This window comes from Taudactylus pleione, unplaced genomic scaffold (genome assembly GCF_031769625.1).
Source record: "Taudactylus pleione unplaced genomic scaffold, aTauple2 ptg000990l, whole genome shotgun sequence".
In the NCBI taxonomy this organism is placed as follows: Eukaryota; Metazoa; Chordata; class Amphibia; order Anura; family Myobatrachidae; genus Taudactylus; species Taudactylus pleione.
The window spans coordinates 62,016-350,373 of NW_028285391.1; the positions used below are offsets into that span (position 1 = coordinate 62,016).

The following is a 288,358-nucleotide window of genomic DNA, read 5'->3' on the forward strand; positions in this document are numbered from 1 at the left end:
GCCCGAAACATGCTACTGTACTGCAGACAACGCAACACAAATTATGCCAGCAAATGGAGCATGGGCAAAGATTGATCGCGTACACCACTCTATATTTGTCGCACCAAAACAGTACACTGCAGTTACACAAAGAAGGACCCCAGAGTTCAAGGGAGACCATAATAGGGAAGAGCTCAAGAAGGAGAAGATCCCTTGTCAAGCCTCTGGTCACCCACTCAGCGGGCCAAGGGGCAGCACACCAACAACCATTAAAGTATGCCCCAAAACCCAAAGAGCCTGCTGCATCCATGAATAACTGAAGAATGCAACTGGGCTCCACTTGTGAGACCCAAGTGCGTGTTCTGTTGAATGCAGAAACGAACTCCACCCAAATCCTGAGGTCCCTCCGGTGCTCAGCTGACAACCTGATAAAATTATTTGGTCAACGCACCCCCAATGTAGCACGCTCTAGCTTGCAACTAAAAATACGGCCCATGGAGATAGCCCAACATGAAAAATGTAGTAGTCCCAGCAATGATTGAGCCTGGAGAAGGGTAACCTTACCCGCAGCAAAAGCTAGGGCAAGCGCATCATGTAACCGGGTCACCTTGTCCCTGGGAAGATGACAAACCCCTTCTTGGGTATCAATTTCTATCCCCAAAAAGGAGAAAACCATAGAGGGCCCTTTCGTTATTTTGTTGGCGATGGGAACGCCGAATTCCGGGACCAACGAAAGAGCCCCCTTGAGCATGGTAGCGCAATATGAGGAGCCTGAGGGACCCACCAAGAGGAAATCATCCAAATAGTGAGCCACCCCCACTTGCCCAACTGCCTGCAAATGCACCAGTGCAAAAAGGTGCTAAAAAAAAAAAAGCACAAGAAATTGAGCACCCCATGGGAAGGCATCTGTCCAAATAGAACCCATCCGCCAGCCGAAATCCCATGAATCTGAAAAATTCCGGATGCAGGGGAAACAACCGGAAAACAGTACGTACTAGGCCGATAATGGGAGGACGAAAGCCATGAAGGAAACCATCCTGCACCATTTTTGAATCTGCGCTACAGGCATAAGCATCAAGCCAAGGGGACATGGCATGAACGTCCACAGGCGTGGGCACCCTACTTTGCACCAGGACCTCCAGCCTGTCCCCCAGACAAGGAGCCAACTCACCATGCCCCTCACGTACATTCTCTCCCGGAGTATGCACCCCCGCAACGAAGGCATTGGAGTCGAAAACGACATTTCAACCCAAAAGAACAGTGACCATTATTAAATGCGAAGCACTTGCCCATTGACACTCCTGTTGATTGATGCATCACCCCCTTAGATACAGGCTGCCTGCGTCTACTGAATGAAGGATCAGTGGCAGGACACTGAGGGTTAGTCCCATCTAACCAAACCTCAACATCCTGTGTGCCAAATTGCATGACCTCTAGTCCATGTTGCTTTCAATGGAACTCGTCATAGGAACACCAAACATAACCTTTTGCAGACCAATACAGGCCATGTATCAGATGTAGATAACTCACCATATTCATGTGTTCATCAGGACGTGTGCGCAAATAGCACGCCATGAACACACAAAGCCCGCTCAGCCAAATTGTATGATTTATTACAAATCTACCAACTTATCCTTCTTTGCTGCCACCAAAGCCCTATGGGACTTAGATGTCAATACGAATATGTCCACATACCGCCCCACACGAATTTGCTCCCTGACCCGTGGACGGATGCCCCATAGAACCGCCGTGTTATCGATATGAACAGCTGCCTCTGGGTCTGCTTGGAACCTTTGTTTCCATTGCTAGATAACTCGGTCGATGGTGAATCCGTGGATGACGTGGAATCATCATCCTGGTGGCTGGTCCTAACTCGCCGACCCCTACACCTACGCTAATGCATCTGTACTTGCCGATGCAGGGAACCCTGTAAACTACCGCTAGAACCAGAGGTACTTCTTGAGGACGCCATCTCCAACCCCCATTATACATCGGATGTAGCACCTGACTCACCAGAGCCGTCCTTGTGCCCAATGACATCAGCAGGCACATCTCCCTCCCTGGCGGGAATGCCAGTCTCCGTAACCACAGCCACCACACATGAAAAAGACACAGAAGCAGGAGCAGGATCAAGTGTATCAATAACAGCAGACCCCGCATGCCCCAGAAGCCAGACCCGGTGACCCTACCACCAGGGTCCCAGCAGCAGGAAATGAACCCTGGATACCCAACCCAGGCACTAATATCTGCATAAACTGAGCCACCAGGGGGGCATGCTGCTGCTGAAAATCAACTCCTGACCCTCCAGACGTAGGCACACTAACTGGCGGCGCTACACCTGAAGCCCCAGGCTGCCCCCCAGTAGGCAATGGAGCCACAGCCAAAACCATGGGTGCTAAAAAGGAAGAGAGGACAGAAGAGTCAAAAGGTGAGGATGCAGGAGCTAACTGCACAGTGGGCGCAGAAACCGCTGGGGGGCCACAGGCATCACTACCACTTGAGCATAGGTGACAGCACCATTATTAGTAATGCGCTCCTGAGGCCGCACCCCCAACCTGCCCTAAAGACACAACAGCGGAGTCCAAGCCAGAATCTGTGTGGCCACGTACTTCCCGCCTCACAGCACCACTGGTAACTGAGTGCTGGGAAGTGCGACTCAGACCCCCTGCAGGCGACGCAGACTCCTCTAGAGGCTATTAGAACTGCCGCCTGCTGCACCACGTGACCCCCTGTGTCCAACCCCAAAGCTAGTACAGCTCTGAAAGGGCGTCACTAACGGTGGGGGGCCAGACACCTGCCAATGCCAAGCAACCTCATGGGAAGTGCTGGGAGAGCGTGCAAGGTTGGTGACTGGAGAGGGACTCCTAGGGGCCAACGATGTGGAGGGACCCACCGCATCGACGCCGTACTGAGCGGGGATAGCAGCCCGGAGTTGGAGGATGAGGCCTAATGAAAGGAAAAGTATAGGGAAGAGGTAAACGCAAGAAGGAAAAGGAAAGGGGAGGAAAGCAACTCTAAAGTAAACAAGAGAAGGAAAACAAAGGAGATAAGTAGTGAAACAAAGAAAAAGGGAAAATAAAGGATTAAGAAGTAAAAAGATTAAGAGATGGAGAACAAAACAGTACTTCCCTGCACCAACAACTCTAGGAAGGCTGTCTAAAATGCCTTCCACCAGTACACACTAAAATGGCTCCTAAACTCCACCCCCATATACTAAAGCTACCCTCTAACCCCACCCACAATCTCAGCTCACCACAATAAACCCTTTCCTATCAGGAAAAGAGGTCACCCCCAGGTTCGGGTGTTTAACTTACCTCCGCATTTATTAAATACACTTAGTCTCCCTTCTTCTGCAGAGATGCTTAAGGGAACTCTTCCTCCTCTCTATAGATGCTGCAAGTGTCCCTTCCTCCTTAATATAGAAGCTAAAAGTGCCCCTTCCTCCTCACTATAGATGCTGTAAGCACCCCTTCCTGCCCTCTGTGAATGCTGCAAGCGCCCCTTCCTGCCCTCTGTAGATGCTGTAAGCACCCCTTCCTGCCCTCTGTAGATGCTGCAAGTGCCCCTTCCTGCCCTCTGTACATGCTGTAAGTGCCCCTTTCTGCCCTCTGCGAATGCTGTAAGCGCCCCTTCCTGCCCTCTGTAGATGCTATAACCGCCCATTCCTGCCCTCCGTAGATGCTGTAAGTGCCCCTTCCTGCCCTCTGTAGATGTAGATGCTATAAGCACCCCTTCCTGCCCTCTGTAGATGCTGCAAGCACCCCTTCCTGCCCTCTGTAGATGCTGCAAGTGCCGCTTCCTGACCTCTGTAGATGCTGCAAGCGCCCCTTCCTGCCCTCTGTAGATGCTGCAAGCGCCCCTTCCAGCCCTCTGTAGATGTAGATGCTGCAAGCGCCCCTTCCTGCCTTCTGTAGATGCTGCAAGCGCCCCTTCCTGCCCTCTGTAGATGCTGCAAGCGCCCCTTCCTGCCCTCTGTAGATGCTGCAAGCGCCCCTTCCTGCCCTCTGTAGATGCTGCAAGCGCCCATTCCTGCCCTCTGTAGATGCTGCAAGCGCCCATTCCTGCCCTCTGTAGATGCTGCAAGCGCCCCTTCCTGCCCTCTGTAGGTGCTGCAAGCGCCCCTTCCTGCCCTCTGTAGGTGCTGAAAGCGCCCCTTCCTGCCCTCTGTCGGTGCTGCAAGCACCCCTTCCTGACCTCTGTCGGTGCTGCAAGCGCCCCTTCCTGCCCTCTGTAGATGCTGCAAGCGCCCATTCCTGCCCTCTGTAGATGCTGCAAGCGCCCCTTCCTGCCCTCTGTAGGTGCTGCAAGCGCCCCTTCCTGCCCTCTGTCGGTGCTGCAAGCGCCCCTTCCTGCCCTCTGTAGGTGCTGCAAGCGCCCCTTCCTGCCCTCTGTAGATGCTGCAAGCGCCCCTTCCTGCCCTCTGTAGGTGCTGCAAGCGCCCCTTCCAGCCCTCTGTAGATGCTGCAAGCGCCCATTCCTGCCCTCTGTAGATGCTGCAAGCGCCCCTTCCAGCCCTCTGTAGGTGCTGCAAGCGCCCCTTCCTGCCCTCTGTAGGTGCTGCAAGCGCCCCTTCCTGCCCTCTGTAGATGCTGCAAGCACCCCTTCCTGCCCTCTGTAGATGTTTTAAGAGCCCCTTCCTGCCCTTTGTAGATGCTGTAAGAGCCCCATCCTGCCCTCTGTAGATGCTGTAAGAGCCCCTTCCTGCCCTCTGTAGATGCTACAAGCACCCCTTCCTCCCTTTTATAGATGCTGCAAGTGCCCCTTCCTCCTCCCTATAGATGCTGCAATCAAAACTTCCTCCCCTTTATAGACACTTATAATGTCCCTGGTCCTTAGGATTAGAATTTTTGTCGCAAATGGAATTAGTATAAAGTCGCAGATTAAGCATAAGGATGCGAGGTGCGAGGCATGGCGTGGGTCATTTTTATCGGACCTCTGTGTGTTATTCGCATCATAGCCGCATACTGTACAAATTCACTTATAATGTCCCAGGTCCTTAGGATTAGAGCTTTTGTCACAATGGAATTGGTTTTAAATTGCAGATTAAGCATTAGGATGCGAGGCACGAGGCATGGATCGGACCTCAGTCTTTTGCCTTTTCACCCAGATGAGTAGCACACAGAGGAACTTGAGTTTCCAGCATCAGTAATGAGGGTACTCGTTCATTGCACTTTTGTTGCATTAGTGATGCGATAAACACACATATTTTGAGAAAAAGACTTTGGCGCAGCTAAGCCACAAAGTCCATGGCGATAGCAGGGTAGAAGTATGTGGACATATCAGTAGGCTAGTACAAGTATCCGTATGCCTTCATGCTGAGGCCGCACTACCTACACATCCACAACTATTATCATTAGGATCAGGGCTTACGCCTACCGCATGCTGGGTGCAAGTGATGCGTTAGAATAGGAGTCTTCTCCCAGTTTGCCGCTAAGAGGTGCGGACATCTTGCTACCTGCCCGCCACACTCCTGTGACACTCCCTTGGGATGGATCTGTTCCATGCATGTTAACCGCTCATTTACCACCCATAAATGCCCATTATACGGGTGGAGAGACTTGGCACCACAGGGTACATATACATAGTGCATGCGTAGTCTGCAGGTATCCGCGGGGGAGCATCTGCTTTTGGACTTATGTCAAAACTCTGAATTAGGCCCATAGTGAGAGCAAACATTAAATTAGATTAATATCCTATGATCAGGGGCTGATTGCGGCTGCATTGGAAGCTGTTGCGCATGGTCAGCGGCTCATTATATAGTCAGTGAGATAGCAGAGGGGGAGCAGCTCCTCCCATGGGCCGGCCCAACCATTACACATGCACTGCACAGAGCCGCCCTGCCAGCAACACACACCGTCTCCCAGCACAAAAAACAGGTTTGCCCACCGGCCCTCCCTGCCCCTGGAACGCTGTGGAGTGAAGAGAGAGAGGTAAAAGGTAGAGAGGGGGTGACCGGGAGAAGTGCTGTTTACCTGCTGGAATGGGGTCTGTCCGCCTTTGCTCCGCCCATGGGCCTTTCAGGAGCTCTATGAGTCACTGCACCTCACGGCTCCAGCAGGTTAGTTACAGGCTGCTCCACATGACAAAATACACAGTTTACAAAATAAAAAAATAATCATAAAATAAAAATAAAATTATTTAAAAAAAAAATTAATATATATATATATATATATATATATATAAAGAATTTTTAAAACATTGCTATCAATGAAAAAGTGGAGAGTACCAATCAGTGGTTACCTGGCAACGCGTTTCACAGAACCATCGTCTCCTTCCTCAGGCTGATGGCTAAGGAATCAACAACCTAGCCCTTAAGTAGGTAATGTAGGGTGTAGTAATGATGATTGACAGTTAACACTTACAGTAATTCTAATTGAAACTGATTGATATGAGGGATAGGTTGTTCATAATTTATATATATATATATATATATTAAAAAAATTGTATTATATATATATATGTATATATATATATATATATATATATATATATATATATATAATTTTATGTAATTTTATTTTTATTTTATGATTGATTAGTTTTTTTATTTTGCAAACTCTATATTTTATTGTATTAATTTTTTGTATGTAGTATATCATGTTACCTTTGTAAGCATTTGGTGTTATATGACCACACAACAATGAATTAATACATTTTTATGGTAACTGGATCTTGCATACGTTTTTTGGATCCAAAGACTACTATTTAATTCCAGGAAGTTATTGTCGATCCATCCAACACCGACGGACATCGGGTTCTGATAAATAAATGTCCAAACTCAATTTATTTCCCATTCAAGGTGAGTATATTACTTGACCTTATAGGACCTTGCATTGGGTATACTGATTTGTACTATGGAGGCTTGCTATATGTGTTTCCCCCAATAATACATATCGATCCGGAGGTACTCACAGCCAATATTGATGGGCTCTACGTTGCATTCCGCAACCACCGCAGGACCACAGTGAAAGTTGGGTCCAATGTCTATTTATCACCATAAAAGGGTGAGTGTACACCTATATCCTGTGAGAACAAACTTTTACGTTATTACACGATATTGTTGTTTTCCATTTTTCACATATATTTCTGAACAAATTGAGAACACTATCAAGAAGCTCTTTAATTCAGAATAGATCACAGACAGCGGCGGAACTACCCTTTTAATTCCAAATATTTCTCCATAGGGGCCCTGTTGAAAAGCTCCGACTGTTCCTGGCTGCACATCTGGGTCTCTCATCGGATCTCTAAGGGAACTAGGCACCAGTCCCATGCACTCTTAGTTCAAGCATTAGTGACAACTCAATACATATGTTTAATGTGCCTCATATGCTTAATGTGCCTCATATGCTTAATGTGCCTCTTTAACCACTTAACTAGCGATGTCACATGTGATAAGACCGCAGCCAGAAGAGCTTCAGCTGGCAAGGTCACATGACATACGACCACGCCCCCCCGGCTCTGTGCTTAGAAGAGATGATCCATGCAGTGCAGAACGGATCTCCTCTGACCCCCCCGCAGTGAGGCAGTGGTCTCTATTCGCCAACATCACTAACGGCATTCTTGAGTGCATGCACCAACGATAAAAGCGCAAGCAGGGGAACTTAGTTTGGCAGATCTCTGTAAGTGCAGATAAGTGCTGGTCATCAGTCCTCCCTAACACATGCTCCACCATGCTCTGCATATGGGGGAGTGGGGGGTATAGGCCCATGGGGGGGTGGGGGAAGGGTAATATAAATCAATATGATGCTGGAGGTGGGGTGGGATAAACTAATAAAAAAACAATAGACACTGGTCACAGGGTAGGCTGAGGAGGGGGGTGCACAAAAACAGGGGCTTATTATGCAGATGGAGGATTGGTTCATAAAACAGGGATTTTTTTTATTACTAAGGTGGGGGGGAGTACTGTACTGTTATTAGGATTTATGGCCACTGGTGGGTACTGGAGGGTGGGAAGTTATTTTATAATGTGGGTCTATGGACATGGGGGGTGCAGAAAACACCAGAGATATATATTTTTTAAATAATATATTGAGTGGTTTTATGGACACAAAAAACTTGTCAGTTAAGTGGTTAATATGTTCTGGTCAGACAGATAGCGCAGACCGCAGGCAGCTTCAGCAATCGTGCCGATCAGAGACATTTTCAGGTGGGTTTTGCCTCAAATTTTTGGCGATTCTGGCCTAATCAATCCAACATAAATTGACACATTTTGATCCATGTTAAGGCCCCCATACATCTGCTATGGTTTGGGGCAATTTGGCATTTTGGTGATGATTGTCGCAATAAATCGCCAATGTATGTGCTTTCCCAATTGGCAAGTGCGATCAAAAAGTGAACACAATTCCCACGTCAGGTTGGCCAACATGTTGGATTTAACTGATCAATCGGGGCTGTGGACTTGTAGTGTATGGCAATGAACAGCCAATTTGACGACCGTTACTGGTAAAAATGATGGGCCTTTCAGATTGACAGATCGGTCTCCTAATAAAGATCTGCAAATTACTGAAAAATATCTGTAATGTATGGACGCGGATTGGTGGATTGGGGAACCTTAAGATTGGGGAAAAAAAATCACAGGATCTGTGGCTCGTTCTTGTGATTGCTGATGTATGGGCGCCTTAAGTCATTGCGTATCAAATCTATTGATTTAGAGGTAAGAGCCTAGGGCGATTTGTGGTGAGTTCAAACCCACCGCGCAAATCAAACTACATTACAGTACCTTCCGTCCTAGGGGTCTATTCACAAAGAACATGAAGTGGCTCACGATAAATATCATTGTATATCGCATCACATCGATGCGTGCCAGTCCTTTTGAACGCCGATGCATGGGCATGCATAAATTAGCCATTGGCCATGGGCATGCATAAATTAGCCATTAGCCATGGGCATGCATAAATTAGCCATTAGCCATGGGCATGTATAAATTAGCCATTGCACCGGTGTACGCAGCTTGTGTACTCACTGCGTGCAACGAGCTTAGCAATTTCTGAGACAGGTCAGGGCTGCTGTAATGCTACATGAGGGGCCGATGTTATTCCATGTTACCGATGTGTACGCAGGTCTGCGAGGTATTACGGATGTTAGATATTGCTAGTGGGCGTCTCTATGCCGGGTGAGCAGTTGCAATCATTAGCATATTTTTGCAAAAGACCTATGTGCGTAATCGCTGCTGCGATCACAATAGCGATCCGCAATGAATTAGCTCCTGTATTCCCTACCACATGGATACACACATGTGCTGCCCGGGATCATTGTGTTTTGAGAAACCTTCATAGATATTTTGCTATGAATAACATTATAGGTGTCATTATTATTATTATTATTATTATTATTATTACACAAATGTTTTGCTTTATTATCCTCTAGTAAGTCCAGAATTTACTAGTTGTTTTTTTTTTTAGGAGATTGTTACTGCAGACTGAATCTCTCTGTTGCTATTATATTACACCATACGTGCCTACCCTCCCAATTCGGCCTGGAGCCTCCCGAAAATCAAGTGCAGCTCCCGGCCCTCCCGGTGGCCGCTGCCACTGAATCGCATCTTCGTGAGCCCGCCCCCTGCGTCACAATGCCGTAAACTTGACATTGTGAAGAGGGGGTGGGGCCACGATCACGCGGTCACGCCTCACGTTCCACCCCCAATGCTACATCATCACCGCTACACACCCCCTTTCAGCCGCGACACGCCCTCCCCCCGTGGAAGCGTGGCGGCTCTGTCCCGGAAGGAGGGAGATGAAAGTCAGCCAGTACTGTATGGTGTAACACTTTATCCTAGAAAAGCAGGATTTACCCAAAAACAAATATTGCAGAAGTTCCAGAGAATTAGAATTCGCTTCCAATAGCAGCAATATACGTGGAAGAAGGTGCCAGGAAATCTGCTGGGCATTATGCCACTTATTATGCCATTCATGCCACCTATTCATAGCGGCAACTAGGGATGTGCGAGCAGTGCTGTCACCCCGGGGACAGGACCCTGCGGGCGGCACCATCGCTGCCCTGTGACACCTGCATTGGGCATGTTCGGGTGGGCAGGGTGGCACAGAGCCCTTCTCCGGCAATGCACCTATTATGACCATATGGCAGTGATATTGGGGTACATTATTTACTAAGCCTTGGATGGAGATAAAGTGAACAGAGATAAAGGACCAGCCAATCAGCTCCTAACTGTCATGTCACAGGCTGTGTTTGAAAAATGACAGGAGCTGGTTGGTTGGTACTTTATATCCATTCACTTTACCTCCATCCAAGGCTTAGTAAATAGATGCCATTGGCTGCAACATTATTATATGTAATATTGCCTGCAGGCTGAGAAGGAGACTGACCGTCGTGCTCTGGTCCTCGGAGTCTGTGTAAGTGATCTGCGCATATGCGGCAATGCCGGCCACCATTTGCACCTTACGTTCTCCACCGCACTGGTGTATAAAAGGATGTAGCACAACAAGCATACACACAGGTGGCACAGCTAGATGGCAGCACGGGCACCGTAAGGTGCATACAACTCTCCATATGGGCGATAAAGATATTCCCTGGGCAGACAGTGGGCCTGATTCAGACCCAGACGCTAAGCCGCGATCGCTCGCTATGGGCGATTGTTGCCCGTCTGCGCATGCATCGCAGTGCACATGCGCGAGCCAGCGATCGGGAATCGTGTGCTCATAGCATAAAGACTGAGCGCTACCTTGAGTGACAGATAGCACCATTTATGGGTGGTAACAGGGGAAGGTGCTTATAAACGGGAGAGTGGTGCTGTGAATGCAGGCGTGTCTGGCTGTCAAAACGGCGTTTATAGGGCGCGCATAATTAGCATGGAGGCGTCATTGTACACGTCACCTGGTTGTATTTCAGTCAGCACTGATCGCAGTCCTTGCGGCGGAATAGGGGATACCTCAAGGGCTGCGTACAGCTCCGATGGCGCTCGATGTTACAGATTAATCAGACACTTCCTGGAGATGACGTGTGTTAAGAAAGGAAAGTGGGCGTCTCTATACCGGCGAGCACTCACTGCCGTTGCTCTAAGACATAGAGGGCGTCCTTACGCCACACAGTGCGATCGCGGAATTTGCATACCCGGCCCATTTTGGCAGTGAGCGATCGTGGCTTAGCATCCGGGTCTGAATCAGGCCCAGTGTCCATCCAGCTTGTCCTCAGGTCCTCATTACAGAGGACGGGGATGATGGACAGGCGCATATTACAGAGGACGGGGGTGATGGACAGGCGCATATTACAGAGGACGGGGATGATGGACAGGTGCATATTGCAGAGGACGGGGGTGATGGACAGGCGCATATTACAGAGGACGGGGGTGATGGACAGGCGCATATTACAGAGGACGGGGATGATGGACAGGCGCATATTGCAGAGGACGGGGGTGATGGACAGGCGCATATTACAGAGGACGGGGGTGAGGGACAGGCGCATATTGCAGAGGACGGGGATGACGGACAGGCGCATATTGCAGAGGACGGGGATGACGGACAGGCGCATATTGCAGAGGACGGGGATGACGGACAGGCGCATATTACAGAGGACGGGGGTGACGGACAGGCGCATATTGCAGAGGACGGGGATGACGGACAGGCGCATATTGCAGAGGACGGGGATGAAGGACAGGCGCATATTGCAGAGGACGGGGATGACGGACAGGCGCATATTGCAGAGGACGGGGATGACGGACAGGCGCATATTGCAGAGGACGGGGATGACGGACAGGCGCATATTGCAGAGGACGGGGATGACGGACAGGCGCATATTGCAGAGGACGGGGATGACGGACAGGCGCATATTGCAGAGGACGGGGATGACGGACAGGCGCATATTGCAGAGGACGGGGATGACGGACAGGCGCATATTGCAGAGGACGGGGATGACGGACAGGCGCATATTACAGAGGACGGGGGTGACGGACAGGCGCATATTGCAGAGGACGGGGATGACGGACAGGCGCATATTGCAGAGGACGGGGATGAAGGACAGGCGCATATTGCAGAGGACGGGGATGACGGACAGGCACATATTGCAGAGGACGGGGATGAAGGACAGGCGCATATTGCAGAGGACGGGGGTGATGGACAGGCGCATATTACAGACGACGGGGATGATGGACAGGCGCATATTGCAGTGTACGGGGATGATGGACAGGCGCATATTACAGAGGACAGGGGTGATGGACAGGCGCATATTGCAGTGTACGGGGATGATGGACAGGCGCATATTACAGAGGACAGGGGTGATGGACAGGCGCATATTGCAGAGGACGGGGATGATGGACAGGCGCATATTACAGAGGACGGGGGTGACGGACAGGCGCATATTGCAGAGGACGGGGATGACGGACAGGCGCATATTGCAGAGGACGGGGATGAAGGACAGGCGCATATTGCAGAGGACGGGGATGATGGACAGGCGCATATTGCAGAGGACGGGGATGACGGACAGGCGCATATTGCAGAGGACGGGGATGACGGACAGGCGCATTTTGCAGAGGACGGGGATGACGGACAGGCGCATATTACAGAGGACGGGGGTGATGGACAGGCGCATATTACAGACGACGGGGATGATGGACAGGCGCATATTGCAGTGTACGGGGATGATGGACAGGCGCATATTACAGAGGACAGGGGTGATGGACAGGCGCATATTGCAGTGTACGGGGATGATGGACAGGCGCATATTACAGAGGACAGGGGTGATGGACAGGCGCATATTGCAGAGGATGGGGATGATGGACAGGCGCATATTACAGAGGACGGGGGTGATGGACAGGTGCATATTGCCGAGGACGGGGATGATGCACAGGCGCATATTGCAGAGGACGGGGATGATGGACAGGTGCATATTGCAGAGGATGGGGATGATGGACAGGCGCATATTGCAGAGGACGGGGATGATGGACAGGCGCATATTACAGAGGACGGGGGTGACGGACAGGCGCATATTGCAGAGGACGGGGATGATGGACAGGCGCATATTACAGAGGACGGGGGTGATGGACAGGCGCATATTGCAGAGGACGGGGATGATGGACAGGCGCATATTGCAGAGGACGGGGATGATGGACAGGTGCATATTGCAGAGGATGGGGATGATGGACAGGCGCATATTGCAGAGGATGGGGATGATGGACAGGCGCATATTACAGAGTACGGGGATGATGGACAGGCGCATATTACAGAATGAGGAAGATTTGGTTTATGCAGATATTCTATGTTTTACCTATATAACTATTGCAGGAAGTTCTTCAAATTATCTAACTTTCAATTTCTACTACTGTATATCAGGAATTATATATAATGCTTATTTTTCTCTCGCAACAGTAAATACCGAGGTAGCAGTGGTTCAAATTATTGAAGTATAATAGTTGTACTTGTGACAGAAGAACGCGACCGGTCCTTATAGAGCGTCTCTTAAACTGAAATGAGTTGCAGAAGGTTTGTATAAAATTATTTTATAATAATCAATAAACTGAAAAAATCTAATCTGTGAAGTGCAGACACAAAGCCAGACGTACCCGTTAGCGGTCATACAGCGCAGTGTTGCCACGTCTGCTCCTCCCACGGATTCCATGTTCCCTGGTAATGTCAGTGGCATTAAGCACAACATACTGGCAGCTGTGTGTGATCCATTTATATAAAGCAGCAGTCTACCTACGTACTGCTCACATGAGACATACTGGACGCTCAATGAGTTCCCTGACCTGAATCCCCAGGAAACAACAGGAATAGCTGAGTAAATAAAAATATGCCACAGCCTTTATTATAGGAAAATGATGTAAAAATTGGGGTAGAAATGACTCCTATTTCATCTGTTAGATGTAATGCTTCCTCCCGTTGAGCCTGAGGCACTTTGCAGAGTGGCAGGAGAGCAGTGGCATAGAGTAGGGGGAGCAATCATGGAAAAGTAGGCTCCATAGTCACAGGGGTTTCACAGGTGCTTTTTATAATGCCCAATAGACCTCTCCACATGCTCCTTGCCCCCCAAAGCTATATGTTTATATATACAGTACATACACTTACACCAGGGCCGTTTCTAGGGCTCGCAGTGCGAACAGACAAAATGCGCCACCCCCAACAAGTACAAAACATGAATGGTGCATGCCCTGATGGGGCGCGCGCCACTGGAAAATAGATGTGACCTCACTGCAAGGATGCGCCTGCCACCAGAAAGGGGTCGTGGCCTCGAAGTAAGGGGCATGGCCTCAAAATAAGGGGCATAGCCTCAAATGTAAGACTACCTTATTAATAAATAACGTTAACATAACCATAGGATTAGGGACAGTAAAACTAACTTCTGCTATCCTGTTACCTGTTCTAAGGCACACGTTCAGTCCCCCCTACTGGAGAAAAAAAACACATTGCTTCCCCACAGAGGAAAAGGTTGTCAAGATTTTGCAATTGGATCACTACATTTTGGCAACCATGCTGGATCACAGGTTTAAGTGGTACGTAATGTCTTCCTTTCCAACTGACACAGATTGTCATGTTTGGGCTCTGAAGATCTTCCACTGGTGGATTAGAAGTCGGGGTCCTAGGTTGAGGAAAGAACGGGAGGCGAGGGGCCTGGATATATGTCTTCCTCATCTGCAAATACCGGATGTTGGCTATACCTGACCAAAGGTGTGGAGTCTAACCCCACCATGGAAGCGTGACGGCTCTGTCCCGGAAGGAGGGAGATGAAAGTCAGCCAGTACGGTATGGTGTAACACTTTATCCTAGAAAAGCAGGATTTACACAAAAACAAATATTGCAGAAGTTCCAGAGAATTAGAATTCGCTTCCAATAGCAGCAATATACGTGGAAGAAGGTGCCAGGAAATCTGCTTGGGCATTATGCCACTTATTATGCCATTCATGCCACCTATTCATAGCGGCAACTAGGGATGTGCGAGCAGTGCTGTCACCCCGGGGACAGCACCCTGCGGGCGGCACCATCGCTGCCCTGTGACACCTGCATTGGGCATGTTCGGGTGGGCAGGGTGGCACAGAGCCCTTCTCCGGCAATGCACCTATTATGACCACATGGCAGTGATATTGGGGTATATTATTTACTAAGCCTTGGATGGAGATAAAGTGAACAGAAATAAAGGACCAGCCAATCAGCTCCTAACTGTCATGTCACAGACTGTGTTTGAAAAATGACAGGAGCTGGTTGGCTGGTACTTTATCTCCATTCACTTTACCTCCATCCAAGGCTTAGTAAATAGATGCCATTGGCTGCAACATTATTATATGTAATATTGCCGCATATGCCTAAAAAAATCTGCAGTCTTTTATATATCAATTTAAATTGTATTTTAAGTGTGACTTGGAGAGGCAGGGTATATTACTGAACTTACAGGGTGTTATCGTGTGCCCATTAGTTGCCCCTCAAAATAATTAAAGTGGAAAACAAAACTTTCTGGTGTAAAAAAGAAATCTTCAGTCTTTTATAAATCTATTTAAATTGTATTTCAGGAGTATGTATATTAGAGAGGCAGCATATATTACTGTACTTACTGGGTGTTGTCATGTCCCAGTAAGTTGCCCCCCAAAATAATTATAGTGGAAAAAATAAAAAATAATTGCTGGTGTCTAAAAAATCTGAAGTATTTTAGAATTCCATTTCAATCATATGTTTTCAAGAATGTTTGTCTTGGAGAGGCAGTGTATATTACTGTACTTACTTACTGTTGTTGTGTCCTGGTTAGCTGCATCCCAATGTAATTAAAGTTGAAAAAGAACATTTGTCAAAAAAATCTGCAGTCTTTTAATAAAACTGCATGCAAAAAGTAACAGTCCCTATCTCATTATATGTTCACTTGGTGTGGTGGCAGTTAAGTTCAACTACAGAAGCTTTACTACTTGTTTTTGCCTTTAAAATGATTGCCACTTAAAAATATGAGCTGCAGCTCGCAACCTATTACATAAACCCCCAAGACTGAAGAACAACCTGTGTGTTCACAAACTTCACAGATCCCTGAGGAGAATCTAAGGGTGTCCACGAGTGCTATGTGTTAGTCTGACATTTCTGATTCTGACACTGTAATTCCAGAGAAGCCTCCTTCCACCCTTGTGAACCCCTGCAAATGTGAGGATGAGTAGTAGTAAAAGTATTGATGATAGTTTAGACCAATAAATTGAAGATGCTACTATGAATGTGCAATGGGAAGAGGTGGATAAGTGTGTATCTTATACTAATGAGGATGTTGATAATGAACTTGGGGGGACAAGAAGTTGATAAAGTTCAGGAGGATGATTTTATTTGTGTCAAACTAAGTCAGCCACCAGTCGAAGCAGTTCTTGACATTGTTAAGAAGATGAACATTGTCATGCCTGGGCAAATAACCAATAAAAACCACCTCTTCTGTGTGGAATAATTTTCACCCAAATCCTGAAAACATTTGTTAAGCCATCTTTACCGCCATTTGTGAGGCCAAAGTAAGTAGAGGTAGGGGCATTAATGTTTTAGATACCTCCATGTTTTGTCATTTGTAGTAAAGTTAATTCAAGTGGTTTATGAAAAACTGGAAAATTATATAGAATAAGTTTCACAAGCAGTCTAGCATCACCTACCTGCAGTCATATTAACACACTCCCATTTTCCAGTGGCCACACCCCTTTTGGTATTTGGCCATGCCCATTTTTGATGCAAGCTCCTTTGGTGAGCGCACACATCTTCATTTTGCCCTGGGCCCCAAATATCATATGTACATCTCTGCCAAGAAGATTAATAGTTTCAAACAGATGACTCTGAAACAACAATTTGCCACAGGAAACAAATATAACAGCTGCCATCCTCTTGCACAGCAGATCACTGAAACCTCAACTGTATGTTAGCATTAGATCTGCGTCCAATATTTGCCATCAATGCATCTAATATTATTAACATTAATAACGTCAATTTCCAGTCAGTTTCAGTCTATTTTGACCACCTCACAGCTCACAATTTTGTTTTCACCAATATTAGCCGATGGCTGCAGCAAGCTGGCTAACTAAACTAAACGACAGAGCAGCGGCACAACTGTACGGCAGTTTAAAAAATATAACAAATCTAAAAAACATGACAGTTTAATAAACTCTACAACCCTAATTAATTATTTCATTAATCAAGAATGTGTAGCCTAAAAATAAAAGCCTAATAGAAAATATAATATATTACCTACACTTCTCCGACCAGCAAATCACAGGCCTTAGGCCAATATAGGCCATTCAAGCCAGAGCAACAGCCTAGTAGAAAAGAGAATACATTGATCACTTAAAAATAGAATAAATGGTTAAATATTAATTTAATTAGTGGGGTCCCCCCTTCCCAAGTCAGTAATCAGTCCTGAGCCTGGACTAACATTGGAAAATAGGGGGGGGAAACAGTGCGGGGTTCCTCCTATTTTCCAATAACCAGCCAGGGGTCTGACACTAGAGCAGGGAAACCCACAGAATGGGGTCCCCCTGACATAATGGCAACCAGCCCCAGGTTAGTCCAGGAATGGAATTCCCCAGGAATTTGGGCTCTGGGCTGAAAGAATATTGTTCTTTACAGGTAGCCTAGCATTAGGCCCCGGTCAGGCATTAGACCGTGGTCAAGCATTAGGCCGTGGTCAGGCATTAGGCTGTACAATAGAATGTGAAAACTAGACAAGTCATATGTCTCCAAGGTGTTGTCTTGTGGTATCAACACATGCGTTAGTTTGTTAAAGCCAGTGTTAACCAATAGTGTAGTGGAAACAGATTTATTCCCATATTTGTAAGTTGTGTTCGGAGCTCTCTAGCAGGATGGTAAAAGAAAATGCATCAGTCTTTTGCTGGACACTGACCTGCAGACAGTGCAGAGATTCCCAGCTCCACGTGTGTTGAGGGGATCCTGGAAATTTACCATTTATATCCTATTCCTAAGCAAGTTAAGTGACGTTTTATAATAATATATTTTGATTTACTTTGTAAGAAATATCTTTTTAACTGAGATGTTTGCTTGTGTGGCTTAATTACCTATTTGTATCCAAGCACCTTATTTGGTTCCACTGAGAACATGTGGAAAGTCTACATTCTGCATGGATAGGAGGGGGAGGGTTAGCAATACTTACCACCAGAAGTGCAGCAGGATCTACCAGAAGTCATCATGACATCATCGCCGGACCAGCTAAGTCATTGCTAGACCACCAGGGACACTTTGCTGACATTCTTATCAAGTCGACAATTCATCAGTGTCGACAGCGTCAATGTCGAAATAACTATACTGTTGACATTCTCCAGTCGCCATTATGAATGTTGATATGATGAAAATATATACCACACCCAGTGTCGGACTGGGGCATGAAGGGCACATCGGGGGAATGCAGCGACACAGGCTCATGCTTAAGGGGTGCGGTCAGCCAACAGAGGGGGGTGTGGCCAGCCATGACAGGGGCGTGGCTAACCATTATAGAGTGCATGGTCTGGGCCTCTTTATAAATATATAGCAAATACATTAACATGCGTGCACTACAGTGTCTGTATCACATTGATAACAGCTATGTGACTATACCAGAGCCCTGGGAATGCGATATATTGTAACCTACAGTATGTATAATAATAAAGCATAGAATGATGATCCTGTGTATATAAACCACATTAGTATACTGTACATGTGATAGGGGAACTGGGGCACTGGAGTCACAAGGGGGTGCGGGACGCACCGGGTGTCACCATCCAAGGGGGTGACACCAAAATAGCAGAGCTGCTCTGCTATTTTGGTGTCACCCTCTCGGATGGTGTCTCTGAGCAGCTGCAGCCACAGATGCAGGGGAGAGGCTGTTGGCTGTCCAGTAGTTGTTGCTGCGCTGACCTGGGAAGATTACTCAGTGGAACAGCACAGCAGCCCCTAGTCTCTCCCCTGCCCATTGATTGCAGAGGACAGGGGGCGTGACCAAGAGTGCAAAACATAAGTGGGCGTGGCTTCATGGGATGCAGCCACGCCCCCTTCCTAACATGGACCCCGGAGCGACCACCGCAGCGGTTGCATTTAAGGTGACGCCACTGGGAGCGGGTGGGGCCCACTGGGGATTTCCCCATGTACCCCTGTTGACCAGTCTGACCCTGACCACACCCATGTGAAATAGTTTCAATTGTTCACCCAACTGAAACTGAGACATTAGCATCTGATACTCAGGACAGCAGGGCCCCAATGTAACAGAGTGCAAGTTGCAGGCAGCGGCACAATTTCAGTGATTATCAGCTAGATTTAGAGCGGCAATCCTTTAAAATTGCCGCTTTAAATGCAATATCTATCACCATAATCATGCCGATGCCTGCAACTCGCAGCCTATCAGATTCAGGCCCATGTCATAAAACACGTTTGCGCCATGAGTGCATATATCTATCAGCTATATCATACTGTGGATATAAAATAAGTTTTCTACAAAGCAGATTTGGAAATATTTTTTTTTGTTTTATGAAGAGGAAAATTAGTTTCACAATTTAATTTCCTACAAGATAAAACCGTTCTAGAGACGGCGCACCCGGGACACGGCACACCCAGCAAACGGCGCACCCGGGACACGGCGCACGGGCCATGTTTGCTGTCAGTTTTCCTCTGTAAACACATTGAGAATTTGGGGGAATTAGAGAACGGATATTGTAAATAACAAAAAGCAGGAAGCATCATATTAGGTAATAGAACAATGCTATAATGCTCGCTTCTGGAAAACTACTGGCACCAATATTAAACATGAAACTAAATATAACCCTCTGCAAAAATTAAGAGAGTTATTGTCTGTTTCAAATTATAGAACAAACTTTTTAAAAAGGAAACCTGATTTCTCCCATGAACAGAGAGAATTCTGCAGAGACCGATATTTGTATTGAAGCCAGTCTTCACTGATGGTGATGTACTGTGGTAACAGGGGCAAGCAATTAACCTGCAGACTGCATTCGTTATAATGGAGCAATGGTTTCATTTTCAGGAAACCCCCATTTATCTGAAGCCACGGTATATGGCAGCTCTCATTGCTGATAACATCATCCATCCAGCCCTGTATCTATTTTAAACCCTTTATTTAATTTTAAAGCAACAATACAAAGCATAATAAATTAGTGTATGACATGAGGTATAAAACGTAGAACACTGCACAACACCACTATGAGCTGTGTATATTACCAATTCAAGCTTAGATTTCTTATATATAAGTACGTATTTTATCCTGGGCAGGTCAGAGAATGAATATTGATGGATGTCTATGTAAGAGCAGATGGTGCAGGCGTTCCTGGGAGCGTGGCGAGAGCGCCGTATTGGAGAGATGTCACCTGACACCGCGTTCTATGCTGAGATATGCTGCCATTGTTTCCATTTCAGCCAAGAGGCAGAATTTCCCAATGACAGATTGTGAGGAAGGAGCGTCAGGGAATTTCCAGAGTGAGGTAACTAGGCATTTGTCCGTCTGTCTGTCTGTCAGTTGGGAGGCCCAGGGGGACAGGCCATGGATTCTTAGTGATGGGAACATTGGTCCACCACAGGCTCCCCAACACCAATGGAAGGCAGTGCAGGACATTATGGGCCTAATTCAGCATGGAACGCAACTGCCAATGCAATGGCGATTACGCACACAGTTCAATTGCTATAGTATGCTAATTAATTGCGATCACTATGCCGCCGCTGCACTACATAAGGACGCCCACCTTACCTTACACACACCCATAATGTTTAGCAAGACCGCAAAACCATTGGTTACATAGAGAACCATCACAGCCTCACACACTTACACAAGCTCTTACCTTCCTCAGGAATTACTAACCTCATCACACACAGTGATTACACAAGACTGAGAGACCATCAGTAACATGGAATACAATCACAGCCTCACACACACTTACACAGGCTCTGACCTTACTCAGGAATTACTAATCCCATCAAACGCAGTGATTACACAACACTGAGAGACCATCAGTAACATGGAGTACCATCACATCCTCACACATACTTACACAGGCTCTGACCTTACTCAGGAATTACTAACCACATCACACGCAGTGATTACACAAGACTGAGAGACCATCAGTAACATGGAGTACCATCACATCCTCACACACACTTACACAAGCTCTGACCTTACTCAGGAATTACTAACCTCATCACACACAGTGATTACACAAGACTGAGAGACCATCAGTAACATGGAGTACCATCACAGCCTCACACACACTTACACAGGCTCTGACCTTACTCAGGAATTACTAACCACATCACACGCAGTGATTACACAAGACTGAGAGACCATCAGTAACATGGAGTACCATCACATCCTCACACACACTTACACAAGCTCTGACCTTACTCAGGAATTACTAACCTCATCACACACAGTGATTACACAAGACTGAGAGACCATCAGTAACATGGAGTACCATCACAGCCTCACACACACTTACACAGGCTCTGACCTTACTCAGGAATTACTAACCTCATCACATGCAGTGATTACACAAGACTGAGATACCATCAGTAACATGGAGTACCATCACAGCCTCACACACTTACACAGGCTCTGACGTTACTCAGGAATTACTAACCTCATCACACTCAGTGATTACACAAGACTGAGATACCATCAGTAACATGGAGTACCATCACAGCCTCACACACTTACACAGGCTCTGACCTTACTCAGGAATTACTAACCTCATCATACACAGTGATTACACAAGACTGAGATACCATCAGTAACATGGAGTACCATCACATACTCACACACACTTACACAGGCTCTGACCTTACTCAGGAATTACTAACCTCATCACACACAGTGATTACACAAGACTGTGAGACCATCAGTAACATGGAGTACCATCACATCCTCACACACACTTACACAGGCTCTGACCTTACTCAGGAATTACTAACCTCATCACACGCAGTGACTACGGAAGACTGAGATACCATCAGTAACAAGGAGTACCATCACATCCTCACACACACTTACACAGGCTCTGACATTACTAAAGAATTACTAACCTCATCACACACAGTGATTACACAAGACTGAGATACCATCAGTAACATGGAGTACCATCACAGCCTCACACACACTTACACAGGCTCTGACCTTACTCAGGAATTACTAACCTCATCGCACGGTATCAGGCAAATGGCATCGCAGTGACTAATTTATGCACGCCCCTGCACTGGGGCGTCTGCATTCGGCTGACCACCCCCAATCACCACCCACAAACGGCACTTTCAAACACTCTGCGATGGGTCTGTGTATTCATTGCAATCGCAGTCCTGATCGCAATGGCTGGTTCACGCACACGCACTGCGATGCATACACATGTGCAGTATGCAATAATCAGCCAATTGCGGGCATATTAGCAACTGCGTTCCTTGCTTTTGTACAATCTGGTTGGACCAGGTGCCATCTGTCATATATAAACCCTCTTGGTACTGATAATATAACATAATATCTTTAATAATATACCACATGGCCATACAGAACATAGGCCCTCATTCAGAGCCGTACGCTCTGAGCAGAGCGCACGCTCTGAAAGTGGGCCGCCCTCCATAATTCTGGAGCATCCTCCTGGACGCTCGTATAGCTGTGGGTCACCACCCACAGCCTATACGAGCGTGCAGTTTGATGGCCGCGATGGTCGTGACCATCGCGACCATCAAAACTGCGAGCCGGAGCCTGCGGTTCAGGTTTTCAACCGCAAGGCCCGGAGTGATTTTGGCTCTATCAGATATCACAAATCCCCATGGAGAGTCCAAGTGTGGCGACGGTTGCGATGCCTGCCCTTCCCAACACTGGACGGGAAGATGTGGCTCTTTCCACCATTTGCATGCCCTCTGCAAGTGCTGGAAGGAGCACCCAAAGTCCACTTGCTGATATTCAAATTGAAGATGTCACTGTTAAAGTACAACAGGATGAGGATATTGGTGTAACTGGCGCTGAGGAGGAAGTTGACGAGGAGGATTCTGATGGTGAAGTGGTTTGTTTAAATCAGGCACTGGGGGAGACAGTTGTTGTCCATGGGATGAAAAAGCCCATCACAGTCATGCCTGGGCAGAAGACCAAACATTCCACCTCTTTGGTCTGGCAATATTTGTATCCAAATCCGGACAACATCTGTCTTGCCATATGTACCATATGTAAAAGGTGGAATAAGTAGGGGTAAGGACGTTAACCACCCAGGAACATCCTCCCTTATACGTCACCTGCAGCACATTCATAAAAAGTTACTGTCAAGTTCAGAAACTGTGGCTAAGACCAGGGACACCTAAATCCCTTTTTCCTGTTGTATCCAAGCGCCTGCAAACCACACCGTCAACTCCCTCCTCGTCAATTTCCTCCTTAGTCAGGATCGGAAGTAGTCCTGCAGGCCATGTCACTGGCATGACTGACTCTTCTATCCGGGATTCCTCCGGAGGATCCTGCATTGCTACGCCTACTGCTGCCGCTGCTGCTGGGAGTCGTTCATCATCCCAGAGAGGAAGTAGGAACACCACTACTTTTACTAAACAATTGATCCTCAAAACAGTGGTTAGCGAGGATGATGAAGTACAACAGCAGTCATCCTGAAGCAAAGCGGATAACTGAGGCCTTGACAGCTATGTTGGTGTTAGACGTGCGTCCGGTATCCACCATTAATTTAGACAATTGATGGAGGTAGTGTGTCCCCGTTACCAAATCCCATCTAGATTCCACTTCACTAGGCAGGCGATACCGAGACTGTACAGAAACATCAGAAAAGTGTCCTCAGTGTCCTAAAAAATGCGGTTGTACCCAACGTCCACTAACCACGGACATGTGGACAAGTGGAACAGGGCAGACTAAGGACTATATGACTGTGACAGCCCACTGGGTAGATGTATTGCCTTATGCAGCAACAATAGCAGCGTCACCAGTCGCAGCATCTCAGAAACGCCACCTCGTTCCAAGGCAGGCTACGCTGTGTATCACCGGTTTCAGTAAGAGGCACACCGCCGACAACCTCTTAGAGAAACTGAGGGAAATCATCGCCCAGTGGCTTACCCCACTTAGACTCTCCTGGGAATTTGTGATATCTGACAACACCACCAATCTTGTGCGGGCATTACATCTGGGCAAATTCCAGCACGTCCCATGTTTTGCTCACACAAGAAGTTTGGTGGTGCAGAATTTTCTGAAAAACGACAGGGGCGTGCAGGAGATGCTTTGGGTGGCCCGAAAAATCTCTGGCCATTTTCGCCATTCAGCGACTGCGTGCCGAAGACTGGAGCGCCAGCAAACACTCTTGAACCTGCACCTGAAGCAAGAGGTTGTGGAACTCAACCCTCTATATGTTTCCGAGGATGGAGGAGCAGCAAAAGACCATTCAAGCCTATACATCCACCTATGACATAGGCAAAGGAGGGGGTATGCACCTGACTCAAGCACAGTCGAGAATGATTTCCGTGTTGTGCAAGGTTCTCCAGCCCTTCGAACTTGCCACACGTGAAGTCAGTTCAAGGACAATTCCATCTTGCATCTCTTTTTTTTTCTTTGCATTATGTATTGTTTGGGGCCTAGTTTTTCAAACTGCCATCCTGTCTGCCACTGCAGTGTCACTCCTAGATGGGCCACGTGTTTGTGCCGCCCACTCGTGTCGCTTAGCATAGTCATCCAGCTACCTCGGTGCAAACTTTTGGCCTAAAAACAATATTGTGAGGTGTGAGGTGTTCAGAATAGAGGTTAATAATAGCATAGGAGCAGAAAAACCCACAAATTCTGTGATTTTAGCTGTTTTTATGTTTTTTTCCCCCAAAAAAATACAGATCCAAAACACAAAACCCAGAACCCAAAACACCGAAGGGTGGTTTTGGCAAAACCAATCCAGATCCAAAACATGAAGAAAGATCCAGATCCAAAACATGAAAAGTGACCGGTGCACATCCCTAATACATACATAACACAATAATTACATAACATGACATAATACATACGTACCATAATAAGTACATACATACATAACAAATGCATACATACAATTACATACATAACATAATACATACATACAATTACATAATTAAAGTCTCACTACTCAGAGCTGCCTGCAGCTCTCAGTAATAGGCAGAACGCCACCAAGAGTAAGAGGGAGAAGGGTTCAGTGAATAACAAAGTAGTTGTATAATTTGCCGCTGTACAAAGCAGAGAGAGCCACCAACAAATAAGTAACTAAGAGACATCTCAAATTAAATATAACATTTTTATTTTTACTTTTTGTTGGAATGTAACAAAACCGATCAGCAAGTAGCAAAGATGTCACATGTCTATAATCCGAGCCTGCGGCCCCTGGGTCCTCATTTCTACTGGACGGCGAATAGAGAAGAAGTAACCGTCACTCAGCCTCATCTATATTACTATGAATTATACACGCTCTTGTGCGCTCGTCCTTATCAGTACAGATCTGTACATACGAATAGAAATAGGAGTTATGTTTGTGCTTTGACACCTGAGGTTATATATGATGCAGGAAACTGATATGAAGCGTGCACTCCATTTATTCTAACTACTTTGTACAAAATTCATGAAATTATTTATTTATTAACATTTATATAGTGCCAGCACATTCCACTGTGCTTTACAATTGGGAACAGTAATGAAAGAAGACTGGGCAATAACAGACAGACAGAGAGGTAGGAGGGCCCTGCTCACAGGCTTACACTCTATAAGGGAATAGGAGCGTGATAAATGAAGATAAGTGCTACTTATTGCATATTGGTTAATATTGCCCCTTTAATATAATTAATATTGTACACTTAATAAAATTAAACAATCATTTTCCCCCTCATAATCAAAATGTATTTTACCCATTGTCAATACTACAGTATATGTCTTCTTGTTCAATACATAATGATGCCCCTCATTGTAATTGTATTGTTATTCCTCAACTTCTGATTGGCCAGATAGATGCAGCAGTTTTATGGAGGTTTTAGGGTGGTTTGGTCACGATCCCATTAAACGAAACACCATAAAACCACCATAAAACCGTAATAAAACAGAAACCAACATGAAAGGAGCCTGAGAGGATTCTGCAGATCGTCTCTGAATAAGGTGAGACCTAACCTCAATATTAAGTGATGATTTCTAGTGATAAAACATATCTGATACCTGGTCTGACAAATGTTCAGTCTTTCATCCGGAACAGACGCACATGGTGGTCCCCAGGTTTCACTCTACACAGCACGTGATACAGGCGCTGTCGGGTTTCTTTTGACTTTGCACCATAGATAATGGGTTCATCATCGGTGGGACAAGGACGTAGAGATTGGCTGGGAGGATGTGAGCCTGCAGAGGAATGTATCTATGGCCGACTCTATGAGCTATGAAAGAACAAAATGCTGGCATGTAGAAGAGAAAGATGACACAGATATGGGACTCGCATGTATTGAAGGCCTTGAACCGAGCCTCTGAGGACGGGAGTCTTAGAACAGCTCTGATGATGACAATATAGGACACAGCGAAAATGATAATATCTACACCGGTAGCGCAGGCGGCTATAATCAGACCATACACCACGTTGACCAGTATGTCGGCAGTAGCCAGCCTGGCCATGGACATGTGCTCACAGTAGATATGTTCTATCATATTGCTTTGTTGGTACGGTAATCTTTTAAGTAGAAAGACGAGTGGCGTCACCAAACAAATGCTTCTGAAAAGGCCCAGGGCAGTCGCCTTCTTGAGGAACGATCGTAAGCCATGGTCAGCAAAAGAGCCGATTCTCTCCCAAAGTTAAAGTGAATAAAGTACTCTTGGGTGAGGCATCCGTTAAATGAGATCTTTCCGTCTTTGAACCAAAAAATGCAGAGGGTCTTTGGGACAGCAGACGAGCTAAGGAGGATGCCGCTGGCGGCTAGCATCATGATGAGCAGGTACATGGGCTGGTGGAGACTCTCAGTGGTTGCTATGGCCAATAGCAAGATGGCATTTCCCAGCAGAGTTAGGATGTACATGATGAGAAGGGGATGGAGATCAGGAGATGTGACTCCGCCAGGCCAGGAATCCCCGTCAGGAGGAAATGATCAGGGTGGAAACTGGTGACGTTTGACATTTGCGTCATATTCTTGCTGCCTGGTTATAGAGGAAATACACAGTGAGTACTCTCAGCACTATGAGGTAACAGCATTTCCATACACAATACGTTACTAGGTACATGAGTTTCTGCTGTGAGACTGAATGATGAGAAAATACAAAACTTTGCTTCAATTCAGTGGGCGGAATTCAATTCTTTCTAGCCCCTATCGCGCCTGACAGAGCTATTCAATTCTTGCTCCTGTCGGGCACGATGAGCTGCCAGCGCTACAGTTCAGCTCGCAGCCCCCGGGGGATGAGAGCTTAAATGTGCGAAAAGTTACATGTTTGGGCGCCCAAACATCACTTTTCGCGATTGCGCCCAGCACTTTGGTCGGGTTTAGCTGCTTTACGTGGCTAAACCTGACCTCTATGAGCGCAATCAGCACGAAAATCTTGGACAATTGCATAGCGGCCCGCGATCTCCTGTCCCTTTATTGTAGGATAAATATAACAAGTTACTGGACTGTCGGTGTCTCAAAGCCAGAAGGAAATAGCGACCAATATAAATTATTCCTTCTGCGCTACAGGAATGAATCACACACGGGATAAGTTGAAATAAACCAAGTTTTGCTGGAATAAGAAAATTGGCCCCGTAGGACCACAGCAGCACGACTGAATGTTGCTAAGGAGATTCCATCCTATAAGACCACTTGACTTGAGATCACTGAATTGGGATAACCTCAGGCTTACCCCAATTATCGTAATCTTCTATGTAAAATAAGTCTTAAATCCCTTCTTACATCCTCATAACATTTATTTATATGGCGCTAGAATATTCCGCTTACATTGAGAAGACAGTAACTTACACCTACCAGCCTACAGGATTGCGGAGAGTCCAAACTTTGCAGCCCTACACAGACAAAATCATGGAAACTCTTATTGTACTCTAGATGGTTGTCTATGATTTAACCACTTGCCAGGCACGGTGGCATCAGATACGACCACACCAGACTGGGCTTTCCCTGACATGGTCGTATCAGATACGACCAGTCAGAAATGGCCACTAGGCGGCTATGTGAAGTTAATCTTCCCGCAGCCGCCTACATCAGAGGGACCTTCTGGTCCCTCTACACCTGCGGCTCCCCCTCCTTTGTGTCCCGATCACTGCTGGCCACAGTGATCGGGCACCGTCAGCACCCCCCTCCCGGCGAGCTTCCATGGGCTAGCAACTTCCAGCAGCCAGGGCTTGTGTAGCCGAGGCTGCTGCGGTGACCCAATCACTGTGGCCAGCAGTGATCGGACAGCCAGACCCACCCCTTCAGGAAGCAGCAGCGGCGGATCTGGTAGCCGCCGCTCTGCTATGTTCAGGACCACTTCCTCCGGCCTCAGCAGCTCCTCCTCCTCCCTAATTATGCCCGTTTGTATAAGAGCCAGGCCATTATATATATATGTGTGTGTGTGTATATATATATATATATATATATATGCATAGTCATACACATATATATATTATTATCCTTTATTTATATGGCGCCACAAAGGTTCCGCAGCGCCTTACACAGCACATAAATGAGCACACAAGAAAAACAGTTATAGACATAGCTGCAGGACACAAGCTGCAGGACATGAGCAACCAAGTGTTAGGAGTAAATGATACTATACGTAGGGGGAGGAGAAGCACGTGAGGGATGAGGGCCCTGCTCGTGAGATCTTACATTCTAAAGGGGAGGGGCAGACAGACAGGGGTGACACAGAGGGGGTAGATAGTGAGGAAGGAGCATGGAGCAGGGGGTTAGGATATGTGTGTGCTGCGGAATGTGTCTGTATAAGATGACCTGATGTTATGTCAAGATTAAGGGGCCTATTCATCAACACTAAAATAATGTTTTTAAGGACATTTTCCTTAAATAACGTTATTTTGGTATTCATGTAGCCACTTAGCACAGGAGATATCACAGATATCTCCTTGCTAAGTTCCCCTGCGTTAATTTCCACACTCCCCATACATTAGTACATTAGTACAGGGACATTAGTACATTAGTATGGGACTATGGGTACATTAGTACATTAGTATGGGTACATTAGTACATTAGTATGGGGATGTGGAAATGATGGTATTCATCAAATTCCGAAAATTATCAATTTTCGGAATTTGATGCAGTTACTATTCGCCACTGTGAGGTGGTGAATAGCAGAATCGACTTACCTGTATCAGCGTGTGCAGGTCCCCCGACGAGTCCCTCCGGCGCTCTGCTCCGTCCTCAGGCTCCGGTTTAGAAAAAAAAAAAAAAAGTTTTTTTTTTTTCTAATCTGTCATGTGGTCTGTTGGGGAGCACACATGTCCAACCAGCCTCCGGAGCCAGAGGCTGCTCCGCGGACAGGTAAGTCGGGGGGGGGGTGTAAGGTGAGCGGAGGGGGGGTGGGGGGGTTGGGGGGGGTACGCATCTGTAGGCAGTGCTGCGCATGCGCTGGTATTACAGATGTAACAGCGCATGCGCAGCACCGTTTCCAGACGCGATAAGGTAGTGTAGGCAGGAAAAGTAACTATCTCCCAAAAAGCTGTCATCGCAAAAATGACAGGTACCGGAATAGATACTTATGGAGAGGTGGAATGATGAATTCCACCTATAATTAGCTAGAACTCCATGAGAGTTCTAAAGCTAATTATCTCCAGAGAATTTTTAGGTTTAATGAATAGGCCCCTAAGTCCTTCATTCATCTGTCTCTATTACAGAAAATAGATTTTGTTTATGTGTTATTTACATGAGAGATGTACAAAATAAAGTTGTAGCACTTTAATTATTGTGTGTTACATTTTAGCATCTACATACATCCTGATAAAAATGGATATATTATGGGACTGTCCTGCCAACCTAATACAGTAGTGACTACTTTAATCCCAGCTGCTGGATGCTATGCCATGCTCCAATGAGTGGGTGCATCTCACATGCTAGACCCACCCACAAATATATATATACATGCGTGTGTGTGTGTGTATATATATATATATATATATATAAAATTATATATACACACACACATATATATAAATGTATGTGTGTGTATAAATATATATATATATATATAAATCGATAGATATCGCAGAGCCTCTGATTTGGAATAGCAACCGACCATCGATGGTTTGTAAACCATCGGTCTGACTGAAAACAAGTGGTTTGCCATTGCTGGTGGCCATCAATGTTACACCATCGATGACAACCCTAAATCGATGTTTCTGAAACATCGGCAGTTGTGGTCTACACAGAGGGCCTGATTCAGAGCCAGACGCTCTGACCAGAGTGCTCGCTCTGAATCAGGGTCCTCCTACCTAAAAATGGAGCGGCCTCTTGGATGCTCGCTTAGCTGTGGGTTACCACCCACAGCTTATGCGAGCGTCCATGATGATGGTCGCAATGGTCAAGACCATCGGGCTTGCAACGAGACCCTGCGGTAGGGTCTCGCTGCCGCAAGCCATGGAGTGATTTTGGATCTATCAGAGCCAAAATCACTCCCACTGACATCACTAGTGATGTCAGTGGGGCCAGACACAGATGGTAGGCGTTCCAATGACACACCCCCGGCACGCCCACCAAAGGGGGCGTGCTGTCACTCACCATCGACAGCACGCCCCCTTTGGTGCGAGACCCCGAGCGACGGATTCCCAGTCGCTCACCTGGTCTCGCGCATGCGCACGACGGAGCTCCCTCCATCGTGCGCATGCGCACTTAGGCACCATCGACCCGCTTGCGAGCGTACAGCGCTCGCGAGCGGGTTAGAATCAGGCCCAGATTTCCTCGACCAATCGCTAAACAATTGATGGCTTCTAACGATGGTTGAACTATCGATGGTACAGCTGTCAATGGCCATCACTGCAGTATAACATTCAAATTGCTATTTTTATGGTATACTGTCTTTTAAAAAAATATATTTTTTAATATAAAATAGTGATGGATAAGTTTAAAATGATGTTCTTGACCTAATTCAATCATAAAAGAAATCGACAATTTTGGAGCGGTTTTTGGAAAAAGAATTCATCAGTTAAGTGGTTAATATGTTATGAACGAGGGTGGAACTTTGCTTGATGAAGTGGGAGAAGTACGACCAGAAGAGCAGCCTAAGCAATATGAGACATCAGCAGAATGTGGCGACTTCCTGAGTGACCGGCCCGTGATCCCAGCCAGCTGTGTATTCAGGATTCAGTCTTCAGCAACCCTGGGGTCGATTCAGACCCGGACGCTAAGTTACGCTCTCTCGCAGCAAAAAGGGGCCGGGTATGCAAATTCTGCAATCGCACTGTGCGGTGTAAGTACGCCCTCTATGCCTTAGAGAGCGACGGCAGAGAGACAGCACACCCGTCTAAAGACGCCCACTTTTCTTCTTAGCACACATCATCTCCAGGAAGTGTCTGATTAATCGGTAACATCGAGAGCCATCGGAGCAGCACACAGCGCTTGAGGGAGACCCTACCCCACTGCAAGCACTGCGATCACTGCAGGCTGAAATACAAGCAAGTGACGTGTACAATGACGCTTCTATGATAATTATGCACACGCATTTTGACGCCCAGACACGCCTGCGTTTGCAGCACTACTCCCCCGTTCACAAGCACCTTCCCCTGTTACCAGCCACAAACGGCGCTGTCACTCAAAATAGCATCCAGTCTGTGTACTATGGCCCTGATTCAGAGCCGGACGCAAGTGGCTGCTCGTTCTCTCCGAGCGATGTTTGCCCAACTGCGCATGCGTACGGATCGTAATACGCATGCGCGAACCAGTCAGTGCGGCCGAAATTCATGTGCTCGCAAAATAGCGAATGCCTGATAATTTGAGTGACAGAATGAGGCGTATGTGGGTGGTAACAGGGGAAGGTACTTGAAAACGGGGAGTGGAGATCAGAACGCAGGCGTGCTTAAAGGTCAAAACGGGCGTTTTATGGGTGTGCATATTTAAAACAGCAGCGTCATTGACCACGTCACTGGGTTATTTTATAGCCAGAACTGCTCGCAAAATTGTGGTAGCAAAAACCAACCACAAGAATAGAGAGCAGTTCATACCCTGTTCGATGTACTCGAGTAATCTAATAAATAGCGGACATGACGTAGGATGCGAGCGGCCATGGAGCGTAGTTTCCCAAAAAACGACCGCAAGTTTTGTTCGCTCGTTCAGACCTAGAGGCGTGAACAGACCGCAAACAGCGAACGGTTCATTTGAATAGCCACCCCTATTTTCTTGACGAGCGAGCGCAAATAGCGTCCGGCTCTGAATCAGGCCCTATGAGCGCACGATTCCCGGACACAATAAATGGTTCACTCGTGTCTTTTATGCATACGCAAACGGGCGTCCGGGTCTGAAACAGGCCCTCGGTCTTCAGCGAACCCTGTTCAACTGCTTGTAGTCAAATAAATAAGTCATCCAGCCTCACTAGGAAGACCATGAATCCAGATCTCGTGTATTCCGGCATTATCATTATGTTCTGCTAAGCTGATAGATATACTGTATACTGTATCGACTATTTCTTTGAAAGGCCGATATATCTATAGTACATTGGTTAGTGTGTATACCCGATATACATGTGAACTACGTCACTCAGACATATCCTATCTGCTGTGCAGCACAGCACATGGCCGATATACAGTATCTGAAAGATATATCAGTGATCTGCTGGTGTGTACGGGGGCGACCCGCTGATTGCCCGAACACATGCTGCAGGGGCCCAGGGGTGATTGACAGCTCAACTGGGTGGGAAAATTTAAATGCCCATCCAGTTGAGCTGCTAAGCCGGCACATCAGGCAGACGTTTGGTATGCGTGTATGCACTTACTAATCAGCAGATCGGCCAAGTGTGCACCCAGCATAACAGACAAAGGCCCTCATTCAGAGCCGCACGTTAACAACAGTACGCTCGTTGCGTTCCGATGTTGACTAACCGCGCATGCGTCGGTGTTACACTGCGCATGTGCGTACGGCAGATTGCGGTTTTTTTTTCTCTCGTTCCTAAAATAGCGTACAGGAAGTGACATGTCAAATGTGATTGACAGAACAGGGCGTTTTTGGGTGTTGACGGGGGTGGAGATGAAAAAACGCAGGCGTGGCGAGGCGTTTTTTGGGCGTACATACATTAGCAGATGCGAACGTCAAATGTGTTCGGACCGTCTCATACGTCACTGGAACATCCGCTTTCCCTTCAAAATGCTCGCACAGCTTAGGGTCAGGATTACTCGACCACATTGGCGATGGCCTTCTCCTCCGTCCCGGGACTCAACGATGGTGCTGCGATTAATCGTGGCTGGTCAGTAAAGTAATTAGTGTTGGATTGAAATCCGGCTTGGTATGTGTTTGGAAAGCAGTTTATTGGGATAGCACAAAAGCGTACGCAGGTGGAAATCAGAGCTGCTAATGTCATGATTACACAATCAATTAGCGTACATTTTGGGTGTTTTATTTTGGCCACAATTTGTTGGTTATGGCCTATTGTAACAATAATGTCATCATGTTTTAATTAGCTCCCCTTTTTTTTGGTTTACTGTGGAATTTGCATCGCTATGTGATTTTTTAAGCGTTCCTTAAAGAGGCCTTTTTTTTTTTTTTTTAAGAGGGTCAGTTTTTGCCTTTAGGGCCAGGATTAAATGTAAACCATTTGTACAATAATGTCACAATACAATGTCAGTTTTTTGTTTTAAATTTATTGTTTAAACACAAACAAATTGGCCTAATATTTTTTTGCCTTTTTTTTGTGGCAAAGATATTTGTTAAAAAAAAAAAAGCCATAAATGGTAACATAAACGTAAATACAAAATTTAAAAAAAATTCACAAGAAAGGAGAGGGAAGTTTTGACCAGAAAGGAATATGAGCCAAGCACAGAAGGAGTGTGGGAAAAGTCGCCATTGCTGTCACCGTTTTCTCGCCCGTTTGGCTGGGTGAGGGTGGGCGCCAGACCGGGTCCGGGATGCCATCGGGCTGGCCTGTCCAGAGGCAGATGTTGTGGCCTCTGGACTAGGCACAGGGCTAGGCACATTTGGAGGATTGGCTGATGTTGTGCCAGAGGTGGAGGATCCGGATGTTCCGGCAGGAAGGGAGGTCGGCTCCACCATGTGCTGGCGAATGAGCTGCTCCAGGGCATCGGCGATGCGGATGTTGGCCCTGGTATTTTCCGCCAGGGCCTGAGCAATGGTCACGTTGGCCGCAGCATTTTGCTCCAGGGCCTCAGCCACCCGTATCAGACTGGCGTCCATCCTCTGCAGAATCTCCGTATGGAAATCAGATTTAAAATTGAGTTCTGTGAGGAGGCCCACTGCCTGCGAGGGGGCACGCCCTGGACTGGCTTCTGCAGGGTCCTCAGCCGGATGTACTGGTTCCTCCCCTGCAGAGCCAGCAGAAATTCTGCGGCCAAGGCTCCCCTCTGGAGCAGACTCATCCGCCTCTGTCTCTGTTAGGAAAAATGCGCAAAGACTCACATTAGAATCTACATATTGGCACAATAGCATTTCAGAGTTGGTGACATCACAAGACTTACCTTGGCCAACATGAGGAGCCGCAAAGTCTGGCATGTCCGTATCCATGTTGGACACGCCAAACACCTCCACAGCCTGCACACACCCCTGTGCCAGCTCTTCTAAGTCTGTCAACTCCAATGACACAGGGGTGGGACCCCCACCTGTCCCCCTTGCATGCCTAGCCCTGTCGGCAAGTTTTTGCTTGAGACGATATTTGAAGTCTGCCCATCTGTGGAATGAAATTGGAACCATTATCCTTTTTTTTACAATGGGGTTTGTTTATAGGATGGGAAAGTGTTTACTTACCGCCGTTTGACATCCCGGGCTAGACGGACATAATCACCCACCCTATTGACAGCAACGGCGACCTCCTCCCACATTCTCCACTTCTGGCTTTGGCTCATATTCCTGGCTGCCTGGGGCAGGATGTCAACGCACTTCTGGATCAAAACCTCCATCTCCTTGCTTGTGAAATGTGGCTGCCTTTTTTTTTTGGCAGCTTTGGCGGGTTGACTGGGGCCAGCAGTCTCTTCCATGTCATCCTCCTCACCTATTTGGGTAAATATGCAGATTTAGCCACTTCACAACTTGCACAATATTATGTTTTAAAAGAATCATTGAGACAAAATGCATGAAGGCCTTACCGCCGGATTTTTGGCCATTGTTTCCCTGGTCTGAAGCCATGTCTCTGCTTCCAGAATGAAATCAACCAGAAATTAAATGTGATTTCGTGACGTATGTATACATGCGTCCTTAGTTTGCGGCCGCATCATTGATTGTGCGTCCCTATGATTCATCCTTAATTTCTGCGGGAAAATAAACACTATTTATGGCTTGGTGTGTGTGGAGTCGAGGTTGCGTTGTTGGATTGTTGGCGGTTAAGTTGGTTGGATTTGGTTGTTTGCGGTTGGAGGATTTGGCGGAGTTTGTTTTTTTTTTTTTTGCTACAGTTGTTTTGGTTTTCCGTTCGCATTTTTTTTGTTTCTTTTTTGGGATCGTTTCCTGATTTGGTAAGTTTTGTGCAGTCTAATTTGTGGCCAATTGGTGTCTACTTCTGGTTTTTGGTTTTATATATTTTTTTTTACACTAATTTCATCTATTTTAGTTTGTTTTGGCTTTCGGACCCAAAGACCTTTTTGTTGGAAATCTTATATATTCGAGTTTGGTAAGTCCATTATTTTTCTTGCATTTGCGAACTAATTAACGCATTTTTGACTGTTGGTGTAGTGACTTGCATTTGCGAACTAATTAACGCATTTTTGACTGTTGGTGTAGTGACTTGCATTTGTGAACTAATTAACGCATTTTTGACTGTTGGTGTAGTGACTTGCATTTGCGAACTAATTAACGCATTTTTCGAGGCTTATTCATCATGTAAACCAGTTTTGCTTTTCCCTTTTCCATTTTTGGGATCCATTTGACCCCTATTTGACGTACGGTGTGCAATGTCGTTTTCATCGATGGCCAAATGTGTGTTTCGCCTATTTTATGTGTTGGCTTGCACCAATTTGACAAACATAAAATCACCCTCTAAATTTTTGATGTCTCATTTTTGGCTTTTTTACAGTTTATACGTATCATGACAATACCCCGGCATGTAAGCAGCTATGGATGGTATCATAAAGCTAAGTTGTTTTATGTTACTTTTGGGGTGGCTCAAAAGCCTTACATTGTAAACTTTGAATTTCAGGTAGATCTGGGGCGAATTGTTCTGGCCCTGCTCCCGGAAGACGACCAACCTCAAACTCGTCCCAGGCGTAGGCATCGGAGGCATGCAAGGCCCCAGATATTTCGAACACGTGTCACCCTTTTTGGAATGCCCGATGATGAGGTTTTAAGACGCTACCGTCTACCTCCCAAAATCATCATAGACACTCTCTCATTAATAGAAAGTGATCTTGAGCGGCAAATTGACAGTCCAACAGCAATACCACCACTGACGCAATTTATGGTGGTGTTACATTTCTGCGCCTCAGGATCGTTTCAAACAACGGTGGGAATAGTGGCGGGCATCTCCCAATCCTCCTTTTCCCGGATCCTGAGGGCAGTGATGGAGGCACTTTTCAAGCACCTCCATCATTTTATTAAAATGCCTTTGGATATGGGTGCCCTTAGTGTGGCCAAGGCCAATTTTTACCAAATAGCTGGCTTCCCACACATCATAGGGGTTGTGGATGGTACTCACATACCACTTCAGCCTCCAGCACGGCTGGAGGCAATATTTAGAAACAGGAAACACTATCACTCCCTGAATGTAATGGTGGTATGTGATGCCTCCCTCCAGATCCTGTCCCTGAATGCTAAATTACCAGGAAGTGCTCATGACTCCTTCGTCATCCGGCAATCAGGGATATGGCAGAAATTAACCAACCTACAAGCTGGTGCTGCATGGCTTCTGGGTAAGTGGAGACCTTTAGTACATAACAATGTTAAGCTTGATACACAGTGTTCCTGATGTTGTCTATTTTTTTTCACAGGAGACAGTGGATACCCTTGCATGTCCTGGCTGCTCACTCCTTATTTGGCTCCCACACCAGGGCCACAAAGTGCGTATAATTCCGCACTTACAGCCACCAGGCAAGTGGTGGAGCGCTGTATCGGCCTTTTAAAAGGCCGATTCAGATGCCTCCACCGCTTTGGTGGCGAGCTCATGTATGTGCCGGATATGGTGTCTAAAATTGTGGTCCTGTGTGGGATATTTCACAACATTGCCATAAGGAGTGGTGTCCCAATGCAGCCAGAGGATGCCTTACCTGAGGATGGCCCCCCCGAGGTTGGTCGGAGGTCAGTATGTGGGGGGGCCATACGCGATGATGTGGTGGCCAGATTTTTTAGGTAAGTTGTAACAAAACTACAGTGTTTATACCTAATGTGTTTGTGTTTGTTTGCGAACATCTAATTTTGTGTTTTTTTTCTCACCATCTTCTGTTTGTTCATATAATCTTTGGCACTCCAACGCTCACTACTTCCTGCTACCCTTACCAAACCTGGATCTGGTCCTTTTGGCCATATATTCTGGAACCCATATTGCAACGCCATGTTTGTGGAATCATGTTGCCATGGTCCTTCGTCAACCAGTTCTTGATTTTTAGTTTTTATTTAATTATTTCTTGGTATGTGTTGTATTTGAATTCATCACTGTGTTCTTTTTTTGGGAGTGACCACTTTGTTTTCTCTGTTATGTTGTGAATAAATGTTTGGAGAGTGAAATGGTCTTCCTTTTTTGGGACGTTAACAGCAAGTGTAACCAGGTTAACACAAGTTACATTTGACTAAGGGGTAAACCAGTACTGACGCCAGTTGAGCTAAACTGAAATATGTTTTCAGCTTCCAAACCCACACCAAAAGGAAGCCTGGCCCGACCTTGGGATTTGTAAGATTGGCCTAAGCAGCTTGCGCACCAAGTAGGAACCTGTAAAATGTAGAAATATGTAATTGACACTACACCCAAAAAGGGAAATGACATTGTTACTGTTATGTGTTTCTTGTGTCTGTTTCACATACAAAGACAAAACACAATCTAACTTTTAAAAAAGGGAAATCCTTGCAGGAACAGTCTACTTATGTCAGGCTAAACTATCTTGGTTTTGGATGTAAAAAATGAGCCAGAACGTATATTTGTCTGAATAAATTTATTTGGAAACGTTAACAAAAATAAAAAAACTACTGGGGAAGGAGGCCAGACAGCCGGTCGAGGGCCACAAGAATGCCAATTACATGTTGGCGCATCTGGCCAACACAATCCGCCACCTCTTGCCGACGCCTCTGTTCCTCTGTGGGTGAGAAAAGTGTGTGGGTTAATACAACAATAGGGAATCCACATTAAAAAAACAAAAACACAACGAAATCACTCCTAAACCTAAAAAAAAAAAAAAAAAGGGGGTGCTGCCAAAAATACAAGGCCTATGTACAAATTCCCACAGGTGTGATATGTGTATGTTGAAATCAGCAGGAAGAGGTAAAGGCAAACTGCAAAATCACCAAAAGTCAAGCCACAAAAACACGAAGAAAGGCACGACACATGAGTACATACAAACAGTTTGTGCTTTCAAAAAAAAAAAACATACCGGGAGCCAAAACGGGAGCTCCGGAAATACCTCCATGATCCTCCTCGGAGGATCCGTCATTCCCCAAAGAATGGGGAGGAGTTATGATGGACTCCGGGGAGGGGGTAATTGGAAGAGGGGTGGGTGGAGGAGAGGGGGAAGTGGGACGGAGGGGAAGGAGGCCCGACATTTCCGGGAGAGGGTCTGGGAAGGATGGGGAGGAGTGGGGAATAGGGGAAAGATTTGGGGTGGAGTGTTGGCTGGGGGTTGGGGATAGTGGCCGGGAACGCCGTCTGGACGGACGGTGACGGCGGAGTCTTGGCTGTCCCCCTAAAATATGTCAACGAAATTGCGGTTAGTTTATGGACAAATCCGGGGACCAAAACTAAAAAAAACAAAAAACCCAAAAAATAAGCCAAATAGGAGTAGAATGAATAAATCAGAAAGACAGGGAAAACATGCACACGCAGATATGAGTACAAATAAGAAATAGGACAGACAGGAAAACATGCACACGCAGATATGAGTACAAATAAGAAATAGGACAGACAGGAAAACATGCACACGCAGATATGAGTACAAATAAGAAATAGGACAGACAGGAAAACATGCACACGCAGATATGAGTACAAATAAGAAATAGGACAGACAGGAAAACATGCACACGCAGTTTGCCCCACAAACACAAACATTAAAACCACAATACATAACACTTACTTTCCAGGATCTGCATGCGAAAGCATGCCAGCAAGCGGGGCGTTCGCCGTTGCAGGTCGGACCACCTGCGCTCCAGCTGCCCGATGTTGCGGCGTGAGCTGAAGGACCGCAGGCGGGACCGTGCCTCCGCATACACGGAGCGCTTCTGCCGGTTGGTCATGGGTTGAGGTTGGCTGGTGATCCGGCGATCCATGACCTCCGTAAGCACCAGCAGCTCGCGCCTGGTGAATGCGGAGGCTCTCATGATGGCAATGGTGTTTTTCTTAAAAATAATTTTTGATAAAGTGTGTAAAAATTTACTGATTGGCTAATGTATTTTGGAAATTAACAGGAGCAATTTTATTGGTTAGTGTATGAGTCATGTGTTCGACAGGGCCAGAAATCTCTGGAGAGTTATGATAGGCTTGATGCAGTGACATGCGTTTGCAAATTTAAATAAAGAAATGAACCCCGGAAAATATGCGAGGATCCACAGCAATAGAACAATTGTTTAATTGCGGTTCACATGTTTTTTGAACAATAAAAGCGAATGTTTCATCCGTACGTATTCTGCGGGTAAACACAAACACGGACAAGAGTAAAGTTTCTTGCATTGTGTTGAAAAAAAACAAACAATTAAGCTAATTGATACATTGATTGGCATGATATGATTGATGGAGGTAGGCAGAATAAAGGAGCAGGTAATCGACATCTGACAAGGCCACTTCCTGTTTATACTTGTGCGTGCGTTCCTTTCAAGCCATTTTGGGGATGTACGCTCGCTATTTCGTACGCTCGTTAGTTAGAGGAGGGGTCGTCAGAGTTTAGGGAGGAATTTTAGATGCGAACGAAAATACGAGCGAGCCATTGATTTTAAATATTTTTGTACGTACGCCTAACGTACGTGCGCCCGCTTGCGAGTGGGTCTGAATGAGGGCCAAAGGGTTTATGGACTGACCTTGGCTCCAACTGCTGGGTCTCATACCTATAAGGAGCCATTCTTCCCAGGCTGGATGGGTGCCATGGTGTGGGGTACCATGGGGTGGGGGCGATGTTTTGTATAACTTTCTAACACGCTGGGCATCACAGCAGGGACATGAGTGAGTTTTTTCCTCAAACAACTACAAACAATATACTAAGAATTGTGTTTTCCAATGGTGTACGGTATGGAATCATGTGTAATGGTGTACGGTATGGAATCATGTGTAATAGTATACAGTATGGAATCATGTGTAATGGTGTACAGTATGGAATCATGTGTAATGGTGTACAGTATGGAATCATGTGTAATGGTGTACGGTATGGAATCATGTGTAATAGTATACGGTATGGAATCATGTGTAATAGTATACAGTACTATGGATTCATGTGTAATAGTGTACGGTATGGATTCATGTGTAATAGTGTACGGTATGGAATCATGTGTAATAGTGTACAGTATGGAATCATGTGTAATAGTGTACGGTATGGAATCATGTGTAATGGTGTACGGTATGGAATCATGTGTAATGGTGTACGGTATGGAATCATGTGTAATAGTGTACGGTATGGAATCATGTGTAATAGTATACGGTATAGAATCATGTGTAATAGTGTACAGTATGGAATCATGTGTAATGGTGTACGGTATGGAATCATGTGTAATAGTGTACGGTATGGAATCATGTGTAATGGTGTACGGTATGGAATCATGTGTAATGGTGTACGGTATGGAATCATGTGTAATGGTGTACGGTATGGAATCATGTGTAATGGTATACAGTATAGAATCATGTGTAATAGTGTACGGTATGGAATCATGTGTAATAGTATACGGTATGGAATCATGTGTAATAGTATACGGTATGGAATCATGTGTAATGGTGTACGGTATGGAATCATGTGTAATGGTGTACGGTATGGAATCATGTGTAATAGTATACAGTATGGAATCATGTGTAATAGTATACGGTATGGAATCATGTGTAATAGTGTACGGTATGGAATCATGTGTAATAGTATACGGTATGGAATCATGTGTAATAGTGTACGGTATGGAATCATGTGTAATAGTATACGGTATGGAATCATGTGTAATGGTGTACGGTATGGAATCATGTGTAATAGTATACGGTATGGAATCATGTGTAATAGTGTGTGAGCTGCGTGTTTCTGTGTGATCTGTGCAGTACTTCTGTGTTCTATACAATAATGAAAAGGTTAAAAATATATATATATTAAAACAGTGGTGTGGGGTCCCCCTTCCCAAAAGCACAACCTGCCCTGGACCTCTGGGACAGGAAAATCGGGGGGGAAACCGACATGGGCTTCCCCCTATTTTCCTCGAACCAGCAAGGACTGTAATGGCACAGCAGGGAGACACACAGCGCCAAACCATTCTCCAGCCCCAAACTGGTCAGCCCAGGGCTGGAAATTCTCGGAAAGGGGGGCCCCCCCCAAAAATGGGGTCCTGCCTCCCGAAGATGGAGGGTGCAGGGGTAATGGGTTAGATATAGAACTAATATTATTCTTCAACAATATTCCCTACGGCACTTGTAGAACAATAAAGCACTTACCCAATCCCATGGACACAGAAGCACTGTATATACATTACTGTATATACACCGCTTACCCCCGAGTCTGACTGCTGGTTGAGTGTATATACATTTCTGTATATACACCGCTTACGCTTTGACATTGTTCCAGCCTGCATCTTGCAAAGTTGGCCTGCTACAAGTCCAGATCTGCATACTAACTGATTTTGTGCATATCCACCTGTGATTACTTCCAGCAGCAGCAGTCTCCAGCACATTCCTGCATCAGCTATTAACCCCTACCTTGCTTGCTGCCTTACTCCAGGTAAATTATTTTCTGTGGATCCCTGCCCATTGCATGAGCCCCATCTGCGAGCTCTAAGGGTCTCATGCAAATAGTGCAAGTACATTCCTAACAGGTAGCCAACCTCGGTCCTCGAGAGGTACTAACAGTTCACGTTTTCCAGACCACCAAGTTGGTGCACAAGTGTATTCATTACTCACCAACACATTTGGAAAGATCCACAAGTGGAGTTAATTATTTATTACACTTGTGATTCTGTGAGGAGACCTGGAAAACATGCACTGTTGGTAGATCTCGAGGACCAGGGTTGGCTACCCCTGCCTTAAATCATAGATCTTATACTTGTCCACATATATTTGCTGGTTAAGTGGCACTTTGAGGCCACTAACTAACTATAGGCCTGATTCAGAGCCGGACGCTATTTGCGCTCGCTCGTTCAGAAAAAAGGGGTGGCTATTCAAATGAACCGTTCGCTCTTTGCGGTCTGTTCACGCCTCTAGGTCTGATCGAGCGTACAAAACATGAGGTTGTTTTTTTTAAAACTACGCCCCCTGGCCACTCACATCCTCACATCCTACGTCATGTCTGCTATTGGTTGGTTTTTACTATCACAATCTTGCGAGCAGTTCTGACTATAAAATAACCCAGTGACGTGGTCAATGACGCTGCTGTATTAATTATGCACACCCATAAAACGCCCGTTTTGACCTTTAAGCACACCTGCGTTCGGATCTCCACTCCCCGTTTTCAAGCACCTTCCCCTGTTACCACCCACATACGCCTCCTCCTGTCACTCAAAATAGCAGGCATTCGCTATTTAGCGAACAAACGATTTTCGGCCGCACTGACTGGTTCGCGCATGCGTATTACGATCCGTACGCATGCGCAGTTGTGCAAACATCGCTCAGAACGAACGAGCGGCCGCTTACGAGCTGCTCTGAATCAGGCCCCATGTTCTTTTTAATGTCTCTGTACAGGTTGGGAAATGCTTTTTCATGTGGAAAGCACTACTAGAAGTCTTTCTGGTCCCCTTCTGGGATGAGAAAATCCACTCCCAGCAGCAGCAGGCATGGCCCTCAAGGATTCTTCTGGGGCAAGGACTGATGGGAATGTGTCAAATATTTTTTGTAAATGCCTCCTCCCCTTCTCCCTTGTAAATTTTCTTTAGAATTCAAAAAATTTTATTAAATTTACTACCAATCAACCCTTCCTGTTCCTGACTTCAGCTACATACATACTCCAACTCCCTCAGGCCTCTCTTTAATAATAAAAACATTTGTTTCCTGATGTGCCATGTTGGAAGTTGAACTGCCACGTGTTTGTGCCACCCACTGCTGCTGCTTAGCTTAGTCAGCCAGCAAGCTTGGTGCAAAGTTTGGCCCTTAACTGGATGAAAACAGTATAGTGAGCTGTGAGGTGGTCAAAATTGACTGGAAATGAGTGCAAATAAATGTTATTGAGGTTAATAATACTGTAGGAACAAAACAGGCCCATTTTATGTGATTTTAGCTGTTTTTATGATTTTTTAAGAAAAAAAAAATTATAAATTTGAAACAGGAAAACATTTGCTATCGTCGCTAATAATAATATACTGTAAATCTATGTGTATGCAGCAAATAACACCAAGGGGAGTTTGTCATCAGCTTTCAATTAAAGCTATAAAAGGTCTAGTTGGGTGTGGCTCAGAGCCAGCCCCTGTATAGATGGGAACGGTATGAACGACCGTCGGACCTATGTCCGGCGATTCAAATCCCGACGCCGGAAGACTGGCAGCAGTGAAGATCCCAACAGGTAATTAAGGTAAAGTATAACTAACCCTCTCCCCCTCTAACCCTAACCCTCCCTTAGAGGTGCCTAACCCTGACCTTCCCCCCTAGTGCCTAACCCTAACCCCCCATCCCCACAGCCTAAACTTAACACTCCTGGGGAGTACCTAACCCTAATCTCCCCCCAGGAGGGTGCCCCCTTCCCACCCTTCCCCTAGGGTGGCTAACCCTAAGTCCCCCCCGGGAGTCCTTAACCTAACCCTAGCCCCCACAGCTGTCCGCGCCTGCTGCCCGGCTTACCTTCACTCGGTAAGCCGGGCATTGGGCTCCCGGCATAGGGATAATGATAGGCGTCAGGATTTCAATGCCTATCATTAGTCCCCTGTCGGGATTGCACAGTCAGGAAGCCAGCGGTCGGCATTTTCACCATCGGCTTCCTCACTGCATCCCCGCAGCCTATGGGGTACAATCCGCAGCCTATGGGGTACATTCCGCAGCTTATGGGGCCGGGTTTCCAAATGGTTTGCTTACCAGAACTTGGTAAATCTCATGCATTTTTGGCCAAACATGTGCTAAGAACCTCATTTACACTTCTTTTTCCTGACTGCATACCATATAGATGTGTCCCTCTGTATATAGGACGTGAGTACATGTAACTGCAATGTAATGATGTGCTGGGCATATATGCTCGTGTTAGGGACCTGCAGAAAAATGGGCTCCCTTGATGATGGGCTGCAGGCTTAAATGCTTTGGTCAATTCATCACAAAATCTCCTTGGTTTTATTTGCTCCACACACATAGATTTGCAGTATATTATTGTTAGCACTGATAGCAAATGTTTTTCTGTTTTGTACACATTTATGGCATTAATATTGCCACGTTGCTGGTACCATGTATCATATGGGTAAAACCGAGTGCAGGCAAATTTCTTTTCTGTTTTGTCTCACTAACATTTACTGTGTACTTAAGGGAGTTCAGAGCTTCTTTTGGTTGCCAGTGCAAGGTGTTTCTCAGCGCAAGCTGAGAGAGAGTTCCTGAGCTAGTCCGCCTGCCTGTTGGATCTCTGCCTAAACCTGCTTCACCTGAACCTGCTCCTAAACCTGCTGGATTCCCCTGCCTCCTCCCATTGCCTGAGTACCTGTGTCGGTCTTTTACCCTGCACCCTGCCTCCACTTGCATTTCCTCTGGACATTATTGTTTCAGCCTGCAACTCACTTCAGCCTGCCATTCACCTCAGCCTGCCATTCACCTCAGCCTGCAACTCACTTAAGCCTGTCATTCACTTCAGCCTGCCATTCACCTCAGCCTGCCATTCACCTCAGCCTGCCATTCACTTCAGCCTGCCATTCACCTCAGCCTGCAACTCACTTCATCCTGCCATTCACCTCAGCCTGCAACTCACTTCAGCCTGTCATTCACCTCAGCCTGCAACTCACTTCAGCCTGTCATTCACCTCAGCCTGCCATTCACCTCAGCCTGCAACTCACTTCAGCCTGCAACTCACTTCAACCTGTCATTCACTTCAGCCTGCCATTCACCTCAGCCTGCAACTCACTTCATCCTGCCATTCACTTCAGCCTGCCATTCACCTCAGCCTGCCATTCACTTCAGCCTGCCATTCACCTCAGCCTGCAACTCACTTCATCCTGCCATTCACCTCAGCCTGCAACTCACTTCAGCCTGTCATTCACCTCAGCCTGCAACTCACTTCAGCCTGCCATTCACCTCAGCCTGCCATTCACCTCAGCCTGCAACTCACTTCAGCCTGCCATTCACCTCAGCCTGCAACTCACTTCAGCCTGCCATTCACCTCAGCCTGCCATTCACCTCAGCCTGCAACTCACATCAGCCTGCAACTCACTTCAGCCTGTCATACACCTCAGCCTGCCATTCACCTCAGCCTGCCATTCACCTCAGCCTGCAATTCACTTCAGCCTGCCATTCACCTCAGTCTGCAACTCACTTCAGCCTGCAACTCACTTCAACCTGTCATTCACTTCAGCCTGCCATTCACCTCAGCCTGCCATTCACCTCAGCCTGCAACTCACTTCAGCCTGCCATTCACCTCAGCCTGCAACTCACTTCAGCCTGCCATTCACCTCAGCCTGCAACTCACTTCAGCCTGCAACTCACTTCAGCCTGTCATACACCTCAGCCTGCCATTCACCTCAGCCTGCCATTCACCTCAGCCTGCAACTCACTTCAGCCTGCTATTCACCTCAGCCTGCAACTCACTTCAGCCTGTCATTCACCTCAGCCTGCCATTCACCTCAGCCTGCCACTCACTTCAGACTGTCATTCACTTCAGCCTGCCATTCACCTCAGCCTGCCATTCACCTCAGCCTGCAACTCACTTCAGCCTGCCATTCACCTCAGCCTGCAACTCACTTCAGCCTGTCATTCACCTCAGCCTGCCATTCACCTCAGCCTGCCACTCACTTCAGCCTGTCATTCACTTCAGCCTGCCATTCACCTCAGCCTGCCATTCACCTCAGCCTGCAACTCACTTCAGCCTGTCATTCACCTCAGCCTGCCATTCACCTCAGCCTGCCACTCACTTCAGCCTGTCATTCACTTCAGCCTGCCATTCACCTCAGCCTGCCATTCACCTCAGCCTGCAACTCACTTCAGCCTGTCATTCACCTCAGCCTGCCACTCACCTCAGCCTGCCACTCACTTCAGCCTGTCATTCACTTCAGCCTGCCATTCACCTCAGCCTGCCATTCACCTCAGCCTGCAACTCACTTCAGCCTGTCATTCACCTCAGCCTGCCATTCACCTCAGCCTGCCACTCACTTCAGCCTGTCATTCACCTCAGCCTGCCATTCACCTCAGCCTGCCATTCACCTCAGCCTGCAACTCATTTTAGCCATAAAGTGGTGAATTATTGATGAATAAATATCTAAATATGAAGATAGTTTAATAGCATTGAACCAATTATTGTATGGACAAGAAAAATGTCACACATGGTATAATTCATATTGGTGTATACTCCCTGGTTGAGAATGTGACACTCTATATAAGCTGTGTCAATCTATATCCCCTACTTAAAACCAACAGACATAGCTGGATATAGCAGCGCTATGAAGCGATTAATTATTGATGAATAAACGATGCGATACTAAGATAGCCTAACATCGCTGAAAGGATTATCATGTGAAAGGTATATTACATATGACACAATTTGTATCAATCTATAATCTTTGTTGGGGTTTGTCATATATATGACAGTGCAGTAAGATTAAAAGCAGACAGAGACAACACAAACAGATAGAGATATCCCTGACTGACACACTAAGGCCCTCATTCAGAGGCGGTCGCAAGAAGCGATCGCTCTCTCTGAATGAGGGCGGCCGCTTCTTTTTTTTAGTGTGGCCTCCTGGTCACTAGCTAAGCTGTGGGTTACCACCCACAGCTTAGCGACTGACCAGGGTGATGGTCACGATGGTCAAGACCATCGCGACCGTCAGGGCTTGCGACGAGACCATAAGGTTGGGTCTCGGCAACCGCGAGCCCCAGGGAGCTTTTCCTGCTCTGATCGAGCAGGAAACTCCCCACTGACATCACTGCTGATGTCAGTGCGGCCGCCCACAAACGGCATGCGTTCCGTCAGGAACACCTACATTTGCGTAACCACCCCTCCGCCCCGCCTACAAAACGGAGCGAGCTGTCGATCAACATCGACAGCTGGCCATTTGTAGTGAGCTCCGGAGCGAGAGAGTTTCGCTCTCGCTCCGGGGCTTGCGCACAAGCAGTGCGGCCGTTGCGCATGCGCAGGGCCTTAACATCGATCCGGTTGCGAGCACTCAGCGCTTGCGACCGGGTCTGAATGAGACCCTAAGAGTGTAGCAATTTAAATAGCAAAGATCGATTGATACATTATTATTGACACTGTAGAGTGAATTCAGATTGCAACATTCTGATACAACCAGATAATAACAAGATTGCCATTATCTATTCAGCGGAATTGTGCTGGCAATTGTTAATAACATCCACCTACAGCATATGGTTAACATGGTGTCTCCAGTCCATATGACATAAATAAATGAGACAACAAAGAAATTGGGTAATATAATATTTATTAATATGAGCCACATACTGTAGATATAGAAGATATTTAATAATCTGAATAACACAAACACATAATTGTATCTACAGATGAAATAGTTGACGTCTTAAGAGGAGAATAATAAGTCTGCCCAATCAGGTGGCGGAACCCTTGGCATATTATTTTAAATTCTATTTTCTTTCTTTAATATTCAATTTTAATACTTTGCCATCTACGAATCTGTAGAGGGACTATATGCATTTTAATTAACAATTAAGAAAAGTAAATTTTTAGTATTTTATCATATACTACTCGACCAGTGCACCCATACACTACCCTTTTTCCCAGTTTTGTTGCACCTACTACAGTGAAGCAAGATCCGTTGATGGTTGGCTGGCAGTGTCTTCTAAGCCTGGCCTAGCTCTCCATATGTTCTACCACTCTGGTTTGCAACTGCCACACTCTCTTACTGGAATTTCAATATATAAAGTAAAGGATGTGAAGGCCATTCCTACCACTGGTATACCTACCGTGGGGATCAGGAAAACCTTTTGGCCAGAGGATCACTCCTTAGTACTTTCCAGTCTCCCTACACCCCCTAATGATGCTACATGTGGTCTCAGCAGTAAGGCTAATATATAACTGACTCCTATAGGTTACTGAGCAGTTCTGCTCTTATATTATTATAATTCCTTAGTTTTTGTTTTTATTTTTGAATTGTAGAGTATATTAGCAGTGAGTGACCAGATTCAGTACAAGAAGGAAAGGAAGAAATATCCATCATAGCAGCTTGGGAAGCATCTAATAGTTCATCTAATGATACAATGTTTCCCCATTTCAGTCTGCATGACTTGGGAGAGAACTGATTGATGGACAACTGAGGAATACATACAGGGGTAAAGGTGTTGAGAAGGGGAGCAGTGATTTGTACTGAGGGAAAATTTGGGTTTCTAGGTCTTACGGGGACAATTACTGATTGGGGCTTGAAGACCACCAGGAAATCATACAGTTCTCCAAAACCTGCCCCTTCCTGCTGATGAAACATTTTCCCAATCTTGCATTAAGCCCTGTTTGTGAAAAGGTAGACAGCTGCGGCCCGGATCTCCTTGGTCTTCACACCATAGATGATCGGGTTGAGAGTGGGTGGGATGAGCAGATAGAGGTTTGACAGAATCACATGGATGTATGGAGCTATATGGCCTATCCTTGAAGTGAGGAATGAGAAAAGGCCCAGCGTGTAGAACATAAGGATAATGCAGATATGGGATGTACAGGTGCCAATGGCTTTATTTTTGGTACTTTTGGAGGAGAGACCAAAAACTGCCCTCAGTATCAAGGCATAGGACACAGTGATGAAGGAAATGTCAAACACAATGACCAGCAAGATCACGGTCAACGCGTAGGCACTGTTGATGGTGGTGTCAGTGCAAGCTAACTTCACCACTGCCATGTGGTCGCAGTATGAGTGGGAGATGTGGTGGGTCTGGCAGTATGGAAGTCTACTGGCCATCAGAGGACATGGGGTCACTATAACTATCCCTCGTATAACCAGTGCAATGACTATCTTGACTGTCAGTTTGCTTGTTAATGTGGTGGTGTAATGTAGAGGGTTACAAATAGCCATGTATCTATCGAAGGCCATGGCAAGGAGAACACCTGATTCTAGAGAGGAGAAGCAATGGATGAAAAACATCTGGATGAGGCAGGAGATGAAGGCGATCTCGTTGAGGTTAAACCAGAAGATGCACAGCATTTTCAGGACAGTGGAACTAGATAGGACCATATCAGTAAAGGACAAAATACAGAGGAAATAGTACATAGGGTTGTGTAGTCTCTGCTTGGTCACTATGAGAAGCAGCATCATACTGTTTCCAAACAGTGCCAGGATATACATGATAAAGAGAGGGATGGCTATCCAGGTGTGGGCCGACTGAAGTCCAGGAATGCCGTCCAGCACAAACACATTGGGGTGGAGGTTGGAGGCATTTGTGGGTCCCATGTCTAAGCTCAGATTCTGAAGTGTTTTCATGACTGCCTGTAAATGTAGCAAAATAAGTGAGTTAAGTAGCAGCTTTGGAATCCTGGGTGACATATGTAAATGATGTCATTCTATGTTTATGTTTTTATTACAGTAACGTTGCAATTGGAATGATGTGCCAGCTTCATCTAAGCTTTAATAGATACATTGTAATATATAACTAATCTTAATGAGGAGCACAGGAAGTAGCATTTTATGTTTAACGTCAGGGGTGGGGAATCTTTTTTCTGCCGATGGCCATTTTGATATATATATAACATTACTCGTGGGCCTGGTGAAGACCATTAGGCAGGTGTAAGCTGGAGTTACCTCTGTAGAGGAGACACCTCTTCCCTTCTTTCTTCCACGGTAATTCCTATCTCAGGCCACACCCCTGCAGAGAGGCAAGGACCCAACCATTGCCCCAAGCTCAGTGACTGACAATTGTTATAGACATAAGACAATTTTATTTCACTCCAGTCCGGGACTGCAATGCTGGGATACCTGTTCTTTTTAAATGTCAGATTTCAGTTAAACAAATATACAGGCATTACCCAAATATACAGGTACTACCCAAATATACTAACTACCTCCACAGTTCTGCAGTACAATCTATAAAATAATAAACTACACTACTATCAGTGTTTATAACCTTGGCCACTAACTTTTATAACTGCTCCCTTGTACTTTTGCTTACTCACTATATTAGTTACATTTCTATAGCACATGTAAAACACTACTGGTAATGCATTTCATTTAGATCCTTATAAGTCTATATGCTGCCTGGACAGACCAGAGCACCATTTATTACAATAGTCCTGTTAGCTGCAACTAAGTAGCTGATGCTGCGGTGCACATACTGTAGCTGATGCGGTGGTGCACATACTGTAGCTGATGCGGTGGTGCACATACTGTAGCTGATGCGGTGGTGCACATACTGTAGCTGATGCGGTGGTGCACATACTGTAGCTGATGCGGTGGTGCACATTCTGTAGCTGATGCGGTGGTGCACATACTGTAGCTGATGCGGTGGTGCACATACTGTAGCTGATGCGGTGGTGCACATACTGTAGCTGATGCGGTGGTGCACATACTGTAGCTGATGCTGTGGTGCACATACTGTAGCTGATGCTGTGGTGCACATACTGTAGCTGATGCGGTGGTGCACATACTGTAGCTGATGCGGTGGTGCACATACTGTAGCTGATGCGGTGGTGCACATACTGTAGATGATGCGGTGGTGCACATACTGTAGCTGATGCGGTGGTGCACATACTGTAGCTGATGCGGTGGTGCACATACTGTAGCTGATGCGGTGGTGCACATACTGTAGCTGATGCTGTGGTGCACATACTGTAGCTGATGCGGTGGTGCACATACTGTAGCTGATGCGGTGGTGCACATACTGTAGCTGATGCGGTGGTGCACATACTGTAGCTGATGCTGTGGTGCACATACTGTAGCTGATGCTGTGGTGCACATACTGTAGCTGATGCGGTGGTGCACATACTGTAGCTGATGCGGTGGTGCACATACTGTAGCTGATGCGGTGGTGCACATACTGTAGCTGATGCTGTGGTGCATATACTGTAGCTGATGCTGTGGTGCATATACTGTAGCTGATGCGGTGGTGCACATACTGAAGCTGATGCGGTGGTGCACATACTGTAGATGATGCGGTGGTGCACATACTGTAGCTGATGCGGTGGTGCACATACTGTAGCTGATGCGGTGGTGCACATACTGTAGCTGATGCGGTGGTGCACATACTGTAGATGATGCGGTGGTGCACATACTGTAGCTGACTGCGAGGATACGTTGTTTCACTATCTTCTGTCTCATTGATAAATCTGGCAGCATCGCGGTGTGGCGGAAATGGAGGGACAGCTTGCCTGCTAATTGACAAGCTTTTCAAAGTGCGTGACTTAGCCGGCTGCTGCGAGCGCTGTTGCTCTCAAAGTTCCAATATCTCCTGCTTAATATCTTTTATATAGCGGCGTAAACCTTAAACATGCAGAAACAGCTTCTGATTACTGACCCCATAATCTGTAACTCCAACATGCTCACTCTCAATCAAGACATATATGCAATGATCATATCTTATTAAACTGCTTTTTCTCCCTAACTAGTAAAGAGAAAAGTGATTTATCTGTCTCTATTTCTCCTACCGGATTCCAGCAGCCCCTATATTGCAGTCAGCAATTGTTATACATTATAGGGTAAAGTTACTAAGAATCGTGTCTGGTTGAGATCGTTCAAATAGAAACTCGATTTGCATGAAACTCGGGTGATTTTTGCCTGCTGAAACTCTCTTACGAAGAATCGGGATTTGCTGAAATTGTGTTTTCCGATGGTTGTATGTGATCGAGTTTTCTCTGCCGAATTCCCCGAGTCTGACTACAGCCAAACAAGCAGCCTGCACATATCAGGGAGATCTGTGCAGGCTGTTTGTGTGTTTAAAAAAAGAAATAAAGGGTTAATGTTAAAAAATAAATGATGTAGGGTTCCCCCTCCAAAAGCATAACCAGCCCCAGTATCCTGACCCAGTCCTGGTTCTAAAAATACAGGAGGTGGAGGGGGAACATGCAGGGTTCCCCCATATTTTAGGAACCAGCATTAAGCACCCAGAGCCAGTCCTGGTTTTGAAAATAGGGGAAAAAATGTTGTGGGGTACCCCCTATTTTTAAAACCAGCACCGGACTCAACTCTAGCTGGGGTGTAATGCCACAGCCAGGAGACCCTTTCACCCGGTCACCCTGGCCAAAGCATTAACACCATAAGCTAGTCAACAGTGCACAAGCCAGGGATCTTGGCGGAGGTGAAAAACCCCCCAATAAAGGGGTCCCCTCTCTCCGAGCACCCCAGGCTTACGCTGAAGCCTGGGGTTCTTCCCTGCACCCCTAGCCAGTGGGTGCAGGGGTAGTAGTGTGAAAAATATAATTAGACTATTGTTTTTTACAGTGGGGCTACAGATGCCAGAATGCCTGCCCTTTGGCACTGGAAATACAAGTGCTGGCAGGTGGCACTCGTACCCCCACTGTAAAAAAATTTGTAAGTTGGTGGCCGCTGATTGGCTGTGAGCCACATTGCTGACAGTCAACAGCACGTGGGTCACAGCCAATCAGCGGCCACTAACTGTACTGTAGAGTAGCATATGATTCGCTGGTGGCCCCAGAGAATGACAGTAGCCTGCGGGTCTCTGTCATTCAGCGCTGTAGAGATGTACCTGTATATGATAACATATACATGTCCGGTATGGATCGGTACTTGTTTTTTTATTTTGCCAAGATCCGTGGAGCCTACAGGAGAAGGTTCTAATCTCCTGAGGAGACCTGGGTAAATCCAGGTTGCAGTTCTGATATTTTTGCGGTTCAGAATTTGGATTTTAAGTCCAAACTTCGGGTTTTGAATTGCATAAATTACATGATTTTAGCTGTTTTTAAAACTTTTAATCTATTTTTTAGTTTAAAAAAATGCAGATTCAAAACAAAAACAAAAACACTTGAGGGTGGTTTGCAAAACCAAATATAGGCTCTCATTCAGAGCCGTACGCTCTGAGTAGAGCGCACGCTCTGAATGAGGGCCGCCCTCGATGAAAATGGAGCGTCCTCCTGGACGCTCGTATAGCTGTGGGTCACCACCAACAGCCTATACGAGCGTGCATTTTGATGGCCGCGATGGTCGTGACCATCGCGACCATCGAAACTGCGAGCTGGAGCCTGCGGTTGAGGTTTTCAACCGCAAGCTCCGGAGTGATTTTGGCTATATCAGAGCCAAAATCACTCCCACTGACATCACTAGTGATGTCAGTGGGCCGGCTTCTGACGGGAGGCGTTCCTGTGGGAACGCCCCCATCAGGGAGGCACGCCCCCGGCACGCCCACCAAAGGGGGCATGCTGTCAATCAACATCGACAGCATGCCCCCTTTGATCAGACACAACGAGCGAAGGACTTTCCTTCGCTCCTCGCGTCTGGCGCATGCGCACGACGGAGCTCCCTCCGTCGTGCGCATGCTCAGTGCATAACATCGACCCACTTGCGAGTGGACAGCCGCTCGTGAGTGGGTCTGAATCAGGCCCATAGATCCAAAATCTTGAAGGAGATACAGATCGAAAACCAAAACACAGGGGTCGGTGCACATCCCTAATTGGGTCCCTCCCCCAGTAATGGCGGCTGTGCATGTGCTGTAGCCCCGACAGCTCTCCCGCCACATCTCACGGACAAGATCCTTTTGGAGCCCATGTCCCTGCGTGTGCTAGATGATACATCCCGGCGCTATGATCACATTTTGCTGTAATGTCATGGTCAGATCGCATTGCAAATGTGATCATCTATAAATGGGCCCTAAGTGCTGCTTACATTGAGGTGAGAAAAACTATGGGTGCTGCTGAGGTTGGGATGTTAGAGGGGGAGTTTGTCTCTGGGTGCTGCTGAGGTTGGGGTGTTAGAGGGGGAGTATATCTCTGGGTGCTGCTGAGGTTGGGGTGTTAGAGGGGGAGTTTGTCTCTTGGTGCTGCTGAGGTTGGGGTGTTAGAGGTGGAGTTTGTCTCTGGGTGCTGCTGAGGTTGGGGTGTTAGAGGGGGGAGTTTGCCTCTGGGTGCTGCTGAGGTTGGGGTGTTAGAGGGGGAGTTTGCCTCTGGGTGCTGCTGAGGTTGGGGTGTTAGAGGGGGAGTATATCTCTGGGTGCTGCTGAGGTTGGGGTGTTAGAGGGGGAGTTTATCTCTGGGTGCTGCTGAGGTTGGGGTGTTAGAGGGGGAGTTTGTCTCAGGGTGCTGCTGGGTTGGGATGTTAGAGGGGGAGTTTGTCTCAGGGTGCTGCTGGGTTGGGATGTTAGAGGGGGAGTTTGTCTCAGGGTACTGCTGAGGTCAGGGTGTTAGAGGGGGTGTTTGTCTCAGGGTGCTGCTGAGGTCAGGGTGTTAGAGGGGGAGTTTGTCTCAGGGTGCTGCTGGGTTGGGATGTTAGAGGGGGAGTTTGTCTCAGGGTGCTGCTGAGGTTGGGATGTTAGAGGGGGAGTTTGTCTCAGGGTGCTGCTGAGGTCAGGGTGTTAGAGGGGGTGTTTGTCTCTTGGTGCTGCTGAGGTTGGGGTGTTAGAGGGGGAGTATATCTCTGGGTGCTGCTGAGGTTGGGGTGTTAGAGGGGGAGTTTATCTCTGGGTGCTGCTGAGGTTGGGGTGTTAGAGGGGGAGTTTGTCTCAGGGTGCTGCTGAGGTTGGGATGTTAGTGGGGGAGTTTGTCTCAGGGTGCTGCTGAGGTTGGGGTGTTAGAGGGGGAGTTTATCTCTGGGTGCTGCTGAGGTTGGGGTGTTAGAGGGGGAGTTTGTCTCTTGGTGCTGCTGAGGTTGGGGTGTTAGAGGGGGAGTATATCTCTGGGTGCTGCTGAGGTTGGGGTGTTAGAGGGGGAGTATATCTCTGGGTGCTGCTGAGGTTGGGATGTTAGAGGGGGAGTTTGTCTCTGGGTGCTGCTGAGGTTGGGGTGTTAGAGGGGGAGTATATCTCTGGGTGCTGCTGAGGTTGGGGTGTTAGAGGGGGAGTTTATCTCTGGGTGCTGCTGAGGTTGGGGTGTTAGAGGGGGAGTTTGTCTCAGGGTGCTGCTGAGGTTGGGGTGTTAGAGGGGGAGTATATCTCTGGGTGCTGCTGAGGTTGGGGTGTTAGAGGGGGAGTTTATCTCTGGGTGCTGCTGAGGTTGGGGTGTTAGAGGGGGAGTATATCTCTGGGTGCTGCTGAGGTTGGGGTGTTAGAGGGGGAGTTTGTCTCAGGGTGCTGCTGAGGTTGGGGTGTTAGAGGGGGAGTTTGGACCTCATTCAGAGTCGGTCGTTGCTGCTGCACGGTCGTAAGGTAAAAGGGTCCTGATATGCAAATGAAGCGCTCGCAAGTTGCGTCGTTAAGATGGGGTTGTTAGCAGGACGAGCGAGGGGAGGATGCGGCGTAAGACTAAAAAAACGCCCCCTTCTCGTTCCCATTACACGTCATCTCCGGGCATATAAGGATTAATCGAGACCATCGGGAACCATCGGAGCTGGTCGTAGAGCTTAAGGTTGACCATACCCTCTCTTAAGCACTACGATCAAGTCAGTGTAAAAACCTCCCATGTCACATGTGTCATTGACACTACTTAGTTAATTATGCACCCCCATAGAATGCTGTTTGCATAGTCAGGCACGCCTGCGTTCGGATCTCCACTCCCCCATTCACAAGCACCTTCCCCTGTTACCACCCAAAAACGCCTCATCCTGTCTCTCAAACTAACGACTTGGCCAAGTTGAAGAAGAGAGCAATTTCTGATCGTAATAGCTAGTTTGCGAACGCGCATTGCGAATTTTACGCATGCGCAGTTTAGTGAACATCGGTATCGTCACGAACATGCGGCCGCAACGACCGACTCTGAATGAGGTCCTTTGTCTCTGGGTGCTGGTTAGAGTGGGAGTTTGTCTGTGGGTGCTGCTGAGGTTGGGGTGTTAGAGGGGGATGTTTGTCTCTGGGTGCTGCTGAGGTTGGGGTGTTAGTGAGAGAGTTTGTATCTGGGTGCTGCTGAGGTTGGGGTGTTAGAGGTGGAGTTTGTCTCTGGGTGCTGCTGAGGTTGGGGTGTTAGAGGGGGAGTTTGTCTCTGGGTGCTGCTGAGTTTGGGGTGTTAGTGGGGGATTTTGTCTCTGGGTGCTGCTGAGGTTGGGGTGTTAGAGGTGGAGTTTGTCTCTGGGTGCTGCTGAGGGTTGGGGTGTTAGAGGGGGAGTTTGTCTCTGGGGTGCTGCTGAGTTTGGGGTGTTAGTGGGGGAGTTTGTCTCTGGGTGCTGCTGAGGTTGGGATGTTAGTGGGGGAGTTTGTCTCTGGGTGCTGCTGAGGTTGGGGTGTTAGAGGGGGTGGTTTGTCCTCTGGGTGCTGCTGAGGTTGGGGTGTTAGAGGGAGAGTTTGTCTCTGGGTGCTGCTGAGGTCAGGGTGTGTTAGAGGGGGTGTTTGTCTCTGGGTGCTGCTGAGGTTGGGGTGTTAGAGGGGGAGTTTGTCTCTGGGTGCTTGCTGAGGTTGGGGTGTTAGAGGGGGAAGTTTGTCTCTGGGTTGCTGCTGAGGTTGGGGTGTTAGAGGGAGAGTTCTGGTCTCTGGGTGCTGCTGAGGTTGGGGTGTTAGAGTGGGAGTTTGTCTCTGGGTGCTGCTGAGGTTGGGGTGTTAGTGGGGGATTTTGTCTCTGGGTGCTGCTGAGGTTGGGGTGTTAGAGGGGGAGTTTGTCTCTGGGTGCTGCTGAGGTTGGGGTGTTAGAGGGAGAGTTTGTCTCTGGGTGCTGCTGAGGTTGGGGTGTTAGAGGGGGAGTTTGTCTCTGGGTGCTGCTGAGGTTGGGGTGTTAGTGGGGGATTTTGTCTCTGGGTGCTGCTGAGGTTGGGGTTTTAGAGGGGGAGTTTGTCTCTGGGTGCTGCTGAGGTTGGGGTGTTAGTGAGAGAGTTTGTCTCTGGGTGCTGCTGAGGTTGGGGTGTTAGAGGTGGAGTTTGTCTCTGGGTGCTGCTGAGGTTGGGGTGTTAGAGGGGGAGTTTGTCTCTGGGTGCTGCTGAGGTTGGGGTGTTAGAGGGGGAGTTTGTCTCTGGGTGCTGCTGAGGTTGGGGTGTTAGTGGGGGAGTTTGTCTCTGGGTGCTGCTGAGGTTGGGGTGTTAGTGAGAGAGTTTGTCTCTGGGTGCTGCTGAGGTTGGGGTGTTAGTGGGGGAGTTTGTCTCTGGGTGCTGCTGAGGTTGGGATGTTAGTGGGGGAGTTTGTCTCTGGGTGCTGCTGAGGTTGGGGTGTTAGAGGGGGAGTTTGTCTCTGGGTACTGCTGAGGTTGGGGTGTTAGAGGTGGAGTTTGTCTCTGGGTGCTGCTGAGGTTGGGGTGTTAGAGGGGGAGTTTGTCTCTGGGTGCTGCTGAGGTTGGGGTGTTAGAGGGGGAGTTTGTCTCTGGGTGCTGCTGAGGTTGGGATGTTAGTGGGGGAGTTTGTCTCTGGGTGCTGCTGAGGTTGGGGTGTTAGAGGGGGAGTTTGTCTCTGGGTGCTGCTGAGGTTGGGGTGTTAGAGGGGGAGTTTGTCTCTGGGTGCTGCTGAGGTTGGGGTGTTAGAGGGAGAGTTTGTCTCTGGGTGCTGCTGAGGTTGGGGTGTTAGAGGGGGAGTTTGTCTCTGGGTGCTGCTGAGGTTGGGGTGTTAGTGGGGGATTTTGTCTCTGGGTGCTGCTGAGGTTGGGGTTTTAGAGGGGGAGTTTGTCTCTGGGTGCTGCTGAGGTTGGGGTGTTAGTGAGAGAGTTTGTCTCTGGGTGCTGCTGAGGTTGGGGTGTTAGAGGTGGAGTTTGTCTCTGGGTGCTGCTGAGGTTGGGGTGTTAGAGGGGGAGTTTGTCTCTGGGTGCTGCTGAGGTTGGGGTGTTAGAGGGGGAGTTTGTCTCTGGGTGCTGCTGAGGTTGGGGTGTTAGTGGGGGAGTTTGTCTCTGGGTGCTGCTGAGGTTGGGGTGTTAGTGAGAGAGTTTGTCTCTGGGTGCTGCTGAGGTTGGGGTGTTAGTGGGGGAGTTTGTCTCTGGGTGCTGCTGAGGCTGGGATGTTAGTGGGGGAGTTTGTCTCTGGGTGCTGCTGAGGTTGGGGTGTTAGAGGGGGAGTTTGTCTCTGGGTGCTGCTGAGGTTGGGGTGTTAGAGGTGGAGTTTGTCTCTGGGTGCTGCTGAGGTTGGGGTGTTAGAGGGGGAGTTTGTCTCTGGGTGCTGCTGAGGTTGGGGTGTTAGAGGGGGAGTTTGTCTCTGGGTGCTGCTGAGGTTGGGGTGTTAGTGGGGGAGTTTGTCTCTGGGTGCTGCTGAGGTTGGGGTGTTAGTGGGGGAGTTTGTCTCTGGGTGCTGCTGAGGTTGGGGTGTTAGTGAGAGAGTTTGTCTCTGGGTGCTGCTGAGGTTGGGGTGTTAGTGGGGGAGTTTGTCTCTGGGTGCTGCTGAGGTTGGGATGTTAGTGGGGGAGTTTGTCTCTGGGTGCTGCTGAGGTTGGGGTGTTAGAGGGGGAGTTTGTCTCTGGGTGCTGCTGAGGTTGGGGTGTTAGAGGTGGAGTTTGTCTCTGGGTGCTGCTGAGGTTGGGGTGTTAGAGGGGGAGTTTGTCTCTGGGTGCTGCTGAGGTTGGGGTGTTAGAGGGGGAGTTTGTCTCTGGGTGCTGCTGAGGTTGGGATGTTAGTGGGGGAGTTTGTCTCTGGGTGCTGCTGAGGTTGGGGTGTTAGAGGGGGAGTTTGTCTCTGGGTGCTGCTGAGGTTGGGGTGTTAGAGGGGGAGTTTGTCTCTGGGTGCTGCTGAGGTTGGGGTGTTAGAGGGAGAGTTTGTCTCTGGGTGCTGCTGAGGTTGGGGTGTTAGAGGGGGAGTTTGTCTCTGGGTGCTGCTGAGGTTGGGGTGTTAGTGGGGGATTTTGTCTCTGGGTGCTGCTGAGGTTGGGGTTTTAGAGGGGGAGTTTGTCTCTGGGTGCTGCTGAGGTTGGGGTGTTAGTGAGAGAGTTTGTCTCTGGGTGCTGCTGAGGTTGGGGTGTTAGAGGTGGAGTTTGTCTCTGGGTGCTGCTGAGGTTGGGGTGTTAGAGGGGGAGTTTGACTCTGGGTGCTGCTGAGGTTGGGGTGTTAGAGGGGGAGTTTGTCTCTGGGTGCTGCTGAGGTTGGGGTGTTAGTGGGGGAGTTTGTCTCTGGGTGCTGCTGAGGTTGGGGTGTTAGTGAGAGAGTTTGTCTCTGGGTGCTGCTGAGGTTGGGGTGTTAGTGGGGGAGTTTGTCTCTGGGTGCTGCTGAGGTTGGGATGTTAGTGGGGGAGTTTGTCTCTGGGTGCTGCTGAGGTTGGGGTGTTAGAGGGGGAGTTTGTCTCTGGGTGCTGCTGAGGTTGGGGTGTTAGAGGTGGAGTTTGTCTCTGGGTGCTGCTGAGGTTGGGGTGTTAGAGGGGGAGTTTGTCTCTGGGTGCTGCTGAGGTTGGGGTGTTAGAGGGGGAGTTTGTCTCTGGGTGCTGCTGAGGTTGGGGTGTTAGTGGGGGAGTTTGTCTCTGGGTGCTGCTGAGGTTGGGGTGTTAGTGGGGGAGTTTGTCTCTGGGTGCTGCTGAGGTTGGGGTGTTAGTGAGAGAGTTTGTCTCTGGGTGCTGCTGAGGTTGGGGTGTTAGTGGGGGAGTTTGTCTCTGGGTGCTGCTGAGGTTGGGATGTTAGTGGGGGAGTTTGTCTCTGGGTGCTGCTGAGGTTGGGGTGTTAGAGGGGGAGTTTGTCTCTGGGTGCTGCTGAGGTTGGGGTGTTAGAGGTGGAGTTTGTCTCTGGGTGCTGCTGAGGTTGGGGTGTTAGAGGGGGAGTTTGTCTCTGGGTGCTGCTGAGGTTGGGGTGTTAGAGGGGGAGTTTGTCTCTGGGTGCTGCTGAGGTTGGGATGTTAGTGGGGGAGTTTGTCTCTGGGTGCTGCTGAGGTTGGGGTGTTAGAGGGGGAGTTTGTCTCTGGGTGCTGCTGAGGTTGGGGTGTTAGAGGGGGAGTTTGTCTCTGGGTGCTGCTGAGGTTGGGGTGTTAGAGGGAGAGTTTGTCTCTGGGTGCTGCTGAGGTTGGGGTGTTAGAGGGGGAGTTTGTCTCTGGGTGCTGCTGAGGTTGGGGTGTTAGTGGGGGATTTTGTCTCTGGGTGCTGCTGAGGTTGGGGTTTTAGAGGGGGAGTTTGTCTCTGGGTGCTGCTGAGGTTGGGGTGTTAGTGAGAGAGTTTGTCTCTGGGTGCTGCTGAGGTTGGGGTGTTAGAGGTGGAGTTTGTCTCTGGGTGCTGCTGAGGTTGGGGTGTTAGAGGGGGAGTTTGTCTCTGGGTGCTGCTGAGGTTGGGGTGTTAGAGGGGGAGTTTGTCTCTGGGTGCTGCTGAGGTTGGGGTGTTAGTGGGGGAGTTTGTCTCTGGGTGCTGCTGAGGTTGGGGTGTTAGTGAGAGAGTTTGTTTCTGGGTGCTGCTGAGGTTGGGGTGTTAGTGGGGGAGTTTGTCTCTGGGTGCTGCTGAGGTTGGGATGTTAGTGGGGGAGTTTGTCTCTGGGTGCTGCTGAGGTTGGGGTGTTAGAGGTGGAGTTTGTCTCTGGGTGCTGCTGAGGTTGGGGTGTTAGAGGGGGAGTTTGTCTCTGGGTGCTGCTGAGGTTGGGGTGTTAGAGGGGGAGTTTGTCTGTGGGTGCTGCTGAGGTTGGGGTGTTAGAGGGGGAGTTTGTCTCTGGGTGCTGCTGAGGTTGGGGTGTTAGAGGGGGAGTTTGTCTCTGGGTGCTGCTGAGGTTGGGGTGTTAGTGGGGGAGTTTGTCTCTGGGTGCTGCTGAGGTTGGGGTGTTAGAGGGGGAGTTTGTCTCTGGGTGCTGCTGAGGTTGGGGTGTTAGAGGTGGAGTTTGTCTCTGGGTGCTGCTGAGGTTGGGGTGTTAGAGGGGGAGTTTGTCTCTGGGTGCTGCTGAGGTTGGGGTGTTAGAGGGGGAGTTTGTCTCTGGGTGCTGCTGAGGTTGGGGTGTTAGTGGGGGAGTTTGTCTCTGGGTGCTGCTGAGGTTGGGGTGTTAGTGAGAGAGTTTGTCTCTGGGTGCTGCTGAGGTTGGGGTGTTAGTGGGGGAGTTTGTCTCTGGGTGCTGCTGAGGTTGGGATGTTAGTGGGGGAGTTTGTCTCTGGGTGCTGCTGAGGTTGGGGTGTTAGAGGTGGAGTTTGTCTCTGGGTGCTGCTGAGGTTGGGGTGTTAGTGGGGGAGTTTGTCTCTGGGTGCTGCTGAGGTTGGGGTGTTAGAGGGGGAGTTTGTCTCTGGGTGCTGCTGAGGTTGGGGTGTTAGAGGGGGAGTTTGTCTCTGGGTGCTGCTGAGGTTGGGGTGTTAGTGGGGGAGTTTGTCTCTGGGTGCTGCTGAGGTTGGGATGTTAGTGGGGGAGTTTGTCTCTGGGTGCTGCTGAGGTTGGGGTGTTAGAGGTGGAGTTTGTCTCTGGGTGCTGCTGAGGTTGGGGTGTTAGAGGGGGAGTTTGTCTCTGGGTGCTGCTGAGGTTGGGGTGTTAGAGGGGGAGTTTGTCTCTGGGTGATGCTGCGAGGTTGGGGTGTTAGAGGGGAGTTTGTCTCTGGGTGCTGCTGAGGTTGGGGTGTTAGTGGGGGAGTTTGTCTCTGGGTGCTGCTGAGGTTGGGGTGTTAGAGGGGGAGTTTGTCTCTGGGTGCTGCTGAGGTTGGGGTGTTAGAGGTGGAGTTTGTCTCTGGGTGCTGCTGAGGTTGGGGTGTTAGAGGGGGAGTTTGTCTCTGGGTGCTGCTGAGGTTGGGGTGTTAGTGGGGGAGTTTGTCTCTGGGTGCTGCTGAGGTTGGGGTGTTAGAGGGGGAGTTTGTCTCTGGGTGCTGCTGAGGTTGGGGTGTTAGTGGGGGATTTTGTCTCTGGGTGCTGCTGAGGTTGGGGTTTTAGAGGGGGAGTTTGTCTCTGGGTGCTGCTGAGGTTGGGGTGTTAGTGAGAGAGTTTGTCTCTGGGTGCTGCTGAGGTTGGGGTGTTAGAGGTGGAGTTTGTCTCTGGGTGCTGCTGAGGTTGGGGTGTTAGAGGGGGAGTTTGTCTCTGGGTGCTGCTGAGGTTGGGGTGTTAGAGGGGGAGTTTGTCTCTGGGTGCTGCTGAGGTTGGGGTGTTAGTGGGGGAGTTTGTCTCTGGGTGCTGCTGAGGTTGGGGTGTTAGTGAGAGAGTTTGTCTCTGGGTGCTGCTGAGGTTGGGGTGTTAGTGGGGGAGTTTGTCTCTGGGTGCTGCTGAGGTTGGGATGTTAGTGGGGGAGTTTGTCTCTGGGTGCTGCTGAGGTTGGGGTGTTAGAGGTGGAGTTTGTCTCTGGGTGCTGCTGAGGTTGGGGTGTTAGAGGGGGAGTTTGTCTCTGGGTGCTGCTGAGGTTGGGGTGTTAGAGGGGGAGTTTGTCTCTGGGTGCTGCTGAGGTTGGGGTGTTAGAGGGGGAGTTTGTCTCTGGGTGCTGCTGAGGTTGGGGTGTTAGAGGGGGAGTTTGTCTCTGGGTGCTGCTGAGGTTGGGGTGTTAGTGGGGGAGTTTGTCTCTGGGTGCTGCTGAGGTTGGGGTGTTAGAGGTGGAGTTTGTCTCTGGGTGCTGCTGAGGTTGGGGTGTTAGAGGTGGAGTTTGTCTCTGGGTGCTGCTGAGGTTGGGGTGTTAGAGGGGGAGTTTGTCTCTGGGTGCTGCTGAGGTTGGGGTGTTAGAGGGGGAGTTTGTCTCTGGGTGCTGCTGAGGTTGGGATGTTAGAGGTGGAGTTTGTCTCTGGGTGCTGCTGAGGTTGGGGTGTTAGTGGGGGAGTTTGTCTCTGGGTGCTGCTGAGGTTGGGGTGTTAGAGGTGGAGTTTGTCTCTGGGTGCTGCTGAGGTTGGGGTGTTAGAGGGGGAGTTTGTCTCTGGGTGCTGCTGAGGTTGGGGTGTTAGAGGGGGAGTTTGTCTCTGGGTGCTGCTGAGGTTGGGGTGTTAGAGGGGGAGTTTGTCTCTGGGTGCTGCTGAGGTTGGGGTGTTAGAGGGGGAGTTTGTCTCTGGGTGCTGCTGAGGTTGGGGTGTTAGTGGGGGAGTTTGTCTCTGGGTGCTGCTGAGGTTGGGGTGTTAGAGGTGGAGTTTGTCTCTGGGTGCTGCTGAGGTTGGGGTGTTAGAGGTGGAGTTTGTCTCTGGGTGCTGCTGAGGTTGGGGTGTTAGAGGGGGAGTTTGTCTCTGGGTGCTGCTGAGGTTGGGGTGTTAGAGGGGGAGTTTGTCTCTGGGTGCTGCTGAGGTTGGGATGTTAGAGGTGGAGTTTGTCTCTGGGTGCTGCTGAGGTTGGGGTGTTAGTGGGGGAGTTTGTCTCTGGGTGCTGCTGAGGTTGGGGTGTTAGAGGTGGAGTTTGTCTCTGGGTGCTGCTGAGGTTGGGGTGTTAGAGGTGGAGTTTGTCTCTGGGTGCTGCTGAGGTTGGGGTGTTAGAGGTGGAGTTTGTCTCTGGGTGCTGCTGAGGTTGGGATGTTAGAGGTGGAGTTTGTCTCTGGGTGCTGCTGAGGTTGGGGTGTTAGTGGGGGAGTTTGTCTCTGGGTGCTGCTGAGGTTGGGGTGTTAGAGGGGGAGTTTGTCTCTGGGTGCTGCTGAGGTTGGGGTGTTAGTGGGGGATTTTGTCTCTGGGTGCTGCTGAGGTTGGGGTTTTAGAGGGGGAGTTTGTCTCTGGGTGCTGCTGAGGTTGGGGTGTTAGTGAGAGAGTTTGTCTCTGGGTGCTGCTGAGGTTGGGGTGTTAGAGGTGGAGTTTGTCTCTGGGTGCTGCTGAGGTTGGGGTGTTAGAGGGGGAGTTTGTCTCTGGGTGCTGCTGAGGTTGGGGTGTTAGAGGGGGAGTTTGTCTCTGGGTGCTGCTGAGGTTGGGGTGTTAGTGGGGGAGTTTGTCTCTGGGTGCTGCTGAGGTTGGGGTGTTAGTGAGAGAGTTTGTCTCTGGGTGCTGCTGAGGTTGGGGTGTTAGTGGGGGAGTTTGTCTCTGGGTGCTGCTGAGGTTGGGATGTTAGTGGGGGAGTTTGTCTCTGGGTGCTGCTGAGGTTGGGGTGTTAGAGGGGGAGTTTGTCTCTGGGTGCTGCTGAGGTTGGGGTGTTAGAGGGGGAGTTTGTCTCTGGGTGCTGCTGAGGTTGGGGTGTTAGAGGGGGAGTTTGTCTCTGGGTGCTGCTGAGGTTGGGGTGTTAGAGGGGGAGTTTGTCTCTGGGTGCTGCTGAGGTTGGGGTGTTAGAGGGGGAGTTTGTCTCTGGGTGCTGCTGAGGTTGGGGTGTTAGTGGGGGAGTTTGTCTCTGGGTGCTGCTGAGGTTGGGGTGTTAGAGGTGGAGTTTGTCTCTGGGTGCTGCTGAGGTTGGGGTGTTAGAGGTGGAGTTTGTCTCTGGGTGCTGCTGAGGTTGGGGTGTTAGAGGGGGAGTTTGTCTCTGGGTGCTGCTGAGGTTGGGGTGTTAGAGGGGGAGTTTGTCTCTGGGTGCTGCTGAGGTTGGGATGTTAGAGGTGGAGTTTGTCTCTGGGTGCTGCTGAGGTTGGGGTGTTAGTGGGGGAGTTTGTCTCTGGGTGCTGCTGAGGTTGGGGTGTTAGAGGTGGAGTTTGTCTCTGGGTGCTGCTGAGGTTGGGGTGTTAGAGGGGGAGTTTGTCTCTGGGTGCTGCTGAGGTTGGGGTGTTAGAGGGGGAGTTTGTCTCTGGGTGCTGCTGAGGTTGGGGTGTTAGAGGGGGAGTTTGTCTCTGGGTGCTGCTGAGGTTGGGGTGTTAGAGGGGGAGTTTGTCTCTGGGTGCTGCTGAGGTTGGGGTGTTAGTGGGGGAGTTTGTCTCTGGGTGCTGCTGAGGTTGGGGTGTTAGAGGTGGAGTTTGTCTCTGGGTGCTGCTGAGGTTGGGGTGTTAGAGGTGGAGTTTGTCTCTGGGTGCTGCTGAGGTTGGGGTGTTAGAGGGGGAGTTTGTCTCTGGGTGCTGCTGAGGTTGGGGTGTTAGAGGGGGAGTTTGTCTCTGGGTGCTGCTGAGGTTGGGATGTTAGAGGTGGAGTTTGTCTCTGGGTGCTGCTGAGGTTGGGATGTTAGAGGGGGAGTTTGTCTCTGGGTGCTGCTGAGGTTGGGGTGTTAGAGGTGGAGTTTGTCTCTGGGTGCTGCTGAGGTTGGGGTGTTAGAGGGGGAGTTTGTCTCTGGGTGCTGCTGAGGTTGGGGTGTTAGAGGGGGAGTTTGTCTCTGGGTGCTGCTGAGGTTGGGGTGTTAGAGGGGGAGTTTGTCTCTGGGTGCTGCTGAGGTTGGGGTGTTAGAGGGGGAGTTTGTCTCTGGGTGCTGCTGAGGTTGGGGTGTTAGTGGGGGAGTTTGTCTCTGGGTGCTGCTGAGGTTGGGGTGTTAGAGGTGGAGTTTGTCTCTGGGTGCTGCTGAGGTTGGGGTGTTAGAGGTGGAGTTTGTCTCTGGGTGCTGCTGAGGTTGGGGTGTTAGAGGGGGAGTTTGTCTCTGGGTGCTGCTGAGGTTGGGGTGTTAGAGGGGGAGTTTGTCTCTGGGTGCTGCTGAGGTTGGGATGTTAGAGGGGGAGTTTGTCTCTGGGTGCTGCTGAGGTTGGGATGTTAGAGGGGGAGTTTGTCTCTGGGTGCTGCTGAGGTTGGGGTGTTAGAGGTGGAGTTTGTCTCTGGGTGCTGCTGAGGTTGGGGTGTTAGTGGGGGAGTTTGTCTCTGGGTGCTGCTGAGGTTGGGGTGTTAGAGGTGGAGTTTGTCTCTGGGTGCTGCTGAGGTTGGGGTGTTAGAGGTGGAGTTTGTCTCTGGGTGCTGCTGAGGTTGGGGTGTTAGAGGGGGAGTTTGTCTCTGGGTGCTGCTGAGGTTGGGGTGTTAGAGGGGGAGTTTGTCTCTGGGTGCTGCTGAGGTTGGGATGTTAGAGGTGGAGTTTGTCTCTGGGTGCTGCTGAGGTTGGGGTGTTAGTGGGGGAGTTTGTCTCTGGGTGCTGCTGAGGTTGGGGTGTTAGAGGTGGAGTTTGTCTCTGGGTGCTGCTGAGGTTGGGGTGTTAGTGGGGGAGTTTGTCTCTGGGTGCTGCTGAGGTTGGGGTGTTAGTGGGGGAGTTTGTCTCTGGGTGCTGCTGAGGTTGGGGTGTTAGAGGGGGAGTATATCTCTGGGTGCTGCTGAGGTTGGGGTGTTAGAGGTGGAGTTTGTATCTGGGTGTTGCTGAGGTTGGGGTGTTAGAGGTGGAGTTTGTCTCTGGGTGCTGCTGAGGTTGGGGTGTTAGTGGGGGAGTTTGTCTCTGGGTGCTGCTGAGGTTGGGGTGTTAGAGGTGGAGTTTGTCTCTGGGTGCTGCTGAGGTTGGGGTGTTAGAGGGGGAGTTTGTCTCTGGGTGCTGCTGAGTTTGGGGTGTTAGTGGGGGAGTTTGTATCTGGGTGCTGCTGAGTTTGGGGTGTTAGTGGGGGAGTTTGTCTCTGGGTGCTGCTGAGGTTGGGGTGTTAGAGGTGGAGTTTGTCTCTGGGTGCTGCTGAGGTTGGGGTGTTAGTGGGGGAGTTTGTCTCTGGGTGCTGCTGAGGTTGGGGTGTTAGTGGGGGAGTTTGTCTCTGGGTGCTGCTGAGGTTGGGGTGTTAGAGGGGGAGTATATCTCTGGGTGCTGCTGAGGTTGGGGTGTTAGAGGTGGAGTTTGTATCTGGGTGTTGCTGAGGTTGGGGTGTTAGAGGTGGAGTTTGTCTCTGGGTGCTGCTGAGGTTGGGGTGTTAGTGGGGGAGTTTGTCTCTGGGTGCTGCTGAGGTTGGGGTGTTAGAGGTGGAGTTTGTCTCTGGGTGCTGCTGAGGTTGGGGTGTTAGAGGGGGAGTTTGTCTCTGGGTGCTGCTGAGTTTGGGGTGTTAGTGGGGGAGTTTGTATCTGGGTGCTGCTGAGTTTGGGGTGTTAGTGGGGGAGTTTGTCTCTGGGTGCTGCTGAGGTTGGGGTGTTAGAGGTGGAGTTTGTCTCTGGGTGCTGCTGAGGTTGGGGTGTTAGTGGGGGAGTTTGTCTCTGGGTGCTGCTGAGGTTGGGGTGTTAGTGGGGGAGTTTGTCTCTGGGTGCTGCTGAGGTTGGGGTGTTAGTGGGGGAGTTTGTCTCTGGGTGCTGCTGAGGTTGGGGTGTTAGTGGGGGAGTTTGTCTCTGGGTGCTGCTGAGGTTGGGGTGTTAGAGGGGGAGTATATCTCTGGGTGCTGCTGAGGTTGGGGTGTTAGAGGTGGAGTTTGTATCTGGGTGTTGCTGAGGTTGGGGTGTTAGAGGTGGAGTTTGTCTCTGGGTGCTGCTGAGGTTGGGGTGTTAGTGGGGGAGTTTGTCTCTGGGTGCTGCTGAGGTTGGGGTGTTAGAGGTGGAGTTTGTCTCTGGGTGCTGCTGAGGTTGGGGTGTTAGAGGGGGAGTTTGTCTCTGGGTGCTGCTGAGTTTGGGGTGTTAGTGGGGGAGTTTGTATCTGGGTGCTGCTGAGTTTGGGGTGTTAGTGGGGGAGTTTGTCTCTGGGTGCTGCTGAGGTTGGGGTGTTAGAGGTGGAGTTTGTCTCTGGGTGCTGCTGAGGTTGGGGTGTTAGTGGGGGAGTTTGTCTCTGGGTGCTGCTGAGGTTGGGGTGTTAGTGGGGGAGTTTGTCTCTGGGTGCTGCTGAGGTTGGGGTGTTAGTGGGGGAGTTTGTCTCTGGGTGCTGCTGAGGTTGGGGTGTTAGTGGGGGAGTTTGTCTCTGGGTGCTGCTGAGGTTGGGGTGTTAGTGGGGGAGTTTGTCTCTGGGTGCTGCTGAGGTTGGGGTGTTAGTGGGGGAGTTTGTCTCTGGGTGCTGCTGAGGTTGGGATGTTAGAGGTGGAGTTTGTCTCTGGGTGCTGCTGAGGTTGGGGTGTTAGTGGGGGAGTTTGTCTCTGGGTGCTGCTGAGGTTGGGGTGTTAGAGGGGGAGTTTGTCTCTGGGTGCTGCTGAGGTTGGGGTGTTAGAGGGGGAGTTTGTCTCTGGGTGCTGCTGAGTTTGGGGTGTTAGTGGGGGAGTTTGTCTCTGGGTGCTGCTGAGGTTGGGGTGTTAGAGGGGGAGTTTGTCTCTGGGTGCTGCTGAGGTTGGGGTGTTAGTGGGGGAGTTTGTCTCTGGGTGCTGCTGAGGTTGGGGTGTTAGTGGGGGAGTTTGTCTCTGGGTGCTGCTGAGGTTGGGATGTTAGAGGTGGAGTTTGTCTCTGGGTGCTGCTGAGGTTGGGGTGTTAGTGGGGGAGTTTGTCTCTGGGTGCTGCTGAGGTTGGGGTGTTAGTGGGGGAGTTTGTCTCTGGGTGCTGCTGAGGTTGGGATGTTAGAGGTGGAGTTTGTCTCTGGGTGCTGCTGAGGTTGGGGTGTTAGTGGGGGAGTTTGTCTCTGGGTGCTGCTGAGGTTGGGGTGTTAGAGGGGGAGTTTGTCTCTGGGTGCTGCTGAGGTTGGGGTGTTAGAGGGGGAGTTTGTCTCTGGGTGCTGCTGAGTTTGGGGTGTTAGTGGGGGAGTTTGTCTCTGGGTGCTGCTGAGGTTGGGATGTTAGAGGTGGAGTTTGTCTCTGGGTGCTGCTGAGGTTGGGGTGTTAGAGGGGGAGTTTGTCTCTGGGTGCTGCTGAGGTTGGGGTGTTAGTGGGGGAGTTTGTCTCTGGGTGCTGCTGAGGTTGGGGTGTTAGAGGGGGAGTTTGTCTCTGGGTGCTGCTGAGTTTGGGGTGTTAGTGGGGGAGTTTGTCTCTGGGTGCTGCTGAGGTTGGGATGTTAGAGGGGGAGTTTGTCTCTGGGTGCTGCTGAGGTTGGGGTGTTAGAGGGGGAGTTTGTCTCTGGGTGCTGCTGAGGTTGGGGTGTTAGTGGGGGAGTTTGTCTCTGGGTGCTGCTGAGGTTGGGGTGTTAGAGGGGGAGTTTGTCTCTGGGTGCTGCTGAGGTTGGGGTGTTAGAGGGGGAGTTTGTCTCTGGGTGCTGCTGAGTTTGGGGTGTTAGTGGGGGAGTTTGTCTCTGGGTGCTGCTGAGGTTGGGGTGTTAGAGGGGGAGTTTGTCTCTGGGTGCTGCTGAGGTTGGGGTGTTAGTGGGGGAGTTTGTCTCTGGGTGCTGCTGAGGTTGGGGTGTTAGTGGGGGAGTTTGTCTCTGGGTGCTGCTGAGGTTGGGATGTTAGAGGTGGAGTTTGTCTCTGGGTGCTGCTGAGGTTGGGGTGTTAGTGGGGGAGTTTGTCTCTGGGTGCTGCTGAGGTTGGGGTGTTAGTGGGGGAGTTTGTCTCTGGGTGCTGCTGAGGTTGGGATGTTAGAGGTGGAGTTTGTCTCTGGGTGCTGCTGAGGTTGGGGTGTTAGTGGGGGAGTTTGTCTCTGGGTGCTGCTGAGGTTGGGGTGTTAGAGGGGGAGTTTGTCTCTGGGTGCTGCTGAGGTTGGGGTGTTAGAGGGGGAGTTTGTCTCTGGGTGCTGCTGAGTTTGGGGTGTTAGTGGGGGAGTTTGTCTCTGGGTGCTGCTGAGGTTGGGATGTTAGAGGTGGAGTTTGTCTCTGGGTGCTGCTGAGGTTGGGGTGTTAGAGGGGGAGTTTGTCTCTGGGTGCTGCTGAGGTTGGGGTGTTAGTGGGGGAGTTTGTCTCTGGGTGCTGCTGAGGTTGGGGTGTTAGAGGGGGAGTTTGTCTCTGGGTGCTGCTGAGTTTGGGGTGTTAGTGGGGGAGTTTGTCTCTGGGTGCTGCTGAGGTTGGGATGTTAGAGGGGGAGTTTGTCTCTGGGTGCTGCTGAGGTTGGGGTGTTAGAGGGGGAGTTTGTCTCTGGGTGCTGCTGAGGTTGGGGTGTTAGTGGGGGAGTTTGTCTCTGGGTGCTGCTGAGGTTGGGGTGTTAATGATTGCAATTCAATACGTTGTTAAGTTGGATAATTACGGTTTTCGCGATTCACCTGGTAACCGGCATTCTCCGACAAAAAAACAGCCTCGCGGCTGGCTATTTTGTCGGATTTCTCCCCATATCCCAGGAGGGTGTGAGAAGAAATCCTTTAAGCCAGCCAAACATTGTGATGAAGTGAACAGCTTTGGTAGCTCCCACCTGTGGCTTTTCATCATCGCATTGAATTGAATCGCCCCCTCTGTTTGCTGGTAGGGGGGCTTTGTGCATACTAGTAGGAATAGGAACTGCCGGACATGGTGCACAGATGAAGCAGCCTGCATCGCTAGCCCTGGCAATCGGAACCTGGGTGACTTAAGGAGGAGAAATGAGGTGAAGTAGAGAGACTAAGGGGCCTACATATCAAGCTGTTTTTTTACATAAAAACTATCTAGCTGGCTGACTAAGCTAAGTGACAGTGGGCGGCACTAACATGAGGCAGTTCAGCTTCTAATTTCCAACACGGATACAGTGTGTTATACAGTGTGTTATACAGTGTGTTATACAGTGTGGGTTGTATACACCAATAGTGCACTTACTGTGTCAGCAGTATCAGCAGAGCGGGGTTGCTGACGGTGTCCTCAGTACATGGGATGCAGTGCTGTGATGCTGGCAGTGTCCTCAGTGAAGGGTACCGGTGATGTCGGCAGTGCGGGTGTGCCAGCGGTGTCTTTAGTGCAGGTTTGCTGGCTGTGTCGGCAGTGCAGGGGTGCCAGCAGTGTCTTTAGTGCAGGTTTGCTGGCTGTGTCGGCAGTACGGGGGTGCAGTGGTGTCTTAGTGCAGGTTTGCTGGCTGTGTCAGCAGTGCAGGGGTGTCCTCAATGCAGGGTGCCGGCGGTGTTGGCAGAGCGGGGGTGCCAGCGGTGTCCTCAGTGCTAGTTTGCTGACTGTGTCGGCAGTGCAGGGGTGCTGGTGGTGACCTCAGTGTGGGAGTGTCGGCAGTGTGGGGGTCACTGATGGTAGTGCAGGGGTGCTGGTGGTGACCTCAGTGTGGGAGTGTCGGCAGTGTGGGGGTCACTGCTGGTGTACTCAGTACGTTGGGCAGCAGTGCAGGAGTGTTGGCAGTGGTGGTGTTGGCAGTGAGGGATGCTGCCAGTGGGGGTGCCGGCAGTGTTGGCAGTAGGGGGTGCCGGCGGTGTCAGGTGGTGGGGGATGGCATCTTCTTTTCCTTCTTTGTGCTGTTTTCAATGGGCATAGCGCTGATTGGCTGAGAGCTGTTACAGACGGCTCTCTCAGCCAATCAGCATTAAGCCCACTCAAAATAAAACCTCTCGACTCGACAGAGGGGTTGCGAGATTTTGCCTCGGGTCAGGGATCCGGGGCAGGCAGGGAGATCCGAGCTGCGCTCGGATTGCCCCGGATCCCCGAAATTCGGGTGGGTTCGGATCCCTGAGATCCGAACCCGCTCATCTCCACCGAAAACAAAAACAAAAACAAAACATGTGTGTCGGCACATTTCCCTAATTTTATGTAATGATCCTATGTACTTATGGCATAACGCAGGATATTTCACAGATATCTCCAGCAAAGTGATGATTAGCACTGCAGATTGCAGCCTCCATTATTAACAATGGGGGCTACAATCAGTCCCCTTTATACTAAACTCCAAAAAGTGAATCTTTTCAGAGTTTGGTCCCAGTACTTTATGGCATATACTGCTGTAAGCCTATGGAGGCTCCAGGTGCCGGAGAAAAATCTTTTAATCTCTCCCCCGCAGCCCCTGGCCGGCTCCGGAAGCTGACGCTGTGCACATGCCGTTTTCAGTCCCCTGATTAAATAAATAGCAAAACCGCACGGCTGCGGGAAAAAAACTGCAGGGTTTTTTTAAATTTCCCGCCCTCAATTGGTTCCCCCCTTTGTCTATTGACGAGTTGTGACAGATTAATAAAAGTAGGGACCTATAATTCTTTTTAAGTTACCTAATATTTGAGTCTGTTGGTGGCATAAGTGCAGAAAATGTTCCGAAATCTAAATTCTCACTGTGACACTCCATAAAGCGTCTGGCAGCCCCCAGACCCCCGGCCATCTACTTTACATTTACATACCAGCGCTTCTACTTACTAACGTCAGTCACTGAGCTGCTCAAAATATAAGTGGGATGTTCATTAGCTATAACATTTGGCACAACGAGGTAGAACTATGGCCCTCATTCAGAGGCGGGCGGAAGAAGCGATCGCTCCCTCCGAATGAGGGCGGCCGCTTCTTTTTTTTAGTGCGGCCTCCTGGTCACTAGCTAAGCTGTGGGTTACCACCCACAGCTTAGCGACTGACCAGGGTGATGGTCACGATGGTCAAGACCATTGCGACCATCGGAGCTTGCGACGAGACCATAAGGTTGGGTCTCAGCAAGCGCAAACCCCAGGGAGCTTCCTGCTCTGATCGAGCTGGACACCCCACCTGCCCACCTCCCAAAGGGGGCGAGCTGTCAATGGTGATTGACAGCTCGCCCCCTTTGGTGCGAGACCCATAGCGAGGAAGCATCCGTCGCTAGCCGGGTCTCGCGCATGCGCACGTCGGAGCCGGCTCCGACATGCGCATGCCCAGTGGGCAAACATGGACCCGGTTGCGAGCGCTCAGCGTTTGCGGCCGGGTCTGAATAAGGCCCTATGTACTCACTGTGGATTTGTGGGGCTACATCTCCTCTCCCATACCTGGCCACACCCCTGCAACCACGCTCCCCCCAATCATGTTGCCCCCCCTGTCATTTTTTTCTGGATCCGCCCCTGGGCAGAAGGTAAGTATGTTTCAGTGTGTTAGGTATGTAATAAACTTTTAAATTCTACGGTGTGTGTACTGTCATTATCATAACTATTTTTTTTACAGTGAGGGTACGGGTGCCGGCCACCTGCTGGCACTTGTAGTTCCACAAGTGCCAAAGGGCAGACACACTGGCACCTGTAGTTCCACTGTAAAAAACAATAGTCTAATTCTATTTTTCACACTATTACCCCTGTACCCACCGGCCAGGGGTGCAGGGAGGAGCCGCGGGCTGCAGCATAATCCTGGGGTGCTCGGGATCTGTGTATGTTTCTGCCACACTCACAGCTCAGGGAGTAGTCTATTTAAAACTTCTATTTAGGACTGAGTTTGCTCAAATTACACCTATAATCACAATTCCTGGTAAATTCACATGTTGTATATTTAGTACAGAAAGTACTTCCAAGTTTGACCGGTAATGTATTGAATCGAGATTGCATTCTCACCTGAGATTTTCTGTCTAAATAGAGAAATCTCTCCTGAGTTTGCCTTTAGTAAATTTCCGAGTTGGTGACAATGGTTAAACTCACCCAAGATTGCAATCTCGTCCAGACACGATTCTTAGTCATTTTACCACAATATCTGTGCAGGCACTGATATTGCAGAGTTATACAGTATACTGTAGGCACACACCAGCGGATGACTCAAACTATAAACAACCCAGTTACTTAACCAATGGTGCTGGTTTATTGATAGAAAGCAGGTACAGTTGTACTCACTGTTAGATGTACACTGGTGACTTAGTGAAGCGAGGTTCCAATCAGTTCAACAGCTGGTGAGTGTATGTTACTTGCAGGTAGTGGTGCAGGATGCTGGCAGTGGTAATAGAAGGTTATTAAACAGGTCTCATAGGAGCTAGAGACTACGGTCTCCCACCATGTCACTCTACACAGCGCAGTAAAGACAAGATGGTCCCTACACATGCTCAATAGTGACCTTGTTGGCCATTTTGAAATAGGACATGAAGCCTCCCAGGACAAGAAGTAGCACATAGTGAAGCACTCATCGTCAAGGGGCCCCAAATCTCTGATTGTATGCTTAACACACCATTAAATTGCATATAAATGCACTCACCTCTTAGGACAGGTACAGAGGTTAATATCTAGACAAGGGCTGTGAGCCACACTCAATTAGGCCTTGTATATACTGAAAGCAGCCATGATAGCACTTCTGCTCCACGGGAGGTTTCTGCCCTCCCTGAGCTCACCTTAGGACACCTGCGATACGGTTTGACAGGTGTACCGCCCCAGTCAAACTCCCCACCTGCATGTTTTCTGTTTTAAATAGGGATACCACCTTTTCATTTTAAATCCTCGACCAGGTGGTGTGACCAGGGGGCGTGGCCAGGAGCATGTGACAAGTAGGTGTGGCCAAAATGTCTCCAGCCCACCTGTGTCTCCCTGGCTCTACTACCCTGCACCTCTCTGGCTCCAGCCCCCCTGCATCTGTTTGGTTGCATTTGCAATCCAAGCACTGAAACCAATGTCGTAGCCTGGGATCACCAGTGTAACCATAGCAACTGATGGTCACGATGGTTGCTCCTTTGGTCAGGCTGCAGGAGCTGAATTTTCCCACAGCCTGACCGGGTGCTGGTCATGTCGATGCAGACCCTAGCCAGACACCCCTGCCCTGCATTCCCAAATGCTGCAGGATGTCCATCATGCTGTGGATTAGGAGAGGTCAGAAAGTGAGATTACTGCACATTGGCAGAACGGGTTCTGTGCAGGTGCAGACCCCTAACAGTCAGGGATGTACGTTCATCATCAGATAATGTAATCTTAAATCAGACCCAGGATCTTGTGAGGCTCCTAACAGCCGCTATCATCTGCTGGCACACCAAGCCCGATGCTCATAAAGTTTATTCTCAGACAATTACTGTCCGGGAGGATTACCTCCCATCTGGACTCTGGGCCTGATTCAGAGCCGGACGCTATTTGCGCTCGCTCGTCCAGAAAAAGGGGCTGGCTATTTAAATTGACCGTTTGCTCCTTGCGGTCTGTTGACGCCTCTAGGTCTGAATGAGCGAACAAAACATGCGGACGTTTTTTTTATAAAAACGCCCCCTGGCCGCTCGCATCATACGTCATCTCCGCTATTTATTTGATTAATTGAGTACATCGAAAGGCGAATGAACTGCTCGCTATTCTTGTGCTTGGATTTTCCTACCGCAATCATGCGAGCAGTTATGGCTAAAAGACAACCAAGTGACGTGGTCGATGACGCTGCTTTGTTAATTATGTAGACCCATAAAACGCCCGTTTTGACCATTTGGCACGCCTGCGTTCGGATCTCCACTCCCCGTTTTCAAGCACCTTCCCCTGTTACCACCCACAAACGCCTCATCCTGTCACTCAAATTAGCAGGCATTCGCTATATTGTGAGCACATGATTTCTGACCGCACTGACTGGTTCGCGCATGCGTACTAAAACCCATATGCATGCGCAGATGTGCGAACATCGCTCTGAACGAACGAGCGGCCGCTTACGAGCGGCTCTGAATCAGGCCATCTGGACAGTATAGCAGATTTCTGGGCTGTCCAGACTCTTATCCAGACGGTGGTGACCCTACTTTCAAAATGTGGCTGTTGATATGGCTGCTTTAAAATCAATGCTATACAAGACATAGTTAGATGTGGCACAGAAGCCATCCCTTGGGGGTGGGGAGAATTAGGAGGAGGAATGTATTTGTATATACTACGTGTTCTGGATATACAATATGGAGACAAAACACTGATTGGACACTGACAGCAAATAGATGAATGAGATCTTATTGCCATCAGTACTGTGTAGGTCACCACATGCAGTGAGATGTTATAGTGAGGTCAGTACTGTGTAGGTCACCACGTGTAGTGAGATGTTATAGTGAGGTCAGTACTGTGTAGGTCACCACGTGCAGTGAGATGTTATAGTGAGGTCAGTACTGTGTAGGTCACCACGTGCAGTGAGATGTTATAGTGATGTCAGTACTGTGTAGGTCACCACGTGCAGTGAGATGTTAGTGACGTCAGTACTGTGTAGGTCACCACGTGCAGTGAGATGTTATAGTGATGTCAGTACTGTGTAGGTCACCACGTGCAGTGAGATGTTATAGTGACATCAGTACTGTGTAGGTCACCACGTGCAGTGAGATGTTATAGTGAGGTCAGTACTGTGTAGGTCACCACGTGCAGTGAGATGTTATAGTGATGTCAGTACTGTGTAGGTCACCATGTGCAGTGAGATGTTATAGTGCTGTCTGTACTGTGTAGGTCACCACATACAGTGAGATGTTATAGTGACGTCAGTATTGTGTAGGTCACCACGTGCAGTGAGATGTTATAGTGAGGTCAGTACTGTGTAGGTCACCACGTGCAGTGAGATGTTGGTGATGTCAGTACTGTGTAGGTCACCACATGCAGTGAGATGTTAATGTCGTCTGTACAGTGTAGGTCACCACGTGCAGTGAGATGTTATAGTGACGTCAGTACTGTGTAGGTCACCACGTGCAGTGAGATGTTATAGTGACGTCAGTACTGTGTAGGTCACCACGTGCAGTGAGATGTTAATGTCGTCAGTACAGTGTAGCTCACCACGTGCAGTGAGATGTTATAGTGACGTCAGTACTGTGTAGTCACCACGTGCAGTGAGATGTTATAGTGACGTTAGTACTGTGTAGGTCACCACGTGCAGTGAGATGTTATAGTGACGTCAGTACTGTGTAGGTCACCACGTGCAGTGAGATGTTATAGTGAGGTCAGTACTGTGTAGGTCACCACGTGCAGTGAGATGTTATAGTGAGGTCAGTACTGTGTAGGTCACCACGTGCAGTGAGATGTTAGTGACGTCAGTACTGTGTAGGTCACCACGTGCAGTGAGATGTTATAGTGAGGTCAGTACTGTGTAGGTCACCACAGTGAGATGTTATAGTGAGGTCAGTACTGTGTAGGTCACCACGTGCAGTGAGATGTTATAGTGATGTCAGTACTGTTTAGGTCACCATGTGCAGTGAGATGTTATAGTGAGGTCAGTACTGTGTAGGTCACCACGTGCAGTGAGATGTTATAGTGATGTCAGTACTGTGTAGGTCACCACGTGCAGTGAGATGTTATAGTGAGGTCAGTACTGTGTAGTTCACCACGTGCAGTGAGATGTTATAGTGACGTCAGTACCGTGTAGGTCACCACGTGCAGTGAGATGTTATAGTGATGTCACTACTGTGTAGGTCACCACGTGCAGTGAGATGTTAGTGACGTCAGTACTGTGTAGGTCACCACGTGCAGTGAGATGTTATAGTGATGTCACTACTGTGTAGGTCACCACGTGCAGTGAGATGTTAGTGACGTCAGTACTGTGTAGGTCACCACGTGCAGTGAGATGTTATAGTGAGGTCAGTACTGTGTAGGTCACCACGTGCAGTGAGATGTTATAGTGACGTCAGTCAGTCATCACATCGCTGGATTTGACGTTGGAAGGTCAAGTCGGCCTAGAACGCACTCGTCACTCATCACTGCTCCCCACTTTTGGAACTCTCTCCCTTTCCCATCAGACTCTCCACCTCCCTTCAATCCTTCAAACAGGCTCTCAAGACCCCACTATTTCATCAAAGCCTCCCAGCTCTCATCCTAACTTGCTGCTACATACTCCTTCCTCCCTGTCTATCCCATCTGTGTCACCCCTGTCTGTCTGTCCCTCCCCTTTAGAATGTAAGCTCCTATGAGCAGGGCCCTCTACCCTCTTGTGCTTCTCCTTACTCTACCTTCATCTACTTCTTACTCTCTACCAGGGCACCTAACACTTGGTTGCTTTGCATTGTTGCTTATCTGGGTGTTATGGTCGCGATTGTAGCAATATATATTATCCATGTCATGTAATGTATTGTACTGTACTGTAAATCACTGTAAATCAACCTATTTGTTTATGTACTGTGTAAGGCGCTGTGGAACACGTCTGGCACCATATAAATAAACGATAATAATAATGACAATAATAATAATAATAATAATAATAATAATAATAATAATAATAATTAATCCCAGAGGTTCTCAGTGGGGGGGTAAGATCTGGACTCTGAACTGGCCAGTCTATCCGGGTCACCAAATTCTCTGTATACCAGTCCAGTGTCACCCTGGAAATGTGACAGGTGACATTGTTGCTTGATGTTTCTGTAGAACTGCCACAATGTAGGGAGCATGGAGCTTTCATGAACATCTCTATACTTCTCAGTTAATGTGACCATGCATTACAGCTAGGGGACACATGCCAAACCAGCTGAGACTGGGGGGGTTCCAATCACTTTGTCTGCATAGTGTACATATGCATATACAGGTAGGGGTGTAAGTTCATACCAGCAGACATAACATCATTTTACAATATTTGCATATGCAAATAATTTTACCTATAATCCATCCTGGTTGTAAATGATGGAATGTTTGTACTAACTGCCTGCATGGTTGACCTTAAAGCTGTAACACATGGTGATTAGCATACTGTATAGTGTATAGTAACTATCATAAATAAAAAAATCAATATTCTCCCTAGTCCTAATAGAGGACATATTTGTAGGAGGGTGTACATTTACATATACAGTTTGCTGGGGAGCGCTGAACACCCTAGCAATGGTCCTGGGGGCTGCGCAGGTCTGACATTTACTGTAGTTGCAAACTGAGATCTCTGTATTTGCATTATCATGTAGTATTCTAGTCTAATTTCTGGTCCTTTTGAGAGTGCTGGGGGAACATTTGTCCTTTTTCTAGTCTAGATTTCATGTATATGTGACGGGCCATTAACTTAATCAACATTTTATATTACTGTTATCTCTTTAGATAGCATTAAAAATTGAAGCCTTTGGGCTTCTCTTCGAAACTCCCCCTGTGAGGTATCCAATTGGATTCTTCCCAGTACCCCCCATTGCGCGCGTGTCCTCCTGCGAATTTGCAGCAGGACGCCAGGGGAGTCATAAACTCGGTAGTGCCTCTATCACAATGGACAGTTCTTACCAGGAGAGCTGCCCTTTGCGATTGCCTAGGTACATACTGGCGATATTGTCACGGTATGTAACCGATAATTGGCGGAATGTACAACGTCGCAGCTGTGATGCTTCATACATTACACACTGTCTTTTGAAAAACCCCTGAGAGAGGGGAGAAACGCGTCACGGTCCAGCCTTGTGTGTTACTTTGTCAGCCTGTTTGCCATTTGTCACACAAACACACCATTGTGTGGATATTTGTGGCTTTGTATATCTCCTGGACTACGACAAGTGGAGCCGCTGGAGAGTAGCATTTCATCACATCCCTCTGTACCTGTGGGGGTCTCTGCAGGTGCTAGAGATGCTGTGCTGGGTACTACATTTCCCAGCATTCACCTACCTAGCGAGGTCGGTGCAGTGCGACCACAGACAAGACGCTGGAGCGTAATACAAGCCGGGATTTGCCATCATTGTGTAAGTCACACAGGAGACTCAGTGCGGGTCTATACAAGCATAAAGGAGCCAGAATATCTGGAACCTCGCACACGACATTTATCAACAGTCTCTACAAATGGTGACTATATATTTGTGCACATAAGGATATATTTACATGCCGGAACCTCTTTTTCCATTATATATGGATACGGTTCCATTAATGCACAGGTTATAATCCAACACGATCAGACATATATGTCCCTTATATCTATCTGGGACCTCTATTGTGCAGAATATTGGATTTAGAGATGTGCGCCCACCCTCATGTTTTGGTTTTGGATCTGGATCTCCCCTGGTTTTGGATGTGAATCTGGTTTGGGATTTTTTTCCTCCGTGTTTTGTTTTCATGTTTTGGCTTTGGTTTTGGATCTGGATTTTTCTTTAAAAATCATAAAAACAGATAAAACCACATAATTTGGGCCTGTTTTTGGTCCTACAGTATTATTAACCTTAATAAAAATCATTTTCAGGCATTTCTAGGCATTTTTAACCACCTCACAGCTCACAATATTGATTTCACTATTTTTCACCATTATAGGCCAAAGGCTGCAGCGAGCTGGCTGGCTAAAATAAGCGACAGAGCAGCGGCACAAACGCACGGCAGTTTAAAAAATTATCAGACATCTATGAAACATTGCCACACAGCAGTGGCAGACAGGATGGCAGTTTAATAGACTATAATAATGTCAGTTGGCAATGCCCCAAATTGTGCCAAATGTAAAGGAAAGAGGTGCAAGATGGAATTGTCCCTCCCACCCACTCTTATGTGGGATAGTAAGAAGGACATGCACAGTTTAACAAACCAAGCACTTTAGCCACTAGGACTGACACTTTCATGGATGAACTCCGTGGTTTGTTTGGGACCCACAAAACATTTTTTGGAAGGACTACCTATCAATTATAAAGGAGGAGGTTGATGATGAGGGTGTTGGTGGTGGAGATTGCATCATACTTGCCTACTTTTGAAAAAGCATTTCAGGGAGATTGTGAAAGCCACACCTATGATCGCGGTGGTAAAGTGGGCGTGTACTGATACATCTGAGAGGCGTGTCATAAAATTGATTTACATCCACAAGTAAATGAGCCCCAAAGCAGTTAGTAAGATCTACTTGTTGATGAAAACACACTGATACTTCTCAGCAAATACATGTAACCATACGGATCATTGTGCCTTATAACCAATGCAGGGAAATTATACTAATGATCCCATTTGAATGTATATATCTCTGATTTTTCTTTTATATAACAGTGTCATAATGGGGGTAAGGTGAAATGAGGGAGATTGCTGGACTCTTCAGGGAGACAGGGAGATTGCTGCTATTCCAGGGAGTCTCCCTGACAATGAGGGAGAGTTGGCAAGTATGGATTGCATGTGCTGGTCCAACTGCTGGTAGCTAATACTGGACTGCTTGTTATTAATTTACAAATTATAATTTTGTTAAAAAAATTGCATGAACTCGCTGCAAATGACGTAACAGGGAGGAGGTGCCTAGATGGTTAATGTCCCTTCCTCTGCTAACTTTGGCTTTACAAATGGAACAGATGCCTTCACAAATGTTGTCAGAATTTAGATTAAAATAATTCCACACCCAAGACGTTGCTTTTCTGGCTTTCTTTTTATCATTAGCAAGAACTGCTGCCACTGGTGACTGATTTACGCAAACCACATCCTTATAATCAGATAGGACACTCATTTCCCCCTCATTCTCCTTTTGCACTTCCCCCATACTATCATCCTCATTTTTTATTATTTCACCATCTAATACCAGCACAGCCGTCATGGCGTCAGTGATCCGCTGCGAAACTGGGTGACAGCTGTTATACTTACTTCCTCTATCAAACGACTGTATAATAGTCAATTGTTTTTTTAAATTACTTCCGATCACGAATGAGGATGTAGATGATGATGCAGGTGTTGGTGTTGGAGATCGAAGGCGCTTGGATCCCACAGAGAGGGAGCAGGTAGGTGACACTGGGCTTGTTACGTTTTGAGTTTTGGAACTTGGCGACATACACTTTGATATTTGATGAATGCGCTCCAAGTGACGTAACAAGGAGGAGGTTCCCAGGTGGTTTAGGTCCCTCCCTCTACTCACTCTTGCATGGCAACGGGCACATATGGCTTGACAACTGTTGTCTGGATCAGGATGGAAATAATTCCACACGTGAAAAGTAGATTTTTTGGTCTTTTGTCCCAGCATGTGAACAATAGGCTTTGGCTTTTTCAAACCATGGGCAACAGCTGTTGCCTTACTCACAAAGGACATTCTCGGCATCAACATCCTCATCACCAACACAAACATCTTCATCATCCTTAGCGCCTTCATCCACCAAAATATCTTCCTCCTCCATGTGCAATTCCACAGAAGCATCCTCGATGCCTACGTCTGCAAGATGTTGCCCTTCCCCACATTTACAGAGGGCACACAAATGTTGGAACTTGGAGGATCCTCCAGTACACTAGTATTTAGGTCGGGCTCACACATGGCAACCGCGGACACACTTGCACTCTCCCCGGGGATTTGTGATTTCGATTTCTCAGGGCACACAGTTGGTTTTTCCGGAGCTGTCTTAACAACTTTCACATTTTTAATTGGACCACCACCACTACTACTACAAGCAGAAGGGCCATCAGAATCAGCAGTCTTCTTCATAAAGTAAGTAGGCCAAGGCCTTATACTTTCCTTGCCACTTCGTGTAGTGAATGGCATATTGCCAATTTTTTGTTTATCTAAAGTCAAATATCCTTTCAATTTTTTTTTCTTAATTTCAGTAAAACCTGCTTTACCATATCGATGGCGTGACTTAAGCCCTGGGCATGGGCCTTCCTAGAGGTTGAGGAAGTTGACGGCCTTGCACTGCTGGCGGCAGCTACAACATGTGGTTCTTGCCCTTGCTCTCCTGTCATGTGACAGCCCTCCATATTTTTCCTGCAGTCTAGAAGCAGTGTCACAAGCACCAATAGTGTAGCCAAGGAGCGGTTACAAAATTAACACACGTGCAGTCGTGCGCACACACAAAAATATTAGAAAAAATTACAAATGATGTTATATTTTTTGTCAGCTCCTGAAGAACTTGGCCCCAGAGTAACGATTGATCACGACTGGAGTCTGTCAGCACAAGGTTACAACTTGCGTTGCTGGCTGGATCTTGTCCACTAATGGGGTTAAGCCGAAAACCCACCCACAAAAACAATAAAAAAATATGACACTTTAATTGTATTTTTTTTATTGAACACGACTGTACTGTAGTCGCTGGATCTTGTGTGCTAATGTGGTTAAGCCTAACACCCACCCACACACACATAAGAATAAAATATATAAGACAGTGACACTTGTATTGTTTTTTTTTTTTAAGAACGACTGGAGTCAGGCAGCACAAGGTTGCAAGTGCAATGTGTGTTGCTGGCTGGCTCTTGTGCGCTATTGTGGTTAAGCCTAACACGCATGCACACATTATTGTAGTCCAGAACTTGGGCCCAGAGATGAACGCAGCACAAGCCCAGGACACAGCAGACAGCACCGTGACCAGAGACCAGAATGGATCAGCACAGACAGCACAGAGATAGTGACAGCACCGTGACCAGAGACCAGAATGGATCAGCACAGACAGCACAGTGATAGTGACAGCACCGTGACCAGAGACCAGAATGGATCACCAGACAGCACAGTGATAGTGACAGCACCGTGACCAGAGACCAGAATGGATCAGCACAGACAGCACAGTGATAGTGACAGCACCGTGACCAGAGACCAGAATGGATCAGCACAGACAGCACAGTGACAGTGACAGCACCGTGACCAGAGCCCAGAATGGATCAGCACAGACAGCACAGTGATAGTGACAGCACTGTGACCAGAGACCAGAATGGATCACCACAGACAGCACAATGATAGTGACAGCACCGTGACCAGAGACCAGAATGGATCAGCACAGACAGCACAGTGATAGTGACAGCACCGTGACCAGAGACCAGAATGGATCAGCAGACAGCACAGTGATAGTGACAGCACCGTGACCAGAGACCAGAATGGATCAGCAGACAGCACAGTGATAGTGACAGCACCGTGACCAGAGACCAGAAAGGATCACCAGACAGCACAGTGACAGTGACAGCACCGTGACCAGAGACCAGAATGGATCAGCACAGACAGCACAGTGATAGTGACAGCACCGTGACCAGAGACCAGAATGGATCAGCACAGACAGCACAGTGACAGTGACAGCACCGTGACCAGAGACCAGAATGGATCAGCACAGACAGCACAGTGATAGTGACAGCACCGTGACCAGAGACCAGAATGGATCAGCACAGACAGCACAGTGATAGTGACAGCACCGTGACCAGAGACCAGAATGGATCAGCACAGACAGCACAGTGATAGTGACAGCACCGTGACCAGAGACCAGAATGGATCAGCACAGACAGCACAGTGATAGTGACAGCACCGTGACCAGAGACCAGAATGGATCAGCACAGACAGCACAATGATAGTGACAGCACCGTGACCAGAGACCAGAATGGATCAGCACAGACAGCACAGTGATAGTGACAGCACCGTGACCAGAGACCAGAATGGATCACCAGACAGCACAGTGATAGTGACAGCACCGTGACCAGAGACCAGAATGGATCAGCACAGACAGCACAGTGATAGTGACAGCACCGTGACCAGAGACCAGAATGGATCAGCACAGACAGCACAGTGACAGTGACAGCACCGTGACCAGAGCCCAGAATGGATCAGCACAGACAGCACAGTGATAGTGACAGCACTGTGACCAGAGACCAGAATGGATCACCACAGACAGCACAATGATAGTGACAGCACCGTGACCAGAGACCAGAATGGATCAGCACAGACAGCACAGTGATAGTGACAGCACCGTGACCAGAGACCAGAATGGATCAGCAGACAGCACAGTGATAGTGACAGCACCGTGACCAGAGACCAGAATGGATCAGCAGACAGCACAGTGATAGTGACAGCACCGTGACCAGAGACCAGAAAGGATCACCAGACAGCACAGTGACAGTGACAGCACCGTGACCAGAGACCAGAATGGATCAGCACAGACAGCACAGTGATAGTGACAGCACCGTGACCAGAGACCAGAATGGATCAGCACAGACAGCACAGTGACAGTGACAGCACCGTGACCAGAGACCAGAATGGATCAGCACAGACAGCACAGTGATAGTGACAGCACCGTGACCAGAGACCAGAATGGATCAGCACAGACAGCACAGTGATAGTGACAGCACCGTGACCAGAGACCAGAATGGATCAGCACAGACAGCACAGTGATAGTGACAGCACCGTGACCAGAGACCAGAATGGATCAGCACAGACAGCACAGTGATAGTGACAGCACCGTGACCAGAGACCAGAATGGATCAGCACAGACAGCACAATGATAGTGACAGCACCGTGACCAGAGACCAGAATGGATCAGCACAGACAGCACAGTGATAGTGACAGCACCGTGACCAGAGACCAGAATGGATCAGCACAGACAGCACAGTGATAGTGACAGCACCGTGACCAGAGACCAGAATGGATCAGCACAGACAGCACAGTGATAGTGACAGCACTGTGACCAGAGACCAGAATGGATCAGCACAGACAGCACAGTGACAGTGACAGCACCGTGACCAGGGACCAGAATGGATCAGCACAGACAGCACAGTGATAGTGACAGCACTGTGACCAGAGACCAGAATGGATCAGCAGACAGCACAGTGATAGTGACAGCACCGTGACCAGAGACCAGAATGGATCAGCAGACAGCACAGTGATAGTGACAGCACCGTGACCAGAGACCAGAAAGGATCACCAGACAGCACAGTGACAGTGACAGCACCGTGACCAGAGACCAGAATGGATCAGCACAGACAGCACAGTGATAGTGACAGCACCGTGACCAGAGACCAGAATGGATCAGCACAGACAGCACAGTGACAGTGACAGCACCGTGACCAGAGACCAGAATGGATCAGCACAGACAGCACAATGACAGTGACAGCACCGTGACCAGAGACCAGAATGGATCAGCACAGACAGCACAGTGACAGTGACAGCACCGTGGCCAGAGACCAGAATGGATCAGCACAGACAGCACAGTGATAGTGACAGCACTGTGACCAGAGACCAGAGTGGATCAGCACAGACAGCACAGTGACAGTGACAGCACCGTGACCAGAGACCAGAATGGATCAGCACAGACAGCACAGTGATAGTGACAGCACTGTGACCAGAGACCAGAATGGATCAGCAGACAGCACAGTGATAGTGACAGCACCGTGACCAGAGACCAGAATGGATCAGCAGACAGCACAGTGATAGTGACAGCACCGTGACCAGAGACCAGAAAGGATCACCAGACAGCACAGTGACAGTGACAGCACCGTGACCAGAGACCAGAATGGATCAGCACAGACAGCACAGTGATAGTGACAGCACTGTGACCAGAGACCAGAATGGATCAGCACAGACAGCACAGTGATAGTGACAGCACCGTGACCAGAGACCAGAATGGATCAGCACAGACAGCACAGTGATAGTGACAGCACCGTGACCAGAGACCAGAATGGATCAGCACAGACAGCACAGTGATAGTGTCAGCACCGTGACCAGAGACCAGAATGGATCAGCAGACAGCACAGTGATAGTGACAGCACCGTGACCAGAGACCAGAATGGATCAGCACAGACAGCACAGTGACAGTGACAGCACCGTGACCAGAGACCAGAATGGATCAGCACAGACAGCACAATGATAGTGACAGCACCGTGACCAGAGACCAGAATGGATCAGCACAGACAGCACAGTGATAGTGACAGCACCGTGACCAGAGACCAGAATGGATCAGCAGACAGCACAGTGATAGTGACAGCACCGTGACCAGAGACCAGAAAGGATCACCAGACAGCACAGTGACAGTGACAGCACCGTGACCAGAGACCAGAATGGATCAGCACAGACAGCACCGTGATAGTGACAGCACCGTGACCAGAGACCAGAATGGATCAGCAGACAGCACAGTGATAGTGACAGCACCGTGACCAGAGACCAGAATGGATCACCAGACAGCACAGTGATAGTGACAGCACTGTGACCAGAGACCAGAATAAATCAGCACAGACAGCACAGTGATAGTGACAGCACCGTGACCAAAGACCAGAATGGATCAGCACAGACAGCACAGTGATAGTGACAGCACCGTGACCAGAGACCAGAATGGATCAGCACAGACAGCACAGTGATAGTGACAGCACCGTGACCAGAGACCAGAATGGATCAGCACAGACAGCACAGTGATAGTGACAGCACCGTGACCAGAGACCAGAATGGATCAGCACAGACAGCACAATGACAGTGACAGCACCGTGACCAGAGAGCAGGATGGATCAGCCCAGACAGCACAATGACAGTGACACCACCGTGACCAGAGACCAGAAAGGATCAGCACAGACAGCATAATGACAGTGACAGCACCGTGACCAGAGACCAGAATGGATCAGCACAGACAGCACAATGACAGTGACAGCACCGTGACCAGAGACCAGAATGGATCAGCACAGAGAGCACAGTGATAGTGACAGCACTGTGACCAGAGACCAGAATAGATCAGCACTGACAGCACAGTGATAGTGACAGCACCGTGACCAGAGACCAAAATGGATCAGCGCAGACAGCACAGTGATAGTGACAGCACCATGACCAGAAACCAGAATGGATCAGCACAGACAGCACAGTGACAGCACCGTGACCAGAGACCAGAATGGATCAGCACAGACAGCACAGTGACAGCACCGTGACCAGAGACCAGAATGGATCAGCACAGACAGCACAGTGATAGTGACAGCACCGTGACCAGAGACCAGAATGGATCACCAGACAGCACAGTGATAGTGATAGCACCGTGACCAGAGACCAGAATGGATCAGCACAGACAGCACAGTGATAGTGACAGCACTGTGACCAGAGACGAGAATGGATCAGCACAGACAGCACAGTGATAGTGACAGCACCGTGACCAGAGACCAGAATGGATCAGCACAGACAGCACAGTGATAGTGACAGCACTGTGACCAGAGACCAGAATGGATCAGCAGACAGCACAGTGATAGTGACAGCACCGTGACCAGAGACCAGAATGGATCTCCAGACAGCACAGTGACAGTGACAGCACTGTGACCAGAGACCTGAATGGATCAGCACAGACAGCACAGTGATAGTGACAGCACCGTGACCAGAGACCAGAATGGATCAGCACAGACAGCACATTGATAGTGACAGCACTGTGACCAGAGACCAGAATGGATCAGCACAGACAGCACAGTGATAGTGACAGCACCGTGACAAGAGACCAGAATGGATCAGCACAGACAGCACAGTGATAGTGACAGCACCGTGACCAGAGACCAGAATGGATCAGCACAGACAGCACATTGATAGTGACAGCACTGTGACCAGAGACCAGAATGGATCAGCACAGACAGCACAGTGATAGTGACAGCACCGTGACAAGAGACCAGAATGGATCAGCACAGACAGCACAGTGATAGTGACAGCAATGTGACCAGAGACCAGAATGGATCAGCAGACAGCACAATCACAGTGACAGCACCGTGACCAGAGACCAAAATGGATCAGCACAGACAGCACAATGACAGTGACAGCACCGTGACCAGAGACCAGAATGGATCAGCACAGACAGCACAATGACAGTGACAGCACCGTGACCAGAGAGCAGAATGGATCAGCACAGACAGCACAATGACAGTGACAGCACCGTGACCAGAGACCAGAATGGATCAGCACAGACAGCACAATGACAGTGACAGCACCGTGACCAGAGACCAGAATGGATCAGCACAGACAGCACAATGACAGTGACAGCACTGTGACCAGAGACCAGAATAGATCAGCACAGACAGCACAGTGACAGTGACAGCACCGTGACCAGAGACCAGAATGGATCAGCACAGACAGCACAGTGATAGTGACAGCACTGTGACCAGAGACCAGAATGGATCACCAGACAGCACAGTGATAGTGACAGCACCGTGACCAGAGACCAGAATGGATCAGCACAGACAGCACAGTGATAGTGACAGCACCGTGACCAGAGACCAGAATGGATCAGCACAGACAGCACAGTGACAGTGACAGCACCATGGCCAGAGACCAGAATGGATCAGCACAGACAGCACAGTGATAGTGACAGCACTGTGACCAGAGACCAGAATGGATCAGCACAGACAGCACAGTGACAGTGACAGCACCGTGACCAGAGACCAGAATGGATCAGCAGACAGCACAGTGATAGTGACAGCACCGTGACCAGAGACCAGAATGGATCAGCAGACAGCACAGTGATAGTGACAGCACCGTGACCAGAGACCAGAATGGATCACCAGACAGCACAGTGATAGTGACAGCACCGTGACCAGAGACCAGAATGGATCAGCACAGACAGCACAGTGACAGTGACAGCACCGTGACCAGAGACCAGAATGGATCAGCACAGACAGCACAGTGATAGTGACAGCACCGTGACCAGAGAACAGAATGGATCAGCACAGACAGCACAGTGATAGTGACAGCACCGTGACCAGAGACCAGAATGGATCAGCACAGACAGCACAATGACAGTGACAGCACCGTGACCAGAGACCAGAATGGATCAGCACAAACAGCACAATGACAGTGACAGCAACGTGACCAGAGACCAGTATGGATCAGCACAGATAGCACAATGACAGTGACAGCACCGTGACCAGAGACCAAAATGGATCAGCACAGACAGCACAGTATTAGTGACAGCACCGTGACCAGAGACCAGAATGGATCAGCACAGACAGTACAGTGATAGTGACAGCACCGTGACCAGAGACCAGAATGGATCAGCACAGACAGCACAGTGACAGTGACAGCACCGTGACCAGAGACCAGAATGGATCAGCACAGACAGCACAGTGATAGTGACAGCACCGTGACCAGAGACCAGAATGGATCAGCACAGACAGCACAGTGATAGTGACAGCACCGTGACCAGAGACCAGAATGGATCAGCACAGACAGCACAATGACAGTGACAGCACCGTGACCAGAGACCAGAATGGATCAGCACAGACAGCACAATGACAGTGACAGCACCGTGACCAGAGACCAGTATGGATCAGCACAGATAGCACAATGACAGTGACAGCACCGTGACCAGAGACCAAAATGGATCAGCACAGACAGCACAGTGATAGTGACAGCACCGTGACCAGAGACAAGAATGGATCAGCACAGACAGCACAGTGGTAGTGACAGCACCATGACAAGAGACCAGAATGGATCAGCACAGACAACACAGTGATAGTGACAGCACCGTGACCAGAGACCAGAATGGATCAGCACAGACAGCACAGTGACAGTGACAGCACCGTGGCCAGAGACCAGAATGGATCAGCACAGATAGCACAATGACAGTGACAGCACCGTGACCAGAGACCAGAATGGATCAGCAGACAGCACAGTGATAGTGACAGCACCGTGACCAGAGACCAGAATGGGATCAGCACAGACAGCACAGTGATAGTGAAAGCACCGTGACCAGAGACCAGAATGGATCAGCACAGACAGCACAGTGATAGTGACAGCACCGTGACCAGAGACCAGAATGGATCAGCAGACAGCACAGTGATAGTGACAGCACCGTGACCAGAGACCAGAATGGATCAGCAGACAGCACAGTGATAGTGACAGCACCATGACCAGAGACCAGAATGGATCAGCACAGACAGCACAGTGACAGTGACAGCACCGTGACCAGAGACCAGAATGGATCAGCACAGACAGCACAGTGACAGTGACAGCACCGTGACCAGACCAGAATGGATCAGCACAGACAGCACAGTGATAGTGACAGCAACGTAACCAGAGACCAAAATGGATCAGCACAGACAGCACAGTGATAGTGACAGCAACGTGACCAGAGACCAGAATGGATCAGCACAGACAGCACAGTGATAGTGACAGCACCATGACCAGAGACCAGAATGGATCAGCACAGACAGCACAGTGATAGTGACAGCACCTTGACCAGAGACCAGAATGGATCAGCACAGACAGCACAATGACAGTGACAGCAAAGTGACCAGGGAAAAGAATGGATCAGCACAGACAGCACAGTGACAGTGACAGCACCGTGACCAGAGACCAGAATGGATCAGCACAGACAGCACAATGACAGTGACAGCACCGTGACCAGAGACCAGAATGGATCAGCACAGACAGCACAATGACAGTGAAAGCACCTTGACCAGAGACCAGAATGGATCAGCACAGACAGCACAATGACAGTGACAGCACTGTGACCAGAGACAGGATGGATCAGCAGACAGCACAGTGATAGTGACAGCACCGTGACCAGAGACCAGAATGGATCAGCAGACAGCACAGTGATAGTGACAGCACCGTGACCAGAGACCAGAATGGATCACCAGACAGAACAGTGACAGTGACAGCACCGTGACCAGAGACCAGAATGGATCAGCACAGACAGCACAGTGATAGTGACAGCACCGTGACCAGAGACCAGAATGGATCAGCACAGACAGCACAATGACAGTGACAGCACCGTGACCAGAGACCAGAATGGATCAGCACAGACAGCACAGTGACAGCACCGTGACCAGAGACCAGAATGGATCAGCACAGACAGCACAGTGATAGTGACAGCACCGTGACCAGAGACCAGAATGGATCAGCACAGACAGCACAGTGATAGTGACAGCACTGTGACTAGAGACCAGAATGGATCAGCACAGTCAGCACAGTGATAGTGACAGCACCGTGACCAGAGACCAGAATGGATCAGCACAGACAGCACAGTGACAGTGACGGCACCGTGACCAGAGACCAGAATGGATCAGCAGACAGCACAGTGATAGTGACAGCACCGTGACCAGAGACCAGAATGGATCACCAGACAGCACAGTGATAGTAACAGCACCGTGACCAGAGACCAGAATGGATCAGCACAGACAGCACAGTGATAGTGACAGCACCGTGACCAGAGACCAGAATGGATCACCAGACAGCACAGTGACAGTGACAGCACCGTGACCAGAGACCAGAATGGATCAGCACAGACAGCACAGTGATAGTGACAGCACCGTGACCAGAGACCAGAATGGATCAGCACAGACAGCACAGTGATAGTGACAGCACCGTGACCAGAGACCAGAATGGATCAGCACAGACAGCACAGTGATAGTGACAGCACCGTGACCAGAGACCAGAATGGATCAGCACAGACAGCACAGTGATAGTGACAGCACTGTGACTAGAGACCAGAATGGATCAGCACAGTCAGCACAGTGATAGTGACAGCACCGTGACCAGAGACCAGAATGGATCAGCACAGACAGCACAGTGACAGTGACGGCACCGTGACCAGAGACCAGAATGGATCAGCAGACAGCACAGTGATAGTGACAGCACCGTGACCAGAGACCAGAATGGATCACCAGACAGCACAGTGATAGTAACAGCACCGTGACCAGAGACCAGAATGGATCAGCACAGACAGCACAGTGATAGTGACAGCACCGTGACCAGAGACCAGAATGGATCACCAGACAGCACAGTGACAGTGACAGCACCGTGACCAGAGACAAGAATGGATCAGCACAGACAGCACCGTGATAGTGACAGCACCGTGACCAGAGACCAGAATGGATCAGCAGACAGCACAGTGATAGTGACAGCACCGTGACCAGAGACCAGAATGGATCACCAGACAGCACAGTGATAGTGACAGCACTGTGACCAGAGACCAGAATAAATCAGCACAGACAGCACAGTGATAGTGACAGCACCGTGACCAAAGACCAGAATGGATCAGCACAGACAGCACAGTGATAGTGACAGCACCGTGACCAGAGACCAGAATGGATCAGCACAGACAGCACAGTGATAGTGACAGCACCGTGACCAGAGAAAAGAATGGATCAGCACAGACAGCACAGTGATAGTGACAGCACCGTGACCAGAGACCAGAATGGATCAGCACAGACAGCACAATGACAGTGACAGCACCGTGACCAGAGAGCAGGATGGATCAGCCCAGACAGCACAATGACAGTGACACCACCGTGACCAGAGACCAGAAAGGATCAGCACAGACAGCATAATGACAGTGACAGCACCGTGACCCGAGACCAGAATGGATCAGCACAGACAGCACAATGACAGTGACAGCACCGTGACCAGAGACCAGAATGGATCAGCACAGAGAGCACAGTGATAGTGACAGCACTGTGACCAGAGACCAGAATAGATCAGCACTGACAGCACAGTGATAGTGACAGCACCGTGACCAGAGACCAAAATGGATCAGCGCAGACAGCACAGTGATAGTGACAGCACCATGACCAGAAACCAGAATGGATCAGCACAGACAGCACAGTGACAGCACCGTGACCAGAGACCAGAATGGATCAGCACAGACAGCACAGTGACAGCACCGTGACCAGAGACCAGAATGGATCAGCACAGACAGCACAGTGATAGTGACAGCACCGTGACCAGAGACCAGAATGGATCACCAGACAGCACAGTGATAGTGATAGCACCGTGACCAGAGACCAGAATGGATCAGCACAGACAGCACAGTGATAGTGACAGCACTGTGACCAGAGACCAGAATGGATCAGCACAGACAGCACAGTGATAGTGACAGCACCGTGACCAGAGACCAGAATGGATCAGCACAGACAGCACAGTGATAGTGACAGCACTGTGACCAGAGACCAGAATGGATCAGCAGACAGCACAGTGATAGTGACAGCACCGTGACCAGAGACCAGAATGGATCTCCAGACAGCACAGTGACAGTGACAGCACTGTGACCAGAGACCTGAATGGATCAGCACAGACAGCACAGTGATAGTGACAGCACCGTGACCAGAGACCAGAATGGATCAGCACAGACAGCACATTGATAGTGACAGCACTGTGACCAGAGACCAGAATGGATCAGCACAGACAGCACAGTGATAGTGACAGCACCGTGACAAGAGACCAGAATGGATCAGCACAGACAGCACAGTGATAGTGACAGCAATGTGACCAGAGACCAGAATGGATCAGCACAGACAGCACAATCACAGTGACAGCACCGTGACCAGAGACCAAAATGGATCAGCACAGACAGCACAATGACAGTGACAGCACCGTGACCAGAGACCAGAATGGATCAGCACAGACAGCACAATGACAGTGACAGCACCGTGACCAGAGAGCAGAATGGATCAGCACAGACAGCACAATGACAGTGACAGCACCGTGACCAGAGACCAGAATGGATCAGCACAGACAGCACAATGACAGTGACAACACCGTGACCAGAGACCAGAATGGATCAGCACAGACAGCACAGTGACAGTGACAGCACTGTGACCAGAGACCAGAATAGATCAGCACAGACAGCACAGTGACAGTGACAGCACCGTGACCAGAGACCAGAATGGATCAGCACAGACAGCACAGTGATAGTGACAGCACTGTGACCAGAGACCAGAATGGATCACCAGACAGCACAGTGATAGTGACAGCACCGTGACCAGAGACCAGAATGGATCAGCACAGACAGCACAGTGATAGTGACAGCACCGTGACCAGAGACCAGAATGGATCAGCACAGACAGCACAGTGACAGTGACAGCACCATGGCCAGAGACCAGAATGGATCAGCACAGACAGCACAGTGATAGTGACAGCACTGTGACCAGAGACCAGAATGGATCAGCACAGACAGCACAGTGACAGTGACAGCACCGTGACCAGAGACCAGAATGGATCAGCAGACAGCACAGTGATAGTGACAGCACCGTGACCAGAGACCAGAATGGATCAGCAGACAGCACAGTGATAGTGACAGCACCGTGACCAGAGACCAGAATGGATCACCAGACAGCACAGTGATAGTGACAGCACCGTGACCAGAGACCAGAATGGATCAGCACAGACAGCACAGTGACAGTGACAGCACCGTGACCAGAGACCAGAATGGATCAGCACAGACAGCACAGTGATAGTGACAGCACCGTGACCAGAGAACAGAATGGATCAGCACAGACAGCACAGTGATAGTGACAGCACCGTGACCAGAGACCAGAATGGATCAGCACAGACAGCACAATGACAGTGACAGCACCGTGACCAGAGACCAGAATGGATCAGCACAGACAGCACAATGACAGTGACAGCAACGTGACCAGAGACCAGTATGGATCAGCACAGATAGCACAATGACAGTGACAGCACCGTGACCAGAGACCAAAATGGATCAGCACAGACAGCACAGTGATAGTGACAGCACCGTGACCAGAAACCAGAATGGATCAGCACAGACAGTACAGTGATAGTGACAGCACCGTGACCAGAGACCAGAATGGATCAGCACAGACAGCACAGTGACAGTGACAGCACCGTGACCAGAGACCAGAATGGATCAGCACAGACAGCACAGTGATAGTGACAGCACCGTGACCAGAGACCAGAATGGATCAGCACAGACAGCACAGTGATAGTGACAGCACCGTGACCAGAGACCAGAATGGATCAGCACAGACAGCACAATGACAGTGACAGCACCGTGACCAGAGACCAGAATGGATCAGCACAGACAGCACAATGACAGTGACAGCACCGTGACCAGAGACCAGTATGGATCAGCACAGATAGCACAATGACAGTGACAGCACCGTGACCAGAGACCAAAATGGATCAGCACAGACAGCACAGTGATAGTGACAGCACCGTGACCAGAGACAAGAATGGATCAGCACAGACAGCACAGTGGTAGTGACAGCACCATGACAAGAGACCAGAATGGATCAGCACAGACAACACAGTGATAGTGACAGCACCGTGACCAGAGACCAGAATGGATCAGCACAGACAGCACAGTGACAGTGACAGCACCGTGGCCAGAGACCAGAATGGATCAGCACAGATAGCACAATGACAGTGACAGCACCGTGACCAGAGACCAGAATGGATCAGCAGACAGCACAGTGATAGTGACAGCACCGTGACCAGAGACCAGAATGGATCAGCACAGACAGCACAGTGATAGTGAAAGCACCGTGACCAGAGACCAGAATGGATCAGCACAGACAGCACAGTGATAGTGACAGCACCATGACCAGAGACCAGAATGGATCAGCAGACAGCACAGTGATAGTGACAGCACCGTGACCAGAGACCAGAATGGATCAGCAGACAGCACAGTGATAGTGACAGCACCATGACCAGAGACCAGAATGGATCAGCACAGACAGCACAGTGACAGTGACAGCACCGTGACCAGAGACCAGAATGGATCAGCACAGACAGCACAGTGACAGTGACAGCACCGTGACCAGACCAGAATGGATCAGCACAGACAGCACAGTGATAGTGACAGCAACGTAACCAGAGACCAAAATGGATCAGCACAGACAGCACAGTGATAGTGACAGCAACGTGACCAGAGACCAGAATGGATCAGCACAGACAGCACAGTGATAGTGACAGCACCATGACCAGAGACCAGAATGGATCAGCACAGACAGCACAGTGATAGTGACAGCACCTTGACCAGAGACCAGAATGGATCAGCACAGACAGCACAATGACAGTGACAGCAAAGTGACCAGGGAAAAGAATGGATCAGCACAGACAGCACAGTGACAGTGACAGCACCGTGACCAGAGACCAGAATGGATCAGCACAGACAGCACAATGACAGTGACAGCACCGTGACCAGAGACCAGAATGGATCAGCACAGACAGCACAATGACAGTGAAAGCACCTTGACCAGAGACCAGAATGGATCAGCACAGACAGCACAATGACAGTGACAGCACTGTGACCAGAGACAGGATGGATCAGCAGACAGCACAGTGATAGTGACAGCACCGTGACCAGAGACCAGAATGGATCACCAGACAGAACAGTGACAGTGACAGCACCGTGACCAGAGACCAGAATGGATCAGCACAGACAGCACAGTGATAGTGACAGCACCGTGACCAGAGACCAGATCGGATCAGCACAGACAGCACAGTGATAGTGACAGCACCGTGACCAGAGACCAGAATGGATCAGCACAGTGACAGCACAGTGACAGCACCGTGACCAGAGACCAGAATGGATCAGCACAGACAGCACAGTGATAGTGACAGCACCGTGACCAGAGACCAGAATGGATCAGCACAGACAGCACAGTGATAGTGACAGCACTGTGACTAGAGACCAGAATGGATCAGCACAGTCAGCACAGTGATAGTGACAGCACCGTGACCAGAGACCAGAATGGATCAGCACAGACAGCACAGTGACAGTGACGGCACCGTGACCAGAGACCAGAATGGATCAGCAGACAGCACAGTGATAGTGACAGCACCGTGACCAGAGACCAGAATGGATCACCAGACAGCACAGTGATAGTAACAGCACCGTGACCAGAGACCAGAATGGATCAGCACAGACAGCACAGTGATAGTGACAGCACCGTGACCAGAGACCAGAATGGATCACCAGACAGCACAGTGACAGTGACAGCACCGTGACCAGAGACCAGAATGGATCAGCACAGACAGCACAGTGATAGTGACAGCACCGTGACCAGAGACCAGAATGGATCAGCACAGACAGCACAGTGATAGTGACAGCACCGTGACCAGAGACCAGAATGGATCAGCACAGACAGCACAGTGATAGTGACAGCACCGTGACCAGAGACCAGAATGGATCAGTACAGTGATAGTGACAGCACCGTGACCAGAGACCAGAATGGATCAGTACAGTGATAGTGACAGCACTGTGACCAGAGACCAGAATGGATCACCAGATAGCACAGTGATAGTGACAGCACCGTGACCAGAGACCAGAATGGATCAGCACAGACAGCACAGTGATAGTGACAGCACCGTGACCAGAGACCAGAATGGATCAGCACAGACAGCACAGTGATAGTGACAGCACCGTGACCAGAGACCAGAATGGATCACCAGATAGCACAGTGATAGTGACAGCACCGTGACCAGAGACCAGAATGGATCAGCACAGACAGCACAGTGATAGTGACACCACCGTGACCAGAGACCAGAATGGATCAGCACAGACAGCACAGTGATAGTGACAGCACTGTGATCAGAGACCAGAATGGATCAGCACAGACAGCACAGTGATAGTGACAGCACCATGACCAGAGACCAGAATGGATCACCAGATAGCACAGTGATAGTGACAGCACCGTGACCAGAGACCAGAATGGATCAGCACAGACAGCACAGTGATAGTGACAGCACCGTGACCAGAGACCAGAATGGATCAGCACAGACAGCACAGTGATAGTGACAGCACCATGACCAGAGACCAGAATGGATCAGCACAGACAGCATAGTGATAGTGACAGCACCGTGACCAGAGACCAGAATGGATCAGCACAGACAGCACAGTGACAGCACCGTGACCAGAGACCAGAATGGATCAGCACAGACAGCACAGTGATAGTGACAGCACCGTGACCAGAGACCAGAATGGATCACCAGACAGCACAGTGACAGTGACAGCACCATGACCAGAGAACATAATGGATCAGCACAGACAGCACAGTGATAGTGACAGCACCGTGACCAGAGACCAGAATGGATCAGCACAGACAGCACAGTGATAGTGACAGCACCGTGACCAGAGACCAGAATGGATCAGCACAGACAGCACAGTGACAGCACCGTGACCAGAGACCAGAATGGATCAGCACAGACAGCACAGTGATAGTGACAGCACCGTGACCAGAGACCAGAATGGATCACCAGACAGCACAGTGACAGTGACAGCACCATGACCAGAGAACATAATGGATCAGCACAGACAGCACAGTGATAGTGACAGCACCGTGACCAGAGACCAGAATGGATCAGCAGACAGCACAGTGATAGTGACAGCACCGTGACCAGAGACCAGAATGGATCAGCAGACAGCACAGTGACAGTGACAGCACCGTGACCAGAGACCAAAATGGATCAGCACAGACAGCACAATGACAGTGACAGCACCGTGACCAGAGACCAGAATGGATCAGCAGACAGCACAGTGATAGTGACAGCACCGTGACCAGAGACCAGAATGGATCAGCACAGACAGCACTGTGATAGTGACAGCACCGTGACCAGAGACCAGAATGGATCAGCACAGACAGCACAGTGATAGTGACAGCACCGTGACCAGAGACCAGAATGGATCAGCACAGACAGCACAGTGATAGTGACAGCACCGTGACCAGAGACCAGAATGGATCAGCACAGACAGCACAGTGAGAGTGACAGCACCGTGACCAGAGACCAGAATGGGTCAGCACAGACAGCACAGTGATAGTGACAGCACCGTGACCAGAGACCAGAATGGATCAGCACAGACAGCACAGTGATAGTGATAGTGACAGCACCATGACCAGAGACCAGAATGGATCAGCACAGACAGCACAATGACAGTGACAGCACCGTGACCAGAGACCAGAATGGATCAGCACAGACAGCACAGTGATAGTGACAGCACCGTGACCAGAGACCAGAATGGATCAGCACAGACAGCACAGTGACAGTGACAGCACCGTGACCAGAGACCAGAATAGATCAGCACAGACAGCACAGTGATAGTGACAGCACCGTGACCAGAGACCAGAATGGATCAGCACAGACAGCACAGTGATAGTGACAGCACTGTGACCAGAGACCAGAATGGATCAGCAGACAGCTCAGTGACAGTGACAGCACCGTGACCAGAGACCAGAATGGATCAGCACAGACAGCACAGTGATAGTGACAGCACCGTGACCAGAGACCAGAATGGATCAGCACAGACAGCACAGTGATAGTGACAGCACCGAGACCAGAGACCAGAATGGATCAGCAGACAGCACAGTGATAGTGACAGCACCGTGACCAGAGACCAGAATGGATCAGCACAGACAGCACAGTGATAGTGACAGCACCGTGACCAGAGACCAGAATGGATCAGCACAGACAGCACAGTGACAGTGACAGCACCGTGACCAGAGACAAGAATGGATCAGCAGACAGCACAGTGATAGTGACAGCACCGTGACCAGAGACCAGAATGGATCAGCACAGACAGCACAGTGATAGTGACAGCACCGTGACCAGAGACCAGAATGGATCAGCACAGACAGCACAGTGATAGTGACAGCACCGTGACCAGAGACCAGAATGGATCAGCACAGACAGCACAGTGATAGTGACAGCACCGTGACCAGAGACCAGAATGGATCAGCATAGAAAGCACAGTGATAGTGACAGCACCGTGACCAGAGACCAGAATGGATCAGCAGACAGTACAGTGATAGTGACAGCATCGTGACCAGAGGCCAGAATGGATCAGCACAGACAGCACAGTGATAGTGACAGCACCGTGACCAGAGACCAGAATGGATCAGCACAGTCAGCACAGTGACAGTGACAGCACGATGACCAGAGACCAGAATGGATCACCACAGACAGCACAGTGATAGTGACAGCACCGTGACCAGAGACCAGAATGGATCAGCACAGACAGCACAGTGATAGTGACAGCACTGTGACCAGAGACCAGAATGGATCAGCACAGACAGCACAGTGATAGTGACAGCACCGTGACCAGAGACCAGAATGGATCAGCACAGACAGCACAGTGATAGTGACAGCACCGTGACCAGAGACCAGAATGGATCAGCACAGACAGCACAGTGATAGTGACAGCACCATGACCAGAGAACATAATGGATCAGCACAGACAGCACAACGACCGTGACAGCACCGTGACCAGAGACCAGAATGGATCAGCACAGACAGCACAATGACAGTGATAGCACTGTGACCAGAGACCAGAATGGATCAGCACAGACAGCACAGTGACAGTGACAGCACCGTGACCAGAGACCAGAATGGATCAGCACAGACAGCACAGTGATAGTGACAGCACCATGACCAGAGAACATAATGGATCAGCACAGACAGCACAGTGATAGTGACAGCACCGTGACCAGAGACCAGAATGGATCAGCACAGACAGCACAGTGATAGTGACAGCACCATGACCAGAGAACATAATGGATCAGCACAGACAGCACAATGACAGTGACCGCACCGTGACCAGAGACCAGAATGGATCAGCAGACAGCACAGTGATAGTGACAGCACCGTGACCAGAGACCAGAATGGATCATCACAGACAGCACAGTGATAGTGACAGCACCGTGACCAGAGACCAGAATGGATCAGCACAGACAGCACAATGACAGTGACAGCACCGTGACCAGAGACAAGAATGGATCAGCAAAGATAGCACAATGATAGTGACAGCACCGTGACCAGATTCCAAAATGGATCAGCACAGACAGCATAGTGATAGTGACAGCACCGTAACCAGAGACCAGAATGGATCAGCACAGACAGCACAGTGACAGCACCGTGACCAGAGACCAGAATGGATCAGCACAGACAGCACAGTGATAGTGACAGCACCGTGACCAGAGACCAGAATGGATCACCAGACAGCACAGTGATAGTGACAGCACCATGACCAGAGACCAGAATGGATCAGCACAGACAGCACAGTGATAGTGACAGCACTGTGACCAGAGACCAGAATGGATCAGCAAAGATAGCACAATGATAGTGACAGCACCGTGACCAGAGACCAAAATGGATCAGCACAGACAGCATAGTGATAGTGACAGCACCGTGACCAGAGACCAGAATGGATCAGCACAGACAGCACAGTGACAGCACCGTGACCAGAGACCAGAATGGATCAGCACAGACAGCACAGTGATAGTGACAGCACCGTGACCAGAGACCAGAATGGATCAGCACAGACAGCACAGTGATAGTGACAGCACCGTGACCAGAGACCAGAATGGATCAGCACAGACAGCACAGTGATAGTGACAGCACTGTGACCAGAGACCAGAATGGATCAGCACAGACAGCACAGTGATAGTGACAGCACCGTGACCAGAGACCAGAATGGATCAGTACAGTGATAGTGACAGCACCGTGACCAGAGACCAGAATGGATCAGTACAGTGATAGTGACAGCACTGTGACCAGAGACCAGAATGGATCACCAGATAGCACAGTGATAGTGACAGCACTGTGATCAGAGACTAGAATGGATCAGCACAGACAGCACAGTGATAGTGACAGCACCATGACCAGAGACCAGAATGGATCACCAGATAGCACAGTGATAGTGACAGCACCATGACCAGAGACCAGAATGGATCAGCACAGACAGCACAGTGATAGTGACAGCACCGTGACCAGAGACCAGAATGGATCAGCACAGACAGCACAGTGATAGTGACAGCACCATGACCAGAGACCAGAGTGGATCAGCACAGACAGCACAGTGATAGTGACAGCCCCGTGACCAGAGACCAGAATGGATCAGCACAGACAGCACAGTGATAGTGACAGCACCGTGACCAGAGACCAGAATGGATCAGCACAGACAGCACAGTGATAGTGATAGTGACAGCACCATGACCAGAGACCAGAATGGATCAGCACAGACAGCACAATGACAGTGACAGCACCGTGACCAGAGACCAGAATGGATCACAAGACAGCACAGTGATAGTGACAGCACCGTGACCAGAGACCAGAATGGATCAGCACAGACAGCACAGTGATAGTGACAGCACCGTGACCAGAGACCAGAATGGATCAGCACAGACAGCACAGTGATAGTGACAGCACTGTGACCAGAGACCAGAATGGATCAGCAGACAGCACAGTGATAGTGACAGCACCGTGACCAGAGACCAGAATGGATCAGCAGACAGCACAGTGATAGTGACAGCACCGTGACCAGAGACCAGAATGGATCACCAGACAGCACAGTGACAGTGACAGCACCGTGACCAGAGACCAGAATGGATCAGCACAGACAGCACAGTGATAGTGACAGCACTGTGACCAGAGACCAGAATGGATCAGCACAGACAGCACAGTGACAGTGATAGCACCGTGACCAGAGACCAGAATGGAACAGCACAGACAGCACAGTGATAGTGACAGCACCGTGACCAGAGACCAGAATGGATCACCAGACAGCACAGTGATCATGACAGCACTGTGACCAGAGACCAGAATGGATCAGCACAGACAGCACAGTGACAGTGACAGCACCGTGACCAGAGACCAGAATGGATCAGCACAGACAGCACAGTGATAGTGACAGCACCGTGACCAGAGACCAGAATGGATCAGCACAGACAGCACAGTGACAGTGACAGCACCGTGACCAGAGACCAGAATGGATCAGCACAGACAGCACAGTGACAGTGACAGCACCGTGACCAGAGACCAGAATGGATCAGCAGACAGCACAGTGATAGTGACAGCACCGTGACCAGAGACAAGAATGGATCAGCAGACAGCACAGTGATAGTGACAGCACCGTGACCAGAGACAAGAATGGATCAGCACAGACAGCACAGTGATAGTGACAGCACCATGACCAGAGAACATAATGGATCAGCACAGACAGCACAATGACAGTGACCGCACCGTGACCAGAGACCAGAATGGATCAGCAGACAGCACAGTGATAGTGACAGCACCGTGACCAGAGACCAGAATGGATCAGCACAGACAGCACAGTGATAGTGACAGCACCGTGACCAGAGACCAGAATGGATCAGCACAGACAGCACAATGACAGTGACAGCACCGTGACCAGAGACAAGAATGGATCAGCAAAGATAGCACAATGATAGTGACAGCACCGTGACCAGATTCCAAAATGGATCAGCACAGACAGCATAGTGATAGTGACAGCACCGTGACCAGATACCAGAATGGATCAGCACAGACAGCACAGTGACAGCACCGTGACCAGAGACCAGAATGGATCAGCACAGACAGCACAGTGATAGTGACAGCACCGTGACCAGAGACCAGAATGGATCACCAGACAGCACAGTGATAGTGACAGCACCATGACCAGAGACCAGAATGGATCAGCACAGACAGCACAGTGATAGTGACAGCACTGTGACCAGAGACCAGAATGGATCAGCAAAGATAGCACAATGATAGTGACAGCACCGTGACCAGAGACCAAAATGGATCAGCACAGACAGCATAGTGATAGTGACAGCACCGTGACCAGAGACCAGAATGGATCAGCACAGACAGCACAGTGACAGCACCGTGACCAGAGACCAGAATGGATCAGCACAGACAGCACAGTGATAGTGACAGCACCGTGACCAGAGACCAGAATGGATCAGCACAGACAGCACAGTGATAGTGACAGCACCGTGACCAGAGACCAGAATGGATCAGCACAGACAGCACAGTGATAGTGACAGCACTGTGACCAGAGACCAGAATGGATCAGCACAGACAGCACAGTGATAGTGACAGCACCGTGACCAGAGACCAGAATGGATCAGTACAGTGATAGTGACAGCACCGTGACCAGAGACCAGAATGGATCAGTACAGTGATAGTGACAGCACTGTGACCAGAGACCAGAATGGATCACCAGATAGCACAGTGATAGTGACAGCACTGTGATCAGAGACCAGAATGGATCAGCACAGACAGCACAGTGATAGTGACAGCACCATGACCAGAGACCAGAATGGATCACCAGATAGCACAGTGATAGTGACAGCACCGTGACCAGAGACCAGAATGGATCAGCACAGACAGCACAGTGATAGTGACAGCACCGTGACCAGAGACCAGAATGGATCAGCACAGACAGCACAGTGATAGTGACAGCACCATAACCAGAGACCAGAATGGATCACCAGATAGCACAGTGATAGTGACAGCACCGTGACCAGAGACCAGAATGGATCAGCACAGACAGCACAGTGATAGTGACAGCACCGTGACCAGAGACCAGAATGGATCAGCACAGACAGCACAGTGATAGTGACAGCACCATGACCAGAGACCAGAATGGATCAGCACAGACAGCACAGTGATAGTGACAGCCCCGTGACCAGAGACCAGAATGGATCAGCACAGACAGCACAGTGATAGTGACAGCACCGTGACCAGAGACCAGAATGGATCAGCACAGACAGCACAGTGATAGTGATAGTGACAGCACCATGACCAGAGACCAGAATGGATCAGCACAGACAGCACAATGACAGTGACAGCACCGTGACCAGAGACCAGAATGGATCACAAGACAGCACAGTGATAGTGACAGCACCGTGACCAGAGACCAGAATGGATCAGCACAGACAGCACAGTGATAGTGACAGCACCGTGACCAGAGACCAGAATGGATCAGCACAGACAGCACAGTGATAGTGACAGCACTGTGACCAGAGACCAGAATGGATCAGCAGACAGCACAGTGATAGTGACAGCACCGTGACCAGAGACCAGAATGGATCAGCAGACAGCACAGTGATAGTGACAGCACCGTGACCAGAGACCAGAATGGATCACCAGACAGCACAGTGACAGTGACAGCACCGTGACCAGAGACCAGAATGGATCAGCACAGACAGCACAGTGATAGTGACAGCACTGTGACCAGAGACCAGAATGGATCAGCACAGACAGCACAGTGACAGTGATAGCACCGTGACCAGAGACCAGAATGGAACAGCACAGACAGCACAGTGATAGTGACAGCACCGTGACCAGAGACCAGAATGGATCACCAGACAGCACAGTGATAGTGACAGCACTGTGACCAGAGACCAGAATGGATCAGCACAGACAGCACAGTGACAGTGACAGCACCGTGACCAGAGACCAGAATGGATCAGCACAGACAGCACAGTGATAGTGACAGCACCGTGACCAGAGACCAGAATGGATCAGCACAGACAGCACAGTGACAGTGACAGCACCGTGACCAGAGACCAGAATGGATCAGCACAGACAGCACAGTGACAGTGACAGCACCGTGACCAGAGACCAGAATGGATCAGCAGACAGCACAGTGATAGTGACAGCACCGTGACCAGAGACAAGAATGGATCAGCAGACAGCACAGTGAGAGTGACAGCACCGTGACCAGAGACAAGAATGGATCAGCACAGACAGCACAGTGATAGTGACAGCACTGTGACCAGACCAGAATGGATCAGCACAGACAGCACAGTGATACTGACAGCACCGTGACCAGAGACCAGAATGGATCAGCACAGACAGCACAGTGATAGTGACAGCACTGTGACCAGACCAGAATGGATCAGCACAGACAGCACAACGACAGTGACAGCACCGTGACCAGAGACCAGAATGGATCACCAGACAGCACAGTGACAGTGACAGCATCGTGACCAGAGACCAGAATGGATCAGCACAGACAGCACAGTGATAGTGACAGCACCGTGACCAGAGACCAGAATGGATCAGCAGACAGCACAGTGATAGTGACAGCACCGTGACCAGAGACCAGAATGGATCACCAGACAGCACAGTGATAGTGACAGCACCGTGACCAGAGACCAGAATGGATCAGCACAGACAGCACAGTGATAGTGACAGCACCGTGACCAGAGACCAGAATGGATCAGCACAGACAGCACAGTGATAGTGACAGCACCGTGACCAGAGACCAGATCGGATCAGCACAGACAGCACAGTGATAGTGACAGCACTGTGACCAGAGACCAGAATGGATCAGCACAGACAGCACAGTGACAGCACCGTGACCAGAGACCAGAATGGATCACCACAGACAGCACAATGACAGTGACAGCACCGTGACCAGAGACCAGAATGGATCAGCACAGACAGCAAAGTGATAGTGACAGCACCGTGACCAGAGACCAGAATGGATCAGCACAGACAGCACAGTGATAGTGACAGCACCGTGACCAGAGACCATAATGGATCAGCACAGACAGCACAACGACCGTGACAGCACCGTGACCAGAGACCAGAATGGATCAGCAGACAGCACAGTGATAGTGATAGCACCGTGACCAGAGACCAGAAAGGATCAGCAGACAGCACAGTGACAGTGATAGCACTGTGACCAGAGACCAGAATGGATCAGCACAGACAGCACAATGACAGTGATAGCACTGTGACCAGAGACCAGAATGGATCAGCACAGACAGCACAGTGACAGTGACAGCACCATGACCAGAGAACATAATGGATCAGCACAGACAGCACAATGACAGTGACCGCACCGTGACCAGAGACCAGAAAGGATCAGCAGACAGCACAGTGATAGTGACAGCACCGTGACCAGAGACCAGAATGGATCAGCAGACAGCACAGTGATAGTGACAGCACCGTGACCAGAGACCAGAATGGATCACCAGACAGCACAGTGACAGTGACAGCACCGTGACCAGAGACCAGAATGGATCAGCACAGACAGCACAGTGATAGTGACAGCACCGTGACCAGAGACCAGATCGGATCAGCACAGACAGCACAGTGATAGTGACAGCACCGTGACCAGAAACCAGAATGGATCAGCACAGACAGCACAATGACAGTGACAGCACCGTGACCAGAGACCAGAATGGATCAGCACAGACAGCACAGTGATAGTGACAGCACCATGACCAGAGACCAGAATGGATCAGCACAGACAGCACAGTGATAGTGACAGCACCATGACCAGAGACCAGAATGGATCAGCACAGACAGCACAGTGACAGTGACAGCACCGTGACCAGAGGCCAGAATGGATCAGCACAGACAGCACAGTGATAGTGACAGCACCATGACCAGAGACCAGAATGGATCAGCACAGACAGCATAATGATAGTGACAGCACCGTGACCAGAGACCAGAATGGTTCAGCACAGACAGCACAGTGATAGTGACAGCACCATGACCAGAGACCAGAATGGATCAGCACAGACAGCACAATGACAGTGACAGCACCGTGACCAGAGACAAGAATGGATCAGCACAGATAGCACAATGATAGTGACAGCACCGTGACCAGAGACCAAAATGGATCAGCACAGACAGCATAGTGATAGTGACAGCACCGTGACCAGAGACCAGAATGGATCAGCACAGACAGCACAGTGACAGCACCGTGACCAGAGACCAGAATGGATCAGCACAGACAGCACAGTGATAGTGACAGCACCGTGACCAGAGACCAGAATGGATCACAAGACAGCACAGTGATAGTGACAGCACCGTGACCAGAGACCAGAATGGATCAGCACAGACAGCACAGTGATAGTGACAGCACCGTGACCAGAGACCAGAATGGATCAGCACAGACAGCACAGTGATAGTGACAGCACCATGATCAGAGACCAGAATGGATCACCACAGACAGCACAGTGATAGTGACAGCACCGTGACCAGAGACCAGAATGGATCAGCACAGACAGCACAGTGATAGTGACAGCACCATGACCAGAGACAAGAATGGATCACCAGACAGCACAGTGATAGTGACAGCTCCGTGACCAGAGACCAGAATGGATCAGCACAGACAGCACAGTGATAGTGACAGCACCGTGACCAGAGACCAGAATGGATCAGCACAGACAGCACAGTGATAGTGACAGCACTGTGACCAGAGACCAGAATGGATCAGCAGACAGCACAGTGATAGTGACAGCACCGTGACCAGAGACCAGAATGGATCACTAGACAGCACAGTGACAGTGACAGCACCGTGACCAGAGACCAGAATGGATCAGCACAGACAGCACAGTGATAGTGACAGCACTGTGACCAGAGACCAGAATGGATCAGCATAGACAGCACAGTGACAGTGATAGCACCGTGACTAGAGACCAGAATGGAACAGCACAGACAGCACAGTGATAGTGACAGCACCGTGACCAGAGACCAGAATGGATCACCAGACAGCACAGTGATAGTGACAGCACTGTGACCAGAGACCAGAATGGATCAGTACAGACAGCACAGTGACAGTGACAGCACCGTGACCAGAGACCAGAATGGATCAGCACAGACAGCACAGTGATAGTGACAGCACCGTGACCAGAGACCAGAATGGATCAGCACAGACAGCACAGTGATAGTGACAGCACCGTGACCAGAGACCAGAATGGATCAGCAGACAGCACAGTGATAGTGACAGCACCGTGACCAGAGACAAGAATGGATCAGCAGACAGCACAGTGATAGTGACAGCACTGTGACCAGACCAGAATGGATCAGCACAGACAGCACAGTGATACTGACAGCACCGTGACCAGAGACCAGAATGGATCAGCACAGACAGCACAGTGATAGTGACAGCACTGTGACCAGACCAGAATGGATCAGCACAGACAGCACAGTGATAGTGACAGCACCGTGACCAGAGACCAGAATGGATCAGCACAGACAGCACAATGACAGTGATAGCACCGTGACCAGAGACCAGAATGGATCAGCACAGACAGCACAGTGACAGTGACAGCACCATGACCAGAGACCAGAATGGATCAGCACAGACAGCACAGTGATAGTGACAGCACCATGACCAGAGACCAGAATGGATCAGCACAGACAGCACAATGATAGTGACAGCACCGTGACCAGAGACCAGAATGGATCAGCACAGACAGCACAATGACAGTGACAGCACCGTGACCAGAGACAAGAATGGATCAGCACAGATAGCACAATGATAGTGACAGCACCGTGACCAGAGACCAAAATGGATCAGCACAGACAGCATAGTGATAGTGACAGCACCGTGACCAGAGACCAGAATGGATCAGCACAGACAGCACAGTGACAGCACCGTGACCAGAGACCAGAATGGATCAGCACAGACAGCACAGTGATAGTGACAGCACCGTGACCAGAGACCAGAATGGATCACCAGACAGCACAGTGATACTGACAGCACCGTGACCAGAGACCAGAATGTATCAGCACAGACAGCACAGTGATAGTGACAGCACCGTGACCAGAGACCAGAATGGATCAGCACAGACAGCACAGTGACAGTGACAGCACCATGATCAGAGACCAGAATGGATCACCACAGACAGCACAGTGATAGTGACAGCACCGTGACCAGAGACCAGAATGGATCAGCACAGACAGCACAGTGATAGTGACAGCACCTTGACCAGAGACCAGAATGGATCACCAGACAGCACAGTGATAGTGACAGCACCGTGACCAGAGACCAGAATGGATCAGCACACACAGCACAGTGATAGTGACAGCACCGTGACCAGAGACCAGAATGGATCAGCACAGACAGCACAGTGATAGTGACAGCACCGTGACCAGAGACCAGAATGGATCAGCACAGACAGCACAGTGATAGTGACAGCACCGTGACCAGAGACCAGAATGGATCACCACAGACAGCACAGTGATAGTGACAGCACTGTGAACAGAGACCAGAATGGATCAGCAGACAGCACAGTGATAGTGACAGCACCGTGACCAGAGACCAGAATGGATCACCAGACAGCACAGTGACAGTGACAGCACCGTGACCAGAGACCAGAATGGATCAGCACAGACAGCACAGTGATAGTGACAGCACCGTGACCAGAGACCAGAATGGATCAGCACAGACAGCACAGTGATAGTGACAGCACCGTGACCAGAGACCAGAATGGATCAGCACAGACAGCACAGTGATAGTGACAGCACTGTGAACAGAGACCAGAATGGATCAGCAGACAGCACAGTGATAGTGACAGCACCGTGACCAGAGACCAGAATGGATCACCAGACAGCACAGTGACAGCACCGTGACCAGAGACCAAAATGGATCAGCACAGACAGCATAGTGATAGTGACAGCACCGTGACCAGAGACCAGAATGGATCAGCACAGACAGCACAGTGACAGCACCGTGACCAGAGACCAGAATGGATCAGCACAGACAGCACAGTGATAGTGACAGCACCGTGACCAGAGACCAGAATGGATCACAAGACAGCACAGTGATAGTGACAGCACCGTGACCAGAGACCAGAATGGATCAGCACAGACAGCACAGTGATAGTGACAGCACCGTGACCAGAGACCAGAATGGATCAGCACAGACAGCACAGTGATAGTGACAGCACCATGATCAGAGACCAGAATGGATCACCACAGACAGCACAGTGATAGTGACAGCACCGTGACCAGAGACCAGAATGGATCAGCACAGACAGCACAGTGATAGTGACAGCACCATGACCAGAGACAAGAATGGATCACCAGACAGCACAGTGATAGTGACAGCTCCGTGACCAGAGACCAGAATGGATCAGCACAGACAGCACAGTGATAGTGACAGCACCGTGACCAGAGACCAGAATGGATCAGCACAGACAGCACAGTGATAGTGACAGCACTATGACCAGAGACCAGAATGGATCAGCAGACAGCACAGTGATAGTGACAGCACCGTGACCAGAGACCAGAATGGATCACTAGACAGCACAGTGACAGTGACAGCACCGTGACCAGAGACCAGAATGGATCAGCACAGACAGCACAGTGATAGTGACAGCACTGTGACCAGAGACCAGAATGGATCAGCATAGACAGCACAGTGACAGTGATAGCACCGTGACTAGAGACCAGAATGGAACAGCACAGACAGCACAGTGATAGTGACAGCACCGTGACCAGAGACCAGAATGGATCACCAGACAGCACAGTGATAGTGACAGCACTGTGACCAGAGACCAGAATGGATCAGTACAGACAGCACAGTGACAGTGACAGCACCGTGACCAGAGACCAGAATGGATCAGCACAGACAGCACAGTGATAGTGACAGCACCGTGACCAGAGACCAGAATGGATCAGCACAGACAGCACAGTGATAGTGACAGCACCGTGACCAGAGACCAGAATGGATCAGCAGACAGCACAGTGATAGTGACAGCACCGTGACCAGAGACAAGAATGGATCAGCAGACAGCACAGTGATAGTGACAGCACTGTGACCAGACCAGAATGGATCAGCACAGACAGCACAGTGATACTGACAGCACCGTGACCAGAGACCAGAATGGATCAGCACAGACAGCACAGTGATAGTGACAGCACTGTGACCAGACCAGAATGGATCAGCACAGACAGCACAGTGATAGTGACAGCACCGTGACCAGAGACCAGAATGGATCAGCACAGACAGCACAATGACAGTGATAGCACCGTGACCAGAGACCAGAATGGATCAGCACAGACAGCACAGTGACAGTGACAGCACCATGACCAGAGACCAGAATGGATCAGCACAGACAGCACAGTGATAGTGACAGCACCATGACCAGAGACCAGAATGGATCAGCACAGACAGCACAATGATAGTGACAGCACCGTGACCAGAGACCAGAATGGATCAGCACAGACAGCACAATGACAGTGACAGCACCGTGACCAGAGACAAGAATGGATCAGCACAGATAGCACAATGATAGTGACAGCACCGTGACCAGAGACCAAAATGGATCAGCACAGACAGCATAGTGATAGTGACAGCACCGTGACCAGAGACCAGAATGGATCAGCACAGACAGCACAGTGACAGCACCGTGACCAGAGACCAGAATGGATCAGCACAGACAGCACAGTGATAGTGACAGCACCGTGACCAGAGACCAGAATGGATCACCAGACAGCACAGTGATACTGACAGCACCGTGACCAGAGACCAGAATGGATCAGCACAGACAGCACAGTGATAGTGACAGCACCGTGACCAGAGACCAGAATGGATCAGCACAGACAGCACAGTGACAGTGACAGCACCATGATCAGAGACCAGAATGGATCACCACAGACAGCACAGTGATAGTGACAGCACCGTGACCAGAGACCAGAATGGATCAGCACAGACAGCACAGTGATAGTGACAGCACCTTGACCAGAGACCAGAATGGATCACCAGACAGCACAGTGATAGTGACAGCACCGTGACCAGAGACCAGAATGGATCAGCACACACAGCACAGTGATAGTGACAGCACCGTGACCAGAGACCAGAATGGATCAGCACAGACAGCACAGTGATAGTGACAGCACCGTGACCAGAGACCAGAATGGATCAGCACAGACAGCACAGTGATAGTGACAGCACCGTGACCAGAGACCAGAATGGATCACCACAGACAGCACAGTGATAGTGACAGCACTGTGAACAGAGACCAGAATGGATCAGCAGACAGCACAGTGATAGTGACAGCACCGTGACCAGAGACCAGAATGGATCACCAGACAGCACAGTGACAGTGACAGCACCGTGACCAGAGACCAGAATGGATCAGCACAGACAGCACAGTGATAGTGACAGCACCGTGACCAGAGACCAGAATGGATCAGCACAGACAGCACAGTGATAGTGACAGCACCGTGACCAGAGACCAGAATGGATCAGCACAGACAGCACAGTGATAGTGACAGCACTGTGAACAGAGACCAGAATGGATCAGCAGACAGCACAGTGATAGTGACAGCACCGTGACCAGAGACCAGAATGGATCACCAGACAGCACAGTGACAGCACCGTGACCAGAGACCAGAATGGATCAGCACAGACAGCACAGTGATAGTGACAGCACTGTGACCAGAGACCAGAATGGATCAGCACAGACAGCACAGTGACAGTGATAGCACCGTGACCAGAGACCAGAATGGATCAGCACAGACAGCACAGTGATAGTGACAGCCCCGTGACCAGAGACCAGAATGGATCACCAGACAGCACAGTGATAGTGACAGCACCGTGACCAGAGACCAGAATGGATCAGCAGACAGCACAGTGATAGTGACAGCACCGTGACCAGAGACGAGAATGGATCAGCACAGACAGCACAGTGATACTGACAGCACCGTGACCAGAGACCAGAATGGATCAGCACAGACAGCATAGTGACAGTGACAGCACCATGACCAGAGAACATAATGGATCAGCACAGACAGCACTGTGACAGTGACAGCACCATGACCAGAGACCAGAATGGATCAGCACAGACAGCACAGTGATAGTGACAGCACCGTGACCAGAGACCAGAATGGATCAGCACAGACAGCACAGTGACAGTGACAGCACCGTGACCAGAGACCAGAATGGATCAGCACAGACAGCACAGTGATAGTGACAGCACCGTGACCAGAGACCAGAATGGATCAGCACAGACAGCACAGTGACAGTGACAGCACCGTGACCAGAGACCAGAATGGATCAGCACAGACAGCACAGTGACAGTGACAGCACCGTGACCAGAGACCAGAATGGATCAGCAGACAGCACAGTGATAGTGACAGCACCGTGACCAGAGACAAGAATGGATCAGCAGACAGCACAGTGATAGTGACAGCACCGTGACCAGAGACAAGAATGGATCAGCACAGACAGCACAGTGATAGTGACAGCACTGTGACCAGACCAGAATGGATCAGCACAGACAGCACAGTGATACTGACAGCACCGTGACCAGAGACCAGAATGGATCAGCACAGACAGCACAGTGATAGTGACAGCACTGTGACCAGACCAGAATGGATCAGCACAGACAGCACAACGACAGTGACAGCACCGTGACCAGAGACCAGAATGGATCACCAGACAGCACAGTGACAGTGACAGCACCGTGACCAGAGACCAGAATGGATCAGCACAGACAGCACAGTGATAGTGACAGCACCGTGACCAGAGACCAGAATGGATCAGCAGACAGCACAGTGATAGTGACAGCACCGTGACCAGAGACCAGAATGGATCACCAGACAGCACAGTGATAGTGACAGCACCGTGACCAGAGACCAGAATGGATCAGCACAGACAGCACAGTGATAGTGACAGCACCGTGACCAGAGACCAGAATGGATCAGCACAGACAGCACAGTGATAGTGACAGCACCGTGACCAGAGACCAGATCGGATCAGCACAGACAGCACAGTGATAGTGACAGCACCGTGACCAGAGACCAGAATGGATCAGCACAGACAGCACAGTGACAGTGACAGCACCGTGACCAGAGACCAGAATGGATCACCACAGACAGCACAATGACAGTGACAGCACCGTGACCAGAGACCAGAATGGATCAGCACAGACAGCAAAGTGATAGTGACAGCACCGTGACCAGAGACCAGAATGGATCAGCACAGACAGCACAGTGATAGTGACAGCACCGTGACCAGAGACCATAATGGATCAGCACAGACAGCACAACGACCGTGACAGCACCGTGACCAGAGACCAGAATGGATCAGCAGACAGCACAGTGATAGTGATAGCACCGTGACCAGAGACCAGAAAGGATCAGCAGACAGCACAGTGACAGTGATAGCACTGTGACCAGAGACCAGAATGGATCAGCACAGACAGCACAATGACAGTGATAGCACTGTGACCAGAGACCAGAATGGATCAGCACAGACAGCACAGTGACAGTGACAGCACCATGACCAGAGAACATAATGGATCAGCACAGACAGCACAATGACAGTGACCGCACCGTGACCAGAGACCAGAAAGGATCAGCAGACAGCACAGTGATAGTGACAGCACCGTGACCAGAGACCAGAATGGATCAGCAGACAGCACAGTGATAGTGACAGCACCGTGACCAGAGACCAGAATGGATCACCAGACAGCACAGTGACAGTGACAGCACCGTGACCAGAGACCAGAATGGATCAGCACAGACAGCACAGTGATAGTGACAGCACCGTGACCAGAGACCAGATCGGATCAGCACAGACAGCACAGTGATAGTGACAGCACCGTGACCAGAAACCAGAATGGATCAGCACAGACAGCACAATGACAGTGACAGCACCGTGACCAGAGACCAGAATGGATCAGCACAGACAGCACAGTGATAGTGACAGCACCATGACCAGAGACCAGAATGGATCAGCACAGACAGCACAGTGATAGTGACAGCACCATGACCAGAGACCAGAATGGATCAGCACAGACAGCACAGTGACAGTGACAGCACCGTGACCAGAGGCCAGAATGGATCAGCACAGACAGCACAGTGATAGTGACAGCACCATGACCAGAGACCAGAATGGATCAGCACAGACAGCATAATGATAGTGACAGCACCGTGACCAGAGACCAGAATGGTTCAGCACAGACAGCACAGTGATAGTGACAGCACCATGACCAGAGACCAGAATGGATCAGCACAGACAGCACAATGACAGTGACAGCACCGTGACCAGAGACAAGAATGGATCAGCACAGATAGCACAATGATAGTGACAGCACCGTGACCAGAGACCAAAATGGATCAGCACAGACAGCATAGTGATAGTGACAGCACCGTGACCAGAGACCAGAATGGATCAGCACAGACAGCACAGTGACAGCACCGTGACCAGAGACCAGAATGGATCAGCACAGACAGCACAGTGATAGTGACAGCACCGTGACCAGAGACCAGAATGGATCACAAGACAGCACAGTGATAGTGACAGCACCGTGACCAGAGACCAGAATGGATCAGCACAGACAGCACAGTGATAGTGACAGCACCGTGACCAGAGACCAGAATGGATCAGCACAGACAGCACAGTGATAGTGACAGCACCATGATCAGAGACCAGAATGGATCACCACAGACAGCACAGTGATAGTGACAGCACCGTGACCAGAGACCAGAATGGATCAGCACAGACAGCACAGTGATAGTGACAGCACCATGACCAGAGACAAGAATGGATCACCAGACAGCACAGTGATAGTGACAGCTCCGTGACCAGAGACCAGAATGGATCAGCACAGACAGCACAGTGATAGTGACAGCACCGTGACCAGAGACCAGAATGGATCAGCACAGACAGCACAGTGATAGTGACAGCACTGTGACCAGAGACCAGAATGGATCAGCAGACAGCACAGTGATAGTGACAGCACCGTGACCAGAGACCAGAATGGATCACTAGACAGCACAGTGACAGTGACAGCACCGTGACCAGAGACCAGAATGGATCAGCACAGACAGCACAGTGATAGTGACAGCACTGTGACCAGAGACCAGAATGGATCAGCATAGACAGCACAGTGACAGTGATAGCACCGTGACTAGAGACCAGAATGGAACAGCACAGACAGCACAGTGATAGTGACAGCACCGTGACCAGAGACCAGAATGGATCACCAGACAGCACAGTGATAGTGACAGCACTGTGACCAGAGACCAGAATGGATCAGTACAGACAGCACAGTGACAGTGACAGCACCGTGACCAGAGACCAGAATGGATCAGCACAGACAGCACAGTGATAGTGACAGCACCGTGACCAGAGACCAGAATGGATCAGCACAGACAGCACAGTGATAGTGACAGCACCGTGACCAGAGACCAGAATGGATCAGCAGACAGCACAGTGATAGTGACAGCACCGTGACCAGAGACAAGAATGGATCAGCAGACAGCACAGTGATAGTGACAGCACTGTGACCAGACCAGAATGGATCAGCACAGACAGCACAGTGATACTGACAGCACCGTGACCAGAGACCAGAATGGATCAGCACAGACAGCACAGTGATAGTGACAGCACTGTGACCAGACCAGAATGGATCAGCACAGACAGCACAGTGATAGTGACAGCACCGTGACCAGAGACCAGAATGGATCAGCACAGACAGCACAATGACAGTGATAGCACCGTGACCAGAGACCAGAATGGATCAGCACAGACAGCACAGTGACAGTGACAGCACCATGACCAGAGACCAGAATGGATCAGCACAGACAGCACAGTGATAGTGACAGCACCATGACCAGAGACCAGAATGGATCAGCACAGACAGCACAATGATAGTGACAGCACCGTGACCAGAGACCAGAATGGATCAGCACAGACAGCACAATGACAGTGACAGCACCGTGACCAGAGACAAGAATGGATCAGCACAGATAGCACAATGATACTGACAGCACCGTGACCAGAGACCAAAATGGATCAGCACAGACAGCATAGTGATAGTGACAGCACCGTGACCAGAGACCAGAATGGATCAGCACAGACAGCACAGTGACAGCACCGTGACCAGAGACCAGAATGGATCAGCACAGACAGCACAGTGATAGTGACAGCACCGTGACCAGAGACCAGAATGGATCACCAGACAGCACAGTGATACTGACAGCACCGTGACCAGAGACCAGAATGGATCAGCACAGACAGCACAGTGATAGTGACAGCACCGTGACCAGAGACCAGAATGGATCAGCACAGACAGCACAGTGATAGTGACAGCACCTTGACCAGAGACCAGAATGGATCACCAGACAGCACAGTGATAGTGACAGCACCGTGACCAGAGACCAGAATGGATCAGCACACACAGCACAGTGATAGTGACAGCACCGTGACCAGAGACCAGAATGGATCAGCACAGACAGCACAGTGATAGTGACAGCACCGTGACCAGAGACCAGAATGGATCAGCACAGACAGCACAGTGATAGTGACAGCACCGTGACCAGAGACCAGAATGGATCACCACAGACAGCACAGTGATAGTGACAGCACTGTGAACAGAGACCAGAATGGATCAGCAGACAGCACAGTGATAGTGACAGCACCGTGACCAGAGACCAGAATGGATCACCAGACAGCACAGTGACAGTGACAGCACCGTGACCAGAGACCAGAATGGATCAGCACAGACAGCACAGTGATAGTGACAGCACCGTGACCAGAGACCAGAATGGATCAGCACAGACAGCACAGTGATAGTGACAGCACCGTGACCAGAGACCAGAATGGATCAGCACAGACAGCACAGTGATAGTGACAGCACTGTGAACAGAGACCAGAATGGATCAGCAGACAGCACAGTGATAGTGACAGCACCGTGACCAGAGACCAGAATGGATCACCAGACAGCACAGTGACAGCACCGTGACCAGAGACCAGAATGGATCAGCACAGACAGCACAGTGATAGTGACAGCACTGTGACCAGAGACCAGAATGGATCAGCACAGACAGCACAGTGACAGTGATAGCACCGTGACCAGAGACCAGAATGGATCAGCACAGACAGCACAGTGATAGTGACAGCCCCGTGACCAGAGACCAGAATGGATCACCAGACAGCACAGTGATAGTGACAGCACCGTGACCAGAGACCAGAATGGATCAGCAGACAGCACAGTGATAGTGACAGCACCGTGACCAGAGACTAGAATGGATCAGCACAGACAGCACAGTGATACTGACAGCACCGTGACCAGAGACCAGAATGGATCAGCACAGACAGCATAGTGACAGTGACAGCACCATGACCAGAGAACATAATGGATCAGCACAGACAGCACTGTGACAGTGACAGCACCATGACCAGAGACCAGAATGGATCAGCACAGACAGCACAGTGATAGTGACAGCACCGTGACCAGAGACCAGAATGGATCAGCAGACAGCACACTGATAGTGACAGCACCGTGACCAGAGACCAGAATGGATCACCAGACAGAACAGTGACAGCACCGTGACCAGAGACCAGAATGGATCAGCACAGACAGCACAGTGATAGTGACAGCACCGTGACCAGAGACCAGAATGGATCAGCACAGACAGCACAGTGATAGTGACAGCACCGTGACCAGAGACCAGATCGGATCAGCACAGACAGCACAGTGATAGTGACAGCACTGTTACCAGAGACCAGAATGGATCAGCACAGACAGCACAGTGATAGTGACAGCACCATGACCAGAGACCAGAATGGATCAGCACAGACAGCACAGTGATAGTGACAGCACTGTGACCAGAGACCAGAATGGATCAGCACAGACAGCACAATGACAGTGACAGCACCGTGACCAGAGACCAGAATGGATCAGCACAGACAGCACAGTGACAGTTACAGCACCGTGACCAGAGACAAGAATGGATCAGCACAGATAGCACAATGATAGTGACAGCACCGTGACCAGAGACCAAAATGGATCAGCACAGACAGCATAGTGATAGTGACAGCACCGTGACCAGAGACCAGAATGGATCAGCACAGACAGCACAGTGACAGCACCGTGACCAGAGACCAGAATGGATCAGCACAGACAGCACAGTGATAGTGACAGCACCGTGACCAGAGACCAGAATGGATCACCAGGCAGCACAGTGATAGTGACAGCACCGTGACCAGAGACCAGAATGGATCAGCACAGACAGCACAGTGATAGTGACAGCACCATGACCAGAGACCAGAATGGATCACCAGGCAGCACAGTGATAGTGACAGCACCGTGACCAGAGACCAGAATGGATCAGCACAGACAGCACAGTGATAGTGACAGCACCATGACCAGAGACCAGAATGGATCACCAGGCAGCACAGTGATAGTGACAGCACCGTGACCAGAGACCAGAATGGATCAGCACAGACAGCACAGTGATAGTGACAGCACTGTGACCAGAGACCAGAATGGATCAGCACAGACAGCACAGTGATAGTGACAGCACCGTGACCAGAGACCAGAATGGATCAGCACAGTGATAGTGACAGCACTGTGACCAGAGACCAGAATGGATCAGCAGACAGCACAGTGATAGTGACAGCACCGTGACCAGAGACCAGAATGGATCAGCAGACAGCACTGTGATAGTGACAGCACCGTGACCAGAGACCAGAATGGATCACCAGACAGCACAGTTACAGTGACCAGAGACCAGAATGGATCAGCACAGACAGCACAGTGATAGTGACAGCACCATGACCAGAGACCAGAATGGATCAGCACTGACAGCACAGTGATAGTGACAGCACCGTGACCAGAGACCAGAATGGATCAGCACAGACAGCACAATGACAGTGACAGCACCGTGACCAGAGACCAGAATGGATCAGCACAGACAGCACAATGACAGTGACAGCACCGTGACCAGAGACCAGAATGGATCAGCACAGACAGCACAATGACAGTGACAGCATCGTGACCAGAGACCAGAATGGATCAGCACAGACAGCACAATGACAGTGACAGCACCGTGACCAGAGACCAGAATGGATCAGCACAGACAGCACAATGACAGTGACAGCACCGTGACCAGAGACCAGAATGGATCAGCACAGACAGCACAATGACAGTGACAGCACCGTGATCAGAGACCAGAATGGATCAGCACAGACAGCACAATGACAGTGACAGCACCGTGACCAGAGACCAGAATGGATCAGCACAGACAGCACAGTGATAGTGACAGCACCGAGACCAGAGACCAGAATGGTTCAGCACAGACAGCACAATGACAGTGACAGCACCGTGACCAGAGACCCGAATGGATCAGCACAGACAGCACAGTGATAGTGACAGCACCGTGACCAGAGACCAGAATGGATCAGCACAGACAGCACAATGACAGTGACAGCACCGTGACCAGAGACCAGAATGGATCAGCACAGACAGCACAGTGATAGTGACAGCACCGTGACCAGAGACCAGAATGGATCAGCACAGACAGCACAATGACAGTGACAGCACCATGACCAGAGACCAGAATGGATCAGCACAGACAGCACAGTGACAGTGACAGCACCATGACCAGAGACCACAATGGATCAGCACAGATAGCACAATGACAGTGACAGCACCGTGACCAGAGACCAAAATGGATCAGCACAGACAGCACAGTGACAGTGACAGCACCGTGACCAGAGACCAGAATGGATCAGCACAGACAGCACAGTGATAGTGACAGCACCGTGACCAGAGACCAGAATGGATCAGCACAGTGACAGTGACAGCACCGTGGCCAGAGACCAGAATGGATCAGCACAGACAGCACAGTGATAGTGACAGCACCGTGACCAGAGACCAGAATGGATCAGCACAGACAGCACAGTGATAGTGACAGCACCGTGACCAGAGACCAGAATGGATCAGCACAGACAGCACAGTGATAGTGACAGCACCGTGACCAGAGACCAGAATGGATCAGCACAGACAGCACAGTGACAGCACCATGACCAGAGACCACAATAGATCAGCACAGATAGCACAGTGACAGTGACAGCACCGTGACCAGAGACCAGAATGGATCACCACAGACAGCACAGTGACAGTGACAGCACCATGACCAGAGACCAGAAATGATCAGCACAGACAGCACAGTGATAGTGACAGCACCGTGACCAGAGACCAGAATGGATCAGCACAGACAGCACAGTGATAGTGACAGCACCGTGACCAGAGACCAGAATGGATCAGCACAGACAGCACAGTGATAGTGACAGCACCGTGACCAGAGACCAGAATGGATCAGCACAGACAGCACAGTGACAGCACCATGACCAGAGACCAGAATGTATCAGCACAGACAGCACAGTGATAGTGACAGCACCGTGACCAGAGACCAGAATGGATCAGCAGACAGCACAGTGATAGTGACAGCACCGTGACCAGAGACCAGAATGGATCAGCACAGACAGCACAGTGATAGTGACAGCACCGTGACCAGAGACCAGAATGGATCAGCAGACAGCACAGTGATAGTGACAGCACCGTGACCAGAGACCAGAATGGATCAGCACAGACAGCACAGTGACAGCACCGTGACCAGAGACCAGAATGTATCAGCACAGACAGCACAGTGATAGTGACAGCACCATGACCAGAGACCAGAATGGATCAGCACAGATAGCACAATGACAGTGACAGCACCATGACCAGAGACCAGAATGGATCAGCACAGACCGCACAATGACAGTGACAGCACCGTGACTAGAGACCAGAATGGATCACCACAGACAGCACAGTGATAGTGACAGCACTGTGACCAGAGACCAGAATGGATCAGCACAGACAGCACAGTGATAGTGACAGCACCATGACCAGAGACCACAATAGATCAGCACAGATAGCACAGTGACAGTGACAGCACCGTGACCAGAGACCAGAATGGATCACCACAGACAGCACAGTGACAGTGACAGCACCATGACCAGAGACCAGAAATGATCAGCACAGACAGCACAGTGATAGTGACAGCACCGTGACCAGAGACCAGAATGGATCAGCACAGACAGCACAGTGATAGTGACAGCACCGTGACCAGAGACCAGAATGGATCAGCACAGACAGCACAGTGATAGTGACAGCACCGTGACCAGAGACCAGAATGGATCAGCACAGACAGCACAGTGACAGCACCATGACCAGAGACCAGAATGTATCAGCACAGACAGCACAGTGATAGTGACAGCACCGTGACCAGAGACCAGAATGGATCAGCAGACAGCACAGTGATAGTGACAGCACCGTGACCAGAGACCAGAATGGATCAGCACAGACAGCACAGTGATAGTGACAGCACTGTGAGAAGAGACCAGAATGGATCAGCACAGACAGCACAGTGATAGTGACAGCACCGTGACCAGAGACCAGAATGGATCAGCACAGACAGCACAGTGATAGTGACAGCACCGTGACCAGAGACCAGAATGGATCAGCACAGACAGCACAGTGACAGTGACAGCACCGTGACCAGAGACCAGAATGGATCAGCACAGACAGCACAATGACAGTGACAGCACCGTGACTAGAGACCAGAATGGATCACCACAGACAGCACAGTGATAGTGACAGCACTGTGACCAGAGACCAGAATGGATCAGCACAGACAGCACAGTGATAGTGACAGCACCGTGACCAGAGACCAGAATGGATCATCACAGACAGCACAGTGATAGTGACAGCACCGTGATCAGACACCAGAATGGATCAGCACAGACAGCACAATGACAGTGACAGCACCGTGACCAGAGACCAGAATGGATCAGCACAGACAGCACAATGACAGTGACACCACCGTGACCAGAGACCAGAATGGATCAGCACAGACAGCACAGTGATAGTGACAGCACCGTGACCAGAGACCAGAATGGATCAGCACAGACAGCACAGTGATAGTGACAGCACCGTGACCAGAGACCAGAATGGATCAGCACAGACAGCACAGTGATAGTGACAGCACCGTGACCAGAGACCAGAATGGATCAGCACAGACAGCACAATGACAGTGACAGCACCGTGACCAGAGACCAGAATGGATCAGCACAGACCGCACAATGACAGTGACAGCACCGTGACTAGAGACCAGAATGGATCACCACAGACAGCACAGTGATAGTGACAGCACTGTGACCAGAGACCAGAATGGATCAGCACAGACAGCACAGTGACAGTGACAGCACCGTGACCAGAGACCAGAATGGATCAGCACAGACAGCAAAGTGATAGTGACAGCACCGTGACCAGACCAGAATCGATCAGCACAGACAGCACAGTGACAGTGACAGCACCGTGACCAGATACCAGAATGGATCAGCACAGACAGCACAGTGATAGTGACAGCACCGTGACCAGACCAGAATGGATCAGCACAGACAGCACAGTGATAGTGACAGCACCGTGACCAGACACCAGAATGGATCAGCAGACAGCACAGTGATAGTGACAGCACCATGACCAGAGACCAGAATGGATCAGCAGACAGCACAGTGATAGTGACAGCACCATGACCAGAGACCAGAATGGATCAGCAGACAGCACAGTGATAGTGACAGCACTGTGACCAGAGACCAGAATGGATCAGCACAGACAGCACAGTGATAGTGACAGCACTGTGACCAGAGACCAGAATGGATCAGCAGACAGCACAGTGATAGTGACAGCACTGTGACCAGAGACCAGAATGGATCAGCACAGACAGCACAGTGATAGTGACAGCACCGTGACCAGAGAGCAGAATGGATCAGCACAGACAGCACAGTGATAGTGAGAGCAATGTGACCAGACCAGAATGGATCAGCACAGACAGCACAGTGATAGTGACAGCACCGTGACAAGAGACAAGAATGGATCAGCAGACAGCACAGTGACAGTGACAGCACCGTGACCAGAGACCAGAATGGATCAGCACAGACAGCACAACGACCGTGACAGCAACGTGACCAGAGACCAGAATGGATCAGCACAGACAGCACAGTGAGAGTGACAGCACCATGACCAGAGTCCAGAATGGATCAGCACAGACAGCACAATGATAGTGACAGCACCGTGACCAGAGACCAGAATGGATCAGCACAGATAGCACAATGACAGTGACAGCACCGTGACCAGAGACCAGAATGGATCAGCACAGACAGCACAATGACAGTGACAGCACCGTGACCAGAGACCAGAATGGATCAGCACAGACAGCACAACGACCGTGACAGCACCGTGACCAGAGACCAGAATGGATCAGCACAGACAGCACAGTGATAGTGACAGCACCGTGACCAGAGACCAGAATGGATCAGCAGACAGCACAGTGATAGTGACAGCACCATGACCAGAGACCAGAATGGATCAGCAGACAGCACAGTGATAGTGAAGCACCGTGACCAGAGACCAGAATGGATCACCAGACAGCACAGTGACAGTGACAGCACCGTTACCAGAGACCAGAATGGATCAGCGCAGACAGCACAGTGATAGTGACAGCACTGTGACCAGAGACCAGAATAGATCAGCACAAACAGCACAGTGATAGTGACAGCACCGTGACCTGAGACCAGAATGGATCAGCAGACAGCACAGTGATAGTGACAGCACCGTGACCAGAGACCAGAATGGATCAGCACAGACAGCACAGTGATAGTGACAGCACCGTGACCAGAGACCAGAATGGATCAGCACAGACAGCACAATGATAGTGACAGCACCATGACCAGAGACCAGAATGGATCAGCAGACAGCACAGTGATAGTGACAGCACTGTGACCAGAGACCAGAATGGATCAGCACAAACAGCACAGTGATAGTGACAGCACTGTGACCAGACCAGAATGGATCAGCACAGACAGCACAGTGATAGTGACAGCACCGTGACCAGAGACCAAAATGGATCAGCACAGACAGCACAGTGATAGTGACAGCACCATGACCAGAGACCAGAATGGATCAGCACAGACAGCACAGTGATAGTGAGAGCACTGTGACCAGACCAGAATGGATCAGCACAGACAGCACAGTGATAGTGAGAGCACTGTGACCAGAGACCAGAATGGATCAGCAGACAGCACAGTGATAGTGACAGCACCGTGACCAGAATGGATCACCAGACAGCACAGTGATAGTGACAGCACTGTGACCAGAGACCAGAATGGATCAGCACAGACAGCACAGTGACACTGACAGCACCATGACCAGAGACCAGAAATGATCAGCACAGACAGCACAGTGATAGTGACAGCACCGTGACCAGAGACCAGAATGGATCAGCACAGACAGCACAGTGATAGTGACAGCACCGTGACCAGAGACCAGAATGGATCAGCACAGACAGCACAGTGATAGTGACAGCACCGTGACCAGAGACCAGAATGGATCAGCACAGACAGCACAGTGACAGCACCATGACCAGAGACCACAATAGATCAGCACAGATAGCACAGTGACAGTGACAGCACCGTGACCAGAGACCAGAATGGATCACCACAGACAGCACAGTGACAGTGACAGCACCATGACCAGAGACCAGAAATGATCAGCACAGACAGCACAGTGATAGTGACAGCACCGTGACCAGAGACCAGAATGGATCAGCACAGACAGCACAGTGATAGTGACAGCACCGTGACCAGAGACCAGAATGGATCAGCACAGACAGCACAGTGATAGTGACAGCACCGTGACCAGAGACCAGAATGGATCAGCACAGACAGCACAGTGACAGCACCATGACCAGAGACCAGAATGTATCAGCACAGACAGCACAGTGATAGTGACAGCACCGTGACCAGAGACCAGAATGGATCAGCAGACAGCACAGTGATAGTGACAGCACCGTGACCAGAGACCAGAATGGATCAGCACAGACAGCACAGTGATAGTGACAGCACCGTGACCAGAGACCAGAATGGATCAGCAGACAGCACAGTGATAGTGACAGCACCGTGACCAGAGACCAGAATGGATCAGCACAGACAGCACAGTGACAGCACCGTGACCAGAGACCAGAATGTATCAGCACAGACAGCACAGTGATAGTGACAGCACCATGACCAGAGACCAGAATGGATCAGCACAGATAGCACAATGACAGTGACAGCACCATGACCAGAGACCAGAATGGATCAGCACAGACCGCACAATGACAGTGACAGCACCGTGACTAGAGACCAGAATGGATCACCACAGACAGCACAGTGATAGTGACAGCACTGTGACCAGAGACCAGAATGGATCAGCACAGACAGCACAGTGATAGTGACAGCACTGTGAGAAGAGACCAGAATGGATCAGCACAGACAGCACAGTGATAGTGACAGCACCGTGACCAGAGACCAGAATGGATCAGCACAGACAGCACAGTGATAGTGACAGCACCGTGACCAGAGACCAGAATGGATCAGCACAGACAGCACAGTGACAGTGACAGCACCGTGACCAGAGACCAGAATGGATCAGCACAGACAGCACAATGACAGTGACAGCACCGTGACTAGAGACCAGAATGGATCACCACAGACAGCACAGTGATAGTGACAGCACTGTGACCAGAGACCAGAATGGATCAGCACAGACAGCACAGTGATAGTGACAGCACCGTGACCAGAGACCAGAATGGATCATCACAGACAGCACAGTGATAGTGACAGCACCGTGATCAGACACCAGAATGGATCAGCACAGACAGCACAATGACAGTGACAGCACCGTGACCAGAGACCAGAATGGATCAGCACAGACAGCACAATGACAGTGACACCACCGTGACCAGAAACCAGAATGGATCAGCACAGACAGCACAGTGATAGTGACAGCACCGTGACCAGAGACCAGAATGGATCAGCACAGACAGCACAGTGATAGTGACAGCACCGTGACCAGAGACCAGAATGGATCAGCACAGACAGCACAGTGATAGTGACAGCACCGTGACCAGAGACCAGAATGGATCAGCACAGACAGCACAATGACAGTGACAGCACGTGACCAGAGACCAGAATGGATCAGCACAGACCGCACAATGACAGTGACAGCACCGTGACTAGAGACCAGAATGGATCACCACAGACAGCACAGTGATAGTGACAGCACTGTGACCAGAGACCAGAATGGATCAGCACAGACAGCACAGTGACAGTGACAGCACCGTGACCAGAGACCAGAATGGATCAGCACAGACAGCAAAGTGATAGTGACAGCACCGTGACCAGACCAGAATCGATCAGCACAGACAGCACAGTGACAGTGACAGCACCGTGACCAGATACCAGAATGGATCAGCACAGACAGCACAGTGATAGTGACAGCACCGTGACCAGACCAGAATGGATCAGCACAGACAGCACAGTGATAGTGACAGCACCGTGACCAGAGACCAGAATGGATCAGCAGACAGCACAGTGATAGTGACAGCACCATGACCAGAGACCAGAATGGATCAGCAGACAGCACAGTGATAGTGACAGCACCATGACCAGAGACCAGAATGGATCAGCAGACAGCACAGTGATAGTGACAGCACTGTGACCAGAGACCAGAATGGATCAGCACAGACAGCACAATGATAGTGACAGCACTGTGACCAGAGACCAGAATGGATCAGCAGACAGCACAGTGATAGTGACAGCACTGTGACCAGAGACCAGAATGGATCAGCACAGACAGCACAGTGATAGTGACAGCACCGTGACCAGAGAACAGAATGGATCAGCACAGACAGCACAGTGATAGTGAGAGCAATGTGACCAGACCAGAATGGATCAGCACAGACAGCACAGTGATAGTGACAGCACCGTGACAAGAGACAAGAATGGATCAGCAGACAGCACAGTGACAGTGACAGCACCGTGACCAGAGACCAGAATGGATCAGCACAGACAGCACAACGACCGTGACAGCAACGTGACCAGAGACCAGAATGGATCAGCACAGACAGCACAGTGAGAGTGACAGCACCATGACCAGAGTCCAGAATGGATCAGCACAGACAGCACAATGATAGTGACAGCACCGTGACCAGAGACCAGAATGGATCAGCACAGATAGCACAATGACAGTGACAGCACCGTGACCAGAGACCAGAATGGATCAGCACAGACAGCACAATGACAGTGACAGCACCGTGACCAGAGACCAGAATGGATCAGCACAGACAGCACAACGACCGTGACAGCACCGTGACCAGAGACCAGAATGGATCAGCACAGACAGCACAGTTATAGTGACAGCACCGTGACCAGAGACCAGAATGGATCAGCAAAGACAGCACAGTGATAGTGACAGCACCATGACCAGAGACCAGAATGGATCAGCAGACAGCACAGTGATAGTGAAGCACCGTGACCAGAGACCAGAATGGATCACCAGACAGCACAGTGACAGTGACAGCACCGTTACCAGAGACCAGAATGGATCAGCGCAGACAGCACAGTGATAGTGACAGCACTGTGACCAGAGACCAGAATAGATCAGCACAAACAGCACAGTGATAGTGACAGCACCGTGACCTGAGACCAGAATGGATCAGCAGACAGCACAGTGATAGTGACAGCACCGTGACCAGAGACCAGAATGGATCAGCACAGACAGCACAGTGATAGTGACAGCACCGTGACCAGAGACCAGAATGGATCAGCACAGACAGCACAATGATAGTGACAGCACCATGACCAGAGACCAGAATGGATCAGCAGACAGCACAGTGATAGTGACAGCACTGTGACCAGAGACCAGAATGGATCAGCACAAACAGCACAGTGATAGTGACAGCACTGTGACCAGACCAGAATGGATCAGCACAGACAGCACAGTGATAGTGACAGCACCGTGACCAGAGACCAGAATGGATCAGCACAGACAGCACAGTGATAGTGAGAGCACTGTGACCAGACCAGAATGGATCAGCACAGACAGCACAGTGACAGTGACAGCACCATGACCAGAGACCAGAATGGATCAGCACAGACAGCACAACGACCGTGACAGCAACGTGACCGGAGACCAGAATGGATCAGCACAGACAGCACAGTGATAGTGACAGCACCATGACCAGAGTCCAGAATGGATCAGCACAGACAGCACAGTGATAGTGACAGCACCGTGACCAGAGACCAGAATGGATCAGCACAGATAGCACAATGACAGTGACAGCACCGTGACCAGAGACCAGAATGGATCAGCACAGACCGCACAATGACAGTGACAGCACCGTGACTAGAGACCAGAATGGATCACCACAGACAGCACAGTGATAGTGACAGCACTGTGACCAGAGACCAGAATGGATCAGCACAGACAGCACAGTGATAGTGACAGCACTGTGAGAAGAGACCAGAATGGATCAGCACAGACAGCACAGTGATAGTGACAGCACCGTGACCAGAGACCAGAATGGATCAGCACAGACAGCACAGTGATAGTGACAGCACCGTGACCAGAGACCAGAATGGATCAGCACAGACAGCACATTGACAGTGACAGCACCGTGACCAGAGACCAGAATGGATCAGCACAGACAGCACAATGACAGTGACAGCACCGTGACTAGAGACCAGAATGGATCACCACAGACAGCACAGTGATAGTGACAGCACTGTGACCAGAGACCAGAATGGATCAGCACAGACAGCACAGTGATAGTGACAGCACCGTGACCAGAGACCAGAATGGATCAGCACAGACAGCACAGTGATAGTGACAGCACCGTGATCAGACACCAGAATGGATCAGCACAGACAGCACAATGACAGTGACAGCACCGTGACCAGAGACCAGAATGGATCAGCACAGACAGCACAATGACAGTGACACCACCGTGACCAGAGACCAGAATGGATCAGCACAGACAGCACAGTGATAGTGACAGCACCGTGACCAGAGACCAGAATGGATCAGCACAGACAGCACAGTGATAGTGACAGCACCGTGACCAGAGACCAGAATGGATCAGCACAGACAGCACAGTGATAGTGACAGCACCGTGACCAGAGACCAGAATGGATCAGCACAGACAGCACAATGACAGTGACAGCACCGTGACCAGAGACCAGAATGGATCAGCACAGACCGCACAATGACAGTGACAGCACCGTGACTAGAGACCAGAATGGATCACCACAGACAGCACAGTGATAGTGACAGCACTGTGACCAGAGACCACAATGGATCAGCACAGACAGCACAGTGACAGTGACAGCACCGTGACCAGAGACCAGAATGGATCAGCACAGACAGCAAAGTGATAGTGACAGCACCGTGACCAGACCAGAATCGATCAGCACAGACAGCACAGTGACAGTGACAGCACCGTGACCAGATACCAGAATGGATCAGCACAGACAGCACAGTGATAGTGACAGCACCGTGACCAGACCAGAATGGATCAGCACAGACAGCACAGTGATAGTGACAGCACCGTGACCAGAGACCAGAATGGATCAGCAGACAGCACAGTGATAGTGACAGCACCATGACCAGAGACCAGAATGGATCAGCAGACAGCACAGTGATAGTGACAGCACCATGACCAGAGACCAGAATGGATCAGCAGACAGCACAGTGATAGTGACAGCACTGTGACCAGAGACCAGAATGGATCAGCACAGACAGCACAGTGATAGTGACAGCACTGTGACCAGAGACCAGAATGGATCAGCAGACAGCACAGTGATAGTGACAGCACTGTGACCAGAGACCAGAATGGATCAGCACAGACAGCACAGTGATAGTGAGAGCAATGTGACCAGACCAGAATGGATCAGCACAGACAGAACAGTGATAGTGACAGCACCGTGACCAGAGAGCAGAATGGATCAGCACAGACAGCACAGTGATAGTGAGAGCAATGTGACCAGACCAGAATGGATCAGCACAGACAGCACAGTGATAGTGACAGCACCGTGACAAGAGACAAGAATGGATCAGCAGACAGCACAGTGACAGTGACAGCACCGTGACCAGAGACCAGAATGGATCAGCACAGACAGCACAACGACCGTGACAGCAACGTGACCAGAGACCAGAATGGATCAGCACAGACAGCACAGTGAGAGTGACAGCACCATGACCAGAGTCCAGAATGGATCAGCACAGACAGCACAATGATAGTGACAGCACCGTGACCAGAGACCAGAATGGATCAGCACAGATAGCACAATGACAGTGACAGCACCGTGACCAGAGACCAGAATGGATCAGCAGACAGCACAGTGATAGTGACAGCACCATGACCAGAGACCAGAATGGATCAGCAGACAGCACAGTGATAGTGAAGCACCGTGACCAGAGACCAGAATGGATCACCAGACAGCACAGTGACAGTGACAGCACCGTTACCAGAGACCAGAATGGATCAGCGCAGACAGCACAGTGATAGTGACAGCACTGTGACCAGAGACCAGAATAGATCAGCACAAACAGCACAGTGATAGTGACAGCACCGTGACCTGAGACCAGAATGGATCAGCAGACAGCACAGTGATAGTGACAGCACCGTGACCAGAGACCAGAATGGATCAGCACAGACAGCACAGTGATAGTGACAGCACCGTGACCAGAGACCAGAATGGATCAGCACAGACAGCACAATGATAGTGACAGCACCATGACCAGAGACCAGAATGGATCAGCACAGACAGCACAGTGATAGTGACAGCACCGTGACCAGAGACCAGAATGGATCAGCAGACAGCACAGTGATAGTGACAGCACTGTGACCAGAGACCAGAATGGATCAGCACAAACAGCACAGTGATAGTGACAGCACTGTGACCAGACCAGAATGGATCAGCACAGACAGCACAGTGATAGTGACAGCACCGTGACCAGAGACCAGAATGGATCAGCACAGACAGCACAGTGATAGTGACAGCACCATGACCAGAGACCAGAATGGATCAGCACAGACAGCACAGTGATAGTGAGAGCACTGTGACCAGACCAGAATGGATCAGCACAGACAGCACAGTGACAGTGACAGCACCATGACCAGAGACCAGAATGGATCAGCACAGACCGCACAATGACAGTGACAGCACCGTGACTAGAGACCAGAATGGATCACCACAGACAGCACAGTGATAGTGACAGCACCGTGACCAGAGACCAGAATGGATCAGCAGACAGCACAGTGATAGTGACAGCACCGTGACCAGAGACCAGAATGGATCAGCACAGACAGCACAGTGACAGCACCGTGACCAGAGACCAGAATGTATCAGCACAGACAGCACAGTGATAGTGAGCACCATGACCAGAGACCAGAATGGATCAGCACAGATAGCACAATGACAGTGACAGCACCATGACCAGAGACCAGAATGGATCAGCACAGACCGCACAATGACAGTGACAGCACCGTGACTAGAGACCAGAATGGATCACCACAGACAGCACAGTGATAGTGACAGCACTGTGACCAGAGACCAGAATGGATCACCACAGACAGCACAGATGATCAGTGACAGCACTGTGAGAAGAGACCAGAATGGATCAGCACAGACAGCACAGTGATAGTGACAGCACCGTGACCAGAGACCAGAATGGATCAGCACAGACAGCACAGTGATAGTGACAGCACCGTGACCAGAGACCAGAATGGATCAGCACAGACAGCACAGTGACAGTGACAGCACCGTGACCAGAGACCAGAATGGATCAGCACAGACAGCACAATGACAGTGACAGCACCGTGACTAGAGACCAGAATGGATCACCACAGACAGCACAGTGATAGTGACAGCACTGTGACCAGAGACCAGAATGGATCAGCACAGACAGCACAGTGATAGTGACAGCACCGTGACCAGAGACCAGAATGGATCATCACAGACAGCACAGTGATAGTGACAGCACCGTGATCAGACACCAGAATGGATCAGCACAGACAGCACAATGACAGTGACAGCACCGTGACCAGAGACCAGAATGGATCAGCACAGACAGCACAATGACAGTGACACCACCGTGACCAGAAACCAGAATGGATCAGCACAGACAGCACAGTGATAGTGACAGCACCGTGACCAGAGACCAGAATGGATCAGCACAGACAGCACAGTGATAGTGACAGCACCGTGACCAGAGACCAGAATGGATCAGCACAGACAGCACAGTGATAGTGACAGCACCGTGACCAGAGACCAGAATGGATCAGCACAGACAGCACAATGACAGTGACAGCACCGTGACCAGAGACCAGAATGGATCAGCACAGACCGCACAATGACAGTGACAGCACCGTGACTAGAGACCAGAATGGATCACCACAGACAGCACAGTGATAGTGACAGCACTGTGACCAGAGACCAGAATGGATCAGCACAGACAGCACAGTGACAGTGACAGCACCGTGACCAGAGACCAGAATGGATCAGCACAGACAGCAAAGTGATAGTGACAGCACCGTGACCAGACCAGAATCGATCAGCACAGACAGCACAGTGACAGTGACAGCACCGTGACCAGATACCAGAATGGATCAGCACAGACAGCACAGTGATAGTGACAGCACCGTGACCAGACCAGAATGGATCAGCACAGACAGCACAGTGATAGTGACAGCACCGTGACCAGAGACCAGAATGGATCAGCAGACAGCACAGTGATAGTGACAGCACCATGACCAGAGACCAGAATGGATCAGCAGACAGCACAGTGATAGTGACAGCACCATGACCAGAGACCAGAATGGATCAGCAGACAGCACAGTGATAGTGACAGCACTGTGACCAGAGACCAGAATGGATCAGCACAGACAACACAGTGATAGTGACAGCACTGTGACCAGAGACCAGAATGGATCAGCAGACAGCACAGTGATAGTGACAGCACTGTGACCAGAGACCAGAATGGATCAGCACAGACAGCACAGTGATAGTGACAGCACCGTGACCAGAGAACAGAATGGATCAGCACAGACAGCACAGTGATAGTGAGAGCAATGTGACCAGACCAGAATGGATCAGCACAGACAGCACAGTGATAGTGACAGCACCGTGACAAGAGACAAGAATGGATCAGCAGACAGCACAGTGACAGTGACAGCACCGTGACCAGAGACCAGAATGGATCAGCACAGACAGCACAACGACCGTGACAGCAACGTGACCATAGACCAGAATGGATCAGCACAGACAGCACAGTGAGAGTGACAGCACCATGACCAGAGTCCAGAATGGATCAGCACAGACAGCACAATGATAGTGACAGCACCGTGACCAGAGACCAGAATGGATCAGCACAGATAGCACAATGACAGTGACAGCACCGTGACCAGAGACCAGAATGGATCAGCACAGACAGCACAATGACAGTGACAGCACCGTGACCAGAGACCAGAATGGATCAGCACAGACAGCACAACGACCGTGACAGCACCGTGACCAGAGACCAGAATGGATCAGCACAGACAGCACAGTTATAGTGACAGCACCGTGACCAGAGACCAGAATGGATCAGCAAAGACAGCACAGTGATAGTGACAGCACCATGACCAGAGACCAGAATGGATCAGCAGACAGCACAGTGATAGTGAAGCACCGTGACCAGAGACCAGAATGGATCACCAGACAGCACAGTGACAGTGACAGCACCGTTACCAGAGACCAGAATGGATCAGCGCAGACAGCACAGTGATAGTGACAGCACTGTGACCAGAGACCAGAATAGATCAGCACAAACAGCACAGTGATAGTGACAGCACCGTGACCTGAGACCAGAATGGATCAGCAGACAGCACAGTGATAGTGACAGCACCGTGACCAGAGACCAGAATGGATCAGCACAGACAGCACAGTGATAGTGACAGCACCGTGACCAGAGACCAGAATGGATCAGCACAGACAGCACAATGATAGTGACAGCACCATGACCAGAGACCAGAATGGATCAGCAGACAGCACAGTGATAGTGACAGCACTGTGACCAGAGACCAGAATGGATCAGCACAAACAGCACAGTGATAGTGACAGCACTGTGACCAGACCAGAATGGATCAGCACAGACAGCACAGTGATAGTGACAGCACCGTGACCAGAGACCAGAATGGATCAGCACAGACAGCACAGTGATAGTGAGAGCACTGTGACCAGACCAGAATGGATCAGCACAGACAGCACAGTGACAGTGACAGCACCATGACCAGAGACCAGAATGGATCAGCACAGACAGCACAACGACCGTGACAGCAACGTGACCGGAGACCAGAATGGATCAGCACAGACAGCACAGTGATAGTGACAGCACCATGACCAGAGTCCAGAATGGATCAGCACAGACAGCACAGTGATAGTGACAGCACCGTGACCAGAGACCAGAATGGATCAGCACAGATAGCACAATGACAGTGACAGCACCGTGACCAGAGACCAGAATGGATCAGCACAGACCGCACAATGACAGTGACAGCACCGTGACTAGAGACCAGAATGGATCACCACAGACAGCACACTGATAGTGACAGCACTGTGACCAGAGACCAGAATGGATCAGCACAGACAGCACAGTGATAGTGACAGCACTGTGAGAAGAGACCAGAATGGATCAGCACAGACAGCACAGTGATAGTGACAGCACCGTGACCAGAGACCAGAATGGATCAGCACAGACAGCACAGTGATAGTGACAGCACCGTGACCAGAGACCAGAATGGATCAGCACAGACAGCACATTGACAGTGACAGCACCGTGACCAGAGACCAGAATGGATCAGCACAGACAGCACAATGACAGTGACAGCACCGTGACTAGAGACCAGAATGGATCACCACAGACAGCACAGTGATAGTGACAGCACTGTGACCAGAGACCAGAATGGATCAGCACAGACAGCACAGTGATAGTGACAGCACCGTGACCAGAGACCAGAATGGATCAGCACAGACAGCACAGTGATAGTGACAGCACCGTGATCAGACACCAGAATGGATCAGCACAGACAGCACAATGACAGTGACAGCACCGTGACCAGAGACCAGAATGGATCAGCACAGACAGCACAATGACAGTGACACCACCGTGACCAGAGACCAGAATGGATCAGCACAGACAGCACAGTGATAGTGACAGCACCGTGACCAGAGACCAGAATGGATCAGCACAGACAGCACAGTGATAGTGACAGCACCGTGACCAGAGACCAGAATGGATCAGCACAGACAGCACAGTGATAGTGACAGCACCGTGACCAGAGACCAGAATGGATCAGCACAGACAGCACAATGACAGTGACAGCACCGTGACCAGAGACCAGAATGGATCAGCACAGACCGCACAATGACAGTGACAGCACCGTGACTAGAGACCAGAATGGATCACCACAGACAGCACAGTGATAGTGACAGCACTGTGACCAGAGACCAGAATGGATCAGCACAGACAGCACAGTGACAGTGACAGCACCGTGACCAGAGACCAGAATGGATCAGCACAGACAGCAAAGTGATAGTGACAGCACCGTGACCAGACCAGAATCGATCAGCACAGACAGCACAGTGACAGTGACAGCACCGTGACCAGATACCAGAATGGATCAGCACAGACAGCACAGTGATAGTGACAGCACCGTGACCAGACCAGAATGGATCAGCACAGACAGCACAGTGATAGTGACAGCACCGTGACCAGAGACCAGAATGGATCAGCAGACAGCACAGTGATAGTGACAGCACCATGACCAGAGACCAGAATGGATCAGCAGACAGCACAGTGATAGTGACAGCACCATGACCAGAGACCAGAATGGATCAGCAGACAGCACAGTGATAGTGACAGCACTGTGACCAGAGACCAGAATGGATCAGCACAGACAGCACAGTGATAGTGACAGCACTGTGACCAGAGACCAGAATGGATCAGCAGACAGCACAGTGATAGTGACAGCACTGTGACCAGAGACCAGAATGGATCAGCACAGACAGCACAGTGATAGTGAGAGCAATGTGACCAGACCAGAATGGATCAGCACAGACAGAACAGTGATAGTGACAGCACCGTGACCAGAGAGCAGAATGGATCAGCACAGACAGCACAGTGATAGTGAGAGCAATGTGACCAGACCAGAATGGATCAGCACAGACAGCACAGTGATAGTGACAGCACCGTGACAAGAGACAAGAATGGATCAGCAGACAGCACAGTGACAGTGACAGCACCGTGACCAGAGACCAGAATGGATCAGCACAGACAGCACAACGACCGTGACAGCAACGTGACCAGAGACCAGAATGGATCAGCACAGACAGCACAGTGAGAGTGACAGCACCATGACCAGAGTCCAGAATGGATCAGCACAGACAGCACAATGATAGTGACAGCACCGTGACCAGAGACCAGAATGGATCAGCACAGATAGCACAATGACAGTGACAGCACCGTGACCAGAGACCAGAATGGATCAGCAGACAGCACAGTGATAGTGACAGCACCATGACCAGAGACCAGAATGGATCAGCAGACAGCACAGTGATAGTGAAGCACCGTGACCAGAGACCAGAATGGATCACCAGACAGCACAGTGACAGTGACAGCACCGTTACCAGAGACCAGAATGGATCAGCGCAGACAGCACAGTGATAGTGACAGCACTGTGACCAGAGACCAGAATAGATCAGCACAAACAGCACAGTGATAGTGACAGCACCGTGACCTGAGACCAGAATGGATCAGCAGACAGCACAGTGATAGTGACAGCACCGTGACCAGAGACCAGAATGGATCAGCACAGACAGCACAGTGATAGTGACAGCACCGTGACCAGAGACCAGAATGGATCAGCACAGACAGCACAATGATAGTGACAGCACCATGACCAGAGACCAGAATGGATCAGCACAGACAGCACAGTGATAGTGACAGCACCGTGACCAGAGACCAGAATGGATCAGCAGACAGCACAGTGATAGTGACAGCACTGTGACCAGAGACCAGAATGGATCAGCACAAACAGCACAGTGATAGTGACAGCACTGTGACCAGACCAGAATGGATCAGCACAGACAGCACAGTGATAGTGACAGCACCGTGACCAGAGACCAGAATGGATCAGCACAGACAGCACAGTGATAGTGACAGCACCATGACCAGAGACCAGAATGGATCAGCACAGACAGCACAGTGATAGTGAGAGCACTGTGACCAGACCAGAATGGATCAGCACAGACAGCACAGTGACAGTGACAGCACCATGACCAGAGACCAGAATGGATCAGCACAGACAGCACAACGACCGTGACAGCAACGTGACCGGAGACCAGAATGGATCAGCACAGACAGCACAGTGATAGTGACAGCACCATGACCAGAGTCCAGAATGGATCAGCACAGACAGCACAGTGATAGTGACAGCACCGTGACCAGAGACCAGAATGGATCAGCACAGATAGCACAATGACAGTGACAGCACCGTGACCAGAGACCAGAATGGATCAGCACAGACAGCACAATGACAGTGACAGCACTGTGACCAGAGACCAGAATGGATCAGCACAGACAGCACAATGACAGTGACAGCACCGTGACCAGAGACCAGAATGGATCAGCACAGACAGCACAGTGACAGTGACAGCACCGTGACCAGAGACCAGAATGGATCAGCACAGACAGCACAATGACAGTGACAGCACCGTGACCAGAGACCAGAATGGATCAGCACAGACAGCACAAAGACAGTGACAGCACCATGACCAGAGACCAGAATGGATCAGCACAGACAGTACAGTGATAGTGACAGCACCGTGACCATAGACAGAATGGATCAGCACAGACAGCACAGTGATAGTGACAACACCGTGACCAGAGACCAGAATGGATCAGCACAGACAGCACAATGACAGTGACAGCACCGTGACCAGAGACCAGAATGGATCAGCACAGACAGCACAATGACAGTGACAGCACCATCACCAGAGACCAGAATGGATCAGCACAGACAGCACAATGACAGTGACAGCACCGTGACCAGAGACCAGAATGGATCAGCACAGACAGCACAGTGATAGTGACAGCACCGTGACCAGAGACAGAATGGATCAGCACAGACAGCACAGTGATAGTGACAGCACCGTGACCAGAGACCAGAATGGATCAGCACAGACAGCACAGTGATAGTGACAGCACCGTGACCAGAGACCAGAATGGATCAGCACAGACAGCACAGTGACAGTGACAGCACCAAGACCAGAGACCAGAATGGATCAGCACAGACAGCACAATGACAGTGACAGCACCGTGACCAGAGACCAGAATGGATCAGCACAGACAGCACAGTGATAGTGACAGCACCGTGACCAGAGACCAGAATGGATCAGCACAGACAGCACAGTGATAGTGACAGCACCATGACCAGAGACCAGAATGGATCAGCACAGACAGCACAGTGATAGTGACAGCACCATGACCAGAGACCAGAATGGATCAGCACAGACAGCACAGTGATAGTGACAGCACCGTGACCAGAGACCAGAATGGATCAGCACAGACAGCACAGTGATAGTGACAGCACCGTGACCAGAGACCAGAATGGATCAGCACAGACAGCACAATGACAGTGACAGCACCGTGACCAGAGACCAGAATGGATCAGCACAGACAGCACAGTGATAGTGACAGCTCCGTGACCAGAGACCAGCACCGTGACCAGAGACCAGAATGGATCAGCACAGACAGCACAGTGACAGTGACAGCACCGTGACCAGAGACCAGAATGGATCAGCACAGACAGCACAGTGTCAGTGACAGCACCATGACCAGAGACCAGAATGGATCAGCACAGACAGCACAGTGATAGTGACAGCACCGTGACCAGAGACCAGAATGGATCAGCACAGACAGCACAATGACAGTGACAGCACCGTGACCAGAGACCAGAATGGATCAGCACAGACAGCACAGTGACAGTGACAGCACCGTGACCAGAGACCAGCACCGTGACCAGAGACCAGAATGGATCAGCACAGACAGCACAATGACAGTGACAGCACCGTGACCAGAGACCAGAATGGATCAGCATAGACAGCACAGTGATAGTGACAGCACCGTGACCAGAGACCAGAATGGATCAGCATAGACAGCACAGTGATAGTGACAGCACCGTGACCAGAGACCAGAATGGATCAGCACAGACAGCACCGTGACCAGAGACCAGAATGGATCAGCACAGACAGCACCGTGACCAGAGACCAGAATGGATCAGCACAGACAGCACAGTGACAGTGACAGCACCGTGACCAGAGACCAGAATGGATCAGCACAGACAGCACAGTGATAGTGACAGCATCGTGACCAGAGACCAGAATGGATCAGCACAGACAGCACAGTGATAGTGACAGCACCGTGACCAGAGACCAGAATGGATCAGCACAGACAGCACAATGACAGTGACAGCACCGTGACCAGAGACCAGAATGGATCAGCAGTCACCAGCCCAGGACAGAGCAGATAGCACCAGTACTCTCCCAGCCCTACACTACCCACCCTACCTGTTCTCTTTACACAGCCGGAGTGGAAATGGCGTCTGTCGCGTGGTCCCTTATATACTACATTGATCATAGAGACGAAAGCTTGCGAACCGCGAGATTTCCATCTCTATGGTTTTGCCTCGGTTTCAAGAACCGAGTAAGGCGGGAACCTCCGAGCCTGCTTGGATTCGACTTGGTTATGCTAAATTCGGGTGGCCTCGGTTCTCTGAGAACTCAACCCGCTCATCTCTAATTGTATTATCTCCAGTCATATTATTACAGATGGCAATACTGTACACTATTTAATCATGTGTTTTAAAGGGATGAACTGCATATCACATGTTTATTGAATAAATCATTTTAATTGTTTATATCTCACAGCCTTGGGGATCATTGTATAGATACTGGCGCAGACACTTTCACTATTTTTATGTTTTTTTGAGGGTGTTTGAGCCCCTTGTTTGTCAGCTGCAAGTTTCTATACAGGGCAACTTCTGCTAAATAGCGCACCTCACTTTATTATACTTAATACATCCAGCCCTGTGTGATATCCTGTCCTGAGCGCCTGTAATAATGTATAATACATCACATATTGCAGATCAGACTGTGTGATATCCTGTCCTGAGCTGTAATAATGTATAATACATCGCATATTGCAGATCAGACTGTGTGATATCATGTCCAGAGCTGTAATAATGTATAATACATCACAAATTGCAGATCAGACTGTGTGATATCCTGTCCTGAGCTGTAATAATGTATAATAAATCGCATATTGCAGATCAGCCTGTGTGATATCCTGTCCCGAGTTGTAATAATGTATAATACTTTGTATATTGCAGATCAGCCTGTGTGATATCCTGTTCTGAGCTGTAATAATGTATAATACTTTGTATATTGCAGATCAGTCTGTGTGATATCCTGTCCTGAGCTGTAATAATGTATAATACATCACATATTGCAGATCAGCCTGTGTGATATCCTGTCCTGAGCTGTAATAATGTATAATACATCACATATTGCAGATCAGCCTGTGTGATATCATGTCCTGAGCTGTAATAATGTATAGTACTTTGTATATTGCAGATCAGCCTGTGTGATATCCTGTCCTGAGCTGTAATAATGTATAGTACTTTGTATATTGCAGATCAGCCTGTGTGATATCCTGTCCTGAGCTGTAATAATGTATAGTACTTAGTATATTGCAGATCAGCCTGTGTGATATCCTGTCCTCAGCTGTAATAATGTATAGTACTTTGTATATTGCAGATCACCCTGTGTGATATCATGTCCTGAGCTGTAATAATGTATAGTACTTTGTATATTGCAGATCACCCTGTGTGATATCCTGTCCTGAGCTGTAATAATGTACAGTACTTTGTATATTGCAGATCACCCTGTGTGATATCCTGTCCTGAGCTGTAATAATGTATAAGACGTTGTATATTGCAGATCAGCCTGTGTGATATCCTGTCCTGAGCTGTAATAATGTATAATACTTTGTATATTGCAGATCAGCCTGTGTGATATCCTGTCCTGAGCTGTAATAATGTACAGTACTTTGTATATTGCAGATCAGCCTGTGTGATATCCTGTCCTGAGCTGTAATAATGTATATTACCTTGTATATTGCAGATCAGCCTGTGTGATATCCTGTCCTGAGCTGTAATAATGTATAGTACTTTGTATATTGCAGATCAGACTGTGTGATATCATGTCCTGAGCTGTAATAATGTATAGTACTTTGTATATTGCAGATCACCCTGTGTGATATCCTGTCCTGAGCTGTAATAATGTATAATACTTTGTATATTGCAGATCAGTCTGTGTGATATCCTGTCCTGAGCTGTAATAATGTATAGTACTTTGTATATTGCAGATCAGTCTGTGTGATATCCTGTCCTGAGCTGTAATAATGTATAAGACTTTGTATATTGCAGATCAGCCTGTGTGATATCCTGTCCTGAGCTGTAATAATGTACAGTACTTTGTATATTGCAGATCAGCCTGTGTGATATCCTGTCCTGAGCTGTAATAATGTATAATACTTTGTATATTGCAGATCAGTCTGTGTGATATCCTGTCCTGAGCTGTAATAATGTATAATACTTTGTATATTGCAGATCAGACTGTGTGATATCATGTCCTGAGCTGTAATAATGTATAGTACTTTGTATATTGCAGATCACCCTGTGTGATATCATGTCCTGAGCTGTAATAATGTATAGTACTTTGTATATTGCAGATCAGCCTGTGTGATATCCTGTCCTGATCTGTAATAATGTATAACACTTTGTATATTGCATATCAGCCTGTGTGATATCCTGTCCTGAGCTGTAATAATGTATAGTACTTTGTATATTGCAGATCAGACTGTGTGATATCATGTCCTGATCTGTAATAATGTATAACACTTTGTTTATTGCATATCAGCCGGTGTGATATCCTGTCCTGAGCTGTAATAATGTATAGTACTTTGTATATTGCAGATCAACCTGTGTGATATCCTGTCCTGAGCTGTAATAATGTATAGTACTTTGTATATTGCAGATCAGTCTGTGTGATATCCTGTCCTGAGCTGTAATAATGTACAGTACTTTGTATATTGCAGATCAGCCTGTGTGATATCCTGTCCTGAGCTGTAATAATGTACAGTACTTTGTATATTGCAGATCAGTCTGTGTGATATCATGTCCTGATCTGTAATAATGTATAACACTTTGTATATTGCATATCAGCCTGTGTGATATCCTGTCCTGAGCTGTAATAATGTATAGTACTTTGTATATTGCAGATCAGCCTGTGTGATATCCTGTCCTGAGCTGTAATAATGTATAATACTTAGTATATTGCAGATCAGCCTGTGTGATATCATGTCCCGAGTTGTATATTGCAGATCAGCCTGTGTGATATCCTGTCCTTGGCTGTAATAATGTATAATACATCACATATTGCAGATCAGCCTGTGTGATATCCTGTCCTGAGCTGTAATAATGTATAATACTTAGTATATTGCAGATCAGCCTGTGTGATATCATGTCCCGAGTTGTATATTGCAGATCAGCCTGTGTGATATCCTGTCCTGAGCTGTAATAATGTATAATACATCACATATTGCAGATCAGCCTGTGTGATATCCTGTCCTGAGCTGTAATAATGTATAGTACTTTGTATATTGCAGATCAGCCTGTGTGATATCATGTCCTGAGCTGTTATAATGTATAGTACTTTGTATATTGCAGATCAGCCTGTGTGATATCCTGTCCTGAGCTGTTATAATGTATAGTACTTTGTATATTGCAGATCAGCCTGTGTGATATCCTGTCCTGAGCTGTAGTAATGTATAATACATCACATATTGCAGATCAGTCTGTGTGATATCATGTCCCGAGCTGTAAAAATGTATAGTACTTTGTATATTGCAGATCAGCCTGTGTGATATCATGTCCTGAGCTGTAATAATGTATAGTACTTTGTATATTGCAGATCAGACTGTGTGATATCCTGTCCTGAGCTGTAATAATGTATAGTACTTTGTATATTGCAGATCAGCCTGTGTGATATCATGTCCTGAGCTGTAATAATGTATAGTACTTTGTATATTGCAGATCAGCCTGTGTGATATCCTGTCCTGAGCTGTAATAATGTATAGTACTTTGTATATTGCAGATCAGCCTGTGTGATATCATATCCCGAGCTGTAATAATGTATAGTACTTTGTATATTGCAGATCAGCCTGTGTGATATCCAATCCTGAGCTGTAATAATGTATAGTACTTTGTATATTGCAGATCAGCCTGTGTGATATCCAATCCTGAGCTGTAATAATGTATAATACTTTGTATATTGCAGATCAGCCTGTGTGATATCCTGTCCTGAGCTGTAATAATGTATAGTACTTTGTATATTGCATATCAGCCTGTGTGATATCATGTCCGGAGCTGTAATAATGTATAGTACTTTGTATATTGCAGATCAGTCTGTGTGATATCATGTCCTGATCTGTAATAATGTATAACACTTTGTATATTGCATATCAGCCTGTGTGATATCCTGTCCTGAGCTGTAATAATGTATAAGACTTAGTATATTGCAGATCAGCCTGTGTGATATCCTGTCCTGAGCTGTAATAATGTATAGTACTTTGTATATTGCAGATCAGTCTGTGTGATATCATGTCCTGATCTGTAATAATGTATAACACTTTGTATATTGCATATCAGCCTGTGTGATATCCTGTCCTGAGCTGTAATAATGTATAGTACTTTGTATATTGCAGATCAGCCTGTGTGATATCCTGTCCTGAGATGTAATAATGTATAATACTTTGTATATTGCAGATCAGCCTGTGTGATATCCTGTCCTGAGCTGTAATAATGTATAGTACTTTGTATATTGCATATCAGCCTGTGTGATATCCTGTCCTGAGCTGTAATAATGTATAGTACTTTGTATATTGCAGATCAGCCTGTGTGATATCCTGTCCTGAGATGTAATAATGTATAGTACTTTGTATATTGCAGATCAGCCTGTGTGATATCCTGTCCTGAGATGTAATAATGTATAGTACTTTGTATATTGCAGATCACCCTGTGTGATATCCTGTCCTGAGCTGTAATAATGTATAGTACTTTGTATATTGCAGATCAGCCTGTGTGATATCCTGTCCTGAGCTGTAATAATGTATAGTACTTTGTATATTGCAGATCAGCCTGTGTGATATCCTGTCCTGAGCTGTAATAATGTATAAGACATTGTATATTGCAGATCAGCCTGTGTGATATCTTGTCCTGAGCTGTAATAATGTATAGTACTTTGTATATTGCAGATCAGCCTGTGTGATATCCTGTCCTGAGCTGTAATAATGTATAGTACTTTGTATATTGCAGATCAGCCTGTGTGATATCCTGTCCTGAGCTGTAATAATGTATAGTACTTTGTATATTGCAGATCAGCCTGTGTGATATCCTGTCCTGAGCTGTAATAATGTACAGTACTTTGTATATTGCAGATCAGCCTGTGTGATATCCTGTCCTGAGCTGTAATAAGGTATAAGACATTGTATATTGCAGATCAGCCTGTGTGATATCATGTCCTGAGCTGTAATAATGTATAGTACTTTGTATATTGCAGATCAGCCTGTGTGATATCCTGTCCTGAGCTGTAATAATGTATAGTACTTTGTATATTGCAGATCAGCCTGTGTGATATCCTGTCCTGAGCTGTAATAATGTATAACACTTTGTATATTGCAGATCACCCTGTGTGATATCCTGTCCTGAGCTGTAATAATGTATAACACTTTGTATATTGCAGATCAGCCTCTGTGATATCCTGTCCTGAGCTGTAATAATGTATAGTACTTTGTATATTGCAGATCAGCCTGTGTGATATCATGTCCTTAGATGTAGTAATGTACAGTACTTAGTATATTGCAGATCAGCCTGTGTGATATCATGTCCTGAGATGTAATAATGTATAAGACTTTGTATATTGCAGATCAGACTGTGTGATATCCTGTCCTGAGCTGTAATAATGTACAGTACTTAGTATATTGCAGATCAGCCTGTGTGATATCCTGTCCTGAGCTGTAATAATGTTTGACTTTGTATATTGCAGATCAGCCTGTGTGGTATCATGTCCTGAGCTGTAATAATGTATAGTACTTAGTATATTGCAGATCACCCTGTGTGATATCCTGTCCTGAGCTGTAATAATGTATAGTACTTTGTATAGTGCAGATCAGCCTGTGTGATATCATGTCCTGAGCTGTAATAATGTATAATACATCATATAGTGCAGATCAGCCTGTGTGATATCATGTCCTGAGCTGTAATAATGTATAATACATCATATAGTGCAGATCAGCCTGTGTGATATCATGTCCTGAGATGTAATAATGTACAGTACTTTGTATATTGCAGATCAGCCTGTGTGATATCCTGTCCTGAGCTGTAATAATGTATAACACTTTGTATATTGCAGATCACCCTGTGTGATATCATGTCCTGAGCTGTAATAATGTATAGTACTTTGTATATTGCTGATCAGCCTGTGTGATATCCTGTCCTTAGCTATAATAATGTATAATATTTTGTATATTGCAGATCAGCCTGTGTGATATCCTGTCCTGAGCTGTAATAATGTATACAGTAAGACTTTGTATATTGCAGATCAGCCTGTGTGATATCCTGTCCTGAGCTGTTATAATGTATAATACATCGCATATTGCAGATCAGCCTGTGTGATATCCTGTCCCGAGCTGTAATAATGTATAAGACTTTGTATATTGCAGATCAGCCTGTGTGATATCCTGTCCTGAGCTGTAATAATGTATAATACATCACATATTGCAGATCAGCCTGTGTGATATCATGTCCTGAGCTGTAATAATGTATAATACATCGCATATTGCAGATCACCCTGTGTGATATCATGTCCTGAGCTGTAATAATGTATAGTACTTTGTATATTGCAGATCAGCCTGTGGGATATCCTGTCCTGAGCTGTAATAATGTATACAGTAAGACTTTGTATATTGCAGATCAGCCTGTGTGATATCATGTCCTGAGATGTAATAATGTATAATACATCATATCCTGTAGATTGTAATCTTGCGAGCAGGGCCCTCTTCCTCTTTTGTTACCAATTTTAATGCGCAATGGAATTTGCAGGCGCTATAGAAGTAATTGTTAGTAAATAAGTATCTTGCAGATCAGAACTTGACACAATCAGACAATTGGGTCATTTATTACAAATGTGTATAATCCTCAGCAATCAGCCAGCACTTAGCTCTGGTTACACTATAGAAGGTTACACTATAGGAACACATCTCTCCCTGCATACAGTATAAGACGTTACCCCTGTGTTAGTAGGTAACCCCAATGACATAGCAGGTATAGCAATATATAAGGAGCTATAGAAGTGTAACTTTCTCACCTCATAGTAAGTATATTGTGTTTTCCGTGCTGGGAGCGGAGACATAACAGCCCCTCACAGGTGATGAGAGATGGGGTACGGGTTACATGGTGGCACCGGACATTTATAGTCCTGATCTGTTTACTCCGATGTGGATGCAGGTTCCCGCTGGACTGATGCCCCTGAGATAATGGGGCTCAGCTCTCAGGCTGCCGTGGATGATCAGTGAGTCCCTGAAGCTGACGGCCTGTGCTGTTCTAAGGGACTATTTCTAATGAGCACACGGAACATTTATACCAGGGTACAGGTCTCATAACAACATTATACTATTATTATTATTATTATTATTATTATCAGTTATTTTTATAGAAAACACATATTACACAGCACTTTGCAGGGAAATCTTTATTCATTCATCAGATGGAAGGAAACCAGAACACCTGGAGAACACCCTGCGCTGACACATACAAAGATCTGAATGATATATAAGAGGTTTAGGGCGCTCAATACAAAGAAACATTGCTGCCACCTATTCACATCAAAATGATCATCCTAAAGATCAAAGAATAAACAAGTAGATAAGATGTGAGTCAGGGCGCTAGATTTCTAGTCACCTTGGAGTGATGTATGTATCAGATATAGGGGCCTACTCATCAACACTAAAATAATGTTTTTAAGGACATTTTCCTTAAATAACGTTATTTTGGTATTCATGAACAGACTTAACACAGGAGATATCACAGATATCTCCTTGCTAAGTTCCCCTGCGTTAATTTCCACACTCCCCATACATTAGTACATTAGTATGGGTACATTAGTACATTAGTATGGGTACATTAGTACATTAGTATGGGGATGTGGAAATTGTGGTATTCATCAAATTCCGAAAATTATGAATTTTCGGAATTTGATGCAGTTTCTATTCGCCACTGTGAGGTGGCGAATAGCAGAATCCACTTACCTGTATCCGCGTGTGCAGGTCCCCCGACGAGTCCCTCCGGCGCTCTGCTCCGTCCTCAGGCTCCGTCCTGCTGGTCTGTCATGTGTGTTCCCCAGCAGAGCACAAGAAAGTTTAGAAAAAGAAAAAAAAAAGTTTTATTTTTTTTCTAATCTGTCATGTGGCCTGCTGGGAAACCACATGACAGACCAGCAGGACGGAGCCGGAGGTTGGTGCGCGGACAGGTAAGTCAGGGGGGGGGAAGGTGAGCGGACAGGGGTGGGGGGGGGGTCGGGGGGGGTACGAAACTTAACGCATCTGTAGGCAGTGCTGCGCATGCGCTGGTTTTACAGATGTAACAGCGCATGCGCAGCACCGTTTCCAGACGCGATAAGGTAGTGTAGAGAGGGAAAAGTATCTATTTCCAGAAAAGCTGTCATCGCAAAAATGACAGGTACCGGAATAGATACTTATGGAGAGGTGGAATGATGAATTCCACCTATAATTAGCTAGAACTCCATGAGAGTTCTAAAGCTAATTATCTCCATTGAATTTTTACAGTTAATGAATAGGCCCCATATACTTATATGTATCTTTTCAATATAGAAAAGGATTCTGTATACTGTTTGGCACGTCCTCAATGTGGGTTGGATTCACCAAGGGTTTCTTCTCTGGCTTTCAGCAGAACAGTGTTGGCCACAATGATTTCAATTTCCATGATCACAAATCAGTGCAGTGAGAAGGACACTGGGGGTCATTCAGACCCGCTCGCGAGCAGCAGGACGCTCGCAAGCGTGTCGATGTTCCCCACTGCGCATGCGCACGACGGAGGGAGCTCCGTCGTGCGCATGCGCGAGACCCGGCAAGCGAAGGGCTCACCATCGCTCCGGGTCTCGCACCAAAGGGGGCGTGCTGTCGATGTTGATTGACAGCACGCCCCCTTTGGTGGGCGTGCCGGGGGCGTGCCTGCCAGACGCAGGTGTTCCCATGGGAACGCCTACCGTCTCAAGCCAGCCCCACTGACATCACTAGTGATGTCAGTGGAAGTGATTTTGGCTCTGATAGAGCCAAAATCACTCTAGGGCTTGCGGCAGTGAGACCCTACCGCAGGGTCTCCGTCACAAGCCCGATGGTTGCGATGGTCAAGACCATCGCGACCATCATCATGGATGCTCGCTATAGCTGTGGGTGGTAACCCACAGCTATGCGAGCGTCCATGAGGACGCTCCGAAAAAAAGGTAGGAGGGCCCTGATTCAGAGTGAGCGCTCTGATCAGAGCGTTCAGCTCTGAATCAGGCCCACTGTTAGGATCTGCAGTTTCCAGCCTGAGGCACAGCACTAATTTGTGCAGCATCAGGTGCACACTGATTGATTCTCCTGTCTAAACACAGTCCAGGTGCTCAATAATCTGTCATTATGGAGACGTGCTCTGGTTGGGCCCTGTTTCTATAAATTCCAGCCAGCCCTGCACACCATGCCGGTTATATAGAGTCAGACTATCTGTGTTTTGTGTGTGCCGTTTACTCCATCCAGGTGGCTCCTCCTACATCTCATCCACACGTGCTGCTTGTACCATCTGCGCAGCATGGAGCGCTTCCTACCCCTGAAGCGTTTGTCACCAACTGGTGCCAGTACCATCCCAGCGACACTGGTAGCAACTCTGCGTTCCAGGGGCACATATCAGCACACCATCACTAGTGTCATCCCGGTGGTTCTGGTAGCAACTCTGCATTCCAGGGGGGCATATCAGCACACCGTCGCTAGTGTCATCCCGGCGGCGCTGGTAGCAACTCTGCGTTCCAGGGGCACATATCAGCACACTGTCGCTAGTGTCATCCCGGGGGTGCTGGTAGCAAATCTGCATTCCAGGGGGGCATATCAGCACACCGTCGCTAGTGTCATCCCGGGGGCGATGGTAGCAACTCTGCGTTCCAGGGGCACATATCAGCACACCTTCGCTAATGTCATCCCGGCGGCGCTGGTAGCAACTCTGCGTTCCAGGGGCGCATATCAGCACACTGTCGCTAGTGTCATCCCGGGGGTGCTGGTAGCAACTCTGCGTTCCAGGGGGGCATATCAGCACACCGTCGCTAGTGTCATCCCGGGGGCGATGGTAGCAACTCTGCGTTCCAGGGGCACATATCAGCACACCTTCGCTAATGTCATCCCGGCAGCACTGGTAGCAACTCTGCGTTCCAGGGGCGCAAATCAGCACACCGTCGCTAGTGTCATCCCGGCAGCACTGGTAGCAACTCTGCGTTCCAGGGGCACATATCAGCACAGACAGCAGGTGCAGTAAGCAGCAGTGCCGGGGCTCTCAGTGCCGCCTGTGCACAATGTGCCGGGGCTCTCGGTGCTGCCTGTGCACAATGTGCCGGGGCTCTCAGTGCTGCCTGTGCACAATGTGCCGGGGCTCTCTGTGCCGCCTGTGCACAATGTGCCGGGGCTCTAAGTGCTGCCTGTGCACAGTGTGCTGGGGCTCTCAGTGCTGCCTGTGCACAATGTGCTGGGGCTCTCAGTGCGGCCTGTGCACAATGTGCCGGGGCTCTCAGTGCCGCCTGTGCACAATTTTCCGGGGCTCTCAGTGCCGCCTGTGCACAATGTGCCGGGGCTCTCAGTGCCGGCTGTGCACAATGTGCCGGGGCTCTCAGTGCCGCCTGTGCACAATTGCACAATGTGCCGGGGCTCTCAGTGCCACCTGTGCACAATGTGCCGGGGCTCTCAGTGCCGCCTGTGCACAATGTGCCGGGGCTCTCAATGCCGCCTGTGCACAATGTGCCGGGGCTCTCAGTGCTGCCTGTGCACAATGTGCCGGGGATCTCAGTGCTGCCTGTGCACAATGTGCCGAGGCTCTCAGTGCTGCCTATGCACAATGTGCCGGGGCTCTCAGTGCTGCCTGTGCACAATGTGCTGGGGCTCTCAGTGCTATCTGTGCACAATGTGCCGGGGCTCGCCGGGGCTCTCAGTGCTATCAGTGCACAATGTGCCGGGGCTCTCAGTGTTGCCTGTGCACAATGTGCCGGGGCTCTCAGTGCTGCCTGTACACAATGTGCCGGGGCTCTCAGTGGTGCCTGTGCACAATGTGCCGGGGCTCTCAGTGCTGCCTGTGCACAATGTGCCGGGGCTCTCAGTGCTGTCTGTGCACAGTGTGGCGGGGCTCTCAGTGCTGTCTGTGCACAGTGTGCCGGGGCTCTCAGTGCTCTCTGTGCACAGTGTTACGGGGATCTCAGTGCTATCTGTGCACAGTGTGCCGGGGCTCTCAGTGCTGCCTGTGCACAGTGTGCCGGGGCTCTCAGTGCTGCCTGTGAACAATGTGCCGGGGCTCTCAGTGCTGCCTGTGCACAATGTGCTGGAGCTCTCAGTGCTGCCTGTGCACAATGTGCCGGGGGTCTCAGTGCTGCCTGTGCACAATGTGCCGGGGCTCTCAGTGCTGCCTGTGCACAATGTGCCGGGGCTCTCAGTGCTATCTGTGCACAATGTGTCGGGGATCTCAGTGCTATCTGTGCACAATGTGCCGGGGCTCTCAGTGCTGCCTGTGCACAATGAACTGGGGCTCTCAGTGCTGTCTGTGCACAGTGTGCCGGGGCTCTCAGTGCTGTCTGTGCACAGTGTGCCGGGACTCTCAGTGCTGTCTGTGCACAGTGTGCCGGGGCTCTCAGTGCTCTCTGTGCACAGTGTGCTGGGGCTCTCAGTGCTATGTGTGCACACTGTGCCGGGGCTCTCAGTGCTGCCTGTGCACAATGTGCTGGGGCTCTCAGTGCTGCCTGTGCACAATGTGCTGGGGATCTCAGTGCTGCCTGTGCACAATGTGCTGGGGCTCTCAGTGCTATCTGTGCACAATGTGCCGGGGCTCTCAGTGCTGCCTGTGCACAATGTGCCGGGGCTCTCAGTGCTGCCTGTGTACAATGTACCGGGGCTCTCAGTGCTGCCTGCGCACAAAGTGCCGGGGCTCTCAGTGCTGCCTGTGCACAATGTGCCAGGGCTATCTGTGCACAATGTGCCGGGGCTCTCAGTGCTGCCTGTGCACAATGTGCTGGGGATCTCAGTGCAATCTGTGCACAATGTGCTGGGGCTCTCAGTGCAGCCTATGTACAATGTGCCGGGGCTCTCAGTGCTGCCTGTGCACAATGTGCTGGGGCTCTCAGTGCTGCCTGTGCACAATGTGCTGGGGATCTCAGTGCTATCTGTGCACAATGTGCTGGGGCTCTCAGTGCTGCCTGTGCACAATGTGCCGGGGCTCTCAGTGCTATCTGTGCACAATGTGCCAAGGCTCTCAGTGCTGTCTGTGTGCTGCCTGTGCACAATGTGCTGGGGATCTCAGTGCTATCTGTGCACAATGTGCTGGGGCTCTCAGTGCTATCTGTGCACAATGTGCCGGGGATCTCAGTGCTGTCTGTGCACAATGTGCCGGGGATCTCAGTGCTGTCTGTGCACAATGTGCCGGAGCTCTCAGTCCTTTCTGTGCACAATGTGCCGGGTCTCTCAGTGCTATCTGTGCACAATGTGCCGGGGCTCTCAGTGCTCTCTGTGCACAATGTGCCGGGGCTCTCAGTGCTCTCTGTGCACAATGTTCCGGGGCTCTCAGTGCTATCTGTGCACAATGTTCCGGGGCTCTCAGTGCTGCCTGTGCACAATGTGCCGGTGATCTCAGTGCTGCCTGTGCACAATGTGCCGGGAATCTCAGTTCTGCCTGTGCACAATGTGCCGGGGATCTCAGTGCTATCTGTGCACAATGTGCCGGGGCTCTCAGTGCTGTCTGTGCACAATGTGCCGGGGCTCTCAGTGCTGCCTGTGCACAATGTGCCGGGGCTCTCAGTGCTGCCTGTGCACAATGTGCCGTGGCTCTCAGTGCTGCCTGTGCACAATGTGCCGGGGATCTCAGTGCTGCCTGTGCACAATGTGCCGGGGATCTCAGTGCTGCCTGTGCACAATGTGCCAGGGCTCTCAGTGCTGCCTGTGCACAATGTGCCGGGGCTATCTGTGCACAATGTGCCGGGCTCTCAGTGCTGCCTGTGCACAATGTGCTGGGGCTCTCAGTGCTGCCTGTGCACAATGTGCCGGGGATCTCAGTGCTATCTGTGCACAATGTGCCGGGGCTCTCAGTGCAGCCTGTGTACAAGGTGCCGGGGCTCTCAGTGCTATCTGTGCACAATGTGCCGGGGCTCTCAGTGCTATCTGTGCACAATGTGCCGGGGCTCTCTGTGCTATCTGTGCAGAATGTGCCGGGGCTCTCAGTGCTAGCTGTGTACAATGTGCCGGGGCTCTCAGTGCTATCTGTGCACAATGTGCCGGGGCACCCAGTGCTATCTGTGCAGAATGTGCCGGGGCTCTCAGTGCTATCTGTGCACAATGTGCCTGGGCTCTCAGTGCTGCCTGTGCACAATGTACCGGGGCTATAAGTGCTGCCTGTGCACAATGTGCCGGGCTCTCAGTGCTGCCTGTGCACAATGTGCCGGGGCTCTCAGTGCTGCCTGTGCACAGTGTTCCGGGGCTCTCAGTGCTGCCAGTGCACAATGTGCTGGGGATCTCAGTGCTATCTGTGCACAATGTGCCGGGGCTCTCAGTGCTGTCTGTGTACAATGTGCCGGGGCTCTCAGTGCTGCCTGTGCACAATGTGCTGGGGCTCTCAGTGCTGCCTGTGCACAATGTGCCGGGGCTCTCTGTGCTGCCTGGCTCTCAGTGCTGCCTGTGCACAATGTGGCGGGGCTCTCAGTGCTGCCTGTGCACAATGTGCCGGGGCTCTCAGTGCTTTCTGTGCACAATGTGCCGGGGCTCTCAGTGCTATCTGTGCACAATATGCCGGGGCTTTCAGTGCTATCTGTGCACAATGTGCGGGGCTCTCAGTGCTGCCTGTGCACAATGTGCCGGGGCTCTTAGTGCTGCCTGTGCGCAATGTGCCGGGGCTCTCAGTGCTGCCTGTGCGCAATGTGCCGGGGCTCTCAGTGCTACCTGCGCGCAATGTGCCGGGGCTCTCAGTGCTGCCTGTGCGCAATGTGCCGGGGCTCTCAGTGCTATCTGTGCGCAATGTGCCGGGGCTCTCAGTGCTGCCTGTGCCCAATGTGCCGGGGCTCTCAGTGCTATCTGTGCGCAATGTGCCGGGGCTCTCAGTGCTATCTGTGCGCAATGTGCCGAGGCTCACAGTGCTGCCTGTGTGCAATGTGCCGGGGCTCTCAGTGCTGCCTGTGCCCAATGTGCTGGGGCTCTCAGTGCTGCCTATCTGTGCACAATGTGCTGGGGCTCTCAGTGCTGCCTGTGCACAATGTGTTGGGCTCTCAGTGCTGCCTATCTGTGCACAATGTGCTGGGGCTCTCAGTGCTGCCTATCTGTGCACAATGTGCTGGGGCTCTCAGTTCTATCTGTGCACAATGTGCTGGGGCTCTCAGTGCTGCCTGTGTACAATGTGCCGGGGCTCTCAGTGCTGCCTGTGCACAATGTGATGGGGATCTCAGAGCTATCTGTGCACAATGTGATGGGGCTCTCAGTGCTGCCTGTGCACAATGTGCCGGGTCTCTCAGTACTGCCTGTGCAATATGTGCCGGGGCTCTCAGTGCTGCCTGTGCACAATGTGCCGGGGCTCTCAGTGCTGCCTGTGCACAGTGTGCCGGGGCTCTCAGTGCTTCCTGTGCACAGTGTGCCGGGGCTCTCAGTGCTGCCTGTGTACAATGTGCCGGGGCTCTCAGCGCGGTCTGTGTACAATGTGCCGGGGCTCTCAGTGCTGCCTGTGTACAATGTGCTGGGGCTCTCAGTGCTATCTGTGCACAATGTGCAGGGGCTCTCAGTGCTATCTCTGCACAATGTGCCGGGGCTCTCAGTGCTATATGTGCACAATGTGCCGGGGCTCTCAGTGCTGCCTGTGCACAATGTGCCGGGGCTCTCAGTGCTATATGTGCACAATGTGCCGGGGCTCTCAGTGCTGCCTGTGCACAATGTGCCAGGGATCTCAGTGCTGCCTGTGCACAATGTGCCGGGGCTCTCAGTGCTGCCTGTGCACAATGTGCCAGGTCTCTCAGTGCTGCCTGTGCACAATGTGCCAGGGATCTCAGTGCTGCCTGTGCACAATGTGCCGGGGCTCTCAGTGCTGTCTGTGCACAACGTGCCGATGTGCCGGGGATGTCAGTGCTGCCTGTGCACAATGTGCCGGGGATCTCAGTTCTGCCTGTGCACAATGTGCCGGGGATCTCAGTGCTATCTGTGCACAATGTGCCGGGGCTCTCAGTGCTGCCTGTGCACAATGTGCCGGGGCTCTCAGTGCTATCTGTGCACAATGTGCCGGGGCTCTCAGTGCTATCTGTGCACACTATGCCAGGGCTTTCAGTGCTATCTGTGCACAATGTGCGGGGCTCTCAGTGCTGCCTGTGCACAATGTGCCGGGGCTCTTAGTGTTGCCTGTGCGCAATGTGCCGGGGCTCTCAGTGCTGCCTGTGCGCAATGTGCCGGGGCTCTCAGTGCTACCTGTGCGCAATGTGCCGGGGATCTCAGTGCTGCCTGTGCGCAATGTGCCGGGGCTCTCAGTGCTGCCTGTGCGCAATGTGCCGGGGCTCTCAGTGCTGCCTGCGCGCAATGTGCCGGGGCTCTCAGTGCTGCCTGTGCGCAATGTGCTGGGGCTCTCAGTGCTATCTGTGCGCAATGTGCCGGGGCTCTCAGTGCTGCCTGTGCCCAATGTGCCGGGGCTCTCAGTGCTATCTGTGTGCAATGTGCCGGGGCTCTCAGTGCTATCTGTGCGCAATGTGCCGAGGCTCACAGTGCTGCCTGTGTGCAATGTGCCGGGGCTCTCAGTGCTGCCTGTGCCCAATGTGCTGGGGCTCTCAGTGCTGCCTATCTGTGCACAATGTGCTGGGGCTCTCAGTGCTGCCTGTGCACAATGTGTTGGGCTCTCAGTGCTGCCTATCTGTGCACAATGTGCTGGGGCTCTCAGTGCTGCCTATCTGTGCACAATGTGCTGGGGCTCTCAGTTCTATCTGTGCACAATGTGCCGGGGCTCTCAGTGCTGCCTGTGTACAATGTGCCGGGGCTCTCAGTGCTGCCTGTGCACAATGTGATGGGGATCTCAGAGCTATCTGTGCACAATGTGATGGGGCTCTCAGTGCTGCCTGTGCACAATGTGCCGGGTCTCTCAGTACTGCCTGTGCAATATGTGCCGGGGCTCTCAGTGCTGCCTGTGCACAATGTGCCGGGGCTCTCAGTGCTGCCTGTGCACAGTGTGCCGGGGCTCTCAGTGCTTCCTGTGCACAGTGTGCCGGGGCTCTCAGTGCTGCCTGTGTACAATGTGCCGGGGCTCTCAGCGCGGTCTGTGTACAATGTGCCGGGGCTCTCAATGCTGCCTGTGTACAATGTGCTGGGGCTCTCAGTGCTATCTGTGCACAATGTGCAGGGGCTCTCAGTGCTATCTCTGCACAATGTGCCGGGGCTCTCAGTGCTATATGTGCACAATGTGCCGGGGCTCTCAGTGCTGCCTGTGCACAATGTGCCGGGGCTCTCAGTGCTATATGTGCACAATGTGCCGGGGCTCTCAGTGCTGCCTGTGCACAATGTGCCGGGGATCTCAGTGCTGCCTGTGCACAATGTGCCGGGGCTCTCAGTGCTGCCTGTGCACAATGTGCCAGGTCTCTCAGTGCTGCCTGTGCACAATGTGCCAGGGATCTCAGTGCTGCCTGTGCACAATGTGCCGGGGCTCTCAGTGCTGTCTGTGCACAATGTGCCGATGTGCCGGGGATGTCAGTGCTGCCTGTGCACAATGTGCCGGGGATCTCAGTTCTGCCTGTGCACAATGTGCCGGGGATCTCAGTGCTATCTGTGCACAATGTGCCGGGGCTCTCAGTGCTGCCTGTGCACAATGTGCCGGGGCTCTCAGTGCTGCCTGTGCACAATGTGCCGGGGCTCTCAGTGCTGCCTGTGCACAATGTGCCAGGGATCTCAGTGCTGCCTGTGCACAATGTGCCGGGGATCACAGTGCTGCCTGTGCACAATGTGCCGGGGCTCTCAGTGCTGCCTGTGCACAATGTGCCGAGGCTATCTGTGCACAATGTGCCGGGGCTCTCAGTGCTGCCTGTGCACAATGTGCTGGGGCTCTCAGTGCTGCCTGTGCACAATGTGCCGGGGATCTCAGTGCAGCCTGTGTACAATGTGCCGGGGATCTCAGTGCTATCTGTGCACAATGTGCCGGGGCTCTCAGTGCAGCCTGTATACAATGTGCCGGGGCTCTCAGTGCTATCTGTGCACAATGTGCCGGGGCTCTCAGTGCTATCTGTGCACAATTTGCCGGGGCTCTCAGTGCTATCTGTGCAGATTGTGCCGGGGCTCTCAGTGCTGCCTGTGCACAATGTGCCGGGGCTATCTGTGCACAATGTGCCGGGGCTCTCAGTGCTGCCTGTGCACAATGTGCCGGGGCTCTCAGTGCTGCCTGTGCACAATGTGCTGGGGATCTCAGTGCTATCTGTGCACAATGTGCTGGGGCTCTCAGTGCAGCCTGTGTACAATGTGTCGGGGCTCTCAGTGCTATCTGTGCACAATGTGCCGGGGCTCTCAGTGCTATCTGTGCACAATGTGCCGGGGCTCTCAGTGCTATATGTGCAGAATGTGCCGGGGCTCTCAGTGCTAGCTGTGCACAATGTGCCGGGGCTCTCAGTGCTGTCTGTGCACAATGTGCCGGGGCTCTAAGTGCTTTCTGTGCAGAATGTGCCGGGGCTCTCAGTGCTATCTGTGCACAATGTGCCTGGGCTCTCAGTGCTGCCTGTGCACAATGTGCCGGGGCTATAAGTGCTGCCTGTGCGCAATGTGCCGGGGCTCTCAGTGCTGCCTGTGCGCAATGTGCCGGGGCTCTCAGTGCTATCTGTGCGCAATGTGCCGGGCCTCACAGTGCTGCCTGTGTGCAATGTGCTGGGGCTCTCAGTGCTGCCTGTGCACAATGTGCTGGGGATCTCAGTGCTATCTGTGCACAATGTGCCGGGGCTCTCAGTGCAGCCTGTGTACAATGTGCCGGGGCTCTCAGTGCTATCTGTGCACAATGTGCAGGGGCTCTCAGTGCTATCTGTGCACAATGTGCCGGGGCTCTCAGTGCTGCCTGTGCGCAGTGTGCCGGGGCTCTCAGTGCTGCCTGTGCGCAGTGTGCCGGGGCTCTCAGTGCTGCCTGTGCGCAGTGTGCCGGGGCTCTCAGTGCCGGGGATCTCAGTGCTGCCTGTGCACAGTGTGCTGGGGCTCTCAGTGCTGCCTGTGCACAGTGTGCCGGGGCTCTCAGTGCTGCCTGTGCGCAGTGTGCCGGGGCTCTCAGTGCTGCTTGTGCGCAGTGTGCCGGGGCTCTCAGTGCCGGGGATCTCAGTGCTGCCTGTGCACAGTGTGCCGGGGCTCTCAGTGCTGCCTGTGCACAGTGTGCCGTTGCTCTCAGTGCTGCCTGTGCACAGTGTGCCGGGGCTCTCAGTGCTGCCTATGCTCACTGTGCAGGGGCTCTCAGTGCTGCCTGTGCACAATGTGCAGGGGCTCTCAGTGCTGCCTGTGCAAAATGTGCCGGGGCTCTCAGTGCTGCCTGTGCACAATGTGCTGGGGCTCACAGTGCGGCCTGTGCACAATGTGCCGGGGCTCACAGTGCTGCCTGTGCACAATGTGCCTGGGCTCTCAGTGCTGCCTGTGCACAATGTGCCGGGGCTCTCAGTGCTGCCTGCGCACAATGTGCCGGGGCTCTCAGGGCTGCCTGCGCACAATGTGATGGGGCTCTCAGGGCTGCCTGCGCACAATGTGCCGGGGCTCTCAGTGCTGCCTGCGCACAATGTGCCCGGGCTCTCAGTGCTGCCTGCGCACAATGTGCCGGGGCTCTCAGTGCAGCCTGCGCACAATGTGCCGGGGCTCACAGTGCTGCCAGGGCTCTCATTGCTGCCTGCGCAAAATGTGCCGGGGCACTCAGTGCTGCCTGCGCACAATGTGCCGGGTGTCTCAGTGCTGCCTGTGCACAATGTGCTGGGGCTCTCAGTGCTATCTGTGCACAATGTGCTGGGGCTCTCAGTGCTGTCTGTGCACAATGTGCTGGGGCTCTCAGTGCTGTCTGTGCGCAATGTGCTGGGGCTCTCAGTGCTGTCTGTGCACAATGTGCTGGAGCTCTCAGTGCTGTCTGTGCACAATGTGCTGGGGCTCTCAGTGCTGTCTGTGCACAATGTGCTGGGGCTCTCAGTGCTGTCTGTGTACAATGTGCTGGGGATCTCAGTGCTGTCTGTGCACAATGTGCTGGGGCTCTCAGTGCTGTCTGTGCACAATGTGCAGGGGCTCTCAGTGCTGCCTGTGCACAATGTGCTGGGGCTCTCAGTCCTATCTGTGCACAATGTGCTGGGGCTCTCAGTGCTGCCTTTGCACAATGTGCCGGGGCTCTCAGTGCTGCCTGTGCACAATGTGCCAGGGCTCTCAGTGCAGCCTGTGCACAATGTGCCGGGGCTCTCAGTGCTGCCTGTGCACAATGTGCCGGGGCTCTCAGTGCTGCCTGTGCACAATGTGCCGGTGCTCTCAGTGCTGCCTGTGCACAATGTGCCGGGGCTCTCAGTGCTGCCTGTGTACAATGTGCCGGGGCTCTCAGTGCTATCTGTGCACAATGTGCAGGGGCTCTCAGTCCTATCTGTGCACAATGTGCCGGGGCTCTCAGTGCTGTCTGTGTACAATGTGCTGGGGCTCTCAGTGCTATCTGTGCACAATGTGCTGGGGCTCTCAGTGCAGTCTGTGTACAATGTGCCGGGGTTCTCAGTGCTGCTCTCAGGGCTCTCAGTGCTATCTGTGCACAATGTGCCGGGGCTCTCAGTGTTGCCTGTGCATAATGTGCTGGGGCTCTCAGTGCTGTCTGTGCACAATGTGCTGTTGCTCTCAGTGCTGCCTGTGCACAATGTGCTGGGGCTCTCAGTGCTATCTGTGCACAATGTGCCGGGGCTCTCAGTGCTGCCTGTGCACAATGTGCCGGGGCTCTCAGTGCTGCCTGTGCACAATGTGCCGGGGCTCTCAGTGCTGCCTGTGCACAGTGTGCCGAGGCTCTCAGTGCTTCCTGTGCACAATGTGCCGGGGCTCTCAGTGCTGCCTGTGTACAATGTGCCGGGGCTCTCAGTGCAGCCTGTGTACAATGTGCCGGGGCTCTCAGTGCTGCCTGTGTACAATGTGCTGGGGCTCTCAGTGCTGCCTGTGCACAATGTGCCGGGGCTCTAAGTGCTGCCTATCTGTGCACAATGTGCCGGGGCTCTCAGTGCTGCCTGTGCACAATGTGCCCGGGCTCTCAGTGCTATCTGTGCACAATGTGCCGGGGCTCTCAGTGCTATCTGTGCACAATGTGCCTGTGCTCTCAGAGCTGCCTGTGCACAATGTGCCGGTGCTCTCAGTGCTGCCTGTGCACAATGTGCCGTGGCTCTCAGTGCTGCCTGTGTACAATCTGCCGGGACTCTCAGTGCTATCTGTGCACAATGTGGAGGGGCTCTCAGTGCTGTCTGTGTACAATGTGCTGGGGCTCTCAGTGCTGCGCACAATGTGCTGGGGCTCTCAGTGCTGCCTATCTGTGCACAATGTGCCGGGGCTCTCAGTGCTATCTGTGCACAATGTGCTGGGGCTCTCAGTGCTGTGTGTGCACAATGTGCTGGGGCTCTCAGTGCTGTCTGTGCACAATGTGCTGGGACTCTCAGTACTATCTGTGCACAATGTGCTGGGGCACTCAGTGCTGTCTGTGCACAATGTGCCGGGGCTCTCAGGGCTCTCAGTGCTATCTGTGCACAATGTGCCGGGGCTCTCAGTGCTGCCTGTGCATAATGTGCTGGGGCTCTCAGTGCTGCCTGTGCACAGTGTGCCGGGGCTTTCAGTGCTTCCTGTGCACAGTGTGCCGGGGCTCTCAGTGCTGCCTGTGTACAATGTGCCGGGGCTCTCAGCGAGGTCTGTGTACAATGTGCCGGGGCTCTCAGTGCTGCCTGTTTACAATGTGCTGGGGCTCTCACTGCTATCTGTGCACAATGTGCAGGGGCTCTCAGTGCTATCTCTGCACAATGTGCCGGGGCTCTCAGTGCTATATGTGCACAATGTGCCGGGGCTCTCAGTGCTGCCTGTGCACAATGTGCCGGGGCTCTCAGTGCTATATGTGCACAATGTGCCGGGGCTCTCAGTGCTGCCTGTGCACAATGTGCCGGGGATCTCAGTGCTGCCTGTGCACAATGTGCCGGGGATCTCAGTGCTATCTGTGCACAATGTGCCGGGGCTCTCAGTGCTGCCTGTGCACAATGTGCCGGGGCTCTCAGTGCTGCCTGTGCACAATGTGCCGGGGCTCTCAGTGCTGCCTGTGCACAGTGTGCCGGGGCTCTCAGTGCTTCCTGTGCACAATGTGCCGGGGCTATCAGTGCTGCCAGTGTACAATGTGCCGGGGCTCTCAATGTGCCAGGGCTCTCAGTGCTGCCTGTGCACAATGTGCCGGGGCTCTCAGTGCTGCCTGTGCACAATGTGCCGGTGCTCTCAGTGCTGCCTGTGCACAATGTGCCGGTGCTCTCAGTGCTGCCTGTGCACAATGTGCCGGGGCTCTCAGTGCTGCCTGTGTACAATGTGCCGGGGCTCTCAGTGCTATCTGTGCACAATGTGCAGGGGCTCTCAGTCCTATCTGTGCACAATGTGCCGGGGCTCTCAGTGCTGTCTGTGTACAATGTGCTGGGGCTCTCAGTGCTATCTGTGCACAATGTGCTGGGGCTCTCAGTGCAGTCTGTGTACAATGTGCCGGGGTTCTCAGTGCTGCGCACAATGTGCCGGGGCTCTCAGTGCTATCTGTGTACAATGTGCCGGGGCTCTCAGTGCTATCTGTGTACAATGTGCCGGGGCTCTCAGTGCTGCCTGTGCACAATGTGCCGGGGCTCTCAGTGCTATCTGTGCACAATGTGCCGGGGCTCTCAGTGCTGGATGTGCACAATGTGCCGGGGCTCTCAGTTCTGTCTGTGCACAATGTGCTGGGGCTCTCAGTGCTGTCTGTGCACAATGTGCTGGGGCTCTCAGTGCTGCGCACAATGTGCCGGGGCTCTCAGTGCTATCTGTGTACAATGTGCCGGGGCTCTCAGTGCTGCCTGTGCACAATGTGCCGGGGCTCTCAGTGCTGCCTGTGCACAATGTGCCGGGGCTCTCAGTGCTGCCTGTGCACAATGTGCCGGGGCTCTCAGTGCTGCCTGTGCACAATTTGCCGGGGCTCTCAGTGCTGCCTGTGCACAATGTGCCGGGGCTCTCAGTGCTGCCTGTGCACAATGTGCCGGGGCTCTCAGTGCTAGCTGTGCACAATGTGCCGGGGCTCTCAGTGCTGCCTGTGCACAATGTGCCGGTGCTCTCAGTGCTGCCTCTGCACAATGTGCCGGGGATCTCAGTGCTGCCTGTGTACAATGTGCCGGGGATCTCAGTGCTGCCTGTGTACAATGTGCCGGGGATCTCAGTGCTGCCTGTGCACAATGTGCCGGGGCTCTCAGTGCTGTCTGTGTACAAGGTGCCGGGGATCTCAGTGCTGCCTGTGCACAAGGTGCTGGGGCTCTCAATGCTATCTGTGTACAATGTGCTGGGGCTCTCAGTGCTGTTTGTGCACAATGTGCTGGGGCTCTCAGTGCTGCCTGTGCACAATGTGCTGGGGTTCTCAGTGCTATCTGTGCACAATGTGCTGGGGCTCTCAGTGCTGCCTGTGCACAATGTGCCGGGGCTCTCAGTGCTATCTGTGTACAATGTGTCGGGGCTCTCAGTGCTATCTCTGTACAATGTGCTGGGGCTCTCAGTGCTGCCTGTGCACAATGTGCTGGGGTTCTCAGTGCTATCTGTGCACAATGTGCTGGGGCTCTCAGTGCTGCCTGTGCACAATGTGCCGGGGCTCTCAGTGCTATCTGTGTACAATGTGTCGGGGCTCTCAGTGCTATCTCTGTACAATGTGCTGGGGCTCTCAGTGCTGCCTGTGCACAATGTGCTGGGGCTCTCAGTGCTGCCTGTGCACAATGTGCTGGGGCTCTCAGTGCTGCCTGTGTTGGGGATGAGGCTGCTCCCTAGGCACAGGATCCATGTAAGGAGAGGGCCGGTGCTGCTACTGGAAGTCAGGGGAGCATTGCTACAGTAGGGTCTGCAGACAGAGATGTGTCCTTCTCACTGCACTGATTTGTGATCATGGACATTGAAAACATTGTGGCCAACACTGTTCTGCTGACAGCCAGAGAAGAAACCCTTGGAGATTCAGTAATACTAACTACTATGCCAACCATATTGTTGTTATGGCGTCAGTGACCATCCCTATTATTAATCCATGCTCATCCCTAATACTATTCCATGGGCATCCCTAATACTGTTCCATGCTCATCACCCGCGTATGCAGGGGGGGTGTCTGAGTACCTAGAAATCCCCCCTGCCTGATGCGGTGAGCAGCACCGCTGAACACATTTTTTTTTTTTTTCAAAGATTGACACTGGCTGTAGGGGGCGCTGCAGCACACATGCTTCTCCCAGTCAGTCCCCAGGCCGGCACCATGATCCGGATGACTCAGAGCCTCATACCGCCCTGGACAAACTGTCACTTCCAGCGGCTGTGGAGTTCCAGAGCTGTCAGCAGCAACACGTAGGTGGCCGCTGCCGGGTGCCTCCCTGCCCGGGGAGGATAATATTTATTGTTCAAGTGGCTGATGAGTACTGCTGTATGTCAGGGGAGCGCCGGGGGTCTTGCAGGCGGTGGCGACAGGGGGGACTGGGAGTAATATTTTTTGAATGATGGCCATCTTCTACTGCTCTGTGTAGGGGGGAGGGGGGGCACCCAGGAGGGGATTATATATATTAATATAATTCCATTTGACTGCTCCATGTATTTGTGGTGGGGGGATGGAGGGTAGAGGATAATATTTATTAGATTATGCCAGCTGTCTGCTGCATGTTATTCCCGGGGGGTGGGGGAATGTGAGGAAACCTCCCATCCCCCCACACCCCTGGAATAGCATACAGCAGACAGCTCTGCATTATCTAATAAATATTATCCTCCCCCCTCCATCCCCTGGGAATAGCAGACAGCTGGCATAATCTAATAAATATTATCCCACCATCCCCCCAACCCCCGGGGAATAGCAGACAGCTGGCATAATCTAATAAATAGTATCAACCTATTAAAACACTTGAAGTACACAATAAATTGTATGTTGCAGGATTATTCTGGTTAGACGTTTTTGTCATTGGGTCTGTAACCAATTATTTGGAAACCCCCCTTTCAAAATACTGAATTTGCCACTGCTCATCCCTAATACTATTCCATGGTCATCCCTAATACTGTTCCATGGCAATCCCTAATACTATTCCATGGTCATCCCTAATACTGTTCCATGGCCATCCCTAATACTATTCCATGGTCATCCCTAATACTGTTCCATGGCCATCCCTAATACTATTCCATGGTCATCCCTAATACTGTTCCATGGCCATCCCTAATACTATTCCATGGTCATCCCTAATACTGTTCCATGGCCATCCCTAATACTATTCCATGGTCATCCCTAATACTGTTCCATGGCCATCCCTAATACTATTCCATGCTCATCCCCAATACTATTCTATGGCCATCCCTAATACTATTCAATTGCCATCCCTATTACTATTCCATGCTCATCCCTAATACTATTCTATGGCCATCCCTAATACTATTCTATGGCCATCCCTAATGATATTCTATGGCCATCCCTAATGCTATTCTATGGCCATTCCTTATGCTATTCTATGGCCATCCCTAATACTATTCTATGGCCATCCCTAATGCTATTCTATGGCCATCCCTAATGCTATTCTATGGCCATCCCTAATACTATTCTATGGCCATCCCTAATGCTATTCCGTGGTCATCTTTAATACTAGTCCATCCTCATCTCTAATTATATTCCATGCTCATTACTAATATTCTTCAATGGCCACCCCTAATCATCCCTAATACTATTCCATGGCCATACCGAGCACTATTCCATGTTCAACTCTAATACTATTCCATGGCTTTCCCTAACACTATTCCATGCTCATCCCTACTACTATTCCATGCTCATCCTTAATACTATTCCATGACCATCCCTATTTCTATTCCATGCTCATCCCTTATACTATTCCATGCTCATCCCTAATACTATTCCATGTTCAACTCTAATACTATTCCATGGCTATCTCTAATACTATTCCATGCTCATTTCTAATACTGTTCCATGGCCATCCCTAATACTATTCCATGCTCATCCCTAATACTAGTCCATCCTCATCTCTAATTATATTCCATGCTCATTACTAATATTCTTCAATTGCCACCCCTAATACTATTCACTGCTCATCTCTAATACTATTCCTTGACCATCCCTAATACTATTCCATGGTCATCCCTAATATTATTCCATGCTCATCCATAATACTATTCATTGCTCATCTCTAATACTATTCCTTGGCCATCCCTAATACTATCCATGGCCATCCCTAATACTATTCCATTTTTGTCTCTAATACTATTCCATGGCCATCTCTAATACTATTCCATACTAATCCCTAATACAATTCCATGCTCATCCCTAATACTATTCCATGGCTATCCCTAATACTATGTCATGCTCATCCCTAATACTATTCCATTCTCATCTCTAATACTATTCCATGGCCATCTCTAATACTATTCCATGGCCATCTCCAAAACTATTCCATTCTCATCCCTAATACTAAACCCTGGTTATCCCTAATACTATTCCATGCTCATCCCTAATACTATTCCATGGTCATCCCTAATGCTATTCCATGCTCATCCATAATTCTATTCTGTGACCATCCATAAACCTATTCCATGCTCATCCCTAATACTATTCCATGCTCATCCCTAATACTGTTCCATGGCCATCCCTAATACTATTCCATGCTCATCCCTAATACTATTGCATGCTCATTACTAATACTCTTCAGTGGCCACCCCTAATACTATTCCATGCTCATTACTAATACTCTTCAATGGCCATCCCTAATACTATTCCATTCTCGTCTCTAATACTATTCCATGGCCATCTCTAATACTATTCCATGGCCATCCCTCACACTATTCCATGGCCAGCCCTAATACTATTCCATGCTCATTCCTAATACTATTCCATTCTCATCCCTAATACTATTCCATGGTCATCCCTAATACTATTCCATGCTCATCCCTAATACTATTCCATGGTCATCCCTAATGCTATTCCATGCTCATCCCTAATACTATTCCATGGCCATCCCTAATACTATTCCATTCTCATCCCTAATACTAAACCATGGCTATCCCTAATACTATTCCATGCTCATCCCTAATACTTTTAGGAGATGAATGGTGATTATCAATGGACAGATGTATAGGGAGGTATCAACTAGGTGTGAGAATAGAAAAAAATCCTAAAAAAATCCGAGGTTTTTCCTGCAATTTTTGCTATTTATTTAGGAGCTGGGTGTTTCAGTTTTTGAGCACCTCCTATAATCCATATTTTTAGGAAAAATGTTTGGGAAGTGCTCTGAGAACCCGGCGGTACCCCTCCTAATGACTTATTAAGAAATTGGACATTTTCAATTAGCTTAATTAGTCTTAATTACTCAAAAGCAGTGTCTTTTTCCTCCAGCATCGGGAGCCAGGTCTTCTGCAGCAGGATGAGTATGTGAGTCTGTGTGAGTGTTTGTAAATGTGTATGAGTGAGTGCGTGTGTGCATTAGTGTATGTGTGTGTGAGTGTATGAGAGTGACCCCCGATGTGTGTGACCTCCCCCGTGTGCATGTATTCCCACCCTTTAGCCGGCACTGGGAGAACTATATTTCCCAGCAGCCCTTGTGCCTCCCTGCAGCCTCCAGAGCCTCCCAGCAGCCCCCTCCCCCAGTGACAAGATGGAGGAGAGGCCACTGGGAGCCCCGGAGACCTCCAAACAGGTATTATTTTATTTATTTTATTTCTTTAACGTGCCGCAAGGTTTTCAACTCTGAAAACCCTGCAACCACTTTTTTTTTAACAGATACTGCGGTACCGAGAGCGTGCATACCCGCAGTAATCCAAAATTGGACGCAAGGTTTTTTACCTCGCTAAATCTCGTTCCCAATTGAATATGCCCCATATACTGTAGTCTTTAGGAAAATGCTGGACAGAGTGTTGGAAGCAGGACAGGAATAGTCTTTAGATTGGAGTGAATGGATTTTTGTGACCTGGGATTTACTTTTTGCTCACTTGCTTAGCAGTCATCTACCAGCATCAATGTGTTGAGGTAGAAGTTATTATTGGAGCTATTTTTAATAATTAATAATAATTAGCGAGGGGCGTCTACCCCCGTGTTTTGGTTTTGGATCTGTATCTCCCCTGTTTTTAGATATGGATTGGTGTTGCCAAAACCTCACCTGTATTTTGTAGAGATGTGCGCCGACCCTCATGTTTTGGTTTTGGTTTTGGATCTGAATCTGGTTTTGGAATTTTTTCCTTGGTGTTTTGTTTTCGTTTTTTGGTTTTGTATCTGGATTTTTTTCTTAAAAAAATAAAAAAACAGCTAAAATCACATAATATGGGCCTTTTTTTTGTTCCTACAGTATTAATAACCTCAATAACATTTATTTCCACTCATTTCCAGTCAATTTTGGTTACCTCACAGCTCACAATATTGATTTTTTTCATCCAGTTAAAGGACCAAAAGGTTGCATCCAGCTAGCTGGCTCAAAACTGATTGATGTAATTATTAATAGAGTTGAGGACTGTGCAAAGATGATGGTTGGGATATCCTTGAGGATTGAAGGCATGCGCCTTCATAGAGGACAAGGAAGTTGACGGCCTTGCATTATCATGATGACTAATGGCGGCAGCTACAACATGTGATTCTTGGCCTTGCTCTCCTGTCATGTGACAGCCCTCCATATTTTCTGTGGTCTTGAAGCAGTGTCACAAGCACCAATAGTGTAGCCAAGGTGCAGTTACAAAATTAACACACGTGCAGTCGTGCGCACACAGAAAATAAATAGACTAAAAGACACTTTTTTTTTCGGGTCCAGAATTCGGGTGGGTTTGGATCTCTATAAACCGAACCCGCTCATCTCTAGTATTTTCTTTTTCGGTTTTGGATCTTGATTTTTCCTTAAAAAATCATAAAAACAGCTAAAATCACATAAAATGGGCCTGTCAACAGTATTATTAACCTCAATAACATTTATTTCCACTCGTTTCCAGACAATTTTGACCACCTTACAGCTCACTATATTGTTTTCATCCAGTTTAAGCCCAACATTTGCACCAAGCTAGCTGGCTGACTAAGCTATGCGGCAGCAGTGGGCGGCACAAAAATGTGGCAGTTCAACTGCCAACATGGCACATCAGGAAATGTTTTTATTATTCAAGAGAGGCCTGAGGGAGTTGGAGTATGTATGTAGTTGAAGGCAGAAACAGGAAGGGTTTGGTAGTAAATTTAATTAATTTTTTTTTATTCTGAAGTAAATTTATAAGGGAGAAGGGCATGGAGGAGGCATTTACAAAAAAATATTTTACTCATTCACATCAGTCTTTGCACCAAAATAATCCTTGAGGGCCATTCCTGCTGCTGGTAGTGGATTTTCTCATCCCAGAAAGGGACCAGGAAGACTTCTAGTAGTGCTCTCCACAGAAAAGTGCATTTTAGAAGTGATGTTGCCCATAACAACCAATCAGATTCTACTTAACATCACTTTCTAGAAGATAATAGCTAGAATCTGATTATTTTCTAAGGGCAAGCAATATCACTTCTAAAACTCACTTCTAAAAACTGTCATTACCCCTTAAGGTCTTACGTTGTGTCTTTCTTGAGAATCCTGGGCCAACTTCTGCTGCTAGGAGAGGATTTTCATCCCAGAAGGGGACCAGGAAGACTGCTTTCCAAAACAATTGATTGTAAAATAATCCTTTGCAAAGCTTCCACATTGAACATTTGCCAACCTGTACAGGGACATTAAAAAAAACATAGTTAGTGGCCTCAATGTGGCACATAACCAGCACAAAAGCGTAAGATCTATGATTTAAGGCAGGGGTAGCCAACCCTGGTCCTTGAGAGCTACCAAGAGTGCATGTTTTCCAGGTCTCCACACAGAATCACAACAAGTGTAATAAATAATTAACTCCACCTGTGGATATGTTCAAATGTGGTGCTGAGTAATGAATACACCTGTGCACCTGCTAGGTGGTCTGGAATATGTTAGTAGCTCTCGAGGACCGAGGTTGGCTACCCCTGATTTAAGGCCTTACATTGTGTCTTTCTTGCGAATCCTGCACCTGCTTCTGCAGTTAGGAGTGGATTTTCACCCCAGAAGGGGACCAGAAGGAGTGCTTTCCAAAAACAATTGCCTGTTAAATAAGCCTTTGCAAACTTTCTGAAAAAGCATTTCCCAATCTGTACAGGGACATTAAAAAAACAGCTAGTTAGTGGCCTTCAGTTCAACTGCCATTGTACCCACTATCAAATTAACCAAAGCAGATATTGTGGACAAGCGGAACAGAGTAGCAAATGCAACATTTAAGATTTAAGGTTTAAGTCTTACTTTGTGTCTTGAGCACTATGCCTGCTGCTTGGAGTGAATTTTCATCCCAGAAGGGATGAAGACATTGTTTTTTGTTCCCAATGGACACAGATCTGAAGAGATGTAAATAACTACTAACAGGAAAAAGAGGCAATTTGGAGGCCCTTACACAAAACTACCTTTGCTTAACTTGAGCTGCCCACCTTCCAGTGTGTACTCAAAGAGTTTTCAGCACAGCCGGGAACCTTGTCAGCAATCGGCCTGAGACTACTTCCGCCAAAATGTGGAAAAGATAATGCCCATCAAAATGAACTACCAATTCTAAGAAAAAGACCTTTACCGTCAATTACCTGCAAAAATTACAGAAGCGCCTGTAATGGTGGATTCCAGCGGGGACAAATTAATATTGTGTGAAGAGGATGATGTATACATCACCCCAGATTATACCATCACCCAAACCTATATCGTCATCCCATCCAGTGTATAAATTACAGCTGCGCTCCCTGTTAGATTGGGGATTCATTGTGCACTTTAGTGGATGTGAGCTCCATTTTAGTCCATATCATCATCATCATCACCACCCCCTACACATCTTCTGACCTGGGCTACAGGAGGAGCAGCTGCACTCTGGAATACGGTTACATGGAGCTGCCCCTCTGCCTCACTGAAATTCAGGTAGAGGGGCCGTGGGTAGGGACTGGGAGTAGGGACACTATAATCAGAGAACACAGTTTTAGCTGCTTTATTCCATTTTTTTAAACCAAATCCTCTAATTTCACCTTTGAAAATGTTTATGCAAATCTCAGCAGAAGCGTTTTGTGATGCCATGGCTAACACACACACACCCACACATACACACACACACACATACACACACACACACATTGATTTAATTAATTTAGGGGGGCACTTGGGAGGGAGAGCACCCGAACGAGGCAGCAGCCTCTTGATAAATGACACAGGCAGCACCGCACCTCTGCGCACCTACATTGCTGACACAGAAAATTTAGTTTTTGGGTTTTTTTCACACTGGGGTTTAAGAGTACCCCTTTTGGACAGAGCACCCCCTGGACAACACAGCAGAACAGCCAGCACATATGGACAACAGCCAGCCAGCCCCTTTGGACTACAGCTAGCCAGCCCCTATGGACAGAACAACAGCCAGCCCCTATGAACAGGACAACAGCCAGTCAGCCCCTATGAACAGGACAACAGCCAACCCCTATATATGGACAACAACAGCCAGCCCCTATATGGACAATAGCCAACCCTTAAGCAACACAACAGTAGCCAGCCCCTATGCACAACAGCACAGCTCACAGCTCCCTCCCTCTTCACTCTCCACAGCCAGAGTGAAAATTGGCGGTGATCGCGGGACCTTTATTGAATCCAAAACCCGCGAGAATCCGTCAGCGGGATGATGACATTTTGCCTCGTTTTTAGATCTGAGTCAGGTGGGAAAACTGAGTCGACTCTGATCTGACTCGGATCCCCTAAGTTCGGGTGGGTTAGTTTCTCTGGGAACAGAATCCGCTCATCTCTAATAATAATGCCCATGTCAAACAATAGCACCAAAAATGATGTACACATTAAGTGCATTATTACGACTATTTTTTTAAATGTGTGCATTGTTATTGGTGCTATTATTTAACAATAGCACCAATAATAATTTTAGCCTCAGATAATAACCCCAATAATCATACCCACAGAACACTTAACTTTCCTGACAAGTCTCCAATCTTGCTCTGTAACTGCTGGGCTGACAGCTGCCATTCACTGCCTGACCGGATCAGACAGCACGTGATGTCACTGCACACTGATGTCACCATACACTGATGTCACCGCACACTGCACCACTGGAAACTGGGCTCCTGAGGCCCCAGAAGCTGTCTTAGTACATAGGGCCTGATTCAGACCCGCTCGCTAAGATGCATACTCTCCCTGCTGCCGATGGTATGCAGTGTATGCATTGCAGTGCGCATGTGCATACCTTAGCAAGAGTTCACAATGCATTCGCTCGCTGCGCATAGACAGCCCAGCAGAGTGAGTGACAGGGGAAGCCGTTTGTAGGTGGTAACAGGGGCTGGTCATAAAAACGGGGGAGTGGAGGTGCAAACGTAGGCATGTCTGAGCATCTCACCGGTGTGTTAGAGGTGTGCATAATTATAGGACTGCATCATAGTACACGTCACCTGGCTGGTTTTTACACCAAAGTGCTTGCATTGCTTGTGGCAGGGTATGGTCAACCTCAAGTGCTGCAATAGCATCCGATGTACCGATGGTTGCATACACTTCCTGGACATGGCGTGCACAAGTGGGCATCTTAGAACAGGCTGGTGGGTGTCTGCATATACTATGTGATCGCTCTCTAAGAAATACTGGGTGTGCTAATGCATTGCTGTGCGATTACATTGCCTACGCAATTTGCATACACATCGTGCGGGCGATCGCATCTAGCGAGCGGCTCTGAATCAGGCCCATACATCCCTAAATTAATCAATCTATCTATCTAGATATATATCTATCTACACTATGGGCCTGATTCAGCTTGGATCACAGTTGCTAATACGTACGCAATGGGCCAATTGTTTCGCAATGCACAATCGTAAGCATTGCAGTGCATGTGCGCAAACCAGCCGCTGTGATTGGAACCCATCGCAGAGTGATTGACAGGAAGTGCCGTTTGCAGGTGGTAACAAGGGGTGGTCGGGCGAATGTAGGCGAGCCGGTGCATTTCAACAGTGTTGCAGGGGCGTACATAAATTAGCCACTGCAATACCATATGCAGCCTAAGGCCTCATAGCGTGCACTGAAGTTAGCAATTCCTGAGTGAAGTCTGACCTGCCTTATCTGTGGTTATGGGTGCATACTGTCACAATCGTGGGATTTAAAGACTGTGTTCCTGGACTGGGCCTTGGACCTGTATCACTTGGCGCAGACGCTCGGAGGAGGAGACTTGGTTTAAAAAAGTTCCTCCGCATGAGAGGGAGCAGTGAACTAATAGGGAATTTGAGTAATGTTAGAAGTGGTGTGGTAGCTTGGAAGCCACTTGGAAAGACTGGATAGCCTTGTGTGGATGTTAGGAGTTGAGAAGCTACGTGGAGTGGCTGGATAGCCGTGGGTAGACGTTGGTAGCTGGGTGACTACGTGGAGCGGCTGGATAGCTGTGGGTAGATGTTGGTAGCTGGGTGGCTACGTGGAGCGGCTGGATAGCCGTGGGTAGATGTTGGTAGCTGGGTGGCTACGTGGAGCGGCTGGATAGCCGTGGGTAGACGTTGGTAGCTGGGTGGCTACGTGGAGTGGCTGGATAGCCGTGGGTAGACGTTGGTAGCTCGGTGGCTACGTGGAGCGGCTGGATAGCCATTGGTAGACATTGGTAGCTGGGTGGCTACGTGGAGCAGCTGGATAGCCGTGGGGAGACGTCGGTAGCTGGGTAGCTATGTGGAGCGACTGGAGCACATTAGGAAAGCTCACTAGGAAACTAGTTGCACTGGCAACTTGTGTCAGCATTGGGGAACCTTATATAGTGGACGCTGGGAGCTGACAGGCTGAGAGAGAAGGAGAAGACTCCTCATTGGTGGTAGTGGAGTCACATGGGCAATCCAAGATGGCCGCACCCATGGACCGGAGGACAGCGCTTCTCAGAAGAAGTCAGCGGGGACCAGCGACCAGCAGGAGCCAGCATGAGAGCAGCAGAGCAGCGGCACCCTCCAGAGGACAGCGGAGACCGGCCAGAGAGAGAAGGAAGCAGCGCACAGCGCGGGAGCCAGAAGACAGCGTGGGTCAGCACCACAAAGGTAGGCGACGGGGTCTGATTCTGGGGCTTCCAGGGCGGCGTGTGACATACCTTCCAACTGTCCCGTTTTTCTGGGACTGTCCCACTGTCCCGCCCGCGGGCCGCATTGTCCCGTGGTGGGGGTGAAGTTAGAGGAAGCATACACGCTGCTCTGCTATGCAGAGCAGCGTGTATGCAGAGCTAGAATAGATGCTGTGCGCATGCGCGCAGCATCTATTCAGAGTACGGGGGGGAAGCCCAAGGGCTACCCTGCATCTCGGAGATGCTGGGCACGCCCCCTTAGTAATGTAAATGGGGCGTGTCATCAGACCATGCGACCTTTACAATTAGGCCACGCCCCCTTTTCGGGTGCGCATGCCGAAGGCGCTCGCAGGTCCTGACTCCCTTCCAGCAAATATTTGGAGATATGTGGGTCTGATGATACTCGATTGTACCAATGTTTTCACAATCTTGCTAACCATTATGGATGTGCGGGTAATGTAAAGTGGGCGTCAATTACGTAGTGCTGTGGCGGCATTAAGATTGCAATAGATTATCTTACAATCGCACTGAACTGCGTGTGTACCCTATATTGCGATCCGTGCTTAATCAGGCCCTATGTACAGTACACAAATGTGATTGGACAACCCCTGCGCAAGCAAAATGGTCCCATGCATAACATTGCACACAATTTCCAAATGGCCACTAATGTGGTGGTTTGGACAAGAACACTTGGTAGGAGGCCCATGTACTTGTAATTCTATGGAAACAACGAATGTTTTTATCAGGATGACAAGGCCACCTGTCATGTTCCAGATCTTAACCCCATTAAGAAACTCTGGGAGGAATTGGGGCGACGAGTGCGATCTTGGCCGACTCGCCCGTCCTCAGTGTCACAGTTGGTCACTGTATATAAGGCAGAATGGCAGGACATACCGCCTGCCGCTGTCCAGGAACTTGTGGCCAGTTTGCTAAGTAGGGTGTCTGTAGTAATCACTGGTGACCTACACAGTACTGACAGCACTAACATCTCAGTGATCTATCTGCTGTCGAATATATATATATATATATATATATATATATATTAGGGGTGAGCGGGTTCGGATTTCTGAAATCCGAACCCCCCCGAGCCCCCCCGATCCGAGTCCGATCCGAATCAGGCTCGACTTTTCCCGCCTGACTCGGATCTGAAATCGAGGCAAAACGTCATCATCCCGCCTTCCGAGTCTCGCGGGTTTTGGATCCTATATAAGGTACCCGCGTCGGCGCCATTTTCTCACTCGGCTGTGGACAGTGAAGAGGGAGGGTGGGAGGGCTGTGTAGTGTAGTGTAGTGTAGTGTAGTGCTGCTGTTGTCCACTACTTCAAAGTCCTTAGGGGCTGGCTGTGTTGTGCTGTGCTGCTGTTGTTAATAGGGGCTGTGTCCACTACTTCAAAGTCCATAGGGGCTGGCTGGACTGTGTTGTGCAGTCAGTTCTCCATAGGGGCTGTGTCCACTCCAAAGTCCTGTGCAGTGTCCCAGTCCTAAAGGGGTGCTGTAGTGTTGTCCAGGGGGTGCTCTGTCCATCAGGGGTGCTCCCCCCAAGTGCTAAAAAAATAATATATTTTCTGTGTTTGTGAATTGTGTGCGCAGTAGCCGCACGTGCATCAACAAAGTAGTGCCAAGCGTGCGCCTGTGTCATAAGTAAAGGGCCGGCTGGCTTGACCGTTAAGGGTGCTGTAACCCCCGAAAGTACACTCCAGTCCAAACCAAAAAAAAAATTATTTTCTGTGTTTGTGAATTGTGTGCGCAGTAGCCGCACGTGCATCAACAAAGTAGTGCCAAGCGTGCGCCTGTGTCATAAGTAAAGGGCCGGCTGGCTTGACCGTTAAGGGTGCTGTAACCCCCGAAAGTACACTCCAGTCCAAACCAAAAAAAAAATTATTTTCTGTGTTTGTGAATTGTGTGCGCAGTAGCCGCACGTGCATCAACAAAGTAGTGCCAAGCGTGCGCCTGTGTCATAAGTAAAGGGCCGGCTGGCTTGACCGTTAAGGGTGCTGTAACCCCCGAAAGTACACTCCAGTCCAAACCAAAAAAAAAATTATTTTCTGTGTTTGTGAATTGTGTGCGCAGTAGCCGCATGTGCATCAACAAAGTAGTGCCAAGCGTGCGCCTGTGTCATAAGTAAAGGGCCGGCTGGCTTGACCGTTAAAGGGTGCTGTAACCCCCAAAGTACACTCCAGTCCAAACCAAAAAAAAAATTATTTTCTGTGTTTGTGAATTGTGTGCGCAGTAGCCACACGTGCATCAACAAAGTAGTGCCAAGCGTGCGCCTGTGTCATAAGTAAAGGGCCGGCTGGCTTGACCGTTAAAGGGTGCTGTAACCCCCGAAAGTACAGTCCAGTCCAAATCAAAAAAAAAAATATTTTCTGTGTTTGTGAATTGTGTGCGCAGTAGCCGCACGTGCATCAACAAAGTAGTGCCAAGCGTGCGCCTGTGTCATAAGTAAAGGGCCGGCTGGCTTGACCGTTAAAGGGTGCTGTAACCCCCAAAGTACACTCCAGTCCAAACCAAAAAATAAATTATTTTCTGTGTTTGTGAATTGTGTGCGCAGTAGCCGCACGTGCATCAACAAAGTAGTACCAAGCGTGCGCCTGTGTCATAAGTAAAGGGCCGGCTGGCTAGACCGTTAAAGGGTGCTGTAACCCCCGAAAGTACACTCCAGTCCAAACCAAAAAAAAAATTATTTTCTGTGTTTGTGAATTGTGTGCGCAGTAGCCGCACGTGCATCAACAAAGTAGTGCCAAGCGTGCGCCTGTGTCATAAGTAAAGGGCCGGCTGGCTTGACCGTTAAAGGGTGCTGTAACCCCCAAAGTACACTCCAGTCCAAACCAAAAAAAAAATTATTTTCTGTGTTTGTGAATTGTGTGCGCAGTAGCCGCACGTGCATCAACAAAGTAGTGCCAAGCGTGCGCCTGTGTCATAAGTAAAGGGCCGGCTGGCTAGACCGTTAAAGGGTGCTGTAACCCCCGAAAGTACACTCCAGTCCAAACCAAAAAAAAAATTATTTTCTGTGTTTGTGAATTGTGTGCGCAGTAGCCGCACGTGCATCAACAAAGTAGTGCCAAGCGTGCGCCTGTGTCATAAGTAAAGGGCCGGCTGGCTTGACCGTTAAAGGGTTCTGTAACCCCCAAAGTACACTCCAAACCAAAAAAAAAATATATATTTTCTGTGTTTGTGACTTGTGTGCACTGTGGCTGCACGTGCATCAACAAAGGAGCAGCGCCAAGCGTGCGCCTGTGTCCCATAAGTAAAGAGCCGGCTGGCTCATTTCTTAAAGGGTGGTGTAACCCACAAAGTGCACTACTCTCCAGCAAAAATAAAAAAATATTTTCTGTGTTTGTGTGCGCTTTAGCCGCACGTATATATCAATATAACATAAATGGAGGACCAAACTTTCTCCGATAAAAATAAAATAGGGAAAGATCAAGAACCACTTCCTCCTAGTGCTGTTGCTGCTGCTGCTGGGAGTTGTTCATCATCCCAGAGAGGAAGTAGGAACATCACTACTTTTACTAAACAATTGACCCTCCAACAGTCCCTAGCGATGAGGATGAAGTACGACAGCAGTCATCCTGAAGCAAAACGTATAACTGAGGCCTTGACTGCTATGTTGGTGTTAGACGTGCGTCCGGTATCCGACATTAGTGCAGTGGGATTTAGACAATTGATGGAGGTAGTGTGTCCTCGGTTCCAAATCCCGTCTAGATTCCACCTGCATCCTCAAAGCAGCAGCGACAAGCGTGCGTCTGTCTGTTAAAGGGTGGTGACACCCTCAAAGTGTGCTACACAAACAATAAAAATATTCATCTTCTTTTTTCTGTCTATGTGAATTGTGTGGGCAGTAGCCGCACCTGCATCCTTAAAGCAGCAGTGACAAGCGTGCGTCTGTCTGTTAAACGGTGGTGACACCCTCAAAGTATGCTACACAAACAATAAAAATATTCTTCTTCTTTTTTCTGTCTATGTGAATTGTGTGGGCTGTAGCCGCACCTGCATCCTTAAAGCAGCAGCGACAAGCGTGCGTCTGTCTGTTAAAGGGTGGTGACACCCTCAAAGTGTTCTACACAAACAATTAAAATATTGTTCTTTTTTTTTCGGTCTTTGTGAAATGTGTGGGCTGTAGCCGCACCTGCATCCTTAAAGCAGCAGCGACAAGCGTGCGTCTGTCTGTTAAAGGGTGGTGTAACTCTCAAAGTGCTCCAAAAAATAAAAAACTATTTTTTTAATGTGTTTGTGACTTGTGTGCGATGTAGCCGCACTTGCATCCTCAAAGCAGCAGCGACAAGCGTGCGTCTGTCTGTTAAAGGGTGGTGACACCCTCAAAGTGTGCTACACAAACAATAAAAATATTCATCTTCTTTTTTCTATGTGAATTGTGTGGGCTGTAGCCGCACCTGCATCCTTAAAGCAGCAGTGACAAGCGTGCGTCTGTCTGTTAAAGGGTGGTGACACCCTCAAAGTGTGCTACACAAACAATAAAAATATTCTTCTTTTTTCTGTCTATGTGAATTGTGTGGGCTGTAGCCGCACCTGCATCCTTAAAGCAGCAGCGACAAGCGTGCGTCTGTCTGTTAAAGGGTGGTGACACCTCAAAGTGTTCTACACAAACAATTAAAATATTGTTCTTTTTTTTCGGTCTTTGTGAAATGTGTTGGCTGTAGCCGCACCTGCATCCTTAAAGCAGCAGCGACAAGCGTGCGTCTGTCTGTTAAAGGGTGGTGACACCCTCAAAGTGCTCCAAAAAATAAAAAACTATTTTTTTAATGTGTTTGTGACTTGTGTGCGATGTAGCCGCACCTGCATCCTTAAAGCAGCAGCGACAAGCGTGCGTCTGTCTGTTAAAGGGTGGTGACACCCTCAAAGTGTGCTACACAAACAATTAAAATATTGTTCTTTTTTTTTCGGTCTTTGTGAAATGTGTGGGCTGTAGCCGCACTTGCATCCTCAAAGCAGCAGCGACAAGCGTGCGTCTGTCTGTTAAAGGGTGGTGTAACCCTCAAAGTGTGCTCCACAAACAATAAAAATATTCTTTTTTTTTTTCTGTCTTTGTGAATTGTGTGGGCTGTAGCCGCACTTGAATCCTCAAAGCAGCAGCGACAAGCGTGTGCGTCTGTCTGTTAAAGGATTACATCGGTGACAGCATCCAAGTAGGCATGTCAGACAGTCCGTACCTGTACTGGCAGGAAAAAGAAGCAATTTGGAGGTCCCTGTACAAACTGGCTCTATTTTACCTGAGTTGCCCCCCCTCCAGTGTGTACTCCGAAAGAGTGTTTAGTGCAGCCGGGAACCTTGTCAGCGAAAGGCGTAGGAGGTTGCTTCCACAAAATGTGGAGAAGATGATGTTCATAAAATGAATTATCAACTCTTCCAGGGAGACCAGCCTCCAGAACGTACAGAGGGACCTGTGGTTCCAGCAGGGACGAATTAATACTCTGTGAGGATGAGGATGTACACACTGAAGAGGGTGAGGAATCGGTGGATGAGGAGGATGAGGATGACATCTTGCCTCCGTAGAGCCAGTTTGTGCAGGGACAGATAAATTGCCAGCTTGTTTTGTGGGGGCCCAAACGAACCAATCATTTCAGCCACAGTTGTGTGGCAGACCCTGGCGCTGAAATGATTGGTTTGTTAAAGTGTGCATGTCCTGTTTATACAACATAAGGGTGGGTGGGAGGGCCCAAGGACAATTCCATCTTGCACCTCTTTTTTTTCTTTGCATTATGTACAGTTTGGGGCCTAGTTTTTCAATGCCATCCTGTCTGCCACTGCAGTGTCACGCCTAGATGGGTCACGTGTTTGTGCCGCCCACTCGTGTCGCTTAGCATAGTCATCCAGCTACCTCGGTGCAACCTTTTGGACATAAAAACACTATTGTGAGGTGTGAGGTATTCAGAATAGACTGGAAATGAGTGGAAATTAAGCTTATTGAGGTTAATAATAGCATAGGAGCAGAAAAACCTACAAATTCTGTGATTTTAGCTGTTTTTATGATTTTTTTCAAAAAAATACAGATCCAAAACACAAAACCCAGAACCCAAAACACGGAAGGGTGGTTTTGGCAAAACCAATCCAGATCCAAAACAGGAAGAAAGATCCAGATCCAAAACCAAAACACAAAACACGAAAAGTGGCCGGTGCACACCCCTAATATATATACAGTAACTGGAACATACTGCTATTGTTATACAGAGTTAGCAGGACGTGTGTTGATACATACCACAATTTCTTTGCTAACCCTTATTGCCCATGTCAGTCACTGGTATCCTGATTACTATAGATCACAGGTTCTCAAACTTGGTCCTCAGGACCCCAAACAGTGCATGTTTTCCAGGTCTCCTCACAAAATCACAAGTGAAATAATTAGCTCCACCTGTGGCTCTTTTAAAATGTCTCAGTGAGTAATAAGTACACCTGTGCTCCTGCTGGATGACCTGGGATATGTGTCAGTGAGTAATGAGTACACCTGTGCTCCTGCTGGGTGACCTGGGAAATGTGTCAGTGAGTAATGAGTACACCTGTGCACCTGCTGGGCAACCTGGGAAATGTCAGTGAGTAATGAATACACCTGTGATCCTGCTGGGTGACCTGGGAAATGTCAGTGATTACACCTGTGCTCCTGCTGGGTGACCTGGGAAATGTGTCAGTGAGTAATGATTACACCTGTGCACCTGCTGGGTGACCTGGGAAATGTGTCAGTGAGTAATGAGTACACCTGTGCTCCTGCTGGGTGACCTGGGAAATGTGTCAGTGAGTAATGACTACACCGGTGCTCCTGCTGGGTGACCTGGGAAATGTGTCAGTGAGTAATGAGTACACCTGTGCACCTGCTGGGCGACCTGGGAAATGTCAGTGAGTAATGAATACACCTGTGATCCTGCTGGGTGACCTGGGAAATGTGTCAGTGAGTAATGATTACACCTGTGCACCTGCTGGATGACCTGGGAAATGTGTCAGTGATTACACCTGTGCACCTGCTGGGCGACCTGGGAAATGTCAGTGAGTAATGATTACACCTGTGATCCTGCTGGGTGACCTGGGAAATGTGTCAGTGATTACACCTGTGCTCCTGCTGGGTGACCTGGGAAATGTGTCAGTGAGTAATGATTACACCTGTGCACCTGCTGGGTGACCTGGGAAATGTGTCAGTGAGTAATGAGTACACCTGTGCTCCTGCTGGGTGACCTGGGAAATGTGTCAGTGAGTAATGACTACACCGGTGCTCCTGCTGGGTGACCTGGGAAATGTGTCAGTGAGTAATGAGTACACCTGTGCACCTGCTGGGCGACCTGGGAAATGTCAGTGAGTAATGAATACACCTGTGCTCCTGCTGGGTGACCTGGGAAATGTGTCAGTGAGTAATGATTACACCTGTGCACCTGCTGGGTGACCTGGGAAATGTGTCAGTGAGTAATGAGTACACCTGTGCTCCTGCTGGGTGACCTGGGAAAATGTGTCCGTGAGTAATGACTACACCGGTGCTCCTGCTGGGTGACCTGGGAATTGTGTCAGTGAGTAATGAGTACACCTGTGCACCTGCTGGGTGACCTGGGAAATGTCAGTGAGTAATGAATACACCTGTGATCCTGCTGGGTGACCTGGGAAATGTGTCAGTGAGTAATGAATACACCTGTGCTCCTGCTGGGCGACCTGGGAAATGTCAGTGAGTAATGAATACACCTGTGATCCTGCTGGGTGACCTGGGAAATGTGTCAGTGATTACACCTGTGCTCCTGCTGGGTGACCTGGGAAATGTGTCAGTGAGTAATGATTACACCTGTGCACCTGCTGGGTGACCTGGGAAATGTGTCAGTGAGTAATGAGTACACCTGTGCTCCTGCTGGGTGACCTGGGAAATGTGTCAGTGAGTAATGACTACACCGGTGCTCCTGCTGGGCGACCTGGGAAATGTGTCAGTGAGTAATGATTACACCTGTGCACCTGCTGGGTGACCTGGGAAATGTGTCAGTGAGTAATGACTACACCTGTGCACCTGCTGGGTGATCTGGGAAATGTGTCAGTGAGTAATGAATACACCTGTGCACCTGCTGGGTGACCTGGGAAATGTCAGTGAGTAATGAGTACATCTGTGCACCTGCTGGGTGACCTGGGAAATGTGTCAGTGAGTAATGATTACACCTGTGCACCTGCTGGGTGACCTGGGAAATGTCAGTGAGTAATGACTACACCTGTGCTCCTGCTGGGTGACCTGGGAAATGTGTCAGTGAGTAATGATTACACCTGTGCTCCTGCTGGGTGATCTGAGAAATGTGTCAGTGAGTAATGACTACACCTGTGCTCCTGCTGGGTGACCTGGGAAATGTCAGTGAGTAATGATTACACCTGTGCACCTGCTGGGTGATCTGAGAAATGTGTCAGTGAGTAATGATTACACCTGTGCTCCTGCTGGGTGTCCTGGGAAATGTCAGTGAGTAATGACTACACCTGTGCACCTGCTGGGTGATCTGGGAAATGTGTCAGTGAGTAATGAATACACCTGTGCACCTGCTGGGTGACCTGGGAAATGTCAGTGAGTAATGAGTACACCTGTGCACCTGCTGGGTGACCTGGGAAATGTGTCAGTGAGTAATAATTACACCTGTGCACCTGCTGGGTGATCTGGGAAATGTGTCAGTGAGTAATGAATACACCTGTGCTCCTGCTGGGCGACCTGGGAAATGTGTCAGTGAGTAATGAATACACCTGTGCACCTGCTGGGTGACCTGGGAAATGTCAGTGAGTAATGAGTACACCTGTGCACCTGCTGGGTGACCTGGGAAATGTGTCAGTGAGTAATGATTACACCTGTGCACCTGCTGGGTGACCTGGGAAATGTCAGTGAGTAATGGCTACACCTGTGCACCTGCTGGGTGACCTGGGAAATGTGTCAGTGAGTAATGAGTACACCTGTGCTCCTGCTGGGTGACCTGGGAAATGTGTCAGTGAGTAATGACTACACCGGTGCTCCTGCTGGGTGACCTGGGAAATGTGTCAGTGAGTAATGAGTACACCTGTGCACCTGCTGGGTGACCTGGGAAATGTCAGTGAGTAATGAATACACCTGTGATCCTGCTGGGTGACCTGGGAAATGTGTCAGTGAGTAATGAATACACCTGTGCTCCTGCTGGGCGACCTGGGAAATGTCAGTGAGTAATGAATACACCTGTGATCCTGCTGGGTGACCTGGGAAATGTGTCAGTGATTACACCTGTGCTCCTGCTGGGTGACCTGGGAAATGTGTCAGTGAGTAATGATTACACCTGTGCACCTGCTGGGTGACCTGGGAAATGTGTCAGTGAGTAATGAGTACACCTGTGCTCCTGCTGGGTGACCTGGGAAATGTGTCAGTGAGTAATGACAACACCGATGCTCCTGCTGGGCGACCTGGGAAATGTGTCAGTGAGTAATGATTACACCTGTGCACCTGCTGGGTGACCTGGGAAATGTGTCAGTGAGTAATGACTACACCTGTGCACCTGCTGGGTGATCAGGGAAACGTGTCAGTGAGTAATGAATACACCTGTGCACCTGCTGGGTGACCTGGGAAATGTCAGTGAGTAATGAGTACATCTGTGCACCTGCTGGGTGACCTGGGAAATGTGTCAGTGAGTAATGATTACACCTGTGCACCTGCTGGGTGACCTGGGAAATGTCAGTGAGTAATGACTACACCTGTGCTCCTGCTGGGTGACCTGGGAAATGTGTCAGTGAGTAATGATTACACCTGTGCTCCTGCTGGGTGATCTGAGAAATGTGTCAGTGAGTAATGACTACACCTGTGCTCCTGCTGGGTGACCTGGGAAATGTCAGTGAGTAATGATTACACCTGTGCACCTGCTGGGTGATCTGAGAAATGTGTCAGTGAGTAATGATTACACCTGTGCTCCTGCTGGGTGTCCTGGGAAATGTCAGTGAGTAATGACTACACCTGTGCACCTGCTGGGTGATCTGGGAAATGTGTCAGTGAGTAATGAATACACCTGTGCACCTGCTGGGTGACCTGGGAAATGTCAGTAATGAGTACACCTGTGCACCTGCTGGGTGACCTGGGAAATGTGTCAGTGAGTAATGATTACACCTGTGCACCTGCTGGGTGACCTGGGAAATGTCAGTGAGTAATGGCTACACCTGTGCTCCTGCTGGGTGACCTGGGAAATGTGTCAGTGAGTAATGATTACACCTGTGCTCCTGCTGGGTGATCTGAGAAATGTGTCAGTGAGTAATGACTACACCTGTGCTCCTGCTGGGTGACCTGGGAAATGTCAGTGAGTAATGATTACACCTGTGCACCTGCTGGGTGATCTGAGAAATGTGTCAGTGAGTAATGATTACACCTGTGCTCCTGCTGGGTGTCCTGGGAAATGTCAGTGAGTAATGAATACACCTGTGCACCTGCTGGGTGACCTGGGAAATCTGTCAGTGAGTAATGATTTACACCTGTGCTCCTGCTGGGTGATCTGGGAGATGTGAGGTGTGTGGGGTCCTGAGGACAGAGGCCCATATTCAGAGCCGGACGCTCTGACAGAGCGCTCGCTCTGAATCTGAATCTTGTTTTTTAGAGCGGCCTCCTGGCCGCTCGCATAGCTTTGGGTGACCACCCACAGCTATAGCGAGCGGCCAGGAAGATGGTCGCGATGGTCAAGACCATCATGACCATCGGGCTTGCGAAAAGACCCTTGTGGTAGGGTCTCGTTGCCGCAAGCCCCAGAGAGATTTCGGCTCTGACAGAGTCAAAATCTCTCCCACTGACATCACTCGTGATGTCAGTGGGGCCGCCCCCCAAACGGAGGCGTTCACATGGGAACGCCTCCATTTGGGCAGCCACTCCCCCAGCCCGCCCACCAAAGGAGGCGTGCTGTCACTCAACATCGACAGCACGTCCCCTTTGGTATGAGACCAAGAGCGACAGTTTGCCCGTCGCTATCTGGGTCTCGCGCATGTGCACCACGGAGATGGGTCCGTCGTGCGCATGCGCACTGGGCCACCATCGACCCACTTGCGAGCGCATAGCACTCGCGAGCGGGTCTGAATCAGGCCCAGAGTTTGAGAACCACTGCTATAGATAATGGGGCTGATTGTGAGCTGGATGCAGCCACTTTCCCGTCTGACCGCGGAGGTCTGATAACCACTATTATGGTAACGCGAGAATCTGCCTTTGTATAATAACAGGAGCTGATTGGCTGGTACTTTATCTCTGTTTACTTTTTCTTTATCCAAGGCTTAGTACAAAGAACCCTCCGATTGAAGACAAAACCATTTTCCCCAATACCGATGAGCAGGGGTTACATCGGTATCATTTTTGAGCAATGAAAGTGAGTCTATAATATCATAAACAGAAATCCATACGATAATGATAACGACCGTGTTAGGGTGTATTTTTTGGTTATTTTATTAATCGGTATTTGCTTCACTTTTCATAGACACTGTGCAGTCCTCTCACACACGGCCCGGAGCCCATTATAACACGCAATGAGCAATATTATCATACGCACTGTAGTACTGTATTCCCGATACTGGTTTGCAATTGACATAGTATTTATTTTTAATGCTTGCTGGTCTACTTTGGTACTTTCTGCCCATAAAACAGATTCATCAGGTATGTGTTATCTTGTGCTGTCCGTTAGTGATTTGGCACAGAAATATCACAGTGGTTACACGGGCTGTATCTGGTGTGTTACATACTGTACTGAAATTCTTCATGACAAGATAACACAATCTCCTCCATTCTCAGGGTGCTGCTGAGTCCAAACCCAGAGAGAGTCAATGGCCAATATTACATTGCCGGGAGAATTAACAGTCCTGCTCATCGCACAAATACTATTACAGCATAGTGAAAACCTTTAAGAGAGATGTGGCCACTAAATTATTACTGGAATGTACAAAATCAGAATCTTAATGCAGCTCTTGGAATATGACGACTACCCTGTCCCGAATCTCCTTGGTCCTTGCCCCATAGATCATGGGATTGCACATGGGTGGAATGAGGATATACAGGTTAGCGAGAATTATGTGGATGTGCAGAGGGATGTTATGTCCAAACCTATGTGAGAAGAAGGAGAAGAGAGCTGGGATGTAGGAGATCAGGATGACACAGATGTGTGGGCCGCATGTACCTAGAGCCTTGCTACGAGCGACCCTGGAGGAAAGTCTAAAGGCCGCCCTAATGATGGCACAATATGACACAGCTAAACATATAATATCTACGGCTATCACCAGCAGAGCCACAGTTATACCATACATCTGATTTATGGTGGTGTCCGTGCAAGCGATCTTCACCACAGCCATATGCTCACAGTAGGTGTGAGAGATGATGTTGGTCCTGCAGTAAGACAACCTCCTTATCAGGAATGGAGCTGGAGCCATGAAGAAAGAGCTTCTAATTATTGCTAGAACCCCAATCCTGGCAATAGTGGGGTTAGTTAGAATCGAGGTGTATCTGAGAGGGTGACAAATGGAGACATAGCGGTCAAACGCGATAGCCAAGAGTACTGTAGACTCCATCATGGAGAGGGCATGGATAAAGAAGAGTTGGGCCAGACACACATTGAAGTCAATCTCCCCGCAACTGAACCAGAAGATGCAGAGGATTTTTGATTTGGTGGTTGCCGATGCCACAAGGTCAATCACTGACATCATAGAGAGGAACAGATACATTGGCTTGTGAAAGGTCTCTTGTGGAATAATGATGCAGAGCAAGATGCTGTTCCCCAGGATGGTGAGAACATACATTGCACACATAGGGATGGAGAACCAGAACTGGACGTCCTCCAGGCCAGGGACCCCAATCAAAATGAAATTCTCCGGTTGGTAGAAAGTCTCATTGTGATCAGTCATCGAATTTATTGTTTCTGTAAATAAAATGAAGATAATAGTTAATTTCTCCAAAATACCTGGGGTATGCAATGGGGTCTTCATGCGTGCTGTGATAATTCATATGAAAATGTTTCTGTATTCTTATGTAATTCAGAAATGTAATAACATTGTCTGTCTGTCCCTCCCCTGTAGACTGTTAGCTCTCATGAGCAGGGCCCTCTTCCCTAATGTGCTTTTCCTTCCTGCACCTAAACCACCATCTTCTCCCCACTGTCTACAAAACAGCGCCCAACCTTTGGGTGCAGCTACTCTGCTGATTATTTGGGTACTATGCTGAAGCAGCAATATTTATAAACCGTGTCCATGTTCTGTAATGTTCTGTACTGTAAGTCACTATGTGAGGCGCTGTGTACCCCTTGTGGCACCATATAAATAAAGGATCACAATATATAACAATAAGTCAGTCATATTACTTTCTATGTCTCTCATTGGCCTATTTATCAGCAGGCCACCTTTAGCTGTGATAGAGTTGTTTTCTTTGCCATTCATAATGGTGACAAAAAAAAATCACAAATTAATATTTATTTATTTATTCAATTACATATAATGAAAATTTTCTTTTGTTTCCGAAAATTCTTTACTAATCTTTTGGTAATTTTTCCAGTCTTTAGGATGGTTGCAGGAACAGTCCTTTATGTCTCTCACCTGTGTAAGTGTTTCATTTACACTATTTACACATTTATTTTGTCCTTACGCCAGATCTAGTTTTAACAATCTAATACTTATACACCAACACAAATAGTGACTACTTTATATTGGTATAAGAAATAATACATTATTATTCCCAATGTTTTATTACATTAACAAGAAGACCCCAGACCTGATACACGCAGCCCCACCCCATCTCATTAAAAATGTTCCCAGCCTGCCTCAATTATGAATATACCCCAAACTTGACAACACCCCACCCCTCAATTGGAAACATACCCCAGACCTGACAATCTGCCCCTCCTTCCACATTATTATGCTAATGCTGCACACACCCCCAGCTGCAGTTCTAATCTACCGGGGGTGCACAAAGGCACACCATCGAGCGGATATCGGCTGTGCCATCGGACTTCTGTGCAACCCCATAGCTGCACAGAATGTCAGGTGGTATTTGTCTGCCTGTGTCTGCGGAGCAGTCTCTGATATCAGCACACCCCTGACACACCCACTGACTTCAGCCACTCCCCCTGTCAGTACCCCAGTGTAGAACCTCTGGCACCTCCCCTCCCAATTAATATTTATGCACTTAGAGGCATTTACTTAATAATTTGGCTAATTTTTTGTTAAAGGCTCAAAAATGGTTTTAATTAAATTGAACTTGTATTTTGGAGTATGTTATATTATATCTACAGTATGTTAATAATACACACTTGCATTGGAGCATACTGTGGCCAGCTTAGTGCAGTGATAGAGCCAATGGCAGAGGCCAGCATTCCCATTGATGCAATGTGAGGAGCCTGCCCTGCGTGCCTGCTAGATCCAGTTAGATCCAGTCAGAGCGAGGCGGCATCAGCGGGAGCCAGAGTGGTCAGGTAAGTACTGGGCAGGGGGCACTGCATAAGGGACACAAATACAGGGGGCACTGTATAAGGGGCACAAATACAGGGGGCACTGCATAAGGGGCACAAATACAGGGGGCACTGCATAAGGGGCACAAATACAGAGGGCACAAATACAGGGGGCACTGCATAAGGGGCACAAATACAGGGGGCACTGCATAAGCGGCACAAATACAAAGGGCACAAATACAGGGGGCACTGCATAAGGGGAACAAATACAGGGGGCACTGCATAAGGGGCACAAATACAGAGGGCACAAATACAGGGGGCACTGCATAATGGGCACAAATATAGGGAGCACTGCATAAGGGGCACAAATACAGGGGGCACTGCATAAGGGGCACAAATACAGGGGGCACTGCATAAGGGGCACAAATACAGAGGGCACAAATACAGGGGGCACTGCATAAGGGGCACAAATACAGGGGGCACTGCATAAGCGGCACAAATACAAAGGGCACAAATACAGGGGGCACTGCATAAGGGGAACAAATACAGGGGGCACTGCATAAGGGGCACAAATACAGAGGGCACAAATACAGGGGGCACTGCATAATGGGCACAAATATAGGGAGCACTGCATAAGGGGCACAAATACAGGGGGCACTGCATAAGGGGCACAAATACAGAGGGCACAAATACAGGGGGCACTGCATAAGGGGCACAAATACAGGGGGCACTGCATAAGGGGCACAAATACAAATGGCACAAATACAGGGGGCACTGCATAAGGGGCACAAATACAGGGGGCACTGCATAAGGGGCACAAATACAGAGGGCACAAATACAGGGGGCACTGCATAAGGGGCACAAATACAGGGGGCACTGCATAAGGGGCACAAATACAGGAGGCACTGTATAAGGGGCACAAATACAGGAGGCACTGCATAAGGGGCACAAATACAGGGGGCACTGCATAAGGGGCACAAATACAGGGGGCACTGCATAAGGGGCACAAATACAGGGAGCACTGCATAAGAGGCACAAATAAAGGGGGCACTGCATAAGGGGAACAAATACAGAGGGCACTGCATAAGGGGCACAAATACAGGGGGCACTGCATAAAGGGCACAAATACAGGAGGCACTGCATAAGGGGCACAAATACAGGGGGCACTGCATAATAGGCACAAATACAGGAGGCACTGCATAAGGGGCACAAATACAGAGGGCACAAATACAGGGGGCACTGCATAAGGGACACAAATACAGGGTGCACTGCATAAGGGACACAAATACAGGGGGCACTGCATTAGGGACACAAATACAGGGGGCACTGCATAAGGGGCACAAATACAGGAGGCACTGCATAAGGGGCACAAATACAGGGGGCACTGCATAAGGGGCACAAATACAGGGGGCACTGCATTACGGGCACAAATACAGGGGGCACTGCATAAGGGGCACAAATACAGGGGGCACTGCATAATAGGCACAAATACAGGAGGCACTGCATAAGGGGCACAAATACAGAGGGCACAAACACAGGGGGCACTGCATAAGGGGCACAAATACAGAGGGCACAAATACAGGGGGCACTGCATAAGGGGCACAAATACACGGGGCACTGCATAAGGGGCACAAATACAGAGGGCACTGCATAAAGGGCACAAATACAGGAGGCACTGCATAAGGGGCACAAATACAGGGGGCACTGCATAAGGGGCACAAATACAGAGGGCACAAATACAGGGGGCACTGCATAAGGGGCACAAATACAGAGGGCACAAATACAGGGGGCACTGCATAAGGGGCACAAATACAGGGGGCACTGCATAAAGGGCACAAATACAGAGGGCACAAATACAGAGGGCACAAATACAGGGGGCACTGCATAAGGGACACAAATACAGGGGGCACTGCATAAGGGGCACAAATGCAGGAGGCACTGCATAAGTAGCACAAATACAGGGGGCACTGCATAAGGGGCACAAATACAGGGGGCACTGCATTACGGGCACAAATACAGGGGGCACTGCATAAGGGGCACAAATACAGGGGGCACTGCATAATAGGCACAAATACAGGAGGCACTGCATAAGGGGCACAAATACAGAGGGCACAAATACAGGGGGCACTGCATAAGGGGCACAAATACAGAGGGCACAAATACAGGGGGCACTGCATAAGGGGCACAAATACAGAGGGCACAAATACAGGGGGCACTGCATAAGGGGCTCAAATACAGGGGGCACTGCATAAGGGGCACAAATACAGAGGGCACTGCATAAAGGGCACAAATACAGGAGGCACTGCATAAGGGGCACAAATACAGGGGGCACTGCATAAGGGGCACAAATACAGGGGGCACTGCATAAGGGGCACAAATACAGAGGGCACAAATACAGGGGGCACTGCATAAGGGGCACAAATACAGGGGGCACTGCATAAGGGGCACAAATACAGGGGGCACAAATACTGGGGGCACTGCATAAGGGACACAAATACAGGGGGCACTGCATAAGGGGCACAAATACAAAGGGCACAAATACAGGGGGCACTGCATAAGGGACAAAAATACAGGGGGCACTGCATAAGGGGCACAAATACAGGGGGCACTGCATAAGGGGCACAAATACAAAGGGCACAAATACAGGAGGCACTGCATAAGGGGCACAAATACAGGGGGCACTGCATTACGGGCACAAATACAGGGGGCACTGCATAAGGGGCACAAATACAAAGGGCACAAATACAGGAGGCACTGCATAAGGGGCACAAATACAGGGGGCACTGCATTACGGGCACAAATACAGGGGGCACTGCATAAGGGGCACAAACAGAGGGGGCACTGCATAATAGGCACAAATACAGGAGGCACTGCATAAGGGGCACAAATACAGAGGGCACAAATACAGGGGGCACTGCATAAGGGGCACAAATACAGGGGGCACTGCATAAGGGGCACAAATACAGGGGGCACTGCATAATAGGCACAAATACAGGAGGCACTGCATAAGGGGCACAAATACAGAGGGCACAAATACAGGGGGCACTGCATAAGGGGCACAAATACAGGGGGCACAAATACAGGGGGCACTGCATAAGGGGCACAAATACAGAGGGCACAAATACAGGGGGCACTGCATAAGGGGCACAAATACAGGTGGCACTGCATAAGGGGCACAAATACAGAGGGAACTGCATAAAGGGCACAAATACAGGAGGCACTGCATAAGAGGCACAAATACAGGAGGCACTGCATAAGGGGCACAAATACAGGGGGCACAAATACAGGGGGCACTGCATAATGGACACAAATACAGGGGGCACTGCATAAGGGGCACAAATACAAAGTGCACAAATACAGGGGGCACTGCATAAGGGACAAAAATACAGGGGGCACTGCATAAGGGGCACAAATACAGGAGGCACTGCATAAGGGGCACAAATACAGGGGGCACTGCATAAGGGGCACAAATACAAAGGGCACAAATACAGGGGGCACTGCATATGGGACACAAATACAGGGGGCACTGCATAAGGGGCACAAATACAAAGGGCACAAATACAGGGGGCAATGCATAAGGGACACAAATACAGGGGGCACTGCATATGGGACACAAATACAGGGGGCACTGCATAAGGGACAAAAATACAGGGGGCACTGCATAAGGGGCACAAATACAGGGGGCACTGCATAAGGGGCACAATTACAGGGGGCACTGCATAAGGGGCACAAATACAGGGGGCACTGCATAAGGGGCACAAATACAGAGGGCACAAATACAGGGGGCACTGCATAAGGGACACAAATACAGGGGGCACTGCATAAGGGGCATAAATACAGAGGGCACTGCATAAGCGGCACAAATACAGGGGGCACTGCATAAGGGACACAAATACAGAGGGCACTGTATAAGGGACACAAATACAGGAGGCACTGCATAAGGGGCAGAAATACAGGGGGTGCTGCATAAGGGACACAAATACAGGGGGCACTGCATAAGGGGCACAAATACAGGAGGCACTGCATAAGGGGCACAAATACGGGAGGCACTGCATAAGGGGCACAAATACAGGGGACACTGCATAAGGGGCACAAATACAGGAGGCACTGCATAACGGGCACAACTACAGGAGGCACTGCATAAGGGGCACAAATACAGGGGGCACTGCATAAGGGGCACAAATACAAAGGGCACAAATACAGGGGGCACTGCATAAGGGACACAAATACAGGGGGCACTGCATAAGGGGCACAAATACAAAGGGCACAAATACAGGGGGCACTGCATAAGGGACAAAAATACAGGGGGCACTGCATAAGGGGCACAAATACAGGAGGCACTGCATAAGGGGCACAAATACAGTGGGCACTGCATAAGGGACAAAAATACAGGGGCACTGCATAAGGGGCACAAATACAGGGGGCACTGCATAAGGGGCATAAATACAGAGGGCACTGCATAAGCGGCACAAATACAGAGGGCACAAATACAGGGGGCACTGCATAAGGGACACAAATACAGAGGGCACTGTATAAGGGACACAAATACAGGAGGCACTGCATAAGGGGCAGAAATACAGGGGGTGCTGCATAAGGGACACAAATACAGGGGGCACTGCATAAGGGGCACAAATACAGGAGGCACTGCATAAGGGGCACAAATACGGGAGGCACTGCATAAGGGGCACAAATACAGGGGACACTGCATAAGGGGCACAACTACAGGAGGCACTGCATAAGGGGCACAAATACAGGGGGCACTGCATAAGGGGCACAAATACAAAGGGCACAAATACAGGGGGCACTGCATAAGGGACACAAATACAGGGGGCACTGCATAAGGGGCACAAATACAAAGGGCACAAATACAGGGGGCACTGCATAAGGGACAAAAATACAGGGGGCACTGCATAAGGGGCACAAATACAGGAGGCACTGCATAAGGGGCACAAATACAGTGGGCACTGCATAAGGGACAAAAATACAGGGGCACTGCATAAGGGGCACAAATACAGGGGGCTCTGTATAAGGGGCACAAATACAGGGGGCACTGCATAAGCGGCACAAATACAGGGGGCACTGCATAAGGGGCACAAATACAGGGGGCACTGCATAAGGGGCACAAATACAGGGGGCACTGCATAAGGGGCACAAATACAGGGGGCACTGCATAAGGGGCACAAATAGAGGGGGCACTGCATAAGGGACACAAATACAGGGGGCACTGCATAAGGGGCATAAATACAGAGGGCACTGCATAAGGGGCACAAATACAGAGGGCACAAATACAGGGGGCACTGCATAAGGGACACAAATACAGGGGGCACTGCATAAGGGGCATAAATACAGAGGGCACTGCATAAGGAACACAAATACAGGAGGCACTGCATAAGGGGCACAAATACAGGGGGCACTGCATAAGGGGCACAAATACAGGAGGCACTGCATAACGGGCACAACTACAGGAGGCACTGTATAAGGGACACAAATACAGGGGGCACTGCATAAGGGGCATAAATACAGAGGGCACTGCATAAGGGGCACAAATACAGGGGGCACTGCATAAGGGACACAAATACAGGGGGCACTGCATAAGGGGTATAAATACAGAGGGCACTGCATAAGGGCCACAAATACAGGAGGCACTGCATAATGGCCACAAATACAGGGGGCACTGCATAAGGGGCACAAATACAGGGGGCACTGCATAAGGTGCACAAATACAGGGGGCACAAATACAGGGGGCACTGCATAAGGGACACAAATACAGGGGGCACTGCATAATGGCCACAAATACAGGGGGCACTGCATAAGGGGCACAAATACAGGGGGCACTGCATAAGGGGCAGAAATACAGGGGGCACTGCATATGGGGCACAAATACAGGGGGCACTGCATAAGGGGCACAAATACAGGGGGCACTGCATAAGGGGCACAAATAAAGGGGGCACTGCATAAGGGGCACAAATACAGGGGGCACTGCATAAGGGGCACAAATACAGGGGGCACTGCATAAGGGCCACAAATACAGGAGGCACTGCATAAGGGGCACAAATACAGAGTTCACTGCATAAGGGGCACAACTACAAGGGACACTGCATTAGGGGCACAACTACAAGGGGCACTGCATTAGGGGCACAGATACATGGGGCACTGCATAAGGGGCACAACTACAGGGGGGAATGCATAAGGGGCACAAATACAGAGGGCACTGCATAAGGGGCACAAATACATGGGGCACTGCATAAGGGGCACAAATACAGGGGGCATTGCATAAGGGGCACAAATGCAGAGGGCACTGCATAAGGGGCACAAATACAGGAGGCACTGCATAAGGGGCACAACTACAGGGGGTACTGCATAAGGGGCACAAATACAGGGGGCACTGCATAAGGGGCGCAACTACAAGGGCCACTGCATTAGGGGCACAAATACATGGGGCACAAATGCAGAGGGCACTGCATAAGGGGCACAAATACAGGAGGCACTGCATAAGGGGCTCAAATACAGGGGGCACTGCATAAGGGGCACAAATATCGTTATCGTTATCATTCAGTCGTCCACTTTATCATCCATTTTTAACCACAAAAAGATGAACAATGACGACGACGCGCGTTCCCGCGGGTCGTTCGTCATCATCGTTCATAGGGCTGACATGCAGGCCAACCTGACGATCTCGTCAGGTTGCTGCATGTCAGGGAATGGGGGAGAGAGCCCGGCGCTGAACGATATCGTTAATGATATCGTTCAGCGGCTGTGCTCAATGTCATGAACGACATTGAGCACAGCCTGCCGGGGACACACTGCACGATATCGCTCAGGGAGCATATCGTGTAGTGTGTACCCACCATAAATGTGGCTTAGGTCTATTTATCAAGCAGTGAAAAGTGTGGAGAAGTGGACCAGTATATAAGTTGCCCATAGCAACCAATCTGCTCCTACCTATTATTTTATAGACTGTACTTGATAAATGCTACTTCACAGCCGATTGGTTGCTATGGGCAACTTCTCCACTGGTTCACTTCTCCATGCATTTCACCGCTTGATAAATAGACCCCTGAGTCATACTTACCTACTCTCCTGGAAGGTGCGGGAAGCTCAGGATTTTTGGGGTAGACAGGATGGGGAGATTTAACCGGGAATTGTGGCACCGCAGGGAGAGGGTGGAGCTAAGATGGCATGAATCACGTAATTTTAACCCCTCCCCATGGACCCACAAACCACAGTCATAACTGTCAGGAGTTATACCTCTGTTATCGATGCTGTCATGAATTTTTAAGGAAAACTGTGTTCAGGGTCAGTTACTGTATGTGGCCTCCATTCATCCATGGTACTTCTCATCGCCAGCATTGAGGAAGGGGCATAGACACGGGTAAGGATGGCGCGCGGGGGAAGGGTTTAGAGATGTTATATTTGAAGGGTATCGTCACCTCGGAATACTTTGCCCAATTACATTTACATACTTGTAGTTTATCTTGTATTGATGTTTATCATAGTTAGGGCTCTATTTACTACAATCCGCATTTTGAATGCAGATTGTAGTGTGATATTACCGACTGAATTCGCATTGCGAATTCAGGCAATATCACAGGGATTTACTACAAATCCCTTGCAGGGACAGAGCTTGCAATAAAGCTATGTCCCTGCGAATTCCCTCCGCACACTAGTCACGGTAATTTTGCAAAAAAATACAGTGACAAGTGCCCGCACATGCGCCGACCGGCTGCTGTTGCCACCCCCCGCCACTAAGCCCCGCGCCTCCGTGATCGCGACCCCCTCCCCATGACCCCCCCCTCCCTTAATTGCACTTACCTTCGGTGATTGGTGCTCCGGTGATGTCCTCCGTGGCTCCGGTCAGCTGACATCCCACCCTGCACTGGAGCCCAGTCAGGTGACGACCAGGCCCCAGTGCAGCATGGGAGACCAGCTGACCGGAGGGAGGACATCACCAGAGCCCCGATCTTTGCTCCCTGGACTCTGGTGGGTATTTTTTTACTTTTTTTTTGGCAGTGATCAGAGTGTGGTCTGTTTAGACCACACAGTAGATCACTGGGGCCGGCTCTAGGCTCTGCTCTGCCTGTTAGAGCAGAGCAGGAGTCCGATAACCGGGGAAGACCCTGGATAACGCCACCTCCAGGTGGAGTTATTATCACAGGGCCTCCCCTGGTATGTTTTTCACAATTTATTTTTAGCAACTACCAGGCAGATCACATTTCCCATTACAATGATGGGAAATGGAATCTGATTACTAAAAATAAGTGAAAATTAGGGGTTGGAGTAGAATTTTACGAATTCTACTCCAATTGCCCTTTAGTAACTGTAGGTGATACTAAAATAATGTGAGGTGTGAAAATACAAAACTCCCTTTTTCACTTTATTTTAGTAACAATAATGATAATAAATAGAGCCCTTAGTCACAGTCACTGGAGTAAAGCTGCTTTGATCATCCATACTATCTGATGTTGCCCCAAAACAGTATCTTGCGTTAGTCAATCTCTGCCCGTTAATGGCTTTTACATTCTATTGTGCAATAGGGGGGACATTACTAAACATATCATTCTTTGCACTATCATTGACCCAATCCTACCATTAGCACTTCTATTTGTAAGTAACCTTGTGAGGGTGATTAAGCCACTTACTCTATGGTGTTTAAAAACGTATGGCTCTTTTGCTGTCAGTAACATATAGATAGGTATGGGGATGTATCCAATTGGTTCCAATGACCCCAAACCCGCTTCATCCTGTGGTTGGGAACGGAAGAGTATAAAACCCCTTCAGTAGCTGTACCTGGAAGTGACACGAGTGAGGGCGGAAGTGGAGGTTTCTGCCCACACTTTCCAGGAAAATAAGAAATTCGGCCCCTTGCGGGCTCGCTTCACTCGCCACGCTGCGGGCAAGGTGGCTCACTTCGCTGGCCACAGGAGTATATTCCCCCTCTATGCCCACTTGGATGGTAGGGAATGACGTTGGACACTGGCTGATGATGTCATGGTACAGAAATGAAAGGGGATCTTTCTCATTCCGGTTGGGAACCAATGACAGAAATGTTACTAACAGTGCACAGCAGTGATGTGAGGCCCCTGTCACACTGGTGCTGGGAGATTGTGGTGTCACTTATATCTCTCTACAGAAGGGATAATAACTTATTCCTATCTGTCTCTGTACATAGTATTGGCTCTATTTATCAAGCTCCTGTCACATAAAAACCTTGTGACAGCTGCTGTTTCCACATGATTTAGTTATAGCGGCTATTTAACAAGAGCCTAACTACTACATTAGGATCACTAAAGGGGCAGTCCCCGTCCTTTTTCATGGAAACCAGAAACAAAACCAAATCATGTGATCTGGCAATTGTTTATACTGAGGGCAAAATGGGCATTTACTTCAGGTCAGTCTGGGCACAGCCCCTATTTGGTGTCCGCGTGATAGAACCAAATGAGATGGGCGGTAAAAGATTTCCAGTCCCAGCTCTGTGTATAATGGAAAGACCTTTGCACCTTTACCTTTGCTCTCTGTGTAGTTGTTATAATAACACTGGAGATAGAAGATCAGCACTATTTGTCGTCTGCACACAGCGCAATTGGGGCTGATGTAAAAGTCCATAATATCAGCTACTTTACAGAACTATGGTAAACTCTAGCATCAGGGTATACATTTATAAGTTACCCTTTGGAATGTCTGAGATCACACCTATAGTATAAATACTTTACTATCCTGCAGAATATCGCGGTGCCAGGCTCATGGTCATTTATGGGGACTTGACTTAGAGCTTTCCGCTATTGACCCCATCTCATACTCACCCTAAGGAGGAAATCTACTAAGAATCGCGTTGAGCTGCGATCCATCATCTATGCTTTACGCCGGAACATTTTCCACCGCCAATCGCAAAATGACTAAGTATCGTGTTTGCGCTCGTATTGCCACTCGATGGTGTTACTATTCGTATTATGGCGTGTTTGAGATCATAATCTCGGGAGGGGGTTTCGCAATGGAAATTCAAACTCGCATGTGAAATCTCAAATCAAATCGCAACACTTTCGCAAACATAATCCAATTGGTCCAAATTCATGCATGCTACTGTGACATCACCATTCCCTTATAAAACGTCCCCAAGCAGCTAAACCACGTGCATTTGTGGCGTTTGTTTGTGAGAATTGGGCACTGTTAGGGGTAAATTTACTAAGAATCGAGTCTGGGAGAGTTTGCTTTTTTTCAACTCGATTAGCTTCACCGAAACTCGGGTGATTTGAAGCTCCTGAGACTCTCAAATTTACCAAGAAGTGAGTTTAGCTGAGAGTGAGACGTCCGATGGTGATTTAGCAAGGATCTCTCCTAGTATTTTCCCCAATTATGTGTCCTCTCTTGACTTGCATTAATCTCTTACATACAATTCTTGATCACTTATTACTCAGAGGCATCGATCCAATCTCATCATGTCTCCTCCATAAAGCCCTCTCATTTGCATGGTCACCTCAGTGTTTAGGCTCTAAGCCTGCAGATCTCACACCTCTACCTGTACTTTATCTAAGCTGAGCCTTCATCCTCTCAGCCTCCCCACCACCATATTGCCTCCATTACCAACTCTGCTCTCATTTACCTCACCAGGCCTCACTTCAGCCTCTTCTACTTTTGAGAGCATTTTATTCATAAAAATAAAGACAACCAAGCAGGAATATATATTTTTAAAAAATATTTAAGCTTTTATTTCAAGTAATATATAAACTTTTGTTTTATTTACTCTGCATTAAAAAATTGAGCATTCTGGACCAAGATTGATCCAGAATTCTTACACTCTTGTCCTATAAGAGGAACAAGATGGCGGAAACCTCATGACTCACAAAGAATCATCCTTCAGCACTCAGGAGAGGAAAAACCCCCTGTGGAGGAAACCTCTGGGGACCCATGGCTGAAGGACTGCCCGTCCCTCTAGGCATTAAGAGGCTATGCAGAGTTTGCCCAAATCACCCACCCACCACTAACTGTGCATAACCTGTGATCCCTTCTGTCACCTCAGTCTGCTACTTTTACCTATTACCCGGCCGGTGATAAACGCATCTGCACGTCCATGGCGATCGCATGTCCACGGTGAGAGATAGAAAAGAGAGTGACAGACAGGAGAAGTGGGCATGGGAGGGGGAGAGACAAGTCAGAGACACATAGAGCTCCATGTAAGAAAGAGTCATGATCCCTTTAGTCCTCATTTCTGGTGCTAATAGGGGTGATGACTGCAATGTTATATTCAGCAAACAGCTCTAACGCTGTTTCTGATGTCCCCACAGGGTTTGAGCTCTATGCGCATACACAGACGGTCATCACGTATGTACATTAGTCAGTGACCCATCGCCGGCAGCGTTAGGCTGCCAGCAACACAGCAGAGGATGCAGCGGAGGAGGAGGACACCGCTGGGCCTCGCTGGACAGGTAAGTGATGGTAAATACTAGCAGCATATTCCTATGTATCACAGTGACACAAAACAAAATATGCCACTGGCATTTATTATCACTCTTACATGGAGCCCAAACTATGATCTAGATGTAACATTTACTAATGACAGTATTGGATAAATACAAATAACTAAAGCACAATATGCTGTAATTCTCTCACACCTCTGCACATTAATAACAATGGAACAGGCCGCAATACTGGCATACCAGGCTTAGGGCTGTAAAGGAATTAATTAGGAACAGTATAGTCCCATCCAACACCCACCTGGAGCACTGTGTAAAGCAATTAATTAGGAACAGTATAGTCCCATCCAACACCCACCTGGAGCACTGTGTAAAGGATGTAATTAGGAACAGTATAGTCCCATCCAGACAGTGTCCACCCAGGATGCAGCCACTTTGGGCTGTAATGACACTGTCCCACTAGGTGTGAGGTTCTGTATTTATCCAATACTGCCCTGTCCCCGCGGTCACCAGTCATATTACAGTAGTCACGCTGTCTGCCGACGCATAGAACTAAGCTGCCCTTATCTCTGTCCAGTCACTAACCTTATGGAGTATCCCCTGCTGGTGTGTGGTGCAGTGTCAGTGCCCTGGTAGTGTATGAGAGAGGCAGCAACAGCAAAGCCCTGATACAGGCACTTACCATTATGACATCACAGCATGACCTCACAGACTCCAACAGGCAGGCCAAGACTGGTTATTTCTGGTTTCAGGCCCCTGGTGTCTTTTGTATGACTGACCTAAGGGAAATGTGATGTCACTCCTAAATTACAACTATTACATTCACATCAGATTATTATTATTATTTATGGCGGGGTTTCCCTATACATTTTTGGCTACTGTATATAGGGCTTTGTATGACCCCAATTTCACTGGTTACAGTTTACAAAAAAAAAAAATTCATGCAAAAATGAATTCCAGTATAAAATACATTATCAATACAGGTATATAATATATCAGTGTATCATTTACAATCCTTTGGGGAGCATTATATATGTAAATCAAATCACATTCAGCATCATGCTTATATAAAACCCAAACATGATATAAACAAACTGAAATCAATAGCACCTCTATATAAAGAAGTAACACTTTACGTTGTTTTTTAATGTTAGTGTATCAGTGATCACCTCAATTAAGGATTGAGCCCTGTTTATGGCACTGACCTTCCTCAGACGTATTGTGATACTTTCAATTAAACGTCATATTGGCCATAAAAGTCAGCACTACATTCTCTCCCTTCCCCATTAGGATCTGCAGAGCAGCTATGGAAAGTGTTGTCCAATTGTCAAGTAGAACTTTGTTTAGAAAAAAATATATATACTAAAATATTATAATAGTTGTCAAAAACCATAAGGGCAGCAAGTGAGCAGACCTATATAAGGTGACCACCGGCTGCATCTGGGACCTCCGGGACTCTGCTGGATGGAAGACAGAAATCACTGCAGCACATTAAACAGCTGAAATGGATGAGTTCATGTTTGTGACTGCAGTAACCAGTCAGGAAAGCCCTGGCATGGGCCTGCGTGATGGGAGGGGCTATTCTAAGTGCACCAATCACACCAGGGTATATCTGTGGGATGTATTATGGTGCATATACACCCTCAGATTTTCTTTCAGATTTGAACGATAACAATTTAGAAAATCGTTCAATCATTTCATATCTGAAAGAAAATCTGACGTGTGCTTGCAACAATGACCGATGCGCGTTCCCATTTGTCAGATAATGATATCTGACATCGTCTATGTTTGCAGTAAGATTTGGGTGATAACGTTCATGAAATCGTTGTAAAAATCGTTCAGTCGTTCATCTGACACATGTGACGGTGTGTATGCACCATTATTCATATATACATACATAGGCCCTCATTCAGAGCCGTACACTCTGAGCAGAGCGCACGCTCTGAATGAGGGCCGCCCTCCATAAAAATGGAGCGTCCTCCTGGACGCTCGTATAGCTGTGGGTCACCACCCACAGGCTATACGAGCGTGCAGTTTGATGGGCGCGATGGTCTTGACCATCGCGACCATCGAAACTGCGAGCCGGAGCCTGCGGTTGAGGTTTTCAACCGCAAGCTCCGGAGTGATTTTGGCTCTATCAGAGCCAAAATCACTCCCACTGACATCACTAGTGATGTCAGTGGGCTGGCTTCTGACGTGAGGTGTTCCCGTGGGAACGCCCCCGTCAGGGAGGCATGCCCACAAAAGGGGGCGTGCTGTCAATCAACATCGACAGCACGCCCCCTTTGATCAGACACAACGAGCGAAGGACTTTCCTTCGCTCGTCGCGTCTGGCGCATGCGCACGACGGAGCTTCCTCCGTCGTGCGCATGCTCAGTGCAGAACATCGACCCACTTGCGAGCGGACAGGCGCTCGCGAGTGGGTCTGAATCAGGGCCATAGATGCTAAGTACCACATTTTATTAGGAGAATGTTGCTTAGAAGGGTCCCAGGCTGACAACCAACTTTATTTAATCACATCATTAATACAACAGGCTACAGCCCTGGGGTCCAGGCAGCTCACCTCCATTTGCTATTGCCATGTTATGACTATGACTGATGGCCTCTCCAGCTTCATTCCAGGTGAGAAGATTTAGGTCCCCTTCTGGATGAGCATTGGGAAACTATTCTATGCACCCTGCAACGTGCTACTATGTCGGCGCTGTTTCTACAGATTACCTTTATATGTTACATTTATTACTCCCTGCAGGGTGGCTGCATTTGGAGGTGCCTTGTTCAGTAGTGTCAGACCCTCCAACATGACCCCTTCCACCAGGTACAAAATGCTCTGCTCCTGGACGTCACACCTAATTTATTATTCCTTTTCACCTGTGTTGAACTGGTTGATTGATGAGAAGAAGGTTTCATCACAGGTGACTGCCATCATAAATTAGGTAGGAAGTCCCGGAGCAGAGCACTTTGTACCTAGTGGAAGAGGACATGTTGGATGGGTCTGTATTGTATCTATAACGGGTGCACAGGGACCCCTGGGACCAGGGGGGCTCACAACCCACATCCTACTCTCATTAACAACACTTATCCTGAGCGGAGCCTGAGGCCACCTGAGAGGAATCCTCCAGGAAAATAGTGCCGATACCATTCTCCATGATATAAGTACATGCGGGGTGGACTCTAGCACAGAGCGCAAGCACCAGGGGGTTGGGGGGGGGGGCTTACTTGGACACTGCAGACCAGCCCCACAACTCATATAAGATGTAAAAGCAGAAACATGTAAATGCATTTTGAAGTGCACTTATACACCACCCTTCCTACTCTCCAACATGACCCATTCCATTAGGTACAAAATGCTCTGCTCCTGGACTTCCCACCGTATGTATGTGTTGAACTAGGTAATTGATGAGACAGGTGTTTCACCACTGGTGGCTGCAATGATACATTAGGTGGGAAGTCCAGGAGCAGAGCATTTTGTACCTAATGGAACGGGTCATGTTGGAGGGTCTGTAGCATCTGAGCCAATCCGAGAGAGCAATCTTTCTCTTTCAGCACCCTGACCAGCTCCTATACAACAGCTTGGTGCAATTTTTTTTCTTTGAATTTGCTTCACTAAAATACTCACTGCTCCGCTCCCTTTTATTACAGATGAATCGTTCATACACCTAAACCTTCCTCGGCCAATACTGTATAGATATTGAAAACCCCATCAAAATATGTCCAGTGGTTCAAGAGATTAGCCTGAATGAACAGGCAGACCCCTAAACCGGGGTCTTTATTATATAGATAGATATCTATCTATGAGATTCAGGTATTATTTATGACTTATGTTCATAAACTGTGTATGTTAGCCTAAACATTTACATTGATCTGATTAGCCCTTGGTTAACGCAAATACAGTATGGCATTGATGTGATGGTGGGCAATATTCATTACTTGTATGTTTTTCTTATTTGTCTGCTTCCTTCTCTACTATATATAAGTAACTTCAGTACATTGCATGACACTCCTGTGCATTTCTCTGATAGAAGTCTATTTATTAATAATAGTGATACTCCCACGCTATATAAGGGTCTAACTTACTATGAGTTGTAGCATCAGACCCCAAACGGTTACCAGTCGATTGGTCGACAATAAAAAGGTCGACATTCCATGTTGACCTAAATGTTGATAGAATGATTGATGATTGTCGACCGTTATACTGTCGACATTTTGTACCACACCCGCGCCCAAATTACTGAAGAAATGTTAATATTACTCCTGTATGGGGAGAGCCCCAATAAGCCGTTGTTCCTGCAAGCCCTATCACAGCTAATTTCACCACTAATTAGTTGTGGAGAAACTTTTATGCTATCAAGTTTGACCCAGCATGCGTGGACTGTGGAGGGATCCTAATGTGGACTGCGTTCAACTTCGGGATTGTCAGGTAAGCAGGAGATTTAAGTAAAGTCCCCCGGGTTACCTACACAATGAATAGCCCTGTTATTGTCATTGTACATTATAGATATGGAAAGTACGTTTCTGTGTCTAGAACTGAACATACATACCCACTCTCCCTGGAGTTGCGGGAGACTCTCTAATTTGTGGGAGAAGTCTCTCGGCTCCTGGTGATGTGGGCAAATTCTGTGCAACCTGCCGGCCTACCATAAAGTCGTCAAAAAGTCAGTAATGCCAATTCACATTGCTCTGCAAAGCAGAGGATGTCGACAAAACATCAAGGAGGCAGAGCCAAGGGTATTTGTATTGCAGTACTCTGCCTTTGTTCTACCCGCCTGCCGCCTCCTCTCCCGGGCTGAGATTTGCCAACGTCAGAAAGTATGGAATTGAATAATGAATAGATCCCTAGTACATTTAAATTTGTATTATAATCTTGCTCCCTCTTTTATATAGCGTCTTGTTATTGGTTTTTATTTGATAAAAATGTAATAGGAGTAATAGTATAGCGCACGTAGAATTTGCAATGATGATAGATCTGCTTGGAATCAGTATGTAATGCCGGAGGATCAAATACTGACAGCGAAATCCCGACAGCTGAAGGTAAGTATCCTAACCCTCCCCTCCCCCCCTAACCCTCCCTTAGGGGGGTGCCTAACCCTAACACCCCCCCCATTGCCTAACCCTAACCTCCCACATTGGTGCCTAAACCTAACCCCCTCCTCGCACCCTAAACCGAACCCTATTGGGGGTTGCCTAAACCTAACCCCCCCTAGTGGTACCTAAGCCTAACCCCCCCCTATCCTAACCCTTCCGGGGGTGTTTAATCCTAAATCCCCCCCGGTGTTCCCTAAACCCAACCCCCTCCCATCTCCCCGCTGCTAGATGCTTAGACATCCGGCATACCTTCGTTCGGTATGCCGAGTGTCGGGATTCCATAGTGGGGCTAATTACAGGCGTCGGGATTTTGACACCTATCTTTAGTCCCATGTCGGGATGTAAGTGTCAAGATATTGGCGAGCGGGATAGCGCCGCCGGTATCCTGATTGCATCCCATCTGCTGAGGAGCAGATTGATAAAATTGTAACCTCTCTCTCTGAACATCATATTATCAATTTAGAGATGGCTAAACGGAAAGCCTCATCTAAATCATGAAGCAAGTTATTGCCACAGTGTACAAAAGGTCAGGAATAAGGATAGGATTCCTTTGGTTCACCGATTTAATGTGGTTAGTGAGACTACTCTGAAATCTGCTAGAAAAAATTGTCCTATTAAGTTAGATTGTGATTTGAAACTTCAGGATGCTACCATTTTACCTTCATATAAGAGAGGTCGCAACATGGGTTGTAAGGACTGACGTCACCAACTGGGGTCAGAGCTCTACAGATTTATTTTATGACCTAAATTGGGCTGCTTTAAATGCCTAAATTGCCTTACCTGTTGGTATGACTGGTAAGAGATTTAGGCCAGGTGATGGTCATGACCATCGGGCTTGCGACGAGACCCTTGTGGTAGGGTCTCGTCTGCCACAAGCCCCAGTGAGCTTCTTGCTCTAATAAAGTAGGAAGCTCACTACTGACATCATGACTAAGGGCCTGATTCAGAGCCGTTTGTTAACAGCAGTACGCTCGTTGCGTTCCGATGTTGAGTAACCGCGCATGCGTCGGTGTAACACTGCGCATGTGCGTATGGCAGATTGCGAGCTTTTTTTGTCTCGTTCGTCAAATTGCTTACAGGAAGTGACATGTCAAATGTGATTGACAGAACAGGGCGTTTTTGGGCGTTGACGGGGGTGGAGATGGAAAAACGCAGGCATGGCGAGGCGTTTTTGGGGCGTACATACATTATCAGATGCGAACGTCAAATGTGTTCGTACCAACTCATACGTCACTGGATGATCCTCTTTCCCTTCAAAATGCTCGCACAGCTTAGGGTCTGGATAACTCAACCACATTGGCGATGGCCTTCTCCTCCGTCCCGGCACTCCACGATGTAGCATCGCTTAATCACGGCTTGTCAGAAAATCAATTAGTGTTGGATTGAAAACCGGCTTGGTATGTGTTTTGAAATCAGTTTTTTGGGTTAGCACAAAACCGTACGCAGGTGGAAATCATAGCTGCTAATGTCAGGATTACACAATCAATTTGCTTACATTTGTGGGGGTTTATTTTGGGCTTAATTTTTGGTTTTTGGCCTATTGTAACAATAATGTCATCATGTTTGTGTTTTTTTGGCCATTTTGCTTTTGCCTGGTGAATTTGCATCCTTATGTAAATTTTCAAACGTTCCTTAAAGAGCCCTTTTTTTTTCTCATGTAAAATGTTGTTGCTGCGCGTTTTTGCCTTGTGGGCCAGGATTAAATGTAAACCATTTTTACAATAATGTCAGAATACAAAGTCGTACATTTTTTGCAAATTTATTGCTATAAAAAAACAATTTCATGCACATATTTTACACAAACATTTTTTGCAGTGTTCATTCCAAAATATTTAATAATTGTGCAAACATAAAAGTTTTTGGAAACGTAAAGCTAAAAATTAAAAACAATTCACAAGAAAGGAGAGGGAAGTTTTGGCCAGAAAGGAATATGAGGCAAGCACAGAAGGAGTGTGGGAAAAGTAGCCAGTGCTGTCATCGTTTTTTCCCCCGTTTGGCAGGGGGAGGGAGGGCGCCAGACCGGGTCCGGGATGTCATCGGGCTGGCCTGTCCAGAGGCAGATGTTGTGGCCTCTGGACTAGGCACAGGGCTAGGCACATTTGGAGGATTGGCTGATGTTGTGCCAGAGGTGGAGGATCCTGATGTTCCGGCAGGAAGGGAGGTCGGTTCCACCATGTGCTGGCGAACGAGCTGCTCCAGGGCATTGGCGATGCGGATGTTGGCCCTGGTATTTTCCGCCAGGGCCTGACCAATGGTCACGTTGGCCACAGCATTTTGCTCCAGGGCCTCAGCCACCCGTACCAGACTGGCGTCCATCCTCTGCAGAATCTCCGTATGGAAATCCGATTTAAAATTGAGTTCTGTGAGGAGGGACACTGCCTGCGAGGGGGATTGCCCTAGACTGACTTCTGCAGGGTCCTCAGCCGGATGTACTGGTTCCTCCCCTGCAGAGCCAGCAGAAATTCTGCGGCCAAGGCTCCCCTCTGGAGCAGACTCATCCGCCTGTGTCTCTGTTGGAAAAATGAGAAAAGACTCACATTAGAATCTCCATATTGGCACAATAACATTTCAGAGTTGGTGACATCACAATATTTACCTTGGACAACATGAGGAGCCGCAAAGTCTGGCATGTCCGTATCCATGTTGGACACGCCAAACACCTCCACAGCCTGCACACACCCCTGTTCCAGCTCTTCTAAATCATTCAACTCCAATGACACAGGGGTGGGACCCCCACCTATCCCCCTTGCATGCCTAGCCCTGTCCGCCAGTTTTTGCTTCAGGCGATATTTTAAGTCGGCCCTTCTGTGGGTGAAATTGGAACCATTATCCTTTTGTTTTAAATGGCTTTTGGTTTTAGGGGGGGGTCAAGTGTTTACTTACCGCCGTTTGACATCCCGGGCTAGACGGACATAATCACCCACCCTATTGACAGCAACGGCGACCTCCTCCCACATTCTCCACTTCTGGCTTACACTCATATTCCTGTCTGCCTGTGGCAGGATGTCCACACACTTCTGAATCAAAACCTCCATCTCCTTTCTTGTGAATTGTGGCTGCCTTTTCTTTTTGGCAGCTTTGCCCGGAATACTGGGCCCGGCAGCCTCTTCCATGTCATCCTCCTCACCTATTTGTTTAAATGTTGAGAATTGTAAACTTCACAACTTGCACTATATTATGTTTCAAATTAATCGTTGTTTACAAATGCCTGAAATACTTACCGCCTGACTGTTGTCCATTGTTTCCCTGGTCTGTAGCCATGTCTTAGCTCAAAACAAGAAATATACCAGAATTTTTTTTTTGGCTCGTGACGTATTTATACATGCGTCCTTATTTTTCGGCCGCATCATTGTTTGTGCGTTCCTATGATCCCTCCTTAATTTGTGCGGGAAACTAAACACTATTTATGGCTTGGGGCATCTCGAGTCAAGGTGGCGTTTGTTGATTGTTGGAGGTTACGTTGGTCAGAGTTGATTGTTGGCGGGTTTTGGAGTTGGCGTTGGTGGGAGTAGTTTTTGTTTGCTAAATTTTATTTATTTTTTTCCGTTCGCATTTTTTCTGTTGGTTTTGTTTTTGGCGTTTCTTTATTTGGTAAGTTTTTGGCAGTCTAACTTTTGTTCAATTTGTGTCTCCTTCTTTTCCTGATTTTTTAAACGTTATTTTATCGTACTTTCATCTTTGTTAGGTTTTTTTTGGGCTCTGCCCCAAAGACCTTTTGATCTGGAATCTTATATATTATCTATTGGTAAGTTCATTTTTTCACTTGGTTAGTAAATGTTCATGTTTGTATTTACGCCACTTTGTTGGACCTTACACTTGTAACCTTTGTTTTTCTTAGTCAGAAATGTTTCTAAAATGTTGTGCTTTTCTAGCTGCGTTTTTTTGAACTTGGATTTGCGAACTAATGAGCGCATTTTTAACTGCTTCTATTGTGACTGGTATTTGCGAACTAATTAGCGCATTTTTAACTGCTTATTCAGACCCGTTAAATTGTTTTTGTTTTCCCTTTAGCATTTTTTGCTTACATTTGGCCCCAATTTGACGTAGTCTGCGCAATGTCATTTTGCTCTTTGGGCAAATGTGTGTTTCTCCCCTTTTATGTTTTGTCTTGCACCAAATTTGGAAACAGAAATGCCCAGCATAAAATTATGTATTTTTATATTGTGATTATTTACAGTTTGCACGTATCATGACAATACCCCGGCATGTAAGCATCAATGGATGGTATCATCAAGCTAAGTAAAACTCGTTTTTTGGGGGGGTTAAAAAGCCTTACATTCAAATCTTGCCATTTCAGGTTGATCTGGGTCGGATTGTTCTGGCCATGCTCCCGGAAGCCGACCAACCTCAATCTCGTCCCAGGTGTAGGCATCGTAGGCGTGCAAGGCCCCAGATATTTTGAACACGTGTCACCCTTTTTGGAGTGCCCGATGATGAGGTTTTAAGACGCTACCGTCTTCCTCCCAAAATCATCATAGACACTCTCTCATTAATAGAGAGTGATCTTGAGCGGCAAATTGACAGTCCTACAGCAATACCACCACTTACGCAATTTATGGCGGTGTTACATTTCTGTGCCTCAGGATCGTTTCAAACAACGGTGGGAATAGTGGCGGGCATCTCACAATCCTCCTTTTCCCGGATCCTGAGGGCAGTGATGGAGGCACTTTTCAAGCACCTCCATCATTTTATTCAAATGCCTTTGGATATGGGTGCCCTTAGTGTGGCCAAGGCCAATTTTTACCAAATAGCTGGCTTCCCACACATCATAGGGGTTGTGGATGGTACTCACATACCACTATTTCGCAACCGGAAACACTATCACTCCCTGAATGTAATGGTGGTATGTGATGCCTCCCTCCAGATCCTGTCACTGAATGCAAAATTACCAGGAAGTGCACATGACTCATTCGTCATCCGGCAATCAGGGATATGGCACAAATTAACCAACCTACAAGCTGGTGATGCGTGGCTTCTGGGTAAGTGGAGACCTTTAGTACATAACAATGTTAAGCTTGAAACACAGTGATCCTGATGTTGTCACTTCTTTTTCACAGGAGACAGTGGCTACCCTTGCACGCCCTGGCTGCTCACTCCTTATTTGGCTCCCACACCAGGGCCACAAAGTAATTTTAATGCCGCACTTACAGCCACCAGGCAAGTGGTGGAGCGCTGTATCGGCCTTTTAAAAGGCCGATTCAGATGCCTCCACCGCTCTGGTGGCGAGCTCATGTATTTGCCGGATATGGTTTTGAAAATTGTGGTCCTGTGTGGGATATTTCACAACATCGCCATAAGGAGTGGTGTCCCAATGCAGCCAGAGGATGCCTTACCTGAGGATGGCCCCCCCGAGGTTGGTCGGAGGTCAGTATGTGGGGGGGCCATACGCGATGATGTGGTGGCCAGATATTTTAGGTAATTATTGTCAAAACAACAGTGTTTAGACTAGGGGTGAGCGGGTTCGGATTTCTGAAATCCGAACCCCCCCGAGCCCCCCCGATCCGAGTCCGATCCGAGTCAGGCTCGACTTTTCCCGCCTGACTCGGATCTGAAATCGAGGCAAAACGTCATCATCCCGCCTTCCGAGTCTCGCGGGTTTTGGATCCTATATAAGGTACCCGCGTCGGCGCCATTTTCTCACTCGGCTGTGGACAGTGAAGAGGGAGGGTGGGAGTTAGGGCTGTGTAGTGTAGTGTAGTGTAGTGCTGCTGTTGTCCACTACTTCAAAGTCCATAGGGGCTGGCTGTGTTGTGCTGCTGTTGTTAATAGGGGCTGTGTCCACTACTTCAAAGTCCATAGGGGCTGGCTGGACTGTGTTGTGCAGTCAGTTCTCCATAGGGGCTGTGTCCACTCCAAAGTCCTGTGCAGTGTCCCAGTCCTAAAGGAGTGCTGTAGTGTTGTCCAGGGGGTGCTCTGTCCATCAGGGGTGCTCCCCCCAAGTGCTAAAAAAATAATATATTTTCTGTGTTTGTGAATTGTGTGCGCAGTAGCCGCACGTGCATCAACAAAGTAGTGCCAAGCGTGCGCCTGTGTCATAAGTAAAGGGCCGGCTGGCTTGACCGTTAAAGGGTGCTGTAACCCCCGAAAGTACACTCCAGTCCAAACCAAAAAAAAATTATTTTCTGTGTTTGTGAATTGTGTGCGCAGTAGCCGCACGTGCATCAACAAAGTAGTGCCAAGCGTGCGCCTGTGTCATAAGTAAAGGGCCGGCTGGCTTGACTGTTAAGGGTGCTGTAACCCCCGAAAGTACACTCCAGTCCAAACCAAAAAAAAAATTATTTTCTGTGTTTGTGAATTGTGTGCGCAGTAGCCGCACGTGCATCAACAAAGTAGTGCCAAGCGTGCGCCTGTGTCATAAGTAAAGGGCCGGCTGGCTTGACCGTTAAGGGTGCTGTAACCCCCGAAAGTACACTCCAGTCCAAACCAAAAAAAAAATTATTTTCTGTGTTTGTGAATTGTGTGCGCAGTAGCCGCACGTGCATCAACAAAGTAGTGCCAAGCGTGCACCTGTGTCATAAGTAAAGGGCCGGCTGGCTTGACCGTTAAGGGTGCTGTAAGCCCCGAAAGTACACTCCAGTCCAAACCAAAAAAAAAATTATTTTCTGTGTTTGTGAATTGTGTGCGCAGTAGCCGCACGTGCATCAACAAAGTAGTGCCAAGCGTGCGCCTGTATCATAAATAAAGGGCCGGCTGGCTGGACCGTTAAAGGGTGCTGTAACCCCCGAAAGTACACTCCAGTCCAAACCAAAAAAAAATTATTTTCTGTGTTTGTGAATTGTGTGCGCAGTAGCCGCACGTGCATCAACAAAGTAGTGCCAAGCGTGCGCCTGTGTCATAAGTAAAGGGCCGGCTGGCTTGACCGTTAAGGGTGCTGTAACCCCCGAAAGTACACTCCAGTCCAAACCAAAAAAAAAATTATTTTCTGTGTTTGTGAATTGTGTGCGCAGTAGCCGCACGTGCATCAACAAAGTAGTGCCAAGCGTGCGCCTGTGTCATAAGTAAAGGGCCGGCTGGCTTGACCATTAAAGGGTGCTGTAACCCCCAAAGTACACTCCAGTCCAAACCAAAAAAAAAATTATTTTCTGTGTTTGTGAATTGTGTGCGCAGTAGCCGCACGTGCATCAACAAAGTAGTGCCAAGCGTGCGCCTGTGTCATAAGTAAAGGGCCGGCTGGCTTGACCGTTAAAGGGTGCTGTAACCCCCGAAAGTACACTCCAGTCCAAACCAAAAAAAAATTATTTTCTGTGTTTGTGAATTGTGTGCGCAGTAGCCGCACGTGCATCAACAAAGTAGTGCCAAGCGTGCGCCTGTGTCATAAGTAAAGGGCCGGCTGGCTTGACCGTTAAAGGGTGCTGTAACCCCCGAAAGTACACTCCAGTCCAAACCAAAAAAAAATTATTTTCTGTGTTTGTGAATTGTGTGCGCAGTAGCCGCACGTGCATCAACAAAGTAGTGCCAAGCGTGCGCCTGTGTCATAAGTAAAGGGCCGGCTGGCTTGACCGTTAAAGGGTGCTGTAACCCCCGAAAGTACACTCCAGTCCAAACCCAAAAAAAATTATTTTCTGTGTTTGTGAATTGTGTGCGCAGTAGCCGCACGTGCATCAACAAAGTAGTGCCAAGCGTGCGCCTGTGTCATAAGTAAAGGGCCGGCTGGCTTGACCGTTAAAGGGTGCTGTAACCCCCGAAAGTACACTCCAGTCCAAACCAAAAAAAAATTATTTTCTGTGTTTTTGAATTGTGTGCGCAGTAGCCGCACGTGCATCAACAAAGTAGTGCCAAGCGTGCGCCTGTGTCATAAGTAAAGGGCCGGCTGGCTTGACCGTTAAGGGTGCTGTAACCCCCGAAAGTACACTCCAGTCCAAACCCAAAAAAAATTATTTTCTGTGTTTGTGAATTGTGTGCGCAGTAGCCGCACGTGCATCAACAAAGTAGTGCCAAGCGTGCGCCTGTGTCATAAGTAAAGGGCCGGCTGGCTTGACCGTTAAGGGTGCTGTAACCCCCGAAAGTACACTCCAGTCCAAACCAAAAAAAAAATTATTTTCTGTGTTTGTGAATTGTGTGCGCAGTAGCCGCACGTGCATCAACAAAGTAGTGCCAAGCGTGCGCCTGTGTCATAAGTAAAGGGCCGGCTGGCTTGACCATTAAAGGGTGCTGTAACCCCCAAAGTACACTCCAGTCCAAACCAAAAAAAAAATTATTTTCTGTGTTTGTGAATTGTGTGCGCAGTAGCCGCACGTGCATCAACAAAGTAGTGCCAAGCGTGCGCCTGTGTCATAAGTAAAGGGCCGGCTGGCTTGACCGTTAAAGGGTGCTGTAACCCCCGAAAGTACACTCCAGTCCAAACCAAAAAAAAATTATTTTCTGTGTTTGTGAATTGTGTGCGCAGTAGCCGCACGTGCATCAACAAAGTAGTGCCAAGCGTGCGCCTGTGTCATAAGTAAAGGGCCGGCTGGCTTGACCGTTAAAGGGTGCTGTAACCCCCGAAAGTACACTCCAGTCCAAACCAAAAAAAAATTATTTTCTGTGTTTTTGAATTGTGTGCGCAGTAGCCGCACGTGCATCAACAAAGTAGTGCCAAGCGTGCGCCTGTGTCATAAGTAAAGGGCCGGCTGGCTTGACCGTTAAGGGTGCTGTAACCCCCGAAAGTACACTCCAGTCCAAACCAAAAAAAAATTATTTTCTGTGTTTGTGAATTGTGTGCGCAGTAGCCGCACGTGCATCAACAAAGTAGTGCCAAGAGTGCGCCTGTGTCATAAGTAAAGGGCCGGCTGGCTTGACCGTTAAAGGGTGCTGTAACCCCCGAAAGTACACTCCAGTCCAAACCCCAAAAAAATTATTTTCTGTGTTTGTGAATTGTGTGCGCAGTAGCCGCACGTGCATCAACAAAGTAGTGCCAAGCGTGCGCCTGTGTCATAAGTAAAGGGCCGGCTGGCTTGACCGTTAAAGGGTGCTGTAACCCCCTAAGTACACTCCAGTCCAAACCAAAAAAAAAATTATTTTCTGTGTTTGTGAATTGTGTGCGCAGTAGCCGCACGTGCATCAACAAAGTAGTGCCAAGCGTGCGCCTGTGTCATAAGTAAAGGGCCGGCTGGCTTGACCGTTAAAGGGTGCTGTAACCCCCGAAAGTACACTCCAGTCCAAACCAAAAAAAAATTATTTTCTGTGTTTGTGAATTGTGTGCGCAGTAGCCGCACGTGCATCAACAAAGTAGTGCCAAGCGTGCGCCTGTGTCATAAGTAAAGGGCCGGCTGGCTTGACCGTTAAAGGGTGCTGTAACCCCCGAAAGTACACTCCAGTCCAAACCCAAAAAAAATTATTTTCTGTGTTTGTGAATTGTGTGCGCAGTAGCCGCACGTGCATCAACAAAGTAGTGCCAAGCGTGCGCCTGTGTCATAAGTAAAGGGCCGGCTGGCTTGACCGTTAAAGGGTGCTGTAACCCCCGAAAGTACACTCCAGTCCAAACCAAAAAAAAATTATTTTCTGTGTTTTTGAATTGTGTGCGCAGTAGCCGCACGTGCATCAACAAAGTAGTGCCAAGCGTGCGCCTGTGTCATAAGTAAAGGGCCGGCTGGCTTGACCGTTAAGGGTGCTGTAACCCCCGAAAGTACACTCCAGTCCAAACCCAAAAAAAATTATTTTCTGTGTTTGTGAATTGTGTGCGCAGTAGCCGCACGTGCATCAACAAAGTAGTGCCAAGCGTGCGCCTGTGTCATAAGTAAAGGGCCGGCTGGCTTGACCGTTAAGGGTGCTGTAACCCCCGAAAGTACACTCCAGTCCAAACCAAAAAAAAAATTATTTTCTGTGTTTGTGAATTGTGTGCGCAGTAGCCGCACGTGCATCAACAAAGTAGTGCCAAGCGTGCGCCTGTGTCATAAGTAAAGGGCCGGCTGGCTTGACCATTAAAGGGTGCTGTAACCCCCAAAGTACACTCCAGTCCAAACCAAAAAAAAAAATTTTTTCTGTGTTTGTGAATTGTGTGCGCAGTAGCCGCACGTGCATCAACAAAGTAGTGCCAAGCGTGCGCCTGTGTCATAAGTAAAGGGCCGGCTGGCTTGACCGTTAAAGGGTGCTGTAACCCCCGAAAGTACACTCCAGTCCAAACCAAAAAAAAATTATTTTCTGTGTTTGTGAATTGTGTGCGCAGTAGCCGCACGTGCATCAACAAAGTAGTGCCAAGCGTGCGCCTGTGTCATAAGTAAAGGGCCGGCTGGCTTGACCGTTAAGGGTGCTGTAACCCCCGAAAGTACACTCCAGTCCAAACCAAAAAAAAATTATTTTCTGTGTTTTTGAATTGTGTGCGCAGTAGCCGCACGTGCATCAACAAAGTAGTGCCAAGCGTGCGCCTGTGTCATAAGTAAAGGGCCGGCTGGCTTGACCGTTAAGGGTGCTGTAACCCCCGAAAGTACACTCCAGTCCAAACCAAAAAAAAATTATTTTCTGTGTTTGTGAATTGTGTGCGCAGTAGCCGCACGTGCATCAACAAAGTAGTGCCAAGAGTGCGCCTGTGTCATAAGTAAAGGGCCGGCTGGCTTGACCGTTAAAGGGTGCTGTAACCCCCGAAAGTACACTCCAGTCCAAACCCAAAAAAAATTATTTTCTGTGTTTGTGAATTGTGTGCGCAGTAGCCGCACGTGCATCAACAAAGTAGTGCCAAGCGTGCGCCTGTGTCATAAGTAAAGGGCCGGCTGGCTTGACCGTTAAAGGGTGCTGTAACCCCCTAAGTACACTCCAGTCCAAACCAAAAAAAAAATTATTTTCTGTGTTTGTGAATTGTGTGCGCAGTAGCCGCACGTGCATCAACAAAGTAGTGCCAAGCGTGCGCCTGTGTCATAAGTAAAGGGCCGGCTGGCTTGACCGTTAAAGGGTGCTGTAACCCCCGAAAGTACACTCCAGTCCAAACCAAAAAAAAATTATTTCCTGTGTTTGTGAATTGTGTGCGCAGTAGCCGCACGTGCATCAACAAAGTAGTGCCAAGCGTGCGCCTGTGTCATAAGTAAAGGGCCGGCTGGCTTGACCGTTAAAGGGTGCTGTAACCCCCGAAAGTACACTCCAGTCCAAACCAAAAAAAAATTATTTTCTGTGTTTGTGAATTGTGTGCGCAGTAGCCGCACGTGCATCAACAAAGTAGTGCCAAGCGTGCGCCCGTGTCATAAGTAAAGGGCCGGCTGGCTTGACCGTTAAAGGGTGCTGTAACCCCCGAAAGTACACTCCAGTCCAAACCAAAAAAAAATTATTTTCTGTGTTTGTGAATTGTGTGCGCAGTAGCCGCACGTGCATCAACAAAGTAGTGCCAAGCGTGCGCCTGTGTCATAAGTAAAGGGCCGGCTGGCTTGACCGTTAAAGGGTGCTGTAACCCCCGAAAGTACACTCCAGTCCAAACCAAAAAAAAATTATTTTCTGTGTTTGTGAATTGTGTGCGCAGTAGCCGCACGTGCATCACAAAGTAGTGCCAAGCGTGCGCCTGTGTCATAAGTAAAGGGCCGGCTGGCTTGACCGTTAAGGGTGCTGTAACCCCCGAAAGTACACTCCAGTCCAAACCAAAAAAAAATTATTTTCTGTGTTAGTAAATTGTGTGCGCAGTAGCCGCACGTGCATCAACAAAGTAGTGCCAAGAGTGCGCCTGTGTCATAAGTAAAGGGCCGGCTGGCTTGACCGTTAAAGGGTGCTGTAACCCACAAAGTACACTCCAGTCCAAACCCCAAAAAAAATTATTTTCTGTGTTTAGCCGCACGTATATATCAAATCGATATAACATAAATGGAGGACCAAACTTTCTCCGATAAAAATAAAATCGAGAAAGATCAAGAACCACTTCCTCCTAGTGCTGAAGCTGCTGCCACTAGTCATGACATAGACGATAACATGCCATCAACGTCGTCTGCCAAGGCCGATGCCCAATGTCATAGTAGAGGGCACATACAATCCCAAATGGCAAAGTTCAGGAAAATGACCTTGAAAAAGACATTTAAATCAGCTGAAGAGAAACGTAAACTTGCCAATATGCCATTTACGACACGGAGTGGCAAGGAACGGCTAAGGTCGATCCCTAGTATGTTCATGACTAGTGGTTCAGCTTCACATGACGATGGAAGCCCTCCTCCCACTAAAAAAATCAAAAGAGTTAAGCTGGCAAAAGCACAGCGAAGAACTGTGCTTTCTAAGAAGATATCACAAATCCCCAAGGAGAGTCCAAGTGTGGTGGTGGTTGCGATGCCTGACCTTCCCAGCACTGGACGGGAAGAGGTGGCTCTTTCCACCATTTGCACGCCCCCTGCAAGTGCTGAAAGAAGCACCCACAGTCCACTTGCTGATATGCAAATTGAAGATGTCACTGTTGAAGTACAACAGGATGAGGATACTGGTGTAGCTGGCGCTGAGGAGGAAGTTGGCGAGGAGGATTCTGATGGTGATGTGGTTTGTTTAAATCAGGCTCCGGGGGAGACAGTTGTTGTCCGTGGGATGAAAAAGCCCATCACGGTCATGCCTGGGCAGAAGACCAAACATTCCACCTCTTTGGTCTGGCAATATTTCTATCCAAATCCGGACAACAACTGTCTTGCCATATGTACCATATGTAAAGGTGAAATAAGTAGGGGTAGGGACGTCAACCACCTAGGAACATCCTCCCTTATACGGCACCTGCAGCGCGTTCATAAAAAGTTACTGTCAAGTTCAGAAACTTTGGCTAAGACCGTAAGCAGTCCAGGGACACCTAAATCCCGTTGTCCTGTTGTATCCAAGCGCCTGCAAACCACACCGTCAACTCCCTCCTCGTCAATTTCCTCCTTAGTCAGGATCGGAAGTAGTCCTGCAGGCCATGTCACTGGCATGACTGACTCTCCTATCCGGGATTCCTCTGGAGGATCCTGCATTGCTACGCCTACTGCTGCCACTGCTGCTGTTGCTGCTGCTGGGAGTCGTTCATCATCCCAGAGAGGAAGTAGGAACACCACTACTTTTACTAAACAATTGACCCTCCAACAGTCCTTTAAGTACGACAGCAGTCATCCTGAAGCAAAACGTATAACTGAGGCCTTGACTGCTATGTTGGTGTTAGACATGCGTCCGGTATCCGCCATTAGTGCAGTGGGATTTAGACAATTGATGGAGGTAGTGTGTCCCCGGTTCCAAATCCCATCTAGATTCCACTTCACTAGGCAGGCAATACCCAGACTGTACAGAAACGTCAACAAAAGTGTCCTCAGTGTCCTGAAAAATGCTGTTGTACCCAATGTCCACTTAACCACGGACATGTGGACAAGTGGAACAGAGCATACTAAGGACTATATGACTGTGACAGCCCACTGGGTAGATGTATCACCTTACGCAGCAACAGCAGCAGCGTCACCAGTAGCAGCATCTCAGAAACGCCAGCTCGTTCCAAGGCAGGCTACGCTGTGTATCACCGGTTTCAGTAAGAGGCATACCGCCGACAACCTCTTAGAGAAACTGAGGGAAATCATCGCCCAGTGGCTTACCCCACTTAGACTCTCCTGGGGATTTGTGATATCTGACAACGCCACCAATATTGTGCGGGCATTACATCTGGGCAAATTCCAGCACGTACCATGTTTTGCTCACACAATAAACTTGGTGGTGCAGAATTTTCTGAAAAGCGACAGGGACGTGCAGGAGACGCTTTGGGTGGCCCGAAAAATTTCTGGCCACTTTCGCCATTCAGCGACTGCGTGCCGAAGACTGGAGCGCCAGCAAACACTCTTGAACCTGCCCCGCCATCATCTGAAGCAAGAGGTTGTGACGCGGTGGAACTCAACCCTTTATATGCTTCAGAGGATGGAGGAGCAGCAAAAGGCCATTCAAGCCTATACATCCACCTATGACATAGGCAAAGGAGGGGGTATGCACCTGACTCAAGCACAGTGGACAATGATTTCCGTATTGTGCAAGGTTCTCCAGCCCTTCGAACTTGCCACACGTGAAGTCAGTTCAGACACTGCCAGCTTGAGTCAGGTCATTCCCCTCATCAGGCTTTTGCAGAAGCAGCTGGAGAAGGTGAAGGAGGAGCTAAGACAGAGCGATTCCGCTCGGCATGTGGGACTTGTGGATGAAGCCCTTCTTTCGCTTTGCCAGGATTCCAGGGTGGTCAATCTGTTGAAATCAGACCACTACATTTTGGCCACCGTGCTCGATCCTAGGTTTAAAGCCTATGTGGTGTCTCTCTTTCCGGCCGACACAAGCCTGCAGAGGTGCAAAGACCTGCTGGTGAAAACACTGTCAGCTGAAGCGGAACGTGACACGTCAACAGCTCCTTCTTCATTTTCTCCCGCAACTGGGGCTGCCAGGAAAAAACTTAGGTATCCTAAGCAACCCGCTGGCGGTGATGCAGGGCAGGCAGGACCAAGTTTGGACATCTGGTCCGGACTGAAGGACCTGGCAACAATTTCTGACATGTCTACTGTCACTGCATATGATACTGTCACCATTGACAGAATGGTGGAGGATTACATTGGTGACAGCATCCAAGTAGGCATGTCAGACAGTCCGTACCTGTACTGGCAGGAAAAAGAGACAATTTGGAGGCCCCTGTACAAACTGGCTCTATTTTACCTGAGTTGCCCCCCCTCCAGTGTGTACTCCGAAAGAGTGTTTAGTGCAGCCGGGAACCTTGTCAGCGAAAGGCTTAGGAGGTTGCTTCCACAAAATGTGGAGAAGATGATGTTCATAAAAATGAATTATCAACTCTTCCAGGGAGACCAGCCTCCAGAACATACAGAGGGACCTGTGGTGGTGGATTCCAGCGGGGACGAGTTAATACTCTGTGAGGATGAGGATGTACACAACACTGAAGAGGGTGAGGAATCGGTGGATGACGATGAGGACGACATTTTGCCTACGTAGAGCCAGTTTGTGCAGGGACAGATTAATTGCCAGCTTGTTTTGTGGGGGCCCAAACGAACCAATCATTTCAGCCACAGTCGTGTGGCAGACCCTGGCGCTGAAATGATTGGTTTGTTAAAGTGTGCATGTCCTGTTTATACAACATAAGGGTGGGTGGGAGGGCCCAAGGACAATTCCATCTTGCACCTCTTTTTTTTCTTTGCATTATGTACTGTTTGGGGCCTAGTTTTTCAAACTGCAATCCTGTCTGCCACTGCAGTGTCACTCCTAGATGGGCCACGTGTTTGTGCCGCCCACTCGTGTCGCTTAGCATAGTCATCCATCTACGTCGGTGCAACCTTTTGGACATAAAAACACTATTGTGAGGTGTGAGGTGTTCAGAATAGACTGGAAATGAGTGGAAATTAAGGTTTTTGAGGTTAATAATAGCATAGGAGCAGAAAAATCAACACATTCTGTGATTTTAGCTGTTTTTATGCTTTTTTAAAAAAAAATACAGATCCAAAACACAAAACCCAGAACCCAAAACACCGAAGGGTGGTTTTGGCAAAACCAATCCAGATCCAAAACACGAAGAAAGATCCAGATCCAAAACCAAAACACAAAACACGAAAAGTGGCCGGTGCACACCCCTAGTTTAGACCCAATGTGGTACGGTTTGTTTGCGAACATCTAATTAATTTTTTTTTTTCTCCATCTTCTGTTTGTTTTCATAATCTTTGGGACTCCAACGATGACTACTTCCTGCTACCCTTAAAAAACCTTCATGTGGAAACTTTGGGAATATATTATGGAACCTATATTGCAACGCCACATTTGTGGAATCATGTTGGCATGGTCCTTCGTCAACCAGTTCTTGATTTTTTGTGTGTTTTTTTTTAGTTTTTTGTATGTGTTGTATTTATGATTATCACTGTGTGTTTTGTTTGTGAGTGACCACTTTGTTATTTTAGTTATGTTGTGAATAAATGTCTTGAGAGTGTAATTTTGTCCCTTTTTTTGCCCATTACAAGCAAGTGTAACCAGGTTCACACACGTTACATTTGCCTAAGGGGTAATCCAGTAATGACGCAAGTTGTGCTAAAATGTAAGATGTTTTCGGGGTCCAAACCAACACCCAAAGGAATCCTGTACACTCAGTTGGCTTCGTAAGATCGGCCTAAGCAGCTTGCCCCCCAAATAGGAACATGTAAAATGTAGTAATATATAATTTTGACAACACCAAAAAAGGGAAATGAGATTGTTACTGTTAGGTGTTTCTTGTGCCTGTTTTCCTAAAAAATACAACAGACAATCTTAGTGACAATAATTGCAAATCCTTGCTGGAAGAGTCTACTTATGTCAGTGTAAACAATCTATGATTTTGAAACAACGAATGAGACAGAACGTTAAGTTTAAAATATTAATTTATTTAAATTTTGTAAAAAAAAAAAACTAAAACGGGTTCCTAAGGAGGACCGACATATGGTCAAGGACCACCAGCAGCCCGATGATGTGTTCCCGCATACGGCCCACACAGCCGGCTAATTCAGCCCTACGCCTCTGTTCCTCTGTGGGTTAGAAAAGTGTGGGGATTAATACATCAATAATGAAACCACATTAAAAAACAAGCCAAACCAAGCTAAACAAAAATCAAAAAATTGTGGCACAAAGCAGAATTACGCCGAAAAAACCAAGCCCTCCAAAATGGTCGACCCCAAAATTACAAGTCCAAAAATCAGATTCAGACAGGTGTGATATGTGTATGGTGAAATCAGCAGTAACAGGTAAAGACAACCCGAAAACTCCCAAAAAGTCGACCAAAAAACACAAAAAAAGGGAACGACACATGATTACATCCAAACAGTTTGTGGCGCAAAAAAAAAACAACATACCGTTCAAAATAACGGCCGCTCCTGAAGCCACTCCCTCGTCCTCCTCGGAGGTGCCTCCATTCACCAAAGATCTTGGCGGGGTGATTTGGGATTCCGGGGAGGGGGTAGTTAGAAGAGGGTTGGTTGGAGGAGACGGGGAATTGGGATGGAGGGGAAGGAGCCCCGAAATATCCGCCACAAGGTCTGGGCAGGCTGGGGAGGAGGGGGAAATAGGGGAATTTGGGGTTGTGGAGGGTTGGCTTGGGGTTGGGGAGAGTGGGCGAGAGCGCCGTCTGGGTTGGCGATGGCGCCGTAGTCTTCGCTGTGCCCCTAAAAGATGTGAAACAAATTGTGGTTAGTTTCAACCAAAACCGAGACAAACACTAATTTCCGACAACACAAATCGGAAAACATGGCCATGCAGATGAGTACAATGAATACATAGGACATACATGAAAACATGGCCATGCAGATATGAGTACAATAAATACATAGGACATACATGAAAACATGGGCATGCAGATATGAGTACAATGAATACATAGGACATACATGAAAACATGGTCATGCAGATATGAGTACAATGAATACATAGGACATACATGAAAACATGGCCATGCAGATATGAGTACAATGAATACATAGGACATACATGAAAACATGGGCATGCAGATATGAGTACAATGAATACATAGGACATACATGAAAACATGGTCATGCAGATATGAGTACAATGAATACATAGGACATACATGAAAACATGGCCATGCAGATATGAGTACAAATAATGCATAGGACATACATGAAAACATGGCCATGCAGATATGAGTACAATGAATACATAGGACATACATGAAAACATGCCCATACAGATATGAGTACAATGAATACATAGGACATACATGAAAACATTGCCATGCAGATATGAGTACAATGAATACATAGGACATACATGAAAACATGCACACGCAGTTAGGGCCACAAAGATAAACATGAAAACCACAGTCCCAAAAACTTACTTTCAGCGATCTGCATGCGAAAGCATGCCAGCAAGCGGGGCGTCCGCCGTTGCAGGTCCGACCACCTGCGCTCCAGCTGGCCGATCTGGAGGCGTGAGCCGAAGGAACGCAGGCGGCCACGTACCTCCTCCCAACTGAGTCCCGTTTTTCTGGGACTGTCCCGCTGTCCCGCCCGTGGGCCGCAGTGTCCCGCGGTGGAGGGGAAGTTGGGGAGAGCACACCCTGGTGAAGGTGAACAGATGCCGTGCGCATCGCATGGCATTTGTTCACTAGCGTAGGGAGAGCCTGGGGGGCTGCCCAGCATCTCCCCATTTTCAGTTGGCGCCATCACCTTTTCAGAAGCCACACCCCTTTTTGGGCACGCGCGCCTTCGGCGCGTGCCCTGTCCCTCCTTCAGCTTTTGAAAAGTTGGGAGGTATGCTCACATGCCACCAGACTTACAAATGGAGACTCCACCAGACACTGCCACTGAGTCTCCAAGGGAGATTGCAGCAGATGACGTAAAGGTGACATCATGTGGGCTCATCCCCTCTGGGTCTGGTGATGCCTATATTCATCTCAGGGTCTGCCACCACCTACAGCTGAATTAAGTTTTTATGTGGGGGTGGGGGGGGGGGGCTATGGTCTAAAATGACATGTATATAGTGTTTTTAAAGTTGTTCAGAATATATGGGATGTATTTGCCATTCCAGCAGTCGGGGTCCCGGTACCAGAATCCTGACCACCGGCATCCTGACAGTAAGTATTAGGTTGAGGGGTAGGGGGAGGGTTAAGGTTAGGTTGCGAGAAAGGGTTAGGGTAGAGGTACTTACCTTGCAGGCCTTAGAATTGTAAGTGTCGGATGCCGCTATTGGTATTGTGATCGCTAGGATCCCTCCCATACCTAAATAAATAAATAAATATGTATATAGGTGTGGAAAGAGCCGCACTCTCAATAGTCCAAATATCCATCCATTGCTGGGGTGCAACAAACCAGAGATATCCCAACTTCTACTGAGATCCCAATAATAGTATAAAATATTGGCCGCACTCACCAGACTTGTTAGAAGCAATAGTGTTTACTCACAGCATATTAACAGGGTACACAGGGGTGTATCTAGTGATCCAAGCGCCCCTGGCAATGTAATGGACTGGCGCCCCCCCATGCAGTGCCCCCAATAGTAATCCCCCGGTAGTAATCCCCCTTATGCTGCATTGCCCCCAGTAGTAGCCCCCCCTATACAGTGCCCCCAGTAGTAGTCCCCCCATACAGTGCCCCCCAGTAGTAGACCCCAGTAGTAGTCCCCCCCTATGCAGTGCCCCCAGTAGTAGTCCCCCCTATATAGTGCCCCCAGTAGTGGCCACCCACCCCCTAATTTGCCCCCAGTAGTGGTCACCCCTATACAGTGATCCGAGTAGTGGCCACTCACATAAATTGCCCCCAGTAGTGGCCACTCCTATACAGTGCCCCCCAGTAACAGGCACCCCCCCATAAAGTGCCCCCAGTAGCTGCCACCCCCTATTTCAGTGCCCCCCCTGTAGTGCCAGGCTTACACACACAAAGAACAAAAAAAAAATTCAACTTACCTGGTCCACGCTCCTGACGCGACCGCCGCTGTCCGCTCTGAGTCCCGGCCACTCTTCTCCTGCATGGGAGAGACGTCATGACGTATGACGTCTCTCCCATCACTGCGGGCGGAGCCGGCACACGGAGCTCATTAGTGAGCTCCAGCTGGCTCCCTCCGTGGACAACGCAGCAGCAAATTATTATTATTATTATCATTTATTTATATGGCGCCACAAGTGTTCCGCAGCGCCTTACAAAGTACATAGACAAAAAAGTAACCATTGACTTACAATACAATACAATACAGGACATGGATAAACATTGCTATATTAGTGACATTAACGCCCGCATAAGCAGCCAAGTGTTAGTTGCCCTAGTGGCTAGTAAGAGATAAATTAAATTACAGTAGGGAGAAGCACAAGAGGGTAGAGGGCCCTGCTCGAAAGAGCTTAAATTCTTTAAGGGAGGGGAAGACAAACAGGAGTGACACAGAATGGGGTGGGCCGGGAGAAAGGAAGATGTAGCAGCAAGTTAGGATGAGAGCTGGAAGGCTTTAATGAAGTAGTGGGTCTTAAGAGCTCGTTTGAAAGATGGTAGAGAGGTGCAGAGTCTGATAGCGAGAGGGAGGGAGTTCCAATGGTGAGGAGCATCACGGGCAAAGTCTTGGAGGCGGGAGTGGGAGGAAGTAATCAATTGGCATGAAAGGCGGCGTGTATTAAGTGAACGAAGAGGGCGGACAGAAGAGTGAAGGGAGATGAGATCAGAGATGTAAATGCGAGAGGAATGGGTGAGGGCTTTGTAAGTGAGTGTAAGAGCCTTGAATTGGGTTCTGAAAGGGAATGGGAGCTAGTGGAGGGCTTGCAAAAGAGGGGAGGCAGATGTAGAGCGTTTGGAGAGGAAGATGAGCCAAGCAGCAGCATTGAGCACAGACTGGAGAGGAGAGAGATGGGATTTGGGGAGGCCAGCTAGGAGAAGGTTACAGTAGTCCAGTCTGGACATGACCAGTGAATGTACAAGGGTTTTGGTAGCATCCTGGGTGAGAAAGGGTCTGATCTTGGAAATATTCTTGAGATGGAAACGACAGGACTGTGAGAGGTTCTGAATGTGTGGTTTAAAGGAGAGGGAAGAGTCCAGGATGACTCCAAGACAATGCACTTTGGGGCTACATGAGATAGTAATGCCATCTATTAATAAAGAAATAGTGGGACATGATGATATGTGGGAGGGTGGGAAGACTATCAGCTCAGTCTTAGACATATTAAGTTTGAGAAATCGCTGGGACATCCAGGAAGAGATAGCAGAGAGACAGTTGGAGAGTCTGTCTGACTCTCATTGGCTGGCTGCTATTACAAACACACAGACGCCGCTGGCGGCTGTGTGTTTGTAAATGGTGTAGGGCAGACTGCTATCACTGCGGTCTGCCCTACAGTTGTGGGGCTGGGGGACTTGTCCACCCCTTGGCTACTGGTGGCACTGCCGGATGGCGCCCCCCTTTGGTCGGCGCCCCTGGCGAGTGCCATCCTGGCCAATGGGTAGATACGCCCCTGAGGGTACATGTGCAGGGTCAACGTTTCAGTCCATAACAAGACCTATATCAAGACCAATGCTCAGCAGTCAAAGTCACAAACCAGACTGACCATCCAAGCAGGACTATGCGTACCATACCATGACCACTCCCACCTAATTGATTAACAATTACCAGCCCAACACAGTTATACCACTTTTACACCTAAATTCTGGGTTTGACCCGGAGGTTGGAACAGGGCTCCAAACCGGATCAGACCAGGAATTTATCCGGCACCGCACCGTTCACACCAGAGCTGGGTCTGCAGTGACCCGGCTCTTCCTGTGTGGAAGTGGACGCTTGGAGATGACTTCATCTCCAAGCTACACTGAAGCCGGCCAATCGGCCAGCATGCGGCACGCTCCAGGTTATTGTGACCCGGAATGCGTCATTTACACTGCAGGGTTTCACGGGTTATTCTGTGTTAAACCCTGCAATTCCCTAGGTTGGATTGTTGGGTCACTCAACCCAGGAATCCAACCCTGTTCCCTTTTACACCAAGGAGCTACCCGGGTTAACCCTGCAATAACACGGGTTTTAGCTCTGGTGTAAAAGGTATCAGTAACCTCATCAAGTATGTGCATAGAAACAGCAGCAGTGAATCCATATAACAGTGCAGCATGTCATCATTACAAAGAGATGGTATAGGCAGCGTTGCTTACCACAGAATACCGTGCTGCAGACAATGTATGTCAGCGTTCCGCATACCCGGAAATACTGCTCAGCTGATCGCAGTAAGCCTTTGGCAGTGACTTTAGCATATATCATTATGCATCCGAATAGACTCCATTATCAGTGGCAGAGCATATGCCAAATGTACAAAAACACGTTACGCAGAGCTAAATGATCACCAATATCCGCACCATGGACTAAACCCCACAAGCACTCCATACTAGTGGAACGCATAGCTGGAAGTTTCAGTCCCGGGGTGCCGATCAGCCAATATTGAAGCAGCATTATCGGATCCAGCGCTGTGCATTCACCTGCATTCCAACCTACATGGAGCGCACAAAAACCACGTCCCCGATCATGTGATAGCAGTGACTATGTAAACAAAAGTCTTTAAAGGCACACTATGTTGGTACTAAATTAATATATCCAACCATCAATCTAAATTTCGGTGCTGGCAGCTAAAATAATAAACCATACTAAAATTCAATGTAGGTGTTCACGGTATCGCACCCATAGTCCCACCACATAGGTATCACAAAAGCAGAATATTATATTATACAAACACTTCATATACAGTATAGATACTCAAATATAAGCCAATCATGTTCAAAAATTAAAGAAACACCTATATCGTGAAAAAATGTATACAAATAAAAATAAAGATCAAACGGCTGACAAAAAAAATATTCAATGGATGAACCAACAGGTTAGAGTAGACATCCCTTAAAGAAAAATACTGAAAGAGTTCTGTTCATTTAGTACTTTGGGCGACAAGGTGTCCAAAAAGTGTATCCAGTTAGCCTCCCTTTTTAGGAGATGTGCACCATGATCACCTCCCCTGGCGGGAGGAGGGATCCAGTCTATAATCCTATATCTAAGGGTGGATAATTGATGTTTCCTTTGTAAGAAATGAGCCACTACGGGCTTGTCCGTTTTATTACTAGCAAATGCCTAAACGTATGGATTATCTATGTTGGTTCATCCTATCCCTGAATGTCCTCACCGTCTTACCGACATACATCAAACCACAGGGACACACCAAAAAGTAGACTACATGGTCCAGCAAGCATGTTAGAATGTGCCTCAAGGGGATCCTAGTGCCGTTATGGGGATGACAAAAATATTTCCCTGTGATCAGCGACCTGTATGTTATGCAACTCAAGCATTTAAAGCAGCCATCCAGTGTCAGAAGCTGGGGTTGGTTTCATATCAGGTGTTAATAACAGGTCTTTGAGGTTACGTCCTCTCTGTACGCTGAGCAATGGTGGTTTATCGTGCACCTTCTTGAATTTAGGATCGGTACGATGCCATTTAAATACAGATGGCAATGTTTTTGATAATCCTTTAGAAGCCATGACAGGCCCATTCTGGGGACAACCTTGCATAGAGAAATATCAAAACAACTAGAAAAACAGCATCCTGAGAAAAGTAAAGAGGAAATCCATTCTGCATACATATGAAGAACATACTTCCCCCCTCCTGCTTACCGCCAACATCACTCCTAGAATTGCGCCCCAGAATGCTGTGTGCATGCGCCTAAACTAAGTGTAAGGATGGGAACATATTTCCCCTCTGAGCACAAATATGCTGATCTCTGCATGTACAGCTGTAGCAGTGGTGACTGATGATCCATCCCCCCGTCCCATGCTCTGCAAAAAGGTTAGGGGTTGGGGCTATGCCACAGGGAAGAGGGGTAATCGGGGGTCATCTTTGGTACTACGGGGAAGAGTAGGGGGTGGGTTATGAAAACTAAAACTTTTATTTTGTTTGAGGGGGGATTTATTTAAAAAAATAAATAAATGAATGTACAGTGACACATGGGGAGCAAGGGCACTAAAAATTGGGGGCGCATTGTAAGGGTGGGCAGGGCCGTAGAGAGTGCCGCCGGGCCCCGGTAAAGAGGAGGGCGTGGAATAATCGTGGGAGGCGTGGCCACGCCCCCTGGAAGAAGAAAAAATATATATTTTTGCGGTGATGCGCGGAGGAGGGGGCGCTGTGAACCCCTCAGCCCCTCGCAAAGCCAGACGGGGGCGTGATCAGTGTGATCGCTTCCCCCCTCCCCACCTCACTTGGCTCTCCTCCCCACCTGACTTGGCTCTCCTCCCCACCTGACTTGGCTCTCCTCCCCACCTGACTTGGCTCTCCTCCCCACCTCACTTGGCTCTCCTCCCCACCTCACTTGGCTCTCCTCCCCACCTCACTTGGCTCTCCTCACCACCTCACTTGGCTCTCCTCCCCACCTGACTTGGCTCTCCTCCCCACCTCACTTGGCTCTCCTCCCCATCTGACTTGGCTCTCCTCCCCACCTCACTTGGCTCTCCTCCCCACCTCACTTGGCTCTCCTCCCCACCTCACTTGGCTCTCCTCCCCACCTGACTTGGCGCTCCTCCCCACCTGACTTGGCTCTCCTCCCCACCTGACTTGGCTCTCCTCCCCACCTGACTTGGCTCTCCTCCCCACCTGACTTGGCTCTCCTCACCACCTCACTTGGCTCTCCTCCCCACCTGACTTGGCTCTCCTCCCCACCTGACTTGGCTCTCCTCCCCACCTGACTTGGCGCTCCTCCCCACCTGACTTGGCTCTCCTCCCCACCTCACTTGGCTCTCCTCCCCACCTCACTTGGCTCTCCTCCCCACCTCACTTGGCTCTCCTCCCCTCCCCACATATGAATAAAGTCTCCAGTGCTGCCTTCCCTCTCTAGCCTTCCCTCTGCTCCATATCTTCCCCTCCCCTCTTATAATAGGTCAGGTGGGGAATGAAATGCCGTCCAGCCGAAGAGCAGCTTGAAGAAAATGAAAAGGAGTGGAGAAGACAGATGAAGCAAATAGTTGCAGAAAAAAAGGTAAGTGTTTTATTTTAAATGTTTATAATATATCTACGGTATTTAATAAGGTATTATGTGCTTTAATAGAATAAATAATATATTTAATATTTTAAATGAAATATACACAGTGTATTTTTAATTCAAAATATTAAATATACTATTTATTATTACTTATTGGGGATGTGGTTATAACCCCGACTGCCGGGATTCCTGCGGTCAGAATGCCGTCACTGGAATCCCGACACTTATCAGAATACCAGTGCTGGCATTCGCGACCACCAGGATCCCTAAGGTAAGTACTGGGTTTAGGGGGAGGGTTAGGGTTAAAGGTTAAGCCCTAAGGGAAGGGTTGGGTTAAATTTAGGCTGCGGGGAGAGTTAGGGTTAGGGGCAGAGCCAGCGCAATGTACTCAGCCGACTCTGCGCTGGAGAAAAGTGCAAGGCTGTAAAGGCTCTGCCGCTGCATACTCTATTTGCCGGGTGCCGCTGAGATTTTGTTACCAGCAGGCGCCCGGCAGCTCCTTCCTTGCAGCAGTAGCCAGAGCCTGGAGCTCACTCCTGAGCTCTGCCGTCTGGCTCCTGCAGTGGAGCCCAGCGTGAGGACCGAGGACGGAGCAGTTGGACAGCGGCAAGTGCAGTAGCAGGGCTTCAGGTAAGTATAGTATTGTGTTGTGAGTGTCTGTGTATTTATGTGTAAGGGGCACTACTACTGGCTGGGGGCACTGTATAAGGGGCACTACTGCTAGGGGCATTATGTGTATAAGGGCCACTACTACAGTGGACATTATGTATAAGGGGTAGTACTGTGGGAATTGATATAAGGGGCACCACTGTGTTGTAACACTACTATGAGTGGTGTGAATAAGATTGTGCTACTGTGTGGCATAATTTAAATTGGGGATACTATTTTGTGATGATGCCCTTTTTGCAAGACCACTCCTGTTGTGCACCGTGCGCCCAAGGTGGTCCCTTTGTAGAAAACTGGAAGGAAGGGTGCAAATTTATAGTTTGCAGGAGGGTGCCAAACACCCTAGCACCAGCCCTGGCTGCACTTGATACTACAGTGCAGCACCGGCTCCTGTCACTAAGGGGGAATCTGGACCTTGGTTAAGCACCCCCCAGGAGGGTTAGGTTTAGGGTGTGGGAAGGGGGTTAGGCATCACCGGGGGGAGATTAGGGTTAGGCACCACTAAGGGAGAGTTAGGTGGATGAGAGGGTTAGGGTACTTACCCCTCCCCTGTCAGGATTTTCGGGCTTCCGTCTATTCAGCCCCCAAAATATATTGTACACATATACATCTACATCCTATACATCTACATCCTGTACATCCTATAAATATATATATATATACATACACATACGAATGACAGGAGAGCGCACTCATAAGTAGTAAATAAAAACGCTTTTACTCAAGGAATAAATGCTCACATACATGAAAGTTAAAGATGAACAGTATAACGATCAATCATCCTTAAAGCCATAATACCTCAATATATATATATATATATATATATATATATATATACACACACACACACGTACCAGAAAGGCAGAACTCCCACCATCAATCACAAAAACAGTCCCGGTGCCCTCCTAGGTATCCCCACAAAAGGATCCAACATACACCACATGGAAGGCGGCACTCGGAAACAACAGCTGGACACAGGTAGTCATTTCCGAGTGCTACCTTCCATGTGGTGTATATTGTGATAGAAGCACTGGAGATGTTAGAGATGGTGTGTATATGTGTCCCAGATTCCAGTAATATATATTTTAACCCCCTGGGAGAGTCTGTTTTACAAACAGATCTGAGTGTCTGCTTTAGGTAAAAGCCGGAGAATGGGTCCTGGGGGTGTGGATGTGAGAGAGAAGGGAGGACTCCATCCATAGGGCCGTTTCAGGTGTTAGGCCTTCCAGTGAGCAGGCTAATTAAGGAATACACCTGGAAGTGGCTCAATATAGCTGTGTAAGAGTTTTGATGCAGTGTCTCACACACCCTGGGGAGAATAGACACTGAGGTTTTGTTCAGAGACACTGTGACCTTTTGAAAGTGCTGTGTTTGTGGTAAGGCAGTAGGCTTTGTCACTTGTAGAGAGGAAATTACCTGTCTAGTCAGTGCCCAGCCGGGCTAGGATTTATTTTATGTTTGGTTTGTTTGACTATTGGAGTTGCACATTAAAAACTGGTGCCGACCAGCTTGCACGAAAACCCAGGACTGTAGCGCTGTTTCCTGGCTGCTGTGTGTAAGAAGGTGTCCGCCTACCCCAGGAGAGGGACCCCTACCCCGATCATATCAATAAATATATATATATATATATATATTTGATAGGCGGCACTCAGCGGCTTTTAAAAAAAGTTACTTTTAATCCAACGGCGTTTCGGGCGGGCCAAAAATGCCGTTGGATTAAAAGTTACTCTTTTTAAAAGCCGCTGAGTGCCGCCTATCAATCTTTATCTATGCATTGGAACAGCCTTGTTCCTAGGAGGGCTATATATATATATATATATATATATATATATATATATATATCCTAATTATCCAATTATAAATGCCACATGTTTGCTATAATTCAAACCCACAGGCTCAGAGGATAAAATCCTTTCCTTTTACATCTGAAACACTGATTCACATAACAATACATTTTTATTTATAAGATATATAGACACTATTCTCATATGCATGTATACATAAATAATCTTAAGCATCTCTTCAAACTTATTTTTATCAAAAGGATATATTATCCTAAAAAATATATATGATTACAAGGATGTTCCATTATGTTAAGAGAGAAACTGCAAAATTAAATTCCATTGTTTACCCTCTTAATATTACATTAATTTGTAAATATCAATTTTAATGTATATATTATCTTGTATGTAGAGGATTAGCAGCCCTGTGTATTACACACTGTGAGGTGTATCCTGGTACCCTATAATCAATGCATCCGGGTATAAAACCAACACAGACAGACCACCAAGGCACAATCTACACCACACTAATTGTGCAAAAAGGGTACAATGTCGCATCCCTCATTCATACCATTTGGTGCAAACGTATCTAATGAATAGATCCAAAAAGTTTCTCGGTTAGAAAGCTTATTTACAATGTCTCCTCCCCTCTCATCCAAATGTACTTGTTCTATCGCTTTAAAAGTGAAGTTGTCTAGGTTTCCATTACAACATGCAGAGAAATGACGGGATACACTATGATTTTTCACATTATTCAATATATTGCGCATATGTCCTAGAATTCGCAGCGTAAGCTATCTTTTTGTTTTTCCCACGTAGCTTTTACCACAACTACATTGTATTAAATAGATGACATGCGTACTTATACAGCTTAGCTTACCCTTTCATTTGTCATTTGTAAAATGATTAAACTGTTTATTGTCTTTACTAGCGAATTTACATAGCTTACATTTGTTACATGTAAAGAAACCCTCTGTTTTATGTACCCAACACTCCTCACAGGTATTATTCTACATACTTGGTGCCAACCTATTCTTCACATTGTTACATCTTCTGTACTTTATTGGAGGTTTTACCGGGATAATTCCATTTAATAGAGGGTCCATACATAATATGTCCCAATCCTTACTTAATACTTGTTCTATTTCTTTAGATTTCACATTATATATATATATAAGTCGTAACAAATTATATATAATTATATAATAAACTTTCTATCGTCAGATGATAGATGTGACCCATAAACTTAAACTAAACTTAACTAAAATAAACACAGGAGACCAAGTTATGCCTTTAAATTAATTGGTCAGCTTTATTTGGTTACAAGGTAGACATGGTGGCAGGAGAAAGAACGGCAACTAACCAGCGTCCACTTGTCTTAGGCCGGAAGTAGATCACAACTTGTGAGGGCCAACTATCCCAGACAAGGGTAGGGTGATCTTAAAACTTGCAAGGGCCAACTATCCCTTTCAGAGCAAGTGATGCGGCCCCAACACCCATGCCAATGCACCATACATCCTGCTCGGTCGAGAGGTGCCGCTGACCCCAATAGGGTGAAATCAGCCTATCAGTGCATTGAAGGGGTGCGCACCGCTATTACTGCTGCAAGATGGACACTTCAATATTGCCGGTCTTTCCCTGCTAATGAAATAAAGCCGACACAAGACACAAGAGGGTAGGGAGGGTGGGAGATCAATTCAAAGAGGCAGATTTTCCACAGTAGATTCACTACACCCTCTCACTCACCCCGCCCCTAACCTAACGTCCTATCACATCTGCCTACTACTGTCAACAAACATTTTTAACTTTATTAACCCCTCTATCCCTGACTAGAAGTTTATGTGCCGTCGGCTCTATTCCTAACCTCCGTTATATTAAACTTTCTATCGTCAGATGATAGATGTGACCCATAAACTTAAACTAAACTTAACTAAAATAAACACAGGAGACCAAGTTATGCCTTTAAATTAATTGGTCAGCTTTATTTGGTTACAAGGTAGACATGGTGGCAGGAGAAAGAACGGCAACTAACCAGCGTCCACTTGTCTTAGGCCGGAAGTAGATCACAACTTGTGAGGGCCAACTATCCCAGACAAGGGTAGGGTGATCTTAAAACTTGCAAGGGCCAACTATCCCTTTCAGAGCAAGTGATGCGGCCCCAACACCCATGCCAATGCACCATACATCCTGCTCGGTCGAGAGGTGCCGCTGACCCCAATAGGGTGAAATCAGCCTATCAATGCATTGAAGGGGTGCGCACCGCTATTACTGCTGCAAGATGGACACTTCAATATTGCCGGTCTTTCCCGCCACAGCGGCTCTCAGGAGAGAAGCAGCCCGCCACCATGCTAACAAACCAAACCCTTAAAAACTGCAAAAATATCTTCTAGAAACAAAAAATTACCCTCCTCAGTAAGATGAGCTCCATCCCTGCGGAAAAGGTGGGCATCCTGAATCCGAATTAAAGGATGGTGCACCACCAACCCTCCCAATTCCAGCACGTGCCTAGCCACCCATTTGCCTGTCCCAAGCCACACTATTATAGCATATCGCCATGAAAGCCTGGCGATGATAGGGGACCACACCAAAAGGCAGTTAGGCAATAACCGAACCACCTTTCTCAAGTCACGAACAATCGCATGGCGCAACTCTAAGGAAGTTTGCTGGCCCAAATCATTGCCCCCGAGATGTATAATTAACACTAAAGGGGAACCAAATTCAGCCACTGACCTGTGCAAGTTGCGCAACAAAGCTTCCCAAAGCATGCCCCTCTGCCCCAACCACCTAACACTCTCCCAACATGGGAACACGGAGGCATCTACAGCAAAGCGTGACTGCTCAGCCCAAAAAAAATAAATAAATAAAAGAGTGACCAATGAGCCAAATGGGCCTAGCGTACTGGACACCTGCAAATATACAGAAATAAAATAGATAAGCATATATGCAGCATGTAAATCACAAAGGAGGGGTGGGAGGATGGGAGGGGGGGAGGAAGACTTGACCCGAGGTGAAAACCTACAAAAAACCTGCTGGATCTTTTCTATATTTCATTCGTTCACATTAATATTATATTAAGCTAAACGATCAATGTCCAGAGCAGGGCAAAAAACAGGGCAAAATCTCTCGGGACCCCCACCGGAAAGGCAGCGAGTTGGCCAAGGCACTCAAGTCCAAACGAATAAAGTATAACAATTTATGATTCCAGACGAACATAATTTCTGTAGGCATTGGACTTCCATCTTCCGAGAGCCTGGATCTCCTGTGAAGAAAGACCCGAGGAGGCCGCAAAAGTGGCGGCACCCATTCTAAAAGAATGGGTGCCGTAATCCGAAGGGGAAAGCCCGAGGTGCCGTATGCAGCGATGGAAGACCGATCTAAATTGGAATTTAGTCAAAGGACTTCCGTCCTCGTGCATAAGCCAAGCCCCCGGCCGCATTGGCCTGCAAAGAGTATATTGGGAGGCCAAGTGAACCGGACAAATCCCGTCATCAGGACAGGACTTCAGGAAAACCCAGCGACCTCTACCCAACTGATCGGTCTTGGAACGCCGAACACGGCACCACCGCGTATCACGCAGCAAAATGTGACAACGAAGCAGAGGGGGCTGAGCGCGGCGTGAAGACGCTACCAGCTCGCTGATGCGAAAAGCCATGAAAGGCCATCGCAAAAGCGAGGCGGAATAACAGAACCTCGAATTGCGAAGAACAAATGCCCGTCAAACTTTCACCTAGACGCGCTAACAAATCAGGACCAACAGGACGACGCTGGTCATCCGCGGCAGGCCTGACGCGAGACCAACCCCTAAGGGCTCTTTGTATTAAAAATCCCTTAGTTATGTCCCTCCGCCCCGCTAGGCGCAAAAAGAACGAAAATCCCAGCAAGCCTCTGGGCAACATAAGCCCGCGACCTGCCGGAATCGAACAAGAAACAAACAAAAGCAACCATATTAGTATCACGAGAGTTACCTGACGAACTCCGTCCTTGCAAAAACTTCTCCCACTGTTGCCAAGATGTCTGGTAGGCCGTCAACGTCCGTGGGGCCACGGACCGGCGTGCGAGATCTTCCATTCTGGTTTGATGATCTGCCAACAATGAAATGGACAAAGCTCACCTTTTAATGCCGCGTACGGGTCCAATTCACGGAACCTTCGCCAATCCTGTCTGGAGAGCGCATCAGCAATGGAATTATCAGTACCCGGCACATGACGAGCTGTGAACAATATGTTAAACTGCAAAGCGCGCAGAACCAGCCAAGCAAGCAGCCGCAACACTGGCAGCGACGACGATCTTTGGTTATTGATCGCATGTACTACCCCCAGGTTATCGCACCAAAAAACTATGGAACGGTCGCGCAACCGCTGACACCATAGCTCTAATGCCACCACTATGGGAAACAGCTCCAGTAGGAGCAAGTTCTTGGTCAATCCTGCCTGTACCCATTCAGCCAGGCCAAACTGAAAAACACCAATCTCCTCCCAAAAAGGATCCGAAACCTGATGATCCAGCAGCATCCGTGAAGAGCTGCAGGCAAGCATTAGGCTGAGGATCCACAGGCCAGACGCGCACTCCATTAAAATCGACCAAAAAATGCGTCCCAAACCGCCAGGTCCAGCTTTAGTTCAGACGACAGTCGCAGAAAATGGTGCGGGTGACGCAGCCCTACCAAAGCCCTCTGTAGCTTCCGACAGAAAATCTTCCCCATCGGGATAACTCGACACGCGAAGTTAAACAGCCCGAGCAGGGATTGACCTTGACGAAGAGTTACCTTTCCTCCTGCCACCGCTAGGAGTATAGTATCCTGCAAATGACGAATCTTGTCCGGCGGCAGCCGGCAAAGACCCTCCAAGGTATCAATTTCAATACCCAAGAAAACCAGCTTAGTGACTGGCCCTCAGTTTTATTGTGCGCGATAGGTACTCCAAATTCCGAGAAGAGTGCTTGCAATGAAAAAAGGAGACGATTGCAGCGACGCGAACCAGCTGGACCTACGCACAAGAAGTCATCCAAGTAATGGGCTATGCTCGTCTCCCCAGACCCCACCGCGACACACCAATGGAGAAAGGGACTGAAACGCTCGAAGAACGCGCAGGAAATAGAACAGCCCATCGGAAGACATTTGTCCAGGTAATAGCCATCCGTCAACCGAAACCCCATGAAGCGAAATGATTCAGGATGCAGGGGCAACAATCTGAAGGCGGACTCAATGTCCACTTTCGCCATGAAAGAACCCGGACCCGCTGCGCGAACCAATGCTAACGCAGATTCGAATGACTGGTACTGTACGCGGCAGACCTCAACATCTATGGCGTCGTTAACCGACGTGCCTGACGGATGTGACAGGTGCTGAATTAAACAGTAACTCCCGGGGGCCTTCTTGGGGACAACACCCACCGGGGAAAGGACCAGATCGGGTATCGGAGGCTGCGGGAAAGGTCCAATCATGCGACCCAGCCCGACCTCCTTCATAACCTTATCCTTTAGCACGTGAGGTAAATCGCAGGCCGAGCGTAAATTCCTAGGGGACCCGGAACCGACAGGCCGTATTATTGGAAGCGAAAATCCCTCTGCAAAAACACTTACGCAAAAAGGCGGCGTTGTCCCGCACAGGATACCAGTCTAACCATTTTGCCATGGCATCCAGACGAATGGGAGTCGACGCTTTACTTCGAAGTCCCAGCCCCCGACCGTTTGGCAGAGGGTGCTGCAGAGGTGGCCTGAGCTCCTCCTGGACCGCGGGAGCAGTCCTTACTGGGGTGTGCCGCTCCGCAGCGGAGGCACTGGTGTCGAAAGCGACACCTGTTACCAAGGGTACAATTCCCATTGTTGTATGCGTAACACTTCCGCTTGTTTTGCCATCCATTGACTGTCCTTGGTGCCGAGGGGGACGAGGGTTGAACTGGCCGCCCAGGGGACTGATCAACAAGGACGTGTGTAGGCTGAGTCACCTCCATCCACACTTCAACATCTTTACAACCCAATTCCATGACCTTAACCCGATCTTGCTTTCGACGAAACTCTTCGTCGTATTGGCGCCACGCCGTACTGCGTGAGGCCTTGAATAGGCCATGTATCAGGTGTAAATATCTTATCACATTAAGGTACTCGGAAGGCCTGGTTTTGAGATAGCAAGTTGAGAACACGCAGAACCCAGATAACCAATTTGTGTAAGACTTAAAGGCCTCCAGACCAATACCCCCTTTTGCCTTTGCGGTCGCAGCAGCTTTCTTCGCCGTAGCTGTAAGGGTGAACATATCTACGTAGCGCCCTTTTTTGATCCGCTGCTTAACCCTGGTACGCATACCTCGAGTGACAGCTGTATTAGCGCAGTGTACAACATCCTCCGAACCCGCTCCGCGATCTACACTGGTACTACTGCCAGAGGACCGTTCGCTAGAATGCCTGTGATGACGTGAGCGACGTCTGCGAGACCTCCTTGCCCTTTTACGCCTAGCCTTCCGCGAACTATCGCTTGAAGAGGAGGAGGAAATGGAAGTAGACCCGCAGTCAGATGTACTGTCACACTCACCAGAAGCACTGGCAAGGGCATTGGTAACTCCAGCGCCTGCGTTAGCTCCGACTTCCGCCGTCGCGCTTCTGGTCGGGGCTGCGACCACTGTTAACTCCTCCAGACTGTCGTCTGTAAAAGAAGAGACTGAGGCGGCATCGTGCGCATTGTCTGTGTCCGTAGCCTGATTGGGCTGTGGAAGGGAGATGGCAGAGGGAGAGAAAGAAACGGAAGGAGCTGCGGGCATGGGAGCGAGGGGAAGACCGCAAATCCTGCCTAATTGCTGCACCAGAGGGCCAAGCTGCGTCTGCACGGCGGACACCGCTGACGCAGAAGGGCCTCCAGTGTCAGCGTTTCCAGGCTGCTGGGTCAAAAGCGGTGTCAGTGCACCCACCACAGACACCAGCAGTCCGGCTATGGCACCAGCATCCAGCAACGGAGCATTCCCTGGTGTCGCAGGCCCTGCAGGCATAGCAGGCGCCTGAGCAGCTGCCACCCCCGTAGGCCTGGGGGAGCTGGCAACTGCAGACATGGGGGACCCCATGTCTGCATCATCATGAACAGAGGGCAGCAGAAGAGGGGGCGGATTAACCTGCCTGTCACTATGCAGGCGTTGGCTCCGCCCCCTTCGTCTCCGCCCCCCGCCTGTAGGAATATTGGCCTGCGTGCAAGCCGGCGCCATGACAGGCATCCGGCCTGCACGCTTATGTGGCCGCTTCCGCCGCCCTTCCCCCCGGACTTCAGCCAGCTCACTCCGAGCGGCCATTGGGGGAGAAGGGCCGGGCGGTGTAACTGCCCGCTGCTGGCCGCGTGAACGGCCGGAGCGCGCACCCGCTACATGCGCGGGCGCTGTATTATGCCCGGCCGCCGATCCCCGCCTGCCCTGGTCCCCCCGTCGCACTAGTACTGGCGACCAGCGGGGAACCAGGGGCAGGCGGAGGCAGCAACCGCGGCGTTTCGCGGGACCCGCCGCGTCCGCGTGCGCGGGGACCGCAGCGTCGCCAGAGAAGGGGGCCGCTGTACCTGACCCTCCCGAACGCCGGGAGGGTAGGACCTGAGGGGGATAAAGCGCGCCGGGCCCGACACCGTCTGACAGACGGGCGGGTACCGAGCGCGCGCGCTGGGGGCGGCTCATAGTGCAGGGAAGCAAGATAGGACAGGTAAAGAAAGAGAAAGAAAAGTTAGATAAGAAAAGAGAGAGTGTATATAAAGGGAAAGTATAGAGAATAGAGTAGGGAAAGATATAAAGTAGGGAAAGAGAAAGTAGGGATGAATAAAAACGATTATCCCAACAGACAGATCTGTTAATAAAGGAACTGTACTTTCCTGGTCGCAGATCAATTCAAAGAGGCAGATTTTCCACAGTAGATTCACTACACCCTCTCACTCACCCCGCCCCTAACCCAACGTCCTATCACTACACCCTCTCACTCACCCCGCCCCTAACCCAACGTCCTATCACTACACCCTCTCACCTCACCCCGCCCCTAACCCAACGTCCTATCACCACACCCTCTCACTCACCCCGCCCCTAACCCAACGTCCTATCACCACACCCTCTCACTCACCCCGCCCCTAACCTAACGTCCTATCACATCTGCCTACTACTGTCAACAAACATTTTTAACTTTATTAACCCCTCTATCCCTGACTAGAAGTTTATGTGCCGTCGGCTCTATTCCTAACCTCCGTTATATTATAATTATAATTATATTATATAAGTCGTAACAAAAAGATAGTAAATCATTTGTTTTCTCTTCCTGCTTTTGTTTGTATACTAACAGCTCAGATCTATGACGTCATTTTGCTTTATTTTTACAATTATCTCTGATACTAATCTGGTACATTTTATCCTTAAATCTTTCTTCATAAATAGCAGCTTGTTCCTCAGAGTTACACACATCAGAACAGTTTCATACCCACTTTCTCAGATGACAGCTGTAAAAATGGACATAGCTGTTACCATCAGGGCTGCCATCAGAAATTGTGGGGTCCGGGACTGATAAAATACGCAGGGCCCCCCCAGACCCCATTATACAATGCACCTCTGGAAAATGGAGGCATATTAGAAATAGCTGAAGCCAGTGGAGCTGACCATCTTACAGTAATCACCTCACAGCTCCCCCATATAGTAATAACCTCACAGAACCCTATTCTTCAGTCATTCCTGCAGCAAATCCCCCCCTTAAATAACCCCTTCCTCCTTCAATAATCACCAGGCTCATCCCCCCTTCCCCTTCCCCAGTAAAACTTACCTGATTCCCTTTGGTGAGGATCTCTGGTCTCCCGGTCTGTCCTGAGCCAGCAGCTTTCTCCCCTGCAGTGGCCGGCACGCAGCAGCCTGCACTGATGTGACATTATGTCACCATTGTGCATGGGCACCTGACAGTAATACTAAGAGGAGCTCAGGCAAGCGGAGCTGCATGGGTAGCATCCTCTCTGCCTGCCCCCCACAGCTATCCATGAACACGGCAGCGGCAGCGAGAAGAAAGCTGGGCGGCTGCACCGCAGTGCACTGGTAGGCGTCGGGGCCCCAGCCGGGTCTGTCTGATCTTGTTATTTTGGCAGGGGGGAAGTAGCTAGCAGGCGGTAGCACCAGGCGGGCCCCCCACGTGTCCGGGCCCGGGACTAATGACCCGGCAGTCCCCCCGTGATGGCGGCCCTGGCTGTTACAATGTACCTCCTTAATAACCGTATATATGTTTTAATTTTATCTCCTATATTACAGTTAGTACTGTCCAACACCAGATCCAAGAATTCAATTGTGTCCTTGTAGTTAGCAGTAAAATGTAAATTGTATTTATTTGAATTTAGATATACCATAAATTCTTTAAACGTACACTCATCCCCTGCCCATACTATCAGTATATCCATTTTCCTAAGTATAGATTCGCTAGACTTGGTGCACCTAAAGTATACTTAGGAAAATGGGAAGAAGATGTGATTGAAAATAATAATCCACATGCAGGATATATAAAAATGTGTAGAAGGTATATACAGTAGACGATATCCTGTAAAGACAATGTGAATAATTCTAATTTTTACACACTACAACTACACTATCAACCAGCCACCCACCAACCAGGGGTGGCAGGGATAGCACCAGGCCTAGGTTAGGGGTGCCCTGGAGAGGGGGACCCCTTTATTGGGGAGGTCCCCAAATCCCCAGGGATCCCTGGCCTGGGCTGACTAGTGGTCAGGACTGATGCTGCAGCTGGAGGGCCCGGTGAAAGAGCTCCCCTGGCTGTGGCATCAGCCCCCTGCTAGAAAGGGTCCAGAGCTGATTTTAAATATAGGGGGGACCTCACGCAAATGTTTTCACCCTACTGTATATTTAAAAACAGGTCTGGCCCTGCTGCCTGGTGCTGGTTCTTAAATTACGGTGGAACCCTACTCGTTTTGTTCTCCGTAATTTTAAGAACCAGGACTGGCTGGCAAGTCCGGGGCTGGTTAAGCTTTAGGAGGGGGGGCCCTATATAATTTTTTTTTTTTTTAATTAACCCGTTCTTTTACAGGCTAGAACACAAGCAGCTTATACATATCTCAATGATCTATCTCACTGATATGTGCAGGCTGCTTGCCCGGGAGAGTTTTGCAGAGAGAAGACGCTGCAATCTCGGGTGAGTCATCTCCTGCAAAACCTGCTACTCGGGGGAGAAATCTCGTTCTGCTTCACCATCGGACGTCTCACTCTCAGCTAAACTCACTTCTTGGTAAATTTGAGAGTCTCAGGAGCTTCAAATCACACGAGTTTCGGTGAAGCTAATCGAGTTGAAAAAAAGCAAACTCTCCCAGACTCGATTCTTAGTAAATTTACCCCTAACAGTGCCCAATTCTCACAAACAAACGCCACAAATGCACGTGGTTTAGCTGCTTGGGGACGTTTTATAAGGGAATGGTGATGTCACAGTAGCATGCATGAATTTGGACCAATTGGGTTATGTTTGCGAAAGTGTTGCGATTTGATTTGAGATTTCACATGCGAGTTTGAATTTCCATTGCGAAACCCCCTCCCGAGATTATGATCTCAAACACGCCATAATATGAATAGTAACACCATCGAGTGGCAATACGAGCGCAAACACGATACTTAGTCATTTTGCGATTGGCGGTGGAAAATGTTCCGGCGTAAAGCATAGATGATGGATCGCAGCTCAACGCGATTCTTAGTAGATTTCCTCCTTAGGGTGAGTATGAGATGGGGTCAATAGCGGAAAGCTCTAAGTCCCCATAAATGACCATGGGCCTGGCACCGCGATATTCTGCAGGATAGTAAAGTATTTATACTATAGGTGTGATCTCAGACATTCCAAAGGGTAACTTATAAATGTATACCCTGATGCTAGAGTTTACCATAGTTCTGTAAAGTAGCTGATATTATGGACTTTTACATCAGCCCCAATTGCGCTGTGTGCAGACGACAAATAGTGCTGATCTTCTATCTCCAGTGTTATTATAACAACTACACAGAGAGCAAAGGTAAAGGTGCAAAGGTCTTTCCATTATACACAGAGCTGGGACAGGAAATCTTTTACCGCCCATCTCATTTGGTTCTATCACGCGGACACCAAATAGGGGCTGTGCCCAGACTGACCTGAAGTAAATGCCCATTTTGCCCTCAGTATAAACAATTGCCAGATCACATGATTTGGTTTTGTTTCTGGTTTCCATGAAAAAGGACGGGGACTGCCCCTTTAGTGATCCTAATGTAGTAGTTAGGCTCTTGTTAAATAGCCGCTATAACTAAATCATGTGGAAACAGCAGCTGTCACAAGGTTTTTATGTGACAGGAGCTTGATAAATAGAGCCAATACTATGTACAGAGACAGATAGGAATAAGTTATTATCCCTTCTGTAGAGAGATATAAGTGACACCACAATCTCCCAGCACCAATGTGACAGGGGCCTCACATCACTGCTGTGCACTGTTAGTAACATTTCTGTCATTGGTTCCCAACCGGAATGAGAAAGATCCCCTTTCATTTCTGTACCATGACATCATCAGCCAGTGTCCAACGTCATTCCCTACCATCCAAGTGGGCATAGAGGGGGAATATACTCCTGTGGCCAGCGAAGTGAGCCACCTTGCCCGCAGCGTGGCGAGTGAAGCGAGCCCGCAAGGGGCCGAATTTCTTATTTTCCTGGAAAGTGTGGGCAGAAACCTCCACTTCCGCCCTCACTCGTGTCACTTCCAGGTACAGCTACTGAAGGGGTTTTATACTCTTCCGTTCCCAACCACAGGATGAAGCGGGTTTGGGGTCATTGGAACCAATTGGATACATCCCCATACCTATCTATATGTTACTGACAGCAAAAGAGCCATACGTTTTTAAACACCATAGAGTAAGTGGCTTAATCACCCTCACAAGGTTACTTACAAACAGAAGTGCTAATGGTAGGATTGGGTCAATGATAGTGCAAAGAATGATATGTTTAGTAATGTCCCCCCTATTGCACAATAGAATGTAAAAGCCATTAACGGGCAGAGATTGACTAACGCAAGATACTGTTTTGGGGCAACATCAGATAGTATGGATGATCAAAGCAGCTTTACTCCAGTGACTGTGACTAAGGGCTCTATTTATTATCATTATTGTTACTAAAATAAAGTGAAAAAGGGAGTTTTGTATTTTCACACCTCACATTATTTTAGTATCACCTACAGTTACTAAAGGGCAATTGGAGTAGAATTCGTAAAATTCTACTCCAACCCCTAATTTTCACTTATTTTTAGTAATCAGATCCCATTTCCCATCATTGTAATGGGAATGCGATCTGCCTGGTAGTTGCTAAAAATAAATTGTGAAAAACATACCAGGGGAGGCTCTGTGATAATAACTCCACCTGGAGGTGGCGTTATCCAGGGTCTTCCCCGGTTATCGCACTCCTGCTCTGCTCTAACAGGCAGAGCAGAGCCTCGAGCCGGCCCCAGTGACCAGCTGTGTGGTCTAAACAGACCACACGCTGATCACTGCCCAAAAAAAAGCAAAAAAAACCCACCAGAGTCCAGGGAGCAAAGATCGGGGCTCTGGTGATGTCCTCCCTCCGGTCAGCTGGTCTCCCATGCTGCACTGGGGCCTGGTCGTCACCTGACTGGGTCCCAGTGCAGGATGGGATGTCAGCTGACCGGAGCCACGGAGGACATCACCGGAGCACCAATCACCGAAGGTAAGTGCAATTAAGGGAGGGGGGGGTCATGGGGAGGGGGTCGCGATCACGGAGGCGTGGGGCTTAGTGGCGGGGGGTGGCAACAGCAGCCGTTCGGCGCATGTGCGGGCACTTGTCACGGTATTTTTTTGCGAAAATACCGTGACTAGTGTGCGGAGGGAATTCGCAGGGACAGAGCTTTATTGCAAGCTCTGTCCCTGCAAGGGATTTGTAGTAAATCCCTGTGATATTACCTGAATTCGCAATGCGAATACAGTCGGTAATATCACACTATAATCTGCATTCAAAATGCGGTTTGTAGTAAATAGAGCCCTAACTATGATAAACATCAATACAAGATAAACTACAAGTATGTAAATGTAATTGGGCAAAGTATTCCGAGGTGACGATACCCCTCAAATATAACATCTCTAAACCCTTCCCCCGCGCGCCATCCTTACCCGTGTCTATGCCCCTTCCTCAATGCTGGCGATGAGAAGTACCATGGATGAATGGAGGCCACATACAGTAACTGACCCTGAACACAGTTTTCCTTAAAAATTCATTACAGCATCGATAACAGAGGTATAACTCCTGACAGTTATGACTGTGGTTTGTGGGTCCATGGGGAGGGGTTAAAATTACGTGATTCATGCCATCTTAGCTCCACCCTCTCCCTGCGGTGCCACAATTCCCGGTTAAATCTCCCCATCCTGTCTACCCCAAAAATCCTGAGCTTCCCGCACCTTCCAGGAGACTAGGTAAGTATGACTCAGGGGTCTATTTATCAAGCGGTGAAATGCGTGGAGAAGTGAACCAGTGGAGAAGTTGCCCATAGCAACCAATCGGCTGTGAAGTAGCATTTATCAAGTACAGTCTATAAAATAATAGGTAGGAGCAGATTGGTTTGCTATGGGCAACTTGTATACTGGTCCACTTCTCCACACTTTTCACTGCTTGATAAATAGACCTAAGCCACATTTATGGTGGGTACACACTACACGATATGCTCCCTGAGCAATATCGTGTAGTGTGTCCCCGGCAGGCTGTGGTCAATGTCGTTCATGACATTGAGCACATCCGCTGAACGATATCATTAACGATATCGTTCAGCGCCGGGCTCTCTCCCCCATTCCCTGACATGCAGCAACCTGACGAGATCGTCAGGTTGGCCTGCATGTCAGCCCGATGAACGATGATGACGAACGACCCACGGGAACGCACGTCGTCGTCATCGTTTTGTGGTTAAAAATGGACGATAAAGTGGACGACTGAACAATAACGATATCGTTATGGTTCAGTCGTCCACTTTATCGCCCAGTGTGTACGCACCATTACACTCTCTCACACCCGGATGTGTTGACGTCTGCCGCACGTATTAGCCAGCTATAGACACCTGCTGTGCTGGAAGATTGCACAAGAGTGACAGAGGGCCATACCAGAGGAGCGGCTGAATGGGGGTGCAGTGCGGCAGCCGGGACACAGGACCACATTACAGCCATCATGGCTAAGCCATTTCTGTGCTGGGCAGCATTAGGCTTTTCCGGGAATTTCACATGTGGTCCAGGCCAGGTGTGACCTATAGGTGGTGGTGTGATGTCATAGGTTATGCAGCCGCGTACAGTGACTGACTGAGGGGTCTAGTGACTAAGCAGTGTTATGAGACAGAGAGGGGTATTCAATATGAAACGTTAACTTCACTGCCGAAGATTACGTTTCCTATCGGAGTTTTTTTCTGCGTTAAAGTATCGGGCGCGCCCCCGCGTATCCCCGTATTCAATTTGAAATCGTCGAAAACGGGAACCTCCGAAGTTGGATTTGCGTAAAGTTACGATTTTTTTCATAAAAATTTGTAAGACCCCCCTAAAGTTGTAAAATCATGGGGGATCACTATGGCTACCCCCGTTGTAGCCTTTAAATGAAAGTCGGGGATTTAAATAGCCGCAGCAGGTGTTTTTTTCCCGACATTGAAGAAGTGATGCAGAAGAGCACTTAGGTTATTTTTTTTCATTTTTTTAAGTGGTCCATCAAATTTGGGGTACATGAAAATGGGTACTAGCATATTTTGATGTCCCTAAAGTAAGTTTTAAAAAATTCTGCATTTGTGCACCTGCTGCTACTTTGCGACTTCCTTCAGTAGTTAAAAATGGGGGTACCCATAGTGATCCCCCATATCTAGACATCATTAGGGGGGTCCCTAGAATATTTCCCGAAAATTCCCGTTTTTGTTAATCTGTAAAAAAAATGTGTAAAAATTTAGAAAAAAAATGACATAAGGAAATCGTTAAGGGCGCACGATAGATCGTTGGTCAGATTGGACACATTTTAGCACCATATTGTGTCCTGGAGTGCCGGGGAGAGTTCAAGGGAAATCGCTCTCGATATATTGCATCGTGAGCACATCGTCTAGTGTGTACGCACCTTTGGAACGGAGATCTGTGAGCAGGGACATGCTCACAGCAGGAGGGAATGGATGGCTGTACCCCCGGCTAACGTCACCCCCCCTTTGCCCACTAAAACACTGTACGATAAACAGGTTGGCGTTCCACTACGATTGCCACGTTGGTGCAGGCCACCTTTGTAGCGACACCACCACCTCAGCGGCATGCAAACCACAAAGGCCCCCAGTGTCCCCTCTCTGCTGGTAGCATTAGTAAGTAAGGTCACCGTCCAAAAAAAAAGTGTAACATTGAATTAATTTACTAAGAATTAGGTCCGTATTCAATAATGGAGCGAAAAGTCTGTGCTGGACTTTTCGCTCCACATTGGAGCTTTTCTGGGGATAAAGTATTGGGCGCGGGCGCGCTTTATCCCCGTATTCAATTTGGAGCCGGAGAAAACAGGAGCCTGCGGAAAGGTAAGTATGGGGAAAACTAGGGGAATTTTCGGGAATTCATCCTGGGACCCCCCTAATGATGATGTCCAGACATGGGGGATCACTGTGGGTACCCCCGTTTAGTCCTGCTGAATGTGTTCTGCATTATTAAATAGCTGCGGCAGGTGTTGCTTTCCCCGACATTGAAGAAGTGATGCAGAAGAACACTTAGGTTTGTTTTTTTCGGTTTTTAAAAGTGGTCCCATCAAATTTGGGGTACATGAAAATGGGTACTAGTATATTTTTAAGTCCCTAAACCAATTTTAAAAAATTCAGCAAAAATGCACCTGCCGCTCTTGGCCTATTCTAGAAAACACCTGCCGCATACTGACAGAATACCCCTGAACCTATTGCGCTATTTTTAAACACTGTTCCCCATTTTTTATTTTTACCCCAAAATTAAAACCTTTTTTTGGAGTGTCCCTATTTTTTTTTTTTTACTTTTTTTGACACAGTTTGTTTTTAGGGGCTATTTCAGGGGCTATTCCCAGGAATGCAGACTATTTTTTTTAAAGCCTGCACCCCTAAACCCCAATTCTGCACTCTTTTTCGCCATGTAAAACATGGTGAAAACTTATCCCCGTCTAAGGCCCGTATTCAATTTGAGGCCAAAAGTCCGGATCCGCGATACTTTTTCGCCGATGACGTCATTCTCGCCTGTTTTTGCTGTCATCCCGTATTCAATTTGAAAGACTTTCCGCCTAGGCGGAAAGTCAATGCGATGTACAAGGCGAAAAAGTTTCACCTATGAATAGCAGGCGGAAAAAAGTGCAGAATTGGGGTTTTGGGGTGCAACGTTGCGGGAACCCCCCTGCAGCCTTCAGACAGTCCCCCAAAAGCTAAACTGTCAAAAAAATTAAAAAAAACACTTAAGGACACCCCAAAAAATGACTTTGAAAAAGGGGCGAAAAAAAAAAATTTAAATTACAAATTTAAAAACTAGCGGAGTTCACTCTGGGAGGGTCCCCAAGTATGAGCCAAGTGTTTTTTTGATGGCAGGTGGACTTTTCACGATTTTTTCAAATTCACTTTAGCAGCTTTTAAATATGCTGACCCCCATTTTCAAGTACCCCAAATTTGCTGGGATAAGTTATTTTCTGTAAAAAATACTCCTGAATACTATTCTGCACCACGTATAGAAAAACGCTATTTAGCAGCTATTGAGCCCGTTTAACAACACCAAATACCTTCAGCAAGCCAAATCAGGGGGTACCATCGTGTACCCCCATGTCAGAGAATCTTTTTAGGGGTGTCAGGCTGATTTCCCCAAATCTGACAGTACTTTCTGCTTGTATAAGTTTAGCCGGGTCCCGATTTTGTGTACTTTCAAATTGAATACGGGGTAAAGCAGGCACGCGCACGATACTTTTCCGCCTACAAAACAGGCGAAGTAGGCAAAAAGTCTGGGCCGCGAAAAAGTATCGCGGCTCGGCTCAAATTGAATACGGCTCTAAGTCTAAAGCTGCATACACACACAACGATTTTTTGAACGATTATCGTTAAACGATATCGTTTAAAAAAATCGTTCACTTTCTGAGTCAAATGATGAACGATTATCGTTCATGCGCGTTCACGTTTGTAGTTCAGTCAGACTTGTCAACTCAACGATTTTCATTTAGGGAATATGCAAAAATCGTTTGTAGTTCATAAAAATCGTTCATTACACTTTAAAAAATCTGACAGATAATCTGACAGAAAATCGTTCATAAAATCGTTGGTAACAAAATCGTTGTGTGTGTATGCACCTTCAGAAATTGAATACGGGGATAATTGAAACATGCGAAAATGACGTCATCACCGATGATTTATCGGCGATTCCGACTTTCTACTTCAGGGTCCATAGGGTATCCACAGGATACCTTGGGGTATAGGTGTGACGTCAGTCGCAGGGCACCAAAGAGTTAAGCTTTCAGCCTCCCAGGATGCACTAGGTCCCCCTCCTATACCCCGCCCCCGGGCCAAGGCACCTCATTTTAGTTTGGTGCCCGGCCGGAGTCGGGTGCACCTGTTGGAGTGGGGGCTAGAAGAGCCCCTGAAGCTTTTTCTTCATGCAGCTGTGGCTGCACATCTGGATGAACAGCATGGACAGTCAGTCCTGACGTCCATGCTGTCTTCCCTACACCCCGCCGGTACCAGAACGCCGGTACTGATCCGGGGATGCTGGTGGGCGTCTGGGGTCACAGGTAGCAGTGACCCCAGATGCTCCGGACCATGGCCGGATTCAAGGGGGACAGAGGTAAGCAGCGGGGTCCCGCGGTGGGTCCCCGCTGATCACATGGTCCTAAGTCCCCAGGCAGGGGGCTCCCTGGGGACTGGCTGCAGCGTGGAGCCAGGCGACCAACCTGCGCTTCCACTACCCCCTGGGACAGCGGACCGCAGCAGAGCGGTAGCGCTGCGGCGTCCCAGGGGTTAAATGCATGCCAGGGGAGCGCGCCTTCCCTGTCTCACAGCCGGCGCCTCCCCCGCTGCACACAGCCCTCTCTGCACTGTGCGGACTGGTCCTGTGTCAGCGCTCCTCCCCCAGGCCAGCTTCTCTCTGCTCCTCGGCGGCCATCTTCTCTGCAACGCATGGTGAACGCTGCTGGAAGTCTGGAAGGAAGCATCGTGGTCTGGGTCCCCCCGCATACCTCTCCTCCGCTGTGGCTCAGGTCTGTGTATGCAGCGCTGTGTCCTACCAGGCCCTGTGTCTGTGTAGTTGAGTGATCAGCGCTGTTAGTGCAGGAATTGTTATTTCTCTGCATTGTATGTGACTGTGCTAGCGCTGCCTGTAACTTTTCTTCTCTAAACTGTCAGCTTTATTACTGTCCCTGTTCTTTCTGCTAAAGCCCTTGCGGTGCGGTGCTGCAGGGTGGTCTCTCGCCTATTTAATACTTAATTGGTGAGAGAGGTCACATACGTGGTGCCATCATGTCTGAAAGTGATTTTCCCCTCCGGCTACAGTGTACCACGTGCAAAGTACCGTTAGCGGAGGGGGAGGGTAGCGCGGAGGGCCTTTGCCGGCAGTGTTTGTCCATGGCGCGGCCTATTACGGTTACAGCACCGGTACAGGAGCCGCCCTGGGCTTGTTTCGCTCAGGCGTTAACAGCTTTAGTGGGCCAGTTAGCTCCGCAGCCCGTGTTTACTCCGATGGGTTTGTCCCAGCAGTCTGTGGTGTCGTCACCCATGCAGGGGTTCCCACGACAATTGGTGGTACCCCACAGTCTCCCTATTTCCCCGCTCCCGGGTTCTCAGGAGCCAGCATGGGTTAACTCCCTGACGAGTTCTGTACAGCACTTGTCGGATGTGTTGCAAGGGGAGTCTGTGATGCGGCCTCATAAAAGGCCGGTGGCGTCTCTGTCCGCTCCTTATGAGGATGACGAAGGGACGTCTGATGATGGGGAGATTCTGGATCCTTACGATCAGGAACCTCTCCATACTAAGGACGCTGATGCTAAGTCCAAAGTATATATTCCTGGACTTATTCGGGCGGTCCGCACAGCCTTGGTGATTGAGGACGAAGTTCCCCCAGCGGCAAAATCTAAGTATGCCTTTTTCAAAGATGTGAAGGGCGATGCCACAGTCTTTCCTCTTTCTGGTCAGTTGGTGGACCATTTAGAGGAGGCGTGGAAACAGCCTGGCAAGCGATACCAGCCGCAGAGACGCCTGGCGGTGGCTTATCCGTTCGCGGATAATTATTTTGCTAAGTGGGAATCCCCTCCACAGGTGGATTCTCACGTGACCCGTCTTGTCCGTAGTGCCACATTGCCGATGCCATCCATGTCCTCCCTTAAGGATGCTACGGACCGCAAGGTAGAAATCTGCCTGAAGTCCGCTTATTCCCTTGCAGGGGGGGCAGCACGGCCGGCTATGGCCATTTGCTGGGTTGCCAGAGCGATGGAGCGCTGGGCGGATTCATTAGAGGCTTCTTTTGAATCCGACTGTCCGGCCGAACAGGCAGAGTTGATTGGCAATCTCCGTGATTCGGCCACCTACGTCAACGAGGCGGCTCTAGACATTAGTACTCTGGTGTCTAGAATTTCTTCAGCAGCGGTAGCTGCTCGTCGCACCTTGTGGCTGCGATCCTGGAAGGCGGACGCAGATTCCAAGAAAGGTCTGGAAGCGTTGCCGTTTACCGGAGAAGTTCTCTTCGGTCCGGATCTGGATAAGATTGTGGCCACGCTGGCGGCAGCCAAATCTGCTTGTCTCCCGTCGGCCGCTGCTCCTTCTGATTCTGGACCATCGTCCTTTCGGTCATCTAGGGCCCAGGGCAGGCCCAAACCACAGTCGTTTCCTCGACAGGCTGGCCCTAAGAAATCGGTCAAGCCCCGGAAGCAGGCATGGAGTACCAGACGTCCGGCCCCCAAGCCAGATGACAAGCCTGCGGCCTGACGGTCCGGGCCTCCCTTTGGGGGATCCCAGGGTGGGAGGCCGCCTGCTGCAGATCTCCCGGTGTTGGTCGTTCACTACGACAGACACTTGGGTTCTGGAGGTGGTCTCCCACGGGTACGCCCTCTCCTTCCGGCACAGACCCCCGGCTCGATTCTTCACCACGGGTCTACCATCAGACCGGAACAAGGCTACGGAGCTGCGGAAGGTATTGCACACTATGGTCCAGGCTGGAGTTATAGTGCCTGTTCCATTCTCCCAGAGGGGCCAGGGTTTCTATTCAAATCTATTTTTGGTACAGAAACCCAATGGGTCATATCGTCCGATTCTCAACCTCAAAGCACTCAACAAGTCTTTGCGGGTCCCGAAGTTTCGGATGGAGACCCTACGGTCCATCATTCTGGCGCTGGAACCTGGGGACTACATGGTGTCATTGGACATACAGGACGCTTACCTGCATGTCCCTATTCTTTTGCGCCATCAAGAGTTCCTTCGGTTTGCAATCCGCAGCGACCACTTCCAGTTTCGGGTGTTACCTTTTGGCCTGGCGACAGCACCACGTGTTTTCACCAAGGTGATGGCGGTCATGGCGGCTTCTCTGCGGCTGCAAGGAGTCCGCATGTTGCCGTACTTGGACGACCTGTTATTGGTGGCAGGATCTCCAGAGCTCCTGTTACACCACTTGGACCTGACCATTGCACTGCTGCAACGGCACGGCTGGCTAATCAACTGGCAGAAGTCCACTCTAATCCCGTCTCGGAGGATTCTGCATCTTGGAGCCTTATTGGAATCGGGACAGCAAAGGATCTTCGTGACGGAGGACAAGATCTCTGCTTTACAGTCAAGGGTGCGCAGTTGTCTGCACAGCCGCCGGGTGTCCTTACACTCGGCGATGAGGTTACTGGGCTCCATGGTGTCGGTGTTCGACATGGTGGAATACGCCCAGTTTCACTCCAGACCTCTGCAGCACCTGATCCTGTCCAAGTGGAACGGGCTGCCTCAGTCTCTGAAGTTCCAGACGATTGTGCTCACCCCGGAGGTTCGCCTGTCCCTTGCGTGGTGGTTAAAGACGACCCACCTCAACAAGGGACGTCCGTTCTGGGTTCCAAATTGGGTCCTGTTGACAACGGACGCCAGTCTTCGGGGCTGGGGAGCAGTTTCGGGTCCACACTTGTTCCAGGGCAGGTGGACGCTGACAGAAGCGGAGCTTCCAATAAATATCTTGGAACTCCGTGCGCTCTTCAATGCTCTCCTGCAGGCACAGCGGTTTCTCCAGGGTCACCCGGTGCAGGTCCAGTCGGACAATGCTACCACCGTGGCCTACATAAACAGGCAAGGAGGAACTCGCAGTCGGGCGGCTCTCGTAGAGGTCTCTCGGATCCTGGTTTGGGCGGAGCGCAATCTTCCGGCCATATCAGCGGTCTTCATCCCGGGAGTGCTAAATTGGGAGGCGGACTTTCTAAGTCGCCAGGACGTTCATCCAGGGGAATGGTCCCTGCACCCGGACGTTTTTCAACTACTGGTGGATGCTCTGTCCGTCCGGTGGACGTTCAGGTTCGCATACCTGTTCCCTCCGGTCTCCCTTCTTCCACGGGTAATCCGGAAATTCAAACAGGAAGGAGGGACGCTCCTGTTGATAGCTCCCGCGTGGCCCAGACGGCACTGGTTCTCAGACCTTCAGGGTCTGTCCGTGGACAGTCCTCTGCGGTTGCCGCTACGACCGGACCTTCTGTCTCAGGGTCCTTGTCTTCACCCGGACCTGACTCGGCTGTCTTTGGCAGCGTGGCTGTTGAGACGGCCATGCTGAGGTCCCGGGGGTTTTCCAGCTCTGTGGTGCGTACCATGTTACGAGCTCGGAAATCGTCTTCCGCGAGGATATACCATCGCGTGTGGCATACGTTCTTCCAGTGGTGTCGACCGAGAGGTTATGCACCGCGGGAGTTTCGTCTGTCTCGGATTCTCGCCTTCCTGCAAGCGGGACTAGATCATGGGCTTCGCCTTGCTTCTTTGAAGGTACAGGTTTCGGCCCTATCTGTCGGGTTTCACCGTAGGATTGCTACAATCCCGGATGTGCGCACCTTTATGCAAGGTGTTCTCCGTATTCAGCCGCCCTTTGTTCCACCTGTGGCGCCTTGGGATTTGGCTGTGGTCCTGAGGGCTCTCCAAGGACCGCCGTTTGACCCACTGGGCTCAGTGGATATTAAATGGCTAACAGCTAAGACTGTTTTCCTTCTGGCCGTTGCTTCGGCCAGACGTGTTTCTGAGTTAGGGGCTCTTTCTTGTAGACCCCCTTTCTTGGTTTTTCATGGGAACAGGGCAGTGCTCCGCACTCGGCCCGAGTTTCTTCTCAAAGTTGTTTCCCAGTTTCATGTTAACGAGGAAATAATAGTTGTTCCGGCCTTTAACTCACCGGGTCTTTCCGTGGGTGAGGCCTCTTTGGATGTTGTGCGGGCCTTAAGGACTTATGTTGACCGCACTTCTTCGTTTAGGAAGTCGGACGCTTTGTTGTCCTCTATGGCTTCTGTAAAAAGGGTTGGCCTGCTTCAAAGCAAACTTTGGCAGCCTGGATCCGTATGGCTATTTCTGAAGCTTATCTTCATGAAGGCCTACCGGTCCCTCCTTCTCTGAAGGCTCATTCCACTAGGTCTGTGGGTCCTTCGTGGGCAGCTCGACGTGGTGCCTCGGCAGTTCAGATCTGCAAGGCTGCTACGTGGTCTTCTGTCCATACCTTCGTGAGGTATTACAGGTTTGACACCTTCGCCTCTCAGGATGCTTCCTTCGGGCGGCGGATTCTCCTTTCTGCACAGGAGCGTCCCCACCCTTAAAGGATACTGCTTTGGGACATCCCCAAGGTATCCTGTGGATACCCTATGGACCCTGAAGTAGAAAATATGAGATATGGTAAGAACTTACCCTTGTTATCTCTATTTCTACGAAGTCCATAGGGTTCCACAGGACTCCCGCCCTGTCGCACCTGTGCTGCAGATGGGCTTTGCTCTGGTCACCGGTTTTCCGTCTCCCTCTGGTTAGAATGTGATTCTTGTATGTGTCCAGATCTTTGTTCTCTCTCTTCCTTCTCCTCCTCCGGCCTATGGCTTGGTAACTAACTGAGGTGCCTTGGCCCGGGGGCGGGGTATAGGAGGGGGACCTAGTGCATCCTGGGAGGCTGAAAGCTTAACTCTTTGGTGCCCTGCGACTGACGTCACACCTATACCCCAAGGTATCCTGTGGAACCCTATGGACTTCGTAGAAATAGAGATAACAAGGGTAAGTTCTTACCATATCTCATATTTTTCGCAGCCTAATTGAATACGGGCCTTAAACTCTGATTCAGTTTTAGGGCCGTATTCAATCAGCGGCGAAAAGTCAATTTTCGGTGATAATTTATCGCGGATGACGTAATTTTCACTTATCCCCATATCCAATTCCAAAGACTTTTCGCTCATAATTGAATACGCCCCTTAGTTGATAGCGGAATATAGAATGTATTGGATAACGTATTCCCATGTGATATGCACTAAAAATGCTTGGTTAGAAACTTTTGGTTTAGTTCATCTTCCTCTCTGTCCTTTATCTCTCGTCTCTCTTCTCTAATTGTCACCAACCCGTCGCTGCTCCTATCCTAATATTCCCCAGCATGAGCTTCCAGCAATTTATATTATATACTGTATATATCTATATAATAATTTGCTATGGTCTGTTCCATCTCAAACAGGCATGGGCGGTGGGAGCCGGGCCCGTCCAACGTCCGATAATGCACCATCCATTTGCCAGGTAAAATGGGTGTAAAAACAAGACGTAATACGTACCTCGAGGTTTAGGATTCGGTCGTGTTCCTGGTTACCGCGCTGCTCATCGATTTCAATCGCCTGCTTCATTACTGCCGTCATCTCCGTGATTTTATCAATGTGGCTTTGTAATTCCTTACAAAAATAAAACACATCCTAAAATTAGATGCTGCAGATCAGGGGTATTCAATAAGCGGCCCTCCAGCTGCTGTGGAACTACACATACCAGCATGCCCTGCTTTTAGGGCATGTTAAAATTGTGACAGGGCATGCTGGGATGTGTAGTACCACACCAGCTGGTGGGCCGCATGTTGAATACCCCTGCTGTAGGTGGTCTATTCTCTCGTTTCAGACTAATTAATGATAAAATAAATAAATTATATAGGAGTATATTTAATTCTTAGCACCGTGAAGACAAGCGAGCCTGAACTGCCAGGCCAGACCCTTACACACCGAGCCCACCCCAAATACACCCCATCCCACCTCACTAATTACAGCCAATCAGAGATCCATTCCCCGCAGACACGCGGCCTCTGAATGACCCACTCCCGTGACGACACCTGGACAGGTAACGGGGTACCTTGGAATGCTGCTCTTTCAGTCTCACAATGACCCCCGGGTCGTCCTTCTTGCTCGCCATCAGTAGGCGGAACATCTGCTCCCTGTACGTGCTCATAATCAGCTCCAGCGCCGACTGGTGTTCTTCTAACGTAGTGTGGAGCTCTAGTACAGAAAGCTTTAATGTTACACGTTACATGGAGAGTGACAGATAAGTGCTGCGTGTAGGGTACTCATCACACATCCCAGACAGAGCTATGTAACAGAAGTACAGGGGTACATACACACGGGTGCCTTTATCTGTATCAGCGTCTGATAGACAAAGAAATACAGCATATTTATTGTGTCTAGGAGTCTGATATCAGGAACCAGGATTCCCGATACACGCTGATGTGTATGACGGATTATGGCCCTGATTCAGAGCCGGACGCTCTGACCAGAGCGCTCGCTCTGAATCAGGGCCCACCTCCATTAATATGGAGCATCCTCCTGGACGCTCGTATAGCTGTGGGTCACCACCCACAGCATATACGAGCGTGCAAAATGATGGTCGCGATGGTCTTGACCCTATTTATCCCCAGCATCTCCTGGCCTCCCCTATCTCTTCCCTAGCATTTCCCCATGAGGCCAAGGCCCCTTTTTGGGTGTACCATCTTATGTCCCTATTTGAAAAATGGGGAGGGGGGGGCGCCTATGCTCTCTCTGGCACAGTGCACCAAAAAGTCTAGTTACGGCTCTGCTACTGCGTATACTCCATCTTAAAATTCCTACAGGGAGGCTTCAAATCCCTAACCAAGATGGCCACCAACTTTATTACTGCGCATGCGCTGCGCCATCTTGTCACTGTGTTAGAGCACCACAGTGGAAGATGGACGTCTTCCACTTAGCTCAAGGAGGCCCTGCGTTTGCCGCATCCATTGCTGCTACAGAGATTCTGATTTCAGCTACAGAGCCTGGTACCGCTAGCATCCGCACCGCTACCTAGATACAGTCACTGGCTGGTGACCTGTATGCTCCACTCCATTCTAGAAGTCTGTGTATGTATAACTGTGAGTACGGCTGTACATTCGCATTGCTACTTCCACAAACCACCGCACTCATAGATCGATTCATTCCCATTGAAAACTGAGGGCCTGATTCGGACCCGCTCGCGAGCCCAGGGCGCTCGCAAGCGGGTCGATGGTGCCGAAGTGCGCATGCGCACGACGGAGGGAGCTCCGTTGTGCGCATGCGCGAGACCCGCCGAGCGACGAGGAATGCGACGCTCGGGGTCTCGCACCAAAGGTGGAGTGCTGTCGATGGTGAGTGACAGCACGTCCCCTTTGGTGGGCGTGCCGGGGGCGTGGCTGCCAGATGGAGGCGTTCCCATGGGAACGCCTACCGTCTGAGTCCGGCCCCACTGACATCAGTAGTGATGTCAGTGGGAGTGATTTTGGCTCTGATAGAGCCAAAATCACTCCAGGGCTTGAGGCAGCGAGACCCCGCAGGGTCTCGTCGCAAGCCCATCATCATGGACGCTCGCTATAGCTGCGGGTGGTAACCCACAGCTATGCGAGCATCCATGAGGCCGCTCCATTTTCAGGTAGGAGGGCCCTGATTCAGAGCGAGCGCTCTGGTCAGAGCGTTCGGCTCTGAATCAGGCCCTGAGGGACCTCACCTGTCTCTCACAGACAGTGCAGAGAAAGTTGCATGGGGGAGCTCCATAGTCACCAGTAATCCAGTCCATCCCTTACCCTCAGCCTGCTGTAGCACCAGCACACAGCTGCAGCCTCAAGGACTAAGGGGTCTATTTACTAAGCAGTGTTAGGAGACAGAGTGAAAAGTGATAGGTCTGTGATAAGGTGCCAGCCAATCAGCTCCCAACTGTCATTTTTCAAACACAGCCTGTGAGATGACAGTTGGGAGCTGATTGGCTGGCACCTTATAACAGACTTATCATTTTGCACTCTTAGGGGTATTCAATATGGGTGTTTTTTGCGTTAATATCACTGATTTTACTTTTACACCGTATGTGAAACCGAAAGATTGCATAAGAAAAGAGGTGTGTTAAACCTCTAGGATGGGGGCCGGCATGTATGCAAATTACTGTTTAGAGTTAGCCTATCGTTAGCAGGGGCGGGTTTTCAATAGAGACATTATATAAGGGGCTAGAAGTGTGGGCCAAAGCCTCTTTGTTCCAGATTCCTCCAGGACAGGGAAGTGCATTTTGTCAGTTGTCATTTTCCTTAATAAAACTCTCTTAGTGCTTCTCCTTCTTCTCTCCTCCTTTTCCTTATTGTATTTAGTCTCTTTTCTTTTACTTCATATCATTGCTTTTACTTTTCCTTTCTGTCCTCAATCACTGTCTTTTCTGATTTCTTGTTCTGCTGGGGGTGGGTGTAGCTATGTCCTGCCTAGTAATGAGCCTCCCCAGACCCTGGTCCCTGGCTCCACAGTGTCCCCATGTTATTAGGAGCTGCAGGTGTGGTTCCCCTATTGATAGTTCTATCCCCCCTCAGGCTGCAGCAGCTTTGTGGAAGGTGTGCCAGTGTGGGGGAGGGGTGCTTCCCTTTAGTCCTTAATGCCCCTGGTCAATATTATCTTTGTGGCTGCAATGGCCAGCACCATAGGCAAATGCAGGAGGGGTTTATGAGTGCCTTGCCTGAACCCCCCCTCAGCCCACACCATGATGACTACAATAGAAATAGCATATAATACTAAAGTTGCATGTTTTTTAGGATCCCCTCAGTGTCACAAATGAAATAACTAGCACTACAGTCCCTGTTGATCTTTTAAATGTGTCAGCCAGTAGAAAAAGTTAAAAAGCCAGTAATGAATATTGTTGTGCACCAACTAGATCTGGAAAACATGCACTGTACGGGGTGCACTGATATGGATCACCTATTGGATCAATTATTAATACTGGATAATACACCATCCAGTACATAACGGGACCAATCTGTGCATCTATGTCCAGGACAGAGCATGGTTTCTTTTTCTGCCCTCTCCCAGATTCCCCAACTTGCTCATATGATCTGTAAAGGAGCCGGCACATGAAATAAAAAGATTCAGCTCAGACAGGATGGCTCTACTTCTACATATAATTACTTACTGTGTCTGCTGGTCCTGTATATGCCAGAATTATATCATTCAGTACATTCGTATGATGTATTTTATAGATGGTCTAAGTGCTGATTATGCCCATTTAATGGTAGAAAACAGTTGCAGCAAACAGTGTCAGTATTATGCTGGGCATTGAGGTATCATTGGGGGAATAGAATGCTTTAGTGATGCGTTATATGACAGTAAGGGGTAATGGCTTTGACTCTGCTTTATTTATCTATAGCACCTAAGATCTAGCTTTTATCTCCTTTGAATCATTATTATCAGCCAATAGAGGAGATTGTATTATATACTGTATTCTGAGCATTTAACTTACAAAATAGACAGAATACATGTGCTACAGTGAATTTCTACAGGGTGCACAGCTTATTATTGCAATCACTGCCCCAAGCAGCTATCACCGGGAAGCTCCATTCTCAGCTATGCTCCTACTTCCACAAATATACATTGCTGGAGGTCACGCAGCCTTCGCGTCCTGCCTATGAGGGGTACAACGCGTGCAAAGCAGCTAGTTCAGTTCGTCAGGGCTAACAGCAGGCGTCTGGGGAAAATGCTTCGCCTTTAATAATTCCACATTAAAATGTCGTTTTCGTCACCTCTGCTTGCGATGTGGTGGCAATCACCCAGTTGCCAAGTGTTTCAAGGGGGGTGCCCAGCAGCAGCCTGCACAGCCAGCAAAAGGCACAAGTGCTAAGTAAAGTTCCATCCCCTGTCCGTGTCACAGCGATAGCAAAATGGTTGAGTTGGTACCCGGTTCTGCAGGACGCAGAATTTTCGTTAAAAGGCTTCAGTTTTGGTTTTCGTTTACCTATTTGCAGGGATGTCGACACATATTCGCCTAGAAATTTGAAGTCTGCCTTTGAATTGCCTCACATTCTTAGGGAAAAAGTGGCTGGCGAGGTTAGCGCAGGCGCATTGCTGGGCCTTTTGCAGAACCCCCATTAGGGATCTTGTGAATTCCCCGGTGGGAGTGGTTCCCAAGAAAATTCCAGGAAAATAAGGGCTCATGCAACATCTGTCTTATCCGCCAGGCTCGTCAGTAAATTATGCCATACCAGTTGAGGTTTCCTCGGTGGTGTACCAGTCTTTTGACGATGCTTTGGACGTCATTAGGTGTTATGGTCCGGGCGCACTGATGGCTAAGATAGATGTTGAGTCAGCTTTTCGTCTACTTCCTTTGCACCCAGAGTCATTCCAGTTTATGGGTTTTTAGCTTGGACAACGGATATTGCATAGACAAATGCTTGCCTATGGGGTGTTCTGTGTCCTGTGAGTTTTTCGAGCATTTTAGCACCTTCCTACACTGGTGCGCGGAATTTATTTATTTAATTTTTGCGGTAGTCATGGAATAGCCCACTATCTCGATGACTTTCTGTGTGTCGGCCCTTCCGGTTCAGGCAGATGCAGTTATCTTTTGTTTTCTTTCCGAGCGCTGTTTTTTCATTTGGAGTTCCCGTTGCTGTGGACAAAACGGAGGGCCCTTCCCCTTGTCATTCCTGGGTATCGAGATCTGTACCTCGGTGGGTTCTTGTCGCATTCCTCTCGATAAGCCTGTCAAGTAATGCCATAGCGGAATGCACGGCTTCCAGTAGAATTACCCTGCGGCAGGCGCAATCCCTCCTGGGCCTGTAAAGTAATTCCAATGGGCAGAGCTTTTTCACGTAAATTGGAAAGGGCCACGGCTGGTGTCACTAACCGAGACATTTGCTACGTTTATCCTCAGAGATTAAGCAGGACCTCTCTGTCTGGGTCTCGTTTCTTCGGGATTTTAATGGCGTTCGGTTGTGGATGTCTCCAGCCGCTGACAATTTGCAGCTGCAGCTGTTCACCGACGCAGCAGGCACCACGGGGTTCGGATGTTACCTTGATGGCTCCTGGTGCGTTGGCCGTTGGCTGGAAGAATGGGTGGGAAAGGGTTTGACTAAGGACTTACTCCTTCTCAAACTCTTTCCCATAATGGTTTCCTTGGAAATCTGGGGGGAATGGTTACGCAATCGCAGCATCATTATCAGGTGGGACAACCTGGGCATGGTCCATGCGATACAATCAGCAACATGCGGCTTCCCTTCTGGTTTTGCGCTTGCTAGCGCAGCTGTGCTCACATGTTTGCGCTGTAACATCATGTTTAAGGCAAGACACGTTCCTGGGGTGGAGAATGAGATAGACGATGCGTTATCACGTTTCCAGTGGGCTAGGTCCCGATCTGTGGCCCTGGTGCTGACGTTGTGCTTTGCCCCTCTTATGTTTGGCAGGTGATCGAGCCGGCATGGAGGGCTAAGCAGAACAGTCTTTAGCCCCCTCCACGTTGCGAGCATATCGGCAGGCATGGAATGAATGGGAAGATTATTCCCGTAGCAGCAAACAGGCAGGTAAGAGTCAGCATCGTTCGATGCTTTCTTTTATTTGGAGTCTCCGTTTGGCTGGCAGATCCAGGGCTTCTGTTGCGCGCTCTTTGGGGGGCATTGCATTTTATTGTAAATTGAAGGGCCAACCTGACTTTACTAAAAGTTTTCTGATAGTGAAGGCTTTAAAGGGTTGGGCACGGGTCTCCCGGCCAGTAGCTGACCGTAGGAGACCTGTGGACGCTCATCTGCTTCCGGCAGTATTAGGGGCGGTTCTCGGAGTGGCTCTTACTGCGTATGAGGCGGTCCTGATTCAAGTGGTGTGTTCGGAGGCTTTTCACGGCACCTTGAGGGTATCGGAGCTGGTGGCATCATCCAAATGGGTTGATGCCGCCATGCTCCTCTCGGATATCCTGGTCAGTGAGAGGTCTGTTCTCTGTAGGATTCGGCAGTCGAAGACCGACCAGACTGGTAGGGGTAGGTGGATCTCGTTGGGTCCATCTAGGGACGAACAGATCTGCCCCGTGGCACTAGCTATGCGGTATGAGTTATTGCGGCCGGATGTTCCTGGTTCATGACTCATGCATATGGACAGGACTCCGCTTACCAAATACCAGTTTGGTTGGTTTTTGAAGAGGTGTGTATCAGTTTTAGGCCTCCCGCCTCAAGATTTTGGTACACACTCGTTTCTGATCGGAGCCGCAACTTCGGCGGCAGCTGCGGGTTTCTCGGCATCAGAAATTAAGGCCCTAGGACATTGGAAATCGGATAGTTATAAAGGTTACATTCGACCTAGGCATGAAGGCCCTTTGTTTAAAGTCATTTCACAGTCTGTTCCGGTTACGTTTATATTTTATGCTTGCCTGGTTTTTGTCTTGTCTCATGTACTGTCCTGTCTTGTCTGTTACCCCTGTCCATCCTACTCGGGATTAGCTACTCGCCATTGCTGGCAATGGGAGTCTTGAGGGATTTTACAATTTTTACCTGAACTGACGGATTCAATTCGGCTATTCTCAATCATTTAATTAGGTCATAGTCCATCCCTCAGCAGGTTTTTATTTTACCTCTTGCCGAGTTCACCTGTTTTTTCCCAATTCCCCCCCACCCATTCTTCCCCTTTGTGTCTTCTGTTTGTCTCAGCCACTTCAAATAGTAAAGTCGGCGACCAATAGAAAATTTTTCTTTTTGGCAGATACTCACTTATGTTCTATCAGATCCCACTAATACACCATAAAATTTTATTGTTTTATGACAATTACTAATTTTTTATTTACTGCTTTCCTCCACCTTTAGGATTGCTCTTTGACACGCAGGACATTTGGGTTATAGGCCACTCATATATTTTCTGGGCTGCTAGGTTTGAGTTCAGATCAAGCTCCAATTTTTGAATATTCAGCTAGGGTCCGTTGGATAGGTTCCAGAGGTATGAGATGGCATTCCTTTTGTCCTAAACTGTTAGAGTATGCAAGGCTTTTTGGTAGGCCACGTATTTTGGTGGCTTATTTAGGAGGCAACGACTTAGGGCAGAGGTCCACTGTAGAATTACGAGTTGATATTGTCAACGATTTGGCGAGGGTGCTATCGGCCTGGCCCTTGTGTAAATTAATTTGGTCTTGCATTGTACCTCGACAGGTCTGGCGTGGGGTTAGGAGTTTTCCTGCTAATGACGAAGCTAGGAAGAAACTTAATTTCGCAGTTGCCAAATTTGTGATGGCCAATTATGGCCGTTTCATTTACCATAATAACATTCAATTTCGATTTAGTTATATGTATAGACCTGATGGAGTTCATTTAACAGAGGAGGGTGTGTCATTGTTTATTGGGGATCTTTTTGAGGAGTTGGCGTTATTGGGGTAGTACTTGGTATGGTGGCGGTGCGGCGGTTCTATAAGCTGAACCTTGCTGTGGCGGGAAAGAACGGCAGTTCACCAGTCCAGGTGCAATTATGATTTAAGGGCGCTCCCTTCGTTGACTGGTAGTTGGCTGTACCAACCTAACGGGGGGCAGTATCATCACCTAAACGGGTGGGTAGTCAAGTTAGAGGGTGAGCGTTACCTTTTGTGTTTGACATGGTTTACATGGTTATGTGTATGCACTCTGGGCGATCTACGCCTGCTATGTCTTTTGTTGTTTGTGTGTGGGCATAGCAGATCTGGCTGATTTCTGGCCGTCCTTTCTTTGCCACCATACATCCTTAATTAATTTAAGAATTAATAAATAATATTAATTTCTCCAATAAATCGCCATCAAGTTATCTGCCAAATCCACGTCTCAGTGTCTTTATTTTATGTTAGTATGATAAGTGGTTTGCACACATGACAACACCTCATCCGATAGAAGGTTTATCAATATCAAAGACTTATCACATTTTTGAAAAGTCGAAGTTAAAAAACGGGGATAAGTTTTCACCATTGAATAGGTGTCGAAAAAAAGTGCAGAATTGGGGTTTAGGGGTGCAGGCTTAAAAAAAATAGCCTGCACCCTTCAGAATGACCCTTTGAAATGATCTGTGTCCAAATAAAAAAAAAAAAGAAACGGCACACCCCAAAAAAACACTTTGAATTTGGGGGCCAAAAAAAAAAAAAATGTTGGGGAACAAAGTTAAAAAATAGCGAACTTGACTCTGGGGGGGGGTCCCCAAGTATGCCCCAGGTGTTTTTTTCATTGCAGCTCCTTGCGCAAGTGGGTTTTTCACAATTTTTTCAAGTATGTTTAGCAACTTTAAAATATGCTGACCTCTATTTTCAAGTACCCCAAATTTGCTGGGCATAGTTATTTTTCCCCCCAAAAAATTGTAAATGCTCTTCTGCACCACTTTCTTCAAAGTCGCATTTATGCACTGACCGTGGCTATTAGAAACCCCGACTTCCTTCAGGAGTTAAAAATGAGGGTACCCATAGTGATCCCCCATGTCTACACATCATTAGGGGGGTCCCTAGAATATTTCCCGAAGATTCCCATTTTTGTTAACCTGTTAAAAAAATGTGTAAAAATTTAGAAAAAAATGACATAAGGTCCCCCCCCAACAGCCAAACCAGCCCCAGGCTAGCCAGCCAGTGGTGGTTTCTAAAAATACGGGGAACAAAATGTGTAGGGTTCCACCGTATTTTAGAAACCAACACCAGGCTGTAGGGACTAGTACTGGTTTTAAATATAGGGGGCAAAAACGACGTGGGGTACCCCCTATATTTAAGACCAGCACCAGACCCAACCGACCGGGGTGCAATGCCACAGCCCGGAGACCCAATCACCGGGGCTCCAGGTCCAAAGCATTACACCCCAAGTCAGTCAGCGCAAGTCGGTGATCTCGGGGGAGTCGGGGACCTCCCAAAAAAGGGTCCCCCCTCTCCCGAGCACCACAGGCTTACGCTGAAGCCTGGGGCTCATCCCCATACCCCTGGAGCGGTTGGTATGGGGGTAATAGGGGGGCCAAATAATGTAAGACTATTGTACTTTACAGTGGAACTACAAGGGCCAGCATGCCTGCCATTTTGCACTTGTGGAACTACAAGTGCCAGCAGACATGCGGCACCTGTAATTTCACTGTAAAATAAATAGTTAAAAAAAGACAAAACACACACACACCATGCCCAGTATAAGCTTATTACATACACCTACCCATTCACACATACTTACCTATACCAGAAGTTTCTGTCCCCTTCTCCACGTAGAGATCCATGCAGGGCCGGACTGGCATATGCCAGAAGGGCCGATGGTCAGGTGGGCCGCTCTGTTCTGCACGCTCGCATGTATTGTATGTTATAGAAAATGTCTTTCCCAAAATGGCCGCCGCCTGAGGAAAGACAATTGTTTTCCATTCACAACTGTATATGTTCACTGTCCATATTCTGCCAGCAGACACTAGAGGGCCAGCGGTACCTCTAGTAACAGAGGTCTGACACGCCCCCTACAGAGGATTCCCATCGTCTGTGCTGCTGGTATACAGGAAATGTTCCTGCTACAGCAGCCTGCTGACAGTGGCCATATCAGGCCCCGCCCCCAGACCGAGGCCCCGCCCCCTGGCTTTGTGTGAAGAGCTAGGAGTGCGGAGGAGGAGCAGCAGCGCTGGTGCAGGAGCAGGGGAGGAGCCCCAATGCCACAGCTGCATGTCCTGCCTCTGAGGAGGAGAGGAGAGAGGGCACTGCCAACAAGTCAGGTAAGTGAGGGCATTTTATCTACCCGACCGCTTTATATGTGCAGGGAGCTCTGCTCTCCGGCAGTTATATATATATATAATCACTGTATCTCCACCTCAGTGTCCCACCCTCACCCTCCCTGTAACCCCCAATCAGAATCTCACCCTCCCTGTAACCCCCAATCAGTTTCCCACCCTCACCATCCCTGTAATCCCCAATCAGTGTCCCCACCCTCACCCTCCCTGTAACCCCCAATCAGTGTCCCCACCCTCACCCTCCCTGTAACCCCCAATCAGTGTCCTCACCCTCCCTGTAACCCCCAATCAGTGTCCTCACCCTCCCTGTAACCCCCAATCAGTGTCCCACCCTCACCCTCCCTGTAATCCCCAATCAGTGTCCCACCCTCACCCTCCCTGTAACCCCCAATCAGTGTCCCCACCCTCACCCTCCCTGTAATCCCCAATCAGTGTCCCCACTCTCACCCTCCCTGTAACCCCCAATCAGTGTCCCCACCCTCACCCTCCCGGTAACCCCCAATCAGTCCCCACCCTCACCCTCCCTGTAACCCCCAATCAGTGTCCCACCCTCACCCTCCCTGTAACCCCCAATCAGTGTCCCACCCTCACCCTCCCTGTAACCCCCAATCAGTGTCCCCACCCTCACCCTCCCTGTAACCCCCAATCAGTGTCCCCACCATCACCCTCCTTGTAATCCCCAATCAGTGTCCCCACCCTCACCCTCACTGTAACCCCCAATCAGTGTCCCCACCCTCACCCTCCCTGTAACCCCCAATCAGTGTCCCCACTCTCACCCTCCCTGTAACCCCCAATCAGTGTCCCCACTCTCACCCTCCCTGTAACCCCCAATCAGTGTCCCCACTCTCACCCTCCCTGTAACCCCCCTCAGTGTCCCCACCCTCACCCTCCCTGTAACCCCCAATCAGTGTCCCCACCCTCACCCTCCCTGTAACCCCCAATCAGTGTCCCCACCCTCACCCTCCCTGTAACCCCCAATCAGTGTCCCCACACTCACCCTCCCTGTAACCCCCAATCAGTGTCCCCACCATCACCCTCCCTGTAACCCCCAATCAGTGTCCCCACCCTCACCCTCCCTGTAACCCCCAATCAGTGTCCCCACCCTCACCCTCCCTGTAACCCCCAATCAGTGTCCCCACCCTCACCCTCCCTGTAACCCCCAATCAGTGTCCCCACCCTCACCCTCCCTGTAATCCCCAATCAGTGTCCCCACACTCACCCTCCCTGTAACCCCCAATCAGTGTCCCCACCCTCACCCTCCCTGTAATCCCCAATCAGTGTCCCCACACTCACCCTCCCTGTAACCCCCAATCAGTGTCCCCACCCTCACCCTCCCTGTAACCCCCAATCAGTGTCCCCACACTCACCCTCCCTGTAACCCCCAATCAGTGTCCCCACCCTCACCCTCCATGTAACCCCCAAGCAGTGTCCCCACACTCACCCTCCCTGTAACCCCCAATCAGAGTCCCCGTCCTCAGCCTCCCTGTAACACCCTTCAGTGTCCCCGTCCTCAGCCTCCCAGTAACACCCCTCAGTTTCCCCGTCCTCAGCCTCCCTGTAACACCCTTCAGTGTCCCCGTCCTCAGCCTCCCTGTAACACCCTTCAGTGTCCCCGTCCTCAGCCTCCCAGTAACACCCCTCAGTTTCCCCGTCCTCAGCCTCCCAGTAACACCCCTCAGTTTCCCCGTCCTCAGCCTCCCTGTAACAACCCCTCAGTGTCCCCCTCCTCAGCCTCCTTGTAACCCCCAGTGTCTCCACTCGCACATCCCTGTAATCCCCAATCAGTGTCGTCACCCTCCCTGTGACCCCCCTCAGTGTCCTTGTCCTCAGCCTCCCTGTAACCCCCCCTTAGTGTCTACATCCTCAGCCTCCCTGTAATCCCCAGTGTCCCCCCCCTCATCCTCCCTGTGACCCCCCTCATCTTCCCTGTGACCCCCCTCAGTGTCCTCAGCCTCCCTTTAACCCCCCTCAGTGTCCCCGTCCTCAGCCTCCCTTTAACCTCCCTCAGTGTCCCCATCCTCAGCCTCTCTGTAACACCCCTCAGTGTCCCTGCCTCCACCCTCCCTGTAAAGCAGCGTACACACTGTGCGATTGTAATCGTACAATTGTTAATTTGCCAGTGCAGTGGGTTAATGGACCTCATTCAGAGGCGGTCGGGGGGAGGACTACTACTGAAGGCACTGCATCGGGGGAGGACTACTACTGAGGGCACTGCATCGGGGGAGGACTACTACTGGGGGCACTGCATCGGGGGAGGACTACTACTGGGGGCACTGCATCGGGGGAGGACTACTGGGGGGGACCTCTACTGGGTACTACTACTGGGGGGGGAACTACTACTGGGGGCACTGCATCGGGGGGGACCACTGCTGGGGGGGACCTCTACTGGGGACTACTACTGGGCTCACTGCTTCGGCGGGGACCACTACTGGGGACACTACTCGGGGGACCTCTACTGGGGGCACTGCATAGGGGGGTCTACTACTGGGGCCACTATAAAAAGGGCACTGCTGGGGGAATTGAATAGGGCGGGACTACTACTGGGGACACTGCATAGGGGGTACCACTACTGAGGAAACTGTATAAGGGGCACTACTGGGGGCCTGCATAAGAGGAACCACTATTGGGGGCACTGCATAGGGGGGACTGTATAAGGGGCACTGCAATAAAGGTGCATATGAAATGGAAAGGAATGTTCAGAGTGACGAGAAAGGGGTGAGTGTCATGTTGAGTGACCGCACCCCTTGTGTCCATGCCCATTTTTTGGCATGCACACATAGGTGGGGTGGGGGCTCCATTTTTCAATTTGCCCATGGCTCCAAATACCCTAGTTACACCACTGGTGCCTAACCCTAAACCCCCTTTCCCGCACCCTAAACTTAATGCTCCCGGGTGGATGCCTAACCCTTACCCCCCCCCCCCCCCAAACCCTAAACCTAACCCTCCCAGGGGGTGCCTAACTCTAACCTCATCCCCCAGGTGGTGCCTAACCCCACCTTCCCACAGCGTAATCCTAACCCTCCCCGGGGGATGCCTAACCCTAATTTCCCTCACAGTGGTCCCTAAACCTAACCCCTCATCCCTGGGCTAATGCTGATACTTACCCATATCCTTCGTTCCATATCCCTGCGGTTGGGATAATGGCGTCTGCATTTTGCTGGGTATATTGGCAGCTGGTGGCCCATCCATATAAATATAAATGGCATGAGAAACCTTATTTGAAAATGTATGTACCTGTAGGGGTCATTATGCCTTATAATGGGTTGGGTATGAAATCCTCACAGCCAGAATCCTGACACCCATAGGAATGCATGGTAAGTATTTCCCCATCCCCTACCCTAACACTCCCACCCCGGTGCCTAACCCTAACCTCCCCCCTAGTGCCTAAACTTAATCTCTCCCTCCCCGTACCCTAAACCTAACACTTCCTCCCCGGTGCCTAACCCCAACCCTCCCCCTAATGCCTAACCCCACTACCTAACCCTAACCTCCCCTAACACCCCAATACTTACCTTTGGGATGTCAACAGTCGGGATACTGGTGCCGGGATCCTGACCTGTCAGGATTTCAGCTCCAGTATTTAGACCATCGACATCCCAGGGAATAATACTAATGATCCCATTTGAATGTATATATCTGGGTTTTTTTTGTTATATAACAGCTTCATAATGGGGATAAGGTGCAATCAGGGAAATTACTAGACTCTTCAGGGAGACAGGGAGACTGCTGCTATTTCAGGAAGTCTCCCCGACAATTAGGGAGAGTTGGCAAGTATGGCTAGTTTAGAACAAACAGGGTGGGTGCCGCACAGAACCTATTCATATTATAAGTCAATAATTACAGACCAACCATATATTATCTCAGTACTTATATTGTATCATGACTCTTTGTTGGTGGTGCTCCCAAAGCCCAGGAAATGACATATACCAAAAACAAAGTAAACAAGACGGGCTTGTCATTGGGGCCCTCTTTACATTCACATATATAAAACTTTTAAAAATGTTCCTTAAAATTCTGTAGATCTCCTTGGAAAAACAAAATTGAGTGGATGTAGATAGTCAGATCACTACAGTATAGCAATAAATTCACAAATAACGTATTTCTATATCTTACTGGTTATGTAGAAAAATGGCTATCAGTAACCCTGCGATTCCCAGACTCTAAAGTATTATCATGTGAACAATATGCTGTGTTATTCACTTTGTCCCAATCCACCTCTTATCTACCTACAGCACCTGGTATTCCTAGGCGGTCACCCATCCAAGTACTGACCAGGCCCAATGCTGTATGGCTTCCAAGATCAGACGAGATTGGGCATGGCTGACGGTTCTAATCCAGACAGCAGCATCCTGACAGAGGAGGAAATCCTGATCATCCAAGGTAAGTATAAACTAACCTAATTTTTCCCCCTAACCCTCCCTTAGGGGTGCCTAACCCCACCCCACCCCCCCAAGTGCCTAACCCTAATTCCCCCTGTAAGTGCCTACACCTAACCCCCCCTTCCCCGCGCTCGGCGCCCGGATTACCTTCGATCGGGGTTGCGTGGCATCGGTCTCCCAGCGTATGTAAAATGAATGGCCTCGGGGTCTCGACGCCTGTCATTTAACCCTTGCCGGGATTAGACAGTCGGATTCCATCCGTCGGCTTCCCTATCCAGTATGGTATGGCTGTAGGTCTGATATTATTCTGAGAGAGCCTGGATGCCCTGGTGTATACACAGCAACATATCTGTAGGACTATCTCACATGAGTCCGCTTTGTTCAGAATAATACAAAATCAAAAAAAGTATAGCACAAGCACTTTATTTGTGTGGAAATAAATCTTAATGCTTATGCTTAGGTCAAGTATCACGTATGTGAGATATGAAATCTGTACAGTGCAAGGTTACATTTTATACCTGTGTTTCTGCATCTTGCAGCAATCAACATTTATTCATTTACATAGATACCCATCTTTCCATGCCCTGACAGACTAAGGGCCTGATTCAGACCCGGACGCAATGCTGCGCTCGCTCACATTCAGCGATTTGTCGCAAACTGCACATGCGTATAAGTAGCAGTGCGCAAACCGGTCAGTGCGATGGGAAAGTGCTCGCCCGTAGCCTGCAGACGGGCCGCTACTTTGAGTGACAGATAGTGCCGTTTGTGGGTGGTAACGAGAAGGTGCTTGTGAACAGGGGAGTGGAGGTGCGAACGCAGACGTGTCTGACCGTCAGAACGGCGTTTAATGGGCGTGCATAATTAGCAAAGTAGCGTCATTACACACGTGACTGGGTGTATTTTAGACTGAACTGCTCGCAATGTTGCGGTGGGGAAAGGCTGCCCGATGGCTCTCGATGTTCCCGATTAATCCTACAACTGCCGGAGATGACGTGTGTTGAGAGTGGCAAAGGGGCGTCTTTATACAGGTGCGAGCGCATAATGCCGCCGCCCGCTAATACTTAGTGGGCATCTACACGCAACGCAGTGCGAGCGCACCATTTTAATATCCGGACCCTTTTTGCTGGCGGGCGATCGCAAATTGCGTCCGGGTCTGAATCAGGCCCAAAGACACGAGTTTGTTGATCTGTTACTATATCATGTGGGTGTTAAAAGTCAAATATTATGACCCCCTATATGCTGTATGTGTTGTGTTTTTCTCCCCTCTTAGAGTGGGGTGTTCTAGTGAATGTCAAGGATATAACATTTATCCTGAAAATAGGTGCAAATAAACCTCCACATCACATATATGCTCTTACAGAGTAACTAATGACAGGCATTTATACACCAATGAATATAATGCAATCCATTTCTTTAAGGTCACATTCAGCATGGAGTAATAAAGATCTCCAAACTTTTGAAGCAGAATAAATAGGTTTAGAAAGAGGGAGGGTATAACCATGGTACATCCATACAGCACAAAACGGGCTGAGTGTTTTAACTACCAAATATTAAAACCACATGAGTTTCCACAGTGTTGTGGAGCTGGGTGCCCGCCTTCACATTGAATCAAGTTGCAGACACTCACAGCATTAGTCTGCCTACGACAGTACACACATGCGTTTCAACCTCGACAGCTGCACTGACACGGTGGTCAGTCAGCTGTAATACATACGGTATCCGGGTTACATGATCTGGAGTCTGATCCGTACACTGACCAGATCTCCGTTGATATGTGGTGTGGGGGGGTGCGCGTTTCGCCTCTAAGGTGGCTTGTTCACCTCTCCATAGCCGTATTGCACACGGGTGACTCCTTTTAAGCTGAGTTACAAATGATTAGTGGGCGTGTCACCTGACGTCATTAGGCTGGCTATAGGCTACTGTCAGGTAGAGTTCCGCCTCTGGATTTGTCATTGCAGTCCGTCAGAATGACATGGATTAGAAGCCCAATAAACTCATTAGGAAGAAAACGGTTTGATCGTTCTGATTGTTATAAAATTGTTAAAAAAAATAAATATCAACCGATAAATTTGAAACAAAATAAAGCACAAAAAAGCGTTTGTCTCCCTAAAGGACCACAGGAATGTGTCCAAGACTGTGTTCTCAGGAAAACACACCGGCAAATCTCAGCTAGATCATGCCTAATATAGAAACACAGGCTTTACACAATAAGCCAGGAAATACTGAAAACCTGGCCCAGATTCCAGAAAAAAAAAAGTTTTATTTATTTTATTAACAAATTATAAGTTCAGAATGAAAGTGGTTTCTTATAAAGTAAAAGATATTGCCCTAAAAATAATAAAAAGTTAATGTAGCAGCCAGGGAAATCCTAAAAACTTGGCCCATGTTTAGTAAAGACCCTGGCCACAATAAAACTTTAAAATTGAGAGAGATCACTTCGATCTGTCCCCTGGATAATGATTAGGTGTCCTGGTTAGAAGTGCATATGATACACTAATGGTAAATGCCCTAGAAATAAAAAAGTGGCAGCCAAAGAAATCCTGAAAACCTGGCCCATAATAGAAGAACACTGGACATATTAAAACTTCAAAGATTGAAAAATACCACTTTGGTCTATCTCCTTCTGTGATTCAGTGGCCTAATTATAAGTACATACAATAAAGTGGTCCCTGTAAGATATAGAGATTATGTATTCAAACCAGTGCTGGAAGTGTGCCGGTATGAAATGGTATGTCATACCGGCACTTCACTTTGGCACCCGGCGCTGGGACTGTTACTGCCCCAGCGCAAGTTAACAAGCGGCTGCGCCTGCGCTGCCTGTTGACTCTTGGTTCCGGCCATGAGCCAATCATGGCTCGCGGACCGGTGGCCAATCAGCAGCAGCGGCAGTGCCATATTGAATTTGGCGCCGGCCGCAAGTGAATTAGGGTCAGCATATTGAATTTGGCGCCGGCCATAAGCCAATCAGGTGCGGCTACGTGGCCATCCCTAATTGGCTGGTGCTAAATTCAGGATGCTGCACCGACGAGTGAGGAGAAGAGGCGGGAGCAGCGCTGGTCAGCAGCGCGGCACTGCTGTGTGCTGGAAGATGACATGGAGGTGAGCTGGTAGCTGTGGTGTGAGGGCAGGTGAGCGGGTAGCTGTAATGGGAGGGCAGGGTAGCTGTAATTGGAGGGTATGGAAGCTGTAAAGGGAGGTCAGGGGAGCTGTAATGGGAGGTCAGGGGAGCTGTAATGGGAGGTATGAGGGCAGGTGAGCTGGGAGCTGTGCTGTGAGGTGGGAGGGCAGGTGAGCTGGGAGCTGTGCTGTGAGGTGGGAGGGCAGGTGAGCTGGGAGCTGTGCTGTGAGGTGGGAGGGCAGGTAAGCTGGGACCTGTGAGCTGTGCTGTGAGGTGGGAGGGCTGTGAGCTGTGCTGTGAGGTGTGAGGGTGGGTGAGCTGGGAGCTGTGCTTTGAACTGGGAGGGCAGGTGAGCTGTACTGGGAGGGCTGGAGAGCTGGGAGTTGAGGTTTGAGGGCTGGTGAGCTGGGAGGTGTGATGGGAGCTGGGAGGTGTGATGGGAGCTGGGAGGTGTGATGGGAGCTGGGAGCTGTGATGGGAGCTGGGAGCTGTGATGGGAGCTGGGAGCTGTGTTGTGAGCTGGGAGCTGTGATGTGAGCTGGAAGGTGTGAGGACGGGTGAGCTGGGAGGTGTGAGGGCAGGTGAGCTGGGAGCTGTGAGGGCAGGTGAGCTGGGAGCTGTGATGTGAGCTGGGAGGTGTGAGGGCAGGAGAGCTGGGAGCTGTGATGTGAGCTGGGAGGTGTGAGGGCTGGTGAGCTGGGAGCTGTGATGTGAGCTGGGAGGTGTGAGGACGGGTGAGCTGGGAGGTGTGAGGGCTGGTGAGCTGGGAGCTGTGATGGGAGCTGGGAGCTGTGATGGGAGCTGGGAGGTGTGATGTGAGCTGGGAGCTGTGATGTGAGCTGGGAGCTGTGATGTGAGCTGGAAGGTGTGAGGACGGGTGAGCTGGGAGGTGTGAGGGCAGGTGAGCTGGGAGCTGTGAGGGCAGGTGAGCTGGGAGCTGTGATGTGAGCTGGGAGGTGTGAGGGCAGGTGAGCTGGGAGCTGATGTGAGCTGGGAGGTGTGAGGACGGGTGAGCGGGGAGGTGTGAGGGCAGGTGAGCTGGGAGCTGTGAGGGCAGGTGAGCTGGGAGCTGTGCTTTGAACTGGGAGGGCAGGTGAGCTGTACTGGGAGGGCTGGTGAGCTGGGAGTTGAGGTGTGAGGGCAGGTGAGCTGTACTGGGAGGGCTGGTGAGCTGGGAGGTGTGATGTGAGCTGGGAGCTGTGATGTGAGCTGGAAGGTGTGAGGGCGGGTGAGCTGGGAGCTGTGAGGGCAGGTGAGCTGGGAGCTGTGATGTGAGCTGGAAGGTGTGAGGGCGGGTGAGCTGGGAGGTGTGAGGGCAGGTGAGCTGGGAGCTGTGATGTGAACTGGAAGGTGTGTGGGCGGGTGAGCTGGGAGGTGTGAGGGCAGGTGAGCTGGGAGCTGTGAGGGCAGGTGAGCTGGGAGCTCTGATGGGAGCTGTGATGTGAGCTGGGAGCTGTGATGGGAGCTGGGAGCTGTGATGGGAGCTGGGAGCTGTGAGGGCAGGTGAGCTGGGAGCTGTGATGTGAGCTGGGAGGTGTGATGTGAGCTGGAAGGTGTGAGGGCAGGTGAGCTGGGAGCTGTGACGGGAGCTGGGAGCTGTGATGGGAGCTGGGAGCTATGATGGGAGCTGGGAGCTGTGATGGGAGCTATTATGGGAGCTGGGAGCTGTGATGGGAGCTGTGATGTGAGCTGGGAGCTCTGATGTGAGCTGGGAGCTGTGATGGGAGCTGGGAGCTATGATGGGAGCTGTGATGGGAGCTGTGATGTGAGCTGGGAGCTGTGATGGGAGCTGGGAGCTGTGATGTGAGCTGGGAGCTGTGATGGGAGCTGGGAGCTGTGATGTGAGCTGGGAGCTGTGATGGGAGCTGGGAGCTGTAATGTGAGCTGGGAGCTGTGATGGGAGCTGGGAGTTGTGATGGGAGCTGGGAGCTGTGATGGGAGCTGTGATGTGAGCTGGGAGCTGTGATGGGAGCTGGGAGCTGTGATGGGAGCTGGGAGCTGTGATGGGAGCTGGGAGCTGTAATGTGAGCTGGGAGCTGTGATGGGAGCTGAGATGGGAGCTGTGATGGGAGCTGGGAGCTGTGATGTGAGCTGGGAGCTGTGATGGGAGCTGTGATGGGATCTGGGAGCTGTGATGTGAGCTGGGAGGTGTGATGGGAGCTGGGAGCTGTGATGTGAGCTGGGAGCTGTGATGTGAGCTGGGAGCTGTGATGGGAGCTGTGATGTGAGCTGGGAGCTGTGATGGGAGCTGTGATGTGAGTTGGGAGCTGTGATGGGAGCTAGGAGCTGTGATGTGAGCTGGGAGCTGTGATGTGAGCTGGGAGCTGTGATGTGAGCTGGGAGCTATGATGGGAGCTGGGAGCTGTGATGGGAGCTTGGAGCTGTGATGGGAGCTGGGAGCTGTGATGGGAGCTGTGATGTGAGCTGGGAGCTGTGATGGGAGCTGGGAGCTGTGATGTGAGCTGGGAGCTGTGATGTGAGCTGGGAGCTGTGATGGGAGCTGGGAGCTGTAATGGGAGCTGGGAGCTGTGATGGGAGCTGGGAGCTGTAATGGGAGCTGGGAGCTGTGATGGGAGCTGTGATGTGAGCTGGGAGCTGTGATGTGAGCTGGGAGCTGTGATGGGAGCTGGGAGCTGTGATGGGAGCTGGGAGCTGTGATGTGAGCTGGGAGCTGTGATGGGAGATGGGAGCTGTGATGGGAGCTGGGAGCTGTGATGGGAGCTGTGATGTGAGCTCGGAGCTGTGATGGGAGCTGGGAGCTGTGATGGGAGCTGGGAGCTGTGATGGGAGCTGTGATGGGAGCTGGGAGCTGTGATGTGAGCTGGGAGCTGTGATGGGAGCTGGGAGCTGTAATGGGAGCTGGGAGCTGTGATGGGAGCTGGGAGCTGTAATGGGAGCTGGGAGCTGTGATGGGAGCTGTGATGTGAGCTGGGAGCTGTGATGGGAGCTGGGAGCTGTGATGGGAGCTGGGAGCTGTGATGGGAGATGGGAGCTGTGATGGGAGATGGGAGCTGTGATGGGAGCTGGGAGCTGTGATGGGAGCTGGGAGCTGTGATGGGAGCTGTGATGTGAGCTCGGAGCTGTGATGGGAGCTGTGATGGGAGCTGGGAGCTGTGATGGGAGCTGGGAGCTGTGATGGGAGCTGTGATGGGAGCTGGGAGCTGTGATGTGAGCTGGGAGCTGTGATGGGAGCTGGGAGCTGTGATGGGAGCTGGGAGCTGAGGTGTGGGGGCAGGTGAGCTGTGAGGGGAGGAAGTGGAGGTATGGAATTATAAGGGGGGCTCAGGATTGTGCCTGCCTAAGTAAAGCCCCCCTGATATTTCCATACCCCCGCTTCAAAATTTCCACTTCGACCACTGATTCAAACTATACATTATCCCAAACAAGTGATAACAGCAAATATGTGAAGGATAATCATTTGAAAAGAAGATTTCCCTCCTAAATATAAAAAGTATTGATAAAGTATAATTAATGAAAGGTTCTCCTCTGTGAAGAAAAATAACAATTGCTTAGACTGCCAATAGTGTCATTAACCAGTGACAGAATGTAGCTAGAAATACCATAGGATTCAAGGAGATCCTGAAAGCCTGGCCCATATCTAAGAGAAACAATGTACATATTAAAACTTCAGAATTGGGAGGAATCAATTTGATATGTCCCCTTCTGATAACTATGAGTACAAACACATACAATATTATAGTTCATATCATAAAATATAGATATTACATAATTGGGCTGTGTTCCCGTAAAGTGATATCACCTAACATGTGAAATAATGGTCCTAGACAAGGGGTATCGTCCTCCATTGTACTAGTAAAGTATAGAAGGTGTTCCCAGAATAATCATAAGTGATACTCTATAGAGAAAAATGACAGATACTATGATTATATACAGTGGCGTATCTATAATGGGTGCAGTGTGTGCGGGGCACATAGGCCCCCGGGTCCAGGGGGGCCCCGTACAGCAACCACACTGCACTCATATTTTGTTTAAACTTACCAGTCCGAGGTCCCGCGTCGGGTGTCACTGCTGCGCAGAACACCAGAAAGATGGTTGCCACGGCCATTTTTTCCGGTGTTCTGCGTATGCACAGTAGACTCCTGGCAAACTCTAGTGCCCGGAGTCTACTAATGCTCCAGTGGCTGGCCAGCCGCGTCAGTCGCCTGCCAGCCACCAGGGAGAGAGGAGGGGGCCCCGCACGTGGAGTGCACACGGGGCCCCTCCTCTCTTAAAACGCCCCTGATTATATATAATGTCAAATATCAGTGACAAAGTGTAAATTATATCAAAATGATACAATTAAGATAAGTCCCACATATGATAGTCACAAAAATGTGACAAGTAAGCACTAAGATTTATTTCCACACAAATAAAGTATGCTTGTGCTATACTTATTTTCATTTTGTATTATTCAAACATATTGCTGTGTATACACCAGGGCATCCAGACTCTCTCAGAATAATATCAGGCCTACAGCCATACCATACTGGATATGCCCAATCTCGTCTGATCCTGGAAGCCATACAGTATTGGGCCTGGTCAGTACTTGGATGGGTGACCGCCTAGGAATACCAGGTGCTGTAGGTAGTCTTAGATAAGCGGTGGATTGGGACAAAGTGAATAACACAGCATATTGTTCACATGATAATACTTTACAGTCTGGGAATGGCAGGGATACTGATAGCCATTTTTCTACATAATCAGTAAGATATATAAATACGTTATTTTTGAAGTTATTGGTATACTGTAGGAATCTGACTGACTATCTATAAATGTTGTTCAATATTTTCGCCACATCCACTCAATTTTGTTTTTCCAAGGAGATCTGCAGAATTTTAAGGAAAATTATTCAAAGTTATTTTTTATACTGTATATTTGAATTTAAAGAGTGCCCCAACAACAAGCCCTTCTTGTTTACTTTGTTTTAAGTATGGCTAGTTATAAGGCCCTTCCTAAATTTCACAAGCTATGTGACAGATGGGCTGTTTCTCCTTTGGATCTTCATAGACCTGTTGAAGATCCTCCCGTGTAATCTATAATCTCCCTTGTACAGGTGTTTCTTTCCTATGCCCTTTTACTCTCCTTTCATTTGCTAAGAAAGTACATAAATAGCGCTATGATAAAAGATAGAAGATGATACCCGGTATTAAAAAGTTATTTACCAAATACTTTTAATAAAAAATAATAATACGCTTATATAAAAAAAGAATGACATTAAAACAATTCTGAAACGAGCAAATGCCTAACCCACATAATGCCCGCACAATTGTGCCTGTTCCTATTTATACTTTTGGATGTATATTAACACCAATTAGGTAGACAATGAATACCACTTTCATTTGGAGAGACACATTTATATATATATATATATTCACCAGTTTCCTTCACCGATAGAGTAGTCTTCCTTTGTGTGTGTAGTCCATATATAACATTTAGGAATCCTCAAAGTAAATTTTGTAAAGTCACTTGTGGGTTGGCTGGGTCAGCTGATGCGTTTCGCTGCCTTGGTGTGGCAACTTTTTCATAGACCACCTTTGGACAAGCTGCCACACTAAGACAGCGAAACGCGTCGGTGACCCAGCCTACCCACAAGTGACTTTACAAAATTGTCACCCTTACCTGCAAAAGCCTGAAACAGCTTGCCGGATACACCACAAAGACTTACAGTGTCCCTGGGACTATGTTCATCTGCCTGGTTTTGGACCCATACACCGTTCACTTTGAGGATTCCTAAATGTTATATATGGACTACACGCCTAAAGGAACTCCTCTATCGGTGAAGGAAACTGGTTAATATACTGTACATCAACTGGACAGTCCCTGTGTCTCTCCAAATGAGAGTGGTGGTCATTGTCTACCTAATTGGTGTTAATATACATCCAGAAGTATAAATAGGAACAGGCACAATTGTGCGGGCATTATGTGGGTTAGGCATTTGCTCGTTTCAGAATTGTTTTAATGTCATTCTTTTTTATACGTATATTATTATTTTTTATTAAAAGTATTTGGTAAATTACCTTTTAAATACCATGTATCATTTATGTACCTCCTAATCATTTATGTGGTAAGGGTTTGACGACCACATTTTATTCTTAGCTGCTAGGAATAATAGCATATCCCAACGCCAGTAAATAATCTTCTTGGTATTGAATATTTACATCCTTTCATTTGGTTGTCTCCCTTTACCTCCATGTCCGAGTTGTTTATATGCTATATCTGTGATTCCAGGCTTAGATTATTAATGATATTCCTTTGTCCGCATATTTTGTTATTTAATTATGTGCTTGTTACTGGCAATGCTCACGTCTTTTGTAATTTTATATGTATTTTCTCTTTGTTCTGTATATAACATGTAGAAAAATTTCCTATAAAAAAACTAAATGACTCAAAAAGGAGAGAGAGATGCAGGTGATCAGACACAAAGGAGAGCATCTAAAATGAAACTCCTACTATCAAAATCCCTAAAGTTTCTGGGGGTAGGAGCAGGGCCAGTGCTAGGGTGTTCAGCAGTGTCTTGCAAACTATAAATTTGCAACCCCCCCCACACATACTTTTTACAAAGGAACAGTGTGTGCCTGAGGTGCACATTGCAAAACAGGGGTGTGGTGTGACAAGAGAGGGCCCTAGCCACACAATAGTACCCCCAATTCCAATTATGCCACACAGTTGCACAATCTTATGGTAACAATATCTTAGCGGATGCCCGGCAAATAGAGAAGGCAGCACCTCTCCAGCCCAGCACTTCCCTGCTGCGCAAGGCCAGATGACCACCCCGTAAATTTGGAGTAGAGTGTTTTCAAATTTCAGACCCCCACTTCTAAATTTTTACTTTATATATGCAGTATATATATATATATATATATATATATATATATATATTATAAAAAATTGGCCGCACTCACCAGACTTGTTAGAAGCAATAGTGTTTACTCACAGCATATTAACAGGGTACATGTGCAGGGTCTACGTTTCAGTCCATAACAAGACCTTTATCAAGACCAATGCTCAGCAGTCAAAGTCACAAACCAGACTGACCATCCAAGCAGGACTATTCGTACCATACCATGACCACTCCCACCTAATTGATTAACAATTACCAGCCCAACACAATTAGTGTTAGGACCCACACTGAAGGGCAACTTGATCGCAGTAAGGATACTGAATTTAAACCTCTATGCGCTCCTACCTATACCTTCTAAAAGCCTGCCTATACCTTCTAATATTGACGCTATTTGCGCACGCAGTCATACAGTAAAATAAAGACTTTAGACCTTGAACATGTGTTTCCAAAGCACAAAGTATTATTCAAGTAAAGTACAGTCAGTTACACGCTGTGATCTACGTACAATTTAGCGCAAAGAATTATACAGACCCAAGATACAGTTATACATACGCACGCGCTCTGGACCAGATACTGGCATCAGCAAGAAACCTCTGTCAATCAGCAATCAGCAAGAAGACTCCAGAAGGGGGTCACAACACACATATTTATACCCTTACAGAAATAGACAACACAATAGAGAGGTTTGTTGCTGATCCCATTGGTTCTCCATCACGGTGCTACTGTTACAGGATATTTAACAGGTTGATTCAAATAGACACAGATCAGCCTCCGACAGCCTATTGTCTCCTCTATTCTCCCTGCATGCAAATCTAAGCTGTTAGTTTCACAAAATACATTTTGGTGCTTTATATCTCTACGGTCCATAAGTTGAGAATGCATGTTGCGATCTTCACACCGATGATACCGGAAAGCTGATGAGAAAGTGCAGATCAGGATAACATCAAACACTGCTTACTTATCATGTATTAAACCTTAGATACCAAATAGCCTTTATTTCACAGCATTTGTAATATATGGATAAAACTTGAATCTTATACTTTAAAGCTATGGAAGCTTTTATGTGAGTGTGCATTGTGTAAGTATTAGGGGTTTGGGAAAAGACGCTAGTTAGGTTTATCTGATTTGGGGCAGATGTGCACGCATGCAGCTAATAAACAGCGTTCGCATGCAGGATATTGTGCATTCGCTAATGTGCATCATGTTAACAGCGCAACTATGCGTAATGTGCAGTGTTCATGCATGTGATTCTATTTATGATGGATTATATATATATATATATATATATACATATATCATTCCTTACTAACATATTTAACTGCAATGCAATGTGTTATTAGTAATGAGATTCACTCTCATACAGGGTGGAGACCCCCATCTGTGTGCTGGTGCCAAACTGTCTGATAGTGAGTTTAAAAGAGCAGATTTCTTACCATTGTTCATTCAGTCAAATTGAAGTGTCTGGGCCATATTACAATTGCCACAGCTACACCTGTCCACATGTGGGGTCTCTCCCTTTACATGCAAAAACACCCACAGTTCCTGGTGTATTGTCTTGTCTATTTACTTTTCTCAGGAGGCTGTTTTTCTAGTTGTTTTGGTATTTCTCTATGCAAGGTTGTCCCCAGAATGGGCCTGTCATGGCTTCTAAAGGATTATCAAAAACATTGCCATCTGTACTTAAATGGAGTCGTACCGATCCTAAATTCAAGAAGGTGCACGATAAACCACCATTGCTCAGCGTACAGAGAGGACGTAACCTCAAAGACCTGTTATTAAGACCTGATATGAAACCAACCCCAGCTTCTGACACTGGATGGCTGCTTTAAATGCTTGAGTTGTATAACGTACAGGTCGCTGATCACAGGGAAATATTTTTGTCATCACCATAACGGCACTAGGATCCCCTTGAGGCACATTCTAACATGCTTGCTGGACCATGTAGTCTACTTTTTGGTGTGTCCCTGTGGTTTGATGTATGTCGGTAAGACGGTGAGGACATTCAGGGATAGGATGAACCAACATAGATAATCCATACGTTTAGGCATTTGCTAGTAATAAAACGGACAAGCCCGTAGTGGCTCATTTCTTACAAAGGAAACATCAATTATCCACCCTTAGATATAGGATTATAGACTGGATCCCTCCTCCCGCCAGGGGAGGTGATCATGGTGCACATCTCCTAAAAAGGGAGGCTAACTGGATACACTTTTTGGACACCTTGTCGCCCAAAGTACTAAATGAACAGAACTCTTTCAGTATTTTTCTTTAAGGGATGTCTACTCTAACCTGTTGGTTCATCCATTGAATATTTTTTTTGTCAGCCGTTTGATCTTTATTTTTATTTGTATACATTTTTTCACGATATAGGTGTTTCTTTAATTTTTGAACATGATTGGCTTATATTTGAGTATCTATACTGTATATGAAGTGTTTGTATAATATAATATTCTGCTTTTGTGATACCTATGTGGTGGGACTATGGGTGCGATACCGTGAACACCTACATTGAATTTTAGTATGGTTTATTATTTTAGCTGCCAGCACCGAAATTTAGATTGATGGTTGGATATATTAATTTAGTACCAATATAGTGTGCCTTTAAAGACTTTTGTTTACATAGTCACTGCTATCACATGATCGGGGGCGTGGATGTTGTGCGCTCCATGTAGGTTGGAATGCAGGTGAATGCACAGCGCTGGATCCGATAATGCTGCTTCAATATTGGCTGATCGGCACCCCGGGACTGAAACTTCCAGCTATGCGTTCCACTAGTATGGAGTGCTTGTGGGGTTTAGTCCATGGTGCGGATATTGGTGATCATTTAGCTCTGCGTAACGTGTTTTTGTACATTTGGCATATGCTCTGCCACTGATAATGGAGTCTATTCGGATGCATAATGATATATGCTAAAGTCACTGCCAAAGGCTTACTGCGATCAGCTGAGCAGTATTTCCGGGTATGCGGAACGCTGACATACATTGTCTGCAGCACGGTATTCTGTGGTAAGCAACGCTGCCTATACCATCTCTTTGTAATGATGACATGCTGCACTGTTATATGGATTCACTGCTGCTGTTTCTATGCACACACTTGATGAGGTTACTGATACCTTTTACACCAGAGCTAAAACCCGTGTTATTGCAGGGTTAACCCGGGTAGCTCCTTGGTGTAAAAGGGAACAGGGTTGGATTCCTGGGTTGAGTGACCCAACATTTCCAACCTAGGGAATTGCCGGGTTTAACACAGAATAACCCGTGAAACCCTGCAGTGTAAATGACGCGTTCCGGGTCACAATAACCTGGAGCGTGCCGCATGCTGGCCGATTGGCCGGCTTCAGTGTAGCTTGGAGATGAAGTCATCTCCAAGCGTCCACTTCCACACAGGAAGAGCCGGGTCACTGCAGACCCAGCTCTGGTGTGAACGGTGCCGACTCAGGAAAATCCTGGGTCGGTGCCGGCTAAATTCCGGGTCTGATCCGGTTTGGAGCCCTGTTCCAACCTCCGGGTCAAACCCAGAATTTAGGTGTATAAGTGGTATAACTGTGTTGGGCTGGTAATTGTTAATCAATTAGGTGGGAGTGGTCATGGTATGGTATGCATAGTCCTGCTTGGATGGTCAGTCTGGTTTGTGACTTTGACTGCTGAGCATTGGTCTTGATATAGGTCTTGTTATGGACTGAAACGTTGACCCTGCACATGTACCCTCAGGGGCGTATCTACCCATTGGCCAGGATGGCACTCGCCAGGGGCGCCGACCAAAGGGGGGGCGCCATCCGGCAGTGCCACCAGTAGCCAAGGGGTGGACAAGTCCCCCGGCCCCACAAGTGTAGGGCAGACCGCAGTGATAGCAGTCTGCCCTACACCATTTACAAACACACAGCCGCCAGCGGCGTCTGTGTGTGTAATAGCAGCCAGCCAATGAGAGTCAGGCAGACTCTCATTAGCTGCTGCGTCGTCCGCAGAGGGAGCCGGCTGGAGCTCACTAAGGAGCTCCGTGTGCCGGCTCCCCCCGCAGTGATGGGAGAGACGTCATACGTCATGACGTCTCTCCCATGCAGGAGAAGAGTGGCCGGGACTCAAAGCGGACAGCGGCGGTCGCGTCAGGAGCGGGGACCAGGTAAGTTGAATTTTTTTTTTGTTCTTTGTGTGTGTGTTTGTGTGTGTAAGCCTGGCACTACAGGGGGGACACTGAAATAGGGGGTGGCAGCTACTGGGGGCACTTTATGGGGGGGTGCCTGTTACTGGGGGGCACTGTATAGGAGTGGCCACTACTGGGGGCAATTTATGGGGGTGGCCACTACTGGGAGCACTGTATAGGGGTGGCCACTACTGGGGGCAAATTAGGGGGTGGGTGGCCACTACTGGGGGCACTATATAGGGGGGACTACTACTGGGGGCACTGTATAGGGGGGTCTACTACTGGGGGCACTATATAGGGGGGACTACTGGGGGCACTGTATAGGGGGGGCTACTACTGGGGGCAATGCAGCATAAGGGGGATTACTACCGGGGGATTACTATTGGGGGCACTGCATGGGGGGGGGCGCCAGTCCATTACATTGACAGGGGCCTCTGGATCACTAGAGACACAACTCTCCCTGCTGTTAGTGGCGTCGGCAGCCTATGCAGAGCGCTGCTCACGCGGCTCCCTCAATCACTCTCCCCGCTGTTACAGGGGAGCGGGGCAGCAGGTAAAGTGCGCTACAAGAGCGGCCACCTGCTATAACTATCCCCGCTGTACACGCGGTGTGAGGCGCGCGGGGGGGAGGTTAATGGCCACAGAAGCCATCTTGTAAAGCCCTTCAGGGCATAAAGAAGGGGGGCGGAGCTTAAAGGCAGCGCGGGTCTCTCTCCCCTATACTGCAAGCGGCTGTATAACAGCAGGGCTGCCGTTCTTCATTACACAGCAGCACATACTGCATCTCTATATAGGAGATTGCAGTATAAGAGACACAGAAGGATGGATTCCTCTGCTGCCATGTGCTGCACAAGTGCATCTCCTGATTACATCCTGGTAGAGAGGCTGTAAGTAACTGGGGTGTAAGTGCAGGGGAATCTGATCTGTGGGAGGGGGGTTTCTCCTCCTCTGTGTCCCACAGCCTTCTTGTTTATCTTGTCTGTGTCTTTTCTGTTGTATGCTGTGTTTTCTCTGGCTGACTGTGTGTACCAGGTCCAACAGAACCAAGGCTTCTCTAAAGCTGTTTGTCTGTTCCAAGTGTAACAACAAACAGACTAAGCCACATGCCACTGGGTCCATGTTGTGATGCTTGTAATAACAACAGGTTCACAGTTGGCGATTACTAGCTCTTCTGCTCCGCCATGGGCAGGAGACACCCTGGTTCAGAGTAAAACGGTGCTTGCACCCTCCACTTCCTACCAAAAAAAAAAAAAAGGCCAGCGTACTCTAATGACTGTTCTCCAGTCAGAAGAGTCGGACGCACAATTCCTCGCTCCAGAGGTTACCGTAAAGGGTGATTTGGAGGAAGTTTTACAAGAAAACCCTCAGGAGTTAGAGTCCACCTCCCGAGGGGTGGAATCTCTAATCTTGCAGTTATCAGTGGCCTGGATACAGCCGGATAAGTGGTTCCAAATCCACGCAGGTTTGCCCCTAGCTACCCTTTTCCATCATCCATGATGGAGAACTAGGACTCCCCTCCTCCTGTAGATGCGTCTGATGTCAGTCTCTCTAAGAAAACAGCAGTTCCGGTGCCGGGAGCTACTGTTTTAAAGGACCCTTCGGATCATAAGTTTGAGACAACACTATAATCTACATATACCGCAGCAGGAGCTCAGCTTTGACCTACCCTTATTACTGCCTGGGTTAACAAGGCTGTGGTTTGCTGGGTTGACCAGTTGATTACACTCGGGTACTTCCAGAGCAGAATTATGTCTACTAGCAGAACACATCTGTGAGTCTGCAGTTTACTTAGGAGAAGTTCTAAGGAGCCTACGGTCACACCACCCTGAACACGCCCGATCTTGTCTGATCTCGGAAGCTAAGCAGGGTCCGGCCTGGTTAGTACTTGGATGGGAGACCGCCTGGGAATACCAGGTGCGGTAGGCTATATCAGTCAGATTAGTGCCTGCATACCTGCATCTGCTATTTCTGAACGCAGAGCTCTGTGGTTGCACGCTTGGCAGGCAGACGCAGAGACCAAGCGTGCGGTTGAGGATTTACCATTCACGGGTGATATGCTTTTTGGCCCGGAATTGGACAAGGGAGGGGTAAGTCCTCTTTCCTCCTGTCTACTGCTCTGGCTTCCAGAAGACCTTATATTGGACCTTCGTTTCATTCCTTTTGAGCGCCTCATTCCTTTTGTGGTAGAGCCAGAGGTGCTTCCACGCAACCGAGAGGCTGCAGAGGTAGAGGTCGTCCACACACTGTTGCACGTAGACCAAAGCCTAAACCAGCTGAGAAACAGGTGGCTTGACGGTCTTCCGTCCCACCTGGGGTTTCCTGCGGTGGGAGCACGCTTGCTAGAATTTCAAGTTCTACAGGAGGCTATCAGGTCTCTAGTAGTTTCATCTGTGCTAGTTCCGGTTCAGGAGCATCAGCGAGGTATGGGCTTTTACTCAAACCTGTTTGTAGTGCCCAAACCGAATGTGGTCAGACCCATCTTAAACCTCAGGTCCTTAAAATCTGTCTCTGAAGATGTATCATTTCAAACTGGAACATCTGCAGTCCGTCATTGCGAGCTGGGAACCAGGGGGCTGGTTATTATCCCTGGATATCGAGGAGGCTTATCTCCATGTTCCCATTGGGAACCACACCAAGCTTTTCTGCGTTTTGCCATATTGAAAGATCATTACCAGTTTCCGGCATTGCCGTTCGGGTTATCCTCGGCTCCCCGCATATTCACCAAAATCATGTCAGTCATGATCGCTCTCCTTTGGTCTTCAGGAGTGAACATAAACCCTTATTTGGATGATCTGTTGCTCAAGGCTCCATCGGTGTCTCTTCTATCAGATCATGCCTTACTGACCTATCACACTCTACTCCAACACAGTTGGATAATCAACTTCAAGAAGTCAAATCTCAATCCGTCCCAGAAGCTTCTATTTCTGGGCATGATAGTGGATAGGGAATCACAGAGGATTTTTCTTCCAACAGCCAAGGCCAGGGATATCCGGTTGTTAGTTCAGCTAGTCCAAAGAAAGTGTTAATGCTTCTTTGTCTCTTAGGAAAGAGGGTAGCTGCTTTTGAGGCACTACAGTTCGGCTGATTTCACTCCAAGGTTTTTCAACTGAACCTGTTGGCACAGGGGCAGGGTCTCATCTGCTTCTACATCAACTGATCCGTCTGAGCCCGATTACCAAAATGGCCCTTCTCTGGTGGACGTATCCACAAATCTTTTAGCGGGCCGGAGATTCGGAGTGTGGGACTGGATCATTGTACCAACGGATGCCAGCCTCTGAGGATGGGGAGCTGTAGTCCTCGATTACGAATTTTAGAGGGTCCCCTCTAGAACAGAGATGGCCATAAATGCATTGGAACTCAGAGCGCTTTACAATGCTCTGATGGAGGCAACCGAGTTTCTAAAGGTTCATCCGGTAAGAGTTCAGGCCGACAACGCGACGGCCGTCGCTTACATCAACCACCAGGGAGAAACTCTGAGTCGCATGGCTAGGCGAGAAGTAACTCTGATCCTCTGGTGGGCCGAGAACCATTCAGTAATCCTATCGGCGGTATTCATCTCGGATGTGGACAACTGGGAAGCAGATTACCTAAGTTGACAGGATATCCATTTTGGGGAATAGAAGCTTCATCCAGACGTGTTCAATGTGCTGATACTTTGATGGGGATGTCCTCAGGTGGACCTCATGGTGTCACGACTGAATTGTCAGCTACCAGTATACGTTTCAAGAACTCGGGATCCGCAGGCAGAAGCAGTAGACGCTCTGGCAAGTCAGTGGATCTACGACTTCGTTTACCTTTTTTCCTCCGATTCCGCTTCTTCCTTGTCTTCTAAAAAAGGATAAGACAAGCGACAGCCTCTGTAATTCTCGTGGCTCCGAACTGGAATTGGAGAAGTTGGTTCTCGAACCTTTGATCCCTATTGTCAAACGATTTGTGGTCCCTTCCTCTGCGCCCGGATCTTCTACAGCAGACCCCTTTCATTCACCCCAACCTAGCGCAACTGCGTTTACCGGGGTGGCTCTTTCGCCAGTTTTGGCTGCGCATTATCGCATCTGGCGTGCTCATATCTCACCCGGTTTCTGCTTTTCCTTCAGACAGGTCTCGATTCTGGCCTTCGTCTGGGACCCTTAAGGGTGCAGGTCTCTGCCTCTTCCATTTTCTTTCAAGGGAAATTGAAAATTGGCCCTCATTCCTGAGGTGCAGACGTCTCTTCAATGGGTCTGGCGCGTGCAGCCCACTTTGGTACCGCCAATAGCTTCCTGGGATCTAAACTTCGTGCTTCTGTTTCTTCAGTCACCCATGTTTGAACCTTTGGAGGAGGTTGATCTTAAGTACCTGTCTTGGAAGACTGTTATGTTCCTGGCTCTCGCTTCTGCTCGTAGAGTTCCAGAATTGGGTGCTCTGTCTTATAAGCCGGACGGCAGCCGCTTTTCTTGCCAGGGTTGTGTTGGCTTTGCATATCAATCAGCCTACTGTGGTACCGTTGTTGGTGGAGGACTCTGGTGTCTCTTCTACCTTAGATGTGGTTAGGGCTCTCCGCATCTATGTTGCCAGGACAGCATCCATCCGTAAGTCTGAGTCACTTTTTGTCCTCTATGAT

The 288,358-nt window shown here is 49.2% G+C and overlaps 2 protein-coding genes and 4 pseudogenes across 3 annotated transcripts; 2 read left to right on the forward strand and 4 right to left on the reverse strand.

The window, feature by feature from the left end:
• Positions 1 to 730, reverse strand: part of LOC148454468 (olfactory receptor 52Z1-like) — a 3,640-nt pseudogene extending 2,910 nt beyond the window's left edge.
• A 24,400-nt stretch (positions 731 to 25,130) lies between these two features.
• Positions 25,131 to 41,926, reverse strand: LOC148454469 (olfactory receptor 52D1-like; annotated as a pseudogene). The gene is made up of 2 exons (XR_015874811.1): positions 41,743 to 41,926; positions 25,131 to 27,009 (listed from the first exon to the last, which is right to left on the reverse strand). The product of XR_015874811.1 is annotated as an olfactory receptor 52D1-like (transcript).
• Positions 41,927 to 48,878: 6,952 nt separating this feature from the next.
• LOC148454470 (olfactory receptor 52K1-like) lies at positions 48,879 to 147,625 on the reverse strand. Its single transcript, XM_088460921.1, has 2 exons — positions 147,558 to 147,625; positions 48,879 to 49,853 (listed from the first exon to the last, which is right to left on the reverse strand). Exons 1-2 carry the CDS (start codon positions 147,600 to 147,602, stop codon positions 48,879 to 48,881), a joined length of 1,020 nt encoding a protein of 339 aa, XP_088317047.1. The 5' UTR covers positions 147,603 to 147,625.
• A 38,030-nt stretch (positions 147,626 to 185,655) lies between these two features.
• On the reverse strand, positions 185,656 to 186,600 carry LOC148454471 (olfactory receptor 52P1-like). The gene has a single exon (XM_088460922.1). It carries the CDS (start codon positions 186,595 to 186,597, stop codon positions 185,656 to 185,658), a length of 942 nt encoding a protein of 313 aa, XP_088317048.1. The 5' UTR covers positions 186,598 to 186,600.
• Positions 186,601 to 277,245: 90,645 nt separating this feature from the next.
• LOC148454472 (5S ribosomal RNA) lies at positions 277,246 to 277,364 on the forward strand (annotated as a pseudogene).
• Positions 277,365 to 285,565: 8,201 nt separating this feature from the next.
• LOC148454473 (5S ribosomal RNA) lies at positions 285,566 to 285,684 on the forward strand (annotated as a pseudogene).
• Positions 285,685 to 288,358: the final 2,674 nt, after the last annotated feature.

What these genes read in the sequence shown, in the direction of transcription:
- LOC148454470 (XM_088460921.1), bottom strand. Translation starts at nt 147,602, where the DNA reads ATGTCTCCGCTCCCAGCACGGAAAACACAATATACTTACTATGAG. An exon ending in CACAATATACTTACTATGAG is followed by an intron (nt 49,854 to 147,557) that starts GTGAGAAAGTTA and finishes CTACATTTACAG; the next exon opens with GCAGTCATGAAAACACTTCA.
- LOC148454471 (XM_088460922.1), bottom strand. Translation starts at nt 186,597, where the DNA reads ATGACTGATCACAATGAGACTTTCTACCAACCGGAGAATTTCATTTTG.